The sequence below is a fragment of the Coloeus monedula genome (genome assembly GCF_965178545.1).
Source record: "Coloeus monedula genome assembly, chromosome: 11".
In the NCBI taxonomy this organism is placed as follows: domain Eukaryota; kingdom Metazoa; phylum Chordata; class Aves; order Passeriformes; family Corvidae; genus Coloeus; species Coloeus monedula.
In genome coordinates, this window is record NC_138791.1 from 19500090 (window position 1) to 19787120 (window position 287031).

Here is a 287031-nt window from a genome sequence, read left to right on the forward strand (position 1 = left end):
TTTCTGTCATGTGTCACCCTGTGCCAGACATCAGAGCTGGAAACTTTGCTTTGCTGGTTCTCTGGAGCAACTGCTGAATACCAGGGAAAACTTTAAGCTTTTTCATTGGACTTAATATATATTTATTGCCCAGAGAAGCTGGGGCTGCCCCTGGATCCCTGGCAGTGCCCAAGGCCAGGCTGGACATTGGAGCTTGGAGCAGCCTGGGACAGTGGAAGGTGTCCCTGCCCATGGCAGGGGTGGCACTGGATGGGCTTTAAGGTCCCTCCCTACCCAACCCATTCTACAATTCTGTATTTTTAGCATAACTTATTTTTGGCTGAAGTTGAGATCCAGTAATTGTGTCAAAACTTGATGGGAGGAAAGAAAGAGCCTGCTACTTTTAATATCTTTATCAGCTAGAAACTAATTTACATTAGTAACTTTGAAATGCTTCATATTAGTGTTAAAATGCTGAGAGAAGATTTATTTCCTGAGTAGAAAAGAAAAAAAAAAAATCAGTTTGAAAACCCTCACAATAGCCAGAATTTTCCCCAAACAGATGGTGAGTCAGGGCAGCTGTGGCAAGAGCTGAAGTTGCAGTGAGGAGGGGTAATAAATTCAAGACTATCCAGGAATTTTCTTGAGTCTCTGAAAAACCAAGGAATGGATTTTGGTGAGCCCTTTGCACTCTGGCAGTCTGTGGGTGCTTCCCATGGGCTCCTGGCAGGAGGTTAAGTGGAGAAGTGCTTATCAACCTCTTGTGGTTTTGATTGGGCATCAAAGGCTGTGAGTGATTGCTCATTGCAGAGAGAGAGAAGAAGAATTGTAAAGCATCTCAGTGCAGGGTCATGGAGAGAAGCTTTGTAAGTGACACAAGGGCTTTATTGATGGGCACAGTTCGTGGGAAAACGAGAACAGGGAAGAATTTCAGCAGCTGCTGAAATCCAAGATTTATCTCAAATTTCACTTAAATTGGTGTAAAACCAAGAGTGGCTTTCTCTGGTAGAAATTGCTTGTGTAAGTGCTGTTCAACAGAATTTGGTACTTGAAGGAAATGTAGTATTTTCCACAGGTCAAGACTAGTTAGGGTAAAAAAATACATTTCTGGAGTTCGGTCTAAACAGAGTGTAACTGCTTCACTATGTCAATCAATATAGAGGTCTGTGACATTTTCCTTCCAAAATTAATAATTAATACTCTAATCATTGCCTTAAACAGTTATTAGTAGTCATTGATTGGTCATTCCTGCTCCCCCCAGCCAGCCTCATCAGTCTGTGTGAGAACAGATGAATATAGGCAATTAATCTCTCCCTGCTTCAAAGCTGCATCTTCAGATCAGAGGGCAAAGATTCTCACCCTTCCCAGTGCATTGAACTCAACTGCATTGAGTTTATTGGAAGGATCTTCCCAGTTTTAACTCACCAAAGCAGGCAGAGACCTCTGGTGATGCCCCTTCACTTGTTATTACTCATGCAGTTTGTCTTGTAAGCACGAAGGCCCCTGAACTTCCAGTCTTCACAGAGATGAATAAATTATAAGAATGTGCGCCTGGCTTGATTTATTTATTTTTCATATTTAAATGCCTGCTCTGGAGTGCTTCCTTTGATAAACGAAGGCATTTTTTCCCCCTTGGGTTCCTGGGAGGGCAATGGTGGAAGTTTGCAGTGATCAGCTGAGAAAGTCTCAAATTGCTCACAAATTCTAACAATTTACTATTGTAACAGGGGGCGAGGGAAAGATCAATTTTTACCTGGAGATGTTTTAAGGTTGCTTTTTAAAAAGGATTTTAGAGCAGTGAGCATGGAGGTGGAATGGGAAAAACATCCCCCTCCTTGAGCAGTGTGGGAACCCTTCCTCCAAAGTGTTGCCAAGGTGTCCTTCATGTGCTGGATGATGTTTGCAGAGAAGAGTTACAGTAATTCTCACAGAGTTAGAGAATGACTCTGATTTTCCTCTTCGTGGTAATCTACAGCATTCACTAATTACACCAGCTCACTCCAGAGAGGCAGGCAGTCAATCTCGTGAGGGCAAAATTAAGAGACAGCAGAAATTTCACAGCAGCCAAGCGAAGATGCAGCTACAGGTTACAATTCTTAATCCTCATCTGGCACCCAGACACCTGAAATGGTCACAAATCACTGCTGAGAATGATTTCAAAGTCCATATTTACAAAAGATTCTTTGTTGCTCTTCAGATACAACTTTCCTGCAAAGGAAGAACAAGCTGTCAGCAAATAGAAGGAACAACAATCCTCAATCTCCTTGCAATGTGTCTTTTGTTTTCCAGATTAAAGGTTGCCTGAGGTTTCCAAGGAGCCCCGTTGTGCTCTGTGATTCGTGGGCTCATCTCCTCCGCGCCGGGACGCTGAAGATGAGGTTGCTATGGGAGCTGCTGGTGCTGCACTCAGTCATGGTGTGCCTGGCAGGTGAGGTGTCCCCTTTGAATTTGGGATTTAAGAACACCCCTGCATTTCCCACTCGTGCCAGAGCGTGCCGTGGTTTGTGTGCCAGGGGTGAAATGCCCAAACAAATCCCTGTTGCCTGGCCATTGTTACCGAATGGATCCAGGTGATGCTCTGAGCAAGCTCCTTCTCCTGTTGGTCAGTGTCTTCCAGCCCAAGCACAACTTTCCAAAGGTCTGCTCTGCCCCTTTCCACTGCCAAGCTGCTGTTGATGGAAGCTGTTTTCCCACATTCCGTGTGAAGCGTTTCCCTGCTCAATTAAACCTGCATGGAGGGGAGCTTTAAATCCCATTAAAGTGGTGGTGTGTTACGGCTGGGCCCTCGCCCCATTTGACAAATAATTAACATATTCCAGCAATACAAGCATCTCCTGCAAGTGCCCGTGTTTAACCTTTTCAGCCCTGAAAGTTGCAGTGTTCAGAGCATGCCCAGAGAAATGAGATTTCTGAGGGATGTGATTTTTTTTCCTGGAGCTGAAACAGTTCTTGAGGAATTTGCAGAGGGTCAGCAAAGCCTGTTCCAAAGCCCTGCTGGCCTTGCCGTGGATGGGGAATGGGTTGTAGGTTCACCTGTCCTGGACCACACCCCAGGACTGTCCTGAGTCTCTCTTTGCCATATCCTTGATGAATTCCTCCTCAGGCTGCCATCATTGTTCTCTCACCTGTGTATTGTTCTGAGGGAGGGTGTTAGGGTTTAATTAACGTTTGTGTCACCCTGGTGTTCATCTGGATTGCTCTAATGTCCCTGCTGCTCGCTCAGACAGTTTTACTGCTTTATTTATTAACTTTTGCTTTCTCCCCTTTTATTTGTGTTCACTGTCAGGTTCCTTTTCCAGCATTTTAGATAATAACAAAGTACTTAGAGCAGTGTTTACTTTTTTCTGCTTAGCTCTACTGAACATAAAGCGACTTTTATTCCGGTACTTAGGGGTACCTATTTTTGAAATTTGGTTCCAAGTCTTTCTAAATGTGCTTTGACAGTTTCTGAGCTGGCAGAAAATTGGATGCAGAGAGATTCTGCAATGCAGAGCCCCCATGTGTTTCGGGAATTGCAACCCCAGGGAAGTTGGGCTCTGGGAATACATCAAGGATGAGCCTTTATCTCAAGCAAATAAATAAAAAAGAGTGGGAAAACAAAAGCATGGAAAATATTTTTGCTGTGATTTCTCTACTTGAAATATCTGTTGCAAACTGCTTCAGGTCAGCAAAATAAGGTTTCAGGGGGATGTGTTTGGGGGGGTTGCCCTTATCAAAAGATCTGTGTTTAATAAAAATACATCTCTCCAGCAGTGGCTTTCCCCACATTACTCTGCAGCAGCAGTTTTCCTCCTCTTAGGAGTGCACTGAATTTCCTCAGGCCTCAGATTCTCTGTCCTGCTGAGGGAGGTTTAACAGATGTGTGGGGAGAGGAGGGCCAGAAGTTTAGTGGGAGTTTTAGAAGAGGTGCTGAGTGAGGAAATGGTTTCCTTTTGCTGCAGGACATGCTCTAGTTTGACTTCTTTAGGCAGGTTTTAAAGTTGGGATTTTCTGTGGCTGTCTGCAGCGTTGTCTGAGCTGGCTGGAGGCATGGGAGTGGTTTTGCTGTGGGAACTCTGGTGTTGCCATGAGCAGGGCTCCCTCATTTGGGCTGTTTTTAAGGGATGCGCTTGGATGGTTTCCCGGAGCTGTGGGAGTGTTTTGTGTTGTGCTCTGGTGTTGTGAACACATGCACAGGTGGCTGTTAAATATTCTGAAGTTAAGGGGGAAACTTGTGTTTCCATGTTGATCAAATCATTTTCTACCCTTGTGAAAAAATATTAGCAACTGAATTATAAAAAGGGAAAAAAAATAAAATTAGTATGCAGAAAGTTGTCTACCAACCCTCCACAGTGCCTTGTGGACCCTTAAATGACTGGGAAAGTTAAGAATTGAGCTACCTGTGAAAATAAGCTTAAACCTGAAAATTGAATACTTGGTGTGCAGGTTTGGCCAAATTTAGAAATATATCCTCTGAGAGAAGGCACAACCGCCCCTCCCCCCACCAGGTTCGGGAAAAAATAAATTTTCCTCGAAGGAAAGTGAAGCAGATAAAACTATTTATTTAACAAACACACGGGAAAGGAAAATAATGCTAAATGATAAAATCTTTTGCTGTGGAGGAAAAACCTGGAAAAGTGTCAGAGTCCTCCCTTTGGTCTCCTCGGAGCTGGGACTTGGCCCAGGGCCAGGCCCTCTGTGCCCGATGGAAAATCCTCCCGATGTGCTCTGATATTGAAGCAGTCCAGTAGAAAAGGGAGAAAATCTGAAATTCCAGGGAAAGAAGAAAAGTTCAACTCTCAGTCTCTCTCTGGAGAAAAAGAAGCTGAAACTGGCCAAAAGCTGACTGGAAAGCAGCAAGAAGCCAGGTGCTTCCTCGCTCCCCCTGCCCCAGCTGGGAAAAAAAGTCACTATCTGTGTGTGACCTTGAACAAGCTGCAAACTGCTTTGAGAAAGTTTTGCTCTGTTTTTCCTTCCCCCTCTCAGGCTCAGTTTAAAGGCATAAAAAGGCACAAAAATTAATTTCTGGGCACAGGGCAGCGATATGGGATACACAATACCCCAAGACACTTGGGTTTGGCTCTTCTAATCAGAGTCAGACACGGCCCAGGTGTCAGCCTGGTCTCTGGTCTCTGCTGCAGAGAGCAGCAGGGCTGGTGAGGGATGAGCTTTTGGGGTGTAGCCCCAAAAAACCCCCACGGAGTTCAGTGGTGCCACCATCCCCAAGCAACAGGATCCCCAGTGCTTCTCTGGGGCTCCAGCCACTCCCACCATCTCCTTGGGGTTTTTTTGGTGTGTGTGCTTCCTAACATCCATCTATTCCCTGGAAACTGCATCAAAACTTCCCGACTCATCTCATGCAAGCCATGAAACAGCTGCCAGCCCATGGCCTTTCAGAGCCACCACCTCCTTCCAGCCCACCACTCAAGCTGGGACCACATTTTTCAGACTGTTTTTCACTGGTTGTTTTGGGGTTGCACTGCTAAAAACCCACTGATGCTTTTTGGACTCGATAGTTGGTGTACGTCAGTTCAGGGTTTCTGATTGCGTTTCCAGGTGTCAAATTAATTAACAGGTAGCTGCAAATTAATTCTTTGGTGCCAAACAGCCCTGGTTTGTGCAGGCTCTCAGATTCCTCAAATAGCAGCTGTGGTGCTGATGATTTTTAAGTGTTGGAGAGTGGGATGAGAGGCAGAACAGGCCGTGAAAAGTAGCACAAAGCTCTTCAAGTCGTGACCTTGTTAGAAAAGGCTCTCCCTCGGGCAGCCCCACATATCCCAAAAAATCATCTGTGTCCAGCCGGGGAAGAGAGATGGAAACAAAAAGCATTGCAAGGTATGAGCCAAAGCATTGAGGGAGATGTGCCATCGTGTGCCTGTAACGCGCTGGACGAGTCAGAAAGGAAATTTTCTGCGTTTCCGTGACTTCTGTGCCATCCTTTGCCTCATTACCCTCCTGGAGCAGTGAGTTCCTCTGCTGAAGTCGTATTTGCATGTTAATGAGCTGCAGCGGCACAGACACATTAACGTCTGAGTGTGCACATGCATATTTTACAGCGGCATTTAACCATTCACCTTCTGACAGAGCTGCGAGTTAAACCCGGCTTAGCCCCACCCCGCCTCTCACTCCCCTCCCTCCACCCCGCTGCAATGGGGAGGAAATCAAAACTTGTCTGTTGAGATGGGAACCATTTAATAATTGAAATAAAGTAAAACATAACGATAGCAAATAATAATATAAAGTGAAAAAACGAGCGATGCACAATGAAATTGCTCATCACACACTGACCTCACAGCAGATCCCATCCCTGAATCCTGATCAGCCCCTTCCAGCTGCAAGCACCACATAAACCCAGGAGCTTCAAACATCAGTGTGTCCTGGAGCTCTTGGGGTTTGGGTTTTGGGTTTTGGGGGTTTGGTTTGGGGTGGGGTTTTTTGTTTGGTTTTTTTTTTGTTTGTTTGGTTTTTTTTGTTTTGGTTTTGGGGTTTTTTGGTTGGGTTTTTCTTTTTTTTTGGTTGCTTGGTTTTTGTGGTTTTTGGGCTTGTTTGGTTTAGTTTTTTTGAGGTTCAGTTTTTGGTTGGGGTGGTGGGAGGGTTTTTTTTTGTAGTGTTTTTTGTTGGTGGTGGTTTTGTTTTGTTTTGTTGTGTTTTGGTTTTGGTTTGTTTTGGGGTTTTATTTCGTGGTGGTTTGGGGTTTTTTCCCCAAACCTTTTTTAACAGGAACATATTCTTAGCAATGCCTGTGCAGGCATTTTTTCTCCTTCTATCCTGTGCTGATCCAGCACAGCAATACCCCAGCAGTGGTTCAGACCAGAATATTTAGAGCATGGCCGTGCAACTCATGGGAGGGAAAAAATGCAATATAGAGTCAAGTGTTTTCCATCGTGAGGCAAAGCCCCCCATAATTTATATCAATACATTCCCGTGACATCGGGCACCCAGCTCTGCTAAAAATTAAACCTCAGCATTCACAGAGAGATGAGGATTTGAATTTGTGCTGCTCTCCAAGCAGCTGTGGGTTATGTACCAGAGAAATCCAGCTAATTTCATGTCTGAATATAAATTATTAAAGCTGGGAGCCCTATTGTACATATTAAATGATGATCTCCTCTAAACGAGGCCACAGTTCAATTTGTTCAGCGTTTCTTTTTCTGGTGCTGTGTAGCTCCCTCCGTACTTTGATGTGAGCGGGAAGCTGGGAAATGATTAATCTGGTGCGGCCCCATAATTAATTAATTTATATTTTGGTCAGTTCTGCAGCACTTCGCATTCTGGAGCCAGCTGCCTAATTAATGTTTGCACAGCAGAGGAGGCAGGAATGACTCCTGTTGCTCCTCAAACACCACCCAGCCCTGGGCACCACTGCAGAAGGGTTTGCAGATGAGATCTGCCTTGCCCTTAATACTTTGGGTGGGTTTTTTCTGATTATTTAGGAGGTTTTTTTAAGTTCATTTCTAGTTCTTGTATTTGAAAATCCCTCAGGAAGAGGTGTGGCCCCTCAGCAGCATCACCTTGCAGGCAGGTGTTGGGTGAGCAGGTCCTGGATCCGGCTCTCCTCATTGGGATAAGAATGATTAAATCTAGACAAAAATTCCTTTAAACCGAAGCCAGAAGAGTTTTAGCTGCCAGAGTGGGGTTCTACAGCATCACTCAGCTGTACACAGGTGTAGAGGAGAGCTAAGGAAATATAATTTATGCTTATTTAGGGATTATGTGGCAAGTTTTTCTGTGATTGCAGAGGATTTGAGACAGCCTCACAAGAAGTCTGTACCCATTTCCTATCCTGATCTGTCAGCAGCAAAGCCCTTGCTGGATGTGACCTGATTGATTGAGGCCATAATTTCCCAAATTATGAAATTAGAGGCCATATCGATGCCATCTTCTCATTTTTATATACAGATGATTAGGTATATTGCGTTTTTCTCTGTTGGACTCTCAGGTCCATCTGGGCAAGTTTAATTGCCTTTCTCAAAAGTTAAAAAGGTGAGATGGTGCTTTTAAATAAAACAGGGCCTAGACAGACATTTTTCTAAGCAGATGTTCCAACTCTCTGGCTGTGTATTGATCCCCTGTGTGTTTTATACAATGCCTCTTTTCAATTTAGCTCCTCTGCATTTGAATTAGTGTGTAGGTATTGAAATTAAATCTCATTTAGGGACTTCCAGAAATACCTACTTTTCCACGCATCTATCAAATTAGGGAGGATATGGACCCAAACTGCTTATTTATTGCCAGTAAAAATGGATTTTATGGCAAAATTTGAGGTGATTAGTCGAGTGTTTTACAGGTAAAACGCTGCATGATTCTTAGAAAAATCTAAATATTATTGGAAAGGGGCTTAATTTTGTAATGCTTGTGTGGTCATGGAGGAGAACAAGATGTGAGAGATGTGGTGCAGTGGGAAATCTGCAGAGTTGGGCTTGGAGCTTGTGTTTGGTGCTGGGCAAAGCCTGGCTTAGTTAGTCGAAAACCTGCCTCAGTGGGGATTTCCTCCTTGCCTGGGTACAAAATCCCTGCTCCTTTTCTCCACGCTTTGGTGGGGATTTGCATCATTTAGAACATCAGGGGAATCATCAGCTCCCACTGAGCCTTTTGGGGTTAAATCCCTGGGTTTTGCTGCTGCCCTTGGAGCGTGAAGTGGCTGGAAATGCTGTTGGCAGGGGTCATTTTCACTTGGTGAAAGGTCCCTCAGCTAAGCAGCAGTGAAGGGGGAGCATCTGAAGGGAACAAAAGTCAGTCCAAGGTGGATGATGAGGGGCTGTAAATGTGGGCACTCGCAGAATTGCTGACAGCTCCATGTGGACTTGGGCTGGTTGATGTCATCCATAGTGAGGTTTCTCCCCACCCCTTCGTGCTTTTGTAGGGTTTCTCCCAGAAATTCCTGTCCCCTCCTTCAGCCAGGCCTGGTTGTCACAAAGGCTCCAATTTTTACAGGGTTGGGGCCATTAAGCAGAACGGATGTTGATGAATTTTTGCAAATCGTGCTCAGAGTCAGTCTGTGGCTTCCAAGAAGTTCTTTTAATGAACAGAGCACAGAACGGTGCAGTTCAGCTGGGCATTGTTTAACGCTGCTTTATTGAAGCATTTGTCAAGTACTGTGACAGGCTGTGCTCTGAAATTAAGAATATGCTCCTGACAGGCTGCACTGACTCATTATTGCAAGTTTTAGGAAAGATTTCCTGTGTGTTACAATGAAAAAGGCGAAACTTGCCTGTTGTTCCTTCAGTGCTTCAGTCTGGTTTTCCTCATGTGTTTGGATTTTCTATTTTGCAGTAAAATATACATATTCACCTTCATAAATCAAGCAAAGACACCACTGTTAAATAGTCTATATCATATTAATTATGCTGTGAAGCAAGGCAAGCATTACAAGCATTTATAATCGACTACTGGAGAAGTTGATAATCAATGAGACAGGCAACTAATTAGCCAGCCAGCAGTCAGCATCTCCAGATGAAGCTCGTGACTTTAAACTTCATTAAACTTTCCAGGTGTCAGGGAAAGTATGAAAAATACAGCTATCTTAATAGGTTGATGTGTCTTAATTCCAATTTTCTGAGTTTAAATGTCTAAAGATTGCATCTGTTTTAAGGGGTATTGTCATTTATAAACTTTCCATAGCTGTCTTGCACAGCTGAAAGGAAAATAAGCACTTTGTGTGTCAAGGCTTTGAGTTTGTCCAGTGCATGTTGGGAACAACATGAACTTAGATGTGTCTGAAATTCCTCTTATCCCAAATTTAATTTGTACCTTCTGAGTCTTCGTGTCTGCAAAATAGATCCCTGACAGAGTTCTGAATATGATCACTGGTTTTGTTTGTGAAACAGGGATCGTGCAATGGATGATCAGTGAGACTTGGAAAAAGAAACAATTTGTGCCCTTCCAACTCTGTGTCAGCAGATGCCATGAGGTGCTCCCTGAGAGCTCAGGCTTTACTCCCAAAGCATTCCCATTCCTTCCATTTTTATCCATTCCACGGGAAATGGCATTTTCTCTGGCCTCACACTGGGTGGGCTTTGCTAGGAGACATCTGAGGGGGGACTGGAAAGAAGGCAGGGTGGTGGCTGGGCTTTCTGGGGTGTGAAACAGGGCGTGACGCAGGGACACAGAGATGAAAAGGGGCTGGAAGCAGCTGGATGCACAGGTGGGCTGAAGAGGAGAATTACTCACTTCCTCAGTGATGGAAATGTTGGTTCCAAATTCTCTGTTTCAAGTAACTTAAATCATCTTTTATAACATCCCTGAAAAGCAGGATTAAATGTGACAAAAATCACAGCATTGGTGGTTTTTTGAGCTTTACAGCTGAAGTCCAGGTTGTGGTGATTTGGCAATAACTGGAACTGTTGTTTTCTTTTCTCTCTGTCATGATTTTGGGATCCCTTAGAATGCCTAACTCAGATCTGTTGCCCATACTGTGCATCCAGGTCTCCAACCTGCTTTTGATTGGTTTGTGACCAAACTCAGAAAAAGTCAATACAGGCAACTCTGAAACTGTAAATATTATTGGAAGGGATGATGCTTACTGCCAATTCAGGTTTAAAAAGCAGGAAGAAAGGCTTAAAGAGAGACAAGCTTTGGCATTGTGCTTTTCTTCCTGAGGGAAGAAGCATCTTTGGGAAGAGGCAGAGATGTGGGAGCAGAGCTCAGGCAGAGCAGTGTCACATCTGCCAGCATGCAAATGATGAGTAACACCACAGGGCTGAAAGAATAATGGAAAGAGACTCCCAAAAAATCCCTTACTGACCTCAAAATGGGGAGAGTTGGAGTGGGGAGGGCCGTGAGGGACAGCAGGAGGGGTAACCAGCTGGGTGAGAGGGATCTGGAAGATGCTTTTGCCACTGGGTGTTTGCCCATGTTTGGCTTCTTCAGCCCCTGTGGGTTGGGAATATTGAAGCACTTCAGGAGAGAAAACAAGTTTGAAAGGCAGAGCAGCTCCTAATCAGACTGTTACGGAGATAGGGATTCCTCAGCTGGGATAAAAACGCTCTCCATGGCAATCTCGCGATGCCTCTCTGAGCTGGGAAGCCCAGCTGTGATTCTCAAGTCAAGTGGCCAAGAACTGTCAGCAGGAACGGCTGCAGCTCATTTTATAAAATGGGAAAACTGTGCTGATTCTCTGGTTTTTTCATATGTCCCAGTGAGTAGAGGCATTGGGTGGAGTGGGCTCCTCGGGATGTGCTGCATTCCCCACTCCCTTTCCAGAGAGGCAGGACAGGCTCTGGGTCCTTATTAACCTCACAAAAGCGAGCTCCTCGTTTCAAAATACGGTCATGAATTTCCAGCATGTGGAATGTACATCTGGCAGGCATTGCCTTTTCTTCCTCACCAGATCTAAATAACATGGTGTGTACTCCAAAGCCTGTGTCCTCTTTTCCCTCCATGAAAAGCGGAGCTTCCCTGAGTGTTTTCCCACTTGTTATAAAATAACACTCTACAAACAACTCATTGGTGAATAATCTGCATAGAATTTCACAGTATTTATTCATACTGACTTTGCTTTACTAAGTGTAACATTTACCTTTATTGACCTCTACTGCATTCCTGAGCAAACTTGAATACTCTCTTTTCTTTTTTTTGGAATTTGTTGGTATATTAGGATGGAACATGGAAGTTATTCCCTAATGAAAGGTGAGGGAGAGATGCCATCAGTCAGTGGGAGGAGGGAGAACCCAATGCTTTCCCATGGAAATTACGTGAGTTCTGGAAGGGAGCCAGGCATTCATTTTGTTAAAATGGGGTTTGATAATTGAAACTAATTTAACATCGACCCCATTAAGTTGCATTTTATTGCTCATTTAATATGCCTGTCTCACAAGCTCCCAGGACTGGGAAGTGGCTTTGGAATGTGAGTTTTTAATTGATCAAAGCTGCAGCAGCACAGGTAAGTGCTGAGCTTGCCCTGTGGGATCAGCACGGTGTGGGCAGCAGCTCCTGTGCCTGTGGGGACAGAGGTGTCCCTAAGCAGAGCTCTGTGTGGGGTCAGCACTGGGCTGAGGGGTTGAGCTGGGCACTTTGGCAGGTTTGCTGTGGGGAGATGCCTTGCCTGGAAAGCAGCTCTGGGATGGTCCCTCATCGCCCCTGTGGGTGTCAGGGCCTTTCCCTGCAGGGTCCTGTGTCCCCTGGGCTGCTTGGGAAAGGTCTGTCACACCTGACAAATAATCCCTGTCCTCCACCAGTGCAGCTCAAAATCCCAGAATGGTTTGGGTTGGAAAGGACCTTAAAAATCATCCAGTGCCACCCCTGCCATGGGCAGGGACACCTCCCACTAGCAAACTGAAATATAATCTAGGAGTCAAAAATGTATGCATTTATGCAAGTTCCCTCCCATTACTGGAAAAGAACAAGCTTTGTTTTTAAATTCAGTCCTCTTAAGTAGGAATTAGATCGGATATATGTGAGAAGAGGATGTGTTTCCACTCAAGCAGTCCCTGGCTACTGCACTTGTCAGGATCAGAGAACCCCACAGCGGTTCAGGTTGGGAGGGACCTTAAAGCTCATCTCATTCCCACCTCCTGTCATGGGGACACCTCCCACTATCCCAGGCTGCTCCAAGCCCCAATGTCCAGCCTGGCCTTGGGCACTGCCAGGGATCCAGGGGCAGCCCCAGCTGCTCTGGGCACCCTGTTTTAGAGCACAGTTATTGACTTCTGTCAAAAATGCCCCTTTAAATCAGCTGAAGATCCATGAGTTTTTAATTACATGGGATTCCCACCTTCTCCTGTCCTGCGTCTGCTTTCCTCTGTCTCACTGTTGTCCCACAAAATCTCGCTGTTTCCCCACTCCTAAACCTTTTCTGCGGCTCATGACTCATTAAATAATCCCGTAATTGGTTCCCAGCCTCTGGGTGCTAATTGCAGCGAGGCGCTGGGTGATGGTTGCACACACACACACACACAGAGTTGCATTTATCAGAAATCACGGAGCAAAAGAAGGCGCAAGGCCGAGGAAGCGCAGCCGCGTGCGAGCAGCCGTGATGGATGTTTGTTTACAAACATGTTCTCCCGGGGCTGCTGCTGTGGCAATGATGAATTACTGGAGCTCTCCCCTCGGGAAGTGGCAGCGGCAGAGGAGCTGTAAGAGTGTGCCTGGCTTGCATCAGGGCCCTGGGGAGGGAGCAGCGCTCCTGGGAATGCTGCAATCCCGAGCAGGGAAGGGCAGCGCAGGTAAAAGGTGCAGCTTAAAGCGCTCCGTGGGTGCTGTGCAAACCAGGTGGGAATGTGCAGCCATGCAAAGTTGAATCCGTGGCTGAAAAGCATTAGGAAAATCCAACAGGAGCTGGAATTCAGTGATCCTGGTGGTTCTGTCCCATCCAGGATTGATTCTGCACTGATTTAGCTGCTGATTCGTGATCCAGACCATGTTTAAAGCACAGGGGTAATGTCTCCATTTTTAAACATACACACGTGGATATGAAGAGAAAGAGCAGCAAATGTATTCTTTCAAATCCAATTCTCACCCATCATGAGACAGCAGCATTTCAGGTATTGCTCAACGTGGACCCTACAAATTAAAATTTAAAATTCAAACGCTACAGGGTGCAGGAAGGGACCACCCTTAGATTTTATACTGGTGAAGGATTTACAGCTCACTTGTACAATCAAAACGCTTTTGGGGCAGGAGTTGCCACAGAGAATTGAGTGGGTTTCGGTGCTGGATTGCTGAGTCTTCTCACCGTGCAGCTGCCATCCCCTCCGTGGGCAGGGACATGTTCCCCATGAGCAGGCTGCTCAGAGGGTGTTGCAGCACTGCTCGGACACTTTGGGAAGGTCAGGAAGTGCCCAGCACACAGGTGATGGGAATCTGACCTGGGACTTGAGCAAGAGAAATCTCCACCTTAACCTTTGGATACTGGGAGTTATTCCTGGAATAAGGATGTTCCTGGAATAACCATGTCACTGCAGGCAATAATGGTCTGATTGCTGTGTTTCTCCTTATTTTTTTGGAGTAATATTGAATCCAACTTTAAAAATTTTATTCTATTTCAGTTTGTTCCGACACAGAAGCTCAGTGTTGAAGTTCAGGTGTGGCTGTGCTGGTTTGGAAAGTGCTTGCTGGGTGGAAAATGTGCTTATGGCGTGGGTTTTTCTGGGGGGGACGAGTGAAAAGTGCCTGCCAGTGCTTTGCAGGATTGATTTGTGCAAGGTTGTTACGCTGTGAGCTCTTACACCTTGGAGTCAGCACTGCCACTCACACCTCCTGCAAGGTGTTGTGCTCAAATCCATGGCAGAGGCTTCAAACACCTCTTTGTCGTGACTTTCTTTAATGTGGCATCCAATTACTGCTAAAACTTAACCGCCCCTTCTTATTTTTTGGTGGAGGCATTCTCTGGCATTTTACTGCTTTCTTTTCAAAGTATTTAGGGGATGTATGAAAATACAGCAGTTAGCGAGGGGTTTGGCATTTAAGAGATGTCATAACAGCTTTGTTTTTCAAAAAAAGCCCATTTTTAAGGTGTGTCAGCTGATAAAATGTGTCAGTCCAAATCAGTGAGAGAAGGGTTGACACAGGGATAAATTCCCAGCTAGAAAAACCCCTTCCCGTGCACTGAGCCACTGGTTTGCACACCTTAGAGCTGCCCTGGAAGAGGAAAAATGCAAAATTTAGACAAAACAGCACAAAATTTTCCACCAGTTGCTCAGTGGTGCTGGAGGACACCAAAACAAACCCTGCTGATGTTCTCTGCAGAATTTGTCCCTTCTAATCCTTTCTTTTTGAGAAAACAGGAGTTTAAAAACTCTTTAAGTTGTTCCTGAAGACTCCAGATCTCATGTAAATTCATGAGTTACTGTGCAGCTGCCCACAGAGCATTTAAAGTAAAAAGAAAAATGTATCAGTTTGACTGTACAAATGTATTGGCAGCCAGTCTGGGCTTAAAGGAAAAACAGCTTTGCTAAACCATATAAATGTGTCAGCAGTGGCTCTGCAGACATGTAATTCTCATCTTGAGCTATCCTCCATTATTAATGCAATCTACAATAGACAATAAAGGCTGCAGACAAATTCCATGCACAGAGTTTAGACAAAAAACCCTCCTCTGTGTTCACCAAATGTCTGCGTTTCTTTTCAGCAAATATTTCCGTATCTATAGTGCAAGGGCAATGCTCCCTTTCTTTATTAATATAATCTCAAATAGACAGTAGAGGCTGCAAAGCCCCTCCATACACAGAGTTTAAGGGTCAAAAAAGCCACCAGATTTCTGCACCCACTGCACATTTAATTTTTAAACAACTCTTTAATATTTTGTTGGTTTTTTATGGGGGTCAAATTTAGTTTTCTGTAATAACAACACCTCTCTTCCCATAAGGTGACCTCAGTAGTTGTGTGCTGTACTGGTGTAAACATTACATTCCTTTTCTTTGGAACATATTTTTAATGCTTTTTACTCTGGATTGTTTTAGATGCCCAACTGTGAACCAGGGAACCAGATTCAGATGACAAAATTCAATGTACAGTCAGAGAAAATGAGTGATTGGGGTCCTTTATCGGGGGTGGCACATGGACACTAATTATGGTCTCAACTATTCTGTGTCTTCTTCAGTTCCAGTGATCTTGTTTATAATTTTTACTCTCCCTGACAAGTAGCTATTCAAAGAAATAAATTGGCCATCAGTGTAATTTGCTTCTTGGACACAAAAGGCTCCCAAATTAACAGGCTTTTTCCCCCTGGAGAGATCTCCCTCTCCTACTGTGGGGTTCTGCTAATTATTCCTTTGTCCCTTTTTGTTTTCACCCAGCAGCTCTCAGTGCCCACTGCTGGTGTGCCCAGTGCCAGCACAGCAGATCCACTGCCCTTCTGTGCTCAGGCATCAAAATAAGTCTGGACCAGCTTAGAAAAGTCGGGATTTGTGACCAGAATCACCTCATATTCCCAAGATCCGGCCTGTTTTGTCTGTTCCCGAGATAAAAACAGAGGCAGTGTTTCGGGATGTGTGTGTGAAAACTAATAATGGAATCTTGGAAACCAGGGGACAGAGCAGGATGCCCATGGCAAAGGGATCTTGATAAGATCTTCAAAACACCTCGTTTGATTAGTGCTGAAATGAGCACCTTTCAGATGCAGCCTTTCCCCTTTGTTGTGCTACAGGTGGTTTTGAAAACAATTTACAAAGAGCCTTTTTTGTCTTTTTCATGCTGTTAAAGCAAATTGGTATGTAATTAGATTTATATAGTGAATAATCTTATTTGCATATCCAATTAATTCTTCCTGTTTTAATTTGCTAGGGTTGGGTTCACAGTGGTAGTAAAAATATAACACTTAAATTATCAAGCATTCAAATTTCGTTTTGCTATAATTCCTTCAAGGTCTTCCATTAAAATTTGGTCCTGGGCATTGTCTTCCTTTTAAAACCTGTTAAATAACATGGGAAAAGGCCATAAAAAAACCCCAACCCACATGACTTGTGTTGTAAACTCATTAAGTTTTTTCTCTAAGCTGATCAAAGCAAATGCAGTGTGGATTTAGACTTTTTAAGTATCTTTTTATCATGGAATGGTTTGGGTTGGAACAGAACTTAAAGCCCACCCAGTGCCACCCCTGCCATGGCAGGGACACCTCCCACTGTCCCAGGCTGCTCCAAGCCCCAATGTCCAGCCTGGCCTTGGGCACTGCCAGGGATCCAGGGGCAGCCCCAGCTGCTCTGGGAATTCCACCTCAAACCCTCCCCACTCTCCCAGCCGGGAATTCCTTCCCAATCTCCCACCCATCCCTGCCCTCTGGCACTGGGAAGCCATTCCCTGTGTCCTGTCCCTCCAGCCCTTGTCCCCAGTCCCTCTCCAGCTCTCCTGGAGCCCCTTTAGGCCCTGCAAGGGGCTCTGAGCTCTTCCTGGAGCTCTCCAGGTGAGCACCTCCAGTGCTCCCAGCCTGGCTCCAGAGCAGAGGGAGCATCTCAAGCTCTCAGAGCAGCTCCGTGGGTGCTTTTCCTGCAGACATTTGTCACTTCAGCTGTGGTGACTCCTCACATCCGTGCTCAGAAATGCAGGAGACAAGCAAAGAGCTGGAAGGAGGGCCTTGATTTCACACCATGGAGGTGTCCAGCACGGATGGAACAACTCCTCTTTGTTAGGGACTGAAGTGTGGAATTTTAACAGCTGCCAGTCAATGTCTCCAGCTTTATTAGCTGCACACAGGGCTTGTGTTCTGCAGACATAGTCCAAGAGAAGTTTGGGTTTTTCCCTGAGTCAGGAATAAGCTGGCACAGTCCCTGCTTCTGAAGGAAGCCTCAGTCATTGCTTCTGGTCAGAACAGCTTCCACCAGTGGCTCTGCTGCTCCTGCATCTTTCCAGACTTCAGGTTCCACTTCAGAGCTGACTGGGGGGAGCTCCTGGGCCGTGGCAGTACTTAGGAGAGATCACCAGTGCTGAAAAGTCAGCAGGATATATTTATTTAAATGTGCTGGAGCCAGCTTGTTCCCAGCATGTGTGAGACATACAGGTGCCAGCTTCAGTCACAGCTCATTTGGAGCTGGGGAGCAGAGATGTGTTATCCATGGAGTTGGAAACAAAGGGATTGATGAGTCACTGGAAAAGGATGGAGCAGGTACATTGTAACCTGTTGGGGAGGATGAAAGTTTGGTAAGAAAGTTTCACAGATATGTAGGCTTGGCAGAAAGATCTCTGAATGTAGAAATTGAGGATGAGGTAGAAATGAAAGCAAGATTTGATACAGAGTAAAAGATGTTTTGCTGAAACAGTGATCGCTGAGTAACTGAGAAGGCAAAGGTTGGAGATGAGTTGGAAGGAGATTTTTAGGAGTAGGACAAAGGTATGTGACTACAAACAAAGACATGTTTTTCGTCAAGTAAATAAGTCTCAGGAAGAGCATAAGTAAATAGAAAACGTGTCTTTACCAAAAAGAAAGATATGGCAGGCAAACAAGAAATGTTGATGTAGCAAGAAGAAGAAAGGTCTGAGAATTTTCCACTGGAAGCTTAAATTGTAACTTACTCTTGTGATTGGATAATAATGACTATAATATGGTGATGGTAGTAGCTATGATAGGCTATAGGCAAATGTAAAGGTATTGTGAGTGGTGCTTATTGGTTGTTATGTGTTAAGATACTCTGCAAAGAAAAGTATAGAATGCTCTGTAACTTGAACAGAAAGTGGCTTCAGGTATGCCCACAGCTGGAGCTGGCAGCTGTAGGGCTGGCTCTGGATACCCACTCCCTGAAATGCTGTAACTTCGCCTATGCAATAAACAGCTTTCAAGAGAGCCGCCTGAAGTCCAGACATCCTTCGTGAACCTTTCTCCTATAGTAACCTGAATTTAAAGTGAGATTTCAGGGTAGAGAAAGTGCAGGTTTGTACAGGAGCCTGGGCTGGCTCTGGCGGGTGAGAGCTGTTACCTGGGAGCAGGAGTGTCAGACCGGTGTCATTATGGTCTGGTGGATACAGCAGGAGGTGCCCCCGGTGAGAAAAGCACCATCAGGCGTTTGATGGAGTCCTCCCTCCCTGTCCCTGCAGCAGCAAACGCCGCGTGTGACCCACGGGAGCTCCTCAGCACGGTTCAACCTCGGGGTGTTTGAGTTCAGGGGGCATTTGGGGGCACAGATGGGGTGGGATGTGGGGCCTCCACCCAGCAAAGGCTGCAGGGAGTGCCCCAAACCTGAGCCCAGCCAGGGCACAGGGAAAGCACCTCGGTGAAAAATGGACAGGCTGTGGTAGGGTGACATTGTGTCAGTGCGGGTGGGTGCACGGGCTTGGTCTGCCATGTGGGATGAGAAGACTTTGCCTGAACTTAATACAGTTATGCATTTTTATTTATTTATGGGCTTTTTTTCAATCTCAGAGTGTCCCTCATATTTTGAAGATATTTTTGGTGTGTTCCCATGGGATGGAAGGTTCTTCCTAGTGGCTACAGGAGGATGTCTGTCCATCTGTCTAACGCATCAGCTGATGTGCAATAGGCTCCCTATTTTTAATTTTTTCCACTGGCAAACTCCCTGCTCACCTCCAAGTGCCCTTCACCCTTGTCACAATGAGAATGCTGATCTCCCAAAATTAAAGGGGTTTGATCTCAGTTTAATACCCAACTGCTCCATTGCATCTTTGCCAAATGCATCTCTGCTTTATTTGAGAGCAATATTTTGAGCCGCTTGTTCTGCAGAATGTTAATTATTACAAAAACCCCACTGGTTTATTAATTTTTTGTGTATGAAGAAGGCCTTGGGGTTGTGAGCTTTTGTTGCTACTGTTGGGTGGTTAGTGGAAGCAAAATTTGTTTACAAGGGGAGAGAAAAGTGGTTATAAGTGGTTGGCACACAAAGCCTAAAAATCCTTATGGTTTCCTTCTCTCTGGCATCAGTGGATGCACATCCTGCATCCATTGAAATCAGAAAAACCACTGTGTGATTCTAGGGGATGGATTTTACAGGGGTAGCAGAAATGATATCAGGGGAGGGGAGATGGGCTGAAAATTGATGTACTCATGGAGGTCCATGGAGCTGCTTCAACCTGAGCAGAGGACACTGCAGAGTGAGGTTAAGAATTGAAAATGAAAACAGCAACATCTTTAAAAGATTTAATAAACGAGGCAAATGTGTTGCACAATTGTGTTGCAATGATTTGAAATAGATCTGAAGGAAAATTGCTTTGAATCCTAATCAGCAACTAATAGTTATTAGCTAAATCCAGTGCCAGGGAAGAAATAAATAGGTACAAGTGCTTAGCTATTGCTTCCACCTCCAAACACCACATCTGTTGTCCCAGTTTTGGGCTATTTTTACCTAAAAGGTGAAGTCACTGCAGCAGACCCAAGGCAGGCAGCGTGCAGGTCCCGGGGAACACCTGGGTTGTGTTGCTGCCAGCCAGGATGAAATACAAATGAGGTGGCAATTGGTGGCAAAACAATTTCTGTGGATGGGTTTTATCTCAAACAACTGCGCTCTTCTGTTTAGCCAGAACAATAAACTGTGGCAGTGCTGTGCCCCGAGGAGCTCTGCCGTGGCTGGGAGGTGCGAATAGGTGTTCAGGTAATGCATTCCCACTCTTCTTCTCTTGGATTCATCATCTGCCTGCTTTGTAAACTGCTCTCGACCGAGCTCCAAACTGCTTTCAGCTTCCCAGGGCAGGAAAAGACACTGCACACCCCAGCGTGTCAGAAAACTCAGGGAAAATGACCTCCAGCTCTCAGGCACTTATTGCAAACCTATTTTAAATTGAATACACAAGCCAAGATAATACAGGCTGTTTGATAAGAAACATTAGAGAAATCCATAACACGAGGCTTTTTATTACGGGTTTATTACATCAATCTCTCCAGTGGGTAATGGAACTTGTAAATATACTCTTATGTAGGAGTCTCCTTGCGGGCTTTTTATTCATGCTGAAGTAAGCACAGCAAACTTATTTGCTGTCAGGGTACATTGAATTTAAGATTAGTATTTATTTTGGTTCTAAAGAGGTTCTGCTTTTGTGAATTGGAGGTTGGCAGAACAGCTGTAGGAGAGGAGGTGGGAGCTGCAGGGGGGCTTTGGGGGGGAAATGAGTTTTCCAGGCAAACTGCTGGTGCCTGTATGGGACACAGCGAACGTGCCCATTATGGGCCGTGGCTCGTGTGCTCAGAGCTCCTTCAGGAGGGAAAACTTGCTTTGTTTAAGCAGGAGCTTGCTGTGTGTTCATTGACTAAACCCAGCAAGATGAAAAATCGTCCACGGGATTAGGGAAATATTTAAGGGATACATTCCCTGCCTTGCTGTGCCATGCAGACACGGGCACAGAGCGCTCTGCAATGTAAACATTTGTTCTTTCCTGGTAAAATGCTTTTAATTCTTTTCTAGAGGTAAACAAAGTCACACTGCTGCAGCAGGAGCCCAGCAGGCTTTGGCTTACTTGGGAGAAGCCAAGGGGATGTTTGTGCTGAGAAAAGAGTCGAGGAAAAGTTTACATAAAAGTTCAACAAGAAGTTCAAATCATAGCAACACTAACAAAAACCATGAACAGCTTACATGTTCTTAAGTAGAGTGTTGGAGGATGTAGTAGCTAATTGGTAGTTGACTTAATAGAGGGAAAACAGTCCTTAACTAGAGGATGTTAATTGGACAGACAGACCAGAAACCTGCTGAGGTGTCAGCAAAGTCGGCATTAACTCATGATTTTAACAGGTTTTTTTAGGGTTCCCTATCCCTGGAAGTGCCCAAGGCCAGGTTGGACAGGGCTTAGAAAAACCTGGCATAGTGGAAGGTGTCCCTGCCATGGCAGGGGTGGCACTGGATGGGCTTTGAGGTCCATTCCCACCCAAATGCATCCATCATCCCGTAACAAAGCAGGAAGAGTGTACCTTAGAATGAACACAACCAGGTTTGAGGGATGTTTGCATTTCCAACACTGACTAAGATCTTTCTCTGCTACAGGAGACAGATTAGGAGTGAAGAGTGAAGGTTGTGTGTGTTTAATTAAGGTCTGAGGGTAACAAATGTGCTTGAGCTATGAAACCACATCTTTGTCAAACCCACCTGAAAGAAACCATCCTTTACCTGGCTGGGCACTTCCTTCTGTGCTACTGCAGCTCCTAAAATGCATCAGCAGAAAGCCCAGCACTAATTTTGATGTCTATTCCCCCATGTATTAATTCTAGATTATCATTCCCATCTCTTGTGTATTTAAAAAGACAGGAGTTTTTTAGAAAGATGTTTGTTTTCATGTCTTTATGTTTGTTTTCACATCTTTGAGCTGCTTTCGGCCACTTCCTCAGTGCTCTTACAAACTTCCCCGCAGCCACAGAGCTGAAACTCTCTCAGATGTGATGGCTTGAGCAGCAAATGGGTCAAAAGGAATTCTGCGGCTTTGAATTCTTGCTGCTCACAGAATTACACCCTGCCCAGACAGCAGAGGGATCCATAAAGTTATTCCCTGGTTAATTACTGTGTCTGCACATTTCTCGTTATGGAGTATGCTGCCGTGCTTGCTGGAGAAAAGTTAAAACCCAAGCTCTCTGTCCCAGATAAAAGGCTGCTTACAGAAATTCTTACTCGTCTTTGAGGCTTCTTAAAAAAAAAAAATTAGGCTTTTCATAGTGTGTTCCCAATCCAGTATAATCCTTAATTTTCAAAACATAGAAAGCCATTATTTTTTGCAATTGTAATGAAAAAATTGCTGAAGCAGTGCACATTATTTCGATTACCCATTAAGCCTTCTCTGCTCTAGAATGAAATTACATGATTTTCTTGCTTTTAACTTCTGACTTGTAATTTATTAAAAGAGAAAAACAAACCACTACAACTCTGGTTGTGTCCCAATTGCCCAAGTCAGACATTCAGATGAATGATGCAAGTCAGCTGCTATTTTGGCATCTTCCTGATACTTTGGGCTTTTTATATTAAAACTCAGACAGGAATAACATTTATTTTGTACCGTAGTTCTAATCTATGACTTCTCTAAGGCTTTGGCATTATACTGGCTTGGCAGAAGTGGACTTTGCATAGTGACTGATTTATTTCACTTGATTTCATTCTGTGTTGATCACATCAACACAGCAAACCATCATTTCTTGTTGCACAATAAGATAAATTCGGGTTTTAATTATAAAGTAACAGGCCTTGATCAGATTGGGAAAATACACATGATCCCCCTCCATTTAACTCTTGCCTCGTTCTTCTCACTGACACTGAATGTGCTGTTTATCCCTGTAGCCTTTTCCTGCTGTCCTTTGTGTCTCACAGCAAAACAAGCGGCTCCTCCTGGGGGCATCTTGCTCTGTTTCATCTCGGGGGATGCGGTTGCTGTGTTTGTGCTGGGTGCCTCGGGCTGCTGCGGTTCAGGCAGGAGATGGCAGAGCCCTGAGTCTGGCTGGGGCTGCTGCTGCCTGCGCTGCTGGCCACGCTCCCCACTGCCCTGGGGGAGCCTTGGAAGGGGTGCAGGCCATGGCAGGGCTGTCACAGGCACTTTGGCTGCTTTGCATCTCTTAGGTAGGAAAAGCTGTTTGCAGCAGCTCGGTCTAACCCGAGGTGTTGGCTCACAGCTCGCTGCATTTCGCATGGTGCCCTAAGAGCACTCTCTGGGTGAGGAACCAAACTCTTGGGAAGCAAAGAAAAATTAAATGTTGCCCTTGGGAAAGGCTCTGTTGGGAAATTGAGGCTCTTTGATGTCATACAATCATGGAATTGTTGAGGTTGGAAAAGCCCTCTAAGACCATCCAGTCCAACCATCCCCCAGCACTGCCAGGCCCACCATGACCCCTGTCCCCAGGTGCCACATCCACACCCCTCTGAACACCCCTGGGGATGGTGACTCCACCCCTTCCCTGCACAGCCTCTTCCAATGCCTGACCACCCTTTCAGTGAAGATAGTTTTCCTAAGATCCCATCTAAACCTGCCCTGGCACAACTTAAGGCCATTTCCTTGTATTGCATTAAAGACTGTTTCCAGGAGCAGTTTTCTCCTGCTATTGAAACACCACAAAAAGGAGCTTCTTTTCCCAAAGCTGAGCTGGGCAAGGGAGTTTAAAATGGACCACTGGAGGTGAACTCTGTCTCTGGGGCATCCACATCATGCTGCCCTTTAGAGGTGAGCGAGGAGTGTTTGAAAGCTTAACCTGCTCGTGTGACAGCAGAGGGAAGAAAGGCTCTCCTCACAAATGCCATCAATCCGAGCAGGTTTAGAGAGTGCTAAATTGTGGTGTAAGAAGTCATAAGTCAGGGGTTTGACAGCTATTACTGATACCTTTTCCCTGCTGTGATATTTAAAAGTTCATAATATTAAAAAAAATTAAAGGAATGCATGTTCTCCATGGGCAGATTGTACAAATTGTACTCCTGGCTGCTCCTTTGATGTTTTGCTGATTGAACTCTGAGAACTTTATTTAAGCCTCCCTCAGTTTGGCATTTAGTGGTGTTAATTTTAAGGCTGGGTTAGTGTGGGGTCTGGTGTTTGTGTGTCTGTGTTTGCATGGAGGGTCTGGTCCCTCGGCAGGGAGGACCCAGCAGAAAAACAGGGATAAGAGGTGACTTTTAGGGCTGGGGAGTGCCTGTGGTGGGGTGGCCATGCAGTAGCTGCCAGTGCTGGTGTGTCCCAGCTTCCAGAGCCACAGCAGGTACCCTCTGTGTTCCTCTGTGCAGGGAATCTCCTGCTGGAGACTGGGATTGGCTTTTGCTCCTGCTCTGCTGAGGGTTGCAGAAACATTTTGAAAAAATAACAATGGAAAAATTGAAGGGCAACTCCTCAAATGTGCCCTGAATTGGAGCAATTCCAGTGACTGCAATGAAGTTACGGAGAGTTAGAGCAGCTGAGCTGCCAGCCCGGAGTCCCGACAGCAGACTTCAAATGCCTTAAATCCATTTATGGAACAGAACCACCTGGAGATTACAGCCTTGGATCCTGTTTACAGGATTAAACACTTTCTTGCTTTAGTAGCAGTGAAAAGTGAGTGAGGTTTTCGTGTCCAGGGTCAGGAGCCTGCCCAGCATCGGGATGTGCAGTGCCTGGCAAGGAAGGGCTTGGGTTTATCTCTCTGTATAACTCCAAAGGAAAGGTCCTTCTCTTTTCCTAAATATCTTGGTGCTTTTTAATCTCCAGATGCCCAGGATGCCATCAGTCTTGCATCAGACCATTAGAAGCTGATGCTGAAAATTTCTCCCCAAAAATATAGATTTATAATGTGATAAATATGAGGTTTTGTAGATACAAAAATGCTGCTAGCGAGGATTTTCTTGCTAGTTTCTAAGTCTGTGAGAGACTTTTCTCTCTCACAGAAGAGGTAGCAGAGTTATGTAAACAACCAAGCCACCTGCAACCTTGAAAAATCTTGTTTATGGTATAGTAGAAAAATATTTTGACAATGGATGTTTTAGGATTTTAGCCAATCACCCCCAAGGGGTGGCTGGTCCTTTGTCCAATTAGACTATGAAGAAAAAAGTCTATAAAAGAGTTTGTAAAATAATTAAAGGAATCAATCTTGCTGCACAATTCCTGCCTGCTGGATCTTCTCTCCTCCTCCTCCCTATGGCTGCGGGACACGGTGATGCACTCTAGGGCCCAGGCCTGTGGTAATAAGGTTTCCCTCTCTCTCCATTCTTTCAGTCACCTTTTAATTTCTTATATTGAAATATCATCTTTTCTTCTTAAGGCAAGGGCTGAACAACTTAGAATAGTAAGAAAATTGCAGAATGTAATATTTGTAATGAGGCAGATGCTTGAAACTTGCCTGTGCCAGTGCTCTGTGATAGAAAGGAGAGCGTTCACAGTTTAATTCTAGTTGGTTTTTCCAAAATAGGGAGAAAACAAACCTCCATCAGGTGGAGATGATGGAACCTTGTCACTTGTGTCCTGCTGCAGCGTTGTCTCAGGGACTTGGAAATGTTCCAGAGTTGCCCAAACCAAACAGCCAAGGAGAAGTGTGCACACTGTGGACTGAGTTAACAAAGAGGTGTTTTAGTCTCTGCTTTGTTCACGGTTTAAAAGTTCTGTGCCTGGTGTTTGGAATCCCTGATGGATTCCCTTGTACCCAGTGTGTGTTTCCTTGCCCTAATTGCAGATTGTGCCCCCGTGACCCAGAACAGGCAGATTTCCAGTGCCCCTTGACAGACTGAACCACCCCACGTGCATTTTCTGACCGGTGCCGTGGTGCAAATTAGGTTACAGGTGTTTGACTCCGAGTGTGCCAGGCTGATAATTCCTTCCTCTTCCCGGCGAGCTCCCGAGGCCCCGGTAATTCCATCTGCTTATTCACAAATATTTGAGAAGGGAAGCCATGGCCTAAACCTCTCTGTAAATAGCTGGATAAAAAGTTGGCAGGGCTCAGCTTTCCTTCTGACAGTGGTTAATGTACTTAAACCTGAAGAGAGAAAAGAGGCTTCACCTTGAAGCGAAGCGCCAGAGAGCTCCTTTCACCTTGAAGCTTTCTGCAGGGTTTGGCTCTTCAATCAATTGAGAGCCTGGACACGCTGCCAGAGTTGTCTTTGTTTTTCCTGCAATAGATGAGACAGAGATTATAGGTTATTGCCCCAGGGACTTGTCTTTTCTAAGGCTTCAGGATTTTAAAGGAAAGAGGCTTTTTCACTACAAGCATTTCATAACTTTGCTTGTCTGCTGGTGGGGTGGGGAGGATGGCATTTGTTAACCTGGCTTTTACACACCTTCCTTATTACATCAAAGATTAAAATCCATTGAATTTCAGGGAGGTATTGTGGAAAGGAAATATGTGGCTTTAGAATATGCACATGTAACCAACTACTTCTGATTTTTTTTAATATATCCCCTTTATAGTCCCTGTCATACTCAAGACAGCTGACAGTTTTACAGTAATGATGTGTGTTCTTGGCAGACAGCAATCATATCAGCACCTTACATTTTGCTAATAAATCAATAGGTAATTAGCACAGGCTTTTGAAACATTTCTATTCCCAAACAGCTCTATGCAAGAACACCCAGCACTGGTGGTAGCACCATTAACATCATATTAATCTGATTATTCCTATTGTTTTATACTCACAGCTCTGCCATGGGCTGATATTGTCCTCAACAGAGCTCTGTGAGTTCCTCTGTTTGTTTTCCTGCTGTTGGCTGTGATGGCTCAGGGAAGAGGCCACGCGGTGAAGAAATCTGGGACTTTCTGCAGCACCGGAGCAATGTGCTTTTGTGGGATACTGAAGGGAACATCTGTGATGAAAATCAGGCTGTTGGCTTGCTAAGAGAACACAAATTGCATCCTGTTACATGAGGGGTTTGTTGTAGGACAGGTCACTGTTTGTGCTGCGGTGGGAATCGCCTCTCCCAGCTGTCTGGACGTGGGAGAGGCACAGGGAATATCCACATTTGGTGTAGGATCAGGTGGCAGCATTTTATGTGGAAGCAGCTGCCTCGATGGCATTTGCTGTAATGAACCACACGTACATAGGAGAAGTTGGGACATGGCTGGGGCACAGGCTGAGGGAGAGGCCTCCCGGAGCTCCCGGAGCTGCCGCTGGCATTTGGGTGCTGGCTCCTGGCATTCCCACACTGCTGGCTCCTGGCATTCCCACACTGCTGGCTCCTGGCATTCCTGCATTCCCTCAGAGCTCAGGACACACTGCTGTGCTTAACCCTGCCTTTAATCCAGGCTGCTCCAGGTCCCCGGGTCACTCCTAAACAGAGTCATCAGAGCACTGCTGTCTCCATCTCAAACGCTGCAGCTCTTCCATGCCTGCCTTTACGAGAGGGGAGATTTATCCCTCCCTGTCTCCCGGGTTTCTGTGGCTGCCCTGTGGTCTCTGAGCAATGTCTGACACTGCTTTGGAGCTCAGGTATCAGACACTCGTGTGTCAGCTGTCACCTGTCAGGCGAGGCTTTGCTCTGGGCTTGGGACAGCAGCGAGCTGGGACAGGGAAGAGTGGCAGGAGGGCAGAGGGGACAGCAGGAGGGCAGAGGGGACAGGAGGGCAGAGGGGACAGCAGGAGGGCAGAGGGGACAGCAGGAGAACAGAGGGGACAGCAGGAGGCTCACAGTACCTGTTGGAGACCTGTAGGTGCTGCAAAAGAAGCCCAGTCTTGTATCAAGGGAGTGTCCCCACAGATGCAGAGCTATGAGGCCCTTCCCTGAAAAACCATACTTAATACACTTTTAAAATAGCTCCTTTTTTTTAATCCTTTTTTTTTTTTCTTTGAATGGGAAGCACCTTTAGTGGGTCTTGTTCATTGGGAAGCCTGTGGAATTAGTAGTAGTAGGACTGCGTGGTGTAAGAAATTCTTTGTTTTAATTTCAAAGCCATTAGCACCATTTGCAGTTGATGTTAATAGAAGTGATAGGCAAAAAATAAGGAGTGAGCCATCCACTGGAGCCCTTTCCTGCTGAGGAGGATGGGATGCAGCTGCTCACCTTGAGGAGCAGGCTGGTGTGTTAACCAGCCGTGCCCTTGAGCTGTCCTATCCATTCCACTTCCCACTTTTCTGAAGAGCTGCTCTTCCCAAGGTGCAGTTTTGTCTGGAAGAAATACTGACTTGTAGCACTGTATGAAAACACCCCAGCTCACAGAGCAGGCAGCAATTCCCTCAGCAGCAAACAAGGAGAGGATTTTTCTCATTTATACTGGATATACTCCAAGAATTCTCTGTTCTGTTTAGTTATTATCTTTCCCTACGGTGTGGAATATTCAATTAAACTTTCTCTCAAATTGGCCATAACTTTCAATGGAAATTAAAGCAGTTCTATTTGGGTACCAGTATCTGTCACCAGGCTTAATGTTGAGAGAGAATAGGAATGGTTCCACCTGTTTGGTGTGAATTAACCTCCGCTGACATTCCTCATGTTTCAATTCCTCAAAAGCATGGGAAGATGACAGCATTTAGCATCCAACTGCCTGTGCTGGCTCTCAGCTTTGGGGCACTGGAGGGACACAGCAAATATACTCTTCATTTGGAATGTATTCCAATTAATGTGGCTTTTTTTTTTTTTAATAGGTGTTGTGATTCACAAGGGGGAAAAATATACATCGAGCAGAATGTTCTTCTAAATGATCTCTCACTTTCCATCCAACACCATATGGACACACACCTCCTTCTGTGGTTAAAATGCTTCTTTTATTGTGAAATCGACTGAAATTTCCTAGATCCTGCCTCTTGGCGAAAAAAATACACTTCTGTCAGAGCAGGCAGACCCAGAGCAGGAGTACATTTGTTTTATATGACAAGGAGGGGGAAAAACACTTTTTGGAACCCAGTCTTGTTTGCAGGTTGTCTTAAGCTGAGGGCGGCTCGTGTTCATTCTGGGTTAACTCATTTTGGGCTCTTCAAAAGAAATGTAACTCAGAAAAATAAAATCTGTCCCCAGGAGTGTCTCACCAGTTAGCTTGTCTGGGAAGGTTATTTATTTTATTGTCCTGGGACAGTGAGAAACGTGTGAGGAGTGGCAGCAGCTGTTGAATGGTGTAAAGGGGAAGAGGGCTAAAATATCTGAGCACTTTCAGGTGTTTATGCACAGATATGCTCTGTTCTCTTGTTATTTTTGGATGAAATGGCCAAAAAAGAGTCTGTTAAACACAATCTGATGAGAAGGGCTGGTTTCTGTGGATCGAGCTGCTCATAGTGTTCACCAGTGATAAGCCAAAAATGTGTTACCACTCTTGGGGTGCAAGTCCCTGGACATTACTGCAACGGAAATAAAGTTACCACTTTGAATTTATTAAAAAAAGTGTAAAATTCATCTATTTCAGAGTTATCCAAACAGCAAAATTTGCTCCCACAAAAGCAGACACAGCACAAAGGCTGTGCTGGCAATAAACGTCTGAGTAACACAACTTCGTCAAAAATGGGCTCTTTCTGGTGCAGGCACTTGTAGTTTCCTATCTGCAAGAATCTAGATGGCAGCTTGTTTTATTTATTAGTGACTCTTTAGTGCTCTGTGAACCAAATCCCCCTCCTCTGTCGGGTTCTGTGACTCAGCCCTTATCACACAGTGTTGGGATCTGGGCTGCAGTGATTTCAATCACACATCAAGGCTGCAGCAAAGCAGCTCTACAGGCTGAAGATTAAATAGTTTGGACTTGCTTATCTTGGTTATACACAGGCAGCAATAAGAGGAAGAAGAAAGGCACTCAAAATAATTTTATCTGCCCAGTGTTGCAAAGTTTTTCCTGCTCTTCTGTTCCCCTGATAGGCTGCAGCTGCTCTCAGAGCTTCTCCCTGCCCTGCCCAGCTCCCTTTGCTTGAAATCTCACCAGGATTTTTCCTCTTGCTGCCTAACAGGAAGGGCAGGCACTTTTTTGCCAAATAAAAGCTGAATGTTGAACAGTGCCAGCAGCAGGTGGAATACTTGAAAGTGTTTTCATTTGATCTTTTATGAGCTTCCAGGCAAATTGAGTTATTAGCAGACAAATTCAGTGTTTTCACCTATTTGTGACTATATGTACCCTTAGTTCTCTATCTTGAGTCTGTTTTTGAAATTGTAAATTGCTCACTAATTAATGATGCAGGCTTTGGTGGTTCTTACACCTGTAACTCCCACTGAGTGCTGTGGACCACTTTCATTAGCTCTTGAAGAGCAGGATGCTGCACCTTAACCTCTGCTCCTGCAGCCAGGTGATGGCCTGGACATGTGGGGACACTTTTGCACCCTTAGATTTGTTCCTCTTTCCCACCCCAAGTAGAAGAACTGTTCACTTGTAATGCAAGGTGTGTTTTCCTGTGATGGGAAGAGGACCTGACCTTTGGTGTGATTTGCTGTAAATTGACACCCCCTAATTGAAATAACAGCAAATGACAGCACAGAGAGGGGTGTGAGGCAGATGACAGAGGCAATGCAACACATCCCTGAGTCAGCAGGTCCCTAACTGGATTATCTGGGATGGTCTGGCTCGTGCCACAATCAGACTTTGTGTTTCTGAGGTTTGAAGCAACCCTTACACAGGACCCGAGCACCAGGCCAGCTTCTGTATTTTCCAATGAGAAAACTGGATAAATTCAAATATATTTTAAATCTGTTGCTTTCAGAGGCACTCACAGCACTCAGAGCTGTAATCTTTGTGGGCCAGACTATCATATCCTCTCTTAGGGTGAATGAGGCTGCTCAGGGAGTGAAGCAGCCCTGGGTCTCAAGAACAAGTCTGGATGCCATAATCCAGTCCCATATGCACTATGGCTATTATTATCTTTTCCCACCAGCAACAGTGAGTTGCACACAGGTGTAATTTAGAGCTGGAGATGATGTGAAATGTGTTTTGAATAATAGATGAGTTTCAGTCAGGTATCGTTAACATATAATTTAAAATAAAGCTAAATACAAGGCCTGTGACTGTGTGCTGAGTGCACCCTCCTTTGTGGTGGGGCCTGAGGGAGGAGACACGGGGGAGAGATGGTTCCTTTCTAATCTTCCTGGCAGAGTCTCTCTGAAATACTTCTGTGGAGATGACGGAATTTGCTCTCCCAGGGTTGAAGAGCTGTTGTTCTGTCCCTGGTAAATCCAGCTGATTTCCCAGTGAAAGCTGTTCCCATTCATTCTCACCCTCCTTCCATCTGGAAGATCCATCATCTTCTATTCATTCCCTTTTTTCTGTATATTTTGCACATCCCATCATCTCTGTATTTTATTTATTCATTTTCCCCTGACCTCCCATACCCACAAATTTCCTATATCCCCATCCAGGTGGGCTTCCAGCAGCCTGACTAAAGAGAATTCCGTGCTCACATCCCTGCAAGTCCCTGCACACTGAAAGAGCAGAGTCTGCTGTAGAGATAGGGCAGGAAAAGATTGGAAAATGATCTAAAAATGTTAAATCAAGGTTCCTTGCATTCAGCTGAAAGCCTTTCTGACTGTGAGCACTTCCACTGTGTCCTTACTTGCACTAAACTTAGAGCAGCCAGACATTGACACTGATGAGAGGAAAAGTCTCAGTGAAATCAAGATAGCTGATCTTTTCAGGGGAGAAAAGTTGGTTTCTTTTGTGTGCTGAACAGCCACTGTGGAGATAAAAGTGTCTGATCCAAACAGGGTGGAGAGCAGTGAATTTACATCGTAGCTTTCTGTGGGTGTTTTGAGCGGTGCCAGTGAATTTCCTGAAATTCTGTGCTCACTGCAAAGCAGTGGGCAGGGAAAAGCTGCAGCTCAGGGATGGGCCTGTGAGCAGCTCTCACCCTCACCTCCAGCTCTGAGATGGGATAAATTGATAAGATGAAAGCAGAAAGTGGATGAGAGGAGAGGAAAGGAGATAGGAAGGAGTTAACAGCTCAAGAAATCAAAGTGTATTTTTAGAATGAAGAACGAAAGTCAGCACAAGGGAGGCTCCCATCAGTAATCCCCAAACCCAGAGTGCTGGATTGCTGGGAAATGACTCCTGAGCTCTTTGAAGGTCGTGTCAGGTTGTTTTGCCAAAGTATTTTCCCTCTTCTACCTGTATTTAGTGTGAGTTTTTAATCCTCTGAAGGGCACGAGTGTGGAATGTCCTCGTCAGGGCTGGTCATACAAAACCTCTTGGGAGCCTCATTCCCGCGGAGGAGCGGGGCTGGTGCCAGCGGATTCCTGAGGCATCAGAGCGTGGAGAGGGCAGGGGGTGTGAAAGGGTTTCCATGCCCTCCGAGGACCAGTGCACCCCATGGCTGCAGAAGGGTTTCAGTCAGGGATGGCAGAACCAGTTGCACTGGGGCTGGACGTGCTGGGGACCCCCTGGCTCGGGTTCCTGTGTAACTCTGTTTAACAGGGTGGGGGTTTAATTCGCAAGGAAAACATTTCCATTTCTAAAGGTGAAGCCAAGGATTCTGCTTTGAATTGAGCTTTGCTATGACAACAGCTCCTGTTCCCACTGTTTGGACTTTGGGTGAGGTTTCATTGTGTGCTCTGTTCAGTGTAGGACATTTTCATGACTCCATGTAGGTTCAGTGGTTTTTGGAAAAAAAAAATCTGCTGTTATGAACTAAATAAAGTGTCACCAGATCTTTTCCAAGGTGAGTGACACACGGCCTCTTGCTGCTGAGACACTGTTTTGTATTTTAAGCCTGGAAACATGGAGATTCCATGAATGACCTGTCCCATTTTCCCTGTTTAATGCAGATGACAACACCCTGCACGGGCCGGTTTTCCTGCAGGAGCCCAACAGCATGATCTTCCCCTTGGACTCGGAGGAGAAGAAAGTGAAGCTGAGCTGTGAAGTGAAAGGAAATCCCAGACCAACCATTGGGTTTGTTCAGTGTTTAACTGTTCTTAGAACCATCACACAAGAGCCTTTCTGCTGCGTGTATTGGTGATGTCCCTGGAGGCTACCACAGTGCTGATCCCAAAAAAATCCCAACCAAAAACCAGGCAGCTCCTCCCCAGGGGCTGCTCTGATCTCTTCTCTGTGATCAGGGACAGGATCCAGGGAGTGGCTGGAGCTGTGCCAGGGAGGTTTAGGTTGGATTTTAGGGAAAGGTTCTTCCCCCAGAGGGTGCTGGGCACTGCCCAGGCTCCCCAGGGAATGGGCACGGCCCCGAGGCTGCCAGAGCTCCAGGAGCGTTTGGACAGCGCTGCCAGGGATGCACAGGGTGGGATTGGTGGGGTGTCCTGGCTGGAATTGGACTGGATGATCCCTGTGGGTCCCTTCCAGCTGAGGATATTCTGTGACTCTGGAGCGTTAGGAACAGAGGGAATGGACACCAGGAAAATCTCCAGGTATTGCAACTCAACTGCAAAATTTGGACAGGAGTTCTAAAAGGTTACAAAAGGATTGTAAATAGTCCTGGCTCTCAGATTAACCATCCTTTTCCATAAACATGGACAAAACTCTATTCTTTTCAGCTTTAGTAGCTGCTTTGGGGTCCTGGGAGGAAGGTGCTGTCCTCCTGCAGTGCTGTTGCTGCTGTAAATCATTGGTGTTGCTGTTCTCTTTCCTTTGGTGCCTCTCTCTGCTCACCAGTAAATGCCACTCTGAAACCAATTAGAGTCACCAGGCCTCAGCCTCCGGGCTGTCTCCTGACACAGGCAGCAATTTAATGCCATAAAATCCATGGATCCACGGTGAAACACATTTCTGTGGTTTCCCCATACACTCAGGAGATGGGAGGTGCTGTGTCCCCCTCCTCGCTCCATCCTGGGGCCGGAATTCCTCAGTGCCCCACTTTGTGACAATATCTGCTGGGAGGGAATTTTCTTAAATTTATAAAGAAATGACCAGCAAGTCAGGAGAGGGGGAAAAAATATCCTCAGTGGACTTGAATAGGTTAGAGATCCTCTTTCAGGGACTTCCCCATGCCAAATTATTAATTCCAAAGAGCAGCAGCACCAGCAACTACAGAAGCATTAATCATTTCAGAGACTGAAATATATGTCAAGGATATTGCTCTCTCAGTTAAATACTGTAATATTTCAATACCTCTCAGGAAATTTGCATTTTTCTGCCTTCTTTTTTTATTTTTAATAAGTAGTCAGAGCCATTCTAAATCTTCCTTTATTTACTTCACGCTGTGCTTTCAAATACCCAGGAGCATCCCTGAGCATCAGCGGAGTTTAACTTTGCCATTCTGTGCTCCAGGTGGAAGTTAAATGGAAGCAGTATTGACGTGGGCATGGATTATCGCTACAGCCTGGTGGAAGGCAGCCTGCTGATCAATAATCCCAATAAAAGCCAGGATGCTGGGACGTACCAGTGTGTAGCAACAAACCCCTTCGGAACGATTGTCAGCAGAGAAGCCAAGCTGCAGTTTGCTTGTAAGTAAGGAGGCAAGCTCTGTTCCCACAGTGTGCTGGAAAAACTGGGAGCTGGGTGTCTTTTCCCAACTTTTCCTGACGGATTAGAGTGTTCTCTTAATTGCTCATGGAGTGAGAAAGAGGGGGAATGTGAATAAGGGATAGATATCATGATTTATCATTATTTAGCTGAAATTATATGGAGCAGACAAGGTAAAATGTCTTATTTATTGAGGAAGAGGTTACCTAGGAAAGGGTCTGGCAGATGGGATCTCACCACTGATTTTTGCCTTTCCTTGGAGAAGTAAAGCTTCAAAGTGTTAAAAAGGAGCATAATCTCCACGAGGGATGAATTCACAGTGATAGATTCACAAGCCCTGTGTTTCGGTGGTACATCAGGTGTGGGCACTCTGGGTGTAAAAGGGAAGACAGGCAGCTCTGTGTTTATTTTGGGCAAAAGCAGAGCTGCAGCTTCTTGTCAAGAGCTGAGGGTAAGAAAAGTCAGGACCTTGCTGTGGATTAGCGTTACATGAAATCATGCAAAGCCCTTTGGAGCATAAAGGCTGTGAGAGTGGGCAAAGGATGATGCAGGACCACAAGTCATCTTTTTGCTCTTGTGGTTGTGAAGGTGAAGGCAGAGAGTAAACACAAGGGCCTGTTCATCCATCACCTGTGTGGTTTCCCTGTGCTGTTGTCCTGGGAGGGGCATGCAGTAATTACAGCAGGAATATCCTTGCAGGAGTTCAAGGCAGAGCCTTCCCAGGCATGGAGTTCTCAGTCATGGAGAATGGTGCAATGAAAGGTGCTTTTGACTGACTGGGGAGATGTGAGAAATGAGACAACTCTTAAAAAGATTAATTTATTGAAAACAGGAAAAAATTGAAAAATTACAGAAATCAGAAAAATATAAAAATTTGGGATCCTATGGCTCGGTAGATGGTATGCCCCAGGAACGCAGGGATATGAGATCTTCTGGCTGAGACAGCACTAGACCTCAGGTAGAGAAAAAACTTGCAGTGCTGGGTTGACTTAAAAAAATTACTAAAAGCCCCTTAAAAGGGGTAAGGCTTTGAATGCCCAGCACCGATGTCTCCCACAGCTAGTCTGGAGAGAGCAAGAGGGGAAGAGAGAAGAGAGAGGGAAGAGGGAAGGGAGAAGAGAAAAAAAAAAGGGGCCCGCCTCTCGGCTTCATCCTTTTTATAGTTTTTGCTCCGCCCCCAGTCCGCCCCCAGCCCGCCCCTTCGGTCCAAGGCGATTGGTGCTTTCCCTTTGATGGATCATCTCTGTCCACCAATGGCTCATCGTTGTCAAGGGGGGTGGTATCAGTTAGAGATAAGGGAAAACAATACCTTCATTAAAATTCAGGTATTCAGGTTGCCATGGGACTTGCCTGCAGAGTAATGGCTCTGCAGCTAGAAATAGCTGCTGGCTATCAAGACTGGGTGGGGGGGTTTTGGCCTTGGAATCAAAATGCAAGTGAAACACCTACAAAAAGTATTAAAATACATCCAACACACCTCAGAACACTTGTAAAAGTTTACAGTAAACACAGGAAAGGTAACTCTTATGGTGTACCAGTGGTTTGTAGCTTGAAAAGGGGCAAGTTTGTGATTTTTAACTGGGAAAATTTTAACTGGGAAGGGTGCAACTCTATTAATAAATTTTAAACAAATAGAAACACTGATAATGGAATTGGATTTTTGTACCTGGGCTGATGGGTTAATTGTAACATTCAATTTAAAAATAATTAACTCAAAATTAATTATTTAAAGCACTTAATATGCAAAGACCAAGCACAAATAGGGATTTCATGTATGACAGAGAGAAGCTGATGTGCTCCAGCTACAGAAAGGAGGGGATAAAAATGCCAGTAACCCCCAGGTTCACATACTTTAGAGGGACAATTTGTAATGAGGAATAATACAGAGGGTGCAGTCCTGTCTCCCCATGTAGTTTATGATAAATTATCCTTCTGCCCATGACCTGCTGGAGTTTGTCCGTGACTGAAGGCGCGTTTTCCCTGGGGATGGGTAATGAGCAGCTTCCTCAAGACCATTCCCATCACTCCAGATTTCAGGATGCCAAGGTGATTGCTTCATAAACACCACCTTGGGCTGCTGCTCCCACAGCAGGCTCTGCCTTCCCGTCCATGGCCATTCCCAGCTCCCAGCGCAGCAGCAGCACTCCCAGCAAAGCCCCTCAGCATCCCTTGGCAGGGTCACAGCTTCCCAAAATCCAGTGGAAAAGGACAAGCTGAGTGTCAGCTCCTCAAATCTGGGCTTCAGAGCTCAGGATGTGGGATGAGAAAGGAGGATCCTCCTAATCCCACCGCGGGTGGTGGGCAGGCCCTGGCACAGGGTGCCCAGAGCAGCTGGGGCTGCCCCTGGATCCCTGGCAGTGCCCAAGGCCAGGCTGGACATTGGGGCTTGGAGCAGCCTGGGACAGTGGGAGGTGTCCCTGCCCATGGCAGGGGTGGCACTGGATGGGCTTTAGGGTCCCTAAACCCTTGTGGGATTCTCTGATCCTGACAAGTGCAGCAGGCAGGGACTACTTGAGTGGAGACAAATCCTCACATACCTGGTCTGACTGTATCGTACCTGGGAAGACTGAATTTAAAAACAAAGCTTGTTCTTTTCCAGTCATGCTTGGGAACTCAGGTAAATGGATACATTTTTGACTCCTAGATTATATTTTAGTTTGCTAAAACAGCATAATCAGATTAGAAACACTTGGATTAAAGAAAAAAAAAGTTAGGGTTTCCCAAGGTGGGCTTTGACAAAACAATTTTTTTGTCATCTCTAATCAAAGGGATTGCAACCAGAATTAGCTGAAGTAGGACATGCAGAGTGATTTAAGTTTACTACAAAGGCTCTGCCTCTAAGAAACAATAAAAATGGATTTTTGAAGCTTCACCCTCCATCTGAGCAATCCCTTATTTTCCCTCCTCATCATGTGTTGTGTGGTTTTCGTTTTGTCTCATTTTTGTTTCTGCTGGTTCTTCTGAGGCTGATGGCTGGGATTTGAGGGTTTTTTTCCCCCTCCTTTTAAGAGTTAAATTGTGAAGCTTGGGGCATCAGGAATGTGTGTTGTTCTTCAAGGGCTGTATTATTCTTCTGCAGCCTTTTCAGGGAAGATTAAACTGTGGTTGAGCCATTCAGCCTCCTGTGGAGGGCAGACAGGGTCAGCAATTTCATCCTTGAAATATGTATTTAGGTTACAAACTCATTATGATAAAAGTGCTAATATTTCCCCCGAATACTTGCTTTTTGATATGTCATTTTCATTTCAGATTTGTCCTTTTCTTCATTTTTCTTCCTCCCTTTTTCCCCTTTCTCTTTTCCCTTTCTTTCTTATTTTTTTTCCATGCTAGTTGTCTCTGAAATTGAACATATTTTCACCGAGTGAGGAATCTGCTGTGCCACAGTAACAGAATATGGATTAATGATACCCTAAGCCCTGTGCTTGTAGCAACACAAGCTTTCAGAAAATAAAAAAGCTTTAAACTCTTGAGTATGGATCTAATAATGGCTTTTCCACAAAGATCTATGAAAACACAGCTGAACTAGATTAAATGATGTACTTTTTCTTTTAGGGGCTGGGGTTTAGCTTGCCAGTTTTATTCACTGTGCTGTGGTTTCTGTTGGGAAATAACCCTGGAATCAAACAGGAGCTCTGGCTGGGGAGCGGCACGGCTCTGACTTTGGGGGTGAGCCCACCCCTTCAGACATGGGATTAAAGTTGTTTGCTGTGGCCCAGCTCCTGCTTCCGCTCAGGATGGAGATAAAGCTCCCATTGATTTTTAGTGGCACCAGAGCTGGCCCACGCCCCTCCCAAAGTGATGAATTTGCAGCTTGTTCCGCCGGCTCAGCTCCCGTCCCTTTGGCAGGACAGGGAGGATGAGCTTCCAGGGTGTCCTTGCCAAATCAGTCCTACTGACCATGGAATAATGTACGGAATGGAACATCTCACAGGTGCTGGAAGTTGTTTAGTCACCCTCTAAAATTCCCTGGAAGGAGGTTGTGGCAAGGTGGGGGTCGGTCTCCTCTTTGAGGGAACAAGTGACAGAACAAGAGGAAACGGCCTCAAGTTGTGCCCGGGAAGGAGATCAGGAAAAGTGTCTTCACTGAAGCATGGTTAAGCATTGGAAAAGGCTGCCCAGGGCAGTGGTGGAGTCACCATCCCTGGAATTGCTCAGACAGTGAGTAGATGTGGCACTTTGTGATCTGGTTTGGTAGCCCTGGTGTTTGCTCAAAGATTGGACTCGATTTTGAGGGTCATTTCCAACCTTGATGTCTCTGATTTACAGTCATACCTCCACAGTCATTAATCACCAAGGAAAGTTCTCTAAATCACCCCTGGAGAATCTCCTCAGCTTGTTCTGCCCAGCCCTTGCAGCCCTTCTCCGGGGTGTGTGTTTGGAGATCTGTGTGTTCACATTCAGTTTCCTTTGGTGGCTTCTGGTGCTGCTGATCTTCCACGCTGTCCCAAACGGGCAGCACTGGTGGAAGTGGGTTCAGAGGAAATGGGACAGTGCAAGGTTTCCCTTCTGTTTGTAATTCTCTGCTAAGTGATGTCCAAGCTTTTTTTGATCACAGTGGGATGAGCGAGGCAGGACAATTCCTGCTGATTTATGAGCAGCTATAGGGGAGCATCTCTAATTAGAGATAACTTTGAATTTCTTTTACCTTGCTGAGGCTGCACTCTGTGTTTTACTGCCAAAGCTTTGAAACCTGGCATTTTTGCACATCTCCAGGAGCACTGCAGGGAGTCAGCCTGGACACCCCAGTGCCCTCCACCCCAGGGGCCTCCAGGCTGTGTCTGCTCCATCACCACCTCCACCAGCAGCAGCTGAATGATCCTGATGATGGGACCAAGCCTCTCCCAACAGATAACGCCCCTCTTCTCCCACGGAGCCATCCCCTAGGCTCATAGATGAAATATCCTCTCCCTGCTGTGATGACTCAATTTGGCCCTAAACTCCTCAGCAGGATTTGCAGTTTAACCTGAAAATTCACAAAGATGTGGCTAGCTGCAGGATGCTGGTTTGGAAATAAAACAAACCCTCTGGGAGTGGGGTGAGGAGCTGTGCAGGAGCCACTGCCTGTCTCCTCAGCACCACTGTTTGTCACATGCTGCTGATTTACAAATGGGTATCTAAAGAGGAAAATCAAGTTTGAATCAGTGCTGGTTTTCAGTCATATCATTGTTTTGACCCCTGTTGTTACAAAAACTGCCTGAAAGCGATGTCTGTGAAACTGTTAGAGAAATGTTAGAGAAAGCTGTTAGAGAAATGGGATCTGCTTTTCAGGGGGGTTTTTCATTGTGGGAGCCCATGAGGGGAGGATGGCTGATGTCTTTCCCTTTGCTCTGTGCTCAGAGGCCTCTCTGAAATCACCTTTCCAATCCATGGACATTTTCCAGGAAGGAGTTTCCTTTAAATCTCAAACTTAAACCTCCATGCTAATGCTGTGGATGTTTTCTTCAGTTTCTGCAGGCCAAAATGATACTGAGATGTCCAAGGGGCTGAGGGACCAATTTTAGAACAGAATTAGGCCCCAGGAGAGTGGGGGATAACAGGTGTGAGGTGTCCTGTGAGGATGCTGGAGCAGGGGTGGAGCATCACTGTGCTGCCCCAGGAGGTTAAAAGGAAGAGGAAAGGTCTCCTTGTTCTCTTCCTCCTCCTCCTCCTCCACCTCCTCCTCCTCCTCCTCCTCATGCAGGTGGCCCGAGACAGGTGAAATTTTCTGTGTGGAATTGAGCCTGAACTGTTTCAATGTGTCCTTGGTGCCTGAGGGACAGGGTTGGAGGATGGCTGCCTTCTACCCCCTAACCAGGGGAGCATCCTGCACCTCGCCTTTTGTACCTTTCCCTTTGGATTATTCATGAGGGGTGATCCTTGTGGGCCCCTTCCTGCTCAGGATATTCTGATTCAATCATAGAAACCCTTAACTTTCTTCTTTGTTACCGTGAACATCCTCTGAAGTGAAGGGAATCACAGAGCTGTTTCTAAAAACTGGTGCCCACACACATTTTATTGAAAGAATTCATTTTATAGAAGGTTTTTTTTTTTTCCAAAATAATTGTTAAACATGAATTAGCAGCTAGGACCCAGCATTGCACAGAGCAAAAAGTGGCAGAAAATCCAGTAATAATGTGGTTGCAGTGAGAATACTTTGGGGCTTTGACCTACCATCTCAAAATAATTTCATTGTGGTGGTAGAAAGAGAAAATTACTCCCAACATCCTACTGGAAAGGGTTTTTTTCAATATTCCCATTGCTGGGGTGTTTCCTGTTATATCTTTTACACGAGTAAATCCCATAATTTTCACTGTTAGTTGCTAAGAAACGCATTGTAAGGGCTGCTCAAAGTCTTTACTGGTGAACCCTCATTGCCCTCGAGTGCATTCATTTTATCTTTTGGAGATTAATTGGCAAGGAAGTCACTCTTTCAAGAACAATTCATAATGAAAACACTGGGGGGGGGGGGGGGGGGGGGGGGCAGCTCTGCTGAATTCCAAACAAACCAACCAACAATCCCAGGGATTGATCTGTGCATTCAGCAAATGGAAGCATTTCCACAGGGATATCTAAAGTCTGAGGGTTGATGGGAGCTGATGTGTTTTAAACCTTCTGGAAATACAGGAGCCAGAGGGTTTGGGCTGGTTTTTCAGGAGGCAGCTGGGATTGGTGTGCCTGGCTCTGCTCGTCCTCCTTGGGAGGTTTATTTCTCCAAGGTTCTACCTCTGAGGAGCAGAAGCCCAGCCCTGCACATTTTCCTGGCTCCTCCCTCATTCTGGAGCTTTCCTGTGGAGGAAAAGATCCCTGTGGAGTACAGGGGGTGGGAATTTTCAGCATTCTGGGTGGGATCTGCTCACCTGCACTAAGATGAGGAAGCGCCCATGCCTGCCCACATTCCCCAGTGCAGGAATGCATCCCTGTCCTCCAAGGCTGCTTTGCACCCCAGTATTGAAATATCCCACTCAGCTGTCTCTTGCCCAGATACCCCTTTTGTTTTTTCAGAACCTGGACTTCAAATCCCCAGCTTTTCCCACAGTTTCATTCCCTTTTTCCTGGCATTTTCATCAGCGCGCTGCCTCCCACGCACGGTCACAATTCAGAGATGACACTCCCAGCCAGCCACTGCGGCTTGCACCACAAATCTGCTTTAAATCATTAAATTGTCTCTGTTTTTCTTACATCTTCAGAAATCCACTATCTTAACATGACCCAGTTTCCCCTGCATCCCCCAGAATCTCGCTCCTTTTCCCACTGAAGCCTTGCTGAGCCTCTGTGAATCCAGGCCAGGCAGAGGGGTTTGTTGTGGTGCCCAGGGGTGGCTCTGTGGCAGCAACCCAAAACTCTGCAAATCAACATCATTTTCGAGCCAGAATGTCCAGTTCTGCCCGCTGCAGAGACCCCATTTTCCCAGGTTTCCCCAGTCCCACTGGGATGTGCCATCCCTGTTTTGCTCCGTGCCCTGTGACACCCCTGAAGCTGTCAGGTTGTGAGAGCAGGGCACAGCCTGTTTGGGGCATCCCCAGTTCTGCAGAGACACAAACATTTAAACTGTGGGGTTTCCTGCAAAGTGTCAAATCCTTGATTCCTCCTCCAGTGCCTTTCCAAGATAAAAATGCCATTTATCTCCATCACAGCCCTGCTGGTCTTACCCAAAATCAGCTCTTCCACCTGGCAGTCCCCCCAGGACTGGGGTTGGGGTGATCTTAACTCAGGAATGAGCACATTTATTTGCATTTTTCCATATGTTCCCACATCCCAGTGTTTCTCCTTTGCTGAAATCCTGACTGAGCCATGCACAGGGCAGCCATCAGTGTTAGAGACCCAGCTCCCAACCTCTGCTCCTTCTCCACAGTCTCTGATGGGTGGAAAACTAGGCTAAGCCTCATGTAAGCTCCTCTTTTTTCACTCTCCTTTCCCTTTTTTTTTTGATGAATAGGACCAACAGGGAGTTTGCAGCAGAGGATAGATCTATAACCTACTTTACTTTCATCTGGGATAGAAGGACCCTGAACTGAGAGCAGAAATGGAGGATTTTTACCTGCTTTGTTTCCCCCCCAGGGTTATAAATAAGCTGAATACATTATTACTTAAAGCAGCGGAAGTAATTAGTGCACCTTGTCCTAAAGCTGGGAGTCTCCTAAGGCTGCAGTGTTATTTGGGAAGTTATTTTGATTTCTGTCTGGGAAGAGCTCAGGAGAGGGCAGGGGGTGTTGCATGGGGAGGTGTTGGAGCCTGCTGAGGATCACAGGTCACTCACAGCACCACATGTCCTCTTCTGCTTAAGAAATTCAGGGAAAAGCAAGGCACAGGTTTGACTTTTTTTCCCCCATCTCTCTCCTTATTTATTCATTTTGCCTTTAATATGTAAAATAAGTTATATTCAAAATGCAGATTTTTTTTTTTTTTTAAATATCTGGGGCTGAATTTTTAAAAACGAAATGATGATGCAGGTGGTTTTTTTTAAAAATGAACACCCAAACATCTTGCAAAAAGTGATTGTAGAGTAGTAAACATCTGCAGAGCTGTAGGGTTATGTTTTCATGGTGTATCCTAATCACTTTTGCTGTTTTGTGTGGCCAGTGGATGGAGAACAGGACAAGAAACCAGGAGGTTGTGTTATTTGCTCAGTTATTAGGATGCTTCTTGTGACACCTACCCCCCCCTTGTGATGCCTCTAAACCTCCTGAATGAAATAAAGCTCTTTACCTAGCTGAAGAAATAATTATAATCCTTGGATGAGCCTTACTTAGTGATTCTAAATCAATGCAAATCAGTATTTTCTCTAAATGTGTGGAAATAGCACTTCCAGGACCCCCAACCAAGCACAGACTTGGCAAAGGCCAGAGGTGGATCCTGCAAGAAAATTTCTGTTCCTGTTGATGGGATGCAAGGCCAGTGCAGAACAACTTTATCCCAGTGGCTGCTTTATCTTTATTTTGTTTTTTCTTTCCTATTTTCCCTCTGGAAAGCAAAGCCAGGAGTCAGCGTTGGCATGTGGAGGATGGAGGAGCCTTAAATGTGTTTGTGGGAAGTTGGCCCATGTTGGTTTCCCTGTCTGCAGCAGACATGAGTGGCATTTCATTGCTCATTAGGCATCAGAGAGGAACAGAGTGGAAAAATAGCAGCACTCGGAGGTGCTGCTGAGCACCAAAATGTGCATTAACATAGGGAGGCTGAGCCACCAGACACCCTCTGAGGACTGGGATCTCTGAGGGGTGAGCTTTGTTTGGGTTTTTATCAAGTAAAGGGAAATTTCCCTTTGAAACTTCCTGCTGAGTGAGCTTGGGTCATGTTATCCAGAGCAGCTGTGGCTGCCCCTGGATCCCTGGCAGTGCCCAAGGCCAGGTTGGACACTGGGGCTTGGAGCAGCCTGGGACAGTGGAAGGTGGCCCTGCCCATGGGACTGGATGGGCTTTGATGAATTCTATGACTCAGTGATTGTATTTTACATTATTTTGGGTGTGGATTTGCACTCCTGTCACTGCCCAGAGTGGGAAGGTGCAGCAGAGCCTGCAGGGAGCACTGAGGCACCTTCGACGCTCAGACATGGCCTGAGGGAGGGCTGTGCCCACCTCCTGTGCCTGTGGAATTCTGCTCTCTGCCCACTGCAGAGTCGTCTGTGCTGCAGGAAACTGCAAACAGAGCTTTTATTTTTTTAGTCTAGGAAAAGATAAAAAACTTCTGAGAGTGAAAAAACCCTGTTCGAGCCAACTCAGGGGGAAATGTCTGCCCAGATTTTCTAGATTAAAGTAGTAAAATTTTCAGAGTCCTCAGCACTTTGTCTCAAGCCGAGGAGCTGCTTCAAAATAAATGTTTGAAATGTTTCCTGTAGAAAGAAGGCAAACAGGCAGTTTTTATAAAATGGAACATGAAGACAAGGAGGATTTTTTTTTTTATTTTTTCATAATATCATAGAGAAGAGTGGTTTGATTTTGGAAAAGAAAAGTGGGTGCCTTGCAGGAATTTCTAAGAGCTCCTGTTTCCCTGTAAGATCGGTGGTGTGAAGGAAGGCAGATAAGCACTGGGGCTGCCTTGCAGCCTGTTTGAGAGCAAGGATCAAATCCCAGAGAGGTGGAATTTTAGCCATGTGGGTTCAGAAATCAGCCTGTCTTTAACAGATGGTGGTCAGAAAGACTTGGGAAAATTAAAACAGTCTCAACATGAGAATCCAGATAGAGACATCCAAGTCCAAGGTGTTAGAGAGATTAGAGATGTGAGTGGTAAAGTTGCCCAGGCAGTGCCTTGTTAGTGTTCACAGTAATAAAGTCCATGGAAAAAAAAAAAAAATCCTGCAGGGATAGGGGTGGGGGAAATGACAAGACATTTACCTCTAAAACTTCTTTTTCCCTCCTTTTCTCCTTGGTGAAGTAGAAATCCCAGTGAAATTTCTGCTCTAAAGGTCAAATTAGAAAGCTTTCATGCCCAGACTTGTAAACTATTTCTCAAATCAGTGACTCTCAAATTTATTCATTAGAACACCAGCTCTTAAACTAAAATTCTATTAAGCTCTGTATCAAAGGGGTTTTATTCCAGCCCGCACAGCTCTCTGTGCAGTCCTGACACACCAGCAAGGACACAGCCTGAAGAACTTCATCTCTGTGTATGGGTGCAAGGGCTGACATCAAGGCCAGCTTGGAAATCAGGTGCAGTTTGGTAGAGACAGTCTTTGGGGGTGGTGGGGCCACAGATACCAGCGGGCCAATCTTGTCTCTTGTGGGTGCCAGTTAAGAGCTTTCAGCCTTCCTTCCTGGGAGTTCTTCCAACCAGTGTCCTCTCACATCCAAAATGGGTTGAGGTGCACTGGGATCTCCTCTCCAAGACTGGTTTTGTGGGCCAAACTCCACAGTTTGTAGTCAGCAGCCAGTGGAGTGGGGTTGTCCCGTGGGCAGCCACGCCGATGCCTTCCCTGCCCGCCTGGCTGTGAGCCTTGCCCAGGACATGAACGGGGGATCTGTGGTGTGTGGAGAGTTGTGCAAACAGGATGAGAACAGCTCGGGAGAGGGCATCCCAATATCCCTTAGCAGGAGGTTCTTTGCTCCGTCTGAACCAGGAGGATTTGGCCACTCCTTCTGTCAGTTTTTTTGTTGGAGATGTCATTGCCAGCCTGATCAGATTCCCTTGGGATGGGTCATGTGCTCTTTCATAAAGGGAATAATCTCTTTGGCTTCAATTCGAGGACTGGACATGACCTTAAAGATCACCCTAAATTTTAGATTGCTGGGATTATCTTAAACTGATAGAAGGGGTTTGAGAAGGCAAAGCCCACTAAGATCTGCAAATCTCTTTAAGTCGTGCTCAAAAATTGGCTTTGGGTGTCTTGGCTGTGTCTGGGCACCCAAGGGGATTGGGCATTTCACACAGAAAAAGAAATTACACCTTACCTGTATCATTATCTCCTATTGAATGGGTGCTCTAAGGTTCATTTTATATTAGTAAAGGTGGTGTTTTGTCCACTCCAGAATACCCAAAATTGCCAGTGAACATGTGTCAGCTTTCTAATTTATCAGTTCCTAAATGATCAGATTCATTTTTAACCTTTCCATTTTCCTGTGTTCAAAGCACAGCCAAGTCTCCAGGGGGAAATACCAACCACAACCCCCCATAAAATACAAACTGGTTAAAAGAACCCCTCAAGTGCTGATCCCACGGATTTGTTGCTCATCTAAGTGAAGTATGAGTGTCCTAACCAAAGACTTACTTTTAGTACAGCTGGAATGACACTAAGGCAGTGCTAATTCCCAGTAATTCCCAGTTTGATGCACAGATGTGTGGATATCACCCACCTTTCTCCCTCCCTGTGCTGCTCCTGGGCAAAAACTCTGTGTTCCTTCTGTCGAGGTTCATTGGATATCTCACCCTGGAGGAATAATGATCTGTAGGGATGCCGGCCCTGTGCTTTGCAGGCTCCTTGCTGTTATCACCAACTCAGTTGAGTGATGTCACTGATGTGTTATCAAATTTGCTTTACTGAAGTCTCTAGAGGAAGACTTTTAAGTAAAATCCAGTAACATTTTTATTTTTCCAAGCCTATTAGCCATGTTTTTCTTTGGCAATTAAAACCCAGTGATGCATAAAGCAGTGATTGATGTGTGTACATTTTTGTTGGAATATAGCAGAAGCAGAAATAGTTCCATGCCAGTTGAACAGGAAGAATAGGTGAAAATAGCTGTGGCTCTGCTTTTCTAATCATTAGGAAAAAACCCTGAACTGTAATGACAAAGGGCTCACTAATGGTGAGTTTTTGACAGCGTGTCATTCAAGGCATTGCACAGCAGAGCTGCCTCCCACACGATACAGTCACAGAAATTGGCTTTCTAAAGGACATGCAGACACCTGCCACCACCAGTCTGCATCATTGACTCTTCATCTCATTTCCTATAATATTTTTCGGGTGGTTTTTAATAGCTCTTGCACGGAGGGGTCTCTCCTAATTGCAGAACCAGTAATTGCAGAGTATTTTGTGTTCTAAAAATAGGCACGTGTGGAAAAAATAAAAGCAAAGCACAGAAAGCCTCCTCAGGCAAACAAAGCCAGCAAAACAGAGCTCAGCTTTTACAGAAAAGTAGGGATCTCTGTCACGTCCTCAGTGCCCTGAGACTGGCAGGCTCCTGAGGGAAGTCTTGGTGTTCCCTTCGAGGTTTCCAGGGCATGCTGAGTTCAGGAATTCTGTTATTTCCATTATTTCTGTTATTGTTGCAGCCAGTAATGGGAACCAAGGGGGACTGTGTGGCTGCTCTGCTGGGGTAGAAGTCTCACCACTGGGACAATCAGTGGAGCTGTAACTGAGAAGGGATGTAAATACAGAAGTCTGAGGCCACATCTTACACAGACTGGCATCTTACACTGTCCCCCCCAGCAGGAGCTGATGTGTGCTTGTTTGTTTGCCCATCCTTCGACACCATCTGGGAAATGTTTCTTTAAAACTTTGATTTCCGTGCTTGCCTAGGAGTCACTTAGAAAAAGAATTACCACATTTCATAAAGCACAAACCCAAGCAGGTCCTGAGAAAAGGCTGCAGTCCTTTTGTTTTGCTTATAATGGAATCTTCTTTGCTATAAAGACTGATTTTTGTAGGCAAAATTTGGGGAAATTTTTCATTACTCTGGACAACTTGGGTAATTGTTACTGTGCAAAGCCATATGGGTTTGATTAAAGTTTCCAAATGCCAATTACTGAGACAAACTACTCAGTCCTGAGGGGCTTTGGATCATTTTAGAGTGCTTAAGCTTTTATTAAACCCCATCGGAGGTTTTGGAAGGAGGTCATTCCGTACAGAAATACCCTACCCAAAGTGAGAAGCTGGTGGGCTGACAGCTGCTGCTGGCTCCTCCTGGGCTTTTGAGCGTTTTTGGGGGAGTAGGGATCTGTGTCAGACTGGCATCACTTCCCAGTACCTCCCAAAGTTCTGGCACTGAACACTAAGGCAGCGTTTTAATGGAGGCTACAGAAAAATCTCATTATGCCAGAAAAGCCATTCAAGGCCCCATTAAGGGGTGGGTGTTGGTGTGTGCATTGCACTCCAGTGCATTTCAGAAGCAGATGTCAGGCTTCTGTGCAAATATTAGCTAATTAAGCCTCTTCTGAGAGACACAGTTGAAGTACTTGTCCTTAGAGAGGTGCAAACTTTGTCACCGAGACCTGAAGTGACTTTCCCAAAGTCATGCAGCAGCTTTTAAATACATCCAGCTGAAATTAAATACTACATGCACCTTTCTGCTTCTGTGGGTCTGTTCAGCTTGGTTTAGAACTGATACTGTCCAGAAAGTGTTTAAAAGGCACCTTAACTCATTCATTAAGTAAGGTGTGAGTAGCTGCTACTCGCAATAACCTGTTTGCATTCCTGTTACACTGCTGTACTCTCCTCTTGAAATCATTACTAATTGCTAACTACTAATCCTTCTCTAATGCTGGGGTTACTGGAGCTTACAGAATATTTTTCTGTGTTCATTGGAGTCCTTGGTTTGGTGTTGTGACAATAGTTGGCAGGACACTGATCGACAGAATTGCAAGCGTTATTATTTTCTTCCTCAGTTTTTCCTTTTAATCTGATGGGTTTGTGGGTTTATTTGTTGGTTTGGGGGTTTTTTATTGGCAAATAAAACCAAAAATCCTCCTCTGCTACCCAGGGTTTTTTAGGTTTGAGGACAAAGTGAAGTGGAGCTTGATGGTGTTGTCAGGGCAGACGCCCAGAGCTGAACCACCCACTCTGCAGTTGCAAGGCTGCAAGGTGGGGTCTAAATGAAGCTTCTCACTAAAAAAATCTTCTTGATATTATTGTTCATTCCAGTTTAGGTGCTGCAAAAAGAAATCTGTGGGCTTCAGACAGCACGGGCACAATCAGCCTGATGGCTTTGATGAGGCTTTAGCCTTTCTTATAATTATCTTAATCTCGTTATTTCACTCAGAGCCAGATTTGAAGCACTTGCATGAGGCTTTTCCGAGCTCACTCCCAAGGCCTGATGGTTTGCAGCACGAGCAGTGGTGATGAATGCTCTGCTTCATTTGCTGCCTCCAGTTGGCTTTGACCATTCTTGCAGCATTTCCTAGATGTTCATCCAAGCAGAGGCTGCTTTTCCTGGTAGCAATCCTTTTCTTGTCAATATTGATGTAAAAAATAGCACATATATTCCTGCAGGCATTATTTGGGCTTTAGGCTATTACTCCTCCTGCAGCTGTCCTCAGAGAGGATGGCATCCAGCCTTGTGCCCGTGTGCAGTCAAAATGTATAAAAATCTGTGCACTGGCAGGTGGCCAGAGGAATGTAACAGTGTTTTTTCTGTAAAATTAAAAAAAAAATCAAACTTGTAGATTTTATAGAATTAAGGAATGAAAAAATTCTATCTCTCTAATTGATAATTTCTTTTTCTGTTTTCCTTTTGTCCTAAGACAGAAAAGAAAGAAAGGCCAAAAAAGATTTCTCTCCTAAAAAGGGAGATGAAGCAGTGACAATTACTAATTTTATCTAATTATTTTTAAGTATGTGTGCAGAAACCATTTTTAAGAGGGGATAAAAATCAAGGCTCAGTTTTCCATCCCTGTAACCTTATAATGATGTTCCTACCAGTTCCTGCTGATAAATATTTATCACCTCTGTGTTTTCCCAACTGCACTGACAACAGGTTTGTAATTGCCAAACCAAGGCTCAGCTACGCTGGAAACAAGGAAAAAAAAAAAAGAAAGTTGAAATGCAGGAGATTGTTAAAGATCAGAGGCTGCCAAAGTGATTCCATGTCTTGGTGCTCCCACAAAGCAGCTGCTGGTGACAATCCTGGTGTCACTGCTCAGCTCAGAGTCACCTCCTCACTTCATTGCAAGTCTCTTGAATTCAGCGTGCAAGGAGAGCAGAGGGAGTTGTATTTTTGCAGTGCATGGGCCCTGAGGAGAGGAAAAAAGAGAGGTGGAAGGAGGAATTTGATTTAATTAAAGCACTCTGTGGCTTTACATGCAGCTGGTACAAGAGACTTCCTTGTGGGAAAGGAAGGCTCTCCACACATGGGCCGGGAGGGCATCAGCAGCGAGGCTCCTGCAGGGAAACAGGCTGGGGTGGGATGTAATTGGTTATTTAAGGCAGCAGTTCTTCCTAAATTCATACAACAAAACTCCCCCAGCATTACAGGTGCAGGAATTTTCTCCGGGTGTGTCTGCTGCTGTGGGTAAATCAGCACCTTCTCACCTTTCCCAGCCTGGGGAAGCATTTCCTGATCCTCTTGTTGATGCTCCTCAGCCTCCTGCTGCCTCATGTTCTATCCAGACCCCACCAGCCCACCCTCCAAGCTGATGTTTGCTTTATTTTGTCATTTTCCTCTTGTTCTTCTCATAAGGAGAAGCCTCTGATCACCCTTTAACCGAGTTCTTTCTCTCCTGGCAGACCTTGAGAACTTCAAGACCAGAACGAGGAGCACGGTGTCCGTCCGCCAGGGCCAGGGCATGGTGCTGCTCTGTGGGCCCCCACCCCACTCTGGAGGTAAAGAGCTTTCCTTCTCTCAGCTTCAGTGTTTGGCAACGATTTGTGAGGCTTCCGTTCTCGAGGAAGAGAATTCCCAGAATTTTCAGGAAGTCTGAAGCAGTCACCTGCAAGGAGAGGGCTGTGGCAGGGCCAGCCTGACTGTGGGGGTCATGCTGGGTGACTGGGGAAGCTCCAGTTGGGGGTAAATTCAGAGAAAAAGCATTTTACTACATCTGAGTATAAACTTCAGAGGTGAACTGATGGAAGCTAAAGCAGTGTGTTCATATACCAAAGACATGGCCAGGGTCATGTGCAGCCTGTCTGCTTTGTGGCCCGGGTGTGTCTTCTGCTAAAAAGTTGTGGATTGCTGACAGAGCCACTTTTGTGCATCATCTTTTTATTACTATTTATTTTTTTCAAACACTATTGGCACTTTTTTTTGTTTCCTGGGTACTCAGGATGTGTCCAGATCACAGAGGGTGCCATTGGCTTCAAAGAGGGTGGCATAAATGTTTAGGAAATGCCAAAGACTTCTTTCAGTTTAGCACAAACTTATTTTAAACGTGCCAGTTTGTGGCTTCCTGAGCGGGCGTGTTGCACTGGTGTGTTTAAATTGTGTCCGAGAGGGAGTGGTTCTGGCAGAATTCCTGCTGGATGCCCTGGCTGTGCCCGACAAGCTCCATGTGTGTGTCCCTCCCCACCAGGACCCACTACCAGCCGCTGCAGCTGGCTCCTCCGTCAGGGCGCTGCTTGCTCCGTCAAAACATCGGAACATCTTCCTCCGATCCGTGTCCCTTTTAAAGGAATTTGCAGTCCTGCTTTGAAATCTGTCTGGCCTCATCAGCTGGATGGAAATTGCCCGGTGGACCATGTGCTGTTAGGCTGAGCTTATTGCTCAGATAGGAGGAGACAGGGGCTTGAGGAGCTCCTGGGCTCACATCTGACCAGCTGACAGAGCTGCCCATGGACTTTGTCCCACTGGGGCCCTCCCATTTCTCCAAGGCAGAAGGCTCCCAGAGGGACACAGGGATTGCAGGAATTGTGCACATTTGTCTCCTCAGCACAGCCCTGCTCTGCAGTGGCTGAGAGGTTCCTGTTTTGCCATAAGAAATCCTTGCAGGGTGAGCACCGTGTGTGGAGATGGGGCAGCTGGTGGGGGCAGTGAGCAGAGAGAAGGCAATGGTTGTTCAGGTGCTCCAGGAGGAAGGTTTGGTCTGGGTTTATTTACTGGTGGTACAAAAAACTGCATTCCCAGAAGGTGCTGGTGTTATTTCCAGTGTGGGTTCAGTAAGAGGGACAGAGCCTTGTGTGCTGACCGGGAGGTGAGAACATTCCTGGTGCCCAGAGGGTAACGATTTCCCTCAGTCATTTGGGTGATGGGACATGACTTCCCCTATGACCACCATCCATCACCTGCTCTGTTGCAGCCTGAAAATTCTCTTCATTGTAGCCAGAGCCACAGCTAGTCTAACCTGACACTATCATAGCTCTGTAACCGAGCTGGGCTGGCGTTACTGAGCTTGTTGGTGGCTGGTTTGCACAGAAAGTATTCACAGGCAACTCAAAACAGCTTAATTCAGACCACTTGTTCTGCAGGAATTCATCTGCTCTGTGGCAACATTTTCTTTTACTCTTCCTTCCTCCCAAGGTTAGAAATAAGATGAGTTTTAAAAGTCACAACTGCAAATTGATGTTTCTTGGTCATCGTTGTGTTTCCATCAGCCAACTGCGCATGTCCCGCTGTGATCGAAGCTCTTGGCTCTGTAGCAGCCACCGCACAGTCCCAGAGCCTTCTCCTGCTCAGCCCTGGGCAGAGGGAGGTTCAGGAGGAATATCAGGTGTCAGTGGGAAGCTGCTGCTCATCGGAAGCCGCCGTGTTCCGTGGGCAGCCCCGTCCCCAGGGCCCCAGCAGTGTTGGCAAAGCAGAGCTGTAGAGATCAGCTCCTTCCAGTCCCCCAGTGTAACATTGCAAGTGTTTAACATTGAGGTGCGACAGGAAAAAACTGTTCAGCTTAGCAGTGAAAAATAATCCAGCTCATGGAAAGTGCAAGTGGCATTAAGAGGAGAAAATGCAATTACTTATTTTAGAATCTGATTAGGGCAGCGAACCCAACTTCATCATCTTTGCAAAAAGTGCCTGATGTCATTAATGACCAGTGCTGAAATACAGGGCTAACTGTGGGAAAAAATGCACTTTCATATTATTTCATTTTTACTTTAGCTTTGTATTTCATTGAAAATGAAATCTGAAAAAATATAATTTAAAAAAGCAAAACTATTCAATCTGAGAATTGCTGTTGCTCTGGTGATGAGGGTATTCACTGGAATAGCAGAAGCCTGAAAAAAACCATCCTGGCCAGGTGTGGAGATTTGGGAAAAGAAAAATAGTAAATTAGAAGGGAATTATTTCCTGTCAGCCATTGTCCCTGGTTGTCTTGGGCTTGAAAATTGTGGCTTTAGTAAAAAGATGCTGATCGGCATCCAGACCATTAACCTTTCAGCTGTAGTTCACTCTGATACTTTGCCACTTGGAAATGTCCATTTTTGAGGAGCTGTCAGCTAAAAGTGAAGTTATGTTGGCCTACACACATTAGTTTTTGAGGCTTTCTTTTTATTTTTTCTTCTAAATGATGCCCAATAAAGAGCTTCCTACTGTTCAAACGTTACAGGAAATTCATCCTGAAAATGAGTCCAAATGATGAACAAGTCTTTTCAGCATCAACAAATGGGCTGTGTACAGCTCGCACAGAACAATCTGGGCATTGCCGTGCATTGTCCCCATTTTTGGTTTGAAATGAGCTGGAAATGCAGCACATGGATCTCAGCTCCCCCCCAGACCCCAAATGGAAATGGAATGCGTGCTCCGCGCGGCGGTGGCGGGGAGCCGCTGTTTGTCAGGTCACTGCCTTGTGCTGGCACATTTTGTTAAGCAGCATAATGATGTGATGGCCTCCTCTGATGAAGTGCATGCTGAGTGCTGGAGATTTGGAAAATAAACGTTCATCTGCAGCTCGGGAAGTGAATGGGCTGGAAAGAGGAGTGAATGCAAATCAAACATTTGCTTCTGTCGCGTTGTCTGCGCTTGAAGCAGCAGATTCCCAAACCCCCGAGGCCAGTCCTGCCGTATGGATGACCCCTTTGTCTGTTAGAAGTTCCAGTTCTTTTCCTTTCCTTTTTTTTTTTTTTTTTTTGCCTTCTCCATTTGTTCCTAACAGACTGGTAGAAACCTGCCTGGGTTGTTAGGATTTTTCTGAGATAATTACCCTGCGTGTGAAGGGTGTTCCCTCATTATTTCTGCAGCTTGTTTAATCAAAAGCCCAACGATGGTCGTGTGTCAACCATTCCACCCTGATACTCCCCAGAAGAAATCGTTCAGGAGTAAACATTGCTCTGGGAACATGGCACTGGGGCCTGTGTAGCAGCATGAGGAGCAGCTGTAGGTGTTTGAGTGGACAAGAGGAAACAGTCAAAAATCCTAAAAGTCTGTGTGTAGCTCAAATTTGGCTTTGGTGTTGGTGCAGAACACCAGGGGCCTCATCACGGCCACTGCAGGAACTGGGCAGTCCCCAGTGATGGAGCCACAGAAATGGGTTTGGACATGGGAGGGACATCAAAGAGTTTCTGTGACTTTTGTGTTGAGATTTAATAAGGTACCTAGGCCTGTCTTAGGGTGAGCTCTAAAATTTGGATACCAGAAAACAAAGCTCTCCTGCTTTATATTTCCAAAGCCCTGTGAGATCAACCATTGAGTCACAGAATGGTTTGGATGGGAAGGGACCCTAAAGCCCATCCCATCCCACCCCTGCCGTGGGCAGGGACACCTCCCACTGTCCCAGGCTGCTCCAAGTCCCATCCAGCCTGGCCTTGGGCACTGCCAGGGATCCAGGGGCAGCCCCAGCTGCTCTGGGCACCCTGTGCCAGGGCCTGCCCACACTCACAGGGAAGGTTTATTTCCCAATATCCCATCTAACCCTGCCCTCGGGCAGTCCTCCTGGTAGGTTGTCACCAAGAGCAGAGTACAGGGGAAGAATCTCTTCCCTTGACCATCTGGAGCATTTCAAGCCAAAACAGGAAAAATATCACTAAAACAGGCTTTGTTTTTCCTTCTGTTGCATTTTTAAGCCGTTTAGAAACCACAAAGCATTTCAAAGTGTACAGCAGTGTTCCAGTTAAGCTCCTGGTGGAAATGTTTTCCTTCTGAGGAGCTTTGCAGGGGGAAACAAAGTTACCTTTCCTTGTTTGCTTTTTTCGGTGCTGTTAATCAAATTTGACAAGATACATTTCTTGTTGAGATAAACTTAATTGAAACAAACAAACAAAAAGCTCCAAAATCCAAAGCAAACACTCGCTTGTGTTTCTCAGGGCTCTGAATTGAAGTTGGGTTCTAACAGGGATATGCCTGGGAATATTTGGAGGTTGCTGTCCTTTTAACTTTATCTCCAAATTTTAAGATAAAATATTCTTTTGTGCCAAATAGTTCTTTTCACTTAAGTTTGTGGGAGCTGAGTCCTTTAGGTGCCACTTTTGTTAGATTTATTTGATAGTCAGGGTAGGGTTAGTTAATGTTTTAACAACTACAGTTTTCCAATTCCTTCTAACATCCCTGGCACTTCGTTGTGAGTCTAGAGCCTAAAAAAATACAGTCCTGGAAAGTATTTTCTACTTGACAGGCTGGTAGCACACCCATCCTCATGCAGAACAAAGGGGCCTGCAAATCCTTCCCCTCCCTTCTTTGGGAAGATAAATGAACTTGTGTTTAGGATTTCTCTCACCCCCCTTCCTGCAAGTTTCTCATGGTTCATCTTTAGAAAGATCTATAACCATGTTCTCACGACATTTGCCTTCCAGCCCTCGTGGGAAAAGCCTGTGGAGATGGAGCTCTGCAAGTGCTGTGAGAAATGCTGAATGTACACAGAGGGCTGGTGAAAATGATCTCTCAATTACTTGATTATTTGAATTCCGTGTTCCCGTTGCATTCCCTGGAGGTGTGTCCTGTTCCGAGACCTCTCTGGGCTTCGCTGCTCCACCCCTCACCACAGCTGCAGCACATTTATTCTCACTCCTAATCTATCTCAATCATCTGGGCAAGAAATAAACCAGCTGAGGGCTTTTTTTTAGATCACAAAGTGCTCAGCTGGGCAGATGGGAACCCACCGGTGTTCCTACAGGATTTGTCTTCTCCTGCCACTTGCTGAGGGCCTCAAAGTTCCTGCTGACCCTGGAACTGAACCTCCCCTCCATGATTTCTCTCCCTGAACCTCAGTTCCTCAGACTCCTTGTCCCTCTGCTCCTTTCTGACCTTCCTGGGTATCTGGGAGCTGTGTCCCCTTGAGTGAACAAAGGCAGGATTTCAAGGAAAATCAGTTTTCTCTCTCTGTTGTGCCCATGTTCTCAACGTGCTTGGAAAATTCCATCTTCCCAAAGAGGAGGAGATTCATTAAAGCTCAGTTGTTCCCATAATTCTTTCCTATCTGATGCCATCGCTCCTGATGGAAGCACAGCCATGGATGGGAACACATCCATGGCTGTGAGCTGAGATGTTGACAGAGAATAATTCCCCCATCTTTTCACAGATTGGATGCATTCAGGTTTTCTCATTCTTTCCTGCCTTTTTTTCCCTGCTGCTATCCAGGAGAACTTTTAGTTCTGTTGCACAGCTTAATCAAGTAGAACTAACTAAATTTTAGCATTTGACAGAGGAAATGGCAATTCTGATTCCATCTCAATCTCAGCCTTTCTGCTGTAGTGAAGTGTGGACACCAGACATGTTTGCAGAAAGCACTTTACTGATTACAGTGCTGCTGAAACCACTTCTGGGCACAGAAATCATTAGTGCTGCTCATGTGTCCGCTCACTTTTTCACCCCTTTTATTATTATTTTTTTAAAGGGATGATGGACACTTCAAGGGCTGGGAACTGTGAGGATGTTTTGGCTTTCAGGGTGGCTGATGGCCTCCAGTGGGATGAAAGGTTTGAGGGGTTTGTCTTGTAAATAATCCGTCCCACAAATTGTGTCTGGTGTTCCCTCGTGTTTGTACAGCCCCCACCACGCAGTGCAAGGAGGAAGGGGAGCAAACCTGGGAAAAACCAGACCGGTGCAGGAGGAAAAAGGCAATTATCAGGATTTTTATACCATGACAGGATCAGCGAGTGGGGCATAGCAGGAATCCTGGAGCGTTTCGTGGCCTCACTCCACTACAGTAACCTTAATATTCAGCCTTTATTCTCCTGTTTCTTTCAGTGTGGGATGCCCAGAGCTTTTGAGAAATGTGGATTTTACAGAACCTGTATTCCCAGGATGGGGCAGCTCCCCCTTGCCAGGCAGGTTGTCAAAGGGCTGAGCTACCCCTGTTACTCCTTATTAAGCGACTGATGGTTTCTCTTCTTTCTCTCCTGTCTTAATGTCTTTGGAGGCCTTTGCTGCTTGGTCAGATTTGGTTCCAATTAGTGAGAAGCTAATTTAGAGAGGAGTCTCGCACACATGGGTGGGCACCGTGGTTGTAAAAGTTCCATTTCTCCGGGAAACCAAGCAAAAAATCTGCTAAGCTGGTTGGAAGTTGGTTCAACTATTTGTCAGAATGCTACAGGGTCACTGAGCAGCCTGCCACGGATCACTGCCAAGGCTGGAGGGAAAATATGAGCAGGTAAACTCTCCCGTGGGGCTGGGAAAAGCAAAGAACAAAGATGCAGGGAAATACTTTTCCATTAGGGACAGTCAGTGATGGATTTGGTGTATTTGACTGTGGTGTTGGGTCGGTGGTGGCAGACCTGGAGCATCAGGAGGTGCTGCAAACCCCCCTGGACTGCGGGGCAGGAGTTAAACCTTGTTGTCCATGGATGGTTCTGCCTGCAGCATGCAGGGAAGGACAGAGGGGAGGCTCAGTTCCCAAACAAGCAGGAAAATGCCCCAGCAAGGCAGTGTTCCCATGAGCTGGGGCTCCACAGCTCGCAGGTGTCTTTCCTGGAATGGGAACATGTAAAATGCCAGCAGGATTTCCTAGATATTCCCAGGAGGAGGATGAAGGGTGAGTGCTGGAGATGTGTGGGAGATGGAGACCGTGAGGAGAGCAAAGGGTGCAGCATCAAAAACTACCTGAATCTGTTACCAGTTCTTCCTCTTAATAGTGATTGCCACTCAGTGTCCCCTAACAGCAGAGAATTCCCAGGTCCAAAGTGTCAACATCCTAAAAGTGTTTTCCAGAGCACAAACAGCTGAGCCCAAAAAACCTCTGAGAGATTTATCTCAGGCCAAGATCCAGAAAACAACATCCCAAAGCTTCCAGTTCCTGCAGTGTGTCTCCAAGGCAGGCACCCTGCTCCTGAAAGCTGGATCTGAGCAGCCTGGCAGCATTTCTGCCAAAAAATTCCCTCAAAATTCAGCCCAAAATTCACTCCAGGTGTCTCTTTCCACAGCAGCATCACAAGGAGTAGGTGAGTCACACACTGGGTTTCTGTAATTCGTCTGTGTCTGGCTCCATGTGATGGAGAATATTACAGTTCAGCAAAAATGGGCTTCATTAAACCTAAAATCAGGCATATGAAACCCTCATTTAAATAAAAAGTGATTGAGAATGGTAACTTCCATTTAAAGTGCATCTCCCATCATTTATTTTTTATGCTCTGCCACAGTCACCGTTTAAATTATTGAAAGCAAGAAGTAAAAAGCTTCTCAGGAGATAGAAATGGATTAGATTAAAATTAATCTGACATAATCCTTTCTCTAAAACTGCTGATTCAGTTTGTGCACAAGTTTATCAACATATTTGAGGATAAGGGATAAGGATAAATTCTCTTCTAATTTGGGAGTGCTTTGGCTTGATATTTCTGACAGCACAGGGAACATGCAGCGCTCTCTTAATTGAGAGATTTATGAAATTACAAATATTTCCAACAGCACAAATGCCAGGCTCATTACAGATTTATGCTAATTTACGCACCTGAGTCGGCAAATGTGATCTGCCTCATTTCTGGGATGAATTTTGAGGTGCAAAAATAGGGGCAAAGTCAAGAACAGATACTGGCCACGGGAGTTTAGAGCAGATTTTCAGCTGGCACGTGTCACCTGTCACCTGCAGAGTCAGCCCCCCAGCATTCCTTGTTTGTGCCCCACGGTGCTGTCATGGACACAGGAGGAGGTCTGGGGTCTGTAACTGGGAGGGAAGAGGCTCAGCCCTCCATTGAAGACCTTGGAAACAGCGAAATATCAGGAACATGACGTTAATGGATTTTTTATTTATCAGTGACAGCTCGTGACATCTTTAAAAAGAAATCATCTGCGAGCCAGTCGTGTGGTTTATTCCCTGTTTGGTTGCAGTCAGCACTAAATGAAGATTGAAATGGGATTGAGAGGGGGTAGAGCCAGCAAGGCTTGGCTAAAGATGAGTGAGATCTGTCGTCTGACAGAAGCCAGTCAATGGCATTTATCGAGAGTTGTAGCACCTTGTGATGTCTTTATGAAATAAATCAGAGATCAGAGTCCTGCTCTCAGGCTCTGCTAACCCTTTCCCTCCAAATCCAGCTCTGCTGGCCTCCGCAAAGCCCTTGGCAGCAGCCAAGGATGCAGAACATGCATAGTTGGCACAAGCACAGCACTGATGTATCAGATTTGGGGTTCCACATCCCTGGGTGCACATTCTGCTTTGTTCAAGTCAATAGTCCTGGCTGTGGGAGCCCTCATTCCTATGGGGCTGATGCTTTGCTGTTGAAAAATCAGTGGGGATATTGGTTTAGGCATTTTCTGTTACCTCATGCATGTGAAGTGCCTAAAAATGCAACCATGATGTGTTTAAATGTAATAAATGTGCAACCACAATGTGTTTAAATGATATGATAAATGTGCAACCATGATGATGTTTTCAGCTAGTAGATACCAAAGCATTTTATCTGAACACTGTTTATCTATCAAATATGTGAAGAGAATGTTTATTTCCTGTGTACTACAGACAAGCGCCCTCCAGGCCATGCCTCCCTCAGGCTGTTTGGGCAGATATTTCAGCCTTGGAGTTGTTCATAATTTTAATTCATTGCAGTAAGAAAATTCTCCACAACCAACTTTTAAATTTTTTTTTGTTAGAGGTTTGATCTAATCTCCTACAGCTACAGTAAGAGGCTGATCAAAGGTAGTGAAAGCTGGTATTAAAGGATTAGCTAGGTCACATTGAAATATGTTTTGAAACAAGCCCAGGGACCTTTAGCTTTTCTGAAGCAAGTGCACACACAAAAAAGGATTTTTAGGCTAACTCCCTGTGACTTTAAACAGAAAACAAACTGATGGATTAAATCTGTGAGTCATTCCTTCAGGTGATGTGTGTAGCACTTTATGTAACAGAAGCCTGGAGAATATCAGCAGCCACTGAATCTCTCACAGCACAAATAAGGAGCAGAATTTAAATTCAGGGTAGGCATCAGTTGTGCTCGTGCCCATCTTCCTGTGTTTTTACTCTCTTTTGATGATTGCTTGTAAGTAATTAGCAGCTTCAGCCCAGCCTCCTTTTATCTTTTTCACTGGCTGATGTCTCCTGTTTCCATTTGCTGCTGCCAGTCCCTGTCCCAGGGGGGCTTTGTCTCTGGCTGTCAGGTGAAGATGAGTTTCTTTGGGAAGATGTTGATGCCACTCTCTGGACTGCATCAAGCTATTATTCCTTTTTTTATCACCAGAATTTCCTCATTGGAATGAACTAAGAAACAAAGAGAGGGAATCACCCAGCTGATCGCTGCTGGGGTGAGCCTGGCTCCTAATGCTTCAGTTTAAACGAGAAGTGCTGGAAAGTGGCATCAAATCCGATCCTGGGTGAGGTTCTCCATTGCCAGGAAACACCAAACCTGCTTCAGGAGGGATCAGAAGCCCTTAGGATAGACACAGGTTGGGTTAGTGGGTGGGTTTTCTTTCCAGGCAAGACCAGGCTGAGCTGTAAATTTCTGTAAGACAAGTTTTAAAGTTTTTCAGACAAAAACCCATCAAGTTTCTCCCCAAACCTGCCGGGCTGTGCTTGATGGGAGGGTGTCTGTGCCCATCAGATGCTGTTGAAATACTTTTGGTGTTTAGCTGGAGTAAACGCCCCAGTGCAGGACTTCACCTCCCAATGTTTTCCCTTCAGCACAGATGCAGATTACCGTGGATTTTCCTCCCTTCAGGCTCAGGCTGCCCCATGGCACAGTGGGATCCTCCTTAGTGCTCCCCTGCCATCGACTGGGGCTGCAGGCTGCTGGGCAGAGATAAGCCAGGCCAGCTGTGTTCAGCCAGCAGATATTTCACTGGTTTAGAGATGCACAAGCTGGAGATGCAGCTGATACAGGGCATTATTGATTAGGCTTCAGGGAATGAAGGCCTTTTAATTACCCACATCTGAAGCTCTACCTACTGGGCAGATGAGGGGCTGGGAGGCAAACACAGCACTGAAAACTGCTGTGGGAATGAGTCCAACACAGAAATTGGGTAATTTGTGTGTTTTTCTCATTCTTATAAACTTCTGACAGCACATTGCTCTGTTGCCTGGCTGCTGAGTAACTGTGTCCTCAGATTTGGCGTAGCTGAGGGTTCATCCAGACATGTTTTATTAACCTCAGATTAATCTTGTTCATTATTTATCATTCCTTTTATTAAAACCTGCATTTGAGGCCCAGAGCTGTGGTGTATAGAAGAGCTCAGACTCGAAGGGAGAATTACCAGGTGATACTTTTGTCCAGGTTGATTTCCTTAAATTGTTCTGCAATTATTTAAAACTGGAAGATAAAAAATGGATGCAGTGTGCTGGCAGGGCAATGGAATGGTCTGTAGGCCCAAAAAAAAGGTGTGGTGCATAACTCATGTAGCTTTAACATTAAAATAAAACTGTGAAGGAGAAAAATGGTAAAAAACTCCAGGAATTGCAGAGAACTGGTGTGTGTGGAGAGGAGCCTCAGAGGGTTGGGTAGGGCCATGAACATGGAGTGTTGTGCCAGGGATTTGTCTTTCCCAAATAATCCCCTTTTCCCCTTCCCCAGGACACTCTGGCAGGGTGTTGTGGCACTCAGAGCCTCCTTTCCTGCTCACATTTTGAGATTCACGGGGTTATGGGGGCTGATTGCTCAATCAAACTGCAGTGACACCTGGAATTAGGAAATTTGATTTATGAACATCCCCTACAAGCAGATTTTGGCAGATTTTAATAAGCAAGTTGAGAATACTGAACGAGTTCACGGGACTCATCAGATAATCAGTTAAGCTTTTACCCAAATTTGCTGTAACCTTCAAAACACTCTGTTAGAGGCTCCAAAGAGAAATTGGAACACCAAGGAATGGAAGCAATCAGAGAAAAAAAAAAAAGAAGTCTGTGGATTATCCACCAAAAATCAGCTTTCCATGAAGTTTATACAGCAACTGTGGGTATGGCTGGGGGGTTGTACAACGAAATGGTATTATAGCATTTAGATATTAAAACAAAGAGCAGGCGGGAATATTTGGCACTTCCCAGCCAGCCAGGAACACACCCAGAGCCAAGAAATTTGTCTGTGCTAAAGCACCTAAAAGCAAAGTGCTAAATGCAGTTCCTCCCGACCATCACCTGCACTGCCATAGTTGAGGGAACAGCTTCTCTCCAGGAAAACCTTCACTGTGCTGTTGGCTCCGTCTGGGAATGGCAGGGAGTAAAACAGGAAAGCTTCAGCGCTTCCCATTCTGCAAAAAGTAACTGAATTTTGAAAAAAAATTTTAAAGCAGCCATAATTTTACAGAAGTGCATGATCCAGGGAAGGGCCAACCAAACACTCCGAGCTGTGGCCACTCTGTCTGGATTTCAATAGTTTCTAACAGGGGATGAGCCTCACTTCTCCTTTCAAAATGTCTCAAAATTATTTGCTGTTTCAGTCATAGTTTGGGTTGCTTGGGACAGTTTAAAGGGAGGATTTCATTATTTCCTTAATTTCATATTTTCCTTTTGCCATGGGTAATGAAGCCTAATTTTTGTGCATTATGATTTACAGAAAACCTTCTGTTTCACACTGAAAATCAGTTCCCACCTGTCCATCTTGAGAGTGACAGAGGAGGTGATAACCTAGGAATTATAGCAATCATTAAAGATTGGATTAATCTCTTTAACTTTCAGTAAAGCCTATAAAAATAATAGTGTATTGTACCCACACTGTTCTTATTAAAAATGATAAATGACCCCCCTTTTTTTGGCTAATACTAATTCCAAAATTTCATTCCTCTACTCAGCTTTATGACTACCATAATCTTGATATTTTAATAGCTTTTCCCATAATAGCCACACAGACCTTTTTAAGTGGCAGCCCTGACTTTATGGAAGAGACTTTAAAAAAAAAAAAAAAAAAAAAAATCAGGAAGAGTTTCTTCCACTTAAAGGCAGAGACACAATACGTGCATGGCTCAAGACAGGCAACCAGAGAACGTTATTTTGGCAAACCACAGGCCTAATTTTAATAATTATTCAGAATTTCTGTGCAGCTTTCAGTAGAGAGTAGATAATGGAAATGAAGAAAAATAAGGTTACAGCATGTTCTGGGTCTGTGCAGGGGATGACCCGGCAGGTGCTCAGTGGCTGCTCGGGGATTGCAGCTCATGGAGTTCCTCCTTCCCTTTAAAAGCAGCAAATACAGGTCAGAAATGGAGTAATATTCTCTGTTTGAGAGACCTGCTTGAATCTGCTTTAAAGGGGAAATGAAAAGCGTGGTAAATTAGGCAAAAATTACATGAAAAGGGCCCCAAATTAGACAGGAGAAGTTTGTAATAAATTCCTCAAGGAAATAGAGCCTAATGTGTGATGAGAAAACCTTGAATTGCCTGTTGCTGCTGCTTCCTTGTGCTCAAAGGCTCCGTGCTGGTGACTCTGGGAGACGTTTCCATCAGCGGGAGCCACCCCGGGCTGTGTTTTAAGTGTCTGTTTGCACAGGAGTTACAAATTGCCTGTGGGATGTTTGCTGCCTGTCACTTCCAGAGCAATTAGGAAGGGAGAACTTATCAAAAGGAATCCGTCAAGTTGGGAGAGCCATAAATATTGCACCAGGATCTCTCAGAAAATCAAAGGGAGTTGGAGGGAGTATTTATTTACATGCTGCTACGCAAGCAGGTGCACGGAGAGATGCTCCCCTCCGTGCTCTTCCCTGGGCTCTGTATTCCATTAGTCCCTGGTGTTTGAGAGAGGGAGAGAGAGAGAACTACCCAGTTTTAAATATTATATACCAATCATGGACTGCTAATATCAAAATCTGTGTAATTCGGGCAGTTGGGTCTTTCTGGACGCTGATAGGAAGGCAGAGCTGCACCTTCAGACCTTTGCTGTGTTCTTCAGCTGTATATAGCCAAATTAATAGAGTTTGGAGGTAGCTCTGGGGGAAGTTTTGATGCTTTGCCATCTAGAAATGGGTCTCCTTTAGTCCGCCCTGTGCTGGGTTCCTCATTTCAGAGAGATCCCAGCTCATCACCGTTTGTTTCCCTCTTTGATCTCACCTCCTCCTCTTGCATAGCCTCCTGTGACCTGCTTGCCCAGGGCTTCCCACCTGGCCCTCAGCTCCAATGACAGAATTATTCCCAACTTTCTAACGGAGGCAGAGCCAAGGAAAAGCTCCTACAACGATTACAGGGTTGGAAAGCCCATCTTGAAAATGCCGGCACAAGGGCTCTCGATGGCTCTCACCAGCAAAGAGATGAGAACTCCTTGAGCCAAAGGGATCATTAGCCCACAGGCACAGAGCTAGAGGCTGCAATGAAAATATTTAACCTGGAAATCAGAGGGTTCTTAGCAATTAAAGAAATACTGCCTCACAGAGAAAAGCAGGAGCCAAAACCCTGCGGCTTCTGGGGTGTAATTATACCTACAAGACCTCCTGGGGAAGGATGGGAGGGACAGGGATTGATCCAGAAATTCCCTCCCCACTCTGTTGTTCTGTGGTCAGTTCACCATTCCACAGTCAGTGCAAAATTGCAGAGCTCAGGGGGGCTCTGGTGGAAACCTTGTGCGTGAAGAGTCACTCCAATTTCAGCACCTCTGTGCATCCCAGGGCAGGGATGTTTATTTGCCTGTTGCCGACTGCTTCTGGAGGAGCAAGATAATTGTTCACCGAGAGTAAATTTAAAAAAAAACCCAACAAACTTAACTACTTGCAGAAAATAATAAGCTGGCTGAGAAGTGGTGCCTTGTTTGCTCTGAGTATCCTCTTGACATCAGCATGAGGTTCCTCCTAATGAGATGCACGTGTAAATATGATGATTAGATATTCCCTCATAAACAGAATTATCATATCTTCCTGAAAGTCTAAGCAGGCATTTTTGAGTCCTGTTGTTAAAAATAAATAAACAAAGGCCTAAAGTCTGCCTTCAGCCTCTTCTGGCTGTAAACAGAGGGACGCGAGGGCAGAATGTATTTTCCAAAGTACCTAATGGCAGTTGAGGTCAATTACGGCTACAACTCATTAGAGTATTAAAATAAGTATATGATTTTTGGTATAATTAGTGTTCCCTTAGGAAACTGCAGCGGTCTCATATCCACTTCAGGCTCTTTCAGTGTGCTTGGGCATTTGACTCAGGCAGATATAATAGGGTTAGACTGCATTAACCTCACTCACAGCCTCTGCAGCCGCTTGCAGCGTCTCTCACTTCTTCTTTATTGCTCAAATAACTTCCAAGGATGCCTTATAAAACACAGAGCACTGTCTAATTAGTCACAGAGAAGATTACAGCTGCTTAATTTAGTGTTGAGCTTTTTGCTGATTCAGAAATTCCCGAGGAATAAAGCATCGGGTGGGTGATAACACGACTCGGCAGATCCTCCTCACAATTGGCTTTAAAGGGGAAAAAAAAATCAATTAGGGAGGATGAAAGCAAAGCCACGAGCAGGCTGGAATGTTCATGACAAAAAGGTGAAGTTCCTGTAACGTGTGTTTTATTCTGGATGAACCTGAGGGAGTAGCAGGAATATCAGACCCCTGTGCAGGCTCAGAAGCGTCCCAGCTGGAAATTTGCATTGCTAGTGATGTCTTGTTCTCTGGTCCTAAAAATATGAGCCAGACACAGTTAGGGTGATAAAAGGGGTACCTTTATGCAAGGATCCTCAGGTGCACAAAGCCGTCAGGTGGGAAACGCCGAGGACGCCCTGTTGAGCTTTTGACAGGGTACCCCTCCTTCTCGGACCAGGGTAACGGAGCAGAGGAGGCTGCTGTTCTGCTGAGTTCTTTATTCCATGGTCTCACAGCTTTCTTGAAGGCAGAGTTCAAGGGGCTTACATGATAAAGGCAAGCAGCAACAGCAACAGGCAAAACAGCTTCTTCTTCTTCTATATGCTCTATATGCCCTATATCTTTTCTTACAGAAGTGTGGATTATATTTGTTAATTGACCAATAGGATTAACACACGATTCTAGTTTTTCTTTTCTTAATCTATCCTGGTCTAATTCTAACAGCTTAAAAGCCTTACACAAGTGTTACATAGGTATTGCACAGATTTGCATTACAGTTTCTATCAGTTCTTATTGTTTATGTGAACACACCTTCTAAAAAATGTGAACAGTGTAATTCTAGCTAGATTTTGTCTAAAGTAAAGAATTCTGTGAAAAGGTAACCCTACTGCAGCAAGAACTGTGTTTAAGGTCTCTGCTGTAGCTTTTCAATGTTTAAGGCACTTAGCATATATTTCTACTAAAAGTTAAAAAAATCTGTATTTCTATTTCACTTTGGTGTGGCTTCACGTATCTCAGCTTGTCCAAAGGTTTTAATTCAACCCCTGTGCTTTGGCTTCCCTTTGGGGCTGAGTCCAGAGGAGCTTTCACTCCAACACCACCCCCCACACGTGACACGTGCACAATTTTCATAGATTCTGCAAATTAGCACATCTGACAAGAACCCCCCAGTCAGGAACCTGCCCGTGGAGAAGCCCCCCAGATGAGATCCAGGCCCTGCTTACAAAAATATGTCTCACAAAGCTGCTCTCAGCCTTGGTTTCTAATGAGAACCAAGATAGCATAGGGACCCTGGAATTTGTTTTGTCTTCCTGCCTAGGGAAATGTTGAAGCTAAGCTGCAATAAAAGGCTACAAAGTTACAAATACTTGAGTAAAGAATACGGACAATATATAAAAGAAAAAAAAGGTAAAACCTGCAACAGCATCAGCGGCCGTGGGGCTCCTTCTGTGGGCTGTGACATACCCAAATTTCCCTGCTCAGAGCTTGTCCCTTGTGCTTGCAGAGCTCAGCTACGCGTGGATCTTCAACGAGTACCCGAGCTTCGTGCACCAGGACAGCCGGCGCTTCGTGTCCCAGGAAACCGGGAATCTCTACATCGCCAAGGTGGAGACCTCGGACGTGGGCAACTACACCTGCGTGGTGACCAACACCGTGACCAACAGCAGGGTGCTGGGGCCCCCCACGCCCCTCGTCCTCAGGAACGACGGTAGGAGCCTCCCAAGCTGGCCTTGGAGACTCTCTCGTGCTTTTCGTGACTGGATGTCACCCAGACATTGAAAAGTGGCCTGAAATGTTTATATTGGAGTTAAGGGAGAGATTTTTCCCCTCAGAGTGAGGCTGGAGCTGTGGTTCAAATTCATGGACAGCTAAAGCTGCTCTTCCCAGCTGAGACTCTCAGAGTCAGGCAATAATTACAAAAGAAAACCCTGATGGGATTTGGCCAAAGACAGGAAACAAAATAGATTTTAGAGTCTGGATACACCAGTTTTTCTCATTTTATGCAGCCCAAAAGTGAGCAAAGGCACTTTGTTTTTTCGGTAACTCTTAGCTCAGCCTGTATTTCCCAGCAGAATTAGGGCTATTTTTAGTAGTCTGTGGAATAATACAAAAAAGGGAGAAGAAAGCAAAAGAGGATTTCTAAATTTATACAGACAATTGATCTGTATCATCGTCATTTTTGAGCAGATAAGAAAAATACTTTGCATGCTAATTTACAATTAAAATTAATTAAAATGTCTCTGTTCAAAAGCTAACAGTTGGAACATTTGTTCCAGAAATAGAAATGCAATGTTAGCAACTTCTCCTGGAAGATCCACTGTCACCTCGTGGTATTTGACAAAAATTCCTTGCTTGGAAAATGCAGTTGCTGCAGCCTCCTGCCCATCAGGCTGACACAGTTCCTGTGGATGGGAAATGCTGTTGGTGATGAGGAATTGTCACAACTGGACTGAGAGGGGTGGAGGTGCTGCTTTTCCAGATCTGCCCCCCCTTACAGGGAATGCTGTGTTCCTACAAACACAGAGGCAGCAAATCTGTCCCCAGTGAGCCATGGCATGGATGGCAGACAAAGAGCAATGTTTAAATTTGCCTCATACTAACAACTGCAGTGCTGAAATTATATTTTTTAATATTCCAATAATAGGACTTTTTTTGCAAACCCTACTGGAAGAGCTGGGGAGGGACTTGGTACAGGGGTGTGCCGTGCTAGAACAAGGGGCAATGGCTTTAAACTGATGGGGCAGGGTTGGATTGGGAAGGAATTCTTCCCTGTGAGGGTGGTGAGGCCCTGGCACAGGGTGTCCAGAGCAGCTGGGGCTGCCCCATCCTGCTCCAAAGCCTGCTGGGTGCATCCAGGTGTTGAGAGCTGCTGCTCCTGCAGTGCTTCTCAATTTTTCTTAAAAATGTGGGATTTTCGACATCAGGATTGAAACAGGAACAGCAGGAAATCACCGAAATAGTCCTGGAATAAAATTGCCATCAGCAGCAGCTGTATGGGCCAATTAAACTCTACCATTTCACAGGTGTTGTCAGGAAATGCCTCTCATCTCCTCAGACGAATTACCCTCCTTCTGAATTCCTGGGACTTTCATCCCAAAGCAAGTTTTTAAGCCTTGATATTGAAAGAAAGATACAAAAGCCTCTGAAATGCCAACACATGGAACATCTGATGTGCGACACTGGAAGTGTTCTCCAAGCTACAAACCCGGGGTCTATTTTAGTCTTTTATTTCCTCCTCTGTCCCTGCCACCTGCACAGCTAAGTCAGATGTTAAATCACCCAGGAACAGCAGGAAAAATGAGGATTTTCTGCATGGAAGTGATCTTGGATTCAGGATGGAGATGTCTCAACTGCTCTGATGTTGCTCCTATAAAGAGGAGACAGCGGGGCTCACTTCATACCTGATATATATTTGTGTAGGTAGGCAGGTTGTCACTGCAGCAGGAGCCTTGTGATTTTTCCAGGTACAAATCCTGATTTTTGGGTGGTTGGAGTTCACAGGAAGGCTGTGAGAGGCCACAGCTGCCGGGCTGAGGGTGGCAGTGGCTGTAGCTGATGTCCCACAGCCCCAGGGAAACATTCCTACCCCACTGTGGGGTTTCATCCCCCTGGGATTTCAGCTCTCCAGTCCCAGCCCAAGGCAAAGAAATGGGAATGAATAAATAAAAAGTGAGAGAAGGGGTAAAAGATCTCCACAAATTCTGAATAAATAAAAAGTGAGAGAAAGATCTCCACAAGTTCCATCAGCTGCTGCTTTGGAGACCACGGGGCAGTTCTTGGCTTGATTGAAGCTCACCCAGCTAATACTTATCACAGATTTTGGAGAAATTTAGGCAAGATTGCAAAGGTTTGGCAGGTCCCAGTTGGGAAAACAGGATTTGGAGCTTTTTGATGGTGCAGTGTTGACATGCAGAGGGCTAACGAGTGACATGCCACGTAATTGCTGTTCGTGTGGTTCGTAAATGCTGGAATGTCACCACGGAATCACAGGTTTCCTCTTTCATGTGCCAGGCAGGACATGAATGTGGGGAGAGTATTCACATTTTTAATAAATGCATTTAATTTTGACGACTGAGGCTGTGCAGCAGCTGCTTTGTTGAACGTTTATTTGCAATTAATGTGTTGGAAGAAAGATGACATAACCTACTGTTGTGCCAGAACTGGTCAGCAAGCAAAGGTGGACTTGGTGCAAGCCTCACACTGAGCATTTTCACCTTTATCACTGGAAAATGAAAGGAAAGAACCAGGATTTTCTTGCATCCTGTGTGAAAAGCAAGGGGAACAGAGAGCAGCACAGCAACCACAGGCCAACACCAGCAGCTCCGATGTGCCCCAGTGTCACTGCAGGCTCCTGCTGGCTCATTTCTGGTTTTCTGGGATTCATCAGGGCTGACCTGGCCTCCCTTGGCCACTGTCCAGGCAGCGCCGCACTGTTGAGATTTAAACTGCAATCATCAATTAGCTGATAATCACTATTGGTGAAATTATATGTGCCGGGTCTAAGACAGTACAGTGAGTGGAAATGGAGCCATTTGTCAGGAGTGTAATGGCCTTTTTATGTGCACAAATTTTTAAACACAATTTCATAAAGAGGCTGCCACGCTCCGTGATTTACTGGGGCAGTAAAAAATAAAGAAATTACCCGAGGAGCAGATGATCTCTGTGCATTGAAATCCTGGAAGTTAATAGAAACCCCTATTAACTCCAGGGATTTTAAAACTTCTTCCTAATGGCTGTTTGTTCCGTGTTTCTGTTCTAGAAGATGCTGAGCCTCCCTGGTTATTGCTTCCCTTATTTCACAGGTTACCTGCAAAAATCCTGCATGTTCAAAAGCAAAAAGTAACAGAGCCATGAAGAGATTTTAATCTTTGGCAGATGGTGTGGAGAGTTGGTTCAGCTTCTCCTCTGGCAGTAAATGGGAAAAGAGCCCACACTCCACGGCTGTTAGGAACAGGCCATGTTTAAAATGAATGGATTAATTGGGCAAGTAATGATGTATAGAACAGCTCCGTGCTAGCACGGGAACACTTGTGAATTTACTGCTGAAATCCAACCAAGCCTTAGCATCTCCTTTATGTTCACAGGGGTGATGGGAGAGTACGAGCCCAAAATAGAAGTGCAGTTCCCAGAAACGGTTCCATCTGCGAAAGGAACAACGGTGAAACTGGAGTGCTTTGCCTTGGGGAAGTAAGTCTGGATCCATTACTATTATTATTACTATTACTATTATTATTATTCCTGCAGCTTTTCATGTTCATGGTGCTGGATTGTGGAGTTTGCAGCAGTTCCTAACAACCCACTTCCCTCAGCAGGAGTTACTTATGGCCAGTTTTCATAGCAGCCAGAGGGCCTGGGGGCTCTTGTTTCTGGAGTAAACACTGGCAACACTTCCAAAATGTTGGGGCTGGTAGGAAAATCATCACAGAATCCCAGACTGGTTTGGGTTGGAAGGGACCTTCATGACCATGCAGTGCCACCCCTGCCATGGCAGGGACACCTCCCACTATCCCAGGCTGCTCCAAGCCCCAGTGTCCAGCCTGGCCTTGGGCACTGCCAGGGATCATCCAGGGGCAGCCCCAGCTGCTCTGGGCACCCTGTGCCAGGGCCTGCCCACCCTAAAATGGATGTGTTGTTACAGCAGAACCCCAAATTCAAGTGGGTCAAAACAGCATTTTAATAATAATTAAAATTATTATTTTAAGCCTCCTGCTTTTAAGGCTCTGTGAGAGATACACCACGATGAACACATGACTATTTATGTTACATATAACCCCCCCGTAATAAAATTCCTCTGGATGCTGTGCCAGGCTCCTCACACTGACCAGACCCATGGCTTTCTCTGCACATCTTACTGTGCTTCCTTTTTGTCCTTCAGCCCAGTGCCCACGATCAGCTGGAGGAGGGCGGATGGGAAGCAGATCCCCAGGAAGGCCCGGAGACACCGATCGAGCGGGCTCCTCGAAATCCCCAACTTTCAGCAAGAGGACGCCGGACCCTACGAGTGCGTGGCTGAAAATGTGAGAGGGAAAAACGTGGCACGAGGACAGCTGACATTTTATGGTAAGCAGGCTGCCTGCTCTCAGGGCTTTATTGTGGCCAGTGCAATCTGCAGTAAACATTTTGTGAGGACGTCATTTTGCCAGGATACTTTAAAAATGACTTTCTTTTCAAATGGCACATCTCGAGAAGGGTGTAATTTGAAGTAAAACCTGGCTGAATGGTGCATATTAATTGAGAATCAGAGCAGCTGGAACAAAAACACATCCCTGGAAGGACATTGGCATGGAAACGTGCTGGAAATGCTTGGAAAGGGCTTGTTTGCCTTCTCGTGGTTGGGAGGGTAAGGCAGGAGATCTGGGGGAGCATCCTCATGTTTACAGCTTGGCATTTATGATGTATGGGTTGCCCCAGCTTTCCTGGATAAATGTTAATTGCCGATAACCAATTAAGAACTGCTTTCAAGAGGATCAATGATTGCACAGCAGAGAGAGTTGGGATTTAACAATGTCAGGGCAGAGCCCTCTCCCCTCAGAGGCTTTCTGCACCTGCTTTTCTCTCACTGAAATCAGAGTCCTTGAGCCAGGCACTGTAAAATGTCAAATTTCAGCTTCAAAGGCCTGCTCTGTTAAGTAGAAGATGCATTAATCCCTCTGGTCCTGGTGCCCATCCCCAAATTTCTGCTGGAAACAGCCCCACAAAGCAAACCCAAAGCGTGGCTTTACCTGTGCAGAGGTGAGTGAGAGTTGTGGCACCACAAGGGTGCCAAGGTTGGTTTGGTACCAAGGTTCTGTTTGAGATGTTTTGGAGGGGACAGGCTGCAGCTTCCACATCCTCCCCCACAGGAGTGCAGAGACCTCCACAGAAAAAAAAAGATTCCTGGTTTGGTTGCTGCCCTGTTCCCATCTCCAGGAGCACAACAGTGCTGTTCTTTGTAGAAAATACGGACAGGAATTGAGGGTTTTCTCCCCCAAATGCTCCTGAGGGCCCAGCTCCTGTTAGCAGGGAAGATGGGGTTGAGCTCCAGCAATGAGGAGAATGGTTTTTGATTTGTAGTGATTTTGCCACAGAAAAAGAGTTTGGAAACCAACCCTGCTGGCAACCCTGAATTGAATTTGGTGGGTAATATAACTTTTTTTAAAGAAAGTAGGGACATTTTCAAATTGGAAATATTTCTAAAAGACATTTCATTTAGAAATCGGAACTTTGGGGGCCTCCAATTCAAATGAACATTTCTCCTTTTAAAACTGAGGGAAATATGAAATGAGAAAACATTAAGAAGGAGTGAAAGAGCAAGAACAAAGTGAAATCTTTCATGTTAAGGAAAGAATCCGGGGTTGATTTGAACGGCTTTTAATTTTTTTAATTAGATGATTTAAGGATTCCATTTTCTGTGCCGTGTGCTTCTCCTGATTTTTCCCATGTGGAGAGTAAATTAAAAGACTCATCAGTTGTACAGTTTTGCTCTACCCACGGCCAAAGCTGCCTTCCTTGGAAAGCAGTAAATGGAGCCTTTTGAATACTCCCACCACAGCATATATTGAGTTATAATCTCATTACTGTAATGAATTTACCACTCTGGATCCTACACAAAAGCTGCCACTGTGGCTCGTGCTGGTTTTCGCACCCATCGTGGCATTTCAGCAGAGCAGCTCGAGGTTTTCTGGGAAGAGGAGTGTCCTGCTCTCAGTCTCACACTGGGAAGCCTTTCCACCTCTTCCCTGGGAGTGGAGGAGTTCCCGATGGAGAAGTGTCAGCCAGACGCCTCTCCTGTTGCAGGTTTTAAAGATAATTCACTAAAATATCATCCTTGTTGTCTTGAGGATGGTGATTTTCCAGGGAAGTAGTTCATTTTTTAGGATAACTTGTGTTTGGCAGCCAGCACTGAAAATAGATCTCTTAAAAAAGCCCAACTTGCATTCTGTACTCTGGGCTCTGGAGTTCCACGTGGCAGCAAAATATTTTAGGGGAAAGTAACTCATTGTAAACTTCTATACAAACAGTTGGAAAAGAGAACATAATTTTCCTTAATAATTGGGGGTTTTAAAGCTGAGAAGTGTTATTTCATTACTGAAATACAACAAAGAGCTTTCAAGTTGCTTTTGGAAGTTCGGGGCTGGTGCCTGGAGAGGGCAACCCTCTGGAGGTGCTGAAAGGTGCTGGTTTGGATGGATTTTAGGAAGAAATTTTTTATCACGGGGGTAGTGGGGCCCTGTCACAGGGTGCCCAGAGCAGCTGGGGCTGCCCCTGGATCCCTGGCAGTGCCCAAGGCCAGGCTGGACACTGGGGCTTGGAACAGCCTGGGACAGTGGGAGGTGTCCCTGCCCATGGCAGGGGTGGCACTGGAAGGGATTGAAGGTCCCTGCAGCCCAAAGCAGTGTGGGATTCAGTGGGATCTGGGTTATCATACCCACATGCACTGATGTGCTCTGCAGGCCACAACGTGGCTCTAACAGCACCACTCCTTTAAACCAAGATATCAGCCCCTGAGCATGGCATAAAAGAAGAAAATAGAAGAAAAAGAAATTCAAATTTGCCTGCTCACTGTAGATAACCCAGCGTTGTCAGCTTCTCTCTGTGCTCCTGGAACATGTCAGGGAAGGTTGACTTCTGCTGTGTTTCATTCTTGTATCAGTGTTTATTTTCTCCCCCGTTAGCACATCAGTGACACTGAAGTTGTTTGACATCCTTGCTGCAGCAGAAGAGGTTAATTAAACGTGCAAGATCCATTCTTGCTGCATTTCCTGTGCTCTGAGCCCCTGCACCAGGCTGTGTTTTACCGCTCTCCACAAGCGTTTGTTCCCGGGGCTGAGTCCCCCTTGATGGATCAACCTTCCCATGGAAACATGTTCCTGTTAATGCAATTACAGCAACTTACTCCTGTTTCCCTGACTGATGGAACTCTGCATGACACATTTCCTTGCTGTTCCTCTTGTTCTCCCTGCTATTCCTGCCTCAGGTTAATTCCTGGCAAAGGGACGTGCTGGGATTCTTGGGGCTGTCCCGTGCAGGCCAACAGCTGCACTTGATCTTTGTGGGTTCCTTCCAACTCAGAATATTCCCTGATTCTGAATTAACAAATTGGACTGCACAGCCTCCTCTTTCCCACCTTTTAGCAGCTCTAGCTGCTGGTGCTGCCTTCCTGACCTGGCAGCTGAATCCCGTGGCTGAGGCAAGTGAGGTCCCAGCGGGACACAGGGCAGAACCACTGCCTCTTCTCCCAGTTTCTCCCAGTTTCTCCCTGCAGAGAGGGCCTTCCACGCCATCAGCTCTGTGTTTTGGGATGCACTCCCATTGACCTGATTGTATTTTTAATCTGCCTGCTCATAAATTTTACATTTGCTAACCCTCCGCAGGGCTGAGATTTATATCCCAAGCAAACAGCAGTGCCAACAGTTATTTCTCTCCTGGCAGAAGTACAGTAAACAGGTTACCTTAACCAGCTAATTTAAAAAGAAATTGCCTTTTTGTCCATAAAACCAGTGTCAAGGAGATGCTCATTTATTATTGATGTTTAATTCATGGCAAGTTTAGATGCTGTTCCAGCCAAATCTTCTTTTGTTGATATTTGTGACCCAGAGCCTGCTCATCCCTGGGTTTGAACTCCCGGGGTTCCGCTTCCCTGGATTGACTCTGACAAGTCAATGCAACATCTTGAGATCCCCCTTCCCAACAAAATATTTAGTCTGAATAGCAGAAAATATGAAAAATAGCTGCTGGTTGACGTGATCCAAATATAAACAAGTTCAGTGGGGCTGGGAGGGACAGCACTGGGGAGGGCTGAGGAGCTGCACCACCCCTGAGAATGTTTGCCAGGATTTTGACTTAAAATGTGGGATTTATCCCTGGCTTTCCAGTCAGATCAACGCTGGGAAATAGCCAAGCTCCAAAGCAGCTAAACCAGGAAAAAATTGCAGTTGAAATGTTTTCCAAAAATGTTGTCACAGCACCATCCGCATTAACAGCCAGTCAGACGTATTTGTCTCTAATTACAGTTCTTTGCAGCAGTCTGTAGGATATTCAGCAGAACCCATTTAATTGGCTGGGCCCCTTTTCAGATTAAATCCTTCCCAAATCCAAGTCCCACTAGGAATTTGTGAGGCTCCTTAATTCTGCAGTGAAAAGAGTCCCCCTTTCATCAGCAGGCCTGTGTTTTATTTGGGCAAAAGCCACTTTATGCCACTCTGTAAAACAGCCTCAAATGTAAATCAGATTATGCTCTTCGTTACGGCCAGAGGTCTAAAGAGGAAATTTGCACAAGTGAAAATCAGGCAGTTTTATGTCTGCTCAGTTTAGGTCCCAAATCATAAATAATTTGATGCAAATTCAAATAAAGTGAGTTTCTGGACTGGATAAAAATACAACAAAATTCACATAAATAGGGCAAGTGGATTATGATATTATGACTGTATTATTATTAATTGCCTTTCACATCACTCACTAGAAAACCCTGTTGCTACCTTTTACACAGGTACCTGTTAGTAGAGGGGGGAGTAACTCTGCATTTTGAGTTCTTTGCTGCCCAAGGGAAGTCTTGCATCCAGAACAAGCTCCTGTGCAGAGCACGGGCGTGTTTCTCATCGGTTTTTCCTTTTCCAAGGCATTGCTGGAACCCTGCTTACAGAGAAACCCAGTTTTTAGGAGATTCAGAATAAGTCTCATATTATTATCATTGTGGCTTGGAGAAACACCTCTCCAGCAGGAGAAGCAAAAATACAAATGGGGGGAAATACAAATAGAAATGAAATGTGGAGGTTACTCATAGAGCAGCCCACACCTCCCTCACACCCCTGAGCAGCTGCAGTTCAGTGTCAGGATGAAAAATAACTAAATCCAGGAGGATGGGTCCCTATGGATGTGCCTGTAACACCCCCAGCCCTTTGGTGCCCACAAAAACAGGGGAAAAAACCCTGTAATGGTGCAGAACAGCTCATGGAACAGGAGGTACAGGAGAGGTAGGGACAGCTGAAGTGTTTTTATCAGCTGGGTTAACTCCTTCAGATTTTCCTGTGTTTCTTTTCCTCTGGTGTTTAATATTCCAGTGCCAAGCAGAACTCCCAGGCTGGCTTATTCGGGTCAGTCCTGTAGAGAGGCAGGCAGGAGACATCCTGCCCGAGTGGCAATAGCTGGTGATGTTTCCAAAGACTCAGACAAATGGAGGTTGTTTAGGTGCAACATTCCAGCAGATTGCTTTGGTGGAGGATTTGCACACCTTTAGGTTGTATAGATTTCAAACAGTCCTTAACTGGCAGTAGAGGTCAGGAGGAGGGGATTAGGAGGAGGAAAGGAAGAGAGAGGAGAAGTGGTAACTCGAGGTCTGGTTTCACATCCCTGTCATCTTTGGGAAGGAAACAAATGAGGGATCTGAGGGGTTTGTGCACAGGAGCTGTGTCCCCACTGGGGGCAGGATGACGTGTGCACTTGTCTGCCCAAGCCTTATGCTGGCTGCACTCTTTATTTTCAATTATTCCTCTGTTTTTCCCACCTGGTTGGTTTTTATTCACTTCTTACACTTGGCTTTCTGGTCTTTAGACTGCTCTGATCCTGGGCTCAGTCTCAATCTCCTTCGAATAGAGATAGTAATGGACAAGTCATTCAGCCTTTCATCTGCCATTAATGATGAATTACACAGCCTGCACCAGGTCATCAGCTGCTAGAAATTGGCTTAGGAACACTGAAATCAATATACACCAGCCGAGAATTGGACTCTGGATGTGTATTAGCACCTCATTTGCTTGAGTCTTTTTGGTTGTGACTGCAGAGTGACTACAGGTTTATTTCTGGCTAATTTCTCATATTTCTCCCTTACTTCTGGGGGTTTGTTACTCATTTCTGAGGGGATGCATCATCACCTGCCACGTCATTTCATTTTCAAATATCTTTTGGGACATAATTTCCAGTTCCTACTTTTGCCTTTCAATTTATTACAGTGAAGGACAGACTGCCTCTGGATTTTTTTGTCTTAGAGAAGTAAGAATATATTTGGGCATATTTTCCTATTTACCTGGTTTTAACTGTCCCCATAAAGGACTGAAAGGTGATCAAAGGTAAACAGGGTTTTTTCCTCACTATTTCCATCACTTTTCTTCTGTTCCCCTGAGTACAAACTCCAGACAGCTCTCATCTCCTAGGAGAGAGAGATTTTTCTTTAAAGCAATCCTTATGTAAGAGTCGTGCTTATATCTCTAAGCCTTTTCTTTCACTTTATAGATTCAGCATACGAATTTTGCTTGCAACTCTGATGAATTCTTAATCAGCTTCCAGATTTTCCTCCAGGATGTTTCCAAGGCCAGTACTATCTTGAGTACTCCAAGCAGGGCCAAAATATTTCCTGTAAAAAATTCCTCTTTGGTCAGCACCACTGCAATGATCCAAAGGACTTTTTCTAGACCAGTCACAAATTAAACCTTGCCATTATCTCAGAGAATGTCACTGTACCAGAAAACGTTGTAGAGAGGAGCTGGTTTCATCTCCTTATTTGAATTATTTTAATTATCATGCCTGGAATCTCGTGTCGTGTTACCTTGGTCTGATCCCCAGTGGGCGTCTGTCAAATTTCATTAGGTTGTGGCGACTCTCCTTCCGTGGCTCAAACATATTTGCAGCGTGAGCCAACCCCTGAGTATTCCCCAGGATGAAGCCAAGAGCTTCTCTCTGCACTGAACTGTTGAGAGGAGAGGTTGACCTAATTAGAAAAGGCTCCCAAAGAGCAGCAGAGAACGAGCTCCTGCAAAACAAAGGACTCAGAGCTCTTCACTGAGATTATTATTTGACCTGTGCTGCTCGCTCTGGAGTTGTCTGCACCATAAATGGCTCTGGGATAGAAAATTTAACCAGTTCAAACCATTGGAGGGGGTTAGGGTGGTGTGGGGTGTGAGGCCGTGGCTCGTGGATGCTGCACCAAAGGGTGATATAAATTTAGGGGTGGCAGCTTCCAGCACTGCACGTTTCAATCTCAGCACTCAGGGCAGGAGTTGGGATGAACAACCCACAAACTACCCCAAAAACTGCCTCTTGGAGAGAATTTCCCTTATCTGGCGAGTCTGTATGAAATGAGGATGAATTCTGAGTTTTCTGTCCTCACCACAGGAGTTATCCTTGCTTTTACATAGCACACACTTAGTTACAGAGCACAGCTTACCATTCATGGCTTCTCTTCATCTGCAGATTATTTCCAGTTGTTTTGTCTGGGTTGGTTTTTTTGTTGTTGTTGTTTTCATGTGGGAAATCTGTAAAACAGCGCTGCAGAGATAAAAAAGGCAAATGGATGTGTGTGGGTTTTATAGAGCTCCTTTCATGGGATCATAAAATTCCCTTCAAAATGATGAGTTAGATGCTGTTAGAATAGTAAATATGTAAATTCACAAGTAATTTGCAAATGTCCTTGAGCCACTGAACCCGTTGCAATTGCTCAGCTCGATGGAATTGTTCAAGTTCTTACTCCAGATGACAGAACTGACTTTCATCTTCCTACATTTAAAGGCTTTCCCTTTCCTATCTCTTTATATCCAGACAATAAACAAGCTTAAAATATTACAGGGGCAGGAGGGGCAGCCAGAGAAATAAACACCACTCACTTTTCCTTTCACTTCTGCACTGGCAGGATACTCAGTTCACCTTTTTTTTGGAAGTCCCTTGGAGCTGAGATTGTGGAAATCTCTGCAGCTTCCTCTGCACTTTGTAGGCACATTCAGGGTGCCAGGGGTGGGGGAAAACACAGTCTGAGCTCTCTGAATTTGTGTTTCCAGCATCACATCATCACAGACATACCACTGGTTGGGTATAACCATACCAATTGGCCATTTTGATATGATATTTTTTATTTATCCTTTTGAGCCCATCTCTGGCCCCTGTCCTTATCCAAAGGAGATATGTAAAGTTGCGACCTGGCTTTGAGGAATCTTAATTTTTTCTTTGATTACACGGGGAGAAGTATTAATCAGGTTCTTGGAGACCTCTGCTGGTAATATCATCCTGCTAAGTCAGATGTTCTTATGTCAAAATAGGGCAAACGACAATTAAAAAAATCTGAACTCATCTATTGTTTAATGGGACCTTCTGAAAAGTATTACAGGTATAGTAAGATACTATTAATAATAAGATCTTAGAGGGATAGTATTGTATATTGTAGATATATCTGGACGAAAGGTAACTCCTCAGCAAGTCTGAGGGTTTGTATGGTCTTCAAAACCATGTGGTAATTTTAGTGGAATTTAGTGGAATCTGGCTAAACTTAAACTCTATTTTAAAAAAAAGCCATCAAACCAATAAAAATATGTGAAACACAATTAAAAATACAACCTCACCAGTGGCTGAAAACTTCCAGTGCCAGTTTTCACCAAACTCTACCAAAATGTGTCTCCAATACCTGCTTGTGGCCTTTGTAGGTTTATTCAGTGCCATTAATACAATTATTGGGTCCAAAGATTTTTCATTCCTGTGGCAAGATGTGGAGTCAAGACAAGACTCAGAGCCTGGGCCTGAGGTAGTGCCCATAACCATGCAGAGTTACTGGAATCACCCTCATTTCAGTGCAGAAGTAGTTCTAAATGACAAATTTTGAAGTCAGAAGCTAAATTTTGGAGCTTTGAAGCCCAAGTCATAGAGACCCTGAGGAGGAAAATGCCTCTGTTCGAAGGACCAGGGGTGTAACTATTGCTTTGTTTTTGTAGGATGAGCAGGCTTTCTGAAGCTACTCTTTTTCTTTAAGGGTTTTTACTAAAAATAAAATAAAAGCAGCTTCTGGTATCGCCCGTGCCACCTTTAGAAAGCAACACTGGGCTCAAGGAAGAACAGAAATGTTTAGCCGTTTTTAATTGTGTTATTAAACCTAAGCCATAAACGTGCTGGTAAGGGAAGAAACGTCCATTGGGCAGCACAGAGCTGCTGTTCCCAGCCACGAGGCTTCCCTGCTGCTTCCCTTGCAGCCCAGCCCAGCTGGATCCAGCGCATCGGCGACGTGCACGCGGCCATCGAGGAGCGCGTGTCCTGGGAGTGCCGCGCCAGCGGGCGCCCCAAGCCCTCCTACCGCTGGCTCAAGGATGGGGAGCCCCTGCTGCCACAGGTAGGCACTGCTGGAACCCCCTGCGGAGGGGATCTGTGGGTGCTCTGGTGCTCTGCCAGCTCTCTGATCTCTGGGTGCGTGTTTATTTTGGGATGGGGAGGATGGAGGTGCTCTAAAATCTTGGAATCGCAGAATGGTTTGGGTTGGAAGGGACCTTCAAGGTCATCTTGTTCCACCCCCTGCCACCTTCCACTGTCCCAGGTTGTTCCAAGCTCCAATGTCCAACCTGGCCTTGGACACTGCCAGGGATCCAAGGGCAGCCCCAGCTTCTCTGGGCACCCTGTGCCAGGGCCTCCCCTCCCTCACAGGAAATTCCCCCATTCCCTCCCATGCTTGGTGGCACCTCCCTACGACTCCAGGAGCTGCTGCCAGGGACAAGCAGGACACACAGCATCTCTACGTTCAGAGCTCCTCGCCAAAATGAAGGATCCACAATACAAACCTGAGGTTGGAAAGAAGAAGAAGGAATGGTTGAATGGGATTTTGGAATCTGTCACCAGAGAATGATGATCCCGGATTAATTATTTTAATTTATGATGCTCAGGTGAACTTCAAGTGATAATGAAACCTTTGGGTTCCTGCTGGTCTTTAGTGGTGTTCCCACTCCTCCTGCTGAGCTCTGTCCCTGTGCAGATGACCAGGAGCTGTGGAATCACACCCCTCCCACCACCACGTCTGCCCAGCCTCTCCTGGAGGGTCATCACCCAGTCCATGACCCCACCTTGTCACCACAAACTCAATCAAGTCACCAAAGCTTTGGCTGCACAGTAGCCAGCACTTTTCCCCTTTCACTTATGGTGAAAGAACACGGCAGCCCATACTTGATCAAATCCTGATAAAAATTGCACAAACATTACATTTCCACCCTAAGGCCAAGTAGAAAACCAATAGCTCTTTATTTTAGAATTTTTTTTAAATGTCGAACTCCCGGGGAGGGAGGGAACGCTTTGCTGTACTTATTAGAATTGATAACTCGAGCTCCATATCCTCAGGCTGACAAATGATAGCCTGGTCTTTCATTCCACACACTAATTCTGGCTGCTTCACGCTGGTCACTGGCAGATGGTCCTGTTCTTACATCACGGTAGTGGCTGATAGGAAGTAAAGGAGCATTAAATTATTAACATCTGCATTGCTTTCAGTAAACTGCAGAGGATTTTAAGTGTTTCTGTCTGTGCTGGCTAAGATGGCAACCAGTCTTACCAGCCTGCATTGCCATAGAGACTCAAAATGGCCTCAAGCTGTGCCAGGGGAGGCTCAGGTTGGACACCAGAAGGAATTTCTCCATGGAAAGGGTGCTCAGGCCTTGGAACTGCCCAGGGAGGTTTGAAGTCCCCATCCCTGGAGGTGTCCAAGAAACACCTGTACGTGCTGTAGTTCAGTTGATATGGTGGTGTTTGGTCAGAGGTTGGACTCAATAATCCTGAAGGTCTTTTCCAACCTTAATGACTCTGTGATTCTGTGGAAGCACCATTGCTTTAAATGTTTCTGAGGATGGGGTTGGCTGGGATGTGCCACTGTGGAACTGAAGTGCATTTCTTGCTTCAAGCTTATCTCCTTGAAAGGGATATTAATCTAAATGCTTTGGGTATTAAATCAATGAGGGGTCAAGGGAAAGTCCTCCAATTTAAATTGCATTTACCAACTCCTATATTGGTTTTACCATTTAGTCTCTAACCTGACATAAATTTGGCTGGCAGACAAATAAATTGCAGCATGCAAATTCTTCTTGTTACTGCTACTTCCTTTGATCCACCTTGCTATAAAATACAGCACAACAGCCTCTGGGTTTATGTTCCGAGGAGGCATCTCCTTGTTTATTTTGGAGTTTGTTTTGCTGCTCCCCCAGGGCAGAGTGCAGCTGGAGCAGGGCTCTCTCACCATTCCCAACGTGAGTCTCTCGGACGCCGGGATGTACCAGTGCGTGGCGGAGAACAGGCACGGCGTCATCTTCGCCAGTGCAGAGCTCAGTGTCATAGGTGAGTTCACTCCCTGAGTGCTGCCACCCCACCAGAGGCAGAGGAGCCTCTGCCCACGCTGCTTTTGCCAAGTTGCAGCATCTGAAGCAGAGGGGGATCTTTGACGATTTATTTTGAAGGAAGGAGTGAAATGAAAACTCGAGGAAGTGGAGAGCAGAGAACAGATGTGTTTTACTTCATCCCATATTCCCATATTCCTGCAGGTGACAGAGCTGGCAGGTGCATTCACTCTCCTGCTGGTTAAAGCTATTTATGGAGACACCTGAGCATTGCCATTCAGAACATCCAGGACCATAAATGCCCAGTCCTGGGCTGCAGAGGTGACTCTGCTGAGGATGTGGTGACAAACCTCCCATCTGAAGAGACCTTTCAGCAATCTAATGGCAACCAAAACACTCCCATCCCAAAGAAAAGCAGCTTCTGCCCACAGTTCTGTGCACACCTGCTCTGCTCCTCCCACGTAACACCAGGAGAAGCTCATGTGAATCCAAGTGGGGAAATAGCTGAGGGGAAGGAGCAGAGATCACAGAGCCAGGAACTTCTCAGAGGTGCCAGTGACAGGACAGGAAGAAGTGGCCCCAAACTGAAACCCTGGAAATGCCACTTCAAACAAGAAAAACTTTATTTTGAGGTTGGTTGGACACTAGAACAATTGTTGGGCAACCTCCTGTGCTGCTCCTGGTTGAGCAGGGGTGGGATGGGACCATCCCAGAGGTCCCTGCCAGGCCGTGACTCAGTCCCAAACCATGTTCATGTATGAGTGGCAGGCCTGGGAAGTGCTGTGTCAGCACAGGGATGATGTTTCAAAGGGTCAAACACAATTCCTGATTACAAAATAACAGTTTAGTCACCCTCAAACCAAATGTTCAGTAGCAGCATTCCCCGATTTACCCTGAAGAACAAAGCACGAGGTTTTTTCCAGCCATGGGAGTTTCAATTATTGGTCATTTTTTATCATCAGTGATAGATGCCTGCATAGAAAAAAAACCCCTGTGAAGGATTGTCTGTGTTGCTGTTGGAGAAAGGTACGATAATGCTCAATAAATTAGACTTCACAATGCTGAGATTTATTGGACATGAAAGAAATCGAAATAAACCCACTGATGCTTTTCCTGTCTACTTAAAACCTGGTAAAAAAGGACCTTTGGGAAGAAGGGAGATGTTTTCAGAGGAGAGAGGTTTAATCCTTGTTGGTGGGGACTCCCAGGGTATCCCTGTGCCCAGCAGCTCCTCATGTCCACACAAAAACAGATTTTGGAGAGTCTGGTCTGAGAAACCTGTCAGGGAATATTTATTTGGCCAACTTCTCACTTGGGTTCTGCAGCTCTGTTTCTGTCTGTCACAGGAAAAGCACCCAAATGGTGTCCTGCAGATAAATTCCTGTGCATCTGTGATTTAACTAGGCACATTTTGAAAGGAAAGCAGCAGGTTTGCCTTTCCACTGGAGTTTCAAAGCAGGGCAACATTCTGAGCCCTCCCTGGGAAATTTTCACTTTTAAACAGATCTGACCGTTAAAATGGTTGTTTTAAAAGGTCCTGAAGTTAAGCACTTGCTGCTAGTGGCGTTTAATCATCTCAAGTGAGACTTACAGCAAAATGAAGTGAAAGAGGGAAATGGAAAATTACAGACAGAGCTTTTCTCAGAGTGATTCTGCTCAATTATTGTTGCCAATTATCTTGCCTGGAGTCTTTAAATAAAAGTAGACTCCTGTGCTGCTGGACACTGTAAAATACATATTTTGAGATGCAGTCTTGTCTTACAGAATTTTTAGGCTAGATGTTGAAAAAACAAATTGAAAAAATGAAATGTGGGCCTAGAGTGGGAAAAAAAGGTTATTAAAATCCCCATTGGACAAACAAAAGGTGTGAATAAATTAAATTTATTACTCCTGAAGTGGCACAGAGAAGTTGTGGCAGTGCTGAGAAATGAGTCCAGAGTTTCTAAACGTCAAATGACAACGTTTTGAACATCACAGAACAAAACCCACAGTGAGCAACTCCTCTGTCTCACACAGGAGCAAGAAAATGCAGCAAATGACTCACAAAAAACCAGTCTAAACCATTATCACAGAGATGGGAGTAACAGGATTATTCAAAAAAATCTCTTTTGCTCATAAATTTGCGACAATCGTATGAGAAATCAGTTTCAGAAGTGATAATTTATTAATAATGATATATGATATAAATATTAAAGCATTTGGTTCTGGGTGCATTGGTGGGACGTGTCCTCAGGATGTCTCCTTTAATTCTGGAGTGTTTTACAAAGCCAGTGCTGATTTCAGGGCTTTTTTATGGTCTTTAATATCATACCTCTGTTTCTGAGTGTGATTAGACATGGAAAACAAAGCAGCTCAGAGATCACAGGACTGATTCAGGAACTTGGATCACTATTGGATCGTAAAGCCCATCCCATTTTCAGTGTGGGATTATGCTTATTCACCTCTGTGGCAGCAGGAATGATACCCAAAACAATTGAGGCAGATGAGGTGCCCTGAGGAAAAGGAATTTGCTGGGTTTGGTGTCCCAGCTGCTGCAGGTGAGCTTTGGCTCCTGTCCTGGGGCATCGAGGCAACGTAGGGCACAGAGATCTCAACTCTCATCTCACCGAGGCAGCAATAAGGCACTCAAGGACAGTGCTGAGAGCTGGAGGCAGCCAGGGCTGGAGCAGGAGGGATCCAGGGAGCCAGCAGGGAGCATGGAGAGGGCAGAGATTGCTGCCACTGCTCCTGTCTGCCAGAGCTGTTCCTAAACCCCTTCAGCTGCCTCACCTTTTGCTCTGAGCTTTCTACATGGAAGAAATGAATTGTCCTACCTGATATCAATAAAACCTCCTGGCTGTCTTGGGGGGTTTCGGTGCCAGAGCCATTCTGGAGGCTGCTGCCTCAGAGCCCTGCCTGCCATGGGGTCCCAGCAAAGGGATCATTAAAGAGCCTTTGAGGCAGGAATCAGACCCCAAGGCATCTCCTCGTTCCCTGGGCTGCAGAGAGGCTGCAGGGCTTCGAGGGTCGCCTCGTGGATCTCTGAGTGTCTGTCACAAAGCACAGGAGTGTGCCCTGGGGGCAGCACAGGAGCTGATTCCAGAGCACTTTGTGTCCTGGAGCCAGCAAATGCTGCCTTGTTCTGCTTGGTTCAGGACCTGGCCGTGTCAGTGTCTCCCACCTGTAGAGAATTAAAATAAATAACCCAGTTTATGCAACAGCTATGAATAGAAAGCATAAAAGTGTCAGCCTTTCTGGAAATATTAACATTCCTGGTTAATTATATGGCTTCTGTGTTTGGGAGAATTTTCCTGCCTGACAAAAGGATGATCCTGACACAGAAAAAGGAAATACTTTATACTCCTCATGCATGAGTGGTTCCTGGGAGTGCTGCCCCAGTAAGATGTGTATGATGGGGCTACTGGTTTCTCAGGTTTTTAGCTGAACACACATTTTTAAACAAATCAAGTATTTTTTGCAGTGAAAGAAGCGCTCAAGTGTCTGTTTGCCCAGACATCCACGTAGTTCATAAAGTCCAATCATTTAGGAATTGAAAGCACGAAACAACCCTGGAATTTTGTAATGTTCAAAAGAGTCTGACTTTGTTTTTTCCCAAGGGAATTCTGATCTGGTTTGTGTTGATTTTGCTTTCAGCCATCGGCCCAGACTTTTCCAAAACTCTCCTGAAGAAGTTAACTCTTGTTAAAGTGGGTGGTGAAGTCATCATTGAGTGCAAGCCCAAAGCCTCCCCCAGACCTACTTATTCTTGGAAGAAAGGAAAAGACATCCTGAGAGAAAATGAGAGGTAATGTCTTAAAGTAACCATTTTTTTCATTACCTAACCCAGGGACTTTCAGCAATCAAAGCTAAATTTGTCATTAATAGCTTCACAAAATTGACTTGCAAATACGTGAGGAAACAGCCAGTGTTCAGTCCTGAGGAGCTGGGGGTAAGATTCCTATTCCCATCGTGCCCATTCCACCTCTGTGTGCTGTTAAAGAATCCCTGCCAAGAAGCTGATAAAGATGCACTCCAAAAAACCAAATATTTTGCCTCTGCAGTGCTCTAAATAAGCATTGTTTTTACAAAAAAAAAATCAATTCCCAGGAGATAAAAGCCTCCACTGCAAATGGCACAGCCCTGGTACATTATTCAGTGTCCTGCAAACAGGAGTTATTTGGGGTCAGTAATTAATTTGGCAGTTCTGACACCTGACTTGAAGATGGCTTTCTCAGACTGGCCAAATAATTTTTTTTCCAGTTTCTTTTTAAATTCAAAAGCCAACTTTTCAAATCCTCCTCTGTGGTGTTGATTTGTTGCTGGCTGTGTAGAGGTGTGGTTGTGTCACAGCACCTACGAGCAGCACATGGAAAGCTGTCCTTGACACCCCTCCAAAACATGATGTGACACAAGGATTGATGGGGAGAATCCTGCCTTGTTAGTAAAGGTCAAAAAGCCAGAAATTATAGGAAATTGTTATCTTTGAAAGCTTTAATCTGTTCGAGTTGTTCTTTTCTCTTGGAAAGTCTGATCTTGCTCCACCCAGCCTGTAATGTCCATTGAAGTAGATACTGTGGTGGTGTGTCTGAGTATGCAGAAAGCTACAGTTCATTTAGAGCCAGATGATTAAAATATTGAACACCCTGTTTCTGACTTGTTTAGCTCCTCTCCCTGATCCTTGCAAAGCTGTTGTCTGTGGGCTGTTCCTTCACCCCTTGGGATGAAAAGAGTTGGTGATCGATGACACAAAGCTTCCTTCAGCAGGCAGAGCACAGAGCTGCCGAGGTCAAAGTTGTCATAGATCAAAGTGTATTGCTTTTTAAAACTGAAATAACTTGTTCTTGTGGTGAGGGTGGTGCCAAGGATGGCAGGTGTTTGGTGCTGGAAGCTTTGTGGTCTCAGCCCCATGAGGTCCCATCTGTCTCCCTGTGCTTGCTGGCGCAGTCCGTGGCTGAATGTGCTGTGTGCTCTGAGGCTGTTCCCCTTGGCACAGCGCAGCTCCCGCTCCTCATTCTAATTTGGGAGTGGGGCTGCCCAGCCAGAGTTGGGGCAGTGATGGGAGGAGGGTGGTGGGCACAGCGCTGAGCTCAGGGGCAAACCCAGCCAGGTGTGCTGCGGGCTCTCGTGGCAGTGCCAGGCTCGCTCCTTCTGCTCCTGCTGAGCCACAACCAGGAGCCTCTCACCTGGGCACCCAGCCCTGGATGGCAAACCAGATGTGAAATGTGCCCAAGCAGGTGTGAAATCTTGAGCTCCTTCAGCCCAGGGGTTTTCCAGCCAGTGAGATCATCCAGCAGGGATTACCTGGCACGGTGTCGGAACGCGCAGCGCCGCGGTGCCTTGGCACGGGGACTGCTCTGACACACGCTGGGCTGTGTCTCCTGTGCGGATGAGGGCGTTGAATCCTCGCCACTGCCTTTGTTCACCACGCCAGCCCTGCAGGCTGGGCCTGGGCACCGTGTGAAATGCACAGTTAGGGAATGACATTGTCTGCTGTGGTCGTGGCACTGCTCACCAGCACCGTCTGCCTCCCCGGGCAGCAGGGGCGAGTGCCTGGGCTCTGCTGAGTGCTGCTCTCTTTCTGCTTTCTGTGCCTGCTGGAATGTCATCTCCTCCCCTCTGTCCTGGGGGACAGCAGCAGTGGCTGGAGTCCAGCTCCACTGTCTCCCTACACCCACAATTGTGCATGGACTTCAAACAAGAACTTTCTTGGCTGTTGGGAAACAAATCTGTTGAAATCTAGGAAGAAAGATGCCAGGAAAAGCTGCTGCTGCAATCTCTTCATCTAGGATGGGAAACAGAACTTTTAGGCAGGCGTGGGAGAGGAAACTTCAGTGAAATCTCTGCTTAAACTGACATTAAAGGGTCCTTCGAGTACCAGAGAGGCGCCTGAACATCTGGATCCTTCTCCAGCCTGCAGGTTGATCACGTGAAGCTTAATCAATATAGATGATCCTTCCAATTCCAGGTGGAGTTACAAGCAGCATTCCTGTGTCAGTGCTTGCTCTGAATGCTGATGTGCAGCCTGACGGCTGCCATGGCAATCGCTTCAGAGCTCCTCCTGGGGCTTTTGTGGCTTTTCAGCTGGTGTGTGATGTTAAATTCCTTGCTGGGGACACTGTGCATGGTTTTTTGCTGCTGGGAACTCTGGCTCTGGAGGCTCCTGCTGTCCAGGAGGCAAAACAAAGTGTGTTGTTCAATGTTTGCCCAGAGAGCAGAGACCACCATGGTGAAAAAACAAGAGCTTTATCGGTTTAGGTTTCATATTCTTCTCTGGAGGCTGAGGTAGTGTGTGCTGCACCTCTAATGAATACCGTGGCCTGAGGGCATCTCTTACTGGTGGTTGAGAACTGTGCAATTGTGTTATTAGGAATTCTGCCCTGGGGTACAATTATATTATTGCAGTCATTAAAGGCACTTCATCTCCATAATAATGGAAATCCTGCCTTGGAGGCCTGACTGAGTCAAAATTATGTTGGGGGACTGATCCAGAAGGTAAATTTTACATAGGAACAGCTCTAGCACAGATATAGATGTATTGCAGATGCTGTTTGGAAACAAAGGCTATTTCTGCATGGGGGAAGTACAGAGATCGTTTTCCATCCTTGATCTTCCCATCACATTCCAGTGCAAAGCGAGTGTTACACTCTGTGGGACAGGTCCTTAGTCCTGGTAATGCTGCTCCTCACAGGGCCACTGGGAGAGTAGGAGCAGGTGAAACACGATTAAAATCCACCTGTTCCCAGGAAAGCCTCGCTCAGGACCAGGGGATGCCTTTCTGATGAGAATGGCCCCTGGGTTTTCCATAGCCCCCGAATAAACAAGGCTGGTGTCCCAACAAACCCCCAGGTGCTGTCCTGTGGGAGAGCAGCACCCGAGGCTGTGGGAGCTGTGGGGTTTCACATCAGGGGTGAAATGATCCTGTGATCTGTGGCAACAGATCTGGGGCTGCACAGAGTGAACTGGCTTTTAATAACTTCCTCCAGAGGCTGTTTTGTTAGAGCATCTTAAGGAAATTTCTCAGGGAATTGGTCAGGGGATTTATTTTGCTGCTGGCACAGAATGATTTTTCTGGACCAGTCTGGACTCCTGAATCATGCCTGAGCAGGGAGGTTGGATGTGATGACCTCCAGTGATCCCTTCCAACCTGAACCATTCTGGGGGTGTTCAGCCCTGCAGGGTCTGCATCGCTTCCCCCACAAGTCTTCCCTCTTTTCTCGGGTCTTGTTTGGGACTTAGGCAAAGGGCTTTTAATTTGCATGCCTTAATGGCAATAATTCCATTTATTTATTCCTCACAGAGTGAGACACAGTGACATTTCCCAGAGGCAAAGCCATAGGCATTGTGAGTTTCAAGAGCAGATTCACGTTTCATCCTCTTGGTGCTCCACAGCTTCCCACTTTTCCCCTTCTCCTTGGCTCCCCAACAGCAGAAAGAGTGCAGGAAAACCAAGACAACTTTCATTTAAAATATGTACACAACAGTCTTAATTCCTAATGTTCTCCTAGAGCTATTGGAAGTCATATTTACCCTGCCACCAGACACGTACTCAGGCTGGGACAGAAAAATAATTGTACTTTTAAGCCCCAAAACAAATAGCTCTTCTCTCATTCTTCTTCATCTAAAGCCCCTACATCATTAGAGCTGTTTCTTCTCCTTGAATGTACAGTGCCTGCATTGTTTATACAGTTTAATTGTAAGGAAAGAAATGCATAATAAAACAAATGATGTTCTGTGCTGGTAGCAAAGAATGTGAAAGTGTCCAATTAAACAACCATTCCCTATGACTTGTGTAATAGCAACATCTGTTATCTTAATTAAACAAGTTTCTGTATAAAGGGACCCTCTTGGTGCACTTTGTTAGAGCAAGATCTGACCTAGATACTCCAGGCACGCTCACGTTCTTCATGGAAATTTTCCCAGTTGGTCCCATTATCTCGCAGTCCTGACAAGCTCTGTGATGTGTGAGCTTGCACACGCAGAGCCACAGCGCTTACAGCAGGAACATTGCTATTTTTTGTAGCTGAAAACCAACGAAAGCACAGGAAAGCAGCACCTGGTGGTGTTTTCCCAGCGAGTTCAGCCACGGAAGCGTTCGGAAGCGTAACGAGTGCCCGGCTAACTCAGTCCTTGTCAAACAACACTGAGGAGAGAGAACTGCACTTGCAGACAGCAGCTCTGATCTGGTACCCAAACGGCCTCATCTGCTCCAAGCTTTCAGTAATTTGGGTCCAGATTTTCCCAGGTATTTCACTGTTCCCTCCACCATAGCCCAGAGTCAGGGACAATCTAGGAGGGTAATTTGGTTTCCAAAGTCGTGAATCCCAGAATGGTTTGGGTTGGAAGAGTCCTTAAAACTCATCCAGTGCCACCCCTGCCCCAGGCAGGGACACCTCCCACTGTCCCAGGCTGCTCCAAGCCCCAGTGTCCAGCCTGGCCTTGGGCACTGCCAGGGATCCAGGGGCAGCCACAACTGGTGTCCTGAGAAGAAGGTGAGGGCTTGACACTGGGAAGGAGCAGTGGGAATGTGACAGGGCTCAGGGCTGTTCACCCCTCCATCAGCAAAATCCCAACCAGAGCTCCCTGAAATCCCAGCCTCCTCAGAAGGAAGGAAACCAGGCAGCTGGAGCTGGAAAGCCTCTTGGATATGTTAACACACAGCTGTGCCTCCAGGCTTATTAATTTGGCAGGGAATGTTAATTTGTTCCTAAAGAAGAACATCGACCAACGCAGGCACTGCAGCTGCTTCAGAGAGGAGCTGAGGTCCTGCCCCGGGGGACACCGAGCTGCTCCCTCCTGTCCTTGGGCCTTGGGCCATTGGGAATCACCAGGTGATGCTGAAGCAGCTGAATCCTTTCTTCAGGAGCTGGAGTGATTCTGGCCAGGGAAAAGCAGAAAGCTCTCAGCTCATTTTTTTGTTGTCCTCTGCACTTCAAAACTGCTCAGTAAGTCTTGTCTCCCTGAAGGAGTTTAGCCATGGTTTTCTCAAGAGCTCACATCCTAAGCTCTTCACAAAGCTTGGCCATTTATGGACCCCCTCACTTAGATACTGTTTTATAACAGGAATTTTAACGTGTCCATGTTGATGCTACATCATTTTGAGGAGGAAAAATGGTGAAATTGAACAAGAAAAGTTTCTCTCCCATTCTTCCAGCATGTCTTGAGTACAAAAAGTTGTTTAAATTCCAGTTTTATATTTGTCGCCTCAAACTTCCTAATTAGTGCTTAATTACTTTAAACAGCCAGAAAGAAAATGGCCAGAAGACAGACAGCACATCTTTCCCAGGCTGGTGCCAGGGTACAAACCATGGTGATATTTTTATCCTGATTACTTGGGAGATGAATTGCCAGCAGTGTCTTTTGGACACGCAGTCTAGTGACACTTCAGCAGAAAAGGAAACCTCAAAGGATGCTTCCCATCATTGCTTCGCATTAATTGTGTTGACTCTTTATATTTTTTTTTACATAAAGCACCTGTGCAATTTCTTGAAGGCAGACAGGTAACCAAACCATCAATAACTTGTCGGGTTTTCATTACATCCTGCCCCGGCAAAATGAAAAATGACACCCTGCAAATGGCTTTCTGAAGTTTGAATCGACAGTGCAGCATTCATCTTACTTTGCAAAGACCGTGGCAGGAGATGGCTCTACTTCATTGCAACATCTGAAATAACTGACTTGTCCACTTATTTTAACCAATTTTCTGCAGAAAGATAATAAAATGAATGAGGAAACCATAGGATTTGGTGCTCAGAGGTCTTGGAAAGCCGTTGTCCTTGATGGCCTCCTGTTCATAGGCTGTTTCCCAGCAGAGGTTGGTTTTAGCTCTGTGCTGTTCTGGAAGACCAAGGCCAGGCTGGATGGGGCTTGGAGCAGCCTGGGACAGTGGAAGGTGTCCCTGCCCATGGCAGGGGTGGCACTGGGTGGGCTTTAGGGTCCTTCCCAACCCAAACCATCCTGGGATTCTATGATCACACCATGTTTTAGCACTGAAAGGGCTGTCTAGCCCTGGCACAGCTGCTCAGGGCAGTGGTGGAGTCCCCACCCCTGGAGGATTAAAAACCTGTGGCATGTGGGGACATGGGGCAGTGGTGGCCTTGGCAGTGCTGGGTTAACAACTGGACTCGATGTTTTTAGAGGGCTTTACCGACCAAAATGATTTTATGATCCTATAAATGTTTCTAGCTAAAGGTTAACCGAGAAGGGTTAGAGATTTGTGTAGAATCCAGGTTCAGTGCTGGTTTATTTGGTATGCATCAATAATTAGGCCGATCCCTAAAATTTCCATTTCTTCCATCTGTTCCTGTGGAAGCAGGAAATGATTTCCTGTTTCCAGCCACAAACTGCTGCCGAGTGCACTGCCGAGTGCAATCCCAGCCTCTGCCAAGTTTCAGCTGGCACTCCTGGAATGAGACTCTCCCTCACGCCGTGACACAGGCTCCTGGAACATCTGCAATCTGTTCCTATTTCCCCAGCAGATTATTTGCAGCGTGGTGTTGTTGTAGTGCTCAGTGAAACACGTGTAGGACATCGTTGCTCCTGCGCTGCTGCTGGACCCAGCTCAGAACCGTGGTGTGACCAAACCCACGGGGCTGCTGTGCCCCAAGAGGTCAAGAGAAATCATCAGGCTTTTACCTTGGTGCTTGTGGATTAATTTTAAAAGCAGAGCCCTGCTTGCAGAGGTGGAGAGGGCGAAGGATCCAGAGCTCTGTCCCAGAGGCATCTGACCTCCGGAACGCAGCGAGACGTGTCCCGTGTTGAAGTCCTTGAAAGAAGGACGAAGATATCCTTAAGAGAAACCTGTCACAAGGGGTCAAGAGGAATCATCAGGCTTTTACCGTGGTGCTTGTGTACTAATTCTAAAAGCAGAGCCCTGCTTGCAGAGGTGGAGAGGACTCAGAGCTCTGCCCCAGAGGCGTCCGACCTCCGGAGCACAGCGAGACGTGTCCCATGTTGACGTCCAGACGTCCTTAAAAGAAAGGTGTCATGTGCTGCTTTTCCTGCTTGAGGCTCTCATGGTTTTATGATTATTAAATTCATCTCTAGGTGCTGGACACGCAGCTATAAATTGTTTCTGCCTCTGTGTAAAGCTGCTCCAGGAAGGAGCCAGTCCCTCCCTGCAGTGCCGCTGTCGGAGGCGGCAGGACGGGGTTTGCTCCATGGTGAGCACACCCTGCAGCCACTGCTTTCCAAAGAAATGCCTGTGATCAGTCTCCTGAGTGCAGTTTGCAATTGATGTGTAACTTCCCACTTGTCCTCCAGCTGAAGAAAACAGTGATAATGATTTTAGTAAGTCTGTAGCATTCTAAAGGAGAAAATTATTATCAAATGTTTCATGGGTATTTTTATCTTATGACTAAGAGCAAGCAGGTAATGATTTTACAGCTAGGGCCATACTTTGAGATGCACTTTCAAAATCCAAGGAAATCATTACTTGTCTAAAGGGGAAGAAGGATTCCTAATGAACATTTCAGACTTGGTGATATTTTTGATGGTTATTCAAACATTGTTTTGAAGTGATGTAAATGTGTCCTTGGATCTCACAAATCTGTTAACGTCCATTACAAGCCAAGTGTGTAATTTGTCTTTGTACTTTGGGCATTTTTTGTTGGAACCAGAGGGAAAGATGTGTTATCTTTGAAAGACTGTGCCTTTGGGCTTGAATTCGGGTGGTATCAGCTGGAACAAATAAGCTGAGAATGCATTTGCTGCCTCTGCTCTGATCTCACGAACGCTCCCAGAAACAGTTTGTGTCAGCAGCTGATGCACTGAAAATCTTGCATGGATTATTTTTCCTCATAAGAGAATATTTTTATGAGCTCCAGTGGAGTTCCCTCTGATTCTTAGGTTCTACAAACCTCCCCAGTGTTTGCTGTGGGTAGAGGATGGTGGCTTGTCCTTGTCAGGAAAAGTTGTTGGCGTAGGTGGCTGGATGCCGCACTCCAAACAATTCCTTGGACTTCCACTGTCCCTCTTCATGGACTAGAAGTCATTTAATTTCCATGCCTTGGGCTATACCAGTGCCCTGGAAGAGTGAGCACAGCAAATATTTCACTGAACATTAGACAGAGTGAGAGCAGGATTGGCTTTGCAGCACCTGCTGCTGCCTACACAGGATTTTCCTCGCTTGCGAGCGCAGGAGGAGGCATGTGGAGAGCTGTGTCTCTGCTGGCTAATTGTGTAGAAAGGGAGGGTTTAGCCTTTCAGGACATGGTTTTCAGTGTGCTTTGCCCCTCCACTGCCACCAGCAAGAGCTGGTCCAGGTCCTGAGCCTTCTGTTTGGAGTGTGGATCATCCCTGTCCCTCGTGGTGCCCTCACTGCGTTCAGGGTTTATAGCAAACTCTCAGCTTTGTCTATAAAATAAACTGCCATGTGGAGGGGCTGTGTCAAAAGGGCTGTTTCCCATTGGGGATGGTCTTCATTTCCCACCAAAATCAATGGAAAATTGGCTCTTTGCACCATCAGACCCTTCTAGACTTGCAGAATCTTCCCGTATCAAATTGTCACTGCCTCACGCGTCAGGAACGAAAGCTGTTGTAAAAACAAAGCTTTCCTCTGCTTTACTCAAATCTGCCTCCTCAAATATTTATTTTCATGGCATGGGCTTTCTGACTGTATTTATTTTAATTTTGTGTGTAGTGAAAAAAGAGTGGTTTGGGAGAGAAGGCAAAAGGTTTCTATTATTTGAAATTCTCCATGGCCCCCTCGCTCCCTTCAGGGTCCCTCGCAGTGCTTGTGTTTGGTTTTCATTTGTTTCCTCCCATTATCAGCATCCCTTAAGAAAGATATTTTCCAGAGAACTGTTCTTCTTAGATAACCTAGGGATACTTTTATATTTGAATTATAATTCCAGGCATCTCTGAACAATCTACATGAAGTCTCCAACAGCTGTAAATGCTCCCTTCTTTTCCTTCTGCCTCCCCGCTCCATCAGGACGAGGTTCTGTCACTTCCAGACTTGTCTTAAAAATGTACAGACCAAAGGAGGATGATGACAAACCACAGCTTTTGTGTTTATAGCTATTAATAATGGCTGGATGCAGCATTATTGCTTTGGACTGCTCCGTCACTGCAGATAAACAATTGGTGGAAAAACAAAATTGTGGGAAAACTTCGGATGCCAGATCCATGGCTGGTTTAAGCTGATGCTGAATTCAGCGCTGCTGTGATGTTTGATGTTCCCAAAGGGGCCACTACTGTATTCTCAAAATACTTATCTGGGCAAAATACCTTCTATTTTTTTTTTCTCTTTAGAGTATTATTTACAGGTTTTTATGGTAAGTCAGTACCAAAAGAGGGAGAGTGGCTTTTTCCATGGACAGATAGTGCCAGAGGGCAGGGTTGGATGGGATATTGGGAAGTGGGAGATGTTCTGCTGAACTCGATGCAACAGGATTTTACCTCAGTTTATTTAGAGCAAACATAGTTCTTACCTGAAAATTAATTATAGGGGGTTTGCTGCTAAGAGGCCTGTCAGTTGTCATGGATAAGGCAGGACTTATCTGCTGCTGCCTTCACAGAGAGAGAGAGACGTGCACTAAATTAAATGGGCTTTGACGGAGGCTCTGAATTATCTCAGGCTCTTCTGTGAACCATGAAAAGACAGGTCCTTACAGACGAATAAACACTGGAGCAGCTCTGGGGGCCTGTCTGAGGCACACCTGCCAGGGCAAGAAGGTGCAGGTGTGTAGGAGACTGTGTGCACAGTAGGAGTGTCCACTCAGGGAGTTTAGATGGAGTTTGGATGGATGATCATATGGAAAACTCATGGTGCTCCAGCACACGGGATCGTCCTGCCTTTCCCTTGGATTTACCCTGACAGCTGTAGAACAGACCCAACTGGTCCCCTCCTTGCTCAGGTTGGTGTTCTGAGCCCTCAGGCTGTGTTGATGTCCCACTCCATCCCTTTCTTGCCCCTTTTCAGAAGCATCTGGGGTAACAGGACAAGGGTGATGCCCCAGCCTGGAAAGCCCTGCCCGCTTAGGGGGGATGCTGAGGGTTTGGGCTGGTGTTGATGAAGGGTGGGAGGTCTCAGGTGACAGGAGAGGGGGCTGGGTGGGGTCTGGGATCAGGGCTCTCTCCCTCTGTGCACCACCAGAGTTGTGGAGTGGAGTCCCAGACCTTGGCTTTGGCCTCGGGGTATTTCAGTGGTGATGAACGTTACGAAGCAGAAAGCTCCGACCTGACTCTTACTGATTTCTGCAACACAAGGTTGGAGTCACACCTGGGGACAGCATCCCAGGGCCACAGGAGTGATCACCTGTGCACTATACCCTGAACCAGCCCATTCTTCAGGTGATGAGCACCTCGTGAGCTGCATCCCTGATCTGGGGGGGGCTGTGCTCTGAGCAGTAAAACCTGTGAGGATTTATAAACTCCACTGTTTACCCAAAATAGCCTAATGGTCAGTACCACATCCACAAGATGGTTTTAATAACCCAGTCCCCGCCTCATTGCATGGCAAGCATTATTTAGAAGGCAGTAAACTGCTACAAAGACGTGATAGAAATAGAAATAATCTGATAAATAATGCAATTGCCCGGAGTTGTGGCGTGAGGCAAAGTTGCTGTTAGGCTAAATATTGCTCTAGATATTCCTGCCTCAGAACTCTGGGAAAAGAGGGAACAAATACAGTGCTGAGACTGCAGTCAGGGCTGCCTGGTGCTTCTGCTTTCTTCTCTGCTTCCAGCCCCCCCAGCCCAGGCACGGCAGTGAGGATGAACAATAGGCCATTCATCATGTCGGCTGAAATACACTGTTTTTCACAGGTACATTTAACCCAAATCCTCTCTCAGAAGACGGATTATCTCCTGGAAGAACTCTGGCACCAGTGTCTCTTTTCAATAGCCACGTCACCACTGCCACAAAGGCTGTACATGAAGGGATCAATGGTAGTTTTATCTCAAATTGCACTCAGTGTGTGTTTCTTCCAGCTGACATTCATTTAAATGCTTGCTCTAAGACATCTTTTCTCCCTGTAATAGAAAAAGAATCAGACATCCTAAACATTGTTTCATAGGGGAAAAAATATTTAAAATATTCACTTGGCTAAGCATGAAATATTTCAGCTGCATGTGTTTAATCAAGAGTGAAAGCAAGGGTAGTTATGCTTGTATTTCATAAATTAAAATGCTAAAATGATTAGATAAGAAAACAAAATGCCTTATTTCATTGCAGCAGTGCTAATGAAACCATTTGAGAGAGAGGAAAAAAAACGAGTCCCTTTGTAATTCTGATCACTTTTGCTCCGAAGAAACACCGGGCTCTAATCTGCAGCACCGGAGTTGTGCCGTGTCCTTCGGGAAGGGAGCGCACGGCCCAGCTGCCACAGGCACTGCATCTGGACCCCGTTCTTATCAGATCCCTCGTGTTTCCACCTCCTGAACAGACAAGTACAGGGCAAGCTGAGAGGAATATATGGAGGGATACCTGCCGTGCCACCTGGCTGTGCAGCTCCGCAGCGGGGCTGGGTGCGCTTTGGGAGTCAGGGAAGGATTCCCATTGGGAAGGTTGGGGCATGGCCCTGCTCCTCCCCCTGCATGGTGCAGGTGAGGTCCAACCACCTATGGCTCTGCAGGCCTTTGCTTGCAGGAGCCACACGGATTTCCTTGTAACTAAACTCCAGAGCAAGATGTTCCGGTAGGTACTGTAAGTCTGGGATTTTAGGGGAACATTCTGTCAAAGTGGGAGGCCAAAGCTGAGCAGCAGGCACGTTTTGGGAGGTGCAGGTAATGCAGCTGGATGCCCAGAGGTCAAATTTCCATGGAGCTGGGCTGCAGATGGTTCGTGGCACTCAGTTTTATGATGTGCTCTGGGTCTTGGGCAGTTTTCCACTATGGTTTATATTCCAGGTGAGGGCTCGATCTCGTTTCGCAAAGTTGGTGATAAAACTCTTACTGAGCTCGACAGGACAATTTCTATCTCTAAATGCATATGTTACTGGCTGAGGATTATTTATCTGCTCCTGGGAATGCTGCCCAGCAGTGGGGAGTGCTGCAGAGGGCTCCATGAATCAGCTCTGCCATGCTCCATTCGGGGTGGAGGTAACACAGTTGCTGGTGGGGGATTTACGGATCTGGCAGGTGGATCATGAGCTGGGAATAAGCACCAATAGATCAGACCCCAGTGATTATGCACTGCTCTTTCTCCTTACACTGCTCCAGGTCTGCCTGAACTCTTCATCCATCTCCAGCTGCTCCTGGAGACGCGGGGCGAGCGAGTGTTGCTGTGTTGAGCCAGAGGCTGTTATCCCTCTGGGATGGATATCCCAGCTCTCCCTGCCCTCTGGCACTGGAAGCCGTTCCCTTTGTGCTGTCACTCCCTGCCCTTGTCACAGGAGCTGCTCTGGGAGCTCCGTGCCTGGCGGCTTCTTTAGGCTGCTGCAAAGTGTCCAGCAATTTCTTCCATTCGCTGCTGCAGTGGCGAAATGAAAATGGCCAAGGAGGAAAAGGCTGGGGAGGGGTGTTTTCAGCATTTTTAAAGGTCCTTTTTCCCCAGAAGAGTTTTGATCAAAACACTGACAAGGTCAGCTCTTCCTGCAGCAGAACCCAATGCTTCAGTTTAGGAAACAAGCAATGCTTTTATCTCCTAATTTCAGACCTGTCCATGCTCTCTGTGGACCTGAAATCTCCAGCTGACAACACAGACCCCCAGAATCTCTCTTACAAATGTTCTGTTTAAAATAGATGACCTTTCTTTCTATAAGGATACTAAACAATCTTAAATTGGGGTTTTTTTTGAGTTTTTCCAAATGGATATTTTATCTTCTTTGATTTTTCTCTGATATTAGCAGTGACCATGGGCCAGGTTAGCAGCAGAGCAGTTCATTAACCTGTGCAAGAAGAGATTTATATTTTTATTTATTGTTACCACTGCTGGCAGTAGTCAGGGAGCCCAGAACATTCAATAGCAAGTCAGTAGCTCCTTTTCTGAGTTTGTAGTGGTTTAAAGAGGTGCACACTCAGCAGCCAACACTTTGTTCTGGTGTGTGTGTTTATGGGAAATGGGGTTTATTTTTATGTCTTCCCAGGCATCTGGCTAGAAAACATTTTGAGGGTGTATTTCAGAGGAGAAAGCACACTGAGCAGTGCTTCATTCAATTCGAACTTTGTGTCTTGGAGGAACTTGTTCACCCAAACTGCTTAAAATTGTGGCTGAAGGGTTGTTTGCTTTCGAGCCAATTAGCAGTTTGAGAACCTCAGTGGCCTGAAATGAGCCTCTCCTCTCGTTTAATGCAGATAAGCCTGCAAAGAAAATTCAGGAATTAGCAATATCAGTGAGAGGCCTTCCTCCTTTCTCAACTAACTGTAACAAATTTCCAAGTGTACAAATAATTATCTGTTAACTTTTAACACATTGGATTCAGATTAGAGGACAAAACATTTGCTGTAGAAAAGCAGCTTCAGCAAAAAGAGCCACATAACCATAAGGCCTCCTAATCAATGAGTCGCAGAGAGGTTTTAATGGTCTGATTTATTTGGAAAAAATCAGTTAACTTGTACAGTTATCTGTCACTTTTAACACTGCTCGTTTACAGGAGCATGGAGGGGGTTACTGAGAGACCAGACGAGAATTCAACGTGCCTGGAGGCTCTCTGAGGAAGGGGTTTGGAGAACTCAGGGCAGGTCTCTCCTGAGCTCTTTGCAAGATGTTCTTGGGGTTAAAGGATGTCTGTGGGCTCAGGCTGGAAAGCCAGGGACCACACTCTCAGCCTAGGAAGGGAAGGAAAGAAAGGCAGTGCAAGCTCCCTGAGATGCACCAAGGCTGGTGGTAGATCAGCTGTCCTGGTCCAAAGGTGTCTCCAGGGCAATCCAGTCCACATCAACCGAAAACCAGTCTTACACTGGGAATAAGGACAATTTAGCAGGAAACCAGTAGCAGGAGAAAGGCAGAGACAGAAAAGGCATTAGAATTTGAAATTAAATCTGGCCTCATCAACAGACACAATTAAAATGATCTATGGAAGAGATTAGCCAGTAAATAGCTTTCAGCCATATGGCTGAAAATAAAGCGTAAATAACTAAAAATAAGATCTCAGCTCTACAGAAATAATCTGAAACTGCACTTTTTCTGGGTTTCCTGGGGTGGCAGAAGTGTGGAGGGAGAGAGGGCAGGCAGAGAGTGGTGGGGCAGTGCTGGAGCACCGTGGTCCTCCTTGAGCTGGAACACAATGCTGAGCTTGTCCTGCTTCGTATTGATTGGAATTTTAATGTTTTCCAAGAGCACCTTCAGCTTTCAGAAAGGCCCTGCTCTTCTTGAAGACCTGCAATTGATAAGAGCAGCAAATAATTCCTGGGGAGCTCCTGGTGCTGCCCAGCTCCTGCTGGAGGCCAGCGTGGCCACTCCAGCACAGGTTTGATGCAGCACGAGCATTGAGGTGTGCCCACAGAGCGCTGAAGGTGAGCCCAGCAGCTCTCCACTGCTCCCTTCTGACCACTGAGCTGCAGCAGCTGCCACAGGAGCAAATCCTGGAGTCCCTCAGAAATAAATGACAGCAGAGAGCGTTCCTGACTGCAGCGATTTGGAGACCATGAGCCAGCCGAGAAGCTCCTATTAATATCACTGCTGCTGATGGGTGAAACATCACCTCTGCCCCTGCTCCCTGCCAGCTCTTGGGCTGCTGCAGGAGTAGGGCAGGGAGAGGTGAGCCAGGACAGAGATGGGCTCTGCTGTCAGAGCATCCTGTGCCACCTTCCTCCTCCTCGCTTGGCGCAGTCACTCAGTCTGTGCCATTTGTTGAAGCAGGTCTGTGAATGGGGGCTCTGCAGCTCGGTTGTGCCCACCAAGAGCCTGTGGAATGACAAAGGGCAGCCACAGCAGCTCCCTTGGGTGAGCTGATGACTCCTGAGGGTCACTGGAGACCTTGCCCAGCCCTGTGGCTGCAGCTGGCAGGAGCCAAGGAGCCCCAAGGTGACCTTGGTGCTTGAGTTTGTGCCTTGGCTCAGGCTGGGCCTTTATTCAGCTGTCTCAGGGCTGTCCCAGAGCTCCAAGTGTTTCCTTAAAGCCTCCTCAGGAGGGAAGTGCCCCTGAGCCCTCCTGTGGTGGTGCCAGCGCTGTTGCTGAGATTCTTTCCTCCCAATTTCTCTGTTCACTTGTGCAGAGCTTCATTGGAATTAAAAATGCAGGAAGGCTTCTTCATTTTAGTGAAATTGGGAAATAATTGAGCAGGACAAGGCAGGAATTAATACAAGGTTTTCCATGAAGGTCTGCAAGTGGCTGAAGGTGAGAAAGGAGATTGTGCTGCAGGACGTGATTCTGAGGAGGCAAAAATGTTGCTAAAAGAGGTGATTTTAGTGTGGGAGAAAGGATTTTCTGGAGTCTCCTTAGATGATGCCTCCACAGGGAACAAGTAATTCATGTTTCAATGGGATTTACTGGGCAAACACAGGTTTCCTGTGTTCACTGACTTAGAGCAGAGCAGAAAAAAATGTCACAGGAGGCAAAGCTCATTGAGAGAGCAAGGGGAGCCTGAAGTACTCTTATGCAAGAGGAGCAGGTGGGGATCACCCAGCAATTACCATTCCCTCCTCACCTGCCTCCTGCCCTCAAGGGACTGCCAATAACAGCCCTGTTCAGGTGGGGAATGTGCAGCTGAGCAGAGGATGGGAGTGAAACAGGACTTTGTAACCTGCAAGTGCCACTGCAGATAAACCCCGTGGGCTGAGTGACACACAGGCAGAGAGGTGGAGAGAGAGCTTGGCAGCTCTGTGAAAAGCCATCATCCTGCTGGAAAGACCTCTGGAATGAAACACCTGCTCCAGCGCATCTGCTCGGCAGCGGCGTCTGCACCGCGAGGCAGCGAGCGCCGGGTCTGCCACGCAGCCAGAGCACCACGTGCTGCAGGGCTGTCATGGTGAGAGGGCTGAATAGCAAAGTACAGCATGTGGAAAACCTACACGAGCTGCTGATGTGTAAATGAAAGTTGCCCTCGAGTAAAGACACAGAAAACTCATGTAAATGATGCATTCAGTATTTATGAAGCGCGTCCGGAGAGACTCACGTCAGCTCAGCTCCCCGCGCAGGGCAGGGCTCTCTGCTGCTCTCACCATCCATAATTAATGCAGACTCAAAAGGGTTTTATGTTGGCTTAAAAAAAAACCCCAAAACCAAGCCTCCTGTGTGTGCTGTCTTTGCAGAATCACCGTTTTGGATGACGGGAGCCTGCGGATCGTCAACGTCACCAAGTCGGACGCGGGGAGTTACACCTGCGTGGCCACCAACCACTTCGGGACAGCGAGCAGCACAGGCAGCCTGGTGGTGAAAGGTGACTAAATCAACTTTTATTGTGGGTGTCTGAGACACTATTTAATAGATAAGGCATTCTTTAATATATAAGTTGGATTTATTTTCATTATTCCTCCTCCAGGGCTGAGTTTCAGCATTTCAGGAATTCCGAGTGTTTGTTCACGTGCATTCATGTTCTGTCAAATGTTGTTCTCAAAAGTAAAAGCTATAATTTGACAAAGATATGGAAAGGAATAATGTGACCAAGATATTTAAAGGAATAATTTCATAAACAGTGAGAGACACTGAAGAATGTGTTGAATTAATTTTTGGCCTGCTGATGAGTAGTCCAATGTCTGATGAATGATTATAGGCCATGAACATAATAGGTTATTACCCTTACAATCACTCTCTTATCTCCTTCTTCTTTGGGGAAAAACCTATATTGGATAACAAATCAGGAAGCATTGATTACAAAGTAATAAATCAATCAAAAAGCTCTAATGCTGTCAGTTTTAATTCTCCCACACATTGGCAGTGATGGATCATACTCAGTTAGAGGCTCTCCTTGTCAACTCTTTCTGTGGTATACAGGAAATACTTAAAATGTTTCAATGCAGGTTTTAATCCAAGGTTTTTATAGCTGGAACACATCCACAGGTCCCTTCCAACCCCAGGAAGTCTGGGATTTTCTGAACCTTGTAGGGAAGCATAGGGCCCCCAACAATTCTTTGGGTTTGGAGTTGTTATGAGTCCCTTGTGTGGCACTTGGTCTCACTGGTCCCTGAAAACAAGAACAGAGACAAGTGAAGACCAGAGTGAGGTCTCCGTAGGAGCTGATTCTGCCTTTTCCTAACCTGGGTTTTCCTAAGGAGGCACCTGCAGGAAACAGCCAGGACAGGGCTGCTCAGGGAGCCCGAACATGGAGGACTTTATCCATTAGCAAAATTGTGGAAGGGACCTTAAAGGTCATTTTGCCCCTGCTGCCATGGGCAGGGACATCTTCCACTATCCCAGGTTGCTCCAAGCCCCATCCAGCCTGGCCTTGGACACTTCCAGGGATCCAGGGGCATTCCCTGGGTAGCCTGTGATCAGCCTCAGTCTGTCCCAGAGCAAAACCAGGGAGCAAAACGGCCAATCCAGCCCCAGCCCCTTCCCCAGGCTGCCCAAGGATGGCCCAGGGTGGGGTTCCAGCTGTTCAGCTCCAGCTTGGGCACAGCTGGGCTGTCTTGGTTTTCCACGTGCTGCAAGACCCCGAGGGGGAAGAATCAGGGGCTGCAGTTCAGGGACTGCTTCTCCCACCAGAAAAAAGCCAATTGTTGGCAGCAGGAGTGATTGGGTTCTGTTATTGCAGTCAAGCTTCTGCAGTCCCTGGCTTTTCCTTCCTCTAGGCCCAAGGAATAGCCTGCAGCTCCCAGGAAAACCTCGGCAGTTGTTGTACCTGATCTCTGTGTTCCCGTGCTCCACAAATCACTTTTCTGCACACTGAGGTTATAAAGGATTAGTGAGGGCTTTTTCTTCCCTCAGTGCTCTGTTTTGACTCCATTCCATTTGCATTAATGGCAGTGATGCATGTGCATGAAGCAGAGAATAAACTCTTAAGGCTGAGATGTGGATATTAACAGCAAACTGAGAAATGCAGTTTCCAAGTCCGGCCCATAAAAAGTATAAAAGAGCAGAAACTATTCTGAGCTCCAAATGAACTGTGTAAAATATTGTATTATAGAGTGAAATGCTTGAGTTTCTCTGCCGTAAGTAAAACATGTGTGAGTTTGGACAGAAACATGAGTGAATTCCTTGTTTTAACTCAGTTTTGTGGTGTACAAAAAGACTAATTGAACAGCCAATGTGGTTTTTGACCTTAAGATATGCTTACATTCTTTTCTAACTCCTCTTATGTCATGGAGTAAAAAACTGTGAAGGTCAAGACATTTTTCCTAACCTTCCTGTGTTCTTCCATTAATATTGCAGGCTACCCTTATTTTTCTTTTAGTTTCCTTTCTCAGGGAGAGATGCCGAGAGTGTCAGAGACAGTGTAGGCAAGGATGGGAGGAGGAGAGGAGTAGTTACACCAGAACCAAGGAGCTTAAAATAACTCTCTGGCAAACAACCAGAGAGGGATGAATAAATATGCATTTTATGCATGAGTAGACAGTTTAAAAAATATCAAATTCTGACAGGTGCCCATAGGGCTGTGTATTAACATTCTGCTATCAGGCTGGGTGAACCCCAGTGGTTTTCTGAACCAGTGCAGCTGTACTTTGGGTTTGTTCTGCTGGCTGGTGCTAAATGAGAGCCTCTTGGCCTCCAAGACCTGAAATCTTAGAAACTTGCATGTACAGTTTGACCTCTAAATTAAAAAGCAGGATTGAGTTTGTAAGGCTGGAGAAGCAGCTCCTTCTAAGGCAGTGCTCAGAGCTCTGTAAAACATGGTGTGTGTTTCCATGTATTGTATAAATATTAATTTTCCATCTTGTTCCCTCATTTTTTCCTGTACTTGAGGCTAAATGTTCAATTCTTCCAACATACAGAAAGATTAGAGGCTCTCTGAGTACCGGGGGATTAAATGACAAACAGAGTAAACAGGCACAGCCTGTACAATACGAGTTTATTTGTATTTAATGCAGTGATATCAACTGGCTGGTACAGCAGCAGGCTGAAAGAGGAAACTGATTCCAAGGCACTGCAATAAAAGCTCTGGATTTGGGAAGCACCAGGAGAGGCTCCTGTGCTGATATCCCAGGGAGTGGGACCCACGTGAGGTGGGGTGTGGATGCAGCAGCCCAAACAAGCTGGTGATGGGAATGCAGCTGATCACTGTGTGTCACCACTGCTTCTTTTTGGGATGAGAAAGTCCTTGGCATGTGGGACATGTTCCCAGACACATTAGATAGTTCTCATTTAAGCCGTGACCAGCTTTGCTTTGGGGACATTGGAGGTGAATGGATCGTGGTCCCCCCATTGACCCACAGCTGCTTCCCAAACATCTGCTTCCCTTTGGGCTGTGGGCTCAGCTATAAATCCATCTCTATATCTAAATACATCTATTTAAATACATTTTTATTTAAATTGATCTCTAAATCCTTGGTAGAGTTGGTGCCTGTGTGCTCCCATGGGGGAGTGTAGCAATTCTGGTCACGTTGGTGCCTCTCTGACAAGGGCAAGTTCCAATGGCTTTATTTTCCTGTTTAATTATGATGCACCTTTAACATTTTCCTACTGCTGTGAGCTCATCTCGTTCGGGCTGTCACAGGAGGGCTCAAGGCAGTAAAAACAGGAGAACTTTTGCTGGCTGGAATCTGTAGCACTTTAGCAGAAAAAGAACACAAAGATAATGTCAGGAGGTTATTTTTCCCTCACGCTTGAATAGACTGATAGTCTTGATTTTGTCCAGCACAGTGATTCAAATTATTTCCTATAAAATAGCACATTTTTCATTCCGAGCCTATTCCTCTGTGTGAACGTTGAAGCGCTGCATTGCAGTTGAAATTGATTAAATACTGTAAATTCTGGCCCATTATCGAGTAACTTTTCAGAGACTTCAAATGTTGCTGCCTTTAAACCTGGAATTCTCGCTGTGTTTGTTCCAGTCCTTTAGGACACAGCATTTGCCTTCTGCAGAAAGTGGCAGGGGGATGTGATGGTCCCCTCTTGCCACCTGTGGTTGTCTCTGTTTCAACATCACTTGAGCAGAATTGAAACTTCATTGCTTGGAATTTGTCTTGTGCTTTCCTCGTGTCTGTGGGGTTTGGTTTAGGTTGTGGGGTTTTTTAATCAGTGAACTCCAATAACTGAATTTTGCCAGCTGTTCTCAGCTCTGTTGAGTTTAAAGTGACTTTGGAGTAAGTGGGATATCAGTTCCTTCAAGTGGGGCTTTAGATTTTTCCCCAAGAGGAAGAGTAAACCACACATTAAGATGTTGGGGGTTTTTTAACATGAACCAAGGGGAAATTACAGCAGATACTGCAATCTATTGACCTGTTTCAGTGCTGTCCCCATTCCCAGGAGCCTCTCTAGACCTCCCTGATTTTTCCCCCATTGCTTCTGCTTTGCTGCTGTGGAAAAGCTGTCCCAGAGAGCTGCTGCAGGCATTTTCCATCCCTCCCACCCATATTCTGGGTTCAGTGGTTGGTCATATTGAAACACGAGTGGCCCCTCTGTCACTGAGCTCTGCCTTGTTCCTGCAGTGTTTAAGGTCATGCAAAGTCTTTCTTTTTCTCTCCTCATCATTCAACATGATCTTAAATTCACATTGGTTATGCCTCAGCCCTTAAAAAAGGACCTGGTTAAGTGACACCTGCTGTTGAAAGCACAAAATATAATTTAAAAAAAGAGAGGCAGAGTTTAAAGGAATGATCCCAGAGCAGCACTTGAGGGTTGTCCATATTTTCTGGGCTTTTTGTAATTTTCCTGGATAGCACACGAGGTCTGTGTTCAGCTGGTGTCAAAACCAGGATAGAGACTCAACTCTGAAACCATCAAAAGAAGTTTCATCATTCTTCAATTTTGTTTTAGCATTTGCTGAACACAGTATTTATATGTAGTCCAGACATGGCTGAATATTCCTTATCGGGTCTAATACATTTTTTTAAAAAATTCCATGAAGGAGAAGTCAATTGAGGGTATGACCTTGTTCTCCAGAATCTCTAAATCGGGGATTTGTAGGCAAAAAAAGCTCAGGGAGTGCCATGGAGTTGTGCAGGCTCTGATTTATTCATGAGAACATGTAAAGCATTTTCATGTTTAAGATATAAAACTTATTTCTAAGTTAGGAAAAACCTTTCTTGACTTCTGAGTCACAACCAGCAGCAAAGGCTTGATTTTCACAATTGACAAGGAAAGCCATAATCTTTGCCCGTGAAATTGCGAAGGAAAATATTCCGCTCTAATTGGACTATTTCCACTGACACCAATTATTTCTAGGACACAATTAAGGCTCTTTTGCTGGGTTTAAGTAAAATTATGACCCAGAGCACTGCATGAAAGGCACAATTATAAATGTGAGAGCTATGCATCCACCACATCTGCTCCTCCCTCCCTCAACCATGGCAGCCCCAGTGCTTGAGCTGCACTTTGCTGGATCTCCTTAACCACCCCTGGGTGGGAAATCCTGAAGCAGAAGCTGATGGTGGGGCTGGACTCCAGCAGCTACCTCAGGGTCCTTGCAGCCTGCAAGAGCTCTTCTCCATATGGCACTTGGAACACGAGCTTTCATCAAGTGTTTTATAGTTTCAGGCAACTTCCCTGTTCACTGCAGCTGCCAGGCAGCCAAGGTTGCTGTGTGATGCTGAGCCACATCACCTTGTGCAGGAGTGAGGGGCTCAGCTTTGAGTTTCAGCACTGGCAGGTGCATCCCCTCCAAGCTTGTTACACCTGGGACTGGTAAAGCCAGGTTTTCCTCCCAGCTCCGTTCAGGTGAGGACCTGAGGTCATCAGAAAAATCAGGTCATCCCTGGAGCACCCCGAGGAAGATGAAAGAGCTGTGTATCCTGTTAACATTGCTGTTTTTCTGACAGTTTATTGAAGTTAAAAGGCTGTGATTATTCTGAGGTGACAGAAGTGGCAAAATGAGAAGCAGATGCCTCCTGTGCTGTCAAGCCTTCCCCAAAGCCTCCCCTCCCTGGGCTGCTCAGAGGCACCTTTGGCTTCTGATTTTCTGAATGTGAACTTGTCAAACACAACTGATCCCTGCTCTGTGACAGGGACAGGATGTGGGGAATGGCTGGAGCTGTGCCAGGGCAGGGTTAGGTTGGATTTTAGAGAAAGGTTCTTCCCCCAGAGGGTGCTGGGCACTGCCCAGGCTCCCCAGGGAATGGGCACGGCCCCGAGGCTGCCAGAGCTCCAGGAGCGTTGGGACAGCGCTGCCAGGGATGCCCAGGGTGGGAGTGTTGGGGTGTCTGTGCAGGGCCAGGGGTGGGACTGGATCATCCCTGTGGGTCCCTTCCAGCAGAGCATATTCCATGGTCCTGTGATTCCACAAGTGCTGTGATCTATGAGCAGGGGAAGGTCGGTGACACCCTGAGGAGGATGATGATGCTGAGGATCAGGGTGAGCAGCCGTGGCCCCTCTGGGCACTTGTCCTATCCCAGGTTTGTGGCCAAACACTTGAGCCAGACTTGAATCACAGAACTGTGCATGAACAGCACAGCGAGAGCTCTCAGTTTCTTACTGGGGAGAGGTAAAACCCGGTCAGCTGCTGAGGCCAGAACCAGTAAATGGCAGAGAGAGACATGTAAATGAAATCAAATCCCAGTAATGAAATCAAACATCAATGGGCTGCTCTTAGGGCTGGCTGAATGAAGTAAGTTCGGAGTTTCTTTTTTCCTTGTAAGCGCTCACTGCTCGTAACAAATAAAACTTGTAAACATAACACAAGTGTTAGGCTTCATTAAATTTGCAGCAGACAATTAATTTTTTTTTTCAGGCAATTCAGAGGTTCTTCTGTAGTGCTGATTTAGTTTAATTGAACATATTACCACAAGCAGACAATAAGAAATATATTGAAGATATCCATCTGGCTCCCAGTGCAAACCTTGTGTGTCACTGGCTGGGGCTGTCACAGGCCTTACTAATTGCCTCATTTTGGCTCTTTTATAATCAGTGTGATTTAGCCATTAACATGATAAAAGCTGTCTTGGTGAAGAGCTTGATATTAAAAAGCATAGATCTCCTGCCTTGCTCTCGTGCCAGTCCTGGACTAATCTCCAGCGTTATTGGAGTGATATTTTTAAAAGCAGGAATACAGATGGATGGACTCCCACGGAGCAGCTTCTCCAGGTACCTGTGTGGTTGTGATGGAGGCCCTGCAGCTGGTGTGAAATGGTGCCTCTGGATCGTGGGAAATGCCACAGATTCTGCCCCCCCTTCCCTGCCACCACCTTCTTTCTCCTCACTGGCCCTCCAAGCCCCAGCCAACTCTCAGGCACATCGAGGGTCTTAAAACTGGTAATTGCTCAGGTAAATAATGGAAGCAACACTAGAGCAAGTGCTGATGCTTATAGATACACCTGATTCAGCACATAAAGTGGGAAAAAATTGTATTTTTAGAAAAGTTCAACCATTATGTCTGAATAACCTGTAGAGGGGAGAAAACCAGTATTTTTGTTCTGTAGTTTTACCTTAAACCCACCATGTACTGCAGGGTCAGCATTATTGCAACCTCTCTTGCCACAGGAAAAAAAAGTTTAGAATAATGCCTTTGAAAGCTCAGCACTTTTGTTCCAGGAATTTTTTTGACCTCTCCCAAAAAAGCAGGAGGTTCAGGAGTTCTGCGTCGTCAATAAAAGGTTGGGTTGTTTAGCTCATCACTGAAGATCAGATCCATGCATCAGCTGGAAGAGGAGATGACCTATAGGTTAAACACAGACTCTTAATGAGACAAAAGCAGGTTAATTAACAGTTTTCATCAACTTGCTTCCATTTATTTTAACATGGTGCATTTCAGAAAGGTTAAAATATTTTTCAGTTTTTGAATACAAATGAAAGCCCAGGGTGGTTAAAACGCAGCCATAGATCACACTGAAATCCAAGCAAAGGCAGTGGGTGTGAGTGTGTTTATGTTTGTGATTGGACATAAATCATAATTAACAAATTATTTTGCAGTGAGGCCCTGGCACAGGGTGCCCAGAGAAGCTGTGGCTGCCCCATCCTTGGAAGTGTCCAAGGCCAGGTTGGCCGGGGCTTGGAGCAAACTGGGATAGTGGAAGGTGTCCCTTCCAACTCAGGATATTCTCTCCTGGCCCAGCTCTGGCATCTGACAGCTCATGCTGCTGTTCCACCCCTGGGCTCAGCGATAAGGGGCCAGATCTCAGTCCCTGCAGCTCTGTGTGTCCCTGCAGTGGAGTTACCAGGAATTTCAGGCAGTGGAAGGTCTGCCTCCTTGAGATTTTAGTTCCATGGAACTCCTCTGGTTCCCAGAAAATGGAACATGACAGCTGCACTTAACGTTTTAAGCTGTGTTTAAGGTTACATGGGATGCAGTCCCATGTCTCTTCCTTGCTGAAGGAGATCCCGGGCTCTGAGCCTGCTGACACCATGGGTTAAGTGCACTGATGTATCAGATTGGCCTTTATCCCGGGGAGGGTACAGAGAGCTTGTCCTTGTTCCATAGCATGCAGTGGGATGAACTGCCAGGCAGGAGGTCCATGAGAATTCCACAAATACTGGGTGCATTAGGGTCATACTCGGAGGGAAAACAGTAAAACAGAGAAAACTGAGGTTGTTGTAGCACATGGTGCTGCTGTGGCAGTGGGGGAAGGTCTCCCCAGAGCCACTTCCCCCCATCCCAAAGGAATTCAGTGTGACTGGGACAGGGATGGGGGGATGATGATCTAAACAGGACCTGCACTGGGGAGTGACTGGAGATCTGCTTCAGGTGAGGATGAAGGAAGCAGTGTGGGAGAATAAAGAGGGAAAGTGAACTTTACATCCTTGGAATCAGTGACTCAGAGCAGACTGGCCTGAGGGTGATGTTTCTAACATCAGAGACAGAGGAAGTGTTCAGAGAGCACATCTTCTGTCACAGGAGGAGGAAGGGTGAGAGTGTTGAAGACAAGACTCTGGGACAGTGGCTGGGGAAATCCCACCCCTTTTGTGCATTTTTTCAGGAGCACTTTTGGAAGCAGCTTAGCAGAGGATTTGGGCTGATGGGAGAGTTTCTCCCTGAGCCTGGATTGCCAACAGGTTACCCAGAGTTCCTTATCAGATAATAAAAGCCAGGTGGCACCCGGATAAGGCCTGGGACTGACAGATCAGGGGGTATCTAAAGCACTGCTGAACATGAGGGAGCTGCTGCTTCAATATTAGGGACTCCTGCGACCTGATTTTCCCTTTTTTTAGTGCAAGATTATGAGCAATCCCATCGGAGATCATATAGAGACAGGAGTCTCCTGTCTTTATCCCAAAATCGTGAGGACAGAGAGAACACAAATGGAATAGGTTACGTTCTAGGTGTCCTGGATCACTGTGCTCCAGCCAGGCATTTGGGAATATGACAGAAATACAAATGTTCCTGGCTCAGAAGCAGGTGGACTCTGAAATACATGGAATTTTGTCACTGGACTGACTTGCCATGTGTTGGGTGGGTTGTCTCGGTCTCTGTCAGTCACACACACACTTGAATATGAATTTTGCTTTCATTTGAAGTTTTTAAGTGGGCCATGAAGAACCAATCCAATTTGTAGGGTTTAGTGCTGTGTTTTCTTCCAGCTTCGTTGTGAATATATCTGAATAGAGAGTTTATTTAGGAAATCAGCAGTATTTCAGCAGTGAAAAATTCACTTCCTGTCCTAGGTGCACAATGCAAAGTCTCTGTAAAAATCCATTAGTCCTGGGAGCTAAACTGTGTGATGCAGTTGACGATGAACATCATTCCCTGCAGGAGAGAGCCACGAGCAGAAGTGTCTGGGAGAAATGCTCCAGACCACGAGTGACCCCAGCAAAGCTCACCCAGCACTGAAACCAGGCTGAAAGGAGAGGTGGAGCTGCTGTTCCTCCACCTCTCTGAGGGTGTCTTTCCAAGCTGGATCTTGATTCTGGCCCTGGAATTATTTACATAAGAAAAACTCGTGGCTAATTTGAGGCAAAATGCCATGGAACAGGAGAAATGTCAGGGACACGTTTTAATGATGCTCTGTGGGGAAGATTTATTCAGGAGAGAAGGAGCTGAGGATTTTGAGGAAGTTATAATGAGGGATGGTCTTGGGGGTTGTTATTTTCATTTCACCTGTGATCCTGCCTCCATCCTGCCCCTGACATCAGAACCAGGGCTCAGCCACAAGGCAGCAAAGCAGGAGCACAGCCCTCAAAATGTGAGGTTTGTCCTCTCTGTGTGCCACTAATTAGAATGAGTCACTTCCTTAGGAGAGAGTACAGGGCATTGTGAGACAATTTCACCTTCACCAGGAAACAAATGAGACCTCGGCCCAGAAAATTTGCTTTCAGTGTTTGTTTGGTTGGTTCTGCTCTCCCTGTCGCTGGATTTGTTCAGTAATAGGTGTTTGGGTGTCAGACTTGCTCGCGCTGGTGTGGAGGTCTCAATGGGGATGCAAGAAAAAGTTCATCTTAAATAAAAATATCTGCTGGGCACAGTGGTACAGAGAGACAAAACAGTTTCTAATGAAGGTCTGATCCATTTTACAGGCTGGGCAAATAAGGCAGCAGAGACTTTTAATGACTTGCTCAAGGTCAGACAGAAAGTGAGGAGGAGAACTCATTTTATTCCCAATTACTCCAAGCCTGTGCCCACGCTAGAGCAGCCTTCCTCTTCATTTGGCACTCTTCCTCCTCTTTTGCTCATCTAATTCTCTTTTTGATGGAATTGTTGAGTTGAATTGTTCACATTTGGCTGTGATCCAAAGTCTAAATGTTCAGACTGGTGTTTAAGGGGCAGGGTCCCTGCTGTGCTCCCCATGGGCAGCTGGGATACACTCCCTGTGGGAATAGAGCTGAAATCACCCCCTGCTTTTGCTTTCCATGTCTCGTTGGCTCAGTTCTTTGGATACTTGGAAAATCCTGAGGTTTGCAGCTTCTGTGCTTTCTTTGACTAAAACTTGCGGGCACTTTTTGTTAATGCGTGTTTGCCACAGGTTTAAAGGGAATAGTAGAAAAAAAAATAGGAAAAAAATAGGAAAAACTTGTCCTGTTTTCAGAGGTATCCCTAGGTGCTCCCCTCCGGATCCCCCTCCTGATACAAGTGGCACATAGGAAGATGAATGTCTTGGGCTTGATAAATGCTGTGGACACCAAGCCTGGCTTATCCCAAGGCATGGATGACACAAGCAAGCCTTGATCTGTGTGACATTAAGGATGCTTAAGCTGTGGATCATTCACTGGAAGCTGGGAAGTCCAGCCAGGGATTTTCTGGCTGTTCCTTAAGTTTGACAGCTCAAGAGGTATCTGCTCCTAATGACTCTTAATTTGGGATTTATTCTGGCATGGCAGCTAATTCCTAACGCCTTGGTGCTGGTGAGGAGGGTGGGTAACAGGCGTAGAATCAGTGTGAGCAAGGCCTAAAATACACACTTGTGCCTTAAAAATGCCAAGACTGTGGCAGTCACTCCATGATTTTGCAGTTTGAGTGCCTGGATTTTCCATTTTTTTCTGCTCTGCTGCTTCCCGAAATGTTTGATTGATGGCCATTACTATTCAAAACATGTGAAAACACCATGGATGCACAAACTGCACAGGGGGAGCTGTTCCAGGGGGAAAAATGTTGTTGGGCACTGTGTCCATGGGCTCCATGGAACTACACCTGCACAATTCCCCTGGGTTGTGGTACAAGGAGAGCAGTGATTGATCCCTGAGTGACTGGCAATTTATCACAGATTAGATATGATTTCTCCTGTATCTGATTAACCTTCTCTGTGTGACGGCCATCATTCCTGCAATGACAGTAGATTATTCCATTCTTGAAAAGACAGATATCAGCTCGTCGCAATCCAATAGCCCACAAAAGGTGACACCTTGAATTCCCTGGGTTATCCACAGAGATTGTCACCAGCACCTGGATCGTTTGTCAAGTACAGAGATTCCACTTGAGGCAGCTCTGGAGTGAAGTGGGTTTTATTTTAGTCTGCAGTGCAGAGCTGGACAAGGATGTTGGGGTTCCTGGTGTAATCAGGCGCTGTTGCATCCTGCTGCAAAGAGCAAGAACAAATTTCCCTGAGTGACAGGTTTGATTGTCATCTCCAGAGCCCATTACATGTGATTTGCTTTGTGACAATTGTACGGAGAGAGCTTGATTTGATCAGATTGCATTGCACTGGGTGAAATGGAGGTGAAAGTGGAGTCCTCTCGTCACTCCCTGCACTCTCACTGCAGTGGATGTATTTTCATATATTTTGTCTTTGAATTTGCTCTAAAGGGAGCCCCCTCCCCAGTATCCTCCCGTGCAGGCCCATTCTTAATGTGTTTTCAGATTTAAATTACCCTTCATTTATCATTCAGCCCCACAAACAATGCAGCTTGGGGTGTGCAGAAGTGCAGTCCCCTGACTGACTGCCCGCTCCCTGTCTGGGCAGTGGGAGGCATTAAATCCTGGGAGGGAGGTTCTGCCATCAAGTTTAGAGAGTTTTCCATCTGTGGGAAGCTCTTCGGTGAAGCTGAGGAGGAAACTGCTGCTCTTGGAAGGGCAGCAGCTGCACGAACAGACCACAGGGAGCAACAGCCAAACCCTCCTCTTAAAACAGCCTTGCCCACCCTCACAGAGAATTCCTGAGAAAGGGGCTCAGGCTCCCAGCTCAAAGTAATTCCATGTCCCCACACTGCTGTGGGGAGATTTAAGCCAAACAAGTGGCAAGATAAGGATCCTCCTTCAGCAAAGCAATTTTAGCATGGCCTAAATGGCCAGCTCAGCCCTGTGTGTTGCTGAATTGGGTCTGTGCTCCTCCAGGAAAGGTCAGGTGTTCCATCCCTCCCTTCCCTAATCCCTGCTGAATACAAGGCCATGTCTCACTGCCTTCACTGCAGAGATCAGTGCTGCCTGATGACATGGAAAGCTCTAATCACTAATCACAACTATTTCTAAAATCAGAGCTAAGTGACTCTAGTCCCGGGCCTCAAGTCCCTTTTCTAAATTGATAGTGTCTCCTTTTAATAGGATTATATTTTATTAGGCTGAACTGCCACAGCACACACCAGAGGGTGGAAATGCTGCAGAATCTTCTGTTAAGAATGTGTGTAATAGCTGATTGTAGGGAAAAAAGAGATATAGTGGCATAAAACCAAGTGCCTGTTCCTGAAAGCATCTGTGTGACTCATCACAGCTCACAGGTGGGATATTTTAAAGGCCAAATACTGTAAATACTTAACCTTTTCCCCATTTCTTTTTAATCTCAGTTTTGGCCATGCCCCATGAAGTACTCAATCTATTCAGCTGTAATTTGCTCTGCTAATTCCTCTATGTGTTCAGTCATTCACTGGGTTTTAATCTCTTTAATTCAGAGCTGTATTTTCCTCTCTCCTGCACATCCCAGTGTCTGATGACAGAGCACTCAGAGCTCCCAGCAGTTTCACCAGTTAGGTTGCAGAGACTTTTGACTTTATGGTCCAGGATAAATATTTCATTCACAAACAGGAAAAAAAAAAAAAATTAGAGCACGTTTGAGTATTTTCATGTATTGGACTTTGATTCTTTGGTTGCTCATAGAAACCAGATCCTCCGAGATTGATTTTTATTATCTCCAGACATGATTTGCCTTGGAATCAATACAATAATGTAAAATGTCATTGCAAATAGAGGACATTGATCTGAGATGCATTTATTAACTCCCGCTGATAAAAGCCAAAATGGAATTGGTAAATGTGCTGGTATTCAAAAAAAAAAAGAGGCAAAATGAGTCCCAAATGCTCGAGTTAGAGTTCATCTACAAGGAAAACACACTTTAAAGTCTTGTACAGGAAATGGTTTATGCAGATAAGGAAAAATATATCTGAATCTTTAACACTGTGACATTAATCTGAGAGAATTAGGTAATTAGCTGGTTAATCAAACTGGAAATTGCTGCTTATCTGCCCAGGTCCTCACAAGGAATATCAGCAGTCAGGAGTATTTCCAACAGACGTTCACTGCTCAGGCAAAAGAGGGAAGGGGAAAGGGGCATGTACTGCAGACCTCGAAATAGGCTGAAGTTTGGAGTTAATGATCTTGGAGTCGTTTACAACCTTAATTATTCCATGGTTCTGTAGGATCTTGTACAACATTCCCATTAGCTTCCCAGCAGCATGGAAGTGCAGACCTGAATGAAGTGAAGGCAAGGCTGGAAGAAGACAGGAAGGAATAAGTCTTGGGAAAATTTCCCTTAGAAGTAGGACAGTCTGAAGGAACTGCTAATTTGGGGGCTGGGGGGGAAGGGGGGGGGGTAGTTCTGATTTCTTCAGGGTTTTTATGCTGTATAAATATGTCAAAACCCAAGTATTCCCTTCTGCTCCTTCTCCTTCGACCTCCTCCTGTGTGCTGGGATAGATGTCTAAATAAGCATTTAGGTATTAGCTGCACCCAGCCTTGGAAACGCTGACATTATCCCTTCTCTCTTTAATCTGCCTCTGAATGCTCAATTGCACCGATTCGAGGCCAACAACAGGAGCTGCATCTCCCGAGCACGTTCCAGTTCAGTCTCTTATTAGAGTCAGACACTCGGCTCCTGCCGCAGCCAGGGCTGCCACAGCAGATCGCATCGTTTGCTGAGGACTGTGATACCCTTACCTGCAAGGCCCCGCTGAATCCATCCCCCGGAGCGCTTCACGCAGCCCCCGGGGCCGAGCCCAACTGGGAACGGGATGCTGAGTCCACCTAATGCAGGCAGGTCTGGAAGAACCCCTGTGGTCAGTGGGAATTCTGCTGACGGGCCCCGAATCTGTGACACCGCGCCCGGCTCTCCCCGCGCCTCCCGCATCACTCAAACGCTGCTCTGCACTGACCTAGTTTTTTGAGGAAAAAAAAAGCATTATCTGCGAGTGTCAGCCTCTGCTGAGGTTTGTGTCACTTCTGCGGTGCCACTGCAGCCCGTGTCCCGCTGTGTCACATCCCGCAGATCGATGTCGCACGCACAGCCCCGCGTGTGCCACAAGCGGCGGTCGCGGCGCTGCGGGGCTGTTTGCCCTAAACAAATCATCCCTCCCGATGGACACCCGATCAATGGCAGGGCCGAGCCGGGTGGTTTCCTCGCAGATTGGCTCATTGTGATCCCCAGGCCTTGCCCTCAACCCTGCAGCCTGGGGGGTGCAGTTGGAAATGCATCCCGAAATGCAACCCAGCATCCCGAAAGGAGCCGGGAGATGCGGGTGGCAGCTGATAAAAGAGAGAAGGGAAGCAATTACAGCCTTCCCACGGATGGGAAGTGCTGCTCAGCTCCGTTTCTTCTAAGGAAAGAAGCAAACTTTGTTAAAATCTCTCACAGGATAAACCAAATCCACTTAATCAGCCAGAAGGACCCCAAGTTCTCGGCACTGCGCTGCAGCAGTAAAGCCAAGGGGGGTGATGCAGGGAAATCAGGGTTTCAGGCAGGACTAAAGGAGGTGAGACAAGCTTGGGTGACCCCAGTGCAGCCCACCAGGGAGGCTGGGGGAGAGCTGGGCACCCAGAGCTGTGCTGGTGTGGCCGTGAGGGAGTCGGGAAAATTAATCCACAAACACCAGAGGTTTATGTCCAAAAAGGAGACAGAGGAGTCCTGGAATTCTTTATTCGAATAAAGGGAGAGGCCATGGGGCATTCCTCTGGGGTCTCCCAAGTTGTTGGAGGATGCGGCCTCCTTTTATCCCAATTTCCCGGCCCCATTTCGCTCTCTCTTTCCCCATGGGCTGAGGTACCTGAGAGGCACAGACTTTCCAAATCACCTAATACAGACCCCCTTCCAATGTGTATCCTCCCCGTTTTTCCTTTTCCTTGTGTCTCTTCTCTTTTTCTCTAAGTCCAGGGATTTAGCACGGCCTTGGGTGAGCAATCAGTGGAATTCCTATGGAATTTATGGTTCCTCCCATTGCATCTTTCACCCCACCGCATCTGGCTTTATCTACAGCAGGTCCCAGTGTGTTTGTAAAGCCTCTCCAGCCGGGGACCATCCCCAGGAGCTCTCGGGCTGCTCAGAGCCCCCGGGCTCGGCTACAGCAGGGCTGGGAAAACCATGGAAAACTGGGAAGTGCCGCCTCTGTCACACAAAGAGCGTCCTCCTGAGAGTGCCGGCGTGGAAGGAAGGCTGGGAGGGAGCTCTGCTGCTTCCCCGAGCCTTCAGTGACACCTACAGACCGTCCCTGCCCGTGCGCAGGGCACATCCAGCTGCGCTCCTGCCATCCCAGGGTGCTCTTCCCGGGAGCGCCAGGCCAGGCTGAGGCTGGATATCAGGAAAAATTCTCCATGGAAAGGGCAGTCCAGGCCTGGCACAGCTGCCCAGGGCACGGGTGGAGTCCCCATCCCTGGAGGGATTTAACAGACGTGTGGATGTGGCACTTGGGGACATGGGGCAGTGGTGGCCTTGGCAGGGCTGGGGGAGCAGTTGGACTCAGTGACCTTAAAAGATCTTTTCCAACCTAAATGATTCCACAATTCCATGAAACCTGCAGGCATTTTCAGAAACACCAGGCACTCGCAGTTCCTGCAGCACTGGCAGGAGCTGTGCTGAGCTGCTCTGGCCTTCAGCAAACACACATTTCTTGATATCATTTGTATTTATATAGAATATAAATCCTAGAATTCTATTTCATATTCTATGTGTTTATATAAACCTATAATATTCTAACTATATTCTAGAATATCATTATTCTATAAAGAATATTTCATATATATTATATATCTAATACATTCTACAATATAATTGTATAGAATTTTAAAATACAAATTACATACCAGAATTCCATTCTAGAATCTATTCTATGTTCTAAAATTCTATACAATTATATATTCTATTTTACATATTTATAGTCATTATTTTCTTCATTCTTCACGTTTATAAACACCTGAGAAATATTAAATTTATTAATTAATTGATTAATTAAGTATCATAACACTTACTGTGGTTGTTCTAAGAGCTCCTCTGTTTGGTCAAAAGTGAACACAAAACACAGACAAATTAGATTTGTCCAAGATAATACAGCCAAGTCCCTGAGGACTTGATCTGAAATCTCTCCAGACAGCAACAAAATCTTTCTCACCACCTCCTGTACACTTTTGATAAGGTTGAAAATCCAGGAACAGCTTCGCATCCCCTGGATTTCGGTGAGTAGTTCTGCCCAGTCCATATCTTTGTCGCTGTATCTTTGTTATTTTAGCAGGGAATTAAGCAGTTGGGCAATAGGCTCTGGAAGGTTTTGGTGTCGTGTGCCAGAGATTGAATAATGCTGGTATTATTTTAGCATGACAGCCATGCAGAGTGGATTTTTGCAATAAGCAAAAATATCTATCTCTGTATGATTTTTCAGACTTTTGGTCTCATTGTTAAGCAATATTTTTCCTCCTTTTCATTTCCTCTGAGGCCCTGTAGAAAAAATTGCTGCATTTTTGTCAACAGAAATGGAAGAGAAATGTTAACTTTAGAGGCAGAGGGAATTCACAGGCACAGACGAGGAGCAGGAGTCTGCATAATGTGTCATGGCTCATCTTTCTGTGCCACCACTCTCTGCTCACAGCGAAGTGAAAAACAGACAATGAAACCAGTGATAAAGGAGCTGTGGAACTCCAGCTTGAGAAAGGGATTGGTCCTGAAGCCTGGGGTGGAGCTGCTGCCTGTGCTTAACACAGAACTTGCCACGTCACAGATCCAGGTTTGGGGAATTCCCTTTGGAAATGTCCTGTTTAGGACCTTTCCTTCTTCTTCAGCTCCCTAAATGCCCCTGTCTGGCACCACATCCATGCTCTGGAAGGTTCTGTTGGTATCAATCATCATTTATATTTATTCTTTGTGGGGATCCTCCTTGCACAAGGAAAGGATTTGAGTTGTGAAGCCATCCATCAGAGAGCGTGGCCAGTTCTCAATAAACATCATAACAATAATCTCAGCCTTATCTTTCCTTTGCCAGGTACAACCAGATTAAAAACTCCTGGCTTTAATGCACCCTTTTTGTTCCAGTTCTGGGGATTTTACATTTAATTTAGGAACAACAGAACAGTTTTTCGATAACCATGGTGAGCAACGCATGAGTGTGAAACAACTCTTTGAAGTGAGAAGATTCAAATAAAAGAATCTCTGATAAAAAGTTTTAATCAAACCTTTCAGATCTGCTTCACTCTTTTCCAGCCTTTTCTTTCCTCCTTCTTCATCAGGATGGTGGCTGGAAGAGGATTCTGGAGGGTTTATTAATAATGTTTTAATCCAACAACTAGAGACAGGATAAACCCAAAGATAGAATAATTCACTTGTTGATTTAAGGACCTTCCTAAGCGATCACTGCTTAGGATCTCTCTCAGCCCTACAGTGTCTCTGTTCCTCAGGAGAACAAGAATAATCCTTTTTTTCCCCTCTTTCTTTGTTGTCTGTAGATCCAACCCGGGTCATGGTGTCCCCTTTCAGCATGGATGTCACGGTTGGGGAAAGCATCGTCCTGCCTTGTCAGGTGTCCCACGATCACTCCCTGGACATTGTGTTCACCTGGTCATTCAATGGGCACCTGATAGACTTTGAGAAAGATGGGGATCACTTTGAAAGGGTAGGAGGAGTAAGTATTAAATCTGACAAAGTGGGTAATGTAGAAAAGGTGACTGATGGAAGGAACTGGATGAAGACAGCGAGAAAAAGGGGGAAAGAAATGGAAAACTTTCAGCAGAGGTAGAAAACTGGGAAGGGTTTTGCATGTTGCTCTGAGGGAGGTTTTAGAGAGCGACAGGTCTCAGGCATAGTGACAGTCCATGTTTACATTTGTCAGGAGTGGAATTCGGTGCTGAAAGGAAAAGGAGCTACAGTTGCCAAGCCTTGTTGTTATCCCTTAGAAAATGAATCATTAAAAGATGAACTCACAGATTGATGCCCAGGGCTCACAGCAGCAGCAACAGCTTTTCGGGGTGACTGCTCCTGTTTTGGCCCACAAAGCTAAAGTTACAAACTTTATTAATATTCCTCAGTCCAAAGGCCACAACCACGAGGTTACCCTGAGATTTCCAATGTATCGAATGCTTTGTGTCTGGGGAGAAATTCAGAGAGGTTCTCAGCATCCAAAACGTCCAGAAACCTGATTAGTTCTATTCAACAGTTAATCAGACATGCACTTGGTGTTTGGAAAACAAATTACTGCTGGTGTGTGATGCAAGATTTCCTCGGAGAGTGCTGTTCTCGTGATCTTCAGCACAAAAATGCTGGGCAATCAGAAAGCTGGCTGGGACACAAAGCCATGAAACTAGTGCTGATATCTCCAGATTTGGGCTGGGCTTCCCTTGCAGGAGAGATGGAGACACAACTTGGGCCTCTGGATGCCAGAGAGGGTAAAAATCGGATATCCAGAGAGAAAAAGGAGGAATCAGAGTGAACCTGTCCTACACTGTCAAGTTGTTTTAGTGGGGAAAGTGCTTAACAGCCCCCAACCCTGCTCCCCTGCCCCTTGGAGGAGCCAGGATTTTAGGGGTGCTCCCTCTCTTCCCTTCCAGGCAGACTCCCATCATTTTAACAGGCCGTGGCTTGCATTACTGGTGTTTTCATCAGCCAGCATAAAGTAAATCCATTAGTCACAGTGTCCTTCATGTGATAATGATGTTTAGGGTACATTAAAAAGTAATTGTAACCACTTTTCCCTACTTTATCAGCAGGACTCAGCTGGTGATTTGATGATCAGGAGCATCCAGCTGAAGCACGCGGGGAAATACGTCTGCATGGTGCAAACAAGTGTGGACAAGCTCTCAGCTGCTGCAGACCTGATTGTAAGAGGTATTTGAATTTTGTTACTGTTGTTGATGGTGGAGTAAAATTTCTTTCTTTTTTTTTCTCCTACCTTCTGCAATCCCTGGGCTCAGGGACAGCCCAGCATCTTGTAATTAATCTGAGAAAAAAGCTCTGGTTCACGCTGGGGTTCACAACATCAGCCAGAGCATGTAAAGTGTTTCATGTGCTCCCAGAACAGACACTGCCCACACACCCCCAGTACCTGCTCGTGTCCTGAATGCCAGCCCTGCACCCACTGGGCTTGTTCGTGTCATGAACTGTGCAGCAGAAGCAGCACCCAGCTATTGGCTGCACTTTCTGCCAAGAGATGTTATTCTTGTTAAGAATAAACATGATTTAGTGACCTCACTGATATATCAAGATCTATTCATTACCATGCAGAGGTAATATGTAACAGAGCTGTAATTAATTGCCCTGAGCCTGGATCCTTAGGAGAAATCTGATTTATATTTTCCCACTTGTTAACTTTGGGGAAGGCAAACTTGGGTGCTGCTCTGTCCCTGCTACCCTTGGTTCTCATAAGCACGAGGAATATTAAATTCTTCACAGGGACATGACCCTTGATGATGATAAAAGTACTGATCTTGTCACTCCCTAAAAACATCAAGGGTGTTAAAACATTGGCACAGGGTGCCCAGAGAAGCTGTGGCTGCCCCTGGATCCCTGGCAGTGTCCAAGGCCAGGCTGGATGGGGCTTGGAGCAGCCTGGGACGGTGGGAGGTGTCCCTGCCTATGGCAGGGGGTGGGATGGGATGGGCTTGCAGGTCTTTTCCAGTCCAAACCATTCTGTGATTCTCAGATGGGAGCAGACTGAACCTCAGGCACCACTCGGGCAGCAATGGCCATGGGGTGGAGCAGAGGGGTCTCTCCCTGGCTGGTGATTCCTGCAGAGCTTCACGGGTTCAATCACCCCAGCAGTGAGGCAGAACATCCTGGTCTCTCCCACCATGGTGCTGGTGCATCCCCACAGTGCCTCCCAGTCCCACCCAGGCAAGGAGAGCTGGAGCTGCCCCAGCTGCTCTGCAGGGACCCCGTTACCTCTGTCCCCAGGAGGGGAAGATGACCAGAGTGCTCCTTCCTTGAGTCACTCCGATTCTTGTGCAATGCCACAGGTCCCCCGGGTCCCCCCGAGGCTGTGACCATAGATGAGGTGACGGACACCACGGCCCAGCTGTCCTGGAGGCCGGGGGCAGACAACCACAGCCCCATCACCATGTACGTCGTGCAGGCACGCACCCCCTTCTCGGTGGGGTGGCAGGCAGTGAGCACAGGTAAGGCCCTCACCTGCCCCATGGGAAGCTCCACGGATGGAAAACTCATCCATCAGCACCCACACAGCGCTGCTTGGACCAGCTCTGGCCCCTGATGTGAAAGGCAATTTCCCTGGCTGCAGAGCACTGCTCTTATTAACTAGTTCCAGGTTTGGCAACACAAAGATTTAGGGTGCAGTCAATGCCATTACTCACCCATTTTTCTCATGAATGTTTAAGGGAAAACAGAATTAATTCCTATCTCTTGTTGCCGTGCTGGAGATATACAACAGTAATTGCGGTCTATAAAGACATCCCTCAGGGACAGACCGTGTCATCCCACCTATCTTTAAGGAGAATTATTTCCCTGATAGAGGAAAAAATCCCATGATGTAATTGCTCATTCCGTCAGGGGTTAATTTTGTTCCGGTAACCATTAAACAGAGACAACCATGTGTTTTAAGAAAAGAAAAATAAAGCCCCTCCAAACCTGTTATCTTTACACTCTGCTTCCAAACTGTGGCAATTTTGGAGCAGCTCTTTAATGGCAGGAATTTCTGGGCTAAAAGCACAGTGGTTTAATGCTGCCTCTTTGACTTTTTTGCAGTTGTTAAAATCTTAGAAAGATGAGAAAAAGTTTATCAATCCTTATTTGTATTTATGTTAAGCCCTCACCTTTAAGGAAATCAGATTTTCCTGTGCCTGTTTCCCAGCAGTTTTTAATATCCCAGTGGGTTTCCTTGCATCCCCAGTTCCAGAGATCATCGATGGCAGGACGTTCACAGCCACGGTGGTGGGGCTGAACCCCTGGGTGGAGTACGAATTCCGAGTAGTAGCTGCCAACCTGATCGGGATTGGGGAACCCAGCAGGCCTTCGGAGAAGAGAAGAACTGAAGAAGCTCGTAAGTAGTGCTGGGCAGAGGAGTTGAGGGTGAAATCTTTGTGGAATAAATGCCAAGAGATCCCTGAGCTGTAGGAAAGCCCTGGCCCTTGGCTTCTCTGTTCCATTGGAGCCCATAACGGAACCGAAGATGAAACAGGAAAATAAATAAAAGCCTTTTTTTATGGAGGACAAATGTTTAAACTAAACAATTAGAGACTGAATACACAAGTTAATTGGCATACTTTTAATATACTATTATTGACATACTTCTAATGTGCTGTTTGCCATGGCAAATTAGTCATTTTAACAGTTCCTGGCACCAGCAGGGAAGGCCAGCAGTGTCCTGTTGCTGCAGAGCTCTGTTCTGTCTCCCTGTGGGTTTTGGGTTTCAAAGCTGTCACATCCATCTTCTGCATCTCTTTTTTTGCAGTCCCTGAGGTGACCCCAGCTAATGTGAGTGGAGGTGGAGGCAGCAAGTCAGAGCTGGTCATTACCTGGGAGGTGAGTCTCAACCCATCCCCCAGCGAACCTTCTGTGAATTTCAAAGGGTTGGCAGTAAACCAGCCCAGGTTGTGTGACAAAAACAGCGCAGCTGTTCAGGTGGAGCTGAAGGAGGTCCCTGCCCCAGCCCCTGGGCAGGGCAGCCAGCAGGGAAGTGCTGGGCAGGGACCGTGGGCAGCAGGATTTGCCACCGGCTCAGCTCCCAGCGCATCCATACAACAAATTGTGGATGGCCAGGAGCCACCCGAGGGATAAAATATGCTTGGAACATCCTGACCTGGTGGAGAATGGCAGTGGCTGGCTCCCAGCTTCCTCCCTCACCCTCTCTGGGATAGAAGGCAGCAAACAGTTAAAAGCCAGCACGAGGCATGCTGGCTTTCATTGGTGCTGATGGCAGCCAGCAAGAGGAGATGCAGAGATGAGAAATGTTTAATATTCCTTAAGGCAGATGGGGTTAGAACTTTAGTCATTTGTCTGCTCGTATTTCCATGTTGTGATGCGATGCAGCTGGCATATTTCTCCTAATAATGAACTCCACTAGACATGCTAACACTTCCATTTAGCACTATTTCTGACCAAGCTGGCAGAATGAATCGCCAGAGATATTTTTAAGGTTATTAAAAACCTATAAATGGGTTTTTGTCCTCACCACACAGCTCAATGTGCTAAATTTCCTCCTCTGTTGGACTAATTAGTTACGCCGTGTCTCCTAAAGATACTGCAATATGTTTCAAAAACACACATGGCCAGAACATCAGCCATTGGTTTGAGATGTAATTTGCACAAAATATAATTTGTATTTTGACAGAAGAGTGGTTTTACTCTTTTAAATGTCCAGAGGCCTTTTCTTGACAATGTGCTCTGAGCTCTACAATACAGAGTAGGATGCAGTCACGAGCAGTAACCCGTGCTGAAGCTCTATGGACATCTGTGGGACAGTGGCCCATAATTATGGATTATTTTAATACTGGAACCTTTGCGTTTAATGCAGCTTTTTAGGGGGATGCAAGCCTGAGAGTAGGAAGTGTCAGTGTGTCCAGGGTGTGTTCTTTGGGGCTTCACATGTGATCCCAAAGGCATGAGAGCAGCTGCACGTGTGTTGGGGAAGCAGGAACCGTGTCCTTGCTTCACCCCAGCAAACCTCAGGCTCTTCACAAAGCCTAAAATTACATCACCAAGGGAGGCCCCATCTAGTCAGGGAGGGAAGGGAAATAAGCTTTAGAAGAAGTGTTTTCTGGAGGTCCCGCTTCCTGTTTCATGGAGCAGAAAGGCTCTGGTGCAGGCAGCGTGGGATGAATTCAGGTTGGATGTGAAGTAGGACCTCATGCACCTCCATCTCCAGTGCTGTGTTCACAGAATCACAGAACCACAGAACTAAGTAGGTTGGAAAAGACCTCTGAGATCATCAAGTCCAACCTATGAACGAAGAGGACCAAGAGGAATCTCCAGGGTGCAGCCGGGGAGGTCGGTGTGTGCTGAAGCTGCTGTTTGTCCCTGCCCACAGACGGTGCCCGAGGAGCTGCAGAACGGGGGTGGCTTTGGCTACGTGGTGGCCTTCCGGCCCTTGGGCACGGTCAGCTGGATGCAGACGGTGGTGGCCTCGCCGGACGCCGCCCGCTACGTGTTCCGCAACGAGAGCCTGCCGCCCTTCTCGCCCTACGAGGTCAAAGTGGGCGTCTACAACAACAAGGGGGAAGGGTCCTTCAGCCCCGTCACCGTCGTCTACTCAGCAGAGGAAGGTAGAGATGAGCCTCCCCACCTCCTCTCCCTCCTCTGTGCTGCAGGGTTTGAAAGGGTTTGGTCTCCACCTTGACACATCCTTTGATACCTCAGCCTTGCTCTGATTTATAATAAATGGCGAACCGTGATTAATTCTTTTCACAGTCATTAAAATAACATTAATCGTAATGAAATCTTTTGATATTAATGGAAAAGTAATATGTAATCTGGAAAGAATTCCGCAGAGATTTAGCATGAATTAATGTCCACTGATTAGAAAATGTTCCCACTTGTCCTAATTACAGTACATGGTATCCTGGGTTGAGTTTAGTAATGACATCTTATTATTTCTGAGGGAGAGGCCCAACATGGCCTGACAGGCCATCGGTTTGAAATGTGGACATTTGTTTGCTTCCTTCCTTGTGCAATGAAGAAAATGAATCCCCTGACAATTGGGACTAATTGAACATAGAATTGAAAATCCTTACTTCTGTTTTTAACTGCCCAGAGCCAACGAGAGCCCCAACCACCGTTTTGGCCAGAAGCCTTTCTGCCTCAGATGTTGAAGTTTCTTGGGCTCCCCCGTGGGAGAACCAGCACAAAGGAAGAATACAGGGATATGAGGTATGGGAGACAGAATGCAGGATCCCTTCAGCAGCAAGCCTTGAGGGGACACAGAGATGTCCTTGTGCTGCTCCTACTGCCTTGGGTGTGTTCCTGAGGTGGATTTGCTTCCCTTTGCCTCTTCAGTGCACAGAGATTTCTCTCACATGGTTAAAAATGCCACCTTTCTGTGTGGGATCTGGCTGGAAATGGAGCCCTCCCTGAAGGTGCTGCCATGGCCAGGCTTGGGGAGGGAGCACTGCAGCTGGGCTTGTCCCCAGCAGGGACAGAGATTGTGGCAGGGAGCAGGAGCTCTCCCTGGCAGCAGATCTGGGTCAGTGACAGGGACAAAGGGGTGCTGCCAGCCCGGGGCTGGGCACCACCACAGCCCTGCTCTGCCTCCCAGGTCCGGTGTTGGCAGCACGACGAGAAGGAGGAAAACGCCAAACGGATCCGGACGGTTGGGAACCAAACATCCACAAAAGTCAGCAACCTGAGGGGCAATGCCCTCTACCACCTGGCAGTCAGGGCCTACAACACGGCCGGCACCGGCCCCTCCAGCGCCGCCGTCAACGTCACCACCAAAAAGCCACGTGAGTATCGGCAGGGATGCCCTGCGAGGGCCCAGCTGCTGCTCCCCTCTCTCATTTCCGAGCTCTCTTGAGTCTGAAGGAGCTGTCAGACTTGCCTTTGCCAGGTTTTTGTGCAGAAGATTTACCAGGCTCAGGCTTTTTATTTTACTTTTTTCGTGAGGCTCTTCCTGGTGTTAAGTAAGCAGAGCATGCAAAAGTGAAATCTCAGCCGTGCAGGCAAATTAAATATTTATCTCAGCATTCAAGAGGGCTTTTTTCCTCTGGTTTCAGGCATGTTGAGCAAGTGACTGAATCCTTTTTTCATTTAAAGCCCCGTGTCGTGTCACACCTCCCATGACCCTGAGGACACAGATCAGTGGAGCAGCTCGTTAGCTTTGCAGAGGGACAGGGCTGAGGCAGGCTCAGCTCTGCTGGGAGAAGCCCCACTGGCACTGGCAGGGATCCAGCTGGGAATTGGTTCCCCTCGGTAACGGGGTGCTGTGTGTGTTTTGGTGTAGCACCGAGTCAGCCCCCCGGGAACATTGTGTGGAATTCATCCGACTCCAAGATCATCCTGAACTGGGACCAGGTGAAAGCCTTGGACAACGAATCAGAAGTGAGGGGCTACAAAGTGAGTATTTCCATGGTACTCGCATGATTTTCCAGGTCAAATCTGGGGCATTCCTCCAAAACCAGAGGCCATGCCCTGTGTAGCACAAGCACATTTCTTTTCTGCAGCTCCCACCTGCAGGACTTCGCTCCTGTCTTCCATGGAAACTTCCCAAAGGCTGTAGTTGGCTCCTTAATTGCAGAAAAATAAAATGCTTTTTTAATAGTTCCCATTTCCTTCAGAAAGCAAAGCCAAGAGGAAAAGAAAGAGAATCCTCATTAGAAGAGGTTTTAATAGGACATAATTTAACTAGAGAGAAACCTTGGGAAGAATTCAGCTCCACCACCTTCCACAAGGGTTCCATTTCACCCAAAAAGATGTTGCCCTGGGGGCTCAGTTGTGCAAACATTTCCTACCAGAGCCTGAGTCAGTGCAGGACCTGGCCATGCTCCAGGTTCTGTTCCCAGTCTGGAATGCCAGCAGCTTGGCGAGCCTGTGCCAGCTCCCCTCAGTTCCTGCACCAACTTTTAAGTGTCTTTGGTGCTCTGCATGGGCTTATCAAAAACAAGTAATTTCTCAGGGTTTTTAGTCCAAACCTCAGATGAACCTCAGCAATCTGGACCAGCTTTTTACTACACATTTTATGTTTGAAATGCAAATTAAGGAGTTGGTTGAAAGAGGGAGAGAGAGACTTGTCACCCTGAAAAAGCATCTAGAGGGTTTCTAAAACATTCTCCTTTAACTTACTGTTAGGGTAGCACAACCAGATGGATTTATTTCCTGAATCATAGCAAAACATTGCCTATTTTTCTTCTTTTTGCCTAGAAATCTTATATTTTATGTCACAATTTATGATATAAATTAGTACAACTCCCACAGCTCAGAAGGTCATTCACAAAAGTCATTTATTCTGGGAAACCATTGGTGGCACTGCATCAAATATCCCAACTCAGTTTCCAGAAGTAGCATAATAAGGAGTTTCTGACCTCTATAAGTAAGTTTTTACTTATACAGGGGTTTATTTTAGCTTGACCAAGGTAAACGTTTCTCTGAGAGGCTCCACCAGGTACCGGTGCCGTGTTCGGTGCTGCTGATCCTCCTGCCAGTGTCACCCCCCTGCCCAGGCACTGCCACCTCTGTGCTGGTGTCCCCAGCAAATCCCACAGGTCCCCACTGTGACCAGACCATGCCTGAGCATCAGGGGCAGGAACAGAGCAGCAGCACCTCTGGACACCCTGAGGTGGACGACTCTGAGGACAGCAGGTGGCTCTGCCCTTTCTGCCTCCTGTTCTCTCCCCCTTGGCCGCAGGTGTTGTACAGGTGGAACAGGCAGAGCAGCACGTCTGTCATAGAGACAAATAAAACCTCAGTGGAGCTGTCCCTGCCCTTTGATGAGGACTATATCATCGAGATCAAACCCTTCAGCGACGGCGGCGACGGCAGCAGCAGCGAGCAAATCCGAATCCCAAAGATATCAAGTAAGGATGGGAGGGACTGGGGTCTGTGCCACAGGATCCCACCAGCAGATATTCCAGTCCCTGGCCCTGATGTCATCCCAAACTCAAGATTCAGCCATAAGAAATGCCATCCTAAGTAATTCTATTTGTATTTAAGGTTTCCAGGCACTTTCCCCTCTCAGTTCCGTGTTCATATATGCATTGAATGTATTGTTTCACTGCAATTCACAATAATCAAATACAGCATGCAGAGGCTTCTAAATTTATAAGGCTACTATACAGCCATATCCCATTGTGTGCTGGATGCATAAATATTTATTTAGGGAAATGAGGTGGTGTAGAAGAACAAACACAAAGAGTATTTTATTACACAACATGGCTTTTGCAAAATCTCCATGTCCCATCTTCCATTAATAATGTCCCAGTTTACAAGCTGCATTAAATCAGGAGCCTCTGCAATGCAGGAATATGGCATTAAAATTACAGCGATGTAAAAAAAGCCTGGGTGAGAGCAGAGTTCTCCCCACCGTGGCTGTATAAGCCATGCAGAGGAATTTAATCAGCAGCACAGGAGAGGGAAGGGGAGCTGGAACACGCCAGCTCCCATTTGGCTCCAGGCCGTGGGTCACTGAGCAGATACACAGCTCCTCCGGGGTGGGAGTCGTGCCAGGCTGGTGCCACAAGGAACAGCTGGAATATGGTGAAATTGTGAAAAAATACCAAATAATGATAAGCAGGCAGTGTGTGAAATAATAGAAGTGTGAAAGGAGCCCCACCACAACAGGGACGGGAATTGAAATGAAACCAAAAATTCAGTTGGAGAGGTGACTGTAAAGAGGAGGGTGCTGAAGAGGAGGAGGGGGCTGTGCATGGGGGCCATGCGTTATCTGAGGAGTGGAATTTAAACCACGGGGGAGCTGGGTCAAGGAAGAGTTCAGGGATGGTTCTCTGCTCACCTCTGTCTCGTTCTACCCCTCTCCCTCTCTCAGACGCCTACGCCAGAGGCTCGGGCTCGTCAACCTCCAGCGCCTGCACCCTGTCAGCCCTCAGCACAATCATGATCTCCCTCACAGCCCGCTCCAGTTTATGACAACAATGACATCAAGGACTTCTTCTTTATAATATAAGCAGCATTTAGCTAGTTGTTTTGGAGACACCCAGTACTAAGTAATATTGTGGTTTGAGTACATCTTACTACTGGAAAAAAAATGTTTATGCTTCTTTAGGAATGGCATTATACAGTACTTCCTCAAAGCAAATATAGCTTTGTCTGAAGTTTCCTTGGAAACTCTGCAATGCACTGAAAACATCTGTAATATGATGTTACCAAAGCAGTTTACATATGTCCTTATATGCATATTTTTTATTATATATTTAGTGTTTTATAGAATTTTTTAAAGTTAACATATGATGTAGATATTAATTTTTTTCCTCTGCTCTAAAATGCTACGGACGACATTATCACAAAAATATTGTTTGGGATTTTTTCCTTTACGATGGAGAGTTCAAAGTTGTTCTTGGCAAGTTGGCTGGAGCTGACTGTACAGTTTTACAGGGCAGAACTGATCCAGACCCAGATTGTAACAGGCTGAATTTCACTGGCAGTTCCAGCGACTCCTGTGTTGAACCAAGTGCTTCTAACACACGTTTCATCCAGAGCTCTGAGCAGGACAAACTCCAAACACTCACAACAGCAGAATCTTGGAAAACCATGTGGTTTTTGGTTGGTTGTGGACTACAGGACACGTAGCCAATATTCCGGCATTGTGCAACGACGAGGGGCTGGCGTGAAATTGCTTTGTCTTGATCATAATCAGCATCGAAATGGGGTGGGAATGAAGATCCTGCAAAGCTGTGACCTCTGCCTGTGGTGACACTACAGGACGGCCACCGGAGCAGCAAATGCCGCAGGCTCGCTCAATCCAGCTCAACCCACCTCTGGAGATCTAATTCCAAGGAAATTCCACACCTTTGGGGATTAATTCTGAGGAAACCAGAACACAGCCACACTGAGACATAAAGCTGCTCTGGGCTCGTTCTTTGGGACACAACTCCTCATCCTTGGTAACTCCACTCTCCAGACAACGCTCGGGAATTTGGCCCGGAGCGGGAGCAGTGCCGCCCCAGCTCCAGGTTATCCATGGAAAAGCGGGATCTCCTGGAGATCCCTGCTGGAACTTTGCCTTTCCTTAGAAACTCTTCCCAGACGCCTGGAGGCAGAAGAGAGTCACACCAGAAAATGACAATATCCACACTGGAATAATTCTTCTCAAGAGAAGGACTGTTTGTTACTATGGGGAATTTTGTAAGTTCGGATGGGATAACGCTGGAAAAGGCAACGGAATTTTCTATACAATTTTCAACTTTCAATGCGCTGCAGTGGTATTTTTTCTTTTTTTTTCCTCCTGATAGCTTGAATTTGCCTGTAACTTGTCCTTTTTGCTTACAAAATAATACAGTTAACTTTTAGACCTTCTAAATATATTTATTCAGTAACTCATAATCAGGATTCCACTTGTGTAAAAGTCAGGGGTGTTGACCAGAGAAATATTGTCAGTATTTCAAGCTGTGTTCCTTTCTTAGTTTGATATGGTTACTTCTATGTAAAAAAAAAAAAAAAATAAAATACGAAAAACCTAAAAAAAAAAAAAATTCACAAAACCAAGAAAAATGAAATGAAAAAAAAAAAGCTTCTGTAGTTTTCTCCCCGGTGTAAATGATATTTATCAGTGATCTAGCAGATGTAATCTTTTTTTAAAGGTATTGGTAATAAATATTCTGTCATTTGTAAAGATACCTGTCTTCCAGGAGCCTTTTTCCTCCACTTTTTGTTCTTCACAGTGAGAAATTTCACCTCAGAGCCTGCTGAGACTGTCGCTGATGTGAAGATCCAAGAGTTGGTTTAAGTCAAAACTTTGTGGAGGCAGGGGAAAAAAAATCCATTTATACATCTTGGGTCTAATTCTGCTCCCAAAACTGGCCAAAAAACATGAGCAGGTGAATTTTGGGTGTGTTTTGTAGAGCCAAGAGCTATCCAAGCTCATGGGGATGGTGCTCTTGGAGCATCTCTGACCCCATGGCTGGAGCAAAGCCCCTCCAGAGACTGCCTCTGCTTATCCTGGGCACTCCTGAGGATTTTGGGAGCACTGCTTGAAACCACTACATCCACCAAAGCCACTAATCCTTTCAGGGGCAGGAGCTGGATGGTTCTCTCTGCATTTCAGAGGAGCAATGCAGCTCTTTGCAATCTGGGAAGCATAAAAATAAACCGGCGCAGTAGCACAATTCCACGTGCAAAAAGAAACGTGAAATTGCCATTTCCAGAGGCGGGTGAGGAGCAGCTCCTGGGGCTGCTCTCCTGGAGGCAGCAGGGAAGAGCTGGGAAGGATGAATGCATGGGGTTGGGAGCTGGGTTTGAAGGGAAAAAAATTAGGAATGAATATTTCTCTGCTGTGGGAATGGGGATGGAGATCTGGGGTGGTGGTGCCAAAACTTCACACAGCCTGGGTGTGGCCTGGGATCCTGGACAAATTCCCTTTTCCCTCGTGCTGCCTGGAACGAAGCCTTTGCTCCAGGGACCATGACCGTGAGGAGGCAGCATGGCCAGGAATTGTCCTCATCCTGCACCTTTGGTTCTCCAGCACAGGGGAGATCCCCCCACACCTCTGCCACTGAAGGTGAGTGGGCTGGCCCTGCAGCCTGACTGGGGAAACGCAGCTACTCCTGCTTTACACCAGCTTGGTTTTATTTGCCAGCATGTGTATCAGTGTGGCTGCTGGCTCTCCAAGCTGTCCAGCCCTGCCGGTCCCCAAGAGGACTCATCCTGGAAATACCAAGGACCTGACATGCAAAATATATTTAAATATATTGCATTCATCTCTGCAATAGCTTGCCATTAATGGCAATGTAATTATATGTAGAAATATTAATTATTAAGCCACTTGAAGGCATGACATAAAGTACATTCCAATAAGTGAATTCTCTCGTCTCATTTTTAGGATTTCACTAATGAAATTCTGATTTTAGATTGGTAAAGTTGGGCCCCTCAAATTCATTAAAAGCATGTGCAGGAGAGACATTGAAGGCACAAACGTTTTATTAATGAGCTACATTAATTTTGATGGAGCAGTACTACTTCATCCAGATGAGAACTGGCCCATTTATTATAATTATTTTTAGTCTGTGGTACCTGGGAACTCCATTTCTTTAGGCACCTTCCAAAGGACTTATTGGTTGGATCAAATCTTTATTTTTATTCTTTGTTAACATGTTTAACCCAGCTCCGTGGACAGCAGGTTTCTTGGAATTAGAAGGAATTCTGCAAGACCAGAACTTCAAGGGCCACAGCCAGGGAGGGCAAAGCCTGAGGTTTATTTGGGAACTCCCTCGGTGCATCACAGAACACAGGGAAATAAATTAGAAACTGGGTCTCAAACCCAGGTCATTTAAGATGGAACAACAGAGAGCAAAGGAAAACAGGCTGCAATACTGGGCTTGGATTTTCAGAACTACTGGAGTTCACACCCAGGAGGAGCCCAGCTCGTTCAGCTCAGAGTCTTAAGAGCAGCAGGAAGTCCTTGGCACATTTCCTTATTGACTTCCCATTTGCAAACTCTCTGTTCCCAGGCTGGTTTGTTTTCTTGGTGCATTTGAGGAAGTTTATCTGTTAATGCCATTTTTCTCTTCTTTTTTCTTTCTTCCCCCACTTAAGCTTTAATCTCCTGTGCCAGGAAGCACAAACAATCCCTTGTTGACCTCTTGTAGATGCTGCCAGCCATGTCAGAGCCTGCAAAGGAGCCTTGGATGGGAAAGGAGCCACCTGTGAGTGTCCCATGCCTGCCCAGTGCCAAGGTCCCTGGGGAGCAGCCCCCTGGGCAGGAGATCCCACCCATCCCAACAGGATTCCCTCACTCAGGAGGGTGAGGACACAGGTGAAGCTCTGTTTCCTACTGAACTGGGGACAGCAGGAGCAGACACAGCTTTGCTCGCAGGAGCAGTCAGGCTCTAATTGCGCATCAGGTGCTCGAGCAAGCTGACTTTTGTCTTAAATAGCCTAAAAAATCCAGAAGTTTGGGGGGTTTATAAAGTCCTGAGACAGATCACAGAATCACAGAATATTCTGAGCTGGACAGGACCCACAAGGATCGAGTCCAATGGTCACTACAGGGACCAAACCACAGCCTTGGTGTGATCAGCACCATGCTCTGACCAGCTGAGCTGATCCCAGGTGTTTCCCTCCATCCCAAATTGGTGCTGTTCACTTACAAAGCAAGCTTTAAGTGCCTTTGAGCATTGCAGAGGACACTGGCCCTGCACAGTCCCCACACAGGGTGGTCTGGCTGCACAGTCACACCTGCCTTGACCCAGGAATTGCATTTCCATGGATGCTTTTCAGGTGGAAATTCACAGTGTCTTTACAAAGTGTAATCAGCAAAGGCCAGGTGAGTGTCCCTGCTCTCATGATGGCCTTGCTGTGCAGCACTGGGGATGACAGAGCTGAGGGTGACAGCACTGGGGGTGACAGCACTGGGTGCTTCACAACTTTTTTTCTTCTTTTCCCAGTGTTTGACCCCCCTTGGTCACTCCCAGGACCACCTTGCTGCATCCACAGGACCATGCCAAACCCAGTTCACATCTCCAGTTGTCAGAGTAAGGTAAAACACATATCCAAAAGATTTAAGCTGCCACCCAGAAAAAAAGAATCCATTAGCTCTTTTCCAAGCTTTTTTTCTCTACACAGCCCTTGTGCCATGTACTTAAATCCTGCTTGAGCCGGCACTTTTTGCTTGGTAACATCTCAAGGCACTCATGGAAGCAAGTTCTCCTCCCCAGTGGGAACAGGGACACAGGAGAGGTGACACGGAGCCCTCTCCAGCATTGGTGGGTTACATTGTGGGGACATGGAGCATCTCAGAACACGGAGTCATCGAGGACGCTGCAGTAGAGATCTTCAGCCAGGCTGCCCACCTCAGTCTCCGTGGAGCTGGTGCAGGTCCGTGCTCTCTGCAAAGCAAACACCCCTTTGAGCTGGGAGCTGGGAGGGTGGCTTGGGCTGGGGGAGAGTTAAGAGTTCAAACTGGAGCATTTAGAAGGGATTAACCCAAAATGTTTCATGGTTTAGGAGCTCAGAAGCATTGGGTTCACCAGGAGATTTTCACCCTCCTGCTGAAGCTCTCACAGAGCTGCTCATCCTCTGTCCCCTGAGCCCTGCACCCCCAAATCTCCCATTTGCCACCCCTCTGTAGCCAAGGACAAAGAGCGCCAGGAGGAGACGGAGGGCACAGAATCACAGAACTCTGGAAAAGACCTCCAAGATCACCAAGTCCAACCCTCAATCAGACCCCACCACACCCACTAAATCCCATCACAAAGGGCCACATCCACTTGATTCTTCAACACTTCCAGGGTGGTGACTCCACCACTTCCCTGGGGAGCCTTTTCCAAGGCCTGGCAGCCCTTTCAGTGAGGGAACATGGTATGAGCACAGGAATTTTTCTGAATTCGTGGCAGCAAACCCCATTTCTGGGGCTACATCCTGACAGAGCTGCACAAACCAGTGTGCAGGGCTGGTGAGCTGCAGAAGAAAGGAGCAGCTGAGCTGCTGGGAAGCCCTGCAGGGTGGCAGGTGACAGAGCAGGGATGAGCAGGTTCCCACGGGCCAGCACCGTGCAGGGCTTTTCGTCACCTCACCTCCTGTTTACACCAAATTTAGGAACTGAATGTCCCCAGCAAACAGCTTCCCTCTCCCTGGTGATCTCAGCAGGGACCTGGGTCATGTCCTCACCTCTCCTTGCCAGTGCCACCAACCTTGTGGCTGTGATGCCAGCAGAAACCTGAAGCTGGTGTCACCTACCATGCCCAGCTCACTTCAAGTAAAGAGACAACTGCAAACAAGGCAGAGCTGCTTCTGAGGGTGTCAGCCTGCCTTTGCAAGCTCACATTTTCTAGCTGCAGCATTAATATTTGCTATTTCTCATATTCTTAGTGGTGATGTCCCAAGTCATGGTATTTTACACCATTTAATTAAAAACAAACATTATATGATAATCTTTTAAGCCTGTTTGCTCGACCAGACCATGGAGTAAGAACAATATGCAAAAAACCAAACCCCTGTTCCAAGGGGACAAATGAAAATCAAGTTGCTGAGCAGCCCTTCCCCTGAGCAGACAATGAGGGTTTATCTCATCTGTAAGGTAAATGTATTTATCAGAAGTGACAGCAAACGTAGAAAGGCTTAAATCCAGCTTAACAGCAGGAGCAAAACATTTTTGAATTGTTAGGCTGAACAAAATCAGCTCTCCAGGAGTCACCCTCCAGTCCCGGCCAAGGCAGAGCTCTCTGCCTGGCTGTGGAGAAACTGCATTTCCCTGCAAAAGGCAGAGCCACGGGTGTGGCTGAAATTCAGTGTATATGAACAGAGCACTCAACAATAGCAGTTAATCCTCTTGTTCATTTTTAACCCTTCCCCAGACACCACATCCGCAAACGAAGCCACCTCCAGAGCTGCAGCCGACTGGGACCTGTCCTGGGCATAGGAAGCGGCCACACAGCGAGGTGAGAATCCACCACGGCAGCGAGGATGGCAGAAACAGCCTCAGGAATTGCTGAATTCCATGGGTTTAGTGGGCATGGCGTTATCCAGTCAAAGGAGATGATAGATATGATATGATACTATGATATAATGGTCTTGGAGGTCTTTCCCAGATTTAATGACTCTATGATCCTATTTGCTCCCAGCCTTACAGGGAAAAAAGCAGCACAGAAACACAAGCATTCCTTCTGGTTTAAAAAAAAAAAAAAAAAAAGAAAAGAAAAAAGTAACTAAAATATTATTTTACCTCGTAGTCAACTGGGAAGGGATCTCGGAATTTGTTGCTGGGCGTTGGGATGGGTGCGAACAGTTTGCTCCATACGTGGTTTCTGTAAGAAACAGCAGTGGAGGGATGTGAGGGAGCCGCTGTCCCTGAGGGATGTGAGGGAGCCGCTGTCCCTGAGGGATGTGAGGGAGCCGCTGTCCCTGAGGGATATGACAGAGCCGCTGTCCCTGAGGGATGTGAGGGAGCCGCTGTCCCTGAGGGATGTGACAGAGCCGCTGTCCCTGAGGGATGTGAGGGAGCCGCTGTCCCTGAGGGATGTGAGGGAGCCGCTGTCCCTGAGGGATGGCGGGCCTCGGCAGCAGCCGGTTCTGCCTGCGGCACCTCCTGCCCCTCCTGCTCTGCCAGCAGCCCGGCCCACAGCGGGTCCCAGCCAGGGATACCGGTCCCCACTGGGGCCGGGCAGCTGGGCCGCTCCTCACAGGACACCTCTGCGCCCTGGGGACGCGTGGGTGACAAGGAGGAGCTGTCTGAAGCTGTCCCTGGCCTCTCCCCCGCAGCCGCAGCTGGTCCCACCCAGTGCCGGGCCTTTAGGGCTGCCTGGTGTTATAAACATATATTGTAATATTGGCTTCTCGCAAGTATTAAGGTAGATATTATATAATGTTAGAAATGCTTTTGCTGTGTGGATGTAGTTTTCTTTCTTTTTCCAAGAATGTTAGCAAGTGTGAGCAAGTAAGAGAACCTCCAAGCGAGCAGAGGATGAGCCCCGAGGAGCTGCTAATCAACACTTTGTCCAGGGAGCAAAAGGGCCCAAAGGCTGCTCCACCCGGGGAATGGGCAGCCAGGAGGGTCCGAGAGCCGCTATCACCGCTCTGCCCGGGGGGCAAAGAGGCAAAAGCTGCGATCAGCCCTGACTGTCTGGAGAATTAAGAGATCCACCCTACCATCGACTCTTACCTAGCGAGCCCAGGCCCAAGAATCAAAAGAAATAAAACCAGAAGGCAGAAGAATACGCATGCTCTAAAAAGGCGGGACCAAGGAGTGGCCATGCAGAACAGCTCCTGGAAAAGTTTGAATATGCATAGAGAACAGTTAAAAATGGGATAAAAAGGACTAACCTCGAGCATGAGGTGTGCAGAGCGCCAAGGCACCCGGCCATTACCTCTTTGCTTTATTTTCTGTGTCTCTTACTGTCGTTATGTTAAACTTTTTAAATTCTCACAGGAGAGTGGATCTCGTTTTTCACACTGGGACAGAAATGAATTGCCCTGATCTGTCTGCTCACGCTCATGCTCTTCCCAGGGGCTCTGCTGTCATGTACCTCGTTTGGACAGCCCACACAAGCTGCCTGGTGCTCAGGCTTTGGTTGCTGGCCATAAACTGCCAGAACCTCGTGGCAGAGAGCAGCCACAAATAATTGTGTGCCAAGGGAGCCGGCAGCGGGCAGGGGAAGGCACCGGGGACGGCTGACAGTAAATGGTTCTGCTTAGTGCTGTAATAACTCATCCTGCTAATACCCTCTGGGACCCCCCCTTCCCTGCCTGACATGGCCTGGCCTGGCTGGGCTCACAGGCACTGGGATTTTTGTGACAGCAGGTGCTGCAGAGGGAACTTTTCCTTGCCTTTGATCCATCCCGGAGCTCAGACCTCACATTCCAGGTGCCAAAACGCTCCCACTGTCTCCACCCCTGGATAGCACCATGTCCCAAACGATGTCCCAAAGGGGCAGGTTTTCATGGGAACTTGGCCTGAGTGAAGACTGTTCACCCCAAAATTGGGATCCGGGGCCTGTTCTGGATGAAGCAGAGACACGGCCAAGATGTGGGGCAGCCAGGACCAAGGGCAGATCTGCTCCTCTGCCCCATTTATTTCATGACAATCCCCTTGGCTGATGTCTGCTTAGTTCAGTGCTTATGTTCTTAGGACTATTCTTCTTCCAAAAGCTTTCTGAGTTCTGTCGAGTTTCCCTTTATCCTGTTATTATTCTCCTGGTGAGGAGGAATAATATTTTCTGTCTATCACCTTGGAGCTAAACCTTCCTGGCTGAGCTGCTGCTGCTGCTGCCTTGAAGGTGACATTGATGCTTCACTAATTATCAGGTGAAGGGAAGGGCCACACCACTGCTCACACCACTGACACGAGCTGTGGGATGTCCCCCATTGCTGCATGGGATGAGGCTTTGTGAGGGAATTGTACAGGGTGTTGGGTGTTTTGGGGAAAACATTTGCATTTCTTTTGTTCAAATGCTGGACACAGCCGAGCCACTGTTGGTTGCAAAGGACCAGCCAGGCTGGGGTGGGACAGGAAAGTGGCTGCTGCTGGAACTCAGGAGTGGGGCAGGATGAGTGCCAATATTGTTATTGCAGCACCTGACATCATCTCCGTCATCTCCCTTCTTCCCAGCTCTCCTCCTAAGGGTCAGGCCTTTGTGCCCTTACCCAGGGTAGCTTTGGACTGTTGTCTTAACAGCTCCTACACTTCACCAAGTCCCCCAAACTTTTCAAAAGGCCACGCCATTCCACCTGCAGCTCATTTCAGCTCTGATTTATGCCACTGCTGTGCAAAGCACCCAACAAGATTTGGTCCCTTTGGAATTGGCATGTTCCTCGTTGTGCTGTTTGCCAATAAAAGATTTTGATGGAGCCATATCAAAATTATTTATTGAATCAGCAAAGAGTATAAGTTACACGTGACTTCTGGAAGGGAAACACTTAAGGAGGGGTGCACAAATGGCCACAAGAAATGAGGCAGAAGCACAATTGTGTCCATGGGGGCTGCTTTGCCCCTCAGATCTTTGCAGGGAGGTGTTGGTGGGGTGCTGCCCTCAGAATGGTTCTGTTCTTTTTTGGAGGTTACTGAAAAGTCAGAGTTAGGTGATTAAAGATCTTGTCACAGAAAGCATCCCAGGTAGCTCTGTCTCTACACAGGTTAAGGCACAGCCCTTTCCATTATCACTACTTGGACCTTCAGGCCTTGGACACACCCCACGGGACCCTCGTGCCTTAAATCAGCGTTTCAGGGCCCCCAGTTTTTGTGCTGTGTCTTTCTGAAATTTGCACTCTTCCCACAGGCTGTGACATGAAAAGGCCCAAGATTAACAAAGAGAAACAAGCAGGAGAACAAGTTCTTCTTTTCCCTCTTCTAAGCACTGCAATGAGATTGAGGAAGTATTTGTTTTAACTCTATGTCAGAGTGCCTCCCCTGAGATTCCCCATGGAGTTTTTCCAAAGCTGGCTGGTGACTGCGGTTGTGGACTGGTGAGGAGTGCACAAGAGGGGGGCACCTGGATGGCCACACTGATTTTGGGGTGTCAAGGGCACTGAAAGCCCTCACACCAGCTAATTGGAGCAAATTACTGACTCCATCTTCCTGTGGGCTCCCCTCCAGGAGAAAATGTTATTCCTAGGGAAGTAGAGAAGCTGCTCACTGCTGAAGACAGAGGGCAAACCAGGAAAACATTCAATTGTGGTTTTTATCAGCACTGTAACCCCATCAGCCTCTGCAAGTAAGTGAAGGGGAAAGCCTGCCCAAAGAGTCCCAGAGGGCTCCTTTGCCTTGCAGCACTCCTCCCAAATGGTGGTCTTTATCCCTGATGCCTGAAGTACACAGAAAAATTTATAGTCCCCTTTGCTGTAATGAAATTCCTTATAATAGCTGCAAATCGCATGAAATTTGAAACGATTCCGTGGCTTGAATTGCAGAGCGCACTTCATGAATTTTCAAGAGCAGTAAAAACAGAGAGTACTAATGAAACTGTGATCTAGGGAACCTGCTCGATTTTTCTTTTTTTAATATCGGCAGGTACAAGACTGTGTTTCATCTTCTTACACTTCCCCGTACTCCCAGGGCAGGCTGGGGATTAGAGAAGGAGAAGGAGCAAGGAGCAGCAGGGAAGGGTGGAATGAGGTGAGCAGCTCCATGAAATTCAGTGCAGCAGGGAGGTAAAATTTTCATCACGTTGGCAAAGAGAGGAAGTAATGAGCCTTTGGGTGTTGGGGGATTTTATACTGGAGAGAAACTCCTGGAAGCAACCAAGGTAGCAGCAAGCAGCTGAACCTGGAAAAGCTCCCTGAAATTTGGGTTAAAATCATAAAATGCATTAGTACAGCATCTCCAGGTTGAGTAGAATTCTTTCCCTGGATTTATTTCTCCCCCTGTATCTGTTCCAGGATCTCCAAGGGGGTAACTGTAAAATCCAGATGCTTGCAGAACTCCACAGGAAAACGTGGAGCAGTGTGACTGCTGCTAACTGGTGTTGGTTCTGCTGTCCCAAAGAGAGAGGAGATGATGCTGGAGCAGGGGATCCCCAGCTCCAGATCAATCCATAAAAGAATCAGGTACGTAAAAGCAGTTTGGGGATTTTCAGCAATACATCAAGGCTGCATAGCTAGGGACAAGTGTGTGAGACATGACATGAACAAACTCCCTGGGGACTTCACTGTCCTGTTCCTACCAGGACTCCTTCTTGAGCAGTGCTCTGCTAATTCATCTGCCCTAAGAGCAGGTTACACAGGCAGAGTTAATACCAGCTATCCTCTTGTAACACTCCTGTAGACAAGACCTTCATCAGATAAAGGAAACCCAGCATGGAGAGGAAAACAGCCAAGGATGCATTGGGATGACCAATAAATAAAGAGGCACTAAAGAAATTAATAAGGAATTAGCACTTCCATTAGTGGGAGCTGTGTTTATTGTGGACTGATAATTGCTGCTTGCTGCACATTTCAGGGAAGAAGCTTCCAATTACATGGATTCTTTAATTCATCACTCCTGATTTTACTGTCACAGATACAAATCCAAAGGGTAACTGGGCTTCCTCACTGCACATTTGGGGAGTTTGGCATTTGCCTTTACTATATGGCATCCAGAGCCTCTGCATAATTAAAAATGAATTCAATATTTCAAATACTCAAAGCGAACACCAGGGGTCTGGATATTTCGGCCATGAGGGATGCTCTGAGCAGCTTTCAGCAGGGATAAATGAAGACTCCTGGGGAAACCACTGACCCAATCAGGGGCAATTAGTGACGAAATGAGATAAGGACAAATAGATTTTTAACAAATTTTAATAAATTCACCTCACTCAGTGTATGGGTTTGCTGTATAAGATTAAATTAATAACTCTCTTACTCCACCAGTTCTGCTGAATGTTATTATTGATAAATAATGAGGTTGATTATTTGTGCTTTGTATATTTAGGCAAACTCAGCTTTTTCTCAGAATTAAGCAAAGCTTGTGACATCCCCCCCTTGTTGAATACCTGGTTCTGAGTTATACTGTAATAAAAAGAATATGCTGATACTTACATTTTGCATATTATAGCAACAAGCAGGAATGTGCAGGACGTGGACACACAAAGCAGAGTGAGAATCCAGGCTACGGAATTATCCAGTTTATTTTTCCCTGAATTTCAAGGGAAGAAAAAAAGAAATTAAATCTATTCATTCAGTGCAGATTATTCGAAACACATTCTTTTTAAATATTTCAGCAGCTGTTTAATGTGGTTGTATTCAGATCACAAATTAACATGCAAACGTTGAAGACTTGGTACCTAGAATAAGAAATGAAATGCAGAGCTTCAAGAAGAGTTTCCATGGCACGGAATTTCTGATTTCAACAATAATTTTCTTTTATTTTGATGTGAAGGAGAGAACAAGTGGCTGAGAAAGTGGCCTGGGCAGGCACCTGTATTGTGCCAATGAACTGCAACAAGCCCCTAAAAACTCCTTTCCATGAAAAAAAACTGAATTAAGTGCTGTCCTTGCATATTGTTGTGATTTCAGTAAATTTTTAGGGAAGACCAACTTTTTTTTTGCCATCAGAATGAATTTTCCATGTTTGCTGTGTGTGCCAGGTGGAGAGGCCAAGGGGGTGTGTTGGAGAAAGGAGGCAAAACACTGAAGATTTGAATTCCTGATACAAGAGGAGAAATGTAGTAAACAGGAGAGTGCAAGGAGTATTTTTTAAGTGCAAACAAGGAAGTTAAGAAACTGCAAAGATAAGAGCAAGGAGGATGTCTAAGAACAAACAGCTGATAACGGGCTGTGATAAAGGAACTGTTCTTTCCAGAACAACTTGTTCAGCAAGCAGGAAATACAAAACAGAGTGGGGCAAAATCCAAAGATGCTAAAATCCTGCTCTTTTTTCCCTCAGCACTTAAGGGGTGAGGTAATTTCAGTAAAGTAATGGCTGACATGGTCTCTCATGTTAACTTCCAGCATGAGCATCACCGTGATGGCAAGGAAACACCTGTAAAAGCTGAAGGGATGCAAGGAAAGGCCTTGAGTTTAAAGCAAGCTCTGGAAACATTCACAAAGCACTGTCTAAAACCAATCCTCCTTTTCTTTTTTTATTTTTAATGGGACAGATTTAAATCCCCTCAGCATTAACAAGTCAGGTTTTTCCTTCAAATCCCTATTTTCCTGTTTCCTATTAGAATTCTGTGATGCTGCACATACTCCTGATTAGGCAGCATTTGTTCCCCAGCAGTGGGGATGCTAAAAAGATGCTAAAATCCTGGTCTTTTTTCCCTCAGCATTTAAGGGGTGAGACAATTTCAGTAAAGTAATGGTTGGCATGGTTTCTCATACTCATTTCCAGCATGAACATCACAGTGATGGCAGGGAAACACCTGTAAAAGCTGAAGTGATGGAAGAAAAGGCCTTGAGTTTAAAGCCTTGAGTTTAAATTTAAAAATCTTGGAACAAATTCACAAAGCACTGTGTAAAACCAATCCTCCTTTAAAGTAGTTTTAAAATTTTTAATGGGACAGATTTAAATCCCCTTGGCATTAACAAGCCAAGTTTTTCCTTCGAATCCCTATTTTCCTGTTTCCCATTAAAATTCCGGGATGCTGCACACGCTCCTGACTAGGCAGCATTTGCTCCCCAGCAATGGAATAATGGGGATTCTTACCAACAAAAACGACTTCACTCCAGTCACTCCACAACCCTCTGGCACGACAGATGTGGTTGTGGTTGGCCCTTATCCTTATGGAATACCTGCTGCTGACATCGATCCGCAGTCGGAAGCTGTTGGAGGAGATTTTCAGTATCTGTTAGGAAAACAATATCGTGCTGTTAGAGATTAATGAAGACTCAACCATTCAGAGAACAAACTTGAGCCATGTTTATCTTTCTATTGTTTTTATTAACTGTGAGTGACCTTGCTTTGGAGGTAAGAGCTCCATTTTTATAGCTGTAACTTCCCCTAACACACCAATATTCCAGGGAAAATTCCTGAACAATGCCTCATTTTCCCATTCTTCCTCCAGATTCTTACTGCAGGATTTTCAAGATGGTAAAAACTGTTCTGCACCCAGATGCATGAACTGAATTAATCCGATTTTCTCCTGCTTTCCCAAGTTCCTTGGGGATGGCTTGTTGCAGATATAAAAGACATTGAGGAAGAGAGGAAGGTAAATTCCAGCTGTAGAGGGCAGGAATGCTGGATAATCTTGGATGCTGGAGGAGCAATTACCTGCTTGTTACCTGACTTCAGGTTGATGAGATAAAATTCATATTCAAAACATTCCTCATGGAAAGGAGAAATTGGCTTCTCCCACGTGGCCAGGAGATCATTTTGCTCCAGGGATATGTTGATATTTCTGGGAATATTCACTTTCTCTACGACAAGAAAACTGTACTGGTGAGTTATTTATAGACTGGTTTAAATACTAAAAACTGGAGCATTTTATAACCTGATAATGTTTCCATGTAGGACCTATAATTATTGAATTTATTTCCCATTTTGGACTGGAAAGATAAGGATTTAGGAGGAATAACTACATTGCTGGTAATAGTTATGGGAAAACAGTTTGGAAAATCCACTTTAAAGTTTTGGAAAACTATATTACTGGGGGGAAAAGGAATCTATTAAATTGATTTCCACAAAAATATTAAATTAATGATAGAACAGTTAGAAAAACTTCATTTCCAGGGGAAAAAAAATTCAGATGTAACCAGGAAAGTAATTGAAAAGCAGAAAAAATTCAAAGGAATTCAGCTGCTGTTAGGGGGATGATTTCTACGAAGAAAATATGTGAATTTTTCTCTTAGTGAAGTCACGAAAAAGAGAACTGTTATCTGTTTGCCAAAAAAGAAAAAGGCACGGAACTAATGAAGGAAAGTAAATTATTTGTGTGGATGAAAGATGATAGACAATCATGGCTGATATTCCCTTTCATTCCATACTCTCATGCCTTCGTAAACAGGACACAGTTAGCTTGAACACCACGTGTCTTATTCCTTTTAAAGAAAGGCTGCAAAATAAAGGGTAATAAAAACTGTGTTTTAAGCTATATTGACGAAATCAACTGAAAATTAATACTGGGAATAATGCTTTGGCCAACAAACAGAGTAACTAATTTCCTTTTCTACCTTTTAGTTTTGCCATTCTATAATTTGAAATAGATGATTAAAATCAGATTTATTTAAAACAATCCAGTTATCTCTTCCAATTTCCTTAAGATGACTATGCAAAATCAACACATCCTTTCCCCTGCATCAAGAACCACTCAATCCAGCAGAATTTCCTCACAAATCTTTTGACAATCCTACGAGACATTTTTTTGATTTTTTTTTTAATGTATTCCTACTCACCGATGGCATTTTGGTTAAATAACTGCTGAAAAGGCTTGATTGCAGCACGTTTGCTGGAGCCATTAATGTGTATGACAATGAGGTTGTCAATCTCCCCAGGTTTAATCTGAGTACTTGAAAATCTGCACTCAGTATTCCTGCTCCACTTGTCCTTGATGTAAGTGTGACACTCCTCAGTGTGTGCCCCATACCTAAATTAAAACACTGGTGAGACAGGGTGCTCTTAAAGAAATTCACTGCTGGCTGGAAAAGGAGAAAACACCAACCTGTAAAACAGAAAGTACTCGGTGTCTTCTGGTGCCCCTTGGCCAGGGAGCCAAGTGCAATGGAGAGAGACATTGCCAGGAAGGGTGATGTGAGTGACACAGGACAAGTTAGTGACAGAGGTCTCTGCAGCACCTGGAGAGGCAAGGAATTACAGAGCAGAGAGAAACCTCACTGCAGAAATCCTAACAAGTTCCTGCTGCTAAAACCCTTTGATTCTGTTAGAGCTGAGTCTGTTGCAGCCCATTCTCTCCCTTATCACACAGGTCTGGGGGTTAGGGAGGGCTGGAGATTCCCAAACAGAGTAAGCAAAGCTGTGCCACACAACACCGTGTATGCCATGTGTCACAAGGCAACAATATGCTCAGGTGCACCACAAAGGGTTAACTGAGCCTTAGCAAGGCATTGTTAGAGAATTTTATAGGTGTTATTGACATTTTGTACCTCCAGATTGTACTCCAGGCTCTACTGCAGTAGAGAAAGGCCTGGAGTACATCCTTTTGTAGCAGGTAGAGCAGAAAATGCTGTATTTTTATTTTAAAGCACTACACGTGTTACCTTTTAATGCTTAGCCCACAGACCAGAATGTAGCCAGGAAAGTAACTGAAAAGCAGAAAAAATTCAAAGGAATTCAGCTGCTGTTAGGGGGATGGTTTCTACGAAGAAAATATGTGAATTTTTCTCTTAGTGAAGTCACGAAAAAGAGAACTGTTATCTGTTTGCCAAAAAAGAAAAAGGCACGGAACTAATGAAGGAAAGTAAATTATTTGTGTGGATGAAAGATGATAGACAATCATGGCTGATATTCCCTTTCATTCCATAGTCTTTTATTCCTTTTATTCCAGAACACAAGATCCAGCCCTTCTCTGGGTTTTTCTTACCTGGCAGAGGTGGGACGTTTCCCTTCACCCAGTCACTGACCATCTGAAGGTCCTCCTGGAGGAGCAGGGTCCGGACACATGCGGAGAAGCCGTTGTGAAGCGCCACTGTTCGGACACTGTGAGTCCTCCTGGTGTCATACTCGAGATAAAAAATATCAAATAAACACCACAGGGGATGGGAGCCAAAATAAGGGACCTGCAAAGACTGAGCCAGACATTGGGGCAAGTTCAGTGAGCTGAGCTGAATGGGGAGCCGGTACTCAAAGCCAGGATCCATCATCCCCTCAGGATGAAAACTGCAATTCCCAAGGCTTGTCCCAGCAGAGCTGAGAGGGAATCTCTGCAGTGCTCAAAGTGTGTGCTTAGATAAAAGAGAACAGCCGGGATTTCGCCTTCTTAGGATCCTTGATTTGTTTTTTATCTTACCTCTTCAGGCACTGGGCTCAGGATTTTCACATCATATCTAATGGTGGAGTTGTTTTGTTCTTGAGCAGGGTTTGGTTTCCAGTGTATCAGCACTTGTGCTAATGCAGAGACAGTGAGGGTGAAGTTAACAGGTGGGAAAACCTGAACTGGAAGGGAGAAAACAGAAATATCCATGAATACCCAATCCAGAGAATTCTTTAGATCAATACCTGTTTGCAAGCACTGAGGAATACAAGCAAATCATTTCATTTCAATACTACATTCTCTCAACATCTCCTTATAAAATGTTTCTAATATTTGAAAAAAAGAAGTCTTTAAATAACCAAAACCCCATCAAGTAAGAATTTATTAAAACTTAGCTTAAAAAATGAAATTTTTACAACAGCTTCAACTTGAAAATTGCTATGATATATTACATTTGGGTTATTAATTAGGTTCAGAGTTTTCATCTTGGTCCTCATTGTCACACAGACACGTAAGAAATGGGGCTGATGGAGTGATCAACTGCATGAACAATTCTCCCCCACATCAGAGGTTGCATGTGAGAACAGAACCAAAATGATGAAGAGAGGAATTAAGCGCAAATGGAAGAAAACACAGAAGGATGGGAACGATAATTTAAAATGACAGGGCAAGAAGGATTCCTGGAGCTCCCATGGAAATGAGGAGCATCTCATGCTGGGGGAAATGTTAGCATATAAACAGCAGGGCAGTGAAATAATCAATCTGCTCCCCTCCAGTTCTTCAGAGCCTGCCTGCCCTTATCTGCCAAATCCAAGGCAGCTGAGGGACACCAGCACCCCTTGGAGTGTCCAAGGCCACGTTGGATGTGGCTCTGAGCACCCTGATCGGGTGGAAGGTGTCCCTGCCCATGGCACAGGGTGGAACTGAATGGGCTGTAAGGTCCCTTCCAACCCAGACCATTCTGGGATTGCATGATCAGCCCCCAGTTCTCTTCTCCTGTGATTCCAACCTTTGATGCCCAGGAGTTTAATTTTCAAGCACACACATTGCAGTAGGAAAACTGCCCCAGCAAGGCTCAGAAAACCCCAACACCCATTGTGTCTCCATGACTCGAGGCTCTTCCCTGCCAAAGCAAACAAGGCACCAACTGGGAACAATCTGTCTGGGAGAGGGTAGAGCTGTCCCAGGAAGGAGGACAACAATGGTCATCCCTGGTCCCGGGCTCATAGCATGCCAGGGAGTGCTTATCCACATGTAGAACAGTGCCCAACACACAGCGGGGCCCTGGAGCTGGGAACTCCTCACCTCCTGCACCCTGAGGTGTGTTTGCTGTCCAAAGGAGGAGCAGGAAAACTTGCATCCCACTGGCCATCGTCTTTGGATGGTGGATGGGCACAGCCAGGCATCAGCACACGTGTCTTGTGACCATCTTACAGGAGCTAAAAATGAACACAATCCAAAGGGTGAAGCACACAAAGCACGGATCATGATCTAACCCCGTGATCAAAGGAGGGAAACTGCTGCCTTGCAGGGATAGACTCTTCTTTTCTTGCAGGAAAATGCTTCTTGTGGGAGCTAAATTCAATACAGGTACCACCGAGCACATTTCATCTTGCTCCCTTTGCCAGCCCTCTCTGAAAAGTTGCTGGTTTCAGACCTCCATGTGGGGATGTTCAGAGCATCCACAGAACTAGAGCATTTCTCCATGGAAGGTGAGTCAGGTTCATGTACATTGGCTTTGGGGAGAGTCCCATTGCCTCCAAGAACAGACATAACCATATTTTTAGCTCCCACTCTATATAAAATAGCTGCTTACTGGGATTTACTTTCTAGTTACTGCTCCAATAAAGCTCTCTGAAGACACAGTCAGTGCTCACCTCAAGGCTAATTCTCCACCCTTAATTACTGGGTATAAGAGAAACTGCTTTGTTTGTTTCTAATTTAAATGAACAACTATTTTTAATGCTTAAACCCAGCATTTTCCTATGGATTGTTTCATGAATTACTGGGAGAAAAAAAATCTCTGTGTAGTCATTCATGTATAACCTAATATAAATATGGGCATCCAGAACAGCAGCTTTCCAAAATGTTCTTACAGAAGAGAAATGCACCCTCCCGGCCCAATCTCACCACCTCCCTGGGGCACTACAGCAATTGCTCACACGGAAAACATAATATTTTCCAATGGTAATGAGCAGGAATAACCCAGGGACTGGAAGCACTCCCACTGATCACAGTTGGAATAATTCTGCTGTACAGTACCTATTTTTCAAAATGCAGTCTGAGTGCTGAGTTCATTAAAATGACACATCATCTACAGCAGAGTCTGTTTTTAATGTCCAAGTCCCCTCATTATCTATATTCACATTTTGTGCCTCTCTGCTTTCCTGACAGCCCAAATGTGCACGAGGCCAGCTGAAACTGGGGAGTTTGCTAATGGATTACTCCTGGGGAGCCAGGGTTTGATTTTATGTACATTGGGTTATGGAAAGACATCTTGGCCAGACATTTTGCTTCTTCCAAAATGGAGCAAATCACAGACAATGGGAGAAATTTCATTTACAGCACACATTTATGCCTGCACAAATTACTGGCATCAGGCTTTCCTTCCTGCTTCAAGAAACATCCTTTCATTTACCTGATGAGACTATTAAATACTCTAATAACATTTTTCTCTAGTTAGAAGTAAAAATTCATTATCCTCGCATCCTTGAAAATAAAAACCAACTTTGGGAAAGAAGCTTCATTAGTTTCACTGCTAAGAGCACTCACTCTTGTTTGGTTTTTTTTTTTTTTTTAAGAAAGCAATGACTTCAGTACATTATTTAATAAAAATATCTTCAAAAAGCCTCATGTTTTGCAAGTGCTTAGGACTCACATCTACTTGAATCATGTCAGTGTGTTGGTTTCAGGCATTACCATAACTACAACAGCTGACTCTCCCTTGCGTTTATTTCAAGTGGGTTTTGCTACCTGTGGATTTTTATTTTTTAATTTGTCCACAAAACATTAAGGGTTCTGATTCTTCTTTTCCCCATACTTTCAGAAAGATCCTAAAGATCTTCTTTTTTTGCTGCCTAAAAGCTTGCATGTATTAGATCTTACATTTTCTGAGCAGCACATTACTGAACTGAAACTGGATATAAAATGTTAGTGTCATGCAGATGAGTCTTAAATTATTATCCTGTTCTTTTCAGCTTATTTTTTCTTGCTTTGTTTCCCAAAATGCTATTTTTCTTTTTCTTGCTGCCAGACTAAGATTGAAAGCACAGCTTTTAGAAGCTGTATTTCTGCAGCTGTGTAAGACCACAGCCTCTAAGAACAAATTGCAGTCTATAATACCCTGTTTCATGGGAGAAATGCTGAAAAGAGAATCAAAATAAGTGTATGCAAGTAAAGATGGTCACTAGAAAGACTTCTAGGATTATTGAGGATTATGCTCCTCACAAAAATGGATATAGTAAGTTTTCAGGACAAATAAAAGTTTTGATTATATTATGCTCTGGTTATATAGGTAGAAAGCAATAAGCAGAGGGTAAAGGGGATATTCCCTTTGTCCTTTTAGAAGGACAGTAGAAATCCAAAGCATAGGAACCAGCCTCCAAAAGGTAACGATTTTCTCCCTTACAGCTGACGGGTCCCAATACCTCACAAGCAACCAAGAAGCAGCAGACTCCAGATGTTTTTCCCAGTGTAAACTGACTTTGAAAAGCAGGACCTCTGCAGTCTTCAAAGCAAGCACAAGGCACACCCAAAGCACACCAGACACCCCAGGAGGTTACCTGTGGATCTCAAACTCCTGTGAAGAGTCGGCTCCGTTTGTTCCCCATCCTCTGGGTGCTGTCCCTGCGGGTTTCTTTTATAACTGCTTATTTCAAGTACCAACGGGATTGGTACCTCAGAAGTGATGGCAGAGGACAAGCGAGATAAGCACGCCTTGAAAAAGGGAACTGTGGGTTTAACCACAGTGTGGAAGGCTCCATAAAAGCACGATTCAGCCCAGAAATGGGTTTATTTTATTTATTGAGGGTTAGTTACATACAGTGGTCTTGACAGTTCTCTCACGACTTTTCAAGAGCAGGAGTATGCTGACTGACTCCAAAGAACCCGCAGTAACACTGCTGATATCCCAATTTGTTCTTCCCCTAGAAAATCAAACCCGAACATTGCTGGGAAACTGTGCGTGTTTTGTCCAGGTTTTTTTATGCCATCTTGTCTGAAGCTCTGGCCATACAGCCATGCAGACACCAGTAGCATTTTGGGAAGTTACCAGTACCAGAGCAAAAGCAGCTTCCTAACGTCGTGCCGAAAGCTTTGAGCTGTGCACCATAAGGTCAGATAACTTCTCCATTCCCAGAGAAGCTGTGGATGCCCCATCCCTGGAAGTGTTCAAGGTTGGACGGGGCGCATGGAAGGTGTCCCTGCCCATGGCAGGCGGTTGGAACAAGATGATCTTTGAGGCTCCTTCCAGCCCAACCCATTCCATGATTCTATGATGGTAACACAGGTGCACAAACAGGACAGGCAGCAGAATCCAACCCAAGGGCCCAGGGAAGACCCTGCAGAAAGTGGGGCCATATGTGACGGAGTTATAGGAAGGATGAGAAGAAGGCTAATGCCTCACCCTCATTAACAACCTGGAATCCAAGTTATTAATGTGCAGGTGACACAGGCTTGGAGGGGTGAGTGCTTTGGGGCTCAGGCTAGAATTAAGAAAGCTCCTGCCAAATTGATGAAAATGGGTGTAATTCAATGTGGGCAAGATCCCAACTGCATTTAGACACTATCAGCTGTACATTAACAGCTGTAAATAATCAATTATCAGTGGTAAGGTATCTGCTCCGCAGAACAGGATGGGGGTTTGGGTCACAGGCTTGAAGAGGGCAGCGGCGGAGTCCCCAGCCCTGGGGCGATTTAAAGCCGTGTGGGTGTGGAACTCGGGGACAGGGTTTGGTGGTGAGCCTGGCAGTGCTGGGGAGCAGCTGGACTTGATGATCTTGGAGAGCTCTTCCAAAATGATGCCTTTGTGATTCTACGATTCAAACATTTAAATGCCACCGAGTTTCTTCTCACCGGGGCCAGTTATTTTGCCATTACCAAACCACGTATTTTTTCCCCTGCTATGACTCGCTTTCCCGTTGTAACTCCTTTTCTCTAAACCCAGACGAAGACACCGTAAATCTTTTACGGTTTCTATTGAGTTTTTTTCATAAATCCTCCCGGCTGGGCGCGGGGCGGAGCGGGCCCGGCCCGGCCCCTGGGCGGAGCCGCCTCCCGGAGCCCGGCGCGGCTCTGAGCTCATCGGCCGGCGCCGCCGATCCGGGGGCTGTTCCCGCAGCCCCGCGGCTGGCTGGGTGGCTGGGTGGCTGGGTGGGGAGGTAGGTGAGGGAGGGAGGGGCGGCGGTAGCGGCCGTGCCCCGCTGATGTGGGCTGAGCTCTTGGTTGTGCCCCGCAGGGCCGGGCTGCGGCTGCTGCGGCGGCGGCACGGCGGGAGCGGCACCATGAGGCTGCAGGCGCCGCAGTTCCAGGCGCTCTTCACGCCGGGCCTGCGCAGCGTGGCCGGTGAGTGCGGGCTGGGGTGGCCCGGAGAATGTCCCTGAGCACAGCCCCGGGGTGGTTTGGGGTGGGAGGGACCTTAAAGCCCATCCAGTGCCCTCTCCTGCCATGGGCAGGGACACCTCCCGCTGTCCCAGGCTGCTCCGAGCCCCAGTGTCCAGCCTGGCCTTCGGATGGAGCAGCCACAGCTTCTCTGGGAACTCCATCCCAGGCCCTTACCACCGTCACAGGGAAGAATTTATTCCCGGTATTTAATCTAAACCTGCCCTCCCTCATTTTAAGGCTGTTCCCCCTTGTCCTGTCACTCCAGGCCCTGGTGAAAAGTCCCTGCCGAGCATTTTTCTGTTTCTCCAGGCCGAGCACCCTCAGCCTGTCTCCAGACACGTGTCAGAGCTCGTTTTCCCGTGTGTCGGCCGATTGGTGCTCTGCTGTTCTCGGAGAACTTTGGGTTCATGACTCACTGTGCTCTGCCATAAATAATCTGAATACTTTTCCCTTGTCAGACCCTGACTGTTCAAAATGATCCCCAGCCCAGAGTCCCCAGGACCAGTTAGCGACCTGCCAATATTTAGGTTATCAGAAAAGCTTCAGAAAAATAAATCAGAATGACAGGGAAAACACCTGTGGGTGCTCAGCTGTGCCACGAATTAGTGCATTTTGCATGAAGCTGTGAGGTATTTGCTGCTCCCTGCATATTTGAGTATGTATTCCTACATCTGTGATCTTAATTTTGTGAGAAGGCAGGCTATGGCTGATTGTGCCATGGGTTTATTGCTTTTTGGCTTACCTTCCCTTCCCAGAACTGTTTGAGAAGAAGAACTATGAGCTGAGAATAGCAGGAGGGGCCGTGAGGGATTTACTGAGCGGAGTGACACCACAAGACATCGATTTTGCCACCACAGCTACACCAGCAGAGATGAAGGAAATGTTCACAGCAGCGGGGGTTCGTCTGATCAATAACAAAGGAGAAAAACACGGAACCATCACTGCTAGGGTTGGTTTGTGATTCGTTTGGATCTTTTCTACCTGTGTGGGGATGTGCAGCGTGGCCAGTAGAAAATTTGCTCCTTCTTTGTTAAAATACTACAACAGAGGTTTAAATGAGACCTTGCTTTACAGCATGGAGTGATTTTTTTGATTGTTCATTGTAGAATTGAAGTAATTATCATATTATAGTGCTGCTGTGTCATCACCAGAAGAGATAATGTAGGCTGCCCACACAGGATCCTCATGTTTCCTGCTCCTGATTTCCTCTCAAATTCTGTTTCCTCTACCTTGCTCTTAATCCGTCTCCTGCAGGAAGATTTCTGCAGGCTCTGTAGAAAATAAATAATGTAAAGATTATTTTCAGAAGTTCATCTCTCTTGATTGTCAGCGCTGTATGCAAACATGGCACACGCTGCTGTGCGTGTGTCCCCCCACTGTTTACAAACACAGGGCTGAAAAAACGAGAGCAGCTTTCACATTTCATTTCATGGTTGTGCTGAAGTAACGCTGTCTGTGGGATTTGCAGCTCCATGAACAGAATTTTGAAATTACCACTCTCCGAATAGATGTTGTCACCGATGGACGGCACGCAGAGGTGGAGTTCACCACTGACTGGCACAAGGATGCTGAGAGGAGGGATCTCACTGTCAACTCCATGTTTTTAGGTAAATTTGAAAAATAATTATGGAGATGAAACAGTGAAGTTTGAGTTTTGCCAGTGAATTCTGTCTCTGTGTCAAAGGTCTTTAGAAATATGTGAGATGATCTGACAGACCAGGTCAAATCACACAACTTCTCCTCCAGATTTCCAAATGAGAGTGTTTCATTGTGTCGGCCACATTTGTAAATTCATATTCTTCTATTTTTTCTTTTTTTTCTAGGTTTGGATGGGACACTGTATGATTTCTTTAATGGCTATGAAGACTTGAAAAGCAAGAAAATCAGATTTGTGGGGAAGGCAGCTGAGAGAATCCAAGAAGATTATTTACGAATCCTGAGATACTTCAGGTAATAGTTGTGCCTTTCCTTGATAAATGAACTGTAGAAGGCTTCAGAAACATGCAAAAAGATACCAGTGATGTAAAAAGAGTTGTAGTTGTCATATTTCCTTGCCAACCTAAATGATATTATGATTGTAAGTGGAGCAGTTGTTCTAATCTAACGTCCAGGGGTTTTATTTGGCAGATTTTATGGAAGAATCGCAGAGAAACCTGGAGATCATGAACCTAATACACTGCAGGCAATTAGAGAAAATGCCAAAGGCTTGGCTGGAATATCAGGAGAAAGGATTTGGGTGGAGCTGAAAAAAATTCTTCTTGGAAACCATGTCAGTCATTTGGTTCAACTTATGTATGAGCTGGATATTGCCCAGTACATAGGTAAAGTGAAATGAAGATTGATTTCCTATTCCTGTGTCTTACACAGACAGAATTTTGTGGCAAAGTGAGATCAAACTTGGGGTTACACAGAAATTAGATTTTTTTTTTTTCCTGTGTTAACATCCACATTTCTTATTAGCACTTGTTTGCACTTTCTGTGGGTTTTTAGGGCTACCACTTGATGGGAATTTAGAGGAATTTGCCAGAGTCACTAAAAACATCCAAAATCTGTCTCCAAAACCCATGACTGCCCTGACGTCCTTGTTCAAGGGGAAAGATGATGTCACAAACCTGGACCTGAGGCTGAAAATCTCCAAGGAAGAAAAAAACCTTGGCCTTTTCTTGGTGAAGCACAGGCAGGAGTTAACCAAAGCCCCGGGGCCAGAACCACTTAGACCATACCAGGACTTCCTAATGGATGTAAGTGTAGTTCAGATTGCTTTATTTGGGGCTCCACGGTGAACTGAATGAATTTTTAAGACATTTATAAAATCCAAACCTACTGTATCTTAGCAGCTCTGAGCACCCTGTGCTCTGTAGCAATTTTTGGACTGATTTAAAAGTCAGTCAGGCTGAAAAATGTCACATTCCATCATCAGTTTTGTGTGATCTTACCTGGGACTGGCAGTTTGCTGTGCTGTCCTGTTGAAATAGGAAACAGGAGCTGGACCTCAGGGGAATTCAGCTTTTTTTGGTGTGAAATTCAGCTTTGAATTGTGTATGGAAAATCAGTGCAATTCCTGGCATTCTTGCCAAAGCCCACTGTTCCTTAGGCAACCTGTGATGTTCTTCCACAGCGAAGTTAATTCACATTTCCAGGTGAATTCTGCACTTTCAGAGCAGCACCTGAGACTGAGGGCAAGAACCAGTCCCCATGGCCAGGCCTGTCTCCCACAGGAAAGCTGATGGATAAGGGTTACAGCTCTTGCCTGGAATTCAGGGAGTCTCCAAGGATCTCCCAGAGCCTCTAAGACTCAGTTTAAAAACCTGTGAGGCAGGAGAGATCCTTGCATCCAATAGCTCTTGCCTAACAAGGAGTAATGGGAATAGCACAATGCTGAGCACACTTGGAGCTGTTTCTGCTGTTTCATAGTGAACCCTGGATTTTTTTTTTTTTTTTTTTTTTTTTCCTTTTTTTCTCCTAGTCTAGGGAAGCCAACACCAATTCCAAGATCTTGGAGCTCCTGAAGTACCAAGGAGAAGAGCAGCTTTTGAAAGAAATGCAGGAGTGGACTGTGCCCTCTTTCCCTGTCAGTGGCCACGATCTGCGGAAGATGGGGGTGTCCTCGGGAAAGGAGATTGGGACAGCACTGCAGCAGCTGAGGGAGGAGTGGAAGAAGAGTGGGTACCACATGGATAAGGAGGAACTGCTGAGCTGCCTGAAGAAGTTGTAAAGTGAATAACGACAGAACAGTTTGTGCCCTGATGGAGTGGAAATGAGCTCCCAGGGAACTGAGCCTCTCAGCCACTTGAGCATCTGTCACAATTAACATTTTCATTAGTAATTCCTGACTTCTGCAAGGAGAGGGTTTGTTTTTGTAACAATGTAAAACATTGTTTGCCAAATCCTACACTCTCAACCTCTCTTTGCTCTCTTTAGTGATAAATATTTACTATTTTATCATGACTTAGGGCACGAGAGGTGACAGCAAGATTTTTCTCATTCTGACTTTCTATATCCAAGAAAAACCCCGCAAAAATGGCTGGTTGTATCCTCTAGATAAAATCATGGAGGGTTTTCTATGTGCCTAGGAGAATGTTTGGAAATAATGGGCTCTACCTTAACTCTTTTTGTACTTAAAGCTGGATAACAGATGGAAATACTCACTCCAGCAGTTCCCAAACAGCCTCACCATGGAAAACCAGGCTCTTTTCTAGAAGGATTTTTATTTTCCAGAGTTCCAGAATCAGTTTTAGGTTGAAAGGAGGACTTGGCTGAGTATCGTGAACTTTGAGTAGTTTTTCAATAACTTATCACTGAGTAATTAAATCCATGCAAGCTGGTGAAGATTCTACAGTGTATTTTCAAATTCAGGTGTGAGGCAGGCTATTATTGTTAATTACATTAACAAGGGGAGATGCAGCTCCTTGTCCAGGGACTGTGGGGATTTGGAGCAGTGCTATTCGTGGCTGGTCTTTATGAATGTCTTCCTGTCCCTGGGGTTTTTGGTGTGCTGTTAAAAAACCTCTGAGAGCAGCTCTTGTGTGTATAAATCTTCTTGCAGGTTGAAGTTTTCCTGCAGAACCGTGGTAACGAATAAACTCCTTTGGATTTCCTTTTCCTCGGATATCATTTTGCAACACTAGATGGCAACACCGGAGCAGTGCTGAAAAAAATCAGCATTTTGGGCTTTCACACAACTTCCCAGCTGCCTTTGATTTTCCTGGGACGTCTGGTCCTTTAAATAAATCATCCTGAAGGTGCTTGGGAATTTGTGGGAGACAGCAAGGGAAGAGAGGAGGTGCTGTTTGTCAGTAAGGCAGATCTCACAAGAGCAGGATGGTGCTGAATGAGGTAATTAAACTGAAGCCTCCTTTGTGCAATTTATGGAACTACTGCAATCTTGGGAGGGAGAGTGACAAAATTCAGGTAGAGTCCTTTGAAGAACATTTCACCAAACTGCAGCTTTGGGGTAATGGCTGTGGAGGTGGTAAAGTATTAACACTTAACTTTACCCAGTATTGCCCTTGGAGAGAGGATTTTTAAGGACAAAAGCTTGAAATTTACTATCTTGGCATGGACCCAATGGATACTTTGGACAAAGGTTAGCAGGGAGATCTTCCCATGAGTGATGAGCTTCAATTTCCAGCTGTTTCCCAGCCCTCAGAGAGGCTGGTGTGCCTGGATCTGATCCTGGTCCCAGATTTAATCACTGGTTTATGTCTGAAGGACTGTTCAGGGGTCAGGGAACCTTTGTACAACGTCATCCCCCAGAATTAAGGATGACAACCCAGATCCTCCATATGAACAGCAAGGAATGATTTATTTAAATGGATGCTGAGAATGATTAGACTGAAAAGACTTTAATAAGAATTTTTTACTACACAGTGTAGAGAGTTACAGCTGCTATAGAGTGCACTATTGCATCAGTCATTTCAAAGCCAGCTTAATTATTATTGATGGGTTTAATTGGAGATTATTTCGCCAAGCTGGTCACTAAAAGCAGGGGCAAGCCCCTGTTTCCTCCATCCCTCACTGATAACACAAGGTCCTGCTACAAATCTCCAGGGCTCAAGAAAAATGGCAAAACCAGGTTATTCCACGAGCACCCTAATGAACAGTCCTGCTGGGAATTCAGTGTAGGGAGCACCTGTGTTCCAACACCTCCTTTAAGGATCAGCTCATGCTTGAGGTTTCCCATTGGTCTATTGAGCATCTCTGTTCGTCTTCCTCAGAAATTAACCCCTGGGAAAATGAAAGGCATGAAATAAAATAATCTTTGTCAATATTTTAAGCAAGTGGTGCCAGTTTGAGATCTGGAGAAATGATGGGTTTAAATAAACACTTCTTTTATAGAGTATGGACTATTTAAATAGCAAATGAGGAGAGAAGAGATGAAGTAGTTCCATACACCCATGGTCAGGTAAAGTTCTCCAACAGCTTACTTGACTAATTAAATGACATTCACCATGTGTTTTAATTAAAGTTACACATCAGCAAACCCACAGGGCCTTGTAGGTTGGTGACTGTTCCAGCTTCCCACTGCAACACCAAAAAATGAGTTGTCCACTACCATTTCCTATTGACCCCCTTGTCCTCAGAGGGACACAGCCCGAAGTTTGCAGAAAGCAGTGAAACAAACCCTTATTCCTGGGGGTGAAGGGAGTTCCCATTCCCAGAGCAGCAGGAGGGGGTGCAGAGCCCCAGAGCAGGGTTGGGGTGTCCCCCCACCCCACAGGGAACAGCTCATGGAGGGCAAAGCCATGGCCAAAGCTCTTCTCTGCAGCTGGTGCCGAGCATTAACCGGGGCTTGTCAAACCCTCGCCTGGAGATGCAACGAGCTGTGAAAATGATGAACAGGCCCCAGTGTCCTGGGAGCCTCCTGAGGGGAGAGGGCAGGGCCACAGAGCCCGTAAAGCCTGGGGCTCAGCAAAGAGGGGAGGGGAAATGGGAACCACGAGTGCCCTGGAGCGTGCAGGGAGGGCAGGAACTGCCCTGGCTGAGCATCCTCCCTGGCTGAGAGTCCCTCCTGCCCTGCACATCCCTCCTTCCTGAGCAGCCCTCCTGGGGCACTGCCTTACAACCCGTGCCTGGCAGCTGGAATGATTTCCTCTATACACACAAAATAGATGTAAAAAAAAAAAAAAATATATATATGTATATAAAATATATAAATGTATAACGTGTTTAGCTAGACTATATAATAATAAATACAAATATATAAGATCATAATAAACAATAAATATACAAATATAGAAATAAATATATATATACAAATAAAAATATAATTATATTTTTATAAATGAATAGAAATATTTTTCTATATTATAAATATATATTTATATATTATTATTATTAGATAATATATAAAAATAAATATGGACTATATATAATATACAAGTATCTCATATAATACATGATATATTGTATATTATCTATTATACATTAAATATCTATATATACTATAATTATTATAATGTTTATTATATATAATAATATTAAATTATATATTATTACTATACATAAGATATTGTTATAGACTATAATATAGATTATATCTAATTATATATAATATATAGTATATATATTGTATCTTTTATTTATTACATATATATATTATATAGGGGTGTGTGTATACATATATATATAAAATATATGTGTGTATATATATATATATAAAATCTATTTCTCCCTCTCTCTATGCCCCTCACCCCAGGGGGCAGCTGAAGGGACTGGCCCTGTCACCCAGCACAGGTGTGTGACACTGCAGAGCAGCTTTACATCCACAAGCATCACCAGCACCCGCAGGCCTGTTCCTCGCTTCCCAATCATTAACCATCGCGCCAGCCTGTGAAATTTGTGCCTCAGCCCCCCCAGACCTCGGCTCGGGGCTGTTTAGGGAGGGCGATGCCTCCTGCAGCCCCAGCTTGTGCAATAAACACGTCTTGTACAGGGGAATTCAGCTGGGGGAACATAAAGCAGGACTGTTCTCCTTATTTCACATCCCCATTGCGAGCTCAGGGAGTGTGGGCCAGTGACACCAACCTCCTGCTCCTCCCACACAAACTGGGGCTGGTACTGGGGAAAATCTGTCCAGAGCCTTGGATTCAAACCGTGTCCAGATGGAGGCAGGACACAACACCCAGACCCACAGGAAACCTCTGCTCCAACTGCTCTGGAGTTCTGTTCACCGCCTCTAGGAGAGCTCTTGGATTAAGGATGTAACACACCTGCATTTCAGAGCCTTTCTCATTTCCCTGTGGATTCAATACAGCTGGAGACAATTTTCAGGTACCCCGTGCTCTGCCTGGGCTGTTTGGGTGGGTGACGTTCTTAAAAGCTTCAATAAGCCTAAAAATCCCACACAAGACTGGAGCATGACTGGCTGCAGTACAGTAACCCCTTTTCCTCCCTTAAAAAGCTGCTCCCAGCTCCAGTGGGACACAAAGGATTACACTCCCCTGGTGGGGAGAGAACAGTGTCCTCCATTATCTGGCTGGGTAAGACAACAAGGATTTAAAGCTTTGTTGCATAAAAAATACAGAAATTTGACAGAGAATAAACCTTTCTTTCCAGCTGGTTCTGGACCTACAAAACACAAGAGGACAGGTACATAAAGTGTTCTCGAGGTGCAAATCTTACCTAAGGTTTGGGAGGAGAAAAGAGCAGCTCTCAACTTGTCTGTAAAGTGTTCATGTTCTCCTCCTCTTCGTGAGGAACTTCCAGTGCCAGATTTATCCTTCTGGGAGAAGTGGAGGTGGGACTGTGGTCAAACATCCCGTTCCTGCCCTCATAAATGGTGGGGGGCAGCCAGTTCGTATGGAAATGAAGGGTTAGAGTCACAAACAGGGACATTACCAGGGTCAGAATGGTGTCACTCCAGTATCACTCCCTCCAGCACATGCCTGAAGGTGATCCAGCCCCTGGTAATCCCTTCTCCACATATCCCATGGCATTTCTCCTGGAATTCCCTTCACCACATACCTCATGGCCTCATTCCCAAGGTCCATCATTAACTCTGCCGTTGTCACAAAGTCCTCTTGTCACCAAGTCCCCATGGTTTTGCCCATAGCTTAGAAAAAGTTACAGACTTTTCCAGTGGAGTGGCAACCACCCTCAATTCCTGCTTTCCAAACATTTGTAAGGAAGGGAAAACATCACAGAGTCAGCCAAGCTCTCAGAAGAAACAAACATCTTAAAATCCAGGGAAAGCTCATGGTGCACTGCAGACCTCGGCCAGAGCAAGAAATGCTGCCCTAGGGAAAAATCCTGCACCAGCAGCACTGTCTGTGTGGAAAACAATTCCCTGGGAATTCCCATGAGGATTCTGTGCAGGCTTGAGGGAAGCCTGGAATTCTGCAGGTGTTTAGGAGTTTAAAGTTCTTCCCTCTTGACAACCCACCCTCTCTTCCACGTTATTCCTTACTTTCTCTGCCCTGGGCCAGTCCAGCCAGCACAGACTTGGGAGTGAAACTCTTACCTTTTGCAGCCAAACCTGTTTAGAATACATCATGAACTCAAGTGTTGCCTTTTTCCCACCCCAACAATCAGCAAAACCAGGTGAGTTTTGAAACAAATTCAATTTTATTCTTTGCAAATGTTTGCAAGCCACAAGATTTGTCAGAAAAGTTGTCCCAAAAGGCAGAGAGAGGAAGAGTTAAAGCAGAGACTGGGCTACCCCTGGAGCAGTTTACAGAGCAATTAAAGGTGACAAAGAGAGGAACAAATGAACTGCAGCACATCCAAAAAGAGCATTAATAAAAAACAAATGAGTATCTGCAATGTTTCAGGCCCAGTGTGCAAGTGGTTCTACGTATTTGTCCAAACGAAACTAAAATAAATGAGGACTTGCAATGTTACAGGCTCTGGCTGGGGGTGTTGGTGATGCTGCAGTGATGGCTTGAAAACGAGCGAGTCTGTGCCACAAATCCCGTGATCCCTCAGTCCTGCTTACCTGCAGGACACTCCTGTTCCCACAGGATGCCTGTTTGTCCCTCAGCCCCGACCCCAGCCCCATTCCCACATCGCAGGGATGGTGATGGGAGAGGAGAAAAATGATCCCCTGGGGCAGCAGCCAGCAAGTCCACTGGATTAATTAATTCCTGCATGAAGCTACTCAGCCAATGAATGGGGTAAATGTAAATATTCATAAAATCTGATTTCCTTTGATTAGCTCTCATGAGCAGTTGCTGTCTGTATTTTTCCATACTGATGTTCCAAATTTTCCACAACTCCAACCAATAGTTTTCTCTTCAAAACAGAGAAAAGCACGGAAAATAGGAACCCGTATGGAGCCATCCCCAACTCCACACCCTGGAGTGCTGCACCCTCTGATCCCTCCCAGGGAACCCTCTAAGGACTGGATTCACCATCACAGGATTCATCAGCAACCCACGCTGTCAACCTGGAAAGCGTCGTGGACTGGAATGTGGCAAACACTACACAGGGTAAGCACATGGAACAGCATCATCAGTGAAATCTAATCAGAGTTAATTTCCTCCTGACTTACCTCAATTATATTAGCTTACATTTGACTATATACACAAAACAAAAATATGCCTATTCTGGATTCAAACACTGCCATTTTTAGTTGATAATCCAAAAGACTCAGCCAAAACCCCAAAGAACTGAACCCTTAAGACGTTCAGTGACAGCTGAGAAAATCCTTCTGAAATTCTCCTTCCCCACCCCTCAGTGAATGCTCACACCAAGGCAGCAGAAGGTGCTGTGAGCACCCTCCAACTTCTCAGCCCCACTGAGGGTCACAGACACAACAGATATGAGGGATTTTGAGGGGAAAAGTAACAAAATAACCCAAATGTGCAGCCCAGATGTGTTGTGTGTGCAGGGGTGAGGGAAAGCCAGGCCTGGTTCCAGTGGATTTCCAAACACAGAGGATTCAGAGCCTCCCTCTCACACCAGCACTTGGCTTTCGAACCTTATAATGAATCATCATCTACATCCAGAATGTTTTCTGGATGAAAATGAGCCTCTGTGTGCTCAGAGCCACATCCCAAGTATTGCTTTTCCCAGTTCACTGCCAAGTCAGGGCCCTGCAGATGGAATTGAACACAGCATCAAAGATGTCTAAGGAGAACAAAAGCAGCACAGAGGTAGAAAGCTTCAAAGAACTAAACCTGAGTTACACAATCATTAATCTCTACCTACCTGGCATGACAAACACCCAGCAGCATCCAGCAGCACGTCCATGGTTTGGGGTGTTTTTCCAGCTGCAGGTACCACACTAACATGGGAATCAGCTCCTGGTGTGCCAGGCTTGGCCTTGGCCCTCATCTGAACTGATCTGTCCTTGCTACACCTGCCTGGAGCCCGACAGAGAACAAGCAGCCAGTGGCTCTTGTCTCAAACTTAATTAGTTTTGCATCACTGTGAAGAAATAAAGAGTGGATGATAAAAGCTTCACAAGAAAAACAAGTGTTTATGTGCACAAACATACTGAAAAAAATCTCCATTTCCATCACCAAAGTGCATTCTGAGAGGGAAAAATCCAATAAATCAGTGGCAAAAGCTGCCCCAGTTTGGCACCCAATTTGTGGGGCACAGACAGCCCTTCAGACAAAATAAAAACCAAACCAAAAATCTACCAAGAAACAACCTCCCCACAAAAAAGCACTGCCTTATTTCTGTTTTATTTAGGAACTTTTGCTCTTTGTAAGGTGATAATGGGAAATTTTACTTTATGATCTGAAAGTTAAAACAAAAAGTAATTAAAAGAGATTTTTCCTTCCCCTTGTCACAACAAGCACTACTTAAAAATCACCTCAGTGGGGTGTTTTAGAGTCCTTCCCAAACCCCTGGACACCTACACTGGTAAATTAACCAGCAGTAATTTGGAGAAGTAATTGAAGCACATGGAACAGAAAGTGACAATGCTGTTTACCCTCTGGGACTGACCTGTGCACTTCTTACAAACAGTTTAAAACATGAGACTTCTAAAGTCAAGTGGACTAAACAGATGAGACAACTTGTAAGGAACAGACACTTCCCATGGGTTCCATCCTGGGAGGCAGCTGCAATTCCAGCTTTTGCCCATTCCAGCACTGCCTCCAGCAGTCAGAAACTCAGGCTGCTTCTCTCTTCCATGGGTATTCAGCAAAGAGCTGAGAAACAGCACAAGCAGCAAACCTGAAGGACTTCACAGAGTTAGGAACAGGGATTCTCAGCAAACCACTTGTAAGTGTATTATGGCAAACACTCCACAGCAGGAAACTGCTACCTACCACCCCGGGAATATTGCATCAATCAGACTCTGCTTATTGTGATCTTAGCTTGATTTTAGTTTCCATCCCCCTTCCTTCACTGCAAGTAGGAATTACACAAGGCTGGACAAAGCCCAGTCTCAAGCATGTCCACGTGGATCAGAGATTTCCTGGTGTCCCGTGTGGGACTTTCATTCCTGCTGTCTCCTGGCACCCCCTGTCCAGGAGCAGTCGGGAGCTGCAGCACGCGGCGGCGCAGCGCTGCCAGCCTGGCGTTCCCGGGGATGGCAGCGTGGTGCCCGGGCTAAGGAAGCGTGGAAGCAGGACTGAGCAATGCACGGGGGCGGCTCACAGGCACAGCAGCGGCGAGCGGCCGCGCTCCGAGTCCTCCTCCCCGTCGCCCTCGGGGATGCGCGGCAGCAGCGCCGAGCGCGTCAGCCCCCAGAACTTGGGGGGGGCCAGCTCCTTCCTGGTGGCCGTGAACTTCCAGCCCATGTGGCTCCCACAGATCCTGCACTGGGCGATGGTCCAGGCGTACCTGCCACGGGCACAGCAAAGGCTCGGTCACAACACGGAAGGAAAAGGCCTTTGGAAAATGCTTCAGTGGGTAACAATGCCAAAGTGGGTGTGGGTAACAATCCCCAGCTGGGTTTGGGTAACAGTCCTCAGGAATCCAGTGCCCAGGTCCCATCTAAAACCCTGCAGACCTTAAAAAAGTAAAGAAAAAAACCTCACAAAGGCCCCACCCCCAAAGCCCTCTCTTCCCTCTTCGAAGAGAGGAAGCAACCAAGGATTTTCATCGCCCCAGGTTTCAGCAGTGATGAAATGCTGAGACCCCTAAAGAGGGGTCAGAAAACTTCTCAGAGTGAGTGACTTAATGGGAATAAAAGTGATTTTTGCCCTGCTGCCCAAACAACAGGGACTGCTGCACTTCCCACAGCAGCAGAGCTTTTCTCCAACAGTTGTATGAGGTAGAACATGAATATTTCAAAGCCCTCATAGAAGAGCTGAGAAAACAAAAAAGGAACAGAAATATTAACTACAGACATTAAAAGTCCCAAATTTTCTTCAGGGAGTCTTAAAATGTCTGACAGAAATGCCAAACATCCTCCAAGCCATTGCTCAGTTCTAGGTGATGTTCCAGGAAAAAATCCTGGGTGCGAGACCTGTTATTATTAGGCAAACTTTTACATCTGAGCACTTAGTTCTGTTAGTTAATTAATCTGTTACTGACTCAGAAAGACAGACTATTATTAATTATTTATTATTAAAATAAAATCAAAGATAATCAGATCAATACAAATGTCAGTAATTTTTAAATTCATGTTAACATTTATTTCGTTTTTAGATAAGAAAATGTATTTCAGTAGACTAAATGCATTTATACCTTCTGGTTTGCATTTGCACTAAAGCTCTGTGAAAACAATTATTTCAGCTGTACCTTAAACAAAAGCACCCACAAAGAAACTCCCAGACCACTTTGTTTAAACAGTTTAGATTTAGACTATGTTTTAAAATCTTAGCATTTCCCCATTTAAAAAATATTAAAGATAAATTCTTCAATATTTTATGTGATTTGTCCGTTTGATTCTGTATTTTGAATAAGCCTAAATTTACTTCCTTATTTTTCATATGAGCAAAATGATAACATGTGCCTAAAAAATTCAATATTTACTATTCCACCCTCCCAGAAATGCCCAGTTTGGGTAATTTTCTAATAAAATGCTGCTGCTCTTACCCAGGAAACCAGCTGTGCTCTGTTGAGGGCCGACCACTGAGGCTCAGGTTGCAGGCTTTATATACAGTGAGGGTTTCATGGATGTATCCATGGGGATTCACATAGGCTGCCATGGGCCCACACAAGGATAAGCTACAACACACAAGGAATTTTGTCAGAGAGCAAGGAAAAATAAAAAAGTACCCCAAAGGGTGGCAAATGTGAAGAGGAAAAACTGCCAGCTAAGTTTAAAATGCTTCTCCAGAGCAAAAAAGCAGCTTTTCATAGGGGGGAAAAAAGTCCCTTGAATTATATTATTAAAAATGGAAAGCAAACAGATGCTAATTTAAAATATCATTGGTCAAATTTTCTTAGAATTGCAGGAAAGTACACAATGGGCCCATCCTGTGTATTATGTTAAATAGCAACTCCCAAGACAAGTGAGGAAAATGTAACTTGAAAAGTAAGCAAAAACGTTCATTTATTGCAGCAACTTCTCAGCACCTTCTGTTAAAAGTTCATCATATTGACATGGCAGGAATTGTGGTGTCTGCAATCCATTATTTGATTAGAAGATAAGAAACGGCTTTTAATTACCCCATCAGCTCCTTATCACACTGGATGAAGGAAAACTGTGAGGAGTCTTTGTTAACCAAAACCATCTCTTAACCTTCCCATTATCAGAGGGGCTGGGCCGATAGGAGTTAATCAAGATTAAAAACAGTGACAAGGCTGACAGAAGCAGCAATTATTTGGGAAATGTAATCGGTGTTAATCATGGGAGATACTGTATAGGGCAAACAGAGAATGGGGTCAGCCTGCAGTTATCAGGAATCAAATTCTTAAAAGAAAAAAGGGATCCCAACATTTAATGACATAAACGGGAACCATCCCTGCATACCAATATCCTGGCAGCCTGCTTATACCCCCTAATTAATGCATTTTAATCTGCTCTTGAGGCCTGTAGGACATATAAATGAAGTGCTGAGAATTAAAATTTTGGATTTATTCAGAAATACCAGGATGAGAAAGTCTTTATGTGGCACATTTATATTTCAAATCATTCAGTGTGAAGGCGCTGGGGGTGTGGCACAACACCAACTTCTGTTACAATATACCTGAAAATGCTGAGATTTCCTAACTTTTTATTAAAAAAGCTCAAATATAAACTCCCTATAAATATTTACTTAAATTTTATTGGAGCTCTGGCAAACACAGCAGTTTTAAGACATAACCCAGCTTAATCCGCTTTGCTGCGCCCGTGTTTCTGACCAAACACCTGCCCAAGACAAAGAGTAATAAACTCACCTGAATATTTCATTCTTGGTAGTTATTTCTGTGTCTTGGCATTGCTTACAACAGAGAGATGTACACTGGGAAAGAGAAACACAGAGGACAATTTCATTAATTTCCAGATGCTTGTCAGCAGCGGGAAATAATAAAAATGTCTCTCCCTCAGAACAGACTTTGGACCAAGTGTTTTGTTTATCTGAACAACACTTATATAGGATATTTTTCTACATATTTTACTTATTTAAAAACATTAATTATTCTCCAAAAGACATAACAATGTTCATATACTCCCCTCCCAAAAAGATCCACACACAGAGAATTGGATTTGACTCCACAAAGATAATAAATGAGCCAACCTTTTAAGGTCTCTAAAGGCTAATTTAGAAAAAACAACTTCTGCTCTTCTGCAATACAGCACAGAAAAGGCAAATGAGACAAATGCAATCATTAAGTCTTTCTTAAATTTGAGGGTACTGTAGATCAATGGGTTTAATTTCCTCACAAAAATAGGTAAAACATATTGATCTCTCTCCTGGAGATTATAACAGATTAATCCATCTTCTACAATTTCTACAAAGTGGAACTGAACAATTCATCACTGACACTGCCCAGAAAAGAGGCATTTAAATCAGCTCAGCAGAACACTCCCATTAATTATCAGGACGTGCATTACTTGTACTTCTTTTTAAGGGTAATGCCTATGAAATTACCCCCAGAATGATCCCCAGTGTTTTGGAATAAAACGCTGCACCCAGGGAGAGGATCTTCACCTGTGCTGTTATAACCTGGAGTTTGTGCTTCTGAGCCCCCCTGAGCTGTGACTCCTGCACTCTGTGACACCACACACTCAAATCACTCTTTCCTCTCCCCCCTTCTCCCTTCAGAGGTTGTTGTTGCATTTCAGCTCCTCCAGCTCCTTTCCTGGACGTGCCTCTGGTCCTGCCCCACTCTCTGCTCACTGGAGATGAGGAAGGACAAGAGCTCTAGGACACAGATATTCTTTATCCCCTCTGGAAGCTCCCCTGGCCTCTCTCTCCTGCCAGGAACCTTCCCCACCTCTTTCAAACCACCCCCACTCAGATTGCAACCCAGTGCTCACACAGCACTCTGAGAGTCCAATTTAGCCACTACTTAATTCCAGGGCTCCACTTCCAAACCCATCTAATGCCTGCAATTAGCACTCTCAAGTGGAATTCACGGTGTTACACCTGGGAGTCAGGCACACTCCTTAACATAAGCGTTGCTAACTGGGTTAACAACAGGGAAAGCTGATAAAAGTACAATAGAATTCACTGGTATCAGAGACAAGGGAAAATGGATCAGCTCTCAGGATCAGTTTTATTACTGGAAATTACATTCTGAACAAGCCAGGGCAACCTAAAGAACCCTGGCTAAAAACGACTGGATTGGGCCAAAATGTTGCTAAATAAACTGTGAAAAGCCATAATGCACTCACCATTCTGACACTAATGCAGAGCAGTTAAACACATTTACAGACCAGAATGCCACGTGTTGATGAAGAAAACACCTTTTGGGTATAACCTAAAACGCAGCTTTAACTTCAGTTTATGAGGGTAATTTAAGTTTTCCTGTCTCTCTGGAATTTATAGAAAATATATCATCATGGAACACGAATGGCTCTCAGCAGCACTTGAGTATCAGGGTATTTTCAGAGTTTCAACTCAGGAAAGACAAGTGAAATTTAGTCTGATTACAGCCTCAGGCAAAAACCTGCCCATTTTTTTCTCAGAACTTGGAAAAGGTGTTTTCTGTCCCCTTTCTTTAAATTTCTAGTGCATGAACTTTGGGAAGAGGATCACTATTAAGATGACATTCTGGTTCACTTTTCCCCAGAAACAGGCAAGAATTTAATGACAGTGCTTTTTAGGCAAACAGGCAAAATTCCCACTTCTCTGTATCCATTAGACAAACACAGCATGGTTATTTAGAAAATATAGACTATTATAAAAACTGTACTAGACAAAAATAGAACATTTAGAGCATTACAAGGCCATGGCAATGAAGGGAAGGGAAACAAGAACATCTTAACAAGGAATTGCCTAACAAGACTTATTAAAAAAACCCTTTTTTAGTCCAATCTTTAGTTTGGACTCAATACTACATAGATTTTGCTACAAAACCCACAAATTTCCATGGCAAAAAGATACTTGATCGTGGTGTCAGTATGGGGCCATGATGGCTGTTAGCAACACTGGACTTCTAGCACCATCTCTTGGCTAAAAAAGTGCTGTGCCACACCGAAATACTTCTAAGAAAAGCAAATATTATTATATATATTGTATGTTCCTTGCTTGCTGCCAAACATAATCCAGCACTGAGACGTCATTTTCCCTCTGAGCAAACTTCTGAAGAAATAACAGAACACCCAAGGATTAGCTGGAAATTCCATACATTTCTGTAAGAGGCTGTAACAGTCACTCCTGTATTTTTTTGGCAATTCAGTGGTAAATAAAGAAGAACTACTCACTTTGTTCATGATATCTAACTCACAGCGGAGCCTCTGCACAGCACTGCCTATTTTGAGCAACTGGATACGTAAAGCATCATCAATGGGCAGGCAGGCAGCAACTCTGTAAGAAAAATCTAGAAATGAGAAAGCAGCAGGTCTGTTAGAATTAACAGAGAAATAAAATAAAACCAACTATTTCTATTTACAGTACAACAGGCAATTATCTAAGCTGGGTTTTCTTAGGAAATTTAAAAGATAATTTTTAAAAGTGAGTTCATAAGACCTCGTACCTACTGGGTTCGATGGAAGAGATTCATCTTTAAGGTTTTCATCCCACTCATGGAGCTGCCTCTTGACTCTTTCCATCAAGGTTTCCTTTTGTTAGAAGAAAAGCCTAATTTAAATACATAGGTATTGCTGTTTTCTTAGGAAAAAAAAACAAAAGGGAAGCAAAATGTAGAGTAAGCTCTTTTCCCTAAGCGGATAGTAGCTTTTAATTAAAGAATAACTAAAGAATCACTTTGTAGCTACGTATTTTAACAGTTTTTGCTCTGAGACAACACAGAAGGAACCAGAATCTTTACTATCCCTCCCAGACATTTGTTCTGGCACCAGAGAACAAGGACACAGAGGGGGAAGCCCTTCCTGATCTTTTCACACTACAGTGAATATAAAATGCTTTAAAATGGAAATTATGAGCCAACAAAACCAAAGCTTTTATATTATCCCATACTTAGATATTACAACTACAAAACTCACCGCAGATTATTGGATTTAAGGGTGAACTTACAGCATCATAGAGAGAGTAGAGCCAGGGGGGCCAAGATGTCAAACTGGCACAGTGGAACTTCCTCTGAAACCAAACCCACAAATACTTATTCTTTAACACTAGCAGGTTTTAGGGAGTTTTTTCTTTTAAACAAACAAAACAGGGGAGACAGACCTGAATATTTAAAGATACAAGAAATTATCCCCATCAGGACTGGCACTTCACTGTGAAGCTTCCAAACCCATTTTCAGATGCACTGAGAGCTAAGCCTTCCAAACAGGACAACACATGGATTTTGTCACAAAACCTGTCTCTGCACTAGAGGTATTTCTGATGTCTGGTAATAAAAAATTATGTCTTTCAAAAGGGTATCTATCTGAAACAGAGATATAGTTCAAAATTTAGGTGCTATTAACAGTGCATCTGTTCCTAAGTCTCCACCAGCTGTCCCTGGAACCACCAAATTTCCACCAGTGTAATGTCATTTGCTTAATTAACCAATTCTCTCCAGTGATTTCTGAACACAGAAATTCAGAGCTTTAGTTAATAGAAGTCTAAAAAGCAGCACACAGCATAACTGCATTGCTTTCCAAACAGGATCTCATATTGCACTGTAAATACATACAAATTCAATTTTAATCTCCCCCGTGAGGGCAACTCTCCTCACTTACAAATGACCCCAACAGAGAGATGGAGGTCAGCAGGACAGTCACCCTGCTCTGGAGCTGCATCCCAGGTTCTTCCTACAGTGGCTTCACTTCATTTCAGCTTCACCTGACAGAATCAGCCTGGGAAATGGATTCCCACCCCCACAGCCCAGTGTTTCTGGGCTCACAGGAACTTGGTGAGGAACTCTGAGAATCAAGAGCTCTTTGTTATCAACAGATTTTATTTTTGTTTGGTTTTGGTTTCTTGTTTTGTTTGTTTTTGAGGGTACAAGAGTTCAAAACCATTGAAGAAAAAAGCAAATCCAAACATGAGGAGAGTCACCAGGATTCTGTATTAATTTCTGGAGGTAGTTTCAAAGATCTCTACAGAGACAGAAGATTTCAAGGTATCTTCTCTGTGTCAACGACCAAAACAGTGGAGTAAATAATAAATACAGATATAAATACAGATTTCCCAGAGAGGTTGTGGACTCCCCATCCCTGGAAGTGCCCCAGACCAGGCTGGACAGGGGTTGGAGCAACCTGGGATAATGGAGAGTGTCCCTTGCCCATGGAATGGATGGGCTTTAAGGACCTTCCCAACCCAAACCATTGTGTGATTCCATGAAAAGCAGGAGGTTGGAATCCGCCTTCCCAGCTGTGCCTCCTCCTCTACAGATGGAATTTGATATTGATTTTCTCAAGATGCCACCAGAAATTAAAACAAAAAATACAAAACCAAAATAACCAAACCCCCAGAGTAACTTCTCACCTTTTGGTACTTCTGCCACCACTGCCGAATGGCTCTGTCCTGCCAGGAAGTGGGTTTGGAAGAGGGAATCACATGGCACCTGCTGAGAGACTGCAGCTGCACTGCTGACATGGTGGGAGGCAGCACTCGCTCAGGGAGGATTTGTACTTTAGCCTGCTGGATTCTGAGAAAGGAAACAAAAAGATGAGGTGTACACACATTTTTTAAACGTTTTTTTATGGATTTTACAGCTTATGGGAACACAGGCTGGTGCAATGGACTAATCACTCCACAGTACCAGAGAATTTAAACAACAACCCATTCCATCTGAACTTCTTTTTATTTTCGAGCACTACAGGTCTGTTGGGACAGTGGTGGACAGAAATACAGACAGATTGGCAGTGGCAACACAGCAGCATGTTCTACAGTCTCAGCACTAAAGATTTAGGGTTTTGTCTCCTCAAGTTACTTTTGGTATAAATAGTCAGCTTTCCACCTCAGTGCCTCAGTTTAGCTGAAATGCAGTTTGCCATCTTCAAACCACAAAAGCTTCTGTGCTCAGCTAGAGGTCAGAATCAGCAGAAATAGGATACAGACTCTGATCAGATTTTAATATCCCAGCATCAACAAGGTCACCTCTTCCACAAAGACCTCAGCATATGTTATGTGGCTACTAAGAATGCTGTCCAGCAGGAAAGACTTTATATTTTATCAGGATTATGCAGCAGAAATCCTGAAATCTTCAGGTATTTTTCATTACAAATTTCCAGTTTTCTTACAGGGACAGCACTGAACTGGCCACTTTAATAGTTATAAAATGAGTTGTGCCACAAGCACTTAGGAATCAGAAACACCAAGAATTATGGAAATGTTCTTCCTGCTAAGGATCTCTGGACACTGAATTCTCAGTAACAAAGCTGCTGTTCCTGCAGCTGTCCAAGTACTGCCACCCTGTGTCCAAGCAGGGGTTTTCCTAAGCTGTAACATTTGCAGTCTGTTATTTGTAACCAAATGTTAGAGGGCAAACAGCACAGGGATTCTTAACTTCTTCAGCTGCAGGTCACAAAACAACAGAAATGCTGCTCCCAGGCCTCTTTCTAAAGCAATGCCACCATGCTGAAGTGCAGGATACAGTGAGTAGCTCTAGATTTACAGATTTGGAGCAATACTTTACAAGCCTTGCAGAAAAGATTACAGAACCTCTGGCAATTGTGCTAAGAATTGTCACATGCTCCTAGATCAGTGCTGGAGCCTGAACCTCTGGCCAGTGACACTGCCATGGTGCAGGGCATGATGCCAAGAACCTGAAAATGAGGGAAGACTCAGCATATTCTTACTGGATGTTCAGGATCTTGATCACTTTTAGAAATGGAAAAAGGCATTAATTACATAATATGTAAAAACTAGTCAGAAGAGCCTCGATATCACAGCCATCACACTGGAACATGGAAAAAAACTGGAAAATAGGAGAATACTCCTAATCAAAGCTGACTTGAGTATAGAATTAACTGCATAATTTTCTTACCCATCTGACTGTGTTCTTATTTCAAGCACCTTGAACCTTTGTCTTCCTATTGCTTTCACCTTGACTGTTTCAACTCCATATTCCTGCTCTTCTCTGTAGGCGTAGATTTCTGCTGTCGTTCCAAACTGTGCTTCCCTCTCATGTGCATTACTGAAAGTAACAGAATTAAAGGTGAGTTAAATGAATTACCCCCCCTCAAAACAGCACTGCTCATTCAGACTCCAGTCTGTCTGCACTGAGTGTACATGACTGGTCTGATCAAAAGAGTAATTTTGGTAAAATACCTTCAACCATCACAACCATTATTTTTCCATTATAAAGCAACTTCTATTGTTTGGGTTGGTTGGGGTTTTTTGCCAGGTGACTGCTTTATTTTAGAGTCTAGATGTGACATTCTGGGAGCACAGGGATCACCAGTGTGTTGGCATTTCAAATGCAGACACTCCAAGTACCAACACTCTTTAGATTGACTTTATAACAGGAACTGTTCCCACCTCCCACACAATTAATCCATAGTAAATTGCGGGGGGAAAAGGGAGGAACATTCCCAACTTCTTCTGGCACTCATCAGCCTTTCTCTTTTCCACTTTTCTATCACCTCCTGTCTCTCAGCTCTACTGTGCAACATTTGCCAGTGCTTGTTAATTCACCCACAAACAATACAATACAGTTCTCAAAACAAGAATGTGACTTTAACATTTCAGGTCAGGGCTTATTCTTTAACAAGACAGAACAAACAGTTACTGAAATGAAGAGGATGCTCAAACAAAGAAGCAGATCAGCACTTGCTGTTTCTCCACACAAACACGTGATGCTGTCAAGCACCTACACTGCCATTACATATTGGAAGGCAATTTTTGTTAAACAATTTCAACTTGTTGCTGAGCACAGAGCTGATGCAACCATCTGCTTTTGCTTTAGTATCCACAGAAACCGTGCTAAAACATGCTGCATAAAAAACATCCCCCCATGGATTTTACCTGTATGCAAGGACAGCAAAGGTTCTGTCTTTCTGAATTAAATTCCGCACCATGCTAACCTCTTGGGGGCGGAAGAGCTGCAGCGGCAGCGTCTGGCCGGGGATCAGCATCACCATCACCCGGGGCAGCACGGGGATCACCTGGCAGCTGTCGTCATCGTGCACTGTCCTCCCGTGGAACTCCTCCATGTCCGAGCCCAGGTACTGCCAAGGGCAAGGGAGGGACAGTCAGGGAAGGGGCTGGGTGCTCAGGAAGGACAGGGACACCACGGTGAGCAGAGGGATGGAGCTGCTCTGCTGGGAGGAAAGGCTGGGAGAGCTGGGGTTGTTCAGCCTGGAGAAGGAAGGCTCCAGGGTGATCTAACTGTGGCCTTCCAGTGCCTGAAGGAGCTGCAAGAAAGATGGAGAGAGACTATTTCCAAGGGATGGAGGGACAGGACACAGGGAATGGCTTCCTGCTGCCAGAGGGCAGGGCTGGATGGGGTATTGGGAAGGAATCCTCCCCTGGGAGGGTGGGCAGGCCCTGGCACAGGGTGCCCAGAGCAGCTGGGGCTGCCCCTGGATCCCTGGCAGTGTCCAAGGCCAGGCTGGAGCAGCCTGGGATAGTGGAAGGTGTCCCTGCCCAGGGGGTGCAACTGGATGCCCTTTAAGGTTTTTCCAACCCAAACCACTCTATGATCTTACGATTCTGTGAAAATAAAATTAAGTTTGTGACTTGTAAGAACATTACAATAAAACTACACAAATTCCATTAAAATCCCTTCAAGAGATATTTAATGGACAATATATAAAAAACATACCACATGTGATGTGGGCAAACTGGTATCAAAATTAATGATGTTTGGCTTCTCAGCTTCTTTACTATCTTGGTCTTCCACTTCCATTTCATTGTCATCCTCTTCCTCGCTCTCTACTGATAAGCACATACAGAATATTGTGTAGAAATCAATCAGCAAAGACTGACAAAAACCTGAGAATCAGGGAAATGCATTCAATATTCCCAGGCTACAGCCCTTCACAGGGAAATAAACCTGAGGAAAAGAATGTTCTTGCTGTTACAGCAAAACCATCATTCTATAGAAAGATTCAAAAGCTGGTAATTTATTTCTGAAAGGCTAAAGAACAACTTTCCTTGGAAGAAATAATAAACAAAGGCTGTCAGTTCAGGTTTTCACTGCAGTGGTACTTCCTTATCTCAGCTCTAAAGGTTTTCTGCCTGCACACCAGGATGCCAGGTAACTCCATTCCTTGTAGCATGATGAGTAAAGTGTCTGAAGCAGCACAAACCTGAACAATCAAACTGCAAGTGAGTAAGAAGCAATGGGAAGCTCTGTATTCATGCAGAGACTCTTGCTGGTATTTCAGACAACTTAATTGCTGTCAGCCTCTGCTGTGTGTACACCAAACACGAACCCAGCAAAGGCAGCTGCTAAGGAACAAATTACAAGGCTCCAAGGGATTTCAGATATAAAACAGCATTTAAAAACCACTACTTCTTTCCCATTTCTCAGACAATCCTAAAGTAATTTTCAGGCAAGAGGACAATTAAATTATCAGTCACTGCATTACTTGACCCTATTTCTTTGAACACAAACATTATTTATACACCAAGTTATGTCCAAAATAGATGTTAGCATAAACCAATCTGCAGGATCCTTACACCAAGAGCTGCTGGGTAATGGATAATCCCAGTGGTGCTGAAAAACATCATTTGGACCTTCAAAGCTATTACAAGATGGAAAAAAATATTTTTGCAATAGTCTGTCTAGTTGCCTGCCTTTGCAATTAGTATTTTAAAAAAATAAACCAGAGCTGAAAATTTAAAAGGCAGAGGGATTCTCTCATCCTGAAGGCTTCTGTAGGGAAATCTCAAAAACGAAAGATGCTGCAAAGCAAAGAATTTTCCTTCAGAAATGGGAGCACCACTGATTTTACTATTTCTGAGAGTAGGAGGACAAGAGAACAGCAAAGAAGGCATTAAAAGCTGATTCTGGAGAACCTTTTTTTCCCTCTTTGGCCTCCAAGCACGTTTGTTAAATGCTCTCACAAAGTGTTTAGTCACTGGTCTTATTTCAGCTTCACCTCACTTACGTGTTTTTAAATAGTGTGTAGTTTACAGAAGCTGCTCTTACAGATCCTATATTGTATTTATCTCAGCAAGAAATGATCCAGCACAACAGGAAAAGAGGTTACAGACTCTCTTTGGTATTGTACCTAATTACAGTCCTTTAAGCAATGAGACACCATCTGCCTAATGACTGCTAAAAATACTCCACATCTATATAAAATTTCTTATATTCAATTAACAACCCTAACCATGAATGACTACAAAATGTTTAAGATGTCCAAGACGTCCATTATTTTGCTCAGTTTGATGGAGGGAAAAAACAGGGAGTTTTTGTTTGGTTCTGGGGCATCACTGTAGGATGGGGGAGGGAAAAAAAAATACTCTGATTTTTCCATGTGCTCCCATCCGGCTGCATCCATCATTAGCAGTTTTAACAGGGAGAGGCCGTCCCACTTGTTTTTCTGAACGCAGAAGGAATTAGCAGCAGTTGATTGGAAAGAACTGTGCCCTGCAAACTTTTGCTGGCTGGTGCCAAAAGCGCACAGTGGCTGCTGTGTGGTGCTGGTGGCTGAGGGACGATGACTCATTTCACTGCAGCAGCACCAGCGAGCCCGAACCAGAGAAAACCCCGGCGCCTTCCCTCTCCTCCTCCCTCTCAGCTGGCAAAACAAGCTGAAGCTTTTACATCCCCAACTATTGGGGTTTATTTTTTTTTTAATTCCAGGATTAGCAGCACCTCCAGCACACAGGAACGAGGGAAGGCGAGCGGTGAAGGCTCCCCCGCGTGACAAAAATCACATTTTCCTCACGCTGGTTCACTAACACAACCCAATCCACTCTCAATGCCTTTGTGCAGAAATGAGGAAAGATGAACTTCCTTTAAAGAAGATGGACAAGGTTATATATAGGTCATATTAAGGTTATATTAAGGCTGTATTTCCTACAATATTAAGGAAATAGCTTCTAGTAAGGCTGTGCTTCCTAAAATACCCAGGAAATAGCTTATTGAGGTGATATTAAGGCCGTATTTCCTCAACTATTCAGGAAAATAGCTTATATTAAGGTTATATTAAGGCTATATTTCCTTAAGTATTCAGGAAATATTTTATTATTATTTAAAACATACAAGTCTAAAGAGCTCACAGAATTTCCTGCCATTGGAAATGACCCTGGTTCCTGGCAGGATTTCCTGCTCCCTTTTCCCCTGCAATCTTATTCTGAAATAATGCTTCTTTGCAGTTGAGCACAAGCTCCTTCCCAAACTATTCGATCTCCTGTCAGTGTGGAGGCACCATATCCAGAACAACACGTTATTATGCAACAATTACGTGTAATTCCCTGGCTGAGGAATTGCACTGGCGTGTGTGACAGGTAAGCCGGGCAGCACATGGGACCCAGCCAGTCCCGAGCACCTCTGCTTCCCTTCTTATTTGCACTGGAGAGCGTTTAAATGGAGCAGAGACTTCCTAAAACAACACAGGTTTTCCTCGGGCTTTTGGTTTCACAGATGTCTCAGTGCAGAGCGAAGTGCCTGGTCTGCCCACTCCGGCGGTAACCCCACCGCGCGTCTCACCCCAGCGGCGGCCCCGAACACCCGTGACCGCGTGTCCCTTCCTGCACCGCACATTTGCGGCCTCGGTGGAACATCTGCAGCCTCGATGGATTTGCAGGAGCCCAGGAGCAGAGGCCGCAGGAGCCTCACGGGCCGAGGCTCGTCCTGCGCCGCCTTCCACCGGCCGGGAGCGCCCACAGCTCCGCGGCCCGGCACCGCCGGCCCTCCGCGCTCCCCGCACCGCCCGCGGGCTCTCCCCGCCTCCCCTTCGCTTCCCTTCTCCTCTCCCTCTCCGCTTCCTTCCTTTCCTTTCCCTTCCCTCCCCGCCCGCCGAGCCCCGTCCCGGCGCTTCCCCCGCGGGTGCCCCCGGCCCGGCCCTCACCGGGCACCAGCTGGAGGTGGTTCCCCATGTTATCTCGGGGCTCCCCGCCTCGGTCCTCGGCGGCCATCGCTGTTTACCCGGAGAGCAGCCTGGGAAGGCGCCGGGGCGGGGGCAGGAGGCGGGCGGAGGAGGAGCCCGGGAGCCGCGGCCGGAGCGGGGCCGGGAGCCGCTGCCGGTGCTCGCACCGACCGTGAGGCGGTGGCTCCGTGTGCCCGGGCAGGGACAGCCCTTTCCGCCCGCAGGGCTCGGGGCTGGCGGGGGACAGCGGTTCCTCCTTTGCTCGCGGGGCACGGCCGTGGCTGACCCGGGTAGGGCGGCTCCGGTGGCCCCTGCGGCGAGTCCCCAAAGCGCTTCGTGCCCGGGCCCCGCTGTGAGCATGGGAGAGGGGCTGGGTGTGAGTAAAACCCGCGGTGGGTTAAACCTCCTGGGTAAACGGCTTGAAAAGAAACTGCAAACGCAGCATTAGATAAAAATCTTTCAGCACAGGAGAGACTTGGAGAGGGTGCAGCGAAAGGCCAGGGAGGTGCTGCGGGCACTGGAGCATCTCTGCTATGAGGGCAAGGCTGAGTTGGGGTTCTTCGCCGCCGAGAAGAGACGGCCGAAAGGGGATTTTTATCCGTGCACACAAACTTGAGTAATTTAATTATTAAATGTATTAGTTACGGTACCAAGAGGACGGAGCCAGACTCGTCTTGGTGGTGGCCGGCAATGGCACAAGAGGAACAGGCAGAAACTGATGCCCAGAAGTTCCACCTGAACACGGGGAAAAACTTTCTTGTGCAGTGACCGAGCACTGGAACAGGCGCGCAGAGAGGGTGTGGAGTCTCCTCACTGGGGGTATTCCAGAGCCATCTGGACACAATCCTGTGTCCTGTGCTCTTGAGCTTGTCAGCAGAGCCCTGTCCTGGTGTGAGGTTGGTGTCACCACCAGAAATGGTTCACGGGATGCAAACCCGGCTGATACACCCCAAAAAGTTCGGTTCAGCTGCCTCTGCACTGCAACTCTCACACAAATGCCCCGTCTCATAATTTATTATCATTACCTTCCCCTTTAAAAACCCTCAAACAAAAAAGCCATGTCACAGCCCTGGATTTTTTCTCTTTCTATTAAAATGTTTAATTTTTATTGCTGAAATTTTTATTGCGTTCTTCGTTACAAATCACTACATCCCATGCAGTGCTCCTGAGCATTTCAAATTCTTCTATCTCAGTCCTATGTTGATTCTCCCTAAAAATGCCTTTTTCTCAGGGAAAAATTCTGCACTTTCTGCTTTTTCAGAATCCCCCATTTCAGTTCAGCAATAATATTCTCCCTGCATCAGTGACAGAGGAGACCAATTATTAGCCAGCAAGCAAAACACTAATTTTTATATTTTTTTAAATCGGATTTAAAGTGGTTTAGAGAAACACATTTAAAAGACAAATAGCACTCTAATTTCTTTACCATCATGGGTGGAAAATTCCGAAATAATCATTATCTCTGCTGACCTGACTGTGCCTTTAGAGCAACAATCAATATCACATTTGCCAAACGAGCACAGACATGCCCGTGATGATACATTAAGCATTTATAAAATACAATAATCACTTAAATGATTAAGTTATGATTCCATAACTTTTTCTGCATTGTCTCAGTGTAATACACATAATTGCAGGGTATTGTATCTGATAATTGACCATAATAAAAAAAATAAAATGTTTTTGTTGTCAGGCTGGCCAACTAGAGAATTAAAAAATGATGAGCCCCTTCTCCAAACCCTGGGATTTTATTAAGAGATATTATGCTAAACATTGTTTAATTCTTTTGATATGCTAACATACTTTGATTTCTGTTGGGTTTTTACTAAATTGCTGGGGGTATGTTTGAGTTACACTTTTAGGCTTGTTTCTGCACTCTTCAGTGATAGATCTTATTTTTCAGTGGCTCTTGGGATTCTCCAAAAATTCACATGACCCAAGGAGCTGAGGCTTCTTTCAGGAAACCCTAAATTCAATAATAATCATAATAAAATGCTAAGTAGTGGAAAGTCTGGGATTATTTTGGATGCTGTTGCACCTCTTTATCCCCCTAACCCTGCTAACAGCTCTATCTATGAGCGCTGTAACTCCAGCAAGTGCCTTAAATATAAATTCAACCCCCAAACTGGGCATTAATTCTAATTTAGACTCTAATTTACAGACATTACTATTCACCAGCTTTTCGTACAGGGCTGTAGTGAAGACACTGACGATTTGGGGTGAAGATTTCTTTTGAGATGATAGGTGACTTTTGTTGAGTTCCACATCACCATCAGGACGTTTACTAAATGCACTAAGGTGTAATTAATTTTGAGGGTTTTAAATTAAGCCTGCTAGAAAACACATTTACCATAGAAATATTGGCATTTATTATCACCAAAAGCTATCATTAGTTTGAAGAGTCATTAATCTCACACTTGAATCCCTCCCAACACAAGGTGTGTTCCCAAACTCAGACTGGGAGTGCTGGAAATTGTTTCCTATTTCTCCAGCAGGATTATCCTCACGTCGGGTTGCAGATAGATTCAGGCTGAAGAGCAATGTGCCAATCCCAAACAATTTCAGTAAATTTGGTGAGGGCAAGTAGCTGTGTATCCCAGAGGCCATCAGTTAATCTGGTCTGAGAATCACCCGAACTGCTGTCATTATGTGAACTCAGAGCACTCCAAGATCGTGCAGGGCTTTTTGCTTTTGAGCAGCTGCTTACCAAAGATACACACAGCCAGCTGGGATGAACTTCATTTTATTTAGGAGGGTTGTTTGTAAGAGGGCTGATTTAGAAACAAAGTTTAAATTTCATGCCACCAGCCCTGAGGGATTTCATCCCCAAATTCCTCTCCAGTGGCTGGTTGGGAATAGTGGCTAATTGCAAAGTTGCTCTTGGTTAACCACGGAGTAGTTTGGAGTCAGAGGACGTTAATCACCTTTCCAGAAGAAAAAGAAACAATGTAAAGGATATTAAAATGATACACTATTTAGAAGTTAATTTAATGTTAATTTCGAGTTAATGTAGTCTTCATTCTGGGTCGTACTCGGGATGGGGAAAGCAAAGGATTGAGTGCTTGTTCCCTGATTACAGGTGCGGTTCTCAACACAATGAGTTTGCAAACGAGCACCAGCGTCCCCCTTGCGAGTCATTCACTAAACAGATCAGTGCTCTACCCAAAATACAACTGTACCTCCCCAAAATGTGCCATTTGGTCACTTTGGTATTTAACCACAGTACTTTCGCTCCCGTTTTTCCTCTCCTGCGTCCGCTTCCTGACTATCCGCAGGAGGAAAACTGATGTGACTGGTAAGAAGATAAGGAGGAACTGAGAGCAGCTCTACTGATAAAATCTTCGTGTGTGAAATTCCAAAGCTCCTTTCCATCCCTCAGCTCCCCTCTCTCCACACTGGTTGAGAAAATAAGTTGTCAATGTCTAAGCAGCCATTGCACTCGCTCGTCCCCACCTACATCCTTGAATCAAGTGGCAAATTCAAATATTCCCGATATTGCTGAGAGAAGAGGCACTAGATGGTGCTGTAACATCCCCTTTTGCAGGTTTTCTCCGGCAGAATTACTCAGCTGGGCTGCTCTGAGCGCTTTGGGGCTTCAGTTCTTAGGGGATTCTCTGCAAACAATGGAAAAGTTTGATCTACGACCTTACTCTTTCAAAGGAGGGTTTGTGTGTTTCTGCAACGTGCTGGTTAGACCGGGCTGTTTAAAAAGGAGTCTGAGTAGTCTAATTACAGTGGTAAAAGCCCTGTGTATGTGTGCCATTGATGTCTGCCCCGCCAGTACATTGGCTCGTTATCCACCCAAACCTGCTATCCCAGGCAGAACCAAGCAATCTGTCCAAGTATTCCAAGATTAAAAGTAACTTCCCACCTTTAGACAATTTGTTAAACACTGACAGTAGAAAGCAACTGCAGGACAAAAGGAAAATCTGTACTTCAGACATGAAAAAAGCCAATTACAAGAAGTACATGAAGCCACTTTCATACCAACAGCCAGGCAGCCCCAACACTGAAGACACTCATCATGTCCACTTGGCCACGGAAATTCCTGGCTTTTCAAGTGACCAGCTGGACTTGCTACTCCCTTTGTTGCACCAGTTAGGGAGATGTGTTGCCTGCCAGTCCGCAGCAAACTGGGAAAAATCCCTTCTTTGACTGTAAAAGCAGCCCACTTCTGAGCTGTCAGCTCTGCACACACCACGCTATCAGCTGTGCCATCCCAAAAACTTGTCCATGTCAATATTAAATGTACTCTTAAGAGGACACAAACCACGGGGGAAGGTGACTCCAAAAGCGTAAGAATCAGTGATGGGCAGAACTGCTCTAGAGTGAGAGTGGCTGGACAATGCTGGGAAGTTAAAGAGCAGCAGAGGACCAGTTTATCCCAGGAAGCTGATTCTTGCTTCAGCTGGCATCCCACGGAGAACAGGGCATATTTACAGTTCCTTTTCATATTTGCTGCCTGGGTCAGGCTGGTGACAAAGGAGCAGCTCTGAATATGCAAGAGGCCCCAGACAAAGGGCCCATTAGCCAGACATGCCCATTACTATGCAGAGAGGCAAATTCTCCTGCCACTGAACCCTCGCCAAGCAACAAAACTATTTGGCAAGTGTGCAAAACCCATATTCCACACAAGTGACAGACAGCATGGCAGGGAAAGCAAATAAACTATAAACACAAATTTGGTTCAATAAAGGGAATGAGAAGTGAGGGGAAAACTCTGTAACACTGTCTGGAAGGGGACACCAAGGCAAAGGGACCCCAGGTCCTTTGGTAGCCGTGAGGAATATTGCTGTAAATATAAAATAATATTGCTGCCAGACACTGTTCCCAGGTCACTGAGATCTTTCAGGTGCAGGTTAGCACAATTCTCATGTATCCATTGCAAAGAAGAGTTATCAGAGATAAGGGTTTGATATTACCTTTGATTTTTTTCTGTCACAAAATTTGTGCTTGTTTTCGTGTTAATGAGGTCCCAAAATTTTAACCAGCATAAACAAGAGTGATTCCACTGAATCTTACAAACTATAACATTGCTTTCTCCTTCTCCATTGTTCCTGCTGGCTCTGTCAGTAAGTTCAATGTGTATATAATTTAATATATATATAGTTCTGGACATGATTTCCCCAGAAGACCCAAGTAGCCCTGTCTGAACAGGAGTTTATGCAGAGCTCACTGCAGTGATCCCTACTCACAGTGTTGGTTTTATCCATGTATTTATTACCCAACAGAGACAAACTGTTTCCATATATTATGTAAAATAATGTAAATGGGTGTATATACATTTAGATAGAGGGAGCTTGTTCATAAATCTCACTTCAGTTTAAAATACAGAGCACTGAGTATGAGTTAAAAGTACTGTTTTTCTTTCCCTGTGGATTTAGAGCAGGCTCCTGCCATTATCCGTGCAGGGAAATCCCTCAGAATTCAGGGAGCTTGAGAGAAGTTAATATGGTGACATTTACAACAATATTGTCCTTAATCTTGGGAATTTATCCTGGAAGTTCACCTGCAGTTTGTCTTGGGGAGGAAGTCCAGTAATTTCCACAGATGATGGCGGTGAAAACCTATCACTGAGTCAGGGAGGGAAAGAACACAGCAAAGGCTTGGAAATCAAGACCTTTTTGGGTTTTTTCACATCATAACTTACTAAAATTTAGCAGAGACTGAGCACACTGTCTTTGCAGTCTGCTTAGTTAGGGTTTCTCCATTTCTTGGGCTGAAAGATATTGTTAACATCATTCCCCAACTTTTCTTAGTAGTGGCACTGAGAATTGCAGCACTCTGATCCAAAGGTGGGTGCACTGCAAAGATGGGGGGAAAAAATGCTAAACTGTAATGGACATAAACTGCATGTAATGGACATAAATGCCAAAGTCTGCTGGATTTCTGCCTGGGGGAGCAGAGGAATGGACTCTCTAGATGTGCTCTTATGCTTTTGCAGTTCTCATTTTCATAGAAGCATAAAATGGTTCGCTTGGAAGGAACCCTAAAAATCCTCTCATTCCACCCCCTGCCATGGGCAGGGACACCTTCCACCAGCCCAGGTTTCTCCAAGCCCTGTCCAGCCTGGCCTTGATGTCACACACATTCCAGCCATGCAGATCCATGACCTTCCCAGTCCTCTCTGTGGCATTTCCCAGCAGGAGGTCCCAAGCCTCCATCTCCTTGGAGCAGCCCAGTCCCTTTGAGAGCTCAATGAAGCCTTGGAGGTGTTCAGATTTCTCAGCTCCCCCACGTTTCAAATCCTTCCAGCTGCCAGTTTTGTCTCTGCTGAAAGGAAAAAAGGATCTTGCTGTGAGGCAGCCTCTGTCAGATCACCTCTCTCACGTACGAAACCGCTCACAGAGTTGTATTTTCTCTTTACCAGCATAACCAGCACATCAAGAGGATTGCCCTACCGGAGAGAACATCCCAGTCAAACACTGAACTCCCTAAGTGCTGTAAAGGACTTTGGATAAAGCAACAGTGGGAACCTCCGCTGGGAATGGCAGGGAAACACACATTCAGAAACATGGAAATTCTCACTCTGCACAAGATGTTCCGGGTATTTGATTTCCAGTGCCTTCAGAGGACTACCTGAATATTTAACTGGCATCAAATCAGCTCTCAACTGAGAGTTTGCTTGTGCCTGTGCATTCTGAGAGGTAAAAAATAACTCAGTAATCAGATTTTAAGCTGTTATCTAATTGCAGAGAAGGTAGCACTGCAGAAAAACCCCAGCACTTCAGTCCTTAAGAGTTCTCACACCAAATTTTCACCTTGTTTAAGGGCAGATGTACACGGATTCCAGAAGGAAACAGATGTTTTCATCCCATCCCAGCTCCTTCACGGGGGTAATTGCCTGTAAATAGTGAGGTTATTAAAGCTATTAGTCCAATATCACTACCTACCAAGCATGACAAATTAATCAAAGTAGAAGTTCTACCACAGAAGTCCCACTGAAAGTTCATTTCCTCCAATGGCTGAGTGTTTAAGGAGATTTTCAGCAATAGATCATATTTTGTGGGCCGTTCACCCAACAGGTGATTTCCTCCAATGTTCAGAATCACTGGAAGCTCTCCATTTTACAATACTAATACTGCCCTAAAATTTGTCACTGATTTCACACCTCACAAGTTTTAAGATCCTGAAGAAGCCAACAAACTCTTCCACAAGGACCTGACCTTCATTCAATGACCTGTCATGATCGGTGGATATAAAAACAGTAACAACCAAACTGAGATACAGATTTCTCTGTCTTCCCCCCTTTTTTATTCATTCTATTTTATATAATTCAAATGTTGTAGGTTCTTACAATATACATATTGTCTAAATACGTATCATACAGCTAGGCATGTTTTCTTCTGAGTGTTTTTTAAATAATATATTTTGTACATGCAATTTTTTTGGCATTTAGTCACACTAGAATGGAGGCCAATTCATTTTGCCTTTGCCTAGATTTCTGAAAATTCAATCAGTCGATTAATCTTTTATTACTAATATGGACATACAAACAATTTCCTAATGGTTCTAGAAGATCGTGGCTGGATGGAAAATTGGGTGTATTCTCTCATTTTAAATTTCCTATTGTTTAGGTACAGAATCTCACCACCCATTCTGTGTTATGGAGGCAGATCTGAGGCACAAAAGGCGTGAGACTGCTGGGAATTAATTTCCAAAGTCAGGTAAAATGTCATTCCATTGTTCTTTTGTAAATCATTCCCCCAGCACCTGTAGCATAAGGAAATGAAAAATGGGACAGACTATTAAGCTAAATGGCCTTTTGGAAAGCTGGAGTGAAAGCTTTACAAATGATATATTGTGGGAGGGCAGCTCAATGTTTTCTGTGGTTTCTTTATGGTTTATTCTTCCCCCAGATAAACTGGGATTGAAGTGAGAAGAGGCCTGACCAGACATGTTTTCACTGACTCCATCATTAGGGCCTGACACTCCACTGGAAGAGGACCAGCCGTTTTATCAAATGCAAAACACAGTAATTCCCTTTTAATGCCCTATTTGTTGGGAGCTGAAGGCTGAGTTGAGAAAAGGAGCCTTGTGTCTCCTGAGTGCCTCTAACTGTGCTCAGCCCCGGCAGCCAGAGGGACCAGAATCGATACCGCAGCGGAGCCTCATCCCAGAGACCTTCACAGCTCACAAGGACAGGACACTTTCTGCAGCAGTAATTGGTGGCACAGTGGGATTTTAACCCTGGCATCCAGGAATGCTGCTCCAGGAAGTTGGGGATGACTCACAGGTTTCCCTGCTGGAAACTCTCCGAGTGTGCTGTGGCTGATTTACTCCATAACCACTGCTTCGTGCCCTAAGAGCCACTGGGGCAACTGGTTTGAGCATAAATGGTTCACTGGTTTCCTACTGTGTCCATCTTTGTGCTCTTTCCAACCATTTCATTTCTGGGAGTAGTTTTGCAGTAATTCTGGGTCTGTTTCTCAATAAAGCTTCTAAACACAGTGGATTCGGGGATATTATTTTTTCTTTCATTTTCAAACCTGAGAGATCTCCTTCCATCTTCTTATAATGGGTCAGAAAAGGACAAATTGTACATGGAACAGCTTTGCTGATCTTAAGGCATCTGGGAGCTAATTTCCAAGGGAAATTCCAGCTGGCAGTGGCTGTGAGAGTGTGCATGCCTACCTCCAGCAGAATGTACAAGTGCGTTGGAAACAAGATGAAAATGGTAGTCCAATGTTATTTAAATTTATCCAAAAGAATGCAGTTCTGGGTTCCATAATAGTTCAATGTATCCTCTCTTCACCCCTGGGAGCTGAGCAAACACCACGTGGAACAAACCTGCACTTCCCTGGGAGTGGCAAAAGTCAGGGTCAGACAGGAAAACTGCCCCATCCAGCAGCCCTGATGGAATTGTGTTATCCCTGACACTCCCTGGCTGCCAGGAACACCCAGGGAGCACTGCAGAGCTCCCTCCTGACTGAATTAGAGGCGATGTTTATGATTTGGTTAATTACAAGAGAACTAAAGGCGGCTGCCATTCAATGCAGACATTAATTCTGATCATCACAGAGCTTTCCTGGGGCCGTGCTCTCCGGAGCTGCAGGGAAAATCCTTCCTCTCCAAGTGCAGCCCTGTCCCTGCCACGTCCCCAGCAGCAGCCTGGAGGAGGCACTGGGGTCAGGTGTGCAGAGGGCATCACACTGGGAGGACTGGACAGTGTGCTTGCAGTTCAGAGATCATTTTATTTCTTTAATTCTAATGCTCATTTAATTTTAATCCTCCCCTGCGAGGGTGGGGAGGCCCTGGCACAGGGTGCCCAGAGCAGCTGGGGCTGCCCCTGGATCCCTGGCAGTGCCCAAGGCCAGGCTGGATGGGGCTTGGAGCACGCTGGGATAGTGGAAGGTGTTCCAGTCCCAGGGAGTTGGAATGAGATGATCTCTAAGCTCCTTTCCAACCCAAACCATTCCATGGTGCCACGAGATCCCTGCCCAGGCTGGAGGAACAGACTGACCATGGACTTATCAAGCATTCCACATGCAAAGCCTGGTGCTTGGGAAGGAATAATCCCTTTCAGACCTCAGACTGAGGCTGACCAGGGGGAAAATCGCTGCTGAGGATGCCCTGGGCAAAATCTTATCCTTGGACCAACTGCATTCCTGAGCCACCTGAATAAAAAGGATTCAGCCTAAGGACTGTCTGGATCTCCTGGAGCAGAATCAAAGGCAAAGAATCTATTCCATTGACAAAATAATTAAACCATTAATAACTGCATGCATATAACTTTGGGGAATGAATGATATCAATTAAATTCAATTAACATCTGCACAATGCTTTGAGGACATAGAATGTCATGTAACTCCAAAGAAATGTTAGAATTAATCCTATTAATCCTATTTTTAGGATTTATTAATCCTAAAATAGTTTTTGCTGCATTAGCACACTGCTAAATGTGAAAATCACTATAAGCAAAGACAGGGGTACTCCAAAGATTTAGGGTGATTGGTAATCCCTTTGTATGAAAAAATAAGGGTTTTTTCCTGAAATCCAGCTCCACTTGAAACTGGCAGTTACAGGTAAATCAATATTGATGCCATTTAAAAATAACCATATTCTTTGTATAGCTATTGATTCCAGCAGGAGTGACTAAAGGAAGGATATACATAAATATACCAAAAAGAAGAGTTGGATATTAATGTCATCTTTTATCATCGTGGGCACTAACATGGCTGGAAAGTATTGATTACCTTAAAAGCCCCTAATAACTAAAGAACTATTGACTTAATATTTTCTCTAATCCTCCATGAAATTTTACAGTAAGTCCTGATGTATTTTCTGTTAAGAGTTTTAGGGCTGAACTATATCATGTACTTATCTGGAGTGTCAGCTCTGGGGCTTACACTGCAGCTGATGAGAGCTCTGCTAAAGGTGAGGAATAACTCCCAGGATTTAAGTCTGGTTTCAGGGATTTTGGAAATAGATACATCTGCTAATGTCTATTATTCTATAGCTTTTGTCTTTTAAATAATCTTTATCATTAGGGAATAATCTAATATACATTTATTCAGTGGAAACAAGGGTTCTGCTCATAATTACTCAACTACAGCTGTTCTGAAAATTCCCCCAGCGTTGGATAAGTGTCTCAACAGCCTTTTTTATTGCTTCCTATTTTCTTAGCACACTCACAGCCTGCCTTCCTGAAACTCCAATGGGTGATACTTACCCAAGTTAAATAAGGGAATAGGGAATGGAAACTTACCCAAACACCTGAACTTTTCCAATCCCTCAAAGTGAGTGCATCCTCTACTTCCACCCCCTGCCATGGGCAGGGACACCTTCCACTGTCCCAGGCTGCTCCAAGCCCCAATGTCCAGCCTGGCCTTGGGCACTGCCAGGGATCCAGGGGCAGCCCCAGCTGCTCTGGGCACCCTCACAGGGAAGGATTTCCTCCATATAGCCAATGGAAATCTACCCTCTTTAGATTAAAGCCATTCCCCTTGTCCTGGCTACATCTTGGCCCCTCAGATCCTGCATTGTAATGGAGCAAACAGAGAGGTTTTCACTTTGATTCACATTGGTTTGAGTTCCAAACAAACGGCTGACAGTTTTCCAGCCCCCACGGATGCTCCTGAATGCCCTTTGCACTGTGGTTCCACTGATCTGGCTCTAATATCCCATTTCTACCCATCCCAAACTGTCCAGCCCTCCAGCCCTACAAACCTCACCTCCCCAAAGTGCCAATGCAGAGAAAAGCTTTGCTCACCCTCAGCAATTCCCCTGAGCCAAATTCTATCCATTTCAAGCCTATTTACAGAAATACCTTCAAGATCTCGCTACCAAACACCAGAACTGCAAGAATATCTTTGCTTTTTCCAAAAAGACTAGAGACTTTTAGATAAGAACTGGTTGCAGAAACAATACTGAAAGAGAAGTGCAGTTCTAGAGCTCCCTGTGCCTGACATCCTTCCCATCACCTGAACTGCATCCCTGGGTGAACTCCCATTTTCCAAGACCTCTTTATGGAGTGAAGGTGATACATAATGCAATCCAGCAAAGAACAGACTTTGTTCCTTGCCTCCAGTAAAACCAAGGACTTCTCTTGACCCCATGAGCCACATCTAATCCTTAGTGATTGGTTTTGGCTCAGTCCTGTAATCACTTATTTATGGAACTCTCCCGATTACAGCAGCAGCCTCATTAAAACAAGTGGGGCAGTTTTTCATGTGCTCCTTGCAGGGCTGGGACCCCTCAAAGCCTGTGAAGCCCCCGGGTCCTACTTTAAGCTGGGCTTTCCCCTGGGTCCCACCAGGCCTCCAGCGAGATCAGCATCATCCCCATCACAGGCTGAGGAGGCAACTGTGCTGGGAGCTCACACCCTCACTCACACCCAGGGCAGCTGGCCCTCCAGCTCTGTCCTTAGAGGAGGCAGAGCACAGCAGTAATTATTTTAATGACTGCAAATGAACTGTGAATTTCTTAAGAGCCATTGAAGCAAAACGCTTTGAGTCCATCTCCCCACATTAATACCAGAGTGCTGGAGATTGCTCATATCTTTGAGATGATGAAGTACATCTGCTAGATTTCCCTAGCTAATAGTAGGCCAAGTGCTAAAATATCAAACTTTCCCTCACATCCTTCTGATGAAATGGAGGAAAAGGACAAAAAAGAAACCCCCCATAGCACCTTCCACTTGAGCCGTGCTGAGCTGGAGTGCTTGTGTGCATCAGTGCATCTCCAGGGACACCTGGCAGGGAATGGGCAGGGCCACACTGCTCCTGTGGCAGCACCCGAGTGGCACTGGGATCCCCAGGTGGCTCAGGATGCTGTGTGGGATGCAGGATGCTCGGTGGGATGGGAATGCTCTGCTGCACAGGGCCTGCATGCGTGGCTGGCTCTGCAGCGTGTCGTCTCCAGACCAGCAGTTATTCCTCTATCCCTGTTTGCTGATTCCTGCTCTAACTGTGCTGTTCATTGCTGATTTGCTTTTTCTTTGTATATCCAAGGAAATGCAAATATGGAATTTAATCAGGAGGATGAGACACGACAGCCAGTGTTTGCCAAACAGTTTAGTGAGTGTGAGCACCTCCATTAGAGACAGAAGTTTGCAGCAGCTTTAACAGACAATATTCAGGCAGCTCTGAGCATCCAAGCAGAAAGAAATCACCTAAAATCATGATTCATTTTTTAAAATGCTGCCTGAGCTTGACTCCCTTAAAAATAAAAACGTCATTACTAATTCAGGGAAGTTTTTATCCAGTCACAAATGCTGGCATGCAAGTGTGGTACACACAGACATGGAGCAGCCCTCAGCCCAGCTGGGCTCGAGGTCAGAGCTGTCTCCAGAGTGCCCTGGAAGAGCAGCCCTGGACACGGAGACCTCATCCAGCCTGTCCTAGAGGGGCAGAGCCATCCAGTGCCATTAACGGCTCCTGCTCTGTGTGGAAGCAGCATAATGTGCATCAGATTGCAAATGGAGCTGAGATTAAACACAGCTTTTAATGGCCCTGCAAACACATCTGGGAAAAACATCAGAGCATTCACCACTAATTTAACTCCTCATTTTTGCCAGTATGGCCCTGTTTGCATTCCACTGCAGCCCGGCCTCTGTAGATGCCTTACCTCAGCTCAGGCAGTGCTGGAGTTCCTTACTTCAGGAATAAATGCTCATTTTTGCTGTCAGGCATAAAATGGAACAGAAGGATTTCCACAGTGCTCAGCCTGATGCTCCTGATCGTGGGTGATGCCAACCAGAACCCTCTGTCTCAGAGGCTGGGGTGCACACACCACAGCCCAGCTCCAGGTCCGTAATTAGCAAAGAGTTCAAGGAATCCAGTCTTTTTTCTTCCCTCCTCTAGGACTACTCTGAGGAGATTGTGTTCCTCAAAGACACTTGTTATTTGAATAGATTTAGCCCAATTCATTTCAAAGGCTCTGCTGGAAAAGGCCATAGAAGCTGAAATTCCAGGCTCAAGTGCCATCAGTTTGATAACAGGGTTGGAACAGGTTTCCCAGAGCAGCTGTGGCTGCCCCTGGATCCCTGGCAGTGTCCAAGGCCAGGCTGGATGGGGCTTTGAGCAGCCTGGGACAGTGGAAGGTGTCTGGACGAGCTTTAAGGTCCCTTCCCACCCAAACCAGTTGGTGATAAGTGACACCACAGTCTTTCTCCTCCCTGATAACACATCTGCTAACACTCTGCTGGAGAGAATATTCAAAAGGAAAAATCAGGCAGAATGACTTCTCCTCAATGTTAGTATTCCCTTTCCAGGTCATCCACCAGCACTCAGCCCTGTCCCACAGCGGCCATGCAGGGCCCTGTGGGCACACAGAGCCCTCTGCAGTGACAGCAGCAGGATAATTCACTTGTTACACGGTGTTGCCCACCTTGTAACCAGGGCCAGCTGTACAAACCTGCCCACTTCAGCAGAACCCTCAGCAGGGGTCATTGTCCTTGTCCTGCTGCCTGTGCTGCAGCCTCTGCTGGGACACCAGCAGCACATCTCTGCCCCTTCAGCCGCGCTCTCTCCGTTTTTAAGCACTGAATAATTTACCAGCACAGTTCTCTTACTGCAGCATTGCTCAGCTCACATCACTTTGGTGGCTCTTACTCCTTAAATTTAGCTGGGTGCTCTGCACATACCCACGGCTGATCCCAGAACACCAAGTCCTCCAGCCCGTCTCCAACCCCTGTCCCAGCATCCCAGCTCCTACCTTGTCTCTGTGATGGAAATAATCATATTTCATAGTCACTGCTATATCCCTGCCCCCTCTGGGCTGCTGAGCCTCCAGCTGCCCCCTGCAGTGCCTTTGCTTAGGCAGCCAAAAATCCCAGGGTTTGGAACAGGAGTGCAATACTTTCTCCTTGGAAATATTGCTGGGAGAGCAGCTCATTCCCTGGCCTTGCCCATCGCTCCCAGGGTGAGCTGAGAAACCAAACCCAAGATGAATTCTCTCCAGTAATTTTCCTTTTTCCCATTACCTCGTGCTCAGTATACCAGAAGTGCACATTTCTGTGTGGCTCAGAGATAGAGAATTGTTTAGATGTTTATTAAACAACGGAGTTGAATGAAATCAGTCCCATTATGTTGTCTGGAGGATGGAAGTTAATTGGAAGACACAATGATTTACTCCAGTTTGAAATACCAAGTGGGGTTTGGAGTAAGTTAATGACAACAAGGATCAGAATGCGACTGCGGAAAACGGATATTTTATTTTAATTCCTACTGAAGTACTTTTGTAAATGAGTTTGCTCTCGCCTCAGTGTGAGAGGTTCCTCCCAGATTGCTTTGCTGTGCCACATTTAAATGTTATCCAAGGGCACGTTAAATACGATCACTGAACACTGTACAGCAACTTAATTTTCTAAATAAAACACCAGAGAGGAGCCAGAGTGGCAACTGGGGGGAATCTCCTGGACAAAGGAGATCCAGAAAAACAAGTGCTGGGAAGCTGAGGAGCAGGGGCACCCCCGCCCCTCGCTCTGCTCCCCAAAGCACTCCCGCAGTGGTTTGGATCGTGTCAATCCAAAATGTCACCACTGTGGTTTGGGAAAAGCCAGTGTGGCATTTTCAGAGTGTGTTTCCACCTCTGCCTGTTGTGCCTGAACTAATTTCTGATGCTGAGGGGAATTTTTTCAGTAGAAGAGGCACATCTGCAGCAAATGCCATGCATTTATTCCCTAGAATAAAGACAAATAATAGGAAGGGCTCCAAATGCTCCCAGCAGCAGTGGAATGACTGCACAATGGCCCACAGAGCCCAGTGAAGATCTCACAAAGCTAAAGTGGGATTTATACTGCACACGGCAGAGACAGGAATGGGGCCATTAACGGGAGAGCTCCAGTTTGGGAAAGGAGGGGAAATGGGGCTTTTCCCACCGAAATGCTTTGGAGAGGATTGCCAAGAGCCTGGAATGCTGAAGCCAGGCACCAGCAGATGGTGTGGGGGCATCTCTGGGGCCTCGTGCTCCTGGATAGGCAGAGGCTCCCAGAAATTGAAGCGTTGTTGGGAAATGATAGGAAAAGAGAAGCTGTTTATTTTCAGTATCCTGAGGGCATTTGCTGCAGGGGAGGGCAATGACAAGAGAAGGGAAACAATCCCGGGGAGTTGCTCCTGTGCTGTCCCTCCTGTGTCACTGCCACATCTCAGCGGGGCGGATGCAGAGCAGGGATGCTCCGCTCACCTTGTCTTGCCTCCAAGGACCTTAGAGGCCACACCTCTGTTATCCCAGTTCCTTTCTGAGGCCACAGAACTCCCTCAGCTCCCCTGACTTATTCTGAACCAGGAAAACATGGGAATTTTGTGCAAAGGCATTTTTGTTGCTATCGAGAGATGGTCCAATTCCCCCATCACATCATGCCAGGAAATCCAATGGTTTCCTCAGCAACTTCCCATCCTCCTCCTCTCCCATGGGAGAATCAACCTCCTCCCTCCTTTCTCTTTCACCACCTCCTCCTCCTCCTCTTCCACGTAAGACAAGGCACCAGCTGGCATTAAGAAAAAAAACCACATTTTCTTCTCTCCTCCTCTCCACCATAACATTTATGAGTTTCAGTTTTACTTGTGTTTTCCACCACCAGTTTGGAGCAGCCTCTTGCTGGCCTTGAGTGTGTCACCTGCCCCAGGAGCTGGGGACAGTCCCATGAGCCACCGATCCCTGATGGCACCAAAAGGAATCCCACTGCCACAGGCTGACCACATCCTCTCAGCGTTCCATTACAACCTTTTTCTTCCCCGCTTCCATTTCTTTTTACATCTCTCTCCCACTTATCTCTTAATGCCTGCCTTCAGCAGTTGTTTATTGTTTATCTAAACATCTCCTGCCATTGTCTGATATTCCCTTCCAGCCCTCCTCAAGCATTTGGCTTCTCCTGCCCTCCCTTAGCATCAACCTGCCCAGGACCAAACCCCACTGCAGTCCTTCCACTTTAACATCTGCTTTGGTTACTCCAGTTACTCTTCCATAAGGTATTTCCAAACAATCTTGTAGCTCCAATATTTTGCTCCGCTAACAAACCTGGAGCTCCCACACAGCTCTTCTGGAGGAATCAGAATTTACCACAGATTTAAAGATCACCTTTCCAGAAGCACCAGCTCTTACACCACTGCAAATTAAAACTATTAACATGGTTTGGATTATTTTGTCTGCAGGCAAAAGCAGATTGCTGTTGCAAGGGAATTATTCCAGAGATATTGCTCTCTGCTTGTTCCTCCACAAGCACAGAGTTATAAAAATTATGCAATGCTATAAGCTTAAAATATAAGGGAAAAATAACAAGTCTGCAGCATTTGCAAGTGAAAAAACACCATGCAATTCAAATTCTTCTGGAATTTACAAAACAGAGGAGTTGTCAAGTGTCAGTCCAAGTTTCTCCTTGCAGTGCATGTTTGTCACCCCCTCAAACCTCCCCCAAATTCCCAGTTCACACGGCAGTGGGAGCTCAGTGAGAATCCCCCTCCAGCAGAGCCAGCTCCCTCCTGGAGTGACCAAAAGTGGGGAAGTCCCCTCCACATAAAGCTCATCCAGTCCCACCCCTGACACCTTCCACCATCCCAGGTTGCTCCAAGTCTCACCCAGCCTGGGCTTGGACAATCCAGGGATGAGGCAGCCACAGCTGCTCTGGAAAACCTACTTTATAGGTTCCTTTTGCACATCAAGTATCTCCTTTTCCCTGATTTTTCTCACTGTCCAACACCAAGCAGCAAAGATGAAAACACTTCGGCCATCACCTTTGGCAGCCTCTGCACCTCTGCAGACACTGTCTTCTGCTTCAGCACAGAGGAGCAGGGGGTGGTTGGGGCTGGGCTGGGCAGCAGTGGCAAAGGACAGAGAGCTGGAGACACCTGAGGAGCTGAGAGGGATCTTCAGGCAGAGTTTGGTTGGCACTGAAGGGCATGAAAAGTTGGGTGCTCCAGAAAAGCCCTGTGGAAGGGTGGAGATGCTGGGCAATGCCTGATGGAGTTGTGGGGCTTGAGGGGAACTTGCTTGAAGGGGGTTCCTGTTTTCCTGCATAAATGTATTGACCTAGATTCCTGTCAGTTCCTGGATTTATCCCCAGGATATCGTACTGCCTTTTCAGAATACACACTGGACAATTGGTGCTTCACATGTCAAGCAGGTCCCTTTTCAATTAGAGCCTTTTGAATACAGTTTAGCAGCAGATATATGAAATAAACAGTGAGGCAGATACAAAGCTCATCCATCCACTCCTGATTAGTTCCACAATACCTCCCACCCATGCATCACTTCAGGTGGAAAGTTATGCCTTGCCCTACCTCCTAAATTCCGTCTATTTGAAGAAATATTGAGTGAGGCAGCAGGATGCAGCAGGGTATTTGTCAGCACATCGATCGGGATTTGCATGGCAGGGCCGTCTGTGTGCAGCCTGTTCCTCCCCAGTGTTAACCATGGCGTGAATTCCTGGGAAATTTATAGCCCTCTTCCTGCCAGCCTGCTCTGTTAAGGCCCTCAGTTCCTGACAGGTCTCAATTCCAAACTCTGGGTTGTTCAGCACGAAACAAAAGGGCAGCGCTGCCCTGATCAATATGGACTCGTGGGAAGCTGCCAAGGGATATTTGTCTCCCAGCCTGGGAACTGCAGCAGAGGTTTTGCCTCTGGAGAGGCTGTGGAGCCAGGAATGCCCAAGGGCAGCAGGGCACTCATACCTGCACCCATCCTGCCTGTAAGGGGTTGAATCCATGACATCTTCCTCAGAATTCCAGTCCCAATACCGGTTATATCAAAGGAGACAGATCCGTGATCCACATCCACTTGAGCCACCCAAAAGAGTGAGGGACATGCAAATATCTTCTTCACATGCTGCATTTTACAGTCATTAGTCCTCTCATTTTGCCTGTCATTAACAGGCAAAAAACCTCAAGTTTTTGTTTTCCCAGTCCCTGATTGTCAGACAATGAGAATGAGATTCCTGAGGTGGGAGCAGAGCCCTGTGACCAGTTCCTATCATCCTGCTCAGCCATTCATATGGGAATGGAAGCAGAATTCCAGCCACAGATATGGGAATGGAAGTGGAATTCCAGCCATAGATACAGGAATTTCAGCACAGCACAGGCTGGGTCTTGGATTACCAGGAATGGGTTTGATACAGGCAGCACTCGCAGCCTCCACACCTTCCAGCAGGTCCCAAAATCCATCCCCTAAGTGCCAGGACCACGGCAGTAATGGGAATAGCCATTAACTGCAGAGGACTTGACTTTCCAAAGGGTCCTGGAGGTAACAGAGCCCTGGTTTGTGTGAATCCTCATCTGTGGTGCCATAAAAACTCGTGGTTTTGCCACAGCCAGTGGGGCTGTACTTGGGACGAAGCAAAACCATCGAAGGAACAGATGGAACAGGGCAGCTCCCGACCGAGAATAGACATTCCTTTAAAAATAGATGAAAGCAACACTTAATTTAGTCAAAAAGTGGAAATGAACCATTAAGAAATCCAGGCTCTAAATACCTGCTTGTCATGTATTTTTAATTGTTTTCATTTCCATTTGGATTGTGCTCTGCACTTACACAATGGCCACAGCTTGTCCTCAAGTGTCTGAGCATGGAGAGGGATCTGAGAGGATTCCTAAAGGGAGAAGGATGAGGAGATTTCGGGGCAAAAATAGATGCCAAAAACACCCAAAAGGCCGTTATGAAGAATTATTAGTCAGTCCTTGATAAAGAAATGGAAAAGCAGGGGTAAGCAGCAGGACAAACCCACACTACAAATACATCAGCCTTAAAAAACTGCTGCTTGAAGACAGTCTGGTAGAACAAATCACCTTTTTCCTCCTTTTTCTTCAAACCAGTGGAAAGTATTGCTCCAAACCACTTCATTAATATCAGATCAGCTGCAAAAGACATTTTAGAAGCAGCTAATTACCAAACCTCTGATCAATGTGCAGTTGGATGAAGGTTGTAGTTCTCTGCCTGCAGGTTCCAGACCTCAGCTCCAAATACGTTCTTCAGAGTCCTTGAAAAACTCATTTTTTTCACAATTCCCCTCATTATTTATTAATTACTGTTATTCTGAATTGTGGATCACCATCATTTCCTCAAGCAGGAGCATAATTTTTCCTTCTCTTATCAAAACAGAGTGAGGAACTCGAGTACCTGTCCCCAGGATTTGAGTGTTCCCCCTTTTCTCCAAGCCAGGAGCTCTCTCTGGGACCCAGTTTCCCCCTACTCAGAGCTTATACGGATCCAGAAGAGATTTATGTGAGATCCTCAAAGTCTTCAGTGTTTTCTCTTTAGAAATTCCTGCCCAGGGCGTTTGGTTTCAGCTGAGATAATGAAATTCAAAGAGATCCCGACCTGGCAGGAGCTGGCCATGCAGGGAAGGTGTTTTGTCAGAACAAGCAGCACTTTAACCACCAGGACCTTTTTTCTGCACATCCACAATTCCAGAGGGATTCTGTACCCGTGGTCCCAGGGCTGGTCAAGCATCTGACTGCAACTCCCTGATCTTCCCAACAGCTGTGGCCAGAGCTCCTCTGGCAGCTTTGCCATCAGAGCTGTGTCAATTAGGGGCATGGAAATTCATCCTGCTGGGTGCCTTCCTTATGGAAACAAGTTATTACATGGAGGTTCAACTAATGTGAGCATAAAAAAATGATCTCTTTCCTAAGAGAGAGGACAGATGGTTTTTCCTCCTTGTGAAGGGTTGGTTTTTCAACACAAGCTGCCTCTCCAGTGGAGAGGAGGGGGGGAATCATCTCTTAATTACTGCTCCACGGGTTGAAAGCACATTCTTGGAGCAGAAGGTATTAGATGGAGTTTTCTTACACCAAAGTCAGACATAAAAAAGAAATCACACAACTGTTTTGGTTAATGTGAGGAAAATTTAAATTAAAAAACCCCACTAGAGCTGGGTGATTCTTCCCCACTTTACACCACAGTGCAAGAACAACCCGAATCAAGGCCAGAGTCTGTTTTCTTAGGAGGTGAAACACAAACACCCAAAGAATTAAGTGACAATTCCTTCATGTTCCTGAGTTATGGATTAGAAAAATCGTCTGAGCAGCGCTGATCAATGGGAACTTCAAAGAGAAACACGGCCCATCCATTACAGTTCCTCCCAATTACATCCTTCTGCTGAGAACTGCATTTTATCTACCTTCCAGGCTTCAAAAAAGAGGGAGCAGGATTTTAAAAAACAGCTTCTAGGAGAGTTTTACCTTTTTATTGAATTTAAACACCACAGGACTGGTTAAATTGGGAATAAATTCTGACCTGCTGGTGCTACCTGTGAAATGGAAGCACCATTTTCAAACAAAAATCAGAAACATCTCAAAGCTGTTGGTTTTTCTGATCATTTTCTTTCCTTCTTGCTCAGACTTCTTCAACAAATTTTGTCTAAATCCACTATAATCATTTTGAGTAAGCTGAAAATCATTTACCTGGTTTTGCTGGGTGAATTGTGGGTCTTCATCAGGTTATTTCAGCCTACTGAGCTCCCAGGACCTGGTTTTGGAGAGGAGTTTGGGATTGTTCCCGTCTTTCTCCTGGGAAGCACAGAGAAATATGACTCCATCCTTCTCCCTCCATCAGCCAACCCAAAGGCTTCATTAAAGTGGAGAATCCCACCTGAAGCCAGGAGAACACTGGAAAACAGGGAAAACAGCAGCAGCATCTCCCGAGTGTTGGTACTTTTCCATTGTGGGGTTTTTTACCTCCTGCCCATTGAGTGCCCAGCAGCTCCCATCATTCCCAAATGTCCTGTTGAGCCTGATCTGGATGGTCATTCCCAAACCTGCCCCACACTCCCTGTTCAAGGAGGAGCTCTCTGAGCCCTTCAGAGGGTTGAGGAGTAGTTCTGCACACAAAGCAGTGAATTCTCTCATGGTTTTCCTTCAGCTCGGGGCTGATCCTGGCGCACCAAGGCGAGATCAGCAGCATTTCCTTCCTCCCTGCCTTTGGAATTCACCGAGGCTGCTGCTGCTCACAGCCCCTTGGTGACCAGGCTGCTTTAACTGTCAGCAGCTCTGAATTAGCTGATGTGATCTTTAAAGATCGTTCCCCAGTCCCCCCTCTCACTGCAGGGTAACCACGGAATCCCCCCCTGGTTATCCGGAATTAGCCAGGGCTTTGTTTGGTTTGCAGGGCACAGATAACAAAAGATTCCACTCAGGAAATCATGTACCAATTATCTCCGAAATTAGGCTGCACACAGGGGACTGCTGAGCTGGCTTGGAAAAATTACAATTTTTTTTATCCACTCCCACTCCTGCCTCCTTCTCCCAGACCACCTCGACACCTCCCACATCATTATTTATTTCTGTTATAATTTGTCCTCACACAGCCCCAACACCCAAAGAGCTCAACCCCCTCCCAGAGAAGGCAATTCTGGAGATCTGCTCTCAGTGTCAGGTGTCTGCTCTGGGGTTTGTCCATCACCACCATACCAGGTACCGAATCCATGGGAGCTGTCACACGTGGGGGGTTTGGGGAAAGGCAGAGCCAGCACAGCTGGGCTGCAGCAGCCTCAGGGGTTCAGTGCATCCACAGAGTCACAGAATCCTTCAGGCTGGAAAACCCCTCCAAGTCCAGCCTTCACCCAAATACCCTCTGCCCACTAAACCATATCAAAAAGTGCCTCATGACTCGTTTTTGGTACACAAAACCCCCAAGCAGACTCAGTTTGTCCTGGCTGGATGCAGTGGCCTGCACCTCATGCCCAATTCCTCAACCTCTTACAAACTTCTAAGCACAAGCCTTTGAGCAAAACAGGATTCCAGTCAAAACTCTGCTCCAGCATCTTTGTAGAGGTAAAAGGAGCAGATTCCTTTTGGCACCAGCAGAAAGAACAGCTGAATGTTCTTCAGCAGTGGCTGATTAATGCTTTTCATTCAAAAATCATTTAGTTCAAAGGAATAAAACTGTTCTTGAAGCTCCTGCAAGGCAGAATGTCTTGCCCAGTTGCAAAGCTGTGTCTTGCTAATGGTAGCTGCATTTGGCCAGTACTGAGGTCACTTCCTTTCCTTTTATTATAATTATTTCCTTGGGAAAAGTCAGAGCAGTAAGTGTGAGCATTCCACGTAAATAAATGTCTATTACAATTATTAATTTCAAAAAGAAAGATGTATTTTAACAGAGCAAACCAGGTGCCAACAATAGAGCTGCCTCCTCATGATCTAGATTTGATTTTCATGAAAACAGAAGTGAAGGTTTGCACTTGCAGCGCCTGACAGGGATCACAGCACACCCACCCTGGCCCAAACATCCCCAGAATACAGATGGAGTGTTCTGGGCCCATCTAAGTGACAACAATCTCGTTCTCCACAGCTTCCCAAACCTGCCAATCCCATGCACCATCCCATTAAGGATGATCTCACTTGGAAATCACGTCTGGGTTGGGTGGCTGCCCGTGTGGAAAAGCTGCTTTGCATCCCGGGGTTAATGGATTGCTTCATGGAAATCAGGAAAAATGCAAGTTCCTATTTCATCCTGCAGGGAGGGAGGTTGTTTGTGGGGTTTTTAACAGGAAAAGCTGCAGCCTGAGGGTCTGCAGCATCAGCAGCTCCCAGGGGATGAGCTGGACCAGGGCCTGACCAGCACTGGACACAGCAACCTCCCAGGAAAACATCCAAGCGCTGCTTTCCCTGACTCAGCCATCCCTCAGCACTGAGCAAAGGGGCATTTTTCTTCAAAAGACCATTATTTGGATAAATCAAGCGTGGCACTGCAGTGTCAGGGCAGAGCAGGAGGTCCAGGCAGCAGAGGAAGGACAGGACAGAGCCACAGGAAAGACAAAACACCCGACAGCATCTGTGCTGTGGATCTCTTCCAGGAAGAGAAAGCTGATTTGGGCATTTAGTTCTTTACATCCTACCAGCCCGAGTCCTTTTGGGTATTTTTAATTGCACAAAGCATTTTTCTGCTCCTTCCAAAATGCTCTTTCTGTGGAAAGCACTGATGAAGCACCAGAGAGGTGTCTGTGTTCCAGCAGGTCTGGAGCAGCCCTGCACCCATCCCATCCATGTCTGCTGCTCCTGAGCCCCTGCCAGCACTCAGGGAGGAGGGGAGAGCCTGCCAGACCCATCCTGCCTGGGTTTGATGGCACGGGAGCCTCTGAGGATGTTTGTGAATGAAGCTCCAGCTGCAGGTTGTGGCTCCGCAGGCACGGAGACCCTGAGCACCCAATGTCTGTTCAACAACAAAATGAGGCAAAGCTCTGCTCCACCTGGAGCAGCCTTTTCGGGGGGGTTCAGGATGGCAGCAGACAGCCCTGCTCACCCTGGCGCTGTGCCTGGCTGGTTTACACCCTTACCTCGGAGTCTGGCTGGGAAATGAAGATGTTCTTTCATAATCCCCAGCTGGGAAAATCCCCTCCTGCCCAGCTCCTGGCTGCTCCTCACACCAAAGGAGCGTCGGGCTCAGGTGTCACTCTGTGATGCCTGTGACAGGAAAACCTGGGTGAAACAGTGGGTTACAAAATCAGTCTGGGGGGCAATCAGTCTGCAAGGATCATTACTGCGAGTCCTTAGCACTGAGAAACATTTCAGAGAGTTCAATCCCAGCCCTGTTAGCACCGAGCGTGACAAAAGCTGGAAAGAACCTGCCTGGCCTGTCCCTGGTGGCTCCCGCCGTGCGAGGAGGTGGCTGTGGGTTGTGACTTGTGCTGCACTGCTCAGGCATTACAAGTGCAGATCCTGCACAGGGTCGGGCTGCACACGCTGGGTTTTTACCTGTCACTTGCCATAACAGCTCCCAGCTCTGGGCGTTTTTCTAACACCAAACTGGGTTGTCAAAGAAAGAAATGTTTATACGGCACGTGGAGTTATCACTGGAGTAAATCAGGTGATGTTGGGGGAAAAATAAGAGTGGAAGTTATCTACGGGCATGGCAATTTGAGAGATCCTTCTTCCCAGAGTACCTGAGACAGCCCTTCTTGCAGGGAATTTCTCTGGAAGCTCAGCACACTCACCCCAGACCCCAGGCTGGTTCCATACCAGTGCCTTTGGTCTTTAATCACTCCAGACACACAACTCCCACTGACACCAGCACAGGTTTTGCATTCTTGCAAAATCAGCTTTTTTTTGTTTGGTTGGTTTTTGGGGTTTTTTTCCTACAGCAAAATCACACATTCAGCTTCCGGGGGAACTGGGTGGCAAAACCCCAGTGAAAATCCCAGGCAAGTCTCCTTTTTGACCTGCTTCAAAATTAAAAATGTAATAAATAGCACTCAGCAGAGAGCTAAGGAAATGCTGTAAGGCTGCAGAGCAGTGAGTGGGATCCTTGCTTTGGGCACAATGTGGAGGAAAATAGGTGCATATAAATACACTTTTAAAACATCAAGATTCATGGATGAACTGAAAACAAAGACTTCCTACATTCCCACAGAGCAATCCCACACACAGACACGAGGCTTCTGAATTTGGGTTAGAAGCATTGAAGAGGAAATGTTTATATTCCTGCATCTTCTATGAAACCTGTTTTAGAATGAAACAAGAAGGGTGGAGAGGGACTTTTTACAGGGGATGGAGTGACAGGACAAGGGGTAAAGGCTTTTAACTGTCAGAGGGCAGGGCTGGATGGGATATTGGGAAGGAATTGTTCCCTGGGAGGGTGGGCAGGCCCTGGCACAGGGTGCCCAGAGCAGCTGGGGCTGCCCCTGGATCCCTGGCAGTGCCCAAGGCCAGGCTGGACATTGGGGCTTGGAGCAACCTGGGACAGTGGGAGGTGTCCCTGCCCATGGCAGGGGGTGGAATGGGATGAACTTTCAGGTCCCTTCCAACCCAAACCATCCTGGGATTCTGGGATTTAAACGTCTGTTTAAACTCTGACCATGGAGCAGCTCCAAGGAAGTAAAACCAGTTTATGGCACAGTGGGGCAGGATCTGTGTGTGCTCCTGGATTGTGCTGGGAGCAGGATCTGTGCGTGGCCCTGGATAAACCCAGGTTATCTGAGGCAGCAGCACTTCCCTGCCCTCAGCCAGCTCTGCAGGAACACAACGAGGAGCTCGTTAATTAAGGTTATCAAGTTCCCTTGCACGGCCTGGCTTTCAGTGCAGGGGAGACGAGGCTCTCCCAGCTCAGCTGATTTATGGCATCCTCAGGGCATTTTGCTCGTGCGTCCAGAGCCCAACTTTTCCTTTTTTGTAAGCAATCCCAAAGTTTGACCTGCGATGGCCTCGGCGTTGTCCTGGCACTGCCCTGTGGGTGCAGGTCCTGTCACACAGAGCCAGCAGGGGATGCTCTGCTGCGTTCCTGCCCTCTGGAAGCTGCAGGGATATTGCCATCCCCTCCCAGTGCCACCCTTGGGCAGCTCGGCGTCCTCTGGAATGCCAGGCTCTCCCCAGGAGAGCAGGAAATAGTTCTCCCCTTCTATATTTTTGTCCTTACTAAGCTATAACCTTATTCTTGGAAAAAATCTCTTACTCCACGAGTTATCCCTGTGGGTAGAAAAACAACCCTTTTTTTTTTCTAAAAATAAACCAGCCTGACAGAAATTCATGAGTTTATCAAATCTTTGAGAGACCAAAAAACTCTTAAACATAACTTAGGATCCCATTTTCCTGCTGCAGTTTCTCAGCCCGGGTAGAAGCTGGAGATATTGGAGTGTGGAACAGAGATATTCCCAAATTTATTGTCGGCCTGACAATGATTATGTAGCCCATTGAGATGGAGTGGTGTGATTTAGTGGTTTGGAGGCATTTGTCAGGGTTGATGGATGCATCTGGTGATTCAGGCAATGAAAATGTGAGATTTCCAGCCGGTGGGAGATAAAGGAAGCTGCCTGATACACGGGGTTATGGCAGGGGCTATAGAAGCGTATAAACTTTTATTTGTTTCTCATTTAGAGTTTTAGAGGGAGATGGGAAGGAAGATCCACTTCAGCTGGCTCTGCAGGGTGCAGCTAAAGAGGCTGTGGAGAGAGGGTGTTTCCTGACTAATCTTTGACTTTCTTGTGTGCCTGGTTTCTCACCTGTCACCACTCACCTGCCCAGGGCATCCAGGTGGGTGCACTCAGGGAGACCTCGTGGGGATCTCCAGGCTCCCCCAGCATTCCCAGCTCTGCAGAAAGACATGGAAATACTGATTTTCTCATTTGCCTGCTGTAGAGCATGCTAAGGTTTGATAGGAAGCCAGCTGGAAATGGGAAATTGCCTTTAGATGGGTCCAAAACATGGGCATTTTCTTAGGCAAAATGAGTTAAATGAGCTTTTGAAATTCCAGCCACATCCAGACAATTTACATCTCTTTTTGGTTTCAAGTTCACAGACAGAAACAAGTTCTTAGGAAAACAAGGTATTTTGAGGTGTGTTTTATATTGAATTTGAACACAAATCCCAGATTGGTTTGGGTTGGAAGGGACCTTAAAGCCCACCCAGTGCCACCCCTGCCATGGGCAGGGACACCTCCCACTGTCCCAGGCTGCTCCAAGCCCCAGTGTCCAGCCTGGCCTTGGGCACTGCCAGGGATCCAGGGGCAGCCCCAGCTGCTCTGGGCACCCTGTGCCAGGGCCTCAAGAAAAATATTTCCCATAACTGAATCAGGTGTGAAACACCAGGCAAAGGAAATCCAGAGCAGAGGCAGTTTAAGGCAAAAAGAAAGGAAATTGAGGATCCTGTTGCTTCAAGAGCAGTGAAGAACACGCCTTACTTCACTGATGGGTATTTCTGAGTCAGTTACGTGCCAGTGCTGCTCTATCTTCCTGGAATATTTTATTCTTTAGCTTTCAGATGGAAATACTCCATTTTTAATGAAGATATATAACTATACGTATTTTACCTTATGATATTTAGGGTTTCCAAGGAAAATACATTCCATTCATACTCAGGAGAAGCAAACCCATGCTCTGCTTTAGCTGAATCCCAAGCTCAGCTCTCACTTAACAAAACCAGCCTGAGCTGAGCTAGAGCATCAATCCATAGAGAAGTACTTAGGAGGAATAAATTGATTTTCTCATTGCTCTATGTTGGCTAAAAATTATTCGATTATGTATTTAGCTGCTAATGGAAACTCATTAGTAGATTTTCATTTCATGCTTGTTTGCACCTGCAATCCATTTTTCCCTGTCCAAAGCACTGTTTCATTTCGGTTCCGTGCTATAAATTTCCCTGCATATAAACTGATAAGCGTCAGCCAAAATTCAGTGTACGTGGTCTGAAATAGCTCAGGGCCATTGCTCTCACATCAGCATCATTACAGCAGCAGATCCCTGGTGATTCAGGGGTGCTTGTTACCGTGTGTATCGATGGCCTAACTTGCCTCGTTGTTGACTCATTAACTTTGTTATCCTCGTTAGTGTCAGCTCCTTGACGCTGTCCTGTTGGCTTTGTGCTCCCTGCAGCCCCACGGGGCTCCTGGGCATCCTTTTAACCCAAAGATGGGACATGCCCAGCGTCAGGAGGGCAGGAGTGAGGGGGCTCCTTCAGGGCTCCCTCCTTCCCACTCCCTGCTTGTCTGTGGGATGCGATTTCAATCACGTTCAATCGAACATAACCCCTTGCTTCATTTGCAGGGAGATGTTGTTATCTGTGGGAATAGCTCCCACTTCCCAGCCAAATCCACAACACTGAGCACAACGTGCCCAGTTTGAACTCTTCCTCCCCATCCTTCTCCAGCTTCCTGATGGGTTTGTGCCCTTGGCATCTGCAGGAGGTGCAGCACAAGGAATCAGGCCGTGCTTCCCTGGGATCTGCTTCCACCTCCCACTCAGAAATCCTGTCCAGTTTAGGCTTAGCTCTGCCTTCCCTTCTGCCCTTTCATCTCCCTCGTGGGAGACAGAGACCAGCTCAATCCCAGCCAGACCCCACACAAGTGAAAAGCAGAGCAGTCACCCCAACTTACCCATCCAATGTCCCTTCAAGCAATCCCAGCTTAGTCCCAGACCACCCTGAGCTGCAGCACTGGACGTGGCTGGAAAGGCTCCTGCTGGGAGCAACTGGAAATAAGGAGTGCAGAGATCAGAGGTGCAGGAGTGGCAGATGACCAGAACCTGAGCTGCTGGGCATTTTATTTTAGAGTAATCCCCATCCAGGTTAGTGAAGCAGAACCTGATCACAATAATTATGTCACATTTTGCTTTCATAGGAAGAAATTAATAAGTTGTTCAACTTCAGCAGAATTACTCTGAATTGATCCAAATATGAGAACTCACTCTCAGTGTTGTGTACTGATGCAGCCCCCACACAGAAAAATGCATTTGCTGTAAAAATATCTGTTTTATCAGGTAGCTCAACCCTCTGGGGTCTGCCTGCATCCCCCACCCGAGTAACTGAGAGCAGGAACAGGTCTGAATGTGCTTGTTAAGTGGGCCTGATCAATACAAATCTATTTCTCAATTAAGTAGAAGATCCTGGTGTATGTGTATTGCCTGCAGGCCAAAAGAGTTCAGAGGAAAACTGGATTCCAGAATACAAAGTTGTGTTGTTTTTGCTCTGTCTTTTAAATGAGCTTTACCAGCATGCAACTGCAATCCTTGTGAACTCTGCAGATTAAATTTCCTTGCAGTAATGACCACTAGGAATTAGTGAAATGTTAATCTTCCCACCTGCTGTGTATGATTATACACGAGTCTAATCAACCTGATTACAAAAGAAAGTAATTTCTGCTTTTACAGGGGTTTTTTGTTGTTGTCTGCTTTAGTTCTTCCTGAGGAACTGTGAAACTCCTTACCCTGTATTTTAAAGCAAAAATGATGATTAAATTAAAATGTGTAAAGGGGAGCAATGGAGGCTGATAGTAATTGCTTTACAAGAGATACAGTAATTGATGCTCTGAGGATTTATTTCAGAGCATGGAAGTGAATTAGGAACCTGCTTTATCTGGATTTGCATCACTCTGATGAAGTCACTGCATCTTTGTGTGTTGGTTTTTAGCTAAACTGTTCTTAATGAGAATGCTAATAATTACAGTGGCACTAAACTGTTTTAGGGACACAAGAGGATGAGAGCAACATTTTGATTTTATTTTAAACCACGGTCACCTTTCTGCTACCAACCCTGAAGTGATGGGAGAAGGAGGAAATGCACCTGAATCCATCGGAGATTGGATCCGTCCAACTCCTAGCTGCACTGGTGGGAGATTGTAAAGACAAGCTAAAAAGCTACATCTGATTGCATTTCTTGGGTCAAAGCTTTGTTAAGGCTGGGTCCACACACCTGGGGAGCAGGTACTGCAGTGAAGAGAGGCTTTCCAAGCCAGAGATCAGGAAAATCAGTGTACAGATACCTGAAAGTACAAGGAATGTAGGCTAAGCCACAGCAAAAGTTATCCTGCTTCATCCAGCACTCAAACCCACAGCTTTCTGAGCAGCCACAAACCCCAGAACATCTGAACTGCACCCCCTGCTTGCCCACTGCACATGGGAACACCTGGTATAATCCCTGGATTCAAAATCATAATACCCAACCATCTGATCAAGATATGGCTGCCACTAACCCCAAACCATTCCAGGCCTGATGAGCATCACTCCACAGGCAGGTTTAATATTCCCAGAGCAATGAGATGCCAAATGTGCCCCTGGTGTTCCCAGCACTGCCTGGGAAGAGCTGGTGGGGGATCTCCATGGTGACAGTGTGTGTCACATCCCTGAGTTACCTGAGTGATCATTCCCATCCTTTCATCTGATCCTCACTTTTCATCTTTGCCTCGGAGTGTGCTGGGCTCCTAATGGAGAGGAATTGACAAACATCCTCAGAGGAAAAGCAATTTTTTTCTCATCTACACTCCTGCAGCTTAATTCAAGTAACAGCTTTTGCAGGACGAGCTGTTCATGGAAGTCGGGAATTTGCCTTTGACACGCATAGAGCCAGCTGTAAATTGGGCTGGTGAAGGGTAAAAATTACCTTGCTGAATACATCCCCAAAAACCTCGAAAAAAGCCCCTTCCTCCAAACCTGTGCTTGGGGCAGTCCCAGCTCTCCCACACCCCCAATTCTTCCCAGTCCTGCTTCTCCCAGTGCAGAAATCCCACTGGAGAACCTCTGCTCTTCCTCATTTCTGGGTATGGCACAGAAAATGAACTTGGCTGAATCCAGGCCTTTCAGGAGTTGCAGTTTGGAGAAAAATCCTGCTGAGATGTCCAAGCAATCTGTCACCCTGTGGCAGGAGTGATGCATGTTGATTTTGGAGGGTGCCACAGCCACAACACAGCGAAGCCAGAATTCCCTGGACTCTGCCGTGGCTGCTCCCTCTCCCTCCTCCTCGCACTCTCTAACTGTTCTTACTAGAAAAGCTGAACATTTTCCAGCTTGGCTCATTAAAATCTTCCATACCTTAAACAGTCTGGGTTCTCTCATGCTTCAGGTTGTACAGGAATATCCTTAGGAGATGAACCCCAAGGCCGTGAAGGGAATCTTGGAGGTGGGAGACCGACAGCCCAGCTGGGGCATCCAGCAAGCTCAGCAGTGTGAGACACTGGGGAGTGTGGCAAGGCAGGGGTAAAGACCATTCAGATGGGGTTTTCAGCTGTGAAACTGCTCCTGAGACACTCTCTGAGCCTCTCATGAGGGCAGAGGGAGGCCAGCCTTGGTGTGTGTGACGTTATGGGGCACGGGGACTGATAGCTGTGCAGCCACCCACCCACCCACTGCCTGCCTTTTTGGGGTTTAAGCTATTTCTTCCTGGCGAAATAAATACAATAGACCATAAAGTGCTGTTCCCAGCATGCTGCAGTCCCCTGCTCCCCCTCCCAGCACAGTCCCTGTTATCTAACACCTGGTAGGGGATTTAAAAGGAACTCTTCATCTCATTTCATACATTAGTGCTAAGTTTAGCTTCTGTAGGTAACAGTTTCTGTTTGAACTAATAAAGAGGTATGTTTAGAATCTCAGGGGCACACTCTCTGCTCATTTGAAACAAATGAGGATTATATAAGGAGGAACAGGAGCTACAAATAGGATTCATAAAATTAATTGGCTCTAAGCTGCAGTGGAGTGGAGCCATTAAAAGTGATGAGTGGCCACGGCGTGCCCGTTCCCCTTGGACAGCCTGGGGACAGCAGGGCCAGGCCTGGCCAGCCTGGAGCACTCAGGACTCAGTTCCTGCAGAGCCAGCAGCCCTGGCACCACTGCCATGCTCCCAAAGGCTCTCCAAGAGCTCCACCTTGTCCCCATTTATGTGGCCCCACAGCAGCTCTGCCTCCCAAAGGGGCAGGGATGCTGCAGCCAAAGCCTGGAGCACCACCCGCAGGTTCTGCACCCTGCAGAGAACCCCCACATGGCTCCCGATGGACTCCAAAATCACAGCTCTGCCTCAGCAGCCACATGAAGTGAAAACCACACTTCATTTGGCCACAAGTGCCAGCCCAGCTGCCAGAATTCCTGTGCACAAACCCAGGGCTGCCTGTGCCCTGCTCCCCCTGCTCCAGCTCCTGTTTCCAGCTCAACAAACAATGCTCCATGTATTGATCATATCAAATGCTGCAAAATCCATCTGAGGAGAGCCTGGCATTCCTTGCAGGAGCCTGTCTGCTCCCTGCTCCTGGGATACTCTGGGACAGGGGCAGGGCAGGGGCTTCTCCACTGAGCCCCCTGCAGCCCCTGGCTGCAGGATCACTTCCAGCTGCCACACTCGAATGAGCTTCAGCAGAACCTTGAGCTGGACCCCCTAATTGCATTTAAAGCACCCTATGGTTTTGTACATACAGATCTTCTGAAATACTTTCCACATGTTCTCCCATTCCAGAGTTGTCTTCAGTCACAGAGCACTGAGTGCATTAAATTCAGTTCCCATCACAAAACCCAGCCTGAATTAAGCTCCAAGTGTCCTTTTAATTGCAAAGCATTATAAAAACTCCCCCTAAGCAGTGCCATACAAACAGAAAATAAGTCAAAGGCCTCAGGAAGCTGCTGCAGGAGCTGGAGCCCCTCTCCTGGCTTTGCAGAGGAGCAGGACCTCTGGCATAGGTCTGAACAGGCAGCCCTGGATGTGTCCTGAACATCCCGGCTGACATCCGTGGAGTTTGCACACAGAGACTCCATAATCAGCCAGAAGTTAAAATAAATGGAAGCAAAACTTCTCTTGCACCTAGTTAATACCAGTAGTAGTGCAACTCCTTGTGTTTCTGAGGGCTGTCCCTCCACTCCCATGCGCTGTGTGGTGCTTCACACTGCTTGAAGAGTCCCCAGAGAGCCACCCACTCTGCCTGGGCTCTGTTGCTGTTCACACCCAGATTTAGGAGCAGCAGTGATCACTTCAATACATTTTTCAAAAGAACTGGGCCGTGCATGTGTTTTTTAGATTATCCCACAGCACGAGCTAAGATTAAAATCTCCCTCTAGATTTCACAGTGTCTGGGAGTCTTGCAGCTCTCCAGACGCGGCTTCTATTTCAAGAGACGAACCCTCTCGCTGCTGATAATGTTCTATTCTCAGGTGTCACCTGCTCCTCAGTGCCACACCCGCACGGAGTAAGTGGGGAGGGAGCTGCTGGCAGCTCGCCGTGTACGGGGGATCAACACCAGCATCACTCCCGAGGGAAGGGGGAGCCGGAGTGTCACAACCCAGCATGGCACCAACCCAGCGTGGCACCAACCCAGCGTGGCACCCACTGCTGCTGCTGGGAATCACACTGGCACTCCCACCTCGTGCAGCTTGGGTCATGCTTGTCAAAACAGGCGTTCGTTTATGTACCTGCTGTCATAAAGTCAGCCAAAATCACTTCTTCCCCTGTAGGAAAAATATTTTCATATCAAAGTTTTTCCGTTTTTCAAACATTGTTTTTGGCAGACATTACAAAAGACAAAGTGATCTTGCAGTGATACTTTATACAGTGCCATATCTGGGGGAAATAAAACCCCTGCCTAAATGTGTGTGTCAGTGTAAATACACAGCATTTAACACCAAACTGATAAAAATCTTGCGAAACATCCCTGATGTTTTGAAATTTCCCTGAAGTGTCAAACTCGTCACACATCTCACCAACGGCCATTATATCACTTGGTGGACCTTAGGCTTCAAGGAAAATGAATTTAAAAGTAAATTTTTGGGAAGAAAGCAGTGGGAGAGTCTTCAGGATGTCACTAGAACACGGCCATCCTTGAGGGACGTTAGCAGGAATCACAGGCCATCAAACTTGAGGTGAGTGAGATGGGTGAGTCACCCCCATGACAACTTTTGAGGTGCTCTACAGATGGAAAGGGGAAAATAGGGATGTTTTGCATGTGTGACAGAAAGACAAGTAAATGTCAAAGGAAAAACCCACTGCAGCTGGGGAAGGGGTGTCCTGTTGGAACCAACCAAAAGTCACACCCTGTCTCACCTCAGGAAATGCAGCCTGTGTTTGCCAGCTGGCCAAAAGCAAGAGGAGGGACAGAACATTCCTCAGGGCTGGAAGGAGCCCTGGAGGCAATTCCATGTCCCACCTCTCCATGTGGGGTTGGGTGGGTCACGCAGCTGAGTCTCAGGGACACCTCTGGTGTCATCACAGCGTCATCCAGGCTGGAAAAGACTTCTGAGGTCATCGGGTCCATCAACCCAGCAGCACCACGTTCACCACCAAACAACTTCCTCAAGTGCCACATTCAGGTTTCTTTAAACACTTCCAAGGATGGGGACTCCACCAGTTCCCTGTTCCAATGCCTGACAACTCTTTCCATGAAGAAATTTCCCCTAATACCCCATCTAAACCTCCCCTGGCACAACATGAGGCCGTTTCCTCTCCTCCTGTCCCTCATTACCTGGGAGAAAACACTGACAGGATCCCAAAGAGCCCAGTCCCCTGAGTGCCCCCAGCCAGGGCTCTGATCGCCCAGCACAGCCCAATATTCCCCCATGGCACCATGCCAGCTGTGGAACCGTGTCCAAACAGACAGAAAGCAGCATGTGGCACCTTAAATTCAGCTGAACACCCTGTGCACTTCCTCACCCAAAGTAGGTGACCCATTTTCCACACATTTTGTTGGAGCATTTCATTTTCCAACCCTTCCTCCTGGAGGGCACAGGGCACAGCGAGTGTTTTCCTACAGAAATGGGCTTGTTCTGCAGCCCTGTGCAGCACAGCCACGTAACCTCTCATCCTGCCCCCACCACAGCTCATCCATCAACAGCTCAACCATCCCTGAGTGTTTGGGGATCCCAGGATCCAGGTTCTGCTCCAGAGCAAAGCCAGCAGTGCCTCCTCACCCAGCCTCTCCACACGCACAGCCCTGTGCAAACACATTTATGGGTTCTGAACGTGTGTCTTCAGCTGGAACCTCAGAGGCAAGAGCAGGGGGTTGATCTGGGGGTGACAAAAGCCTCGTGGCATTTCCTAGATAGAATGAAACCCGAGTTTAACAATTATTCATAGCCTTACACACGTTCTTGCAGACAGTCGAGCTGACTTGGCAGACTGGAGCTAATTGGGTTTACAGTAGAATGAAGCTTTGATTGAAGTGCTTCGCTTCAAAAAAATATTCCACATCCCCCCACACCCCTGCTAACATTACTCCGGAGCATGTAAAACAACCACCCCACATCTCAGCAAAGGAGAAATGCAGGATTTTTAGTGCTTTACCAAGCAAAGACCCACAAGTGAATAATTTGGAGTGTTTGATGTGCTGTATTCTGATCCATAATTCAGCAGCGGCACAAGGGCTGCGTGAGCCTGACATTTCAGGCTGCTTTTGAAGTTCATGAAACCCCTGCAGTCACCAAGGGGAGGGATCCTGTTCGGGAAGCCAAGGTGGGCACTGAACAAAAGGTGGGAAGAAAAAGGCTCCAAAGCTAATGCACAAAAACCTTGGAGAATGTAAATGAGTGTAGCCTCGAGTTTACCGAGTAAATAATTCAAATTCTACCGTGGTGATTTATGAAAATAAAAAGACATATTTAATGAGCCCAGCAGGCAGCAGGTGCCTCTTTTTTAACATGTTAAAGGCAAAAATCAAAAGGCAGAAGCTTTTTCCTGTTTCATGGTCACAGTTTAAAATAAAACTCTTCCCTGTGCTTCAGGGATGTGCTGTGCTCAGCAGTTTTGCTGCTGCAGGGAGGGTCCTGTGAATGCTCCCATCACCGTTTGTGCTGGGGGCTTCAATTTCCACACAGCCACATGGAGAACCCTGCCAGGCCTTCTGGGCAGGCCATGGGCAGGGACACCCATCTGTCCGGGTGCTCCAAGCCTCGTCTGGGTGCTCCAAACCCCAATGTCCAGCCTGGCCTTGGGCACTTCCAGGGATCCAGGGGCAGCCCCAGCTGCTCTGGGCACCCTGTGCCAGGGCCTGCCCACCCTCACTGTAAAAAATTTCTTCCTTCTAACTACTCCAAATCTGCCCTTTTTTAGTTCAAAACATCTCTCTTGATGAACTTTTATTTGTGTTGTGTTTCATCCCCTTTCTGTCTGGAGAAGTTTTGGGACAACCAGCACCTGGAGAGGAGTGGCCTGGCTCTGAGTTCATGCTGAGCACGATTTCATCCCCTCAGGGACAACCCCTTAAATTCAGCAAGATTTAGGGGCAGGTAGCAGATGGCATTTATTAAAACAGGCTTAAAAGAAATCACAGAGAAGGGAACATTGAGGTGGAAACCCCACTGACCTGAGCGAGGTGGGGAAGGAGCTGTGCCACATACGCTCCCTGCCCTCACTTCTTCTGCCTCTCTTATTTATTCGATGTTTCAGAAGGAAAATCCAGTGTTCAAAGCTGATGTTTCATCAATCAGCATCCGTGGGGCCAGGCTGTGCCAACATCCCCACCTTCTCCATCGACTCCCACATGGCTCGTTGGGAAAAACGCCTAATTAACAGGAGAAAATGAGATTTTTAGGAAGCAAACCTTCTGACTTCCGCGGAGGCAACGTGTGCTACATCACAAGAGGTGCTGAGCACAGGCAGAGAGGGACTTTGAAGGGAAACTGCTGCCTCAGAGTGCTGTGAACTCTCAGAGGTTTAGACTTCAAAATTCCACATTTCACGCTGCATAGCCCGGCAGCCTGACAGACGGATTCCCCCGGAGAGGCCGGGGAAGGAGCCCTGCCGCACTCCCACAACGCTCTGTCGGATCAAAACACCCAGCAGACAGCGATGGCACACCAGAGCAGCTTTCCAGCTGTTAAACCCAGCCCCTTGCCCCTCTCCAGATGTGAGCCAGGGTAATTCACCCCGCCCATGTTAATGAACCGCTGCTTTGGGACCGTGGGGCAGGCAGAGGGGCTGGGGATTCATATGGGGCTTTGAGAACAAAACAGAGTCAAAACTCCTCTGAAAACCCCATATAAAGGTGGGAGTGCAGCCATGCAGCCTGTTCATGGTGCAGTGAGGGACAGCTGGGCCAGGGAGCCCCTGAGTGCCCTGCACACAAATCCTGGAATGGTTTGGGTTGGGAGTGGCCTCAGAGCCCACCCAGTGCCACCCCTGCCATGGGCAGGGACACCTCCCACTGTCCCAGGCTGCTCCAAGCCCCAATGTCCAGCCTGGCCTTGGGCACTGCCAGGGATCCAGGGGCAGCCCCAGCTGCTCTGGGCACCCTGTGCCAGTGAGGGTTTTGTGTCTGGCTCATGTAAGACTGAACCAAGCCATGACCTTGCAAAGAGGGAGGTTATTTAGTGCAAGGACAGGAGAGGTAGGAATGACATGGCCAGTGTGCCTTCTCTCTGGAATGAGAGGCCAGGGAGAGCCTTCCCAGAGGTGTGGGAATGGTAAATCACACGGAATGCTCCACAAGCTCCAGGGAAAGGCAGTGAGCTGTCTCCACCAGATGTAGATTCCCACTCCCCACATCAATCCCCGGCACAGGAAATCAGCCCTGCAGCCCTTCCACAGGTGTATCACATCCTCAAGGAGCTCCCTCCCCGAATTTGCTGCTGCAGAGGGAGGTGGCACCAGGCAGAAGCCCCTGAGCAGGGGACATGGATCCATCACCCTGGGTCCCACCTCCCGACTCCAGCACCCAGCCAGGGATTCACGGCCACCACGGCGTGTCACCCACAGCTGTTGCCATGGCAATTGGAAATCATTAAAAATAAATAAACTCATTTTCATGACACAACTCATAGAGTGCCTGGCTTCTGCCAGGAGTTTGAATTTGGTCTGTTTGGATAATTTGATGGGATGCCACAAGTGAGGGCCTGATCTGAAACCACAAGTCATTTTTCTCCTTGGAAGAGTGGATAACTGAGTCTATTAATCCAACAATACATTTAAGCTGAGTTATTGTGACAAGGGACTTCCATTATCCATTTCATCGAGTTGCAAACTGTCAGAATAAATCTCAGGAGGGCTCAGGAAAAAAGCTGCCTGCCTTTGTTGGCTGTTTTTATATGCCACAACAGTTTAATTTGGTTCACTTTAGCTCATGATACTGTACAACTCTACAGGGGAAAGCTCACAGGGAACCTACTACAGAAAATGGCAACTTTATGGTCATCAAAGTTTTTTTTAAAAAGATCCAGGACAGCAAAGTTTGACCACCTTGACATTGACTTCAGTGACCCTTTTTCTTATACATTTCAGTTTTTAACTATAAATGGTTCTCCCTTTGGAATCAATATTTCCAAATTAAAAAGTGCTTAATTAAAGCTCTGCTTTCATCTTGCAAAACAAGTTGGTTTAACCAGTTAAAACTCTTATAACCAGAAATTAATCAAAATAAAGCATAAAATGGAAGCAGAGTATCCAGCTTAAGATGTCAAACTGGAATTCAGAAGGTGGGATTCAATTTTAGGGCTCTAGCAGTGACTTAACTACAAGGCAACTTATTCTCCCACCAGTTCTGCAGATGATGGTAAATCTTAATTATCCTTTATTTGCTTGTTTTGTAATTAAAGCTGTTCTAGAAGAAAATTATTTATTGATGTAACTGGTAGCTGGCCATGAAGTTGGGAGGGCAGACAGGTTGAAGGTGCAACAGAGGAGAAGGAGGAGGAGGAGGAGGAGGAGAAGGAGGAGGAGAAGGAGGAGGAGCAGCCATTGTCACTCATGGCCTGAAAAGCAGACATGGAAAATTCCCAGTGAATTCCAGCCCCCGTGTGCTCCCAGCCAGCCATGAAGGAGGAGGTGCCACCATGCCAAGAGCTGCCTGGGGAGTTTGTTTTTCATCTGTCCCCACAGCTGCAGCCCTGGCCAGTCCCCCAGAGAACGGGACCTTTGCGGTTTCTCCTGCAGCACTGACACTTTAACCCCTGTCCAGCCCTTGGTTGTCAATTATTCCCCTCAAGTTTCATTTCAAAGCTGCTGTGAGCTGCAGGAAGCCCAGAGAGAGGCAGATACACACACAATAACACCCCCCCACACTCTAATTACAGCCTTTACAGATAAATATTCGTTTTGAGAAGTGAATTTTAAAGGTTTTTAAGCAGTGCTCAAAGCTGGCTGTACTCCCATGCAAAACACGCAGCAGTTCAACACCCAAGTGCACAGGAGGGAAAAAATAATGAAATCAAACTCAAGAGTTTCTGGAGGGTAGATAAAACCCCTGGCTGGGAGGCAGCAGGGTCCCAGCTCTGGATTTGGAGGGCAGGTGACATTAATGGCACTGGGGAGGCTCTGCCAGGGCAGCTGCAGCTCCCTGAGCCAGGCACCCCAGCCTGGATGGACACACAGACCTGTGCCTTGCAGGCTGTGAAAGGAAAAGGGGCTGTGCTCTGTTCTGGGTTGAAACCAAGATTTTGGCCAGCCCCAGTTCATAGAATCTCTCACTTCATGCATCCAGGGGCAAGGACAAAGGGAAAAATCTGTCTTAAAGTCCTTCACATCTTGGATTGATTTCTTTAAAAGGGATTCGCTAAGAAATAAACATTGTGACTTCAACTGCTTTTAATTCCACCCTCTCAGCACTATTGCTGGGAAACAATGAAAACTCTAATTCCTGCTCTTGCCCAAAATCATCCTTTGGTCTCAGGAGGTGGTCGGCAGCTCAGTACAAAATGTCAGTGTCACAACTTCACAGCTCCAGCCCGCTTTTGATCAGATCTGGGGAGTGAGAAGAGATGCAATACGCTCCTACTTTACTGTCACTGCAGAGTATTCATTAGCTTTAATTATTTTTTAGGTTCTAGGGGGAACCATTAAAAAAATTAATCACAAATGGAAAGAACAGCAGCCGTATGTGGCCATAAAAAAACAATAAAGCATTTTAGGATCCACACGTTTTATGATTTACACTCCAAACAGGACCAGAGGTAGCATATGGTGATTGCCATAAAGTAACATTTATTATAAAAACACAGAGATTTATCTCCCATCTTGGTTGGATGTGAGACGTTACATTTATTTTAACTGATATTCAAATTGTTGTAATACCAGAACTGGGGGGGGGTTTTTTGTACCAAGTCAGGTTAGTACAAACCTGAGCTTGTTTTTCCTGTAAATACATCCTTTAGCAGAATGTTTTACACTGATTCCAGCTGAGCTGTTCACATCCCTGGATGCAGGAAGGGTTTGGACATAGGTCAGCTCCTGCTCTGGGGCACCAACTGTGTCACCAGCTCTGGGCTCATCTGTGGCCAACAGAAGGTGCCACCTCTGACTGCAGCACTGGGCTCCACGTGCCCAAAAGGACCCTCCCATCAGTTCAAGGTTTGCTTTAATTTCAGCATCTCCAGTCTAGTAAATATCTAATTAATAACTATAAACAGGGTTTATACAGGTGTTATTTTCAGTGTAAATGAGAAAAGTAATAGGTAAAATTACCACCTCAGTTTGTTCTTGCTGGCTGAACGTAGGGAGGAACATCAAAAAAAGCAGGAATTTACAGCAGAGACACACCCCCAAGAAGGTGGCACAAATATTATGGAGTGCTCCTATTAAAATCTGGAAATGATGGAATTTTTACACCTTGAGGAACAGGACAGGACACACCCGTTAGGGGAGGTGATGGCACAGGGCTGGCTGGCCCCGGGGGGGATGTGACAGTTCCCCTGGCTGCGTCCCATGGACAACATCAATCCCTGCTGCAGCACAGAATCCCACTGGATTTCGATCCTGACACCCACCAGGGAAGAGGCTCTCGGGACACAGCCAAGTTCTGCTTCCAGGGGCTATGGAAGGGAATTTTGAATTCAGCACTAATGGACTCAAGTGGAACTGCCTCAAAAAATAACCACAAATAAAGGAATGCTGGATGGCAATCACCTATCCTCCTTTACTTACTGTCCAATTCAATATTTTTAATTCCCCCAGTCCAACACAGAGCAACCTACACCAATATCCTTAAATGTCAGCACAGACACAGTCCCTGCTGGCACGAGGATGCTGCTGGGGAAGGGCTGGCTTCAGGGAGGCACAGCCAAGGCTGAGAGCAGGGACAGGGAGTGTCTCACCCCTCCCCATTGTTCAGGACTAAACCATCCCATCTTCCAGGTCTAAGGAGAAAAGTTCCAGTGCTGAGGGTTCCTCTGACAGCCCCTCTGCTGCTCCTCCTGGCTTTGCAGCCTCCTCTTTTCCCTCTCCAGTCTGATCGTGTTTGAAGTCTGGGAGGCAAAAAGGTCAAAGTTGTAAAATAACTGCGGTCTCCTCCTCCTTCCCTTCCCTCCAGCTCCAGGGAAATGCAAGGAGTGGGTTTCCAGTTCCTCTAAAGGAAAGGTAATTGTTCTGCCTCACCCTTGCCAGCGAGGTAGGAACCACATTCCCACCCCCACAGAGACCCCTCTCCTTGTCTTGCACTGAACTTCTTCATGCTCAGGTCTGCTGACACTCAGCTGCAAACAGAGATAATGGAACAGAGCTAAAAACCATCACCTTTAGCCTCTCCTCCAAAAAAAACCTGCACAGACAGACAAACCAACACAACCTTCCTTAAAAAATGGTCAAAATTAACATTAGAAAGTGCTGAGGATGATGAATGCTTCCTTCAGACCACACCGTGCTGCTCCTGTGAGTGCTGTGAAGCTCCTGCTCCGTGCCAGCACAGATACAACAGTGGCACACACAGGGCAGGTCCCAGGCCGACAGGAATCCCTGTCTCCAGTGGAATTCCAGTGGCTGTGGAGAGTAGGGAGTGACAGGACTGGGGTATTTATTTCAATTAAGTAGTATAAAGCATCAGATCCAAACAGAGCTGAAGGCGAGGGATTTGGTTATTTGGAATTATCCTGCATTAGAATTACACTGGCTCTATAGCTCTATATTGTACTCAGACATTATATGGAATTAGTCACAACAGGGAGAAAGAATCAATCAGTCCTGGCTAAGGAATTGAGATAATAATGACTCATTTGACGAGATTGCTCTGGAAAATTAATAATGACGGCGGTAATTACTAACCTGGGATGGCTGCAGTGCTCATTATTCTCCTTTTGCTCCATTGAATGTTAAGTATTAGGAAGACATTTGTTGGAGAGCTTTGTCTGCAGCTTTTCATCACAGCAAGGGCTCAGAGGTCTGAGATCCATCCTCCTTTTACACCTCCTGGGACAGCACCCCAAACCCACTGGAATATTTGATCTATGGCACAGACAGCAGCACATGAATTAATGGGAAGGGTTAATTGGTTGCTGGTTATTGGTAAGGGTTCATGTCTGACCTGTGGCACCTCTGCAGCCTTTGCCCCCCTGCACCCAGGACCTGGCTTTCACTCCTTTGGCCAGTGCTGATGCATCACAAAGACCTCCCTGTTTCATTAACTGCTTTATTACCCCAGTGCCAGAGATCCATATTTGTGCTGAAAACAGCTAAAATTGGCCCCTTTTCCAGCCCATCAAACCCCTCCTCCATCAGGGAGACTCCCCAGAGTCCCAGGGAGCAGCAGCTCCTCCCCAGGACCAGAGTGATGCCGAGGGCTGCAGACATCTCGAGCTCATCCAGGGCACCTCAGGGATAGAAAATGTTCTTTAATACAACCACGGAGAGAGGCTGGCTCCAAAGAGCCACGAGTGAGTAACAATGAGGCCATTGAGCAGCTGTGCTCTCAAACAGCTGCTCCACACCCCCAGAGTGCCCTGCAGGACTTGTTTGTGTTTGAAGTGGCTCTGCAGAGGGTTCCCCTTCTGTTGAAGGTCCTGAAACAGGCAGGAGAAGGAAAAAGAAGTTCCTTATAAATGTTGAAGGGAAATAAATTTCTAATTTTCTGAACAAGGCTGAGGTTTCTCAGAGCAGAAGCTCTCTGCCTGGACTGAGGGATTTTGAACCCTTCTTCAGCTTTCCCAATTATTCCCATGTTTATGCCAAATTCTTTTTCCCAAAATTACTTTTGGCCCAGCCCATTGTGCCCCTGGAACAGCCTGGATTACAAAAGTCCAGCCACACAATCGGAGCAATATAATTCTACCTTAAAACCCCAGTTTTTCTTTTAAACCTCTTTTTGCCCATTGTCAGAGCAGATCCTGGTTCCTGATGATACAGAAATCCACGCCCCAGAGGAAGTGGGATTCCGATCTGCTCCCCAGGGTTGGTGCCTCATGATCCAGTGTTTTTTTTTAATTTATTTAATTAATGCAGGAGTGAAACAATACCCACATGGGCTACATGTGCTGAGTTAGCTCTGCCCACTGCCTAATATTTAAAAAATAACCACAACTAGAGCTCACCTTTAGCACTTCTCATTTAATTTCACAGTATTTAAGAGAAAAGGTCAGTGAAATTAAATGAGATGCGTCAACTCAACAGGAACCCAAGAATTACATAGGAGGTTTTACAGCCTCTAACCCAGCAGGACAATGTGAGCAGAGACCTGTTCCCAGAGCCAGCACATCCATCCTACTACCTCCAAGCCCTGATTCCAGCCCCACAGCTGACCACTGCCTTTCCTGAAGGATTCAAGAGCAAACAAAGCTTTCCCAAAGAATTTAGGACACTGCCCTGCTGGATGTTGAGCTCTTTGGGGCATCAGGATGGAGCTGCTTCTTACCAAACTCTTCTCACCATCAGTGCTCCCAACAGGATAGGATTTATTTGGGAGTCTGACTTCAGCTCCGAGTGCTGAAAATAAGTGGCCTAAGGAGGTGGGAAATCCACCTGTGCGAGGCCAGGGATGCAGAGGCTGTTCTGCAACACAGATGCCTCTCCCAGCAACACATTAAATCTCAGCTGCACTCAGCCAGGACTGAAATAGTCCTTTATAGAGTCCCCTCCACCTGGGGATGTCACCTGCGAGCACATTTCAAGAGCAAGCCCAAATTTAGTGCCCTTGCCATCTTGCCTGGCTCCAGCACTCCAAATGATCCATGCCTGCTCCTGCATGGCCTCCTCCAGAGTAAACAGAGGCACCAAATTTCTGTTCACAAGTGCAGGCAAGCTCCGAGAGTTAATTATTGTAATTACCCATTGAACAGACTCCGAATGCTAATCTATTATAAAGTGGCCTGTTAATTGGTGTTAAACTGCCATTAACCTGCCATCTCCTGTGTTTCCAAGCTGACCTGGAGCACAGCACCGTGGAAAACCCAATCCATTTCTCATCCCTGGCAATCACCGAGTGCAGATGTGGAGAAGAATTAGGAAAAAAGTCTACACACCTGGAACTGAAATTATTGTAACAAAGGGAAACACCATTCTGCTGCTTTGAATTCCAGTCTTTTGGTAGTGTAGGACTGTGGTTGTCCATGGCTTTCCATGGAATGCTTTGTGCCGTGCTCCCTCTGGCACAAAGTGTCCATGGTCTCTCCAGGAACTGGGCTCTGCCAGGCTGGACTGGCATTGCCAGCAGGGCACTGACTCTATTCCTGAGCTGCAAATCTGCAGGTGGAGCAGATTCCCTGTGGAGCCAAGGCCTTCCCCACCGTGGGAGTCTCCCTGGCCCAGCCCACCAAGCTCAGCTGTGCTGCCAGGGGGGCTCCAGACCTGGTCCTGCAGAGCATCCACATCCAAACCCAGCAGGATCAGCACAATCCCCTCCCCCCCCCACCAGGCCCCTGAACCACTTCAAAATCATCCAGAGCTGCCCTGTAGGAGATCCTGGAAAAACAGAGGCAGGTGTCAGTCTGTCTTTTCCATCTCTGCCTTCAGCCACTCCAGCTGACGAGTCTCTGTCTGGGCTTTAATTTATAGAAGTGGTGACAAAAGGTTGGCTCAGGTACTCCTCAGAGGTCAGTTATAAAATCCTGGTGCCCACCAGGGCAGTGAACTTCCACTTAAATCTGCTGCAAGAGGGAGAGCTGGAATTTCCATTTCAGACACCCATCAGGGGAGGCAGCTCTGCTGACTGGTCTCTTCCCAAAAACTCTCACTGAAGTGGCTTGACCTGCCAGAGCCTTTCTCAGGTTATCTCACTCGACTGACAGTTATCTAGACTAAGAGTTCTCTGTTCTCATTTTATATAACCAACTGTAAAAGTTCATGGGAACTTAAAGCGACCTTTCGAAAGTCCCAAAATTATTCATTTCCTGAAAAATTCCCCATTACTCACCAGCACATCGCCTTCCTCTCCATGTGAGATCCCACTGCCCCCACTTCAGCATCCCTCACCAGACGAGACAGGACAGAATTTCCCAATTTAAAAGATGTGCAGGAGTTTGAAGAGAGTGAAGAGTTTGAAGAGGGGAGCAGTGAATTTTTTATATGCTATTCCAAACTCCTGGGTGTTCAGTTACCTTTAAACCAGGTCTAGGATATTAGAGAAGGAAAATAGGGGTCAGTTAACCAGAAATCCCGTGGAAACAGAGACTTGCCCTGTCCTGAGACTCTTCCCACGACGTTTTAGTGATAACTAGGGAAACAAAGCCTTTGTCATTTAGGATTAGCTCCATTCCTTGTACTCCTTGCCAGGGCAGGGCTGTTGTTGCAGCTCATTTGTGTCATTTTTCACTTTCCTTCCAGAATCCTTCCATCACCTGCCTTGGCATGTTGAACTCCTCACCAGACTGTCCTGAAAAGTACAAAAAGCAAAGAAGTAAAACCTGTGGTGCCATCAATAATAAACACAGGAAGCTCCTAGAGGTGAGAATCCATCTCATTCAATGTCTTCTGCTGTTGGTGGTTATTATTCCTCCATTTAGGCTTTTCCAAGACATCTATTCATCACTTTCTTTCCTGGCACTGGCAGCTTGCCTAAGTCCACCTGCTTGAGCCTCCTCCTGTCTCCTCTTCCTCAAAAAAAATGTGCAGATCTTCTCTTTGATACCATTTGCTGCCACTCAGATGCTTGCCCACAGGAAATTCTCATTTATTTGAGTCCGCAGAGGCCCTGTTACATTGACAAACTGATCCCTGTGGCAACCAGCCATTCCTTTTCCCTGGGAGCAGGTAGGCTGATGCCAGCATCACCTCTGGGCAGAAAACATAACCCCAGAATTGCCCATCAGCAGTGTCAGCACTTCCACCTGAGCTGGAAGTGAAGTTGATTCTCAGTTCTGATGCCAATCCTGGCTCTGGGTGTCACTTCCCATCCTGGGAATTATGTTCTTGGAGCAGCTGCTGCACAAAGCCCCACACCTGTGTGTGTTTCACACCTTCCAGCTGCCACTGGGACCAGTGACCAGGGTTTTTGGTAGGAGATTAGAGACCTGTCAGTCCCCAGCTCTCTCATCCAGCCCTATCACACACAGAATTTATTGTTGCTGGGATACTGGCAGCATACGTTTTGCTTGGCTTATCTTTTACTCTTCAGTGTTACATATTCCGTGTCTTTTCTCAAACTCCCTCATTACTATTCCATCCATTTCTCACACCTGCACAGCCCCTCTGGTTTCCCTCGTGTTCTCTCTGCCTTATTTTCTGCCAGTGACTTCAAATTCTGCTTGAGTGCATGTTCCTTTTACAGCAAGAGAGGAAAAGAAACCTATCCAGATGGGAAGCTGCCTCTTCTGCTAGGGAAAATGAACTCTACAAGCTTTGCTCTACAGGAATTTCCTAGTTGGGCTCAGGGAGGACAGACAAGCGTGATCATAAAAATCCCAGAACGATTTGGGTTGGAAAGGACCTTAGAGCTCATTTTGTTCCACCCCCTGCCATGGGCAGGGACACCTTCCCCTATCCCAGGTTGCTCCGAGTCCTGTCCAACCTGGACTTGGACAATTCCAGTCTGTCACCCTGTGCCAGGGCCTCCCCACCCTCACAGGGAAGGATTCCTTCCCAATAGCCCATCTAACCCTGCCCTCAGGCAGTTTAAAGCCCTTACCCCTTGTCCATTAGGATGTCAGGGACAGCTGTCAAAATCCAAAATGGCCATTACAGCTTCCTCTACACTTAATCCCACTTGCTTTTATTTCACCAGCATGGTCCAAAGTGGATTCAGAGACTGAGCAAAGGACTTGCTCATCACACTTGTTCACGAGAGTGGCTCCTCCGAGCACCCTTCTTCTAGAGAAGTAAAGAAAACCCTCATTGCATCTATCTGTAATTTTTCCTTGATTACTTTAGGGTTGAAAGCCAAATGCAAAGGCTTCCATAATATCCTTAAGAAATTGGTTTAGTACAGCAAAGGAATTAAAAACTGTTCATATCTTGGGACTCAACGGCCTCATTACCAATGACTTTTCCTAAGCTGACAGTGATATTTGCAGGAAGAAAGGGGACTGGAGAATGCCATGAAGTGGCGTTTCAGCATTGTTTCTGTTTTGTAAATCCATCAAGGATGCTTGGCCCAGCTGTGCCAGGAGGAGTGCAGAAAGCAGGGGGATCTCTCGTTTCTGGGCCGGGCATTCAGGACTCGGCCCTCAGCAGCCGCGCGTGTCCCCTGCTCGGGATGAACGTCCTTCCCTGCTGCTGCTGCCACCGCAGGGCCTGTGGGGAGCTCAGGCACCACAAACTCACATGCCTGCTTTGCTTCTCCTGTTTGCTTTGGCACAGAGCTGGCTGCTAATTTAAACCCAAGCGTTGGCTTTTTTACGGGGTGTGTGGGCCGGGAGCCTTCTGCTCGCAGAGGCACGCGAGGCTCCAGCAACACTTTTCTCCTTTTCTAAATAAACCCCAAAGGCCCACTGGCCATTTTTGTCCATGTAAATACTGCAGAGAGGATCCCAAGTAACAGTTGTGCCTCAGCTCCTGCTGAGGGTGATGGCAAAGATCCTAAAGCCACGTTGGTTTGTGACTTATGTACCAAATCACATCTCAGGGCATCATCATTGCCTCAGACACCCCCAGGCAGAAGCCACTGGAACAGCCCCAGGTGTGGCACTTACCATATAATTAATTATGTCTGACTGCAGTTAATTATTTCATGTGCTGCTCTGTTTCATTATGAGGGTGCCATGACTTTTCTGTCACATGTGGCAGTGATGATTGAATTGCTGCATTTTGTGTGTGTCCTAAGGATCTGCAAGAGCCATGGCAGGGGACTGGAATGAGATGATCTTTAAGGTCCCTTCCAACCCAAACCATTCCATGAATTTAAACCATCCCTTTCTAACTTGGCTGTTCCTGTTGTGATGCTGGGTTTAATACTCCAAACCAGTATCAGACTGGTCTGGTGAGTTCCTTCACAGAGTCACGGAATATCCTGAGCTGGAAGGGACCCACAGGATCACCCAGTCCAACTCCTGCCCAGACACCCCAACACTCCCACCCTGGGCATCCCTGGCAGCGCTGTCCCAACGCTCCTGGAGCTCTGGCAGCCTCGGGGCCGTGCCCATTCCCTGGGGAGCCTGGGCAGTGCCCAGCACCCTCTGGGGGAAGAGCCTTTCCTGATCTCCAGCTCCATACCTGGGGCTGACTCAGCAGTGACCTTCTCAGGGTTGGTTTGTGTGGATGGAGAGCAGACAAAAGCCTGGATGTGCAGAGTGCTGCTCCTCAGCAGAAATTCCCTTCATGGATGCTCCCAGGACACTCCATGGACAGCAAGGTCCTTCACTCAGGTTCATACCCTGCCACCTGCAAAGACAACAGAAACAGACAGTCTGGGCCTTGAGGGCTGCAGGGGATCACCTTCTGAAGGCCCCCCTTCTCCTTTTGCCCCATTTGCTCTCCACAGGGACCAGCCCCCTCATTAAGGGGCTTGGTCAGCCTCTGCAGCTCCTCCTGAGGAGCAGAGGTGGTGGCAGGACCTCCCAGGCTGAGCCCTGTGCCCTGTGCCCAGGGCTGGAGAGACAAGGGCACCCCAAGGCAGGGGGTGGGGAGCTGGGGATGGCCAGGAGTCAATCAGCAGCTCCACTAATTGCTAAATTCACTCATTTTCCCACAACACAAGGAGGAAGGAACCCGAGTAAATTGCTGGGGCAGGTTGTGTGTAACCCTTGGCTCAGGGCAGGTCATGAAACTACAGGCTGGCTTTTCACAATTCTCTGACCTCCCCAATTATATTTTTTTTCAAGCAGTAATTTCCTAATTAACAATTTCTCCCCTTTGAAGCCTTGCACTGCACTTTCTCCTTTTCTGACAGCAGCAAAATTGTTTATCCCATTTCCTCACGTAGATTTTCATTTGCTGTCCTCCTGAACAATGCTAAGAACAGACCAATACAGGGAAATGCTCAGAGTTACCCCCTGCCCAGATCAGAGAGAAATTTATCTTTGACACCTGCTGGCAATTAATCTCTGCATGCCTGAATTTACAATTAGGAGCCCTCCTGTAACAGGACTCAGCCCTGGGTCCCAGCTGCCCTCTGCCTCCCCAGGAGCTGGAAGGGGCCAAATCCTGCTCTTACTTTAGAGTATTTAAGGAGGAATTTCTCTCTTCCCTCTGGAGCATCTCAGGAGGAACTTTTCTCCCTCCAAGACCATTAAGGGGAAACTTGGGCACTCTCCAGGTTGGAACCTCTGCTTTAACACCCCTTAGGTTTGACGTGAAGATGCTTTTTGTCCATGGAAAGACATGAATTTTCCTACAAAAACCATTTGGATTTGGGGCTGTTTCTGTCCCTCTGTGCTTCTGCAGCAGCCCCACATCAAATATCCCTCAGAATAACAACATCCCTTTCCTACTGATTATATTTTGAGTTTCTCCTGGAATCTGGAAGGCCGAGGAACCTTCTGCACCATCAAATTAACTCCTGCCCTACCAAGCACTCAGTGCAGTTTCTCAGCCCAGGCTTTTGTTGCAATATAACAATACCTTCATTTTGCCCATTTGAAAATATTTCCATGCCCTGTACAGTGAGTCAGCTTTGCAGAGTGCAGAAAACTGAATAGAAATATTGCAAAGAAAACTGTTCTTTGAAGTGCTAGTGGCATTAGACAGCCATTTAGTGCTTTAAAGAACACCATTTTATTAAGTATTTCAAAGCGGCTTTGGAGCTATTATTTCTTATTTTGCTGTTTAAACCTGCAAGTTTGAAAATTAATCATTATAGGACCTTTGATGCAAAAATCTATGAATAAAATAAATTCTGAGAGCTACTTCCACACTAAGTTATATTAAAGTATTCCTTCATCTCCCTTATTAATTTAATGCACATCTCAGAAAGTATCTTAAACATTAGCAATAACATTCTACTGAATAACCCAAACCCCCTATGGCTTCTTGACTTTTCTTCCTTTCACATCTAAGATATTTCTCATGGCTTTCCAGTGACCTTTAAATAAACTTTTGGGGTTACTAATTAGCATGATAAACAATAGATTCCCATTTCATGGACAATTTCATGGTCAAGCAGCCCACCAGGGACAGGCTGTGCTCTCTGCAACATCCAGGGTGACTCCAGCAGAGACACCTTCCCTGAGCAGCATCCCTGGGAACAAAGGTCAGGACAGTTTTCCTCAGTTCCTGAGAGCTGGGCTGAATTCTGTCATTGCCACGGGTAAGATCTTGGAGGAGGGTCTCACACAGAAGGGGAGAGACACATCTGAAAGGTTCACAAGAACAGCAGCAACTGCCCCAGTGCCAGTGGGGACGTTTGGGGTGACACAGAGGAACAATGGCACCACCATGGCAGGGAATTCCTTATCGCCCTGTTCCCAGGGCAAGCTCCTCTCACCTCTTCTCAATCACACTTCCTCTGGGTTTATCACAGCATTTCATTTGAAGCAGTCACTTTACAGATGGGTTAAAGCAATTTTTTATATATATTTTTTTTAGGTTTAAGACTAAATGATCCCTGGGATTGTATTTAGAAATGGACCCTGTTAGGTTGACACGGGAGATCACCACAGGGGTGGTCAGGCTTTGGAATGGGCTGTCCAGGGAAATGGTGGATGCCCCATCCCTGGCAGTGTCCAATGCCAGGCTGGACAGGGCTTGGAGCAGCCTGGGATAGTGGGAGGAGGGACAGTGGGAGGTGTCCCTGCCATGGCAGGGGTGGCACTGGATGAGCCAAACCCAAACCAGCCTGGGATTGGAAGAGAGAGGTTGTATCCCCACAGGGATGGGAGGAGCAGGGGATGGAAAAGCAGGCAGGAAGAGGAGGGCAGGGGGGGTCAGAGCAATAAGCACTTGCTGTCAGTCCAGTCCAGGAGAGCATTTCTAGGCTCAGTTTTGCCCTGATCTCCTGGGAGGACTTAGGGACTTACAGAAACTATTTCAACAGCAGCAATGCAAAAAATAAGTGGGAAATCATGAAAGAAGGGTCTATTTGGAAAACTAAAAAACCCAACTAGGTAAAAGCTGGGGGCACAGGGCAGGTCCCCCCCACCCCTGGCTTTACCAGCCAGTTGCCATAGAAACCCATCACTGCAGAGCTCTGGGGCCCCAAACACTGCAGCATCCACTGATGCCAAGGAAACCCAGCCCTCCGTGCTCAGGAAGGGCTGCCCTCCCCACTCCAGCTCGGGAGCAGAGCAGGGATGGCTCAGCGTGCAGCTGCCTGGATGGTGTTTCCATTCCTGATTTTCAGTGATTTACAGGCCAGCTTTCATTTGATAGCCATGTGCTCACATATGAGATAATGTTATGTGCATCATATTCTGCAGCACCACATAAGCACTGCATAAAGAAAATAGTGGATTGATGGGACAGAAGTAACAGAATATTAAAGCAAAATCAATAAATGCCTTCAAATCTCATCTTTCAGCCTTGCTTAACTTTGTTTAGGGAGGCAGGGAAGTTCCCAGGAGCTGTGGAGCTGGCCATGCTCCCAGCTGCAATGAGGAGCAGGAAACCCTGGAGAGACAGCAGCACCTTCCTGGTACAAGGGGAAAAACACTACAGAGAGAAACTGGGCTTTTATAACCCAGGGCTATATTAATCAACAATTAGCATTCAGCTGAGCACCTCCACACCAGCCAGCTGCTCCCAGCTGTGACACAGCTCAGGCTGGGAGACAGGCAAAGCAACCACCACCACTGTGCTAATTGTTCAGATAAAAACCTTGGCTTGTTTCACCTTTTATCAACGGGAATGTTCAGGGTCATCTCCATTTGCCAGGTGAGAAGTGGTAGGGGAGTGCTGGGCTGGGGACACACCAGGCTCCTGCCATAGATCCCCTCGTTCGAGGTGCAGGAGAAGGTGCTGAGGTGAAATATTTTTATATAGGCCAATTCTCTGCCAAAAGTGGGTCCAGAATTAGGTTAGTAAGTCGGTATTTCTACACAGGATGATGTGCCCTGGTTTTCCAAAGTGATGAGTACCCAGCCCAGAAGTTCCCTCGTGGGGCTTGAAACTTTATTTTTGGCACCTGGTTTTATAGAAAGACCATCTGTGACAGGCAGCACTCGCTGCCACATAATTAATGCCAAGTTACATAAGCCATCCATGAATAAGCATTATTTTCCATATATTAAGCTTGCAGAGACAGGCTTCAGAACTGAACTGGTATTTAGTAAGGTAGGCCTCTGAAATTGTCAATTAATGCTCCTTGACATTTTCTAGGTATGTTAATTTATATTAAACCACTGCAGCCAACTCTGCATAAGATAACTCTGAGCCTCAGCCATAAACTAAGGAGAAATATGCAGTTGAGGAGCATTATGGCTGCTCTTTGTCATCTCCCTGACATGATGCACATTGTGTATGCAATGCAGGGAAGATAAACACATATATAAAGCAGGCAATTACCTCAGCTCACACAGACTATCATATTTATGACCATTTGCAGGGCTGGATGTAATTCATTGAGTTTAGGTGCTGGAGTAAATACATCACTCTAACCCCACAAGCCAGGCTATGAAATGCAGGTATCAAGATTTGCTGCCATCTGCTAAGCCACAAAAACCTCCATCCTCCTTCCAAAGTGGTGGCCAGGGGCAGGAATGATGGCAAGAGCGGGGATCAGAGCTGCTCACTGCCAAGGAATGGCAGGGCATGTGGGCAGGACAGAGCAAGGAGAGGGTTAAATGTGATAAATCCACAGGTTGAAAGCCTTGTTCCTTTGGAAGGCAGGTTCCCCTGCTGAGCAGCCCTTGGAGCGGATCACGGCAGGGCCACAGTCGGATCATCCCTGGATGGCAGCACAGTTGTACCAGTGCTCGTTTGTGGTTGCACTCAATGATCTTAAAGATCTTTTCCAACCTAAACAATTCCATGATTCCATGTTTTTCCAAGGAGATGGCCTGGTCTGAGTGTTTCCCTCAGGATCAGGTACCCACCAGGGGCTTAAGAGGACGGAGAGCCAGATTCCACAGGAATGTGAGCACAGAACATGGCAAGAACAAGGTGGTTCAGCCTGGAGAAGGCTCCAGAGAGACCTTAGAGCTCCTTCCAGGGCCTAAAGGGGCTCCAGGAGAGCTGGAGAGGGACTGAGGACAAGAGCCTGCAGTGCCAGGACAAGGGGAAACGGCTTCCCACTGCCAGAGGGCAGGGTTAGATGGGATATTGGGAAGGAATCCTCCCCTGGGAGGGTGGGCAGGCCCTGGCACAGGGTGCCCAGAGCAGCTGGGGCTGCCCCTGGATCCCTGGCAGTGCCCAAGGCCAGGCTGGATGGGGCTTGGGGAAGCCTGGGACAGTGGGAGGTGTCCCTGCCCATGGCAGGGGTGGGATTGGATGGGCTTTAGGGTCCCTCCAAACTCAAACCATTCTGGGATTCTCTGATCATGCTCATCCAGCCTCCCTGAGCCCAGCCAAGGGGCACAGCTTGCAGGGTCCATTTTCCCAAGCTGAGCTGCTCGGCCATGGACGTGGCAGGAACTTGGCACTGTGGTGCCTTGAGCACCAGCCACTTCCAGCTCCACAACCAGCTTGGGATAACAGGGGCTGGATTTCTCAGACACTTTGCCCACTGAAACTGCCTCTCATATTGCCCATGGCATATAACTAATGAGGGGCAATTAAAGCCCAATTCCTCCTTCCCTGTGCTCGCTGCAGTCACTCGGCGAGCCAAGGGCGGGCCCACAAGTGCCACTTGCATTTGCTGTCATTTCACAGCCGATTTCTTCTGATGTGAAATGGGGAAGGCAGTAAAGAATCAAATCAGAAAAACCATTTAACCTCCCAGATTATGAGAGGATATATCACTCAAAACGCGGCACTTCCCAGATCCTCAGTTAAACTGGAATCAGCCTGGCTGACTCGAATCCCAAAGACATTCAGGCTGTAGAGGCATGGAGCTGTGACCTGACAGCACAGGGAGCTGGAGATGGATGTTTAGTAAGTGTAGTTTTCAATAGATATTCCCAGAAATTGGAAACATTTTGCAGTTATATCTTCAACAATCACAGTCTATTCTGTTCCATAACCAATATGAGTGATTACTCGAGGAGATATAACAAATGCAAAATGTTTTTAAAAAAGATTTTCATAGTGATAAAAAGTGAATTACACAAACACAGTGAGAAAACCAGAAAGAGAAGGGCTGCTTCTACAAGAAGCACAGCTGATCCCTTCATGTTGTATCACTTTGGGAAAGGAAAAAGAGGGGATAAATTAAGCACTTCATTCTGTAAGTAAGTTTTAAGGTAATCTGATTACAACAGCTCCCACTAGCACCATTCCAGAGCAGCAAAGGATAAAATCAATAATGAACATCAACATTTCCATTTTGTTTAGTGGCTCTGTAATTCAGCCACGAGAATCTGCCTTTCACTCAGGGCTTGCCCAAGGGAGGGCCAGGACTACCCCAGCTGGGATTTCTCCAGCTGATGTAACCAGGAATTGCTCATTTATTGCTGAACAAAGAACAACACAGCTCCAAAGGTGGTACTCTGGTGTAATTATTGGGGAGAAAATATAAAGCTTTTAGGATTTAGGACTTGATTTGATGCTGCTGGAGATTTTGATAGCATTTGGTATTTAATGGTCATCTTACATCAGGCTGCTGTTGTCTTAATCTATTCTTGAATATTAAAATCTCAAACATTAATCCTTGTTCCCAGTGGTTTAAACAGAGAAAACAGAGGAAGTGGAACTCAAAACCATGGCCCGACACATCAGTGACACAGGGAATGGACACCAGGCTCTAGGGACTTCAACTACACCTTTTCCCACACAAATTTTCAGTCTCTGCTATAAAATAGTTTCATCCCACTGAGTTCAGAGTGGTGCAAAACTTGGTTCAAGTCTACACCCAGCACTGCCCCTGTCTACACAGAAATAACCTGTCCGCAGTAATCCACGGCTGCAATTTCCTTCTGTTTCCATGCCCACACAGCTGCCCACATCTGGGCAATGCTTTCCTGCACTCCTCAGGCAGCTGGTGGGGCTGGAGGTACCTCAGTGTAACAGCAGTGTTTCCACATTTCTGAATATTCATTCCACCCTTGTACAACGAACTCGTACCAGGACAGAGTAACCAAAATCTGAAATTTGCCCTTGTTGGGGCAGAGCAGCCTGGCCTTGTCTCCCTCCAAACCCCACTCCTGGTCCAGCTGCAGCTAGTGGTGCTGCAAGTGAGAACAACAGAAAAGAAAAAGGGGTGAATATTTTTCTTACAACAGTTGGAGATTTCCCTAATCCCACATCCTCTGGGCCACCTTGAAGGTGCTCTGTGTCTGTCGAGCAGGGATAAAGCAGGCAGCTTCCATCCCATGGAGAAGCCCAAGCTGTCCCACAGTGCAGGAGCATGCAGACCTTTCTGCACCACCGAGGAGCAAATCATTCACTTCCAGCTATAAAGAGAGAGTCTGGTGTAAACTCAGAGTAATCCCACGCTGTGCACGAGCCAAGAGCTGTAGATGCTTCACACCCTGTCCTGACAACATAGCTCATGTTCAGGGGGAGCTCCAGCAGCAGGGCAGAGCCTGGTTAGCTTGAGCATCCCTCAGCAGCACTCCCAAAGCTCTGGTTTACACTCCAGGAAAGCCCTGACACCGTGGCTGGGAAGTGACACGGCAGTTTTTACACTCACTGCAACCCTGGAGCCATCTCCTCATCTGCCAGCCCAGTCTGGGACTCTGCAGCTGGAGAGATCAACCCGAGCTGGGACCCTCTCCAACCTGGGAGAACATATCCCATCAAAGCAGCTCCTGCTGAATTCCCTGCATGAGAGGGAGCAGACACAGGGATAAAGCCAGGAGGGGCTGGGGAGAGCTGAGCCCTGCAAACTCTCAGCCCCGGGGCAGAACACGAGTGAGCCTCAGGCCAGGGCCGGCATTTGTTCCTCCAACAGAGACAATTCTCAGCACACAGGTGCAGGATGGATTTTACAGCCCACCTCAAGGGCAACAGGAGCATTTTCAAGGAAGCCTCCTCTGTGATCCCAGGAATGAACACAGATCCCTGTGCGCCACACCATGAATCACCTCAGCGTCCTTGGGCTTTGCCACATCTCTGTTTTCTGGGGGAAGAACAGAAGGCTTAACAAAACCCTTTTGTTTTTTTTCCAAGGAGAAAATAACAACTGGTATGTTCACAACAAGTGGATATTTGTATAGAAAGCCATTTACTTGAAGGTGAAATATTTCCAGTTTTTAGAAAAAGCCAGATTTTTCCAGATTCCATGTCTGCATTCCATGGTTCCCACTCTCCCTTTTTACTGTCATTTCCCCCATTGAGAAAAATGGAGGGAGAAAAACAGCACAAAGAAGTTCTGCCCAGATTTAAAATCACAGTGCATTCAGAAAAGCACTCGTTTTCTGAAAGGCAACTTTTCCCAGACCAGTTTCCAACAGGGAATATCTGCAGGAGTATCTGCAGAAGGTTAAACACTGTTGGGGTTCCCAAGCTCTGTTTTATCACTGGTTTTGTGCTTGCCTTCACCTTAGGCTGTTTGGGTTCCAACCCAGACAATTGGGAAATCTGGGAACCAAGGGCTGTTTGGCTCCTTTTGGAGCAAGGACAGCTTGGAGAGCTGGATGTCTGAGAGCTGCTGGGCTGCCCAGATCCCAGGAAATCCCTCAGGGCTGGGAGCCCAGAAGGCTGGGAGAGGAACGGGCGATGTGTGACAGACCCTGGGCACCCAGCACGCTCGGATGTGCAGAGCCCTGCTGGTGCTGTGGCTCCCATCCATGTCCAACCTTGCAGGAGGGAGGATTTCCATGGGATCCTGCCCCGTGGGAGCAGTGGAGGGGAGGAGAAGGGCTGCATGACAGGGGAGCCATCGGGAGGGACGGATCACAACAGGCAGCAATCTGGAGGCTGTAAAAATGAATGGGTTGTGTTTCACTGGGTTTGATGTGGTCGTATCATCTGTAAATTATCTACCCAGCCATTTTTCCAGCAAGACATTATTCTGTCAGGCCCAGGGCTGCCAATTCCAGCCCTCCCAACCATATGCACGGCTGTAAACCTTGAAAGCAGCTGTCTCCAAAGCAAGCCAGTTTGGGAAGAATAGGAAAACAAATTACATAAAAGCAGATTAACTTCTCTTTAACTTCCTTTAAAATATTTCTTCCCCACGGCCTCTGTAATCCCATTTTTTAAGGGAATTTGGTCTCTTTATTTGTTATTCTTATCAGTGTGACTTGAATTTAAAGCTTTATGCTTCATGTTTCTGCCCAGGGACCTGTTGTGATGATAATCCTCAGGCTTTTCCACGGTGGGAATGGTTCTTTGAGCAGTTTTCAGCCCCTTGCACTGATATTTCCCATGAGACAAAGACAGCCAGGGAATGCCTGGTGTCTTCAGCTGGAGCTCCTTGGTGGACAGCAGCAATTTTTGGACATTCTTGGGGTTTTTATTGTTTTCTCTTTTAACCTTGGAGTGTTTGGATATGTGACACTCACTTGCCCAGAGCAGCTGTGGCTGCCCCTGGATCCCTGGCAGTGCCCAAGGCCAGGCTGGACATTGGGGCTTGGAGCAGCCTGGGACAGTGGGAGGTGTCCCTGCCATGGCAGGGGTGGCACTGGGTGGGCTTTAAGGTCCTTCCAACCCAAATCATCGTGGCATTCTGTGATCCCCAGCTCACAGACGGGCAGGGGAGGCACCAAATGGGCACCAGGTGCCTGAAGGAGCAGGATCAGCCCTGTGTGTGCCCAAAGGCAGCGTGGCCACCACAGAGGGCAGCTGTGACTGCTGTTCCACTGCCAAAATCCCACTGGGAAGGGCTCTGCACAGCAGAGGAGCCCTGAGCAAGGAGCCAGGCACCCGCCCCGGGGAAAATCGTGTGTGCTGTGGGAGGAGAGGCAGATTGGTCCCTTGGGGACAGCAAGAGATCAGGGAATTAAAACTGAATGAGCTCCCCGTGCCCTCTGCAATTAAAGGGAACTTGAAAGAGTTTCAATTTGGTGATATCATTAATTTCTCCTTCTCCTCCTCGCTCCCACTGCAGTTCAGAAGAGTCCTCCCCTGTTTATTGACTGAGTGATGAAAGGCTGAGCTGAAGAGACCCAAAAAAGGAAAGTTTGAAAAGTTTTCAGCCCTTTCATCAGTTCTTTAAACAATGTTCAGAAAAAACATGAGAGACAGGCTGGGCTTGAGAGAAATATTGTAATGAAAGCTGCGTGCAGTGGGCGCTGCTGTCCAAATGTGACTCGAATACTCACAGCCCGATGTCGTGTGAAGATTTACTTGGCAATTTTGTCACAAACAAGGCTGTTAAGAAACACATTTATACTTACCCAGCTATTTCTCTTATTTGCTAAGGAAAAAAATGGCTTCGGTGCACCAGCCAGGTAGGAAATACTGCACAGAAGAGTTTCAAAATACATCTATGTGCACATATGTGTGGCAGGAGTGCAGGGATCACAGGGAGCATGGGCTGTATGTGTCAAGCACCTCCAGAACAAAACCTGCTGCAGAGCACCCCACGCCCAAATATTTCCACAGATTTCTGCCCTGTGTTTCCTCTCCTATAATTCCTGGCGTTCTTGTCCTGTAGCTGGAAGGAAACTGAGTCTTGATGACCCCCAGGATGCTCCTGTAGATGATGGGAGCAGCAGAGGGATGGGATTCCACACCAGCAGCCCAACTGGTATAAAATTCCCTTGCCTGGAATTGCTGCCAAGTCTCATTTTCCCTAAAATCACAGAATCCCAGCATGGTTCAGGTTGGGAGAGACCTTAAAGATCCTGCAGTTCTAACTCCCTGCCAGGACCTAAAAGGATAATTGGGATCTGTGGTGCAAGAAGGGTTAACATGGAATCCAATTAGAAAGAAATTCTAATTATTTCAGCAATCAAACGCAGTGACTCACCTTATGAGGGAGCCAACAGATGCCATCAGCACAGACATTTCCCTTGTTTATTTTCTTGTCTTCTCAGACTGGGAGGAGAACGTGGGGGATCCCATTCCTGGCCATCTGGCATTAGTGTGAAAAATACAGTGTGAGATCTTCCACAGTTGTCTCAGCAACTCCCTTCTGGATGACAGATTCCCATGTTCTCATGACAGCTTTGGTTTTATCCAGGCTCTGCCCACCCATGACACAACCCCAGGAGATCTGTCCATTTACAACCCCAGCCTCAATCAGCTCCTCCTTCAGGTGCCTTATGAAAACCGAGGGTCCAGTGAATAACTTTTACTCAGAACTGAGAATTTTAAACACTGGGGTCACAGGTGGTGAGGCTGGTGCTGTTCACGTGCTGCCTGAGGGTTGCCCTTGTGGGACTCAAGAGCTGGCAGGTGATGGTGAGCACGGACTGATCATCAGGGACAAGCTCAGACTTGGCTGGCAATGGTGCATTTGTGCACCTTCCCAAGCACTACAGATTTGGCCCAAATGTGGTGTCACTCCATCATCACCCCACTCTGTGCAGAGAGCAGCCCATGAAAGCTGAGTGACCGAGGTCAGCCCGAGATGACGTTTCAGGCACGATGCTCCCCTTGGCACCTGCAGCTGCCTCCACTGCACTCTGCACTTGTCTCAGAAAGGCTGAAAAAAGAAAAGAAGCTCCCATCATAATTTCCTCCTCCTTGTCTCACTCAAAGCTGCTCCGTGAATCGCCCTGGACGCCGCGGCACCAACGCGGCAGCTGTGGGAGCTGACGAGCTCTGCGTGCCCGGGAACTGTCTCCTAGCAATAAGGAAGATGGAAAACCTCAAAATAACTCCTCCTTCCATTCCTTGTCTGTGACTCACGCTGTACAACGTGGGGCTTGGGGTTTTGTTAGGATTTTTGTCCTCACCTTCTTACAGCAAACCTGCTCATCCTGCACGTGTGGGGTGAAATGAGGCTCAGCAAAGGGCGCAGGTGCTGCCTTATTTTGAGAAGCCAGGAACATCCCAGGTGTTCACACAACCTGGATGCAGCTCACAGCCTGCTGACACATGAGAAGAAGCTGTGACAGCTGTGATGATTTGCAGTTATGAGGCATTTTGCACAACCTGAGCAGGGAAACCACCAGCTCTGCTCGCTGTGTCCCACCAACACTCGGTGGGTGCTTTGCAAAACAGAGGGGAAATGGTTTTGGATGTCTTTTGTGTTTGGAAATTGGGAATAACCACATTCAAGGTGATGGAGTGATAGAGTCTGAAACGGCTGTGAGGTGGTGTCTGGCCTGACAGCGGTTTTAGCAGCACTGCTGAGTGAAAAAGGAGCAGGTTTCCTGTTCTGCTGTTGTATTTACACCATCCCACAGCCAGGCTGTCATGAGTGACTGTGGAATTGTCCAGGACAGAAATAGTTATTTAAAAACTGAACACACACAGCTGAATGGCCAGATCTCAGTCCCAGAAGTACCTAGATATGTTTCTAAGCACTGCCCCCACCCCCCATTATTTTCTTATCTTTTTCTTTTCCTGAATAATCCTCACTCTCTACTTCTGATTGAAAAATATCTAAAAATAGTTGTGGAGAAGAACTCTAATGAATTATGCAATGGACATATGCTCTCACATCAAATCTTGATGTTTACTTCATCTGATGTCATGCAGAAGATTGAAGGCTGGGACTGTGCTGGGAATGATCCCAGCTCTGCAGTGGGATTCTAGGTCACATCCCCTCATCTCTGATCAGGCATGGGAGCACCTGGGAGAGCAGATGGCTGGACAATGTAGCTATGGCGGGTGGTTTAATTTTCCTGGATTAAGGAGCAAGTACTGTGCAAGTAGTTTGATTTGCTAAAGATGCAGCAGCAACCCTGGCACAGGAAAACCTTCCCCAGCTCCGAGGCTGAGCCGCCTTCTCACAGAGCTTCTGGTAGCACTGCAAATCTCCAGGCAACTCATCCACCAGTCACTTCCCAGTTCTTGCCATTTTTATTGCTTATCTCTAGGAAATATCCAGCCAAAAACAGAGACAATTTAAAATCTACCTTCCAGCCACGCAAAGCGTGAAGCGCCTTATCCCGAAGTGCCTGTAAAAAGGGGGAGAACAAAGATTTTTCACTTGTTTTAGAATTCCTTCTGACTGCTTCTCCTTGCCATTGTGAATTGGCAGATTTCAGACCTGCTGGCTCCAAATCAAGGCTGCTTCCAGAACATCTTCATCCAGCGTGGCCTGATCCAGGGAATGCAGCACAAACCTGCAGCTCCCTCCTGCTGCTGTGCCCCAGGTGAACTGGCTGCCAGCCACCTCAGCAGCTCCTGGCTCCCACACCCTGCCCAAAATGCAGCTGGAGCTCCTCAGGAAGTCACAGCTGGCAGCACCAAGCCCTAAGAACTCTTAATTTTAACAACTATCTCCCACCAGGAGTTTTTGAGGCTGAACTTGGACAAATTTTGTCATGAACAGTAAATAAAGAATGAAGTATCGTCCTGGAAAAAGAATTGCTCACCTTAACAGCTTCAATCTGACAGGAATTAATTAGCAAACAGCAAAAAACCCCACTGTTTCAGAGATGGATACATGGGGTAAATTGATTCCAAGTACAACTCCATTGCCTTCCACTGAAATCCATTAGGAGTGGATTTAGTCCAGCGTGGGTGCACAACATATCACTACAAACTCATCCCTAAACCACATGGACAGATGTGAAGATTACCACGAGGGGCCTGAGATTTAGAATTCATAAATGAACTTCTTGTTCCTCTATGGAGGGGCATAGCAGGATTATGTGGAGAAAATTACACATTCTTGTATTGAATTTTAGTTAGGAGCAGCTTCGAGATAAAATTAACCAGAGTAGCGAACAGATTATAATAAAACAACACTGATACTAAAATAAAAAGGGAATTACTCTCTTACTTTCACACCTATCAAATTTAGAGGAAGAAAAAACCTACAGTAGCACTGCGTGTATTATCAGGACAGTCAATGAGACATGAAACAAGGACGAACTCCATTTGCCTGGGCAAAAAGCCCAGTTTGGAAGTAATTGCTGTAGTGGTGTAGCAGCTGCAGATATAGCCAGATCAAATCCAAAGATCAAACGCTTATTTCATTTTGATAAAAGTCATTAAACCACAAATCAACTTACTTCGGAGTACAGTCAGGAAATAACTCTGTATATACCATCTGCACATAACTCTCCCCTAATAAATTAAAGCAGCGACAGCAGATTTCTTTTGTGAAATCCTCAAACTTATATTTCATTAAGTATCAACATTTCTCATCTAGATTTTATTTAGCAGATAAGCCCCTGCACCATGTTTCAAAGCAGAGCAGAGGATTTCTGGGGTGAGTGGGTGTGCTGGGGCTGTCTGCCTGCCCTGGCAGCTCAGGGCCAGGCTCAGAGCACGACTCAGCCCTCTACCTCTGGGTCTCAAGGTGGCAGAGGATGGAACAGCATCCAGGGCTCGCCTACAAAATTCAGGGAGCACCAAGGAAGCAGTGGAAGGGGGGCTTTTACAAGGATAGTCCAAATACGGGGAAGAGCACAAGAGAAAAAATGTGGAATGTAGCACTTGCATGAGAGAAATTTAATTACTGAAGTGCACTTTCTTCAGGGCATTAACTTGGCCATGGAATAAGCCTCTGGAGAGCTCCTGGGCATTGCCACAGGGTTCTCCAAAGGTATTTGGCAGTGGAAGGAGCCTTTGGAGAGCTCCTGGGCATCGGTGACGGGGTGCTCCAAAGGCACAGGCTCTGCCTGCAGGGCTGGGGCCAGCCCAGCCAGCCCCTGGAGCATCCCTTTGGGGATGGGATGGTTGGCAGGGGTTTGTCTCAGCACATTCAGGGTGGGAAGAGGGATTTCAAAGCAGCAGCACTGCTTGGATTTGAAGCCTGCAGAGCCTTCATCATTTGTGTCATCCCAACACAGCCCATGATGCTCCTGTGGCTTCCCAAGGGGCTGATGGAGGCCTTCCTATTCTTACTTAGGCTTGCCTAAACTCCAGGGTGCTTGTGAACAATTTAGGATTATTATATTTGACTCAAAATTACAAGGGCCTCACCCTTCTTGAATAGCTTTTTATTCTTCTTTTTAGTTCATCAAGGATTTAAGAGCACAATTTTTGTACACAGTTCTCTGCAGTTGTGCCAGAATCTGACCCAGTTCTCTGTATCTGCAACCCAAAATTCAGCTTTCCTGCTGTGATTTTGGCAATCAGTCTCCAGCTCTCACTGCCTATTAAATTAATAGATTGTTCTGGGTGTCCGGAGCTGCATTAATGCTCATCAAAACCTTGCAAGATCAAAGATCTGAACTTCACCTTAATAAATTAGTCAATTTTTTAGGCCAGGAGTCAGTCTGTTGATTTACTCCTAATACACCTCCCACAACAGGTAATTCACCTGCACCATGCAGAAAATCTCTGTATTACTGACTGGTGGATTTAGAGATAAGAAAATTCATTACTGAAGTCATGATTAACAAAAAGTTATCAAGACAATGTGTAACTAATGGATGGATTATGAAATTGTCATATAATTGTTTTTTTCCCATGGTAATTCTTTTAGATTTTCCTGCTAAGGAAAGAAGGACTCACCTTCTGCTCCTGTGCTGGGCTCCCACCATTCCTGGGATGGGTTCCTGTCCAGAGGATCCTCTTGGGTTGAAGACAGGAGCACTGATTTTTGGCAGCCCTTTGCTGTCCCAGACACATTTTTGAGTGACTCTCTCTTCCACCTGCATCAATGATTGGATTGGAAAAATTTGCCCTATAAACGGAGATTATTTCTAATCCTCACATTATTAGAATTCTTCACACCCAGGAATGATTTCTGAGGATAAAAAGAAAAGTTTTAAATTAGTTTTGAAATATTCTTCTGAAAACTAATATAACAGCACAACTATTGGATTTTTCTAATGAAACCCCATCAATTTGGATTCCTAGATATTAATGGATTCCCTGTCTGTGCTAAGCCTTGAGATGTTCTTACTTCAAGCCAAACTTTTCAGATATGAAAAAGGAAGGAAGGAAGGGAGTCGGTCCACAGTGCACAGTCATCAGGAGACTGAGGCAAAGTCAGGCTAGCACAGGTGATGATATGAATAATGACATTTATGCTGCAGGAATTTAATTAGACTGAGAAAGGATTTGTAGTAAAGATGTCACAATAACTCAAGACAAAATGAAAATCAGTCCAAAGACATTCAGTCCCTAATTAGTTTGGGAATAGTAGATTAAAGATAAACTTAGAAAAATTGGTGGAGTGACTAGCTATTAGGGGCCACAAGAACGTAGGATGTCACCTTAGATTTTTCACTTTTTGATGCTTTTCAAGAAGACCAAATGCAGAAAAGAAAACCTAAAATCCAGGACCTGATTTCTTTTCTTTCTTCAAGAGATCAAATATTTTTGCTTTTAATAAACCCAGTGACAGCCACAAGCCTTGGTTGTTGACACTGATTTTTTCCCTGAAATAATGAGCTGTGTGACACCTTGGTTATATATGGAAAACAGCAGCTCTGTGTACAGACAACATTCAATTTCTGTGTGCTGCTGTTTGAAAAGCAAGGGAAGAAAGGTCTTTCTGATCATGCACAATAAGTTATTTTCTTGGTGCTGGCTTGTTCCGTGCAAGACAAATGAAAGGAATAACAAAGCAGGATGTTCACAAAAGAGCCAGGAAGATTTTCGAGCTCGGTGATTGATCTGGATGTGTTCACATTTAGGTAGGAAGAAAAGGAGTTGATGCAAAACATTTTGAAGTTGCCACTAAATGGATTTTAAAGCTTTGGGATTCTGGTGCAGCTTTTCCAGCTGAGCCCTCATGTCCTACCTGGCTTCAGGGTGCTGATGTCCTTCATGCCAGGGGTGCCTGGCTGCTTCCCACCCCTCCAGTGCCAACAGCAAATTCCTGCTGGCTTCCAGCTCTCAGCTCATAACATAACCATGGAGTCATGGAATGCTTCGGGTTGGAAGGCTCCCCAAAGTTCATGTCATTCCAACCCCCTGCCACCTCCCACTATCCCAGGTTGCTCCAAGCCCCATCCAACCTGGCCTTGAGCACTTCCAATATATTAACCAAGCAAAAATAAAAGTCACACACTTGGGTCATTCAAAACCCTTTGTTTGATATTCCTATTAAAGGAAGAGACCTGAAGGAGGAAGTAGGTTCACCAGACCAAAATCCTGGGAAGAGAATCCTGTCCAACATCTCCATGGCCCTCTGAATTCTCACTAATTCCCATTAATTCTCTCCCTGATTTAGGCAGGAAAGCAAGTCAGGGAAGTGACCCATCCTTCATCCTCCAGAGGTATTCACTTGAAATGAAAAGAAATGAAAACAAACCACAGAAAAGACAATAATGTCCTGTCTGCCTGGCTTGTAGAAGGGACCTCACCCCTGCCTCCCACAGGTTGTTAAATCTATCACACAATGCATCTTCTATTTCATCCCAAGTGGAACAGACCCAGCCAATCAGGGAAACTCACAATTAGGAAGAAAACAATTCAGTAGAAAAAAAAGTAGCATTACATGGATTGTAAACATGGTAACAGTAGTAACAGAGGCTATTTTGTGTTGTCATTCAGCTACATCCTTGCTTTAAATAATTCCTTCAAACACCACCTAAAACATGAGTATAGTGAACAGAGAAAAACAGGAGCTATCCAACATTTGCATCCCAAGTAGTTAATTTGCTGGGTTGCTTTTTACTGTAAATTTCATGCAACCCTATCAATCCTCATTTGTCCTCTAAAGAAATTCCCATGGCTGTGCCAGAGTCCTTCCTGCACATCGTGTCCCCGTGAACACCCTCAGTGCCTCACCACCACCAACCCACTGTGCTTTAAATACAATCCTGCACTCTGGAGCTGCCCAGCTTCAAAAATTCCTCTCTTTGACCTTCCTCAAGGACAGGGCTGTTTCCCCCATCTGCAGGGCAGTGTAAAATGTTGCTCTCAGCCTTGCAGTGCATATGGTGCTCCCCATGCCATCCCCAGTGCCATCCCTCTGCCACGGCCCTCGCTGGCCTCGGGCTGTCTGTACAGGTGCAGCACAGGCTGCTGCTCCTACTGCTGATTCCTGCTCGTTAGTCACTCTCCTCACTCCCCTCCTTGGCTCCAGTCATGCTGTTCTCTTCTTTGCTGGATTGTTAAACCAAAGTAGGAAGAGCATCCTTCAAAATATTCAATCTGTCAGGCTTTTCTTTCGACCTTCTGCAGGGCCATTGAATAGTTTGGGTTGGAAGGGACTTTTGAAGTCATCTAACCAACCCCCAAAATAGGTCAAAATAGGTTTTTTTCACCTTTGTCTAAACATTTTTTCATCATGCAAGAGAAATAAATTACATTACACACATCAGCAAGTCTGCTTGAATTTTTGAGACCAATTCCCACAACCAGGGAGAAGAGGGATTTTTGTCTCACCAGCACATGAGACTGATGGCACTTTCCTTAAATCTCACTTTGTTTGGTTTCTTTATTACAACATGAGAGATTTCTGAGTGAGTGGTGGGTGGGTAACCTGTGGGAGGTCAGCACTTACACCCACCTCGTCCAGGTCACCGCTCCTCTGCAGCCTCCTGACGCCGCCCCAGCAGGGCACGAAGGGATCAGTGGTGTAGGAAGCTCAGCAGGATGGGGAAAAAGACAATTCTTGCATGGTGAGTAGGCAGGGAAGAGGGCAACCACGGCAGATGGCAGAGCTGAAGCAGCACCCAGTGGCTCGTGCTGCATGACAAGCTGTCAGCATTCCTGGGAACAACAACCCTGTAATTACATACAGCCCTCACACTGTGTCTCCCTGCATGGAGAATCCCTCTCCACAACCTTCAGAGGATTAGAGGCACAGAAGGAAGGGTGTCATAGCAGCCAGGTGCACTGGGCAACCCTCTGACAGGGCACAGGAGCTTGTGCTGTGCTTGGCCAGGCCAGCCCTGGCCCTGGCCCTGCCTGGATCAAAGGACACTCAGAGCTCCCCCTTGCCCTGGCCCCGTCCTTCACCACAAAACATCTCTCAGCCAGCACTGAGAGCATCTGTGAAAGCCCAGCACACAGAAGTCTTCTATTTTAATGTCAAGGTCCAAGTCAGAGCAGAGAGTTGAGAGTTTACTCTCTTTAACATCTATAATATTAGTAATTTGGTCACTTGACAAAATAAATTGACCCTATAATAATGTTTCTAGAAATGTGATTGGTGTAATTTGTTAAATTACATTTGTACATGGTATCAAGTTCTTCCCTGCCTTACACCTCCCCTAATGCTCTCCTCAGTAAGTATAAGGCTGGCAGAATTTAACCTCTCATATATAAGTGGCATGCACTTATTTCCCTGGGGAACTGACCCAATCCAGAGCATTGCCTATTTATAGCACTTTCCAAAATAAATTGTGAGGCGAGAGGGTAGGAAGGCTGTTAGGAAAGGCTATATTTGTTGATAAAACTAGAAAAAAAGTAATATAGCTGTGTGTTCCCATCCAAAGTTACCTTCAGTGGATGCTGTGAATTTTAAATTGTTACTACAACTGCAACACAGAACTAAAGTGGCAACTCCCCACAGTGGGCCCTGAAATCCCAGAACGGTTAGGAAGAGACCTTAAATATCATCCAGCTCCATCCCTGACATAGGCTGGGACACCTCCCACTGTCCCAGGCTGCTCCAAGCCCCATCCAGCCTGGCCTTGGGCACTGCCAGGGATCCAGGGGCAGCCCCAGCTGCTCTGGGCACCCTGTGCCAGGGCCTGCCCAGCCTCACAGGGAAGGATTCCTTCCCAGTGTCCATTCCCCTTTGTCCTGTCACTCCACACCCTTGTAAAAGGCCACATGGGCAGAAAAACCTCCCTACTGGACCCCCACCAGTCCAACCCTGAACATTTCCTCCCTCTTTGGCCTTCAGGACTGGAGGCCGTGGCTCAGGACCAGCTCTGATGGCCTCAAGGCAACCCTGCAGCAGGATGGTGACAGCAGGGTAGCTCCAGGACAGCTGAGATGATAGCAGGGATGTTTCACAGCTCAGAGCTGTGAGACAGCAGGATGAGGATGGGAACACACTCCGCATCTGTGGCAGCAGCCCTGGAGAACTCCCTGTTGGAGGGAAGGAGCTGGCTCACTCCGAACCAGCAGCCAGCACGGACAGTCAGACAGTAACAACTGGGAGCAAACAACACAGTGAAGTTATTTGGCAACACAGATGGGCCCTGAGTCATTTCTTGGATCTGTCTCCAAACACAGTGTGACAGTCAGAGCTACAGTCAGGTTTTGGAAGAGCTTGGCAAGGAGCAGACAGTGATAAATGTGCCAAATATCCTCTGACCTTCTAACTGTCCCGTTTTCCCATGGCTTTGTCCTGCCTGTGGCTGCAGTTGCCATCATCTGAGCACACAGCACAGCACTGCAGCTCCAGAGACCACTTCAGTCACTGGTCTGGAGACCTTTTATTCAAAAAAAATCCAGGATACTTGAGGAAAGCTCCCTTTGAGCTGACTCACTGAACAATCTCTCAGAATCACATCCGCCTTTGGCCTGGAGCAGAAGAAAGATTAGAAATTTCCCATCTCTGATTCTCATGAATACAGATTTCCATGCATTCATCACAAGGCCAGAGCATCACCTGCCCATGGCCCTGCTCTCCCCCTGCCACACTCCAGCAGGCAGGTGCAGGAGAAGCTGATCACAGGGAATGTTTGCCCTTGGGGAAGCATCCCGGCATCGGGAGCTGCTTGCAGCACCAGCGGCGGGGGACGCGCATCGGGGCAGCCAGGAGGGAAGAGACGTCCTTTCAAAAAGAACCACAATCCTTTCATTCTCCGTGTGTTTTTCTGGAGAGCTGGGAGCGTCTGTCCCCTTTCATTCTCCCTGCTAACTTTTATCAGCAGAGAAAACCAGGCAAGAGTGACACTTGAGCAGAGCAGCTTCCCCGCGCCAGCAAAGCGAGACTCAAAGTCATGGCGCCGACTTCCTGTGATGAAATATTGATCCAAAACTCTGTCACACAAGCAGCAGTTTAAAATCACCTTGTTTTTATATACAAATCTTTTTTTCAACTGTAGCTGAGCGCTACCAGATCACTTTTCTAAGTTCCATATGAAGAAAACTGACTTTTAAAGAAAGGCAGATACACTTTGTGAGGAATTTCAAAATTACTGTTTTCAGCTTAAAATTCAATGAAATGAATTGCTGAAATGACAATGAATTTTTAAAATTTAGTGTCATTTCAGCAGTGGTGAAACAAAAGGAATTTCTTTTTATTATTCTGTAGACATTGTAACTTTTCAATCCTCTCTTCTGTATATTTGGCAAAAAGGAAAAGGCCATAAAATAAATTGGAAGAAGAATTTTCTTGCAGCAGAGTTACCCAAACCCATGATCAGTGTTCTCTGAACAGCAAAATCTGAAGGAATCAAAGGCTTCATGAAACATTCATTGGAGCAATATGCTGACAAAATAGTTTCTCAGTCAAAACTTTTTCCTGGCTCTACTTAACATGGCCTGTGTGAGTTCAAGAACGCGTTTCTGGAGCACCAGAAGGCCAGAGGGGTTTAGCTCATCTAGCTGGGGTTTTTCCAAACAAACTCCACATATCCCTTGAGGTCACTTTATGGAGCTAAATAAACTCTCTGCTTCTCTTGGATGTGCTGACTCAACTCCCACCCCAGCCTGGGTCCTGGTGGAGCAGAGCCCACGGAGGTTCCTCAGCTGAAGGACAACAGGCAGGGCCTGCTCAGCCTCCAGGATCCATGAGAAATGCTTCCATGACCAGAAATCCCATTTGGACCCAGCCCAGTCCAGCCAGCCAAGGCTCCAGCCCTGTCCCCCTCTGCTGCACAGACCCTTCAGGCCTGCGTGATGCAGATGTTTTGCTCCACATCTACAGGCTGGATGAATTGTGAAATGATTGTGTGCTGATCATTAGAAAAACTTGCTGTAACAAGGTAAAAATCAGGATGAAAGAAATCAGGTGGCCTCCCAGGAGCCATCACTAATTATTTTGTACTTAATGAATGACACAATTTGCTTGTTGACCTTGTCAATCTATGCGGAGTTCTAACTAATTCATAAAAAACTGAAACTACCAAGGGTCTGAGATGGTTTTGGTCAACTTTGACCCAGGGTGGCCCCTACACTGACCCTGGCACCTTGTGTAGAGCTCAGTGACAGAGGGAAAGGCACCAGAACACAAAATGCTGCTCAGATGAACTTGGCAAGATCCTGGAAGTAAAATATCACAGCCTGAAGCCATGCCACCTTGCTGGGATAGCATCCAATGTCTCCTGTCAAGCTCCATAAACTGGGGTAATGAGTGAGGAGCACCTGGCTGGCCCAGGCAAGGCCCTCATTAGCCAGCACAGGGCTCTGCTGTCACCTGGGCAGGGCCACACAGAGTCCTCGCCAGGAAGGGACAAGTGGCCTTTGCAGGAGGGGCAAAACCCAAGGGACAGCTAAAGCAGGACAGCTAAAATCATTACTGGTGCCTTTGTGGGAGATTTTCAGTCATGGCTTTTCATGGTGTGAGGATTGCTCAGAGACTCGAGAGCCCTTTGGGGCTCTTCAGGAATAAATGAAAACCTGTGAAAGCTCCCAAAGTGTTTCAAGTGAATAAAACTGGGGTGTACAACTACACCCTTGAGCCTGGGATCAAGTGGACACAAAGGGCGGCCAGAGTGGAGGACTCCTTCCTTAGAGAACATACTCACTTCTTCCCTTGAGCTCTCTCTTTCTCCATTCCACCTTTTATTGACAGATGCAAGTAAGACTAATGAACTATTGATAACCCTGGCACAAAGGATTATTAGACAAAGCAATTTCATCTGGGGGGCATTGATTTATATGTCACAACCAGAGTACAAATGGAAATGGTAGTTAGGAAGGATGAAGTTGAATGCTAAACAGGTGGGCATCCTGTTTATTCCTAATTTCTGCCCTCTACGCACTTAGATGCATTTACCTGTACCTCTGGTTATCCTATATAATTAAAGAAACAGTTGCAGATTTTCTAGTAATTAATAGTATTTGGAGAGAGACCTGAAGCAACCCAAATATTAAAACAGGGCTGATGTTTTGAAGGGCCTGAACCTTGACAAGACACCAGACTGAACAGTTGAGTTTGAACCAGGGATTCCCAAAAACACACAGAGATGTCCAGGCACAGAGGGAATCCACAGGTAAAACTACGTGAAAAGAAGGGGTTTGTCCTAAAACAGCTCAAGTAGAGTAAATCTGAAATGTGCTGGCCTGAGATGGAGAGGCTGGAGCAGCAGGATGGGTTTCATCAGGGCACACTCCACTGCCCTGTCTTCCATCAGCCCACGGCCTCTTGGAGAGCTGGAGCCCGGCCAGAGCCAGTGGAGCTGCTGATCAGCATCTGTGAGAAATAACTCTGGTCCTGAGGACCAGGCAGACACTGCTTCCAAATTTTAATTCTCATTGTCTGTGGCATTCGTGTGACATTTAATGTGATGCCAACTGCTGCGCTATTGTGAAACCAGGAGTGAGATTTGTCCTCTTTTAGTGAAACCAAAAGGAAATTTCAAAGTCTAAGACACAGGCACCTGATTTTGTGGCCTGAAAAGAGGCAGTCAACCCCCATTTCTGTCTTTAAAAGCTCTCTCCAGCTCTCCTGGTGAGTAATCAATCGCCTCTTAAAAGACACTGCCTTGGCCTCTCCCCCAGCACAATTAATCCCTCCAGACCCAGGCTCAGATAAAACAATAGGAGGGCAGTACCCAGGTGATCTGGCAGTGCTAAGGCAAAACCAATCCCCAGGATTTCCACAAGGCTGCTCCACTTGTGGTTTCAGTCTGGGAAATGGTAAAATAAAACTGCACTTTAATGAACTTTCAGAGGAAAAATGTTTCTTTGTTTTAATACAAGCCACAACAAGAGGACATTGCCCTACCTCAGGCTCTGTTTCACATGACACTCAAAACCCATCTCCAATACTCCACGGATTAAATTATTTTCTGAAAGCCAACTCATTCCCACCATTATTACTGGTGTAAAGCTGTGAGGTTTTTTGCTGCCCCCCTTCTATTTTTTTCCAATGCTAGAAATAGATTGAACTGGCACTTCAGGATGCTGAGCTGCAGTTTCAGTTGAGCTCTGTGCTTCACAGAGATTTATCAAAAATGACAAGATTCAACATCTAGGAGATGTCTTGTAGTGCCCAGGAGCTCAAAGAAGATGCAGCAGTTACAACAGCAACCAGGGAGAAATAAGAAAAGTGGTAGAAAAAGAAACATGGGGTCCTCAAAAACCAAAGCTCTGGCAGGAATGGGCAGTTGTGCTGGTCAGCACTGGCCACCAGTGAGCAAACAACCCCTGCCTACCTCCTCCAAATGAAAATCCAGGAAAGCAGCCCTTCATTTCAGTTATGAACTTCCTGGCAGGTACCTGTCAGAGCCTCCAAGCTGCAGAGGTTTTCCCCTGTTCCATTTGCAAACAGCGTGGAATTGGATGGAAGTGATGAGTGTCTGTCTGTGATCACTTCTTCTGAGCTGAGCCATCCCTGGAATAAAACAGAACATTCCATAAGCACATTCTCTTTATCACCCACGTGAATGTAAAGAAAGTTATGATAGATGTGAAAAAGGCTAAGGAAAAATGGGAGTATCTGGACAATAAATGTGTATGAGCTATAAAATCATCTCCTGGCATGATCAGCCTTTGCCTGGATAACACAACAAACCCAAGCAAACACTCATGGCTGAGAACCACCTTGCACCCAGACTCCATCATTCCCACTAAAATGGAATTCAGGTACATGGAGGCACTGATGGAGACTGGATCCCAACCGTGCAGAAGCAGCAGCATCCTTTCAGTGTCCAGAGCAGGACCTAGAGATAAAACAGATAAAATGCCTGGGGCTGTTTCCAAGTCGTGCAGTGAGTCAGGCAGGTCTCTGCAGAGAGGGATTAGAGCTGGAGACAAGGGCAGTGAGGGAAACCTCAGCAAGAAATGAGCACACCCAGGTTTCTTCTCACAAATAATGATTCTAACAAACACCTGTAAGAGACACCACTGCCAAACAATAAGTTTGCATAACAAAAAGGGATCTGAAAAAGAAACCTCCACAGTAAAAAGTCAGGGAGGACATTATAGGTTTTCTGATTCCTTTACAGAGGTCAAAGGCAAATTCCTCCATGAAGAACCAACACACCAATGGTGCTCTCCTTCCTGCATGAGCCAGGACCTTCTCCTGTAGAGATGTGGAAACAGCCTGAAGGACTTAGGCTAATGCAGGCAGGAGCAAAATGGAAATAACTCCCACAAGACCATTGGGAGAACTTAATCCAATCTTCTCTTGTGAACCAGATATTATTCCCCTTTCACTTGCCTTCAGTGGTGATAAAGTGCAGACAAAGGAGATAAGGGACTCGCACACCTCACATTTCACCACTCACAGTAAATACACTCCTCGCTTTCGCTTATCTTTCAGCCTCGTATGGATTTCCTTTTAGTAACCTCCTGAATTACAATCAAATTATACTTTCAGGGCCATTGAATTGCATGGCTTGCAATACCTTAATGGGTTCTGTTCTGGCTGCTCAGGAAGGACTTGTAATCCCTGTCTTCTTCTATATTTCAGGGAGCCTTAAGGATGTGTTTCAGTGCTGTGCACAACAGCCCAGGCCTTCACTCAGCAGAGCAAGTGCCACACAAACAGTGGATGGGCAAGTGAACTGTGTCCTGGAGGAAAAATGTGAATAGTGAATGTTTCTTCTTTTGCCTTGCAGTGACAGCCAGGGTTTGGGTGGCACAGAAATTCCAAAACTCCCTCAGACACAAGTTCCATGTGCTTTAATGGCACAGTCGATACACCAGATGCCAGCTGCTCTGCAAAATATTTGTAAATAAATGGAAGTTTTAATGCCCAGAAATGGTGCTGAGTGCCACATTCCTCCTGACAGCTCCTCTCTTAGGTGGGCTTTTACCCTTCAATAAAGAAGTTGTTGCTTTGTTAGTTGTGGGCTCTGCAGCAAACAAAACTCACAGTGTGATCAGGAACTTTGCTGGGCTGAAATCAGTTTTTGAATTCTATAAACATTTAGGTAATTGAAATAAGACAGAGGGAGAATAAACAGAGTCTGAAAGTCTGAAGAGACCTCTTGTTCTGGAGAGGATCTGGAAGGATCTCAGGGATGCAAAATACCCCTCCTGCACCTGCCAGAGCAGGTCCCACAGCTGCTGCACCAAACCATCCCCAGGGAATCCCTCTGGATCACCCAGCCCACCAGTGCCTGGAAGAATGGTGAGACACTCTGGGGGAAGAACACCTGTGCCTTCAAGGAGGAAAGAATACAGTGACCATGGAAAAGAACAAAGTCCGAGGTGTGGGGCTCCCTGCTGTGCCACACCACAGGGGACAGCCCGTGCCAGGCACGAGGGGACAGTGGGGACCTTCCCCACGCCAGCTCTGTGACCTTGTGAAGCCACCAGCCCGTGACACTCGATGCTTTCCAGCCAAACACCTGATCAGCAGGTTCTCTGAGAAAAACTGCTCACTGGAGATAATCAGAGTAGGAACTGCCTCTGTCTGGAGCTGATGGGTGGGAGATAAAAAATCTCTCTCCTCCCTTTATTCACCCTGCTGTTTGTAAAACCTTATCATGTTTTTTTCAATTGTATTCCCAATAAGCTTCCAGGTAAGAAATAGTGTTTGCCAGCCCTGAAGAGAAGTAATCTTTGTTGGCAACATTTCTCAGGGAAAAAAACTGTTCAAATAAGATGTGGGAGGAAATTTCCCCCTCAGACAATTTGAGTAGCTGTCGACAGGCAGCAGATGAAAGGCGAGGAGCGCTGGATGCCGCAGGCCGTGCAGGGAACACAGGCAATGGCTTCAGCAGCTCTGGGTTCAAATGGAAAATTAATTTCTTTCTGAGGGGATCCAAAGTGCTTTTCATGCTGTCCTTTCTTTAAACAGTTGGTGATTTAATTCTGCTGAGTGCAGTGTGGGATGAGAAGTGAGGCACTAAAGGAGGGACCTCTCCAAACACAGCCTGTGCAGCCCCAGCTCCTGAGGCAGCCATGGGGTCATGGTGGCCCTTCCAACATTCCCACATTGGCTGTGTTCGACCACAATATTTATAATTTTTGCCCTTCAGCTGGAGCAGGAATCAGCCTCCACAAATCAGGAGTTTATTAAGGCAGACAGCAGGATTTCTGCTGGCAAATTCAGAGTGGAACGAGATGATCTCTAAGGACCCTTCCAACCCAACCCATTCTATCACTCTGTGATAAATTTTGCACTGGTTTTCCCCAGCATTAATATTTCTGATGACAAAACAAGCAGTGACAGCTGTGTTCTACCTTAAACAGAAATGCTGCCTTAACCAGAGGAGAAAAATGGATGAATATGAAAATAGGCATCATGAATATTCAGATACATTTGCAAATTAAGAGACTTCAACTGTGTCCTTGTCCTTTGTGCATTTTCCACAAATATTGAAAGGGGAACTCTCCTGGGACAAACGTTCATCAGCACAGCAAGTTTTGAAGAAGGAACCCACTCAATCTACAGCAGATATGCACAACATGAATATTGTGTGTATTCACAGGAGAAAGATGATTCTGGGAACCTCCAATTAGGCAGCAGAAGATTTTCCTATGGTCTCAGGAAAGAACTAAAGAAAAAGGCTTATTTTGATAAATTTTTCAGCACAGATTTTTGAAATGGGAAATACAAACATGAGAAAAAGACAAACTTCACCCATGAATTATTCCCTCAGAACTGTGAGGGGGGAGGAATGCCCCCTCGAGCCAGGCTGGGAGTGGCAGCTACTCAAGTCAAGTGTGTCGTTAATTGTGTGCAGGCAGCAGCTGAACCTGTGTGTGCTGACCTGCCTGAAAGCCCTGACTCGGGGTCCCCAGCTCAGGGATCTGCCTAATTAATTCCTAATAACCCAAACTTCATCTCTGTGTGCAGCCCGACCAGTGCTTGGGCTGTGCTCAGACAGCACCACCCTGCCGTGGTGTCAGCACCTCCTGCAGCCACCCCGGTGCCACCTCTGGCTGAGGGAGCTACATCCTTATCTTAAAAAAATCACAGCCATCCCCTTTTCCCTTCCATAACCACTGCAGAGGATGCTGTTGTGTCAGTGTCTCTGGTAAGACACCCCAAACCCTGACAGAACCCAAAGCATCAGCAAAATCCCATATTTACCCTTTCAGTTTATCATCACAATGAAGGGATGTGAAAACCTCGCCATGTAATTCCACCTGGAGGCTTTCTCCCATGCTGATACATTGCACAGTTGTCCAGTTTTGTTAGATTTCCCTCAGAGATGCCCAATAACCTTCAAACAAACCCAATTCATAACACCACCAGATGTGTCCGTTTTGCTTTTCATGGGAACATGCCATGCAAGGTCTCTGGGTAGGAGGTAACAACCCAGACAAGAACAATTTCTGTTTTGCTGGTTTGAAAGTGGAGCTTTCAATATCTTGGCCTGTCTCTGAGTTTTTGTTTAACTTGGGGAATTTTTCAGTTTACAAAACAGCCCGACAAGGATAATTAGGGTAGAAACATGCCTGACAATTCCAAATGCTCCCTGTCAAGCATATGGGCTAACACCTAGTTTTATTAATTCTCTGATTTTCAAGGGGTGATACAGTTGCATTAGAAGCGGTGTGTAGGTGGCTCATTTTTCCCTCCTCACATTCCTTTTGACAGTAGTTTGAAATAACATTCATCAAACAGTATAAAAGAAGTCGAAAGAAATTAATTAAGCAACCTAGAAGGAAAAATAAGATGTCTTTCCAACAGGACTTGCATTATTTAGGCTTGTAGTGCTGCACAGTGTAATTTCCTGGGAAGAAAAGGCAGGATAATGGTGTATTCCTGCTTGACTATGAAGCAGCACATTTGGAGCATCACCGGTGATAAGGAAGTTCTGAAACAGAAGTGGCTGAGAGTTTCCTATTGAAGATTTGCTCTGAATACCGTGTAATATACACATATATAAATACATATATGCTCATATATCACTGCTTGCACCTCCTCCAGCAGGAATTGGAGGTTTCTGGTCCTCTTCCTGCCTTTTCGTGTTAAGGGTTGAGGGCAGAGATGGTGATGCCGTGTTTAATTTAATCTCATCAAGTGAACAAAATCCAGCTTTTTAAAAGCCTCTGTTGTTCAAGGGTGTTTAAACAAATATTGTCCAGGTTTTGCCCAGGAGCACATGTGGCACTGCAGGGCCAGATTCCAGCTCTCCAGCTGTAATGAGGATTATCCATGGGCTGCACACTTCATGGCACACACTCCCATTCCACTCCAGGCTCCTCTGCCTGTTTCTGCTTCTCCAGCTATCCCAACCTCACTAACGTAGCTCTCCCTATCCCAAATTCTAATTTAATCCAATCAGTAGCACCACCAGAAGTGGCACAGGGGATTCATCTGTGGAGTCTCTGGGCACAGCCCTGGTGAGAAGTTGTCCAGCCATTCTGCTCCACCAGACTGCTGCCAGCTCTCGCTTGGTCACATGGCTTAGGGGACACGAAATTCCAGCTATCCTGCTCTGCTCCCGAGGGATGGCCACAGCACTGCCCTTCCTGCATCCAGCCAAAATAACCAGAGTGGGCCCAACATCCCATCAGTCCCCCAGTTCTGAAGGAATCCTGATTTAACAGAAGACCACTCACCAAATTAATTTCCAGGGATGTGAACCAAGTACCCATTGAAATCCAAAAAACTGCTTATGAAAACGTGGATGTAAAGAGCTCAGGATCTCTTTGTGACTGCTGGCAGCCTCCCAGCTACTTTACTGAACACAATCCTCAGGTAATTCTTAATTTCATGTTCATATTATCAGCTGCTCAGGGTAATACCACAGGAAAGGCCATGGATATAACAACACCGGGTTCATCATTCCCAAGGAATCTGCTGGGTACAAGGGAGCCACGAGGAAGAGATTAACTGATTTATCCAAGAAATTTTCCAACACATCCTAAATCTTTCTCATCAGATGCTGGTTTTACCTGAGCAATGACTCAAGCGTCTCTTTGTCCTTCCACCTACCTGGCTTAAACCCAGCAGTCAGAACACACACAGGGTTTCCAGCAGCAGAGCTCCAGCCTGACTAAATCCAACTTCCACTCCAGGACAGGACTGAAACCTGGATTCTCCTTTTCTGCCTAAATTCCCTCGGGCAACTCCTAAAGCTGGATTAGCAGTGGAGCACTGTCCCTTGGGCACTTCCCAGGGCTGGGTGCTGGCTCAGCACGCTGCCCACCAGGACTGATCCTCTCCGTGCTGCGCTTCCCTCTGGACAGCGCAATGGGAAACGCTCCTTCCAAGAGCCTCTGGAAGGCTTAGGCTGTAATTGCTTGTAAACCACTTAAGCAGTAAGTGATACAGAAATCCAAGTGGTAATTGTAGCAGAGGCTCGAGATTAATCTATTTTTGGCTTGTCAGACGTTCTTATGGACCTCATTCAAGGCAGTCACTGAAAGCTGTAAAGTGTCCAAAAAGTGACTGAAAAAAATAGTTTTATTAAAACCGTTACAGAGGCAAATCCAATCTTCAATTCACTCTCTGAAACCTATTGGTGTGGCCTGCAGATGAGGCACTCATGAACATCTTCTGGGCAGAGACCTGGGGAGAGCCACAAAAAGTTTTATATCAAAAAGAGTGCTCTAATTTTGGATTCCCAAAGCAAAACTGTGCAGGGAAAGTCAGTGAACAGAGGCAACAGGAGTCTGCCAAGAGGGGATAAGGAGCTTGTCCTGATCCAGGAATCAGGGCTCTGATGCCAGGTTCTGTTTTCCCCACTTGCCCCCAGGTGAGCAGTGATTAAGAGCAGACACTCGTTAGTGACCAGAAACTCTGCAGGGTGCTCTGACTTGGTGCTGTTCTCCACAGGACACCGTGAGATGGTTGGACACCTGGACTTGATGGTCTTAAAGATCTTTTCCAACTTCAATGATCTCAGGATTCTCTGTCAGTGCACTGATGCACTGTTTGGTGTGACTGAAGAACCCCAAAACTCTTGGTTTAACTCTCAAACTCCCAGAGATGCGAGCACCAGTTAATTATCAGGTAATAGAAACATCTTTCCCCACAGAGCCGCAACTTTTCCAAACTTTCCACCAACTTCCATTTTCCATAGCCTCAAGGTCAAGATTACCCTTTATTATTTTTTCCATCATTTCCTTCCCATTTCCTTTGGATTAGTGCATATTCTGTCAATAAGGACAAATGAAATTCCAGGCCAATGTAAACCCTGTCTGCTCTATGAATGTTTCTTTTTTCATACCGACTTTCGATGAAACAGAAAATGACTGATGCCACAATATGCTTTAATTATTTTCTTCATAAACTATCAAATTAAATTTTAAGAAGCTGGAGATGTTATCTCTTATTAAACTGGGACTGAACTCAGAGATGTAACTCTTAATGAAACTTCCCACACCAAAAAGCTTTTTTGTAATGTTAATAATTTTCAGCAGCCTGCCATGTACAGTATCTCACCAAAGCTTATGATTTTCACATTCCACCCCCTGCCATGGGCAGGGACACCTTCCACTACCCCAGGTTGCTCCAGGCTCCATCCAACCTGGCCTTGGACACTTTCAGGTTCTTCTAAACCATTATACAGCCTCCAGTATTTTTGCTGGGACTTTCTACTCACTGTATTCTGAAGTTCAACCCCAAAAAGCAGTGCTGGATAACCCAATGATGAGCACGGCAGCACGAGGTAAGTCGCAGCCCACCTGGAAAACACAGACATTAATCAACACCAGCTTTAAGGGAAAAGTGATTTCGCTATTTTAAGCAGCAAGAAAATCTCAAATTATCAAAGAAACAGAGAAAAACTGGTCTGTGAGTAGAATCATGGAGTCATTAAGGTTTGAAAAGCTCTCTAAGATCACTGAGTCCAACCATCGATCCAACACTGCCAAGCCCACCACTAATCATGCCCCAAAGAACCACAGCTACACATTCTTGGAACACCTCCAGGGATGGGGACTCCACCACCTCCCTGAGCAGCCAGTTCCAATGCCTGACCACCCTTTCAGATAAGAATTTTCCCTGCCATCCAATCTAAACCTCCCCTGGTGCAACTTGAGGCCATTTCTTCTCATCCTGTCTCTTGTTACCTGGGAGCAGAGACCAATCCCCACCAGGCCACAATGTCCAATTTGCTTTGGAAAGTGCAATGATCAAAATGTGGCACATTCTGGGGCAAAACACAAAATCCGCAGGAGTCACTGGATCATATTTTTGGATCCTGCCTTAAGGGATGAAGAACAGAGTGAGAGATGAAAATGCGGCAGCTGGTAAAAAATCATTAAAAAGCATAAGGCAGAGATGAGGAAATACTGAAGTCGCCGGGAGAAAAAAGAATGGAACAAAGACATGGAAAAAAGACTCTCAGTCTGCCAAAGTTTCCACAATTTCATAAAATGTACAAATGCGGCAGAGAGAAAGGGGAAAGAGCAAACAAACCAGCTCCTGGCTGGGCTGGGAGTGGAGCACCGGGGTCATGTCCATCCCTATTCCCAGCTCTGGGGCTCGGTGTGCTCAGCACGGCATGTCCTGCCCTCCCACCCAGGGCCCCTGTGCAATTCATTCCAGCTCAGCTGTTGGCCAACTTCCTTCTGGTCACACAATGACAGTCCCAAGGGCTTAATGTCCATGTACCCCTTTTGGCCAAGAACACCTGAATCCCACCACGAGCAAACCAGCACTCATCCAGTCATGGACAGAAACAGACAGGCACGGACAGAAACACTGATTTTTCCAAATGGAAATTTCTCTGTTGTTGGTGGTAAAACACTGCTGCACTTTTTTTTTTCTGTTTAATTTTATTCATGAGCTGAAGTAACTTTGGGCAGTCACAAACCAATTTTTCACTGTGTTCTGAACAGATGGTTGTTCCAAGAATATCAGCATCCTGGCAGTGTCAAACAGCCTTGACCTTCCCAAGCAGCGCTGCAGACTTTTTGTTAGAAGGAAAGAAATAAAGAACCACTCACATAGTCCCAATTTTTTCCTGGATTATTAAACACAGTGGACAACACAGGCACAAACTGTGCTCAAGGAAAACCTGAAATTTGGCCTCAGAGAAGCAGGAATGGCTTCTGGAATCAGTGGGGGTGTACAGACAACTCCAAGGTCACATCAGACTCCCCTCGCAGAAGCAGAAGAGTGAAGAGATGTGGTGGGAGCCCCCCCCCCACCATCTCCAGCTCATCCTGCCCTAAGGAGAGCTGCTGTGATGGGCTGTGCAAAGCCTAAAGAAAAACAACAAAATATCCCAGTCCTCGAGTTCAGGCTTTATCCAGCAAGGGTCCAGTTACAATTTCCCAGTTATAAATAGCCAGAGTTCACTGTGAGCCTTCAGCAACCGTGGGCTGGCACAGCTTTGGGGACCTTTGGCGACAGAGCCTTCAGAGGGAAGGCAGCTCATTTTGTTCTGCTTTTGAATTTTTTTTAGAGATATAATCCTATTTTTAAGATCATTTAAATATCATCTGTGCTCAGTTCTCCAGAAGCCACATTAAAAAAAAAAAAAAAAAAAATCCAAGTCAATTTTACTGCAGTTAAATCTCCATGTCCTTAATCTCCAGGGAGAGGCCAGGTTCCTTCCTGGAGACAATCCTGCTTTTTTAGCACACGTGAATTATTTTGTACCTGATTGGTGTCTATCAAGACATAAAAACTTCGGGGGCAACACCCAGGGAGCAACTCCTGTCATGAGATCAATGCCTCATTATGGATTAAACATAAAAGTTAAGACGTCCTTAGTTTCCGGTTGACAAAGAGTGGCATAAATCCCACATAAATTCCACGCTGGCATTTGGGGGATTTTGTGCAAATTACTCCAATGACCTCCTGCTAAGAGCAGGTGAAGAGCTGTCACCCTTCCAGCCAGCACTGCCTCGGAGCTCTGAAGTATCACAGAGGGATTTGGGAATGAGCCCAGGGTTAGCCAGAGAAAGGGAGCCCAGTAATCCCAGCTGGCATCCCTTGGAGGCAGGAGAGGATTCCAAGGCGGATGGAGGCGGGAGGCCGACGCTCCGCTGCGTTTTGAAGATGACCACGTGTGAGGAGTGGCTGGGTTAAACCAGCTGGCAGCTGAAGCAGGGCTTTGGAGCAGGAGGCAATTACAGACAGATAAAGTAGGAGCACTTCTGAGTGAAATCCCTTCCATTCTGAGGCATCTGAAGTGACGGAACATCTCGAGAAAAGGCAAATCCAGCTCTTTAGAGCAAAGTGTGTTCCTTGATGCCGGCTGCCCTGGGTACTCTCTGCCTTTTAATGCTACTGAGAACCATTCATTACTCCTCTGACTCAGAGGTTTAACTAATTCCCAGCAAAGCTTTGTACCCAGACAGAAGAAAGCTCCACTCAGAGGGTCAGCACTGAGCCTCCAGCAGAACGTGGGCAGGGGAACCAGTTGGCTCCTCTTTTACATAAGGAACAAAATGGAAAAACCAAAGGCTGAGAGGCTGTGAGAGCACAGGGGAAAAAACCCAGAATTTAGATTCAGAAATACTTAGAACACCGAAGAGTGGAAGATTCTTGCTTAAAAACAACGTGTGTGGGCAGGGGGCACATTTGCCTCTAACCACAACAGAAATCTGGGGCTTTCTGGTTCATGCAACTGATGACAAGGGACAGGGCCTCAAGCTGTGCCAGGGAAGGTTCAGGATGGATATCGGGAAAAATTACTCACTGAAAGAGTGGTTAAACATTGGGATGGGCTCCCCAGAGAAGTGGTGGAGTCACCATCCCTGGAAGTGTTCAAAAAACCAAGCAGAGGTGGCACTTGGTGATATGGCTTAGGTGACATGGTGGTCAAAGGTTGGAACTGATGATCTTGGAGCTCTTTTCCAGCCCTACTGATTCAAGGATTTTGTGTGTCCAACTTGGAGAGAGAGATCTAAGACAGCAAAAATGCAGCACCAATATTCCGTGCTCTGCCTAATACCCAGCGATTTTCCTGCACTGGTGTCCCCAGTTTCCCATAATTTCCCACTGCTAATTTCACCTCTTAATTGTTTAATGATTCGTGGAAAATAGGAGGAATGATGAACCTCTCTTCGCTCTCAGCATGTGAGAAAATGAAACCATCCAAGCAATGATCCAAACTCCACTAAGTGGAAATTTGGCCCTGGAAATATTCATCCTGGGGTTTTTCTGCCGTCACAATTTTCCTTCAGCTGTCAGAGCAGCGAGATGAAATAACATCCTGTATTCATAGTGCCATCTGCATTCCAAAATCTCCTACTGATCAATGCAAGTGTCCAAAGAACACTTCCAATTTGTCACAATAACCTTCAAAACCTGACAGAAAATCATGCAAGTTATTTCTTGCGGATCTTTCTGTATCTTGTGATTATTTCTATTTTGCCAATACAATTCTAAACATTTTCCTTTGCATTTCCCATATTTCTCAGAAGGACTGAGAGGTTAAAACCTGCAATGGGTTTATTTTGCTCTCTGTGCTCCTGTTTTGTATTTCTGGACATTTAAGAAACACTGGGATGACTGCACTTGGAGCAGGACCAGAAATGTGTTTGAAAAGGCTTCAAACCGACACATCTCAGAATATCGATAATCAGGCTGCTTTGCTCAATTCCGCTTGTTCTTTTTTTCTCTTTTACAACAAATTTTAGATTTTCATGGGAACAATTGCACCAAAAAAGTGGGGTTTAAGCATCAAGCATGAGAACCCTGTTTTAAAACTTTCACTTCAGCCTTTTAAAAAAGGCAAAATATATGAAATGCCAGAGCTCTGAGTTCCCTGAGCAAGGTGCTCGGTGGGTTTAGGAGACAGGGGAGACTCTCCACAGGTGTTCCCTGTGGGTGTTGTTACTGGCATCGAGCTGGGGGGTAAAGCTCACCCTGTGTGGGTGGTGCCACCTCTAGTCCCCTGTGCACATCTGGCCAGCTGTGAGTGGCCCAGCTCAGGCAGATGCCGCTCCTGCCACTTCCATCCCTTCAGCGAACACCCATCGGGGTTAGGAGGCATCAAAGCTTACGGGAGAAATTTATTCAAACCTGTGAACAGCCTCTGCAGCTGGATCCATCCAGCTCTGAGCAGGAACCCGGGGAAGAGCCTGATCTGCTGTGATCTGTTGGGAATAGGGACCACAGAGACTTGCTGGGCTTTGTGAGGCTCGAGGAAGCAGCTCCCTGAGCTTCCAAACCAAGGCAATTTGCCTGACACAGAACGTGTTTGAAATGCACTCAGCATTGGGAAATGCAGATTACACTGCAAGTCTATAAAAAGCTCTGTTTAAATAACAACTCCAGAGCTTTACCAGGGACAGTTTTCTAGGACACCAGGCAGAGCCCTGGGATGAGCTTGTAAAGGTCGAGCCATAAGCAACTGTCTGTACAAATTTTATGAGTGGGAGCTAATAAACAAAAAAGTGAAGGAAGAAGTCAATAGCCATTACCAACCACAAAAACAGATCCTGTGCACTGCAAAAAGGACTCAACAAATCACTGGTAGTGACTGTGCTAAGAAACCCATCAGAGAATTCACAGAACTTGGAGAGCAAATCCAGTGGCTGCTGCTTTAAATTCTGCACTTGCATTAAAAATTCATCAGAGTATTTATAGCCAAGTTAAAATAAACCACCAAACACAGCCCTGTTGATGCTCACAACCTGTTGCAATGGGGATATTGGGCAGCACCTTTTCCAGGAGCTGGTGCTGTGGGAGATGGGTGGAAGGGCGGGGAAGGGGAAGGGGAAGGGGAAGGGGAAGGGGAAGGGGAAGGGGAAGGGGAAGGGGAAGGGAAGGGAAGGGGAGAGGGAGGGGGAGGGGTGCAATGCAGCTCCTGTGTAACCTCCTCTGCTGGAGCTGGGCAGCAGCCCCCTCACAGAGAGGGAAGGACAGAGCCTGAGGTGGGAAGGGAATGCCCCCAGCCACGCTCCCTGGGCATTCCCATTCAATGGAGATGTTCCCCAGCTCCTGGGGATGAACAGGGCTGGATGTGCAGAAAGACTCAGTGATGTGACCACAGTGGAGCAGTTGCTGCCATTTGGCCTCTGGATGGTCAAACACTAAACAAAGCCCTCCAATACCACAGGAAAATAAATGTTCTGAAGAGTGACACCGGCTCAGGGCTGGGCCCCACATGGCTGGTGCTGTGAGGGTGGGCAGGCCCTGGCACAGGGTGCCCAGAGCAGCTGGGGCTGCCCCTGGATCCCTGGCAGTGCCCAAGGCCAGGCTGGACATTGGGGCTTGGAGCAGCCTGGGACAGTGGAAGGTGTCCCTGCTATGGCAGGGGTGGCACTGGATGGGCTTTAAGGTCCCTCCCAACCCAAACCAGTCTGGGATTCTTTGATCCACAGCTCCCACTCCCAGAGAACCTCTGGAAAGTAGAGGGTGAAAACACCAAATCAAGAGAAATTGGCCATTTATTCAAAGACAACACACAAAGAAAGAAAGGTGGCACCCAGGCAGGCAGTTTGGGGGCCAAAAATTAAGTGCGAATAAAAGGTGACCTTTGCTGTAACTGCCTAATTTCTCCTCCATTTACTAAGAGAATTAGAAACCCCGGAGAAAAGCAGAGTTCTGTGAGCCAGCAGGGTCACACCTCCTGAATTTCACAGAGCTCTGTTCGTTCTGGTTGACTCCTCCCAGAGCATCCTTACATTTATTCATTTAATTGTTGTTATAACTGAATGCTATTGACAACAATTGATAGGAGGAGGTTAAAGCTCACCCAAACACTGGTAAAAATATCTATTCCCAGCTCTGCCCATTGCACAGCAATGCTGTCCTTTGAGTGCAAAGACTCTGAGACTGAAATTCAGCTTCTCTAGAGCAAAACTGCACAAAATTATCCCAGAGAGAAGAACCCACACGTCTTCCTTGCCCAAGCAGACCTGCACCACAGAAATGCAGCAGAGCAGCTCAATTACCAACAGTTACAGCACAGCAGGATGTACAGTTTTCTAATTGAATACACTCAGTTACAAGCAATAAATAAAATAAAGAGAACATTTAGAATGAATAAAAACATACCTTTGAATAAAATATATTCTCATTAGGAGAAATGATGACTGCTACAAAATAAAATCACCGAGCTACTTCTGTGACAGGCAATTTTTAATCAAAGACAGTTCTATGCAAATTAAGGAAAGCAAATCTCTAAAGGAATAACAGTCTGCCTTAACAGTCCTCTCCTTTTTCCTGTATAGGTGCTATGGATGCTCTGTTTGGAGCTATACGGTGTCCTTCAAAGCTTGTGCTGTATTTTCCAAAGCAAGTAAAATTTAAAAAAGATTAAAAATAGAACATTTAGATTTTGAGGTAGTTCACAGAATGACATTTCAAATTTATATATAAATAATTCTAATTAATGATCAGTGCAGAACACCGTTAGGGGATTAAAACTGCAGGCTCCTACCACAGTACAGAAAATTTTAGGGGCTCTGTTGGTCACAACGACCTGCATTCAGAGCGTGCCACTCACAACTCCTGCAATCGATAGCAGCTCTTGGCCAAGCTCCACCCATCTTCTGAGCAGGACAAGAATTTCTGCTGTGTGCCACCTCCCCGTGAGCACAGCCAGGTTCTGTGGTAGCTGAGGTGTCCCAGGACGAGCTGAACACTCCATTCCTGCTGCACGAGGGCTCCACACATCCTCACATCCTGTAATGTATATAATCAACATGGAAATTTATTCTTCAGCTGCCACCAAGCACTAATGAATTTAGTAACCACCTGGAAATGAAGTGTGGAGCTGCAGGTTGTCACAGGCACAGGGAGTTCTCAGCGTGGGGAAGGATTAATCTTTATTACACAGCTCACCAGGCTCGTTGCAATTATGGTGGCAATTTAGTGCTGGCTATGGGACCTGGGGGGAACAAGGAGAATATTTGCAGTAGGGTTTTTTTCAAGTTCACCTTCACGTTTTAGAAAATTCCTGGTTCTCCTCACTGGGAAAGAATTTAGAATTTTAGGGAAAATATTCCACAGTGATCCACAGCTCATTTAAAAAGTTTAGGTTGGAAAAGGCCTTGAAGATAGTCAAGTCCAATCATTAACTTGCTAAGATTGAGATGTTGTCGGGAGCAGGGAGTGTACAACCTGTTCAATAAAAATTAATTTAAATAATTAATAATGGCTGAGGATTTCAAAAAGAGGGTTTTTTTCTGTTCTAAACAAAGTTCTGCCTGATTAATGGTGTTACCTGGGAGGAGACGACAAGCTTTATTTATTTTATTCTTCAGCTGCCTCCAAAGTGGTGTCATATCTTATCTATTAAATAGCAGTCAGCTGCTTCATTATTGGTACAGATGGCTGCTCATCAACGTATTCTTATCAGAACAATGCAAATTGAAAAATATTGAAAAGAGATCCAGTAAAACACTGGAGAAAACCCTCGGTGCACGTTGGGACAGGGAGCTGAAACACCTTCCTTGGATCCGTCCTCCAATTTACTGTAAAGTTTATTTTAAAGTTAGCAGTCCATTTGGAGTTATGATTAATGGTTTTGAAAAGGCTTTTTTTCAGCTGCTCCTCCCAACAAAGGATTTAGAATTAATTCACATCATCCAACTTCTTCCTTAATGGATTTTTAAGGTCCACTGCAAAGAATCAATCAATAGGAGGCTGAAAGCTCTGGCGTGTAATGCATCCAGCCCCACCAGAGCAGGGCAGTGATCATCATCTGCAGTAATTGGAATTATTTGCAGTGATTAAGAAATTTAAAATAATCATTTGCATTCACTCAATTCAGGATGCAAAGATAGCGACTCAAGAAATACCAGAAGCTGGATTTTTTTTTGGTGTTTCAAGAGTAGTTTGTGAATCTTCCCTCAAAAACTCAAATGCAGATGCACTGAATGTGTTCCTGTCAGGGAACATCTCAGTTCCAGGGCACTATTTTCAGGACAAAGTGACATTTGCAGGTTAATTTTGTACCTTGCATGACTGCACACAACACTCCAGGCACTGGCAAGTAGAACAAGGAAATTCAAGCATTTCCATGTATTTTCTCCATTTGTTTTCTGCTATTGATTTTTTTCTTTTATGGATAGCAACTAAAGAAATTTAACACTTTTTAAACTCAGTTTCACTGGGTTTTTTTCCTAAATCAAATGAAAAATTAAAAAAAAAAACCCAGGCCATGTGTGAACAGAGAAGCTGCCACTGACTGAGAGGGAATGGGGTCAGGGAAGGGATGAAGATTTTTGGGAATGACACCAGAAAGGGGTTGGACGAGTTGGAAATGCCTTTTTACAACACTATTCCTTTGGAAACAGGGCCTTTTAAAATTTCTTAGTTACCAAAAGAAATAACAAGAAATTGTCATATCAATGGCCCCTAAATGGTGAGTTCACTTTGCAGAATAAAACCAGCAATCTGTAAAATTCTAAAAAAAAATCAGGTTCTAAAATACAAAAAATTTGGACAATTCTTGTAATAAAAAAAAATATTAATTTCTCCTTTCATTTTGATTTCCAAAGGCTGCTTTCCATTGATTCCGTTGCTCCAGGCAAACACAACATGAAGTTGCAAAACTACATGTTCAAATTTGAACCACAAAACTCCAAAAGTCTTTTTTTTTTCTCTGATTCTCCGAAGAGGTGACAAGAACTCCAAACTTTTTAGTGCCAAAAGCTTTTATGGGAAAATTCCTCTTAAAAAAACAGCCCTGAAAGATACATTGAATTCCTGATCTTGAAAGTCCTAGAGAGGAGAAAGAACAGCTGTGCCATGCCCAAGGAATCAAAAAATAGCATCAGGTATTTCATGTGAGCAATATCCAAAATTTATCTCTTGCAGTAACAATAAAATAGGTTGAGATGTGGATGGGATCAAGCTAAAGGTCTGAGTTGAAAAATACAAACCTTTAGGGGACAGCAGGAAAAAATGGAATTATTGCAAGAATTAGTTCCTTCTGGAAGCAGAGTCAGCATGTGCAGAGATGAGGTTTTGCTGTAACATCCTGGAGTTTGTTCTTGTTATTGCTCAAGGACTTTAAGGTGAAATTCAATCAATGGACAGGCAAATATCTTCTCCCTGCTCAGGAACACACGAGTCCTGCTATGAGCTCTGAAAACCACCAGCATTTCCTTCCTGCTCAGGCAACAGCTTGAGAAAGAAGATTTTTGGCCAAAGTTGCTGTATCTGCAAAGATTTCCAGAACAGCCCCTGATCTCCAAATATTTACAGCATCTAAATATTCTTTAATTGGCTCCTTTTCTCTGCTGACCTGTGTGGTTGCTCACTTGTTAAAATTAATTATCTGTGGAGCACAATTAGGTTTTTTGAGGGAACAGAACAAAAAAAGGGCTGTTCCCTGGTTATCTGCATTTGCCCTCCGCCCATCCAGGCTCTGCACCTCCCTCTCTTTTGTCTGTAATACACAAAAATCTGCAGGTCAGGAGGCTGCTAAGCAGAACACAGGTGGGTAATTTATCAGGAGCACAATAAACTATTAAACCCAAAAGGTGCTTATCCAGCAGGGCTAATCCCACCACTGCAGCTCCATTTTCCATCCAGCACTCCCTTATGGATGTTGCAGCATCAGTCTAAAAGATCTTTTGGTAAATCACAGAACATTGCACAGGGGGCAGATGAAACAAATAAACCTGCAATAAAAATGCAGCACATTTTGCTACCTGGCCTATTCCTCTTTCTCTGACACGACTTCCACTCTGATCCTTCGGCAAATGAAAATCCACGCATGAGTTTTCACTGAAAGGATCATATGGAATAAAATTCCACTTAAAATAAGGAATGGTCCATTTTCCTGCTGTTTGTACTTACCTCTGTAACAGATTATCAGCAGAACACCCTGGGATGGGCTGTCCCCCAGGGAGGTGCCCATGGGCGCCCTGGAATGGGCTTGGGAAGGAGTCTGTACATTTTACCCACCATGCTGCATCCTTTACAGGAGATTAATTGGCTCTCGTGCTTATGCAAATAGAGGAGCCAAGATTCCTGTGCATCCTTCTCCATAAATTAAAAACAATGCTTTCCTGCAGTTATGGCTGTAAAGGGGAAATAGACCTTGACTGGATGTAATGAGGCATTTGTGTTTGCAGTAACCAGAATTTACTGTTACTGCTCCAAGAACCATCACTCCTTGTTTAGGCTCTTAAGTGACAATAAGTGTGGCTAAAATAAATTCTAATGAACACTCCTGGGTCACCTTACTGAATTTATGGGGCATAATCCAGCATTATTTGAAATAACTGTGGTCTTTGGGGCTGTGGGGAGCAGTTGCAGCCACTGATTCTCTCCTTCAGGTCAGATAAAGGTTCAGACACACCAATTCCTGAGGGGCCTGGCTTTGGAAAGGTGACCTCCAGCTGAGCTTTGGCTCCCTGGAAAGGCCAGGAAAGGTCATTTGAGTGATGGCAAATGGAGCATGAAGCTGCTGCTGTGTCTGTCTCAGAGAAGGATGTTGGGCAATACTGGAGTTGAGTGGGTGCTGCTTGTCAGGAGAGGGAGGATGGAGGACCCCAACCCCCCTGGAGTCTCCCCAGTCTCCTTTACCCTCCCAGCAAAACAGCTTTTTAGAAGATCTTCAGTTTAAGGAGTTCTCTCCAAAGACTGAGCTACTGCTGCATTTCCTCTTCCAAACGTGCTGAGCACTTAACGAGTGCACGGAGTCAGGGGTGGGCAGAGGAGGATCAGAGCCCCCCAGATCCCAAAGCTGAGGAGTCAAATCCAGTTTAAGTTAAATAACTCAAGAAATCCTGTTGACTCCAAGGAGGCAAGATAATCTCTGCAGAGAGACGATGGCAAGCCCTCGGTTCTTCCATTCCCTCGCAATCCATGACAGAAGCAGTTCCCAAAAAAGGTGAGGACATTTTGCTTTTCAATTAAAATAATGCACTTACATAACATTCCTGCTTTTCACTCTTTTGTGCCTGGTCTTCACTTCAGGAGCTTATCTGTGTGATCCAGATTTCTTTATCCACCTTTGTATCTCATTCCAAGGGAGCTGGACAGAATTTCAATACAGGACCAGAGTGGTTCTTTAGAAAAGCTTCCCAGCCCCATTATGTATCTGAGCAGTGGGTGTGAGGTGCAGACCATTGTCATGCTGCCCTTCTTCATCTTCCTGAAGGGAAAAATAGAAAAATGCTTGAATTTTTAACCTGTTTTTGAGGAAAATAAAAGCCTGGCCTCTATACAGTGCCTAAAGTCTAAGCTTGAAATAATGAGACTCCTAATTCTTCTGTAGTTAAGGGCCATGGGATATTACCCACTGAAATGCACCCATCACACAAGCCTTCATTATGGAAGGTGCTCTTCTATTTATTAAAAATAATATTAACACTGCTGCCTATTTGTTTAATGCTTTTTTCTTCAGAGCACTTTTTAGGCATTAGCTAATTAATGTATGACTTGGGATATTTCGAGCGTGTCTCTCCTCGGCAGAGCTGAGGGATGGCTCCACTCAGGGCGAGGAAAAGAGATGTTTATTTGTACACTCTGGTCTCTCTGAGGCACGTCCACACCTCCAGCTCCTCTTCAGAGGAGCCAGGGTGAGGCCAGGGCTGGGTTTTTGGCCTGGCTGGTGCTGCAGAGGGAAGGCAGTGTTGAAAAGCTGGTTCATGTGCAGCAGCTGGATTAAGATTCCCAAACCCAGTGCTCAGCACACGAGATACTCACAGCCCTGACAGAGCAGTCAACCCCTTGTAAAACCAAACCACCTTCACCTGTGCTGCTAAAAACACGGTGCCATTTATGGAACTCATCACCTGTCAACTCATTATGCTTTTCTGCAATGCCTCAAACATCAGCTCTGTGATTTATTCACTCACCAAAGCCGTCCAGGTCCTTTAACTGCACCAGGTCTGGGGACAATTTAAACTTTTAGGTGCAAAGAAAAGGGTTTTTCCAACCTGCCTTATATCTTAGAAAAGGGTAAACTTTGCTTTAAACTACACCCCAGTTAATAAAGCAAGAACTGAGTGTGTTTTAGGAACTGGATTCAAGTGCCCAATTTGTTGACTATAAAGTTTTCTTCTAGGAGAGACCTTGGAATGGAAATTGGAATTCTCATGAACTTGGTGTAGCGTTGTGCTCTCTCGTGGCTCACAGACCCTGTCACACACACACCTCTCCAGTGACTCTGATTTAAGCCATCTTTTAATGACCAATTCACCAGGTCCCTCCAACCAGGATTTCCTGTAAACCCCCCATGAAGGGGTCACAGAGCCACTGCAGGCTGGGGGTTTCTGTAGCTTCCACCCACCCCTCAAAACTCCCTCTGGGCATCTCCCTCTTCACCTCAATCAGGCTCCAATTGCAAAATCAATCTCTAGTAGAACAATTTCCAGTTTCCTTCACACAGCAGTGATCTGCTGCAAGAGGATCCTGGCAGTTCAGCTGGAATTTCAGTGTGCTAATCCTTCCCCCACTGTGGCAGTGACAGCAGCAGGACCTAAGGGAGCCTCACTGCCTCCACTCCTCTGAGTTAACCACATGGAAAGATTCCAGCTGGCTTCTGTCCAGGAGGATTTGACTCCTAACCAGGCTTACTCCCCTGAAAATATTTTTTCTGAAGGGAAATAAAATAAAATGAGGCACTTCTAGCACATAACTGCTTAAGATCATCTATTTTCCTTATTGTTCCTGGCTGGAAGCAGCAACCCAAGGGGAAAAGCTGCCTTTCCAAACAGCATCCTGCAACTTCTTAGTGCCCAGAGCATTCCCCTCTCCCCAGCTCCCCTGAGAGCAGGTAGGGGAAAAACCCAAAGACTTTCTGTTCAAAAATGTGTGTTTCTAGGTTATTTCCAGACTTTGGGTTTTATAGAGGAACATTTTGATTTCTTCAAAGTGTCTTGCTATTGCAATTTATTCAGGGAATGTTTGGGTTTGGATTTTTAATTCTTTCTTCCAGTCTCTTTGGTTTTTGCCTTCACTAAAACCTCATTTGCAGAGCAGGAGAACAGAGACCAGCACAATATATTTGCATAGAATGTATAAATGTTCTCACCTACACCTCCATAATTAATAATACTTAACAGCATATGGGACCACAGCTCTATAAAATGCACCTACAGACCACCTTCTGAGGCCTCTTTTTTGCAATATTTTTTTTACCTAAATCTGACTTGGTGCCCTGAAAAAAAAGCAATGAACTACGGCTCTTCAGAGCAGCTCTGACACCACCACCACTCTCCAGCATCATTTCCTTGGAAACTTCTGGTACCTGCACACTTTTCATTCCACATATCTTAATTTAGACTAATCAGGCCTTCCAGCAGGATCCTGGAAGATTCCCCAAATCATGACAATATAATCACTACATGATCAAAAGCCTGAAACACAAGCCATAGCCTCGAGCTATGGGGAAGGCAGCTACAAAACCCATCAGACTCAGAGCCATCCTGCAATTAATTCCTCGTGGCCCCGGCTCTGAAGTCAGTAACTGGGAGCAAGATCCCACTGAACATGAAAGAGATTATTTGGGATTAGCAGGAGAGGCTGCGGTGCCCCTTGGCCTCAGTGAATATTAAACATGAGAGCTGCAATGCAGATTAGAAGGTTCACTTTAAGCAGCCTGTTTCTGGGCCTGCTGGGATGTGGATCTGTAACTTCCCCTGCTTTGGGTTATTAATTGTTCTTTTCCACTGTGGAAACTCCATCAGATGAAGATCCAAGTTATTTTTTTAACCTCGTATCGACATGTTTTTCTTCAGGATTTTACCAGGGTATTCCTGGACTTCGATTATTTTTGGCACCTCCACAAAGCCAGTAACACAGAAATCATCATTTTCAGGCCTCTGCCATAAAGAACGACCACTGCTCTGAAATGAGCACACCAAACCAGGAAAAAGCCACTCAGCTCATCAGGGATGCTCTGATGTCTATGGTACCATTTCCAACTAAAATGAAACAGAGCCAGGCTTCAGCAATCCCGGCAAAACACCAGCCAGGTAAGGAATTAGATCTTGAGGCAAAATTCTGCTTCAATTTTACTTCCTGAGTAACTAATGAGATTCTGTATCCTCAGAACAACCATGCCCTGGCACAGCCACCCTCAGCTGGGATCTCTCTCCTCATTTCCTAGGTTTCAAGGAGGTTTTAACCTCAATGATTCTCTAATTCCATGGAGATGGAAGCCAGCTGGAGAGCTGGGATCAGCGGAGCCGCTGGGACCCCACAGCCCAGGAAGGGGTTAAGGAAGCCCTCACATGTGTCCTACCCCAGGTGAGGGTCTGATTATCCCCCTGCAGCTTCAGCCACGAAGAGGGAACAGTTGCTGGGCACAAACCTCCCCGGGGGGTGAACAGCTGGAACAGCTGGAGCAGCTCTGGCATCCTCTCCCTAAATCCCGAGGGCCGCGCTCTCCTTGGGAAGTTTGAAAGCAGAACCCGTCCTTGGGAAGTTTCAAAGCAGAATGTGCTGAAGAAAGGCTGCAGCATCCCCCCAGGGGGCCGGCAAGCCCTTCTCCCAGGAACTGCTGAGCTAGCAAATCGCTAATTGCTCCCTGCTCGTTACCTCTGAAGATGGATGGAAACTGCGGACACACAAACCCCGTCGCTAAAGCCAGAGGCTGTGGCCACACAACCCCTGGTTTATAACCAGATCTTTGAAGATCCAAGATCATATTTGCATCCAAAAAGTGTGTCCCCACTGTAACAAGTGCGTGAAAAGTTTGTTTCATGGATTATAATGGCTAATCCCTCCTGCCCCAAAAATATCTTCAATTCTTGGGCACCAGGAGGATGGGTTCACCCAGCCTCTTTGGGAATCTTTGGCTCTGGTTACAAGGCAAAGAAAGATATGGGAAAAAAAATCTCCAAACTCCCTCCCAAGCAGACAAAAAGAGAAATTCTCTCCAAAGGAAGCAGTGAGCCAAGATGCAGCTCCTGGATATCCTCCCCAGGACCAGGGCATGTGGGAAGGCAGCCCCAGCACCTGGAGGAACATCTGGAGCCATTCCCTGGCACCAAAGCTTGTGGGAAGGGCCAAGCTGGAAAGGAAGGGCTGGAAGTGAGGAAGGCTCCAGCTGCCAGTCCTGCTCCAGAGATTCCCTGCAGGTCTTTTATCCAACATGAGTCAGTCTTTTCCTCTGCAACTCAGCGAGGAATACTCAGCTCCACTCCAAACCCATGTGCCACCCCCCTCCCAATGTTGATACTGATCTAAAAATAATTAAATTGAAAAATAATATAATTATGCTCCTTTCTTGTTCTCTGTGTTTGTATTTGGAGGCTTTTAGAGGAAATTTTCAGATCTATCAAAGTATCTGGAAATGTACTAATTATTTCAATGATGATACGATCCCAAGTGGCAAAGTAAACATAATTACCCATATTAATAGAAAACAAAATCAGCAACACTTCAAGGCTCTGTGGGCTTCAGCTGGCAAATATTGTCACAGTCGATCATTCACCACAAAAGGACATTTGTTATGATTTTAAGTAAAGCTCCACCAATTTAACCAGGAAACTAAATGACCTTATGTCTCTCAGGATCTCCATTAGTGGGAAAACCTCAGTGTGAATGAAAAGCCCCCAGATTTGATAGTCAGATTATTTTGACTTGCTTGTTCCCTGCTCTGAAACCCTGCAGCTGTGTTTTCTTTTCTTAACTTTTCAAGCAACTTCTGGGTGTCAGAAACCTCGGGTATGGTTGTTAAAAAGCTAAGAAAGAAAGTGACAGGATTTCACTGATTTCACTTGCTGCTGAAAATCCTCCTTTTCACAGAACTGAAGGGATATCACTGGATCTTTTGTTATTTTGTGAGCCTGTAAAGGTTTGCTTTAAGAAATAAAACAAAACAAGAAAAAGAAGTACCAAAATACATAGACTGATGCTTAAACTGAGACTTCTTCCTCTCTCCAGGGGCTGTTCGGCGTTTCAGGGCTGCATTTACCTCTGGCTTTGAAGCACCGGGAGATTTCCCTTCCATTCTGGGAGCACCTCCTGGGGCTGCGGCGGCTTTTGTTTCCCAGGCTGAGAGAGCAGCGCTGCCCTTCAGGAATGTCACAGGGATGGGGGAGCTGCTCTGGGCAAGGGACAATCCCTGGGCCCGGCCGAGCCCCAGGGCGCAGCGCCCCTGCCCTGGGGCCAGGAGCGGCACGGAAGGATGGAGCACGGAGCAGCCCCTCTGCCTTGCCACGGCTCGGCAGGAGCTGCTGCCACCGCCACCACACACAGCCCCTTTAGAACCCCTGACAGAACATTTCCCTCAGCGGTGGAATAACTGGCAGGGATACAAAGCCAGAACAAAGCCCAAGGCAGGAGGCACCTGCTGGGTGACACCCCGGGTGCTGCAGCCTCGGTGGGAGCAAGGACCCGGCCCGCCTGCCCAGGCTCTGTCACCACGCTCGTGGTGCTCCTAAGGACACAGAACTGCCAAAAAAAAAATACAGGAATTTGCTCTTTTGCTGCTAATATCCTCTACTTTCCACAATTTCCCCCCCTTTGGCTATGGAAAGGGTTGGGTGGCCATTGGAGTCAGCAGACATCACACACCACCTTTAACCACTCTGTGCTTCCCAAGGGCCAGAGTCAGTGCTGGAATTAGCACCTCATCACTTGGCAGTATCACTTATCTACCTTATTCCTGAAGGCAAAATGCAATTAGAAATTTAAATAATAATTAAATGAAAATCTTTTAAATCTTGATTTGCGTATTCCCAATTTTCGCCTTCCTTCCCTGTGCCTCGCTGCTAAGCTGTCTCCTTGCAGTTTACTTTGGGTTTAGCATTAGGTGATGAAGCATAAAATGCTATTTAAATACTATAATTTCAAGAGCAAGCAAAGAACATCACATTTATCTTCACTAACCTTGAATATGCCTGTCCCATCTAATGAAAAAAGTGATTGAAGGGACTTATTTCAGCTTACCATCCCAAGGCCCCCATAAAAGCTGAATGGTAATTTAATTAGTTTCCTTTCTGGTGATTAACTAGGAATTTCTGATCATTTAATCTGAGTGCACTTTGCGTCATTAAGTATCTGTTTCCATTCTTTTACGAGGTGATTAAATAGCCCAGCCCAGGTACCGCTGTCGTTGGTATTCAGGGCTGCTCCGGACTTGGAATGAACCAGATAGGAAACGTGCAGGATGGGAGCAGCATTTCCAAACCTTTTTGGGACCCAGCTGAGCAGCCGATAAATCAGCAGTTAATTCAGCCTGACAGAACTCTCAAACCACGAGTCAGAGCCCGTGATGAGGGAAGCTGGTGCAGATCTTTGCCTGGTGTGATGCTACCTCCACTTTGAGCCCGATCCCAGGCAGGCAGAGGAGGAGCAACAGCTGCACCAAAGCAGGGCTGAGGACTGGTGTCAAACTGGGGTCAGTAAGTGGGAGATTCTCCCACTGCCCTTCTGACAGTGACACTTCTCCTGACCACAGCAAGTCAGTCACTCTGCTGATAAATCTCCCCCCTCAGTACCAGTGAGGCTGTAACTGCTGGCCTGGCTCATAAAGGATGATTAAATAAATCTATTCTAGTGCTCTGAAGACTGAGAGTGCTATATACTTAACTTTTTATTTAGATTTAAAGCTTATTATAAAGGCTGTACATGCTCTCCAGACACCCATACCAAAAAGGAAACTCACAATCCGTTAAAATGTTGCTTAGCACCATAATGGAATAAGGGAAGTTAAATTATCAGGCAGCTGATACTGCAGCAAAATATACTTCATCAACTCCACCCTAAGAGAAAATCTAACTATCTGTAGCAGGCAAGAGATACCAGAGTGGGTTTCTGAGCACAAATAAACTGTGGTTTATTTTAATCCATTATGCCAGAACAGTAAGAGGGGATTTGATTCCTTACGTGAAAAGAAAAATTTCTAAAAATCCAGCAAATGAACAGTGCCTCAATTCTATTTTCATTTATTTGGACTCCCAGATCAGATGGATATAAAGATGGATCTGAGGACATCTGATCATGCAGGGACTCTGTCTGAATACAGCCAGACTCACCTGCAGCCTGGCACATGCCACCCCTCCAAACCCAAACAGCAGCACTCCAGGGAGGAACAAACCATTAAATCCATCCTCCCACTCCTCCCAGCACTTCAAATGCTCCCTACAACACAGAAGTGCCTGGACCAGCTTTCCACCATGCCCTGAAGGTCACCAGCTCCGAGCTCTCTGCCTGAGCTCTTTGTCTGCCTCTAAAGCTGCAGCAAGAACAGGTCAGGCCTCGGCTGGGACCGAGGGACCCACCAGCTCTGCCCCAGGAGCTGCTCTCCACCACAGCCTTGAGGGAAGTTTCAGGGGTTCCCTTGAAGTCAGATTTTCATGTTGTGTGAGCCTGTACCTTGTAAGAGGTGTCAGACAGGTCAGCAGGAGCACACCACTATCCTCACCGGTGTTTTACATTACAGCAATAACTCGCTGCAGTTTTAAGAGTAAAGGAAGATTTTGTAAGGGCTGAAAAATAGGGAACAGGAAAATTCCAGTTAGTATTGAACCACCTATAAATGCTGCCTCACTCACTGTAAAGACTTCCTGGACTTAAAGTTAGACCAAAAAATCATTTCACTAAGACTTTGACATACAGAGAGAAGCTGAAAGCAGCACCCAAGGCATTGCCCAGCATCAGCCCTGAAACCAGGCACAAGGCTGCTTTCCTCCCAGCCCTCACAAATTCTAAGATTGCCTCAATCACAGCCATTTTTATTCTTTTTAAATTAGTTTTATTGTCTTTATCTGTCTTTGGAATTCTGAGCCACCATTTCTTTCCCCCTCAACGACTGCAGGGAGCAGAAACTTGATTTTATCTTTAAGCAGAAGCTGGAACACCTGTATGGCATCGCATTTTACAGGCTCACAACAATATCTTTCAACTCAGGCAGCTCAGGAATTATGCTGGGCTTTGGGACTTGCCTGGTTTCATTTATCCCAGCCCAGCATCCCAGCAGGAGCCACCTCCCTCCACAGGGCAGTGTGGGATTACACGGGCTGCATTTGTCCCCCTTACCAACAATTAATCCATTTCTCTGCATGAAATCCTAGCAAAGGCAGGGGAGTAACTCGAGGGGAAAGGTGACAGCCTCAACAGATGATGAGGTGGCGTCATTCTATTGAAACATGATTTCCTAAATCAAGGTTTCCCTCTCCAGTGCTGGAATCAGACAAATCTGCATTAAGCACAAAGGAAAACTGACAACAAATAAGGAAAGCGTCCTACTTCTCCAGCCTGATGTACAGCCCAACCTGCCAGCATCATCTGCCTTCAAAATAATTCATCTGTGCCACTGCCACTTGCCAGAATATTGTTCTTTCAGAGAAAGTCTGGCTTTTTAATTATATAGAATGCTGTAAAAGGTGTTATAATTCTAATTGTGCATTAAGAGAAGTGTCGTGATAGTAAAGATGTATCAGGTGATATTCAGGAGAACAATGCCAAAATGGCAGCGTGGAGGAAAGGCTGCAATTATTCCATGTAAGCTGGGACAGTTAATCATTGTGTTGGACTGGAGGAAGTTTCCTGGTTTGCATTTTTAAACAAGTTCTTGTCTCTCCTTTTGGCAAAGTGTCATTTTTCAGGAAGAGAGCCACAAGTTATTCCCATGGGCTCCCCAAGTGAAGTTAAAAACAAGGACAAATCCAAGCCCATTGCCACAGCAGGAGCTGGCAGGGCACAGCCAGGACTCCGAGGACAGGCACTCACTGCTTGGAGTGCTCACACTGATGCTGGCAGGGCTCAGCAACGGGGTAACAGTTAGGTTTTTGAAGTTTTAGGAAGTAAATCCTTCTATCGATGAGTTAAGTGCAGAACCAGCTGTTTTTGCTGACTGATTAAAAAAAAAAACCCAAACAAACTCAACCCAAAGCAACTCCCCTCGAGAGGCAGCAGCCTCTGTGAACAGGCAGTTTGAGCAGAGTCTTTGGGGAGACAGCCACTGAAGGAGAACAAGAAACCAGGACCTACAGGATTAGATCCAGGCAGGCTCCAGTCCTGAGGCTCGGGCAGGTTCTGACCCTGGCTGGAGAGAGAAATAACCCAACTTCCATGTTCAATAATACAACATTAAATGCATTTTCTAGGTACACACACCTGCACAAAGGTGGCTCAGGAGTGGTGTCTGCAGGACAAAACGATACAGAGCTGAAATTGGTACCACTGGGCAAGAAAACTGTTGAGAAATTTGATTTAGAGTGAAAATTGAACAGCTCAAAGACATGGGAAATGACTGCCTTGCACACAGTGGCCAACATGGGCCAACCCCACACAGCAAACCCAGACCTGTGGTGCCAGGACAAACACTGGGCAGTGCCACCCGAGGGGGCACTGGAAACAGCTCAGGAACAGCTCAGGATCACCGTGTAGAGACTCAGCCCTCACAGGAACAAGCCTTCTGCCTGAAGTAGCTCTCCTAGGGGTTGGTGTTTCTGGCAGCACTGGGACCATGGGGAGCAGGTTGGGGGAACACAGGTTTATCTGAACGGGGCCCTTTGGCCACTCTGCTCTGCAGACACTGGAACCAGGACTCAAATTAAATTGCAGCGCTCCCCCACCCTCCCCTCCCCAGCAGGGATTTCTCCCAGCAGCTGTACACAACTGCACCACAAAGCAGCCCAGCTGGGAGCACAGTTTGAGGCATGGCTGGGAAGGGAAGGTTGCAGAGGTCCTTCTGCACTCGGGCGCCATTCCCTCATTCCCTCTGCATTCAAACACACCCAGCACCACCCACTCTTCACACAGGGGCTGCCAACCCACGGAGAAGGATTTACTCTGGCACTGACAGCAGTGCCTCTGGTGAAGCTCCTGCTGAAGCACAGGGCTGGGGCTGCAGCCTCCAGGAACAGAGCTGCTGGAAATGATGCTTCGGAATAGCCCAGCACGGAGTTACATGAGGATACAGCAGGAGAAGATGAAGATGAGAAAGAAATTACAGCAGGGACGCATTGTTCCACAGCCCTAAATCCCTTCTGGGTCATAGTCCACTTGCTGGTACCGGATGCACATTACTGGAATCCACGTGAGGAAATGCAGGAAAGAGATTAAAATGTTCAATCATTTGCAAGAGCTCCCCAGATGAATACCAGTGTGTGCTGGAAGAGCAGCTCTAACACAAAACACTGTGCCGGGCTCTAATCTTGCTGGGAACACAAAATGAATTATGGGGATGGATGCAGCCAGGGCTTATCCAGCTAAGGAAGAACATTCTTGGAGTCAGCTCCTGTGAGCACCTGTCCCAGCAGTACCTGCAGCACCAGCAGTGTCCAGGTGCCACCTGTGGCCTTGGTCCCACAGGGCTTGGAGGAACAGCCAAACCACACCTGAACCCACCTGATCCATCAGGAACAGCCAAACCACACCTGAACCCACCTGATCCATCAGGAACAGCCAAACCACACCTGAACCCACCTGTCAGGAACCACCCCCTGCCACCAGCCCGGGCTGGGCAGGGCCCACATGGGCCACAGCACATCAGAGATGTCACACAGACAGAACCAAAAGCTACATTAATATAACAAAAAAAAAAATCATCAACCTTAGATGGAAAGTTTCTTTGGAAAATTCTGCCCTGAAATCCTTTGGCAGTGCCCGGAGGGAAAAACTTCCACCTGTATTAACTCATTTCATGTCCATTGATTTTTGTCTTACCAGCTGGAATGTAACCATCCCACACAGCTCCTGACCACCTTCCAAATGACCTGAGCGCTGGACATATCCCAGGAGAGGTTTCTATCTGCTTTGTTTGTACTTTTATGAAGCATTGCTGCTTTTCCCCAGGATTTTATTGCCCAGGAAATGAGGATGCAATGCTGAAAGCTGCTTTGAATTTTGCTGGGACAGAGCTGAGTGGGAATAAAGCCAAGAGGAATGTGCTCCCCCTTTCTCATTTTCCATGGAGAAGCACTTGAGAGCATCTCTTTAAAAGCCTTCCTTACTGAAGACTTAATTTAACAGATGATTTTATTTACTGATTTCCTGGGGTGGGATGTGGAAAGTCTGCAGAGGCCATTCCCTCAAAGGATGCAGAAATCACAGCCCCCTAGCAGAGCTTCCCAGTCCAGGAAGCAAGAAACTGGTGAAATCCCATCTGCCTGAAGAGCTGTGGGAGCTGCATCTTTGGAGGTGCCAAATAGGAAAATCAAAGAATCTGTGGCCACCAGAACCCTTTTCCTTTACAAGAAGTGTCAGCATAACACTCTGGCATCCAGAAATTATCAAAAACGGACAAAACCTCCTTCAGTTCAATTCCCCCAGATGCAACAGGTCCCTGTCCTCCACGTGCTTTTCCTTTTATCCCCAGAGAGAGGAGTGGGAGTGGCAAACTGAAAAACCTAAATTTAAAACACTTCAAATGTATAAAGCAGAACTTTTTCCTGGTGACTGCCAGCACACATCAATCATTGCTTGTCACTCCAACCCAACAGCACAGCCACAGCCGCTTCTTGTTGCTGCACTCAATCCTCTTGGGTCCCTTCCAATTCCAGATATTCCATCATCCACCAAACTAAAGTCACCTCACAGCAACTTTCAGGAAATTTATGGCACTTTCCCCCGGTTTTCTGTGGTAAGGGACGTAGCAAATTTAAATTATTTAACCCACATCTGTTTAATCAGAGACGGCTCCTGAAAGCTTCGTTAACTTGAAATGCCATTGCAGCTTTTGGCTGGTTTTTCCCACTCTCCCACTCACAGTATGCCAGGGAGAACAACATCCTCCCACTCTTGGAGGGACATGGCACAGGACCTGCCGCACGCTCATTCCACACAGAGCGATGAGTCTGGCAGAGGGTTTGTGAGACAGCTTTGGGCTGGGGTTGTTTGCTGCAAACATGGACTGGAGAGCCCAGAAAATGGGCTGAGCACCCAGAGTGCGGCATCCACAGGCTTGGGATTTTACAGAACATCCCCAGATTTGGGGATGCTACTTTAAGATATGTGATGGATATGCAGGAAACAACTTTCTTCAGCTCTTTTATGGAATTGCTTGATTTTTACCCATGAAATCACTTTCGCATTAGAACAACTTCTGTGTATTTAAAAATAGGAGACTGGAGAAATGTAGCTCCCTTCTAAAGAAGAGCCCCCATGGATTAGGAAAAACAGAGATATTGGAGAGTTTCTCCACAGAAGAGGAAGCTGAAACCCTGGGACCCTCAGCCTGTATTGCCCATCCCCGCTTGGCAGATCTCTGATCTCCCCCCACAATTCCCCTCGTTGTTGTTGTTGTTATTATCCCAGAATGGTTTGGGCTGGAAGGGACTTTAAAGCCCATCCAGTGCCACCCCTGCCATGGGCAGGGACACCTCCCACTGTCCCAGGCTGCTCCAAGCCCCAATGTCCAGCCTGGCCTTGGGCACTGCCAGGGATGAGACACCCCCAGAACGTTAAATCCAGATTTCAGCATCAATAAAACATGAAAGCTTTTAATTTCCAGTGCATTCCACAAGTCGGTGTTTCAGGCCACTGGGGGTTTTCCTCAGTCTCACTCCTTCATATTAACGCTCCCAGGGAGGCAGTTACACCACCAAAATGTCATTTCTAACAAGTTTATGTTATATGGGAATCCTAAACGACCTTGATCAGGCGCCTGCCTGATCCCAACCTGCTAAAAAGCTCTTCTGGCATGAGCTGCAGGTTATTCATCTTTTATCCAGGTGCATGCACACAGCCCTGAGTCATGCACCACAAACAGATGGGAAGTATCTTATATTTATGACCTGCCATCTTTTTTTTTTTTTCCCTAGAAATTAATTTTTCATTAAATCACTTCGAAAAATCTTTAAATTCACTGAATAACTTCATTCAAGGAGATAACCTAGGATGGGCAGGTTTTAACAAAACTGTTTGTGCTTAATCAATTAAGCAAATTGACCCCCTGGATTTTGGACAAAACACTCAGGGCAGGTGTGGCATTATCCCTTCTGGTTAAATCAGTGTTCCTTGTCTCTGGGAATTCCTAAGATATAATAACCATGAGTGTTAATTAAAAACAGGTAGAGGTGTCACAGGGAAGGTGTGACAGCAAAAAGGGGACAACCCCAGGAGTGGGACCTGGGCCTCTGCATCCCAAGAGATTTGCCAATTATAGATGATACACAAAGAACAACTTTGTAGTGGGTGTTTTGTCAAAAGATTTACAGGTTTGGAGTGGCTCGGGTGTTTGATTGCAGGGAAAGTGCACTTGATGGGAACTTCAACTGCCTGGGAAGAGTTGGGAGCTGATCAGGAGCCCCAAAGGTTCACAACAGAGTGCTGGGAGAAACCTCTTGTGTTATATTATCATGTGTATAATAATTAATATAGAATGTAAAAATATATAAATAAGTGCCACTGGATGTGAACTCCAATTGCCTGGGAATAGCTGGGAGCAGAGTCCCCAGCCACTCACAACAGACTGCTGGGAGAAATCCCCTTGCATTACATTATGATACTCATACTATTATATTTACTAATTAATATCAAATATATTCCCATGTAACTAATGTGTAACAATACAGGTAATATTTTCGCTTGGCTTATTGTTTCATCTAGTACATCAATAAAACAACTCTTAAAAGAACCAACCGAAACACATATTTCTGAAACTCTTAGGAATTAGTGCAAACGAGCTGGGTTTGGCCCAGTCCCAGCCTGGCACTTGTGGGAACAGAGAGTGGTGCCACGGTCAAGGTGGTGCCACGGTCAAGGTGGTGTCACCGCCAGGGTGGTGCCACTGTCAGGGTGGTGACACCGCCAGGGCTGGCCTGGACGAAGCAGCAGCAGCAGCCCCAGCCCCTGCTCCCACTCCCAACCACCCAGGGGATGAGCCAAGCCCACTCCTGCTGTTCCAAATGCTAAACTGAGCTTTTCCAAGCCCTGTAAAAATAACCACCCACAGGCAAGGCGCTGCCGAAGCCCATTATTTATACAGCAAAGCCAGGCAAGTGAAGAAGCGGCCAGACTGAAATAGCTGCTTCCACTCGGGCTCAGCAAAGACATTTTAATTGTAGGGCCACACACGGCTCCTTCCCCCTCGTTAGTTCTCGTTCTGCGAGGGAGATGAAAGGGGGGAATTAGGGATGTGCAGGCAACCTGAATCCTGACATTTCGAGAGGCAGTGAACTCCTCAGGTCAGAACACGCTCCATGCACACGTGGGGTGGATACAACAGGCGCAGATGACACATGAGGACAGGCCTGGGGACAGCTGACAGCACATCTGGATATCCCGGGTACAGAAAAACCCCAAACTGAGCCTGTGACAAAACATCTCGGATGTTTTAGCTCCACAGATATGGGCAGAAGGGGGCCAGAGGAAACAATGTAGCCCTAAATGTTTTCCCTGTTGGCTTCCCACCCTCGTGGGAGTCCTGTTATTTATATGCGTGAATGATTTATTCCTCTATTACCAGTTACCTCCTTTGATTAAACATATTAGTGCCTTTTAAGTTATTTCAAGGCTACAATCATTTTAAAATTAAATGATCCTTTCAGTACCCTTTGGGAGCTGAATGCTAAACTGACAGTTCCATAATGCAAAAAAATGGTGGTTGTGCTCATTTTATTTAATTAAACTCTACTCTTGATCAAGCAAACCAAATGGGACCATATTAACCCTGTTTTTTGCTTCTAGAAAAGGAATAAAATAAAAACCAGAGATTCTGTTGTCGTGGTCAGATGTTGTCTTTATTCAGCTGACAGCTTAAACTGTCGGGTCAGGCAGCTGTAATTTCGTTCAGCTTCCCCAAAAGAACATTTCTGGGTTTTACCCCGCTGCTGATCGATTACGTCCAAGTAGGAAACATTTGAAAAATTTTTCTCCCTTCAAGCTTTGCAAAAGATCTGAATTTAAATGGCACTTGTAAGGCTCTTTGGAGCCCAAGTACAACAGCAGACCGGCTTTTGAAGAGCACACAAAAATACTTCTGGCCTGAAAGAAAGGAGTGAAGTGACAAAAAGAGGAAGATAAAAGCAATTCCAAGTCCCAAACCCACAGAATCCCCTCAGTCTTGGCCTATTCTTTAGAACTAAACCTCATTTTGCAAATCAAAGGACCAGCTGCTAAACTTGCCTTAAAAAAAGAGGTAGGTCCTGAATGCAGGGCTGAGAGAGTCCAGGGGACGCCGGCGCTGCCATCAATCAGTCCCTCAGGTCCTCCTGCTCCCACCAGGAGTCTCCCCATCCCTGGACCCCCAGTCCAGGGGGGACCAATGCCCAGGGATGCTCTCCCATCACTGGATCCGTGCCTGGAAAACAAAGCTCCCGCGAGGAGGCTTCACCCTCGGGAGGTGGCACAGTTCCAGTCAGGGCTGCACAAATGTTGTACCAAAAAAAGCCAAATGTCACCATTTAGAGACAGCAGTCGGTATCCTCACATATGGAATTAGATGTTCCCGGCAAAGGGACTAAACAAAGGAAAAAAATTTCTCTTTGGACAAAACTTTTAAAATTCCGAAATTCATCCAGAAGCCTTCGAAGTCGATTAAAAACAATCCTCAAAACATTCCCAGCTTTAACTAGTGCTTAACAACGTGTTTCCCTCTGTGAAAAGACACTTCAGATTGGATTTGCAGTTCTGCCTCGATGTTTTATTTCCCTTTGTGATCGCAGTGATCGCTGCTTTGTAAGATTTATCCTGGGCAATTAATATATCAAGCAGAGAATCGCACGAGGGATTTCCCCAAAGAGATTTTGGCAGCTCGGGGTTGCACTGGGAGCTCCTGCCCGTAGATCTCAGCCCTCTGGAAGTTATGAAACAGCACAAGGATGTCACAAAAGTAAAGTCACTCAGTTAAAAAGAACACGGCACTTTATGCACCCAAAGCCAGCGTACATTCCACCTGATAAAAATCTCAGCTCTCCAGCCCCAAACAACAGGAGTTGGGTGATAAAAGTCAAGACAAAAGTGCTAAAGCCTCTCACATACTTTCCCCAATTTCTACAGCAACAGAGCTGTGACAGAGGGCTCCTGACTGCTCAATTTGATGGCCAGGCAGACTTATAAAAGCTGAGTTTCCTAGGGGAAGACATAATGAAATCAATGCACTCATGAATATGGATGCCGGGCCGGGGCCATCTGTTCGCCACCAACATCTCTTCTTAAAACAAGTTTCTAATATTTCGCCAGAGAGTCTCGTATCTCTACTTCCATGGATAAAATTAGACCTTGGATTTTCAGCACCTCCGGTCATTAAGTGCTATTGTTATGGAAATGTGGGGGTTTTTCCTCCACTGATAATCAAAAGATTGAGTGATAAAACAGATTGACAAGGTTCAGGTGGAGATTTCATCGGTCTGTGGAGGAGCTTCACAATATTGACAGTCAGGGCACGCCGTGTGTAATGTAAATATAACTTCTCTGTCCTCCCCCCGGGGAGCAAGAGCCTGGGATGTCCTGCCCTCATTTGTATCCTACACCCATCTGATTTCCTTTCGTTTTCAGGGAAAACATCAGAAGGCATTTTTATTCCGCATTCATGAGGCTGGTGCTGATTTCATGTGGGGAGCGGGCACGGGTGGAGGAGCTGCTGTTCCCGGGCTCTGCAGGGCGATGGGAGAGATCCAGGAGCTCCCGGGGTTTGCCAGGAAAACCAGGTGGATCCTGAGCTGTGTCTGCATTCCCAGATCCTGCTCCCTCTCCCGGTGCCACGCTGTGGGGAAGCTGGGCCTGACCCAGGCAGGGCTGATCCAGCCCCAGGTGGGAATCAGAGAGCTCCTGAGTGGCAGAAACCAAGATGTGGGAATAGAAAACCCGAACCACTGTGGGCATAGACACTCCAAACCCTGCAGAAGAGACAACTGACAGGTGATTTTATCACCACACAGATATTTTAAGGGCAGGTGCCAAGAGGAGGGGGCCAGACTCCCAGTGGTGCCCAGTGAAAACACAAGTGGCAACGGGCACAATCTGACACATGGGAAGTTGCAGCTGAACATGAAGAAAAATTCTTTGCTTTGTGGGTGGCAGAGCCCTGGAACAGGTGCCCAGATTGTGGAGCATCCTTCCCTGGAGATACCCAAACCCACCTGGACGGATCCTGTGTGACCTGCTCTGGGTGAACCTGCTGGAGCAGGGATTGGACTCGGGGACCTCCCGAGATCCCTTCCAACCCCAGCCAGCCTGGGACTCTGGGAGTCACAAACTGCGTGGCAGCAGGAGCAGAGCTGAAGTCTCTCTTAGGAACGATCTGTCTAAAGCAGGTTGCTATCAATTACTGTGTTCAGTGTTAATTAATCAGCAGCTCTTGGTTACTCAGAGCAACCATGAAGCTGAGACAGCCCAGATGAACAGAATTCCAACTCCTCCCAAAGAAATGAGTCTAAGAACACACTCACAGGGAAGAGAATTGGCTCAGAGTTCTGCTGCTGGGGTCCCACCAGCCTGGCCAAGGTCAGCACCGGTTCCAGCCCCACAGGCTCCAGCAGTCCCACATCTGATGGCACACTTGGCTCCAAACCAGAGCAGACACGTGAGGTGTCCTGTGGTGAGCACTGGGGGAAAAAAACAAAACAAGAAGAAATAAATTAATTTACATTTTGAATGTTTCAATTTTACAATATTCCTCTCCATTTCAGCCTATTGATAGTATTTATGTGGCTGTTAAAAAAAAAAACAAATCTAAATTAAAAGATATGGGAGTAAAAGCATCAAAATTGAATATTATCCAGATAGGCAGGATTTTCTAAATAAACCTCAAAAGATCAATACTTGCCCAAACCTTTTGATTTCACTGAAGTGAAGTTTTGGTCAAAAAAATGCCCCAAGTGCCTGCTGGGATCACCCAGGGACACTCAGCCCAGCCACACTCCCACTTGGGGATGGAGAACATCCTGGGCTCATGGCTGGGGCTCACTTCCCAAATTAATTCCTGCAGCTGATCCTAAGCATGGACAGCCTGGGCAGGTTATGCCATAACAGCTTTTCCATTTGCATCCAAATTTGGGGCATTATGTTCAACCTGCTCATCCACTTCCACTCAAAGGTGCAGCTTGCTCAATTTGCATAATAACTATCTCCAGCTAATTATCCCCATTTGTTCATGGAAGCAGCCACTTTCTGTAGGGTTTAAAATTACCATAAACTGTGCACAAGATCAAGAAAACACCGATTTATCTTATTAACAGTGAAGGAGTTTGTGTGTTAATTAGCAGGGGATTACTCTGGAAATGCATTCAGATGTTCTAAGGATCAGCTCACCTGACACGAGCCCTGAGCACCTCTCAGAATCTGCAGCTCAGAGCTGATGCAGAGGAGATTTAGAAGCTCTAACAGCAATGAGTGAGGCCAAAGAAGCACCCAGGGAGTCACCATCCTGGGAATTCCTGTTTGGAAAACAGCCACACAGTGTGG

General features: G+C 46.1%; 4 protein-coding genes and 1 long non-coding RNA gene across 7 annotated transcripts; 2 read left to right on the forward strand and 3 right to left on the reverse strand.

The window, feature by feature from the left end:
- The first annotated feature begins 2325 nt into the window (after positions 1-2325).
- LOC309576904 (contactin-4) lies at positions 2326-129968 on the forward strand. 2 transcript variants are annotated; one of them, XM_082288496.1, is made up of 22 exons: positions 2326-2407; positions 32407-32533; positions 33863-34038; positions 49905-50000; positions 66160-66363; positions 69740-69842; positions 70531-70715; positions 79580-79716; positions 81566-81695; positions 85328-85478; positions 101806-101933; positions 119862-120037; positions 121116-121236; positions 122364-122522; positions 123254-123403; positions 123815-123885; positions 125390-125624; positions 126113-126228; positions 126614-126800; positions 127298-127410; positions 128699-128867; positions 129836-129968. In XM_082288496.1, the coding sequence occupies exons 1-22, from the start codon at positions 2353-2355 to the stop codon at positions 129934-129936; spliced, it is 3090 nt and encodes a 1029-aa protein (XP_082144622.1). In that variant the 5' UTR covers positions 2326-2352; the 3' UTR covers positions 129937-129968. The 2 variants fall into 2 exon arrangements, with proteins under 2 accessions (XP_082144622.1, XP_082144623.1); XM_082288497.1 differs by having other exon boundaries at positions 121119-121236.
- A 4788-nt stretch (positions 129969-134756) lies between these two features.
- On the reverse strand, positions 134757-150615 carry IL5RA (interleukin 5 receptor subunit alpha; the record flags this gene model as incomplete). The annotated part of the gene is made up of 11 exons (XM_082288710.1): positions 150581-150615; positions 148104-148237; positions 146835-146980; positions 146409-146547; positions 145530-145662; positions 145264-145454; positions 144143-144288; positions 143579-143717; positions 141970-142066; positions 136685-136766; positions 134757-134849 (listed from the first exon to the last, which is right to left on the reverse strand). The coding sequence occupies exons 2-11, from the start codon at positions 148168-148170 to the stop codon at positions 134757-134759; spliced, it is 1233 nt and encodes a 410-aa protein (XP_082144836.1). The 5' UTR covers positions 148171-148237; positions 150581-150615.
- A 1567-nt stretch (positions 150616-152182) lies between these two features.
- On the forward strand, positions 152183-157008 carry TRNT1 (tRNA nucleotidyl transferase 1). The gene is made up of 7 exons (XM_082288727.1): positions 152183-152360; positions 153155-153348; positions 153868-154006; positions 154223-154349; positions 154527-154720; positions 154890-155140; positions 155866-157008. The coding sequence occupies exons 1-7, from the start codon at positions 152222-152224 to the stop codon at positions 156112-156114; spliced, it is 1293 nt and encodes a 430-aa protein (XP_082144853.1). The 5' UTR covers positions 152183-152221; the 3' UTR covers positions 156115-157008.
- Positions 157009-161495: 4487 nt separating this feature from the next.
- Positions 161496-178337, reverse strand: CRBN (cereblon). 2 transcript variants are annotated; one of them, XM_082288515.1, is made up of 11 exons: positions 178255-178337; positions 175053-175165; positions 174254-174456; positions 173274-173423; positions 171770-171932; positions 170372-170434; positions 169872-169956; positions 169600-169715; positions 167127-167191; positions 165840-165971; positions 161496-164639 (listed from the first exon to the last, which is right to left on the reverse strand). In XM_082288515.1, exons 1-11 carry the CDS (start codon positions 178319-178321, stop codon positions 164450-164452), a joined length of 1347 nt encoding a protein of 448 aa, XP_082144641.1. In that variant the 5' UTR covers positions 178322-178337; the 3' UTR covers positions 161496-164449. The 2 variants fall into 2 exon arrangements, with proteins under 2 accessions (XP_082144641.1, XP_082144642.1); XM_082288516.1 differs by having other exon boundaries at positions 175053-175162; positions 178255-178318.
- A 47821-nt stretch (positions 178338-226158) lies between these two features.
- Positions 226159-241645, reverse strand: LOC309576958. The gene is made up of 3 exons (XR_014226727.1): positions 241434-241645; positions 236821-236925; positions 226159-226316 (listed from the first exon to the last, which is right to left on the reverse strand). It is a non-coding gene; the product is annotated as an uncharacterized lncRNA (long non-coding RNA).
- Between the last annotated feature and the right edge of the window lie 45386 nt (positions 241646-287031).

Bases quoted from the DNA above. Each gene is read 5' to 3' on its own strand.
- CRBN (XM_082288515.1), bottom strand. From the start codon at position 178,321: ATGGCCGCCGAGGACCGAGGCGGGGAGCCCCGAGATAACATGGGGAAC. The intron at 170,435-171,769 runs GTGAGAAGTTAC...GTTTGGTTTCAG, and splicing joins GGTGGCAGAAGTACCAAAAG to AGGAAGTTCCACTGTGCCAG. The intron at 164,640-165,839 runs GTAAGAGCAGCA...TGCCCGTGGCAG, and splicing joins GAGCACAGCTGGTTTCCTGG to GTACGCCTGGACCATCGCCC.
- LOC309576904 (XM_082288496.1), top strand. From the start codon at position 2,353: ATGAGGTTGCTATGGGAGCTGCTGGTGCTGCACTCAGTCATGGTGTGC. The intron at 121,237-122,363 runs GTATTTGAATTT...GCAATGCCACAG, and splicing joins TGCAGACCTGATTGTAAGAG to GTCCCCCGGGTCCCCCCGAG. The intron at 128,868-129,835 runs GTAAGGATGGGA...TCCCTCTCTCAG, and splicing joins CCGAATCCCAAAGATATCAA to ACGCCTACGCCAGAGGCTCG.
- TRNT1 (XM_082288727.1), top strand. From the start codon at position 152,222: ATGTGGGCTGAGCTCTTGGTTGTGCCCCGCAGGGCCGGGCTGCGGCTG. The intron at 152,361-153,154 runs GTGAGTGCGGGC...TTCCCTTCCCAG, and splicing joins GGGCCTGCGCAGCGTGGCCG to AACTGTTTGAGAAGAAGAAC. The intron at 154,721-154,889 runs GTAAAGTGAAAT...GTGGGTTTTTAG, and splicing joins GGATATTGCCCAGTACATAG to GGCTACCACTTGATGGGAAT.